This window comes from Somniosus microcephalus, chromosome 9 (assembly GCF_052327205.1).
Source record: "Somniosus microcephalus isolate GS21.2 chromosome 9, FLI_Smic_1.0, whole genome shotgun sequence".
Lineage (NCBI taxonomy): Eukaryota > Metazoa > Chordata > Chondrichthyes > Squaliformes > Somniosidae > Somniosus > Somniosus microcephalus.
Window position 1 is genome coordinate 33,653,864 of NC_140995.1, and position 243,793 is coordinate 33,897,656.

The 243,793-nt window shown below is 44.1% G+C and overlaps 1 protein-coding gene across 6 annotated transcripts; it reads left to right on the top strand.

Moving 5' to 3' along the window:
* Positions 1–11,454: 11,454 nt before the first annotated feature.
* Positions 11,455–243,204, top strand: lrrc1 (leucine rich repeat containing 1). Of its 6 annotated transcripts, none has more exons than XM_085996508.1 (19): positions 11,457–11,795; positions 65,882–65,999; positions 78,951–79,029; positions 84,196–84,285; positions 102,630–102,686; positions 104,262–104,325; positions 136,972–137,046; positions 139,825–139,969; positions 141,679–141,797; positions 149,233–149,316; positions 167,861–167,976; positions 170,369–170,541; positions 185,312–185,445; positions 190,611–190,730; positions 220,346–220,555; positions 223,895–224,140; positions 233,521–233,802; positions 234,472–234,564; positions 242,428–243,204. In XM_085996508.1, the coding sequence occupies exons 1-19, from the start codon at positions 11,637–11,639 to the stop codon at positions 242,572–242,574; spliced, it is 2,511 nt and encodes an 836-aa protein (XP_085852634.1). In that variant the 5' UTR covers positions 11,457–11,636; the 3' UTR covers positions 242,575–243,204. The 6 variants fall into 6 exon arrangements, with proteins under 6 accessions (XP_085852636.1, XP_085852634.1, XP_085852635.1 ...); XM_085996509.1 differs by having other exon boundaries at positions 11,459–11,795; positions 185,315–185,445; XM_085996510.1 differs by lacking the exon at positions 84,196–84,285 and having other exon boundaries at positions 11,455–11,795.
* The last annotated feature ends 589 nt before the right edge of the window (positions 243,205–243,793 follow it).

A 243,793-nucleotide genomic window follows, 5' to 3' on the forward strand; every position in this document is an offset into this window, starting at 1 on the left:
CTGACAATTCCTTAGTTTAAATAAAAATTAGTGTAAACTTATGACATATTGGATAAATGCACTCAGAGCCGTATGTATTAGCCAACATTCCAGACTGCTTCTTCATAGTACCTGGGTATGCCCTGTCCCACTGATAGTACAGACCCACCAGAGGCCACAGAGCATGCAGTCAGATGGTTGCGACACTGGGAGTCTGCAGCATTGACTCAGGATCCCAGGAGGTCTCATGGCTTCAGGTCAAACAGTACCAAGGAAACCTCCTGATTATCACCTGCCACCTTTCCTCAGCTGACAAATCAGTGCTCCTTTATGTTGAATACAACTTGGAGGAAGCAGTAAGGGACATAAGGACACAGAATGTATTGTGGACGGGGACTTCAATGTCTACCATCAAGAGTAGTTTGATAGTACTACCATTGACTGAGCTGGCCAAGTCCTGAAGAATATATTTGCCAGACTGGGCCTGTATCAGATAGTGAGGGAAGCAGCACGAGATACGTCTGCTCATGATAGAATTGGTAGACGTGATTACCGTCCTTGTAAAGGAAATGTCTCATCTCCACAGTGAGGACCATCTCCACCATCTCCATCATGTAGTGTGGTACTATCATCATGCTAAGTGGGACGGACTAAGGACAGATCTACAGATAAAAACTAGGCAACCATGAGGTGCTGTGGGAGCAGTAGAATTTATACCACCATAATTGCCCAGCACATCTTGCAGTCCTCCATCATTATCAAACTTGGAACATAGCAGGGCGTGCCAGGACCATAGCCAAGCATAGTTTAGAATGATGCACCAACCTAGTGAAACTACAACACAGGACTACTGCATGTTAAACATCAAAAGCAGAATGTCATCAACAGGGCTAAGTGATTTCACAACCAATAGGTCAGAGTAAAGCTCTAGAGCCCTACCATATCCCAGAATGGTGGTGCACAATCAAGTAACTAATGGGAGGAGGTGGCTCCATGAATAATGTCATCGTCAACATGACAGAACCCAGATTGTGAGTGTAAGACAAAGTTGAAATGTTTGTAAGCACCTTTAGCCAAAAGTTGTGAATGGACAGTCCCTACTTCACCTCCTCCCGAGGTCCCTGGCATCATAGATGCCACTGCCCACCTACTTTGGTTCCATGAGCACTAAGCTCATGGTCTACAGAGCAGTAGTGATACCCGCCCTGCTGTATGCCTCAGAGACATGGACCATGTACAGCAGGCACCTCAAAGCACTGGAGAGGTACCACCAACACTGCCTCTGCAAGATCCTGCAAATCCATTGGCAGGATAGGCGCACCAACGTCAGTGTTCTTGCTCAGGCCAACATTCCCAGCATCGAAGCTTTGACCATGCTCGATCAGCTCCGAGACTCCCAAAACAAGCGCTCTACTAGGAGCTCTGACAATGCAAGAGAGCCCCAGGTGGGCAGAGGAAACGCTTCAAGGACACCCTCAAAGCCTCCTTGAAAAAGTGTAACATCCCCACCGACACCTGGGAATCCCTGGCCCAAGACCGCACAAAGTGGAGGAGAAGCATCCGGGAAGGCGCCGAACACCTCGAGTCTCTTCACCGGGAGCAAGCGGAAGCCAAGCGCAGGCAGCGCACGTCAACCCAAGCACCCCACCCACCTGCCCCTTCAACCACCATCTGCCCCACCTGTGACAGAGACTGTAGGTCCCACGTTGGACTAATCAGTCACCTGAGAACTCATTTTTAATGTGGAAGCAAGTCATCCTCGGTTCCGAGGGATTGCCTAAGAAGAAGACTTTGGTTCACTCCACATGATATTAAAAAGTAGTGCACTGGACACAACAAAGGCTATGGAATCTGATAACATCCTGACTGACGATCTGTACACCAGCAATAGCCAGCTCCCCTGGCCAAGCTAATCAAGTACAGCTATGACACTGGCTTCTACCCGACAATGTAGAAAATGCCCAGGTGTATCCCATTTACAAAATGCAGGACAAATCGAATCCGGCAAATGACTGCCTTATTAGCGAGCCTTCTCCCAATCATAAACAAAGTGATGAAAGATGTCATTAATAGTGTTATCAAGTGACACATTGAAACTCAGTTATCCAGAACCATTTGGCATCAGACTTTATCAGTGTGACCCTATGGCTCAGTGGTAGCATTCCTGCCTGAGTCAGAAGGTTCAGGGGTTGAACTGCACTCCAGACAGTCCTGAGCTCCGGTTGGCTTCTGGGTTGATATCAAGCAGGATACTCCTGTCCGTTGTGAGTGGGTAGGCTCCCCTCATCATTACATGGGTTGTGGGAGCCCAAAAAACCCTCCCACCGTATAGGACTAACCACCCTATCAGCTGGTATGAAGATGTTTATGGCAATGGAAGGGGTGTTCACCTCTTGTCAGACTGTTCTTCAGCCTGTGAATCTTCCACTACTCCACACTGTTAATCAGCCTATGAATCTTCCACTACTTCACACTGTTCTTCAGCCTATGAATCTTTCACTACTTCACACTGTTCTTCAAGGGGAGGGTGTGAACATCTGAAATCCACAACAGCCTTGCTCCAGACATGGGTGTTAGGACTCTTGCCTGAGTCAGAAGGTTGTAGGTTCATGTCTCATTGCAGAGACGTGAGCACAAAATCTAGGTTGACTCCCCTGTGCAGTCCAAAGTACTATCCAAGCTGCTGTCTTTTGGATGAGATATTAAACCGAGGCCCCGTCTGCCCTCTCAGGGCACTATTTCGTAAAGAGCGGGGGAGTTCTCCCCAGTGTCCTGGCCAATATATATCCCTCAACCAACATCACTAAAATAAATGATCTGTTTAGACATTGCTGTTTGTGGGAGCTTGCCGTGTGTAAACTGTCTGCCGCATTTCCAACATTACAACTGTGACTGCAGTTCATAAGTACTTCATTGGCTGTAAAGTGCATTGGGACATCCTGAACTTGTGAAAGCTGCTGTATAAATGGACAGAAGCATGGCAGATGGAGCTCAATGTGTGAAGTGTGATGCACTTTGGGAGGACTAATATGGAAAGACACGATACTATAAATGGCACGATTTTCAAAATTGCAGATGAGCAGAGGGACCTTGGTGTCCATGTACACAAATCCTTAAAGGTGGCAGGGCAAGTTGATGAGGTGGTTAAAATGCATATGGGTTACTTGGGTTTATAAATAGAGGAACAGAATATAAAAGCAAAGAGATCATTCTAGAACTTTATAAATCACTGGTTAGGCCTCAGCTGGAGTATTGTGGGCAATTCAGGGCACCACACTTCAGGAAAGATGGAAAGGCCTTAGAAAGGGTACAGAGGATGTTTACCAGGATGTTACCAGGGATGAGGGACTTTGGCTATGAGGAGAAGTTGGAAAAGTTAGGACTGTTCTCCTTGGAACAGAGAAGGTTAAGAGGTGACTTAATAGAGATTTTAAAGATGATGAGAGGTTTTGATAGAGTAGAGAGAGAAAAACTATTCCCTCTGGCAAGTGGGCCAATAACCAGAGGGCGTAGATTCAAAATCATTGGCAAACGATCGAGAGGGAAGATGAGGAGAATGTTTTTCATTCGGAGAGTTGTCAGGATCTGGAACGCTCTACCTGAAAAGGTGATGGAAGCTGATTCCCTAAATAATTTTAAAAGGGAGTTGGACAGGTACTTGAGGATGAGCAACTTACAGGGTTAAGGACAAAAAGTGGGGATGTGTGACTAAGCACAACTGTTCTTTCAAAGAGCCGGCACAGGCACGACGGGCCGAATGGCCTCCTTCTGTGTTGTAGGTTTCTATGATTCTATGAGCTCTTTCTTTCTAAATGCAAGAGGTGAGAATAACTGCCCTTGACAGCATTTGATGGATTATGATGCCAAGGAGTCCCAGCAAAACTGGGATCCAGGGGAAAACTCCCCAGCAGCTGCAGTCATACCTGACACACAGATGGCAGTGGTTGTTGAAGGCCAATCATCAATGACAATTATCAACAATTGAAATGTGGCCATCTTACTTACTTACATAACACAATAGCAAAATACTGCAAATGCTGGAAATCTGAAATAACAACAGAAAAAGCATGGAAACACTCAGCAGGTCAAGCAACATCTGTGGAGAGAGAAACAGAATTAACGTTTCAGGTCTGTGACTTCAAGGGTTTCTCTCTGAGGAACCCTTCAAGGGTCTCTCTCTTCCTTATCTGAGGAAGGATGTTCTTGCCATGGAGAGAGTGCAGCAAAGATTCACCAGACTGATACCTAGGATGGCAGGAATGACGTATGAGGAGAGATTGGGTCGATTGGGCTTATACTTGCTGGAGTTTAGAAGAATGAGAGGGGATCTCATTGAAACTTATAAAATTCTAACAGGATTAGACAGACTAGATGCAGGAAGGATGATCCCGATGGCGGGGAAGTCCAGAACCAGGGGTCACAGTCTAATGATAAGGGGTAAGCCATTTAGGACAGAGATGAGGAGGAATTTCTTCACCCAGAGAGTGGTGAACCTGTGGAATTCTCGGCCACAGAAGGCAGTAGAGGCCAATTCATTAAATATATTCAAGACGGAGTTGGATATATTTCTTAAGGCTAAAGGGATCAAGGGATATGGGGAGAAGGCAGGAACATAAGAACATAAGAAATAGGAGCAGGAGTAGGCCAATCGGCCCCTCGAGCCTGCTCCGCCATTCAATAAGATCATGGCTGATCTGATCCTAACCGCCAATCTACTATCACTGAACCATCTCCTGAATCTAACAGAATTAGACACACGAAATAGGAGCAGGATCAGGCTACACGGCCCCTGGGCCCGCTCCGCTACCCACAGGGCCATGACCGATCCGAACCTAGACTCATGTCCAAATTCCTGCCCGTTCCCCGTAACCCTTAATTCCCTTTACTTCTAGGAAACTGTCTATTTCTGTTTTAAATTTATGTAATGATGTAGCTTCTACAGCTTTTTGGGGCAGCATATTCCATGGACCTACCACCCTCTGAGTGAAGTAGTTCCTCCTAATCTCAGTTTTGAAAGAGCAGCCCCTTATTCTAAGACTATGCCCCCTAGTTCTAGTTTCACCCATCATTGGGAACATCTTCCCCGCATCCACCCGATCCAACCCCTTCACAATCTTATATGTTTCAATAGATCGCCTCTCATTCTTCTGAACTCCAATGAGTAGAGTCCCAATCTACTCAACCTCTGCTCATATGTCCATCCCCTCATCACCGGGATTAACCGAGTGAACCTTCTTTGTACTGACTCGAGAGCAAGTATGTCTTTTCTTAAGTATGGACACCAAAACTGTACGCAGTATTCCAGGTGCGGTCTCACCAATACCTTGTACAACTGAAGCAATCCCTCCCTATTTATATATTCTATTCCCCTAGCAATGAAAGCCAACATTCCATTGGCCTTCTTAATCACTTGCTGCACCTGCATACTAACCTTTTGAGTTTCGTGCACCAGGACCCCCAGATCCCTTTGTACTTCAATACTTTCCAGTTTCTTGCCATTAAGATAATAACTTGCTCTACGATTTTTCCTGCCAAAGTGCATAACCTCACACTTTCCAGTATTGTATTCCATCTGCCAAATCTCTGCCCACTTACTTAGCCTGTCTATGTCCCCTTGCAGGTTTTTTATGTCCTCCTCACTCACTACTTTCCCTCCCATCTTAGTATCATCTGCAAACTTTGATATGTTACACTCGGTCCCCTCCTCCAAATCATTAATATAGATTGTAAAGAGTTGGGGACCCAGCACTGACCCCTGCGGAACACCACTAGTTACTGATTGCCAGTCTGAGAATGAACCATTTATCCCAACTCTCTGCCTTCTGTTAGATAGCCAATCCTCTATCCATGCCTGAATATTAACCCCAATCCCGTGATTTTTTATCTTAAGCAATAATCTTTTGTGTGGCACCTTGTCAAATGCCTTTTGGAAGTCTAAATACACTACGTCCACTGGTTCCCCTTTATCCACCCTATATGTTACTTCCTCAAAGAACTCCAGCAAATTTGTCAAACATGACTTCCCCTTCATAAAACCATGCTGACTTTGTCCTATTAAATTATGATTATCCAAATGTCCTGTTACTGTCTCCTTAATAATGGACTCCAATATTTTACCTACCACAGATGTTAGGTTAACCGGTCTATAGTTTCCAGCCTTCTGTCTACTGCCCTTTTTAAATAAGGGCATTACATTAGCAGTTTTCCAGTCTGCCGGGACCTTTGCTGATTCCAGGGAGTTTTGGAAAATTATTACCAATGCATCCACAATCCCTACCGCCACTTCCCTCAAGACCCTAGGATGTAAGCCATCAGGTCCAGGTGATTTATCTGCCTTGAGTCCCATTATTTTAACCGAGTACCACTTCCTTAGTGATTTTGATCGTGTTTAGCTCCTCCCCCCCTATAGCCCCCTGTTTGTCCAGCGTTGGGATATTCTTAGTCTCTTCTACTGTAAAGACTGATACAAAATATTCATTCAGTCTTTTTGCCATCTCCATATTTCCCACCATTAATTTCCCGGTCTCATCCTCTAAGGGACCAACATTGACTTTAGCCACCCTTTTTCTTTTTATATAACTATAAAAACTCTTACTATCTGTTTTTATATTTTTTGCTAATTTACTTTCATAATCTATCTTCCCTTTCTTAATCAATCTTTTTGTTACTTTTTGCTGTCTTTTAAAGTTTTCCCAATCCTCTATCCTCCCACTAGATTTGGCTACCTTATATGCCCTTGTTTTTAGTCGAATACTATCCTTAATTTCTTTACTTAGCCACGGATGGCTGTCTTTTCTTTTACACCCTTTTCTTCTCAGTGGAATATATATTTTTTGGAAGTTGTAAAATAACTCCTTAAATGTACACCACTGATCATGTATCGTCTTACCCTTTAATCTATTTTCCCAATCCACTCTACTCAATTCCGCTCTCATACCTTCATAGTCTCCTTTATTCAAGCTTAGCACGCTTGTTTGAGATCCAACCTTCTCACCCTCTAATTGAATATGGAATTCAACCATGTTATGGTCACTCATTCCAAGGGGATCCTTTACTAGGACATTTTTAATTAATCCTGTCTCGTTACACAGGACCAGATCTAAGGTTGCTTGCCCCCTGGTCGGTTCAGTTACATACTGCTCAAGAAACCCATCCCTAATACACTCAATGAACTCATCCTCAAGGCAGCCCTGCCCAATTTGACTTGTCCAATTAATATGATAGTTAAAATCCCCCATAATTTTTGATGTTCCCTTATTTCAAGCCTCAACTATTTCCTGATTGATACTCCGTTCAACAGAGTTGCAACTGTTCGGAGGCCTATAGACTACGCCCACTAGTGTTTTTTTCCCCTTATTATTTCTTACCTCCACCCAAACTGTTTCATTATCCTGATCTTTTGACCCAATATAATTTCTCTGTATTACAGTGATTCCTTCCTTTATTAACATAGCCACCCCACCTCCCCTTCCTTCCTGCCTGTCCTTCCTGATCGTTAAATAACCTGGTATGTTTAATTCCCAGGCATTGTCACCCTGCAGCCATGTTTCTGTAATGGCCACAAGATCATACCCATATGTAGTTATTTGTGCCATTAACTCGTCTATTTTGTTACGAATGCTACGTGTATTCAGATAGAGAACTTTCAAAGATGTTTTGTGACACTTAGTTCCTGCTTTTGCCCTTTTTATTACTTTACCTTTTACTCCATACCTTCTGCACCTTCCTGACACACTCTGGTTTTTAATTTCCCCACTGCTACCTAAGTCTATGACCTTCTCTGTTGTCATTTTTATTATTTGCTCTCTAGGAACCTCCCACCCACTAGTTAGTTTAAAGCCCTCTCTACAGCCCTAGTTATATGATCCGCCAGGACTCTAGTCCCAGCACTGGCCAAGTGAAGCCCGTCCCAACGGAACAGCTCCCTCCTGCCCCAGTACTGGTGCCAGTGTCCCAGGAAGCAAAACCCATTTCTCCCACACCAGTCTTTGAGCTACGCATTTAAATCTCTAATTTTATTTGTCCTAGCCAAATTCGCTCGTGGCTCAGGTGATTATTACCCTTGAGGTTCTGTTTTTTAATTTGACCCCTAGCTGCTCATACTCCTTTAACAGAACCGGCTTCCTAGTCCTATCTACGTCGTTTGTACCAACATGGACCACGACAACTGGATCCACCCCCTCCCACTGCAAGTTTCTTTCCAGCCCAGAGGAGATGTCCTTAACCCTGACACCGAGTAGGCAACACAGCCTTCGGGACTTTCGTTCTCAGCTGCAGAGAACTCTATCTATCCCCCTAATAATACTATCCCCTACCACTACAACATTTCTATTTACTCCCCCCTCTTGAATGGCCCCCCGTTCCATGGTGCTGTGGCCAGGTTGCTCATCCTCCCTGCAGTCCCTGCTCCTGTCCCCACAAGAACCTCGAATCTGTTGGTCAAGAGCAAGGGCTGCGGCTCCTCCAGCTCTACCTCCTGGATCCCCGTACCTGCCTCACTCGTAGTCACACCGTCCTGTCCCTGACCATGGGCTACATCTGAATTACTTAACTTCATAGGTGTGACCACCTCCTGATACACAGAGTCCAGGTACTTCTCCCCCTCCCTGATGTGTCGCAGTGTCTGAAGCTCAGACTCCAGCTCATCAACACGGAGCTGGAGTTCCTGTAGCAGCAGACACTTGTCACAGACGTAATCACCGTGAGCCTCAATGGGGTTCACCGGCTCCCACATCTCGCAACAGTAACACATCACCTGCTCCATTCTATTTAATTAATTAAATTTTTTATTGTTAGTTATGGACACCCTCTGCCCGATTTTAGATGCTAGTATCCTTTAATTAATTGGATTTAAATTAAATCAATCCCTCTAGTTACACCAGTTAAATGGTTTACCAACAGTCACTCTGCACCAGAAAGGCCTTGGTACACCACAGCAACCTTAAAAACTATAAACAACTGACTTAAAGTTTTAAAACTAGAGAAATACTCCAACCACTCACCTACCTGTTTTGTGGTGACGTCACACCTTGAATACTTTTTACCTCTCTCCTTGCCTGAGATTGGAGATTGGTGAGGCCTACCTGAGCCTCTGGGGCCTCTTGTAGTCACTCTGCCGCGCTGCTCCGCCTCCACCCGCTGCTGATGCCGCACTGAGGCCTACCTGAGCCTCTGGGGCCTCTTGTAGTCGCTCTGCCGCGCTACTCCGCCTCCACCCGCTGCCGAACTGAGGCCTACCTGAGCCTCTGGGGCCTCTTGTAGTCGCTCTGCCGCGCTGCTCCGCCTCCACCCGCTGCCGATGCCGCACTGAGGCCTACCTGAGCCTCTTGCAGTTGCTCTGCCGCGACTGGGTACTGAATTTGGATGATCAGCCATGATCTCATTGAATGGCAGAGCAGGCTCGAGGGGCCGAATGGCCTACTCCTGCTCCTATCTTCTATGTTTCTATGTTGTTTCTCTCCACAGATGCTGCCTGACCTGCTAAGTGTTTCCTGCATTTTCTGTTGTATTACTTAAATGTTCAATGCAATGTGTTCTGGTGATTTAATCGTCTGAATCTTAATTTTAACTTTCTTTTCACTTTCTAAAGCTGTATTTTTACATTTTTGTTACACTTCTACAGCTATCCATTTTTGTTGTTGCAAAGATTGTCCTTTTGTAAATTGTTGTCAGTCTTTTCTTTTGTAAATTTTGTCCCTCCCGGTTATTTCCCTATTCACTGGCCACACGTGTAATAAAAGCAGAATGTGCTGGAAACGCACACGAGTCTGGTCAACATTTGGGAGAAGAAAAAAAATATTTGAGCTGGGATCTTTCATCAGTGTTAGCAAGTGATCTGCTCCACGACCTTTACGTTTTGTTCAGCAAACAGTCACTAGGAGGTGCAAGACAGCAGCCAGGAAAGCCTTGCGCTGTGTTGTGGCTTCTCACTCCAGAGCAGCATCTGACCAGCTTGGAATTATTATAGAAATATAATAAACCAGGGTCCAACATGATGCATTTTACTGGAACTGGGCAATGCCTAAATCCATACGATATTTTTCTGTGCAGGCACAACTCAATATCCAACTGGGTGTTATCGTGGCTTTGCACGCTGTCCTGTCACATTTCTTCTTAGGCAGGATGACTTGCTGTGTGTGTGCGTCACTTTTACCACCTGGGTTTGAATCCAATGATGGGGCCAAACTCTATTTTGTCTCTGTTCCTAAGGATCCTAATTTAACTCAGCAGGAACACTCTTAGCCTAGCCCCGAGTAGATATCGACACAGAATTTAGCGCTAAATTGACAATTTCTCCAAGAAAAGAGAGCTGCTGATGTAGGAAATGTAACACAGTTCATCCAGGTACAGCAGGGAGCGCTCGTCCAAGGTTGGGGAGGAATTAGTTCACAAACATCAGACGGGGGCGGGGAGAAGAGAAGAGGAGCTCTGCTCAGTATCAAACACTTGTAAAACTCGGCTTTGCATTCATTGCCAGAGCAGACAATGAATAGCCTAAGTGGGATGGCGTCCCGGTACATCCTTCACTTTTAATACATCCTGCACTTTGAATATAACCACGAATTAAATACACACACAAATTCAAACCTTTTACATATACATCAGTAAAAAGTAGTTTCCGTGTCTGTACAAGCTGTGGACTGGAAAGCTCACGAGGAACAACAATTTTAAACGCCGGATTCGTGAGCTGGTTAAAATCTGGCAATATTATAACGCCGACCAAAAAAAAACAACACACACACACAGGCAGTGGGAGGTCTGTGAAATTGGAGGCAGACGGTGTTCATTGCGGAGCTCTTTCCCAGCAGCCTGGGCTGATCTGATCTGCAACACCGAGTGATTGGTCGCTCACTCCAGCACCGAACAGCGCTCCGAGCGCCCAACAACACAGCAGCTCCCCAGCTTCATTATTTCCAATCTTCCCCACTCACATGGGCCGCTGGGAATGTTGACGTCAGCTGGAAGGAGGGAGTGTGGGTTCCGGTTCAGGAACTGGAAAGAGAGGAAATTGTGAAGGAGACCGAAAAAGAAAGAGAAAAAAAGGAGACATGTAGGACAGGGGGGGAAAAAGGGGAAAAAAAGACTTGACAGCTTTACCTGATACAAACTTCTTCCAACTGGGCTACCACGGTTTAAACGGCCAGCAAACAGAAGGAAGCAGAAGAGCAGCAGTGAAGCTAGCCTGGGGTTTTACACTTACTTATTTAAATATACATCTTTTAAATTCATGTACAGTTTCTTTTCTTTCCTTTGCTGCGGGTGCCGGCAGAAGGTTGGAGGCGGCCGGGTTCTGGAACGAGAACGTTGAGTACGGAGAGCGTTCCATTTGGAACCTCGAGCCCCGAGAGCGTTCCATTTGGAACCTCGAGCTCCGGGAGCGTTCCATTTGGAACCTTGAGCCCCGTCCCCCTGGAACCTCGAGCTCCGTCCCCCTGGAACCTCGAGCTCCGGGAGCGTTCCATTTGGAACCTTGAGCCCCGTCCCCCTGGAACCTCGAGCTCCGGGAGCGTTCCATTTGGAACCTTGAGCCCCGTCCCCCTGGAACCTCGAGCTCCGGGAGCGTTCCATTTGGAACCTCGACCCCCGAGAGCGTTCCATTTGGAACCTCGAGCCCCGGGAGCGTTCCACTGGCACTCCGTCCCCGGGAACCCCGAGCCATGTTCAACTGCATTCCTCTGTGGCGGTGCAACCGGCACGTCGAGGCCGTCGACAAGAGACACTGCTCACTCCTCGCCGTCCCTGACGAGATTTATCGTTACAGCCGGAGCCTAGAGGAACTGCTGCTCGACGCCAACCAGCTCCGGGAACTGCCCAAAGTAAGTAGCCCAAACTTGGGTTTGATATTCACCACCTCCCCTCTCGCTCTGTCCCTCCCCTCCTCTTGCCCTTTCCACAGCTTCCCTCTGCCAAACCGACTCTTCGGGTTAATGTTTTTTCAGACTGAGTTGCATCCTCTGGTAAGGCACTTTCCTCCATGCTAGCTTGCATTTCGATGCTGTACTAAGGTTCTCCTGTGCAACAAGTTACTCTGGCAAAATAAATTTAAAAAGATGAGGGGGGGGGAATAATGGAAATATCAATTAAGATTTTACGAGTGTCAACGCTATCCTCGATATTTGTCTTCTTAAAAAAAAATATTGGCTACTCTTTAAGCTGATTTGTGGGTTGGTGGTTTTGGCAGCGGAAATCCTGAAATATCAAAGACCTGGCCAGGTTCAGCTTTAATTGGCAATAAGAGTGACTTACAAGTTAGCTTTCTCATTGACATTTCTCACTTATATATTCTATATATACGATATATATTGATTTATATATTGTTGGTGGGAATCGTGCGTTTTGCACATTGACCCCAGAATGTGAAAGTACTGTGCACACCTACATTTATACAAGCAGAACCGATTTTGTATTTAATTATAGAATGGTCACTAGCTGTGCTACTATACCAGTCACTAAAGAGTGTGACTGTTCCAGGAACTAGATGACAACAGACAGACTGCTCCCTCACTTCTGAGACTGGGGTGTGAAACTCGTCCTGGTCAATGGGATGAAATCTCTCCACTACTTCCAAAGATTCTACATAAATTTGGTTTTGCCAGTCTCAGCCCAGTTCCTAGTTCCCAAGACCAGAGCACAAAGATTTGGCAGCCTTGCTCAGAAGTCATAGAGACAGTTTGTGTGGGAGATAGTGTTTTAAAGCAGTAGGTTTACAATACTAAAGTACTAGGTCAAGTAGGGGAAGCTTTACTGTGCATTTAAACTGCGCTTGATCCTGACGCTGTTTTTGAAGTAGAAAAAATGTTCAGTATCCCTGTACTGATAGCTTTGTGAGAAAATCAATCCTAAATTACATTTATTTACAACAGAGATTGCCGAACAGTATTGAAGCTTTCAGATGGGCTCAGCCTGCCAAATTAAGCCAACCAGTTTGCTGGATTAAATTTGCATTCCTGGGAATATAGACCAGTTAGCTCAATGTCGATGATGGGGAAAGATATTGGAATCTTTACTCCATGGTGTCATTCAATAAAATCTAGCAACCAAAAATATAATTAAAAAAAAAAGTCAGCATGGATTTCAAAAGGGAAGATCATGTTTGACCAACTTTATTGAATTCTTTGAAGAAGTAACAAAGTGTAGACCAGGGTAATACAATGGATGTAAATACATGGACTTTCAAAAGGTCTTCCTTAAGGCACAGCATGTGGAATCGGGACAAGTAGCAGAATGGATAGCAAACTGGACAAAACAGAAAAGAAAGAATCACAGAAATCACAGAAACCCCACAGTGCAGATAGAGGCCATTTCAGCCCATCGAGCCTGCACCGACACATATCCCACCCGATCCCCGTAACCCCTATACCAACACATATCCCACCCTATCCCCGTAACCCCACATATTTAATCCCCCTAACACTAAGGGTCAATTTATCATAGCCAATCAACCTAACCCGCACATCTTTGGACTGTGGGAGGAAACCGGAGCACCCGGAGGAAACCCACGCAAACACGGGGAGAATGCGCAAACTCCACGCAGACAGTCACCCGAGGCCAGATTCGAACCCGGGTCCCTGGCGCTGTGAGGCAACAGCACGAACCACTATGCCACCATAGGGTGGGTAGAGTAGGGGGTTAAAGGTAGTTACTCAGACCAGTGGACGGTGGGAAGTAGTGTTCCACAGGGATTGGTGCCGGGACCATTATTGTTCACCATTTATATAAACGATTTGGGCTCGGGAATTGGAAATTAAATATTAAAATTTGTGGACAGCACCAAATTGGGGAGTATAGTTAATACTGAGGAAGACTGCGACAAAATACAAGAAGACTTCAACAGATTTGCAGAATGGTCCAATCTGCCATGGTCCAATTTAATGGTGGAACAAGTTTGAGGGGCTGAATGGCCTACTCCTTAGCCTGTGTTCCTAGAATGGCCCAGACTGGCAAATGAATTTCAATATAGATAAATGTGAGGTGGTGCATTTTGGTAGGAGGAATAAGGAGGCCCCATACTGCTTGGATAATAAGAGTCTAAATGAGGTAGCGATGCAAAGGGATCTCTGGGTACAGATACACAACCTGGATTCCTACTTTTAGTGATTTAAGAAAGCCATAAAAAGTGCAAATAACACGGGTTCATTTCTAGAGGAATAGAATGCAAAAGCAGTGAAGTTATGTTAAACTTGTGTCGAACCTTGGTTAGACCACACTTGGAGTACTGTGCACAGTTCTAGTCTCTTGCTGGAAAAAAATGCCAAAAAAGATTTACTAAGGTGATAGCAGAACAGAGAAGGTTGAGAGAGGCTGAACAGGCTGAGACTCTCTTTCTCTAGAAAAGAGAAGACTGAGAGTTGATCTGATAGAGGTGTTTACGTCTACCCTGTCAAAACTGTTCAGATTTTTAGAGCAGATCTTTCAACTTGAGGTCGAGTCCAAAACTAGGGGCCATAAATAAGAGATAGTCACTGTTAAATCCAATAAGGAATTCAGGAGAAATTTCTTTCACCAAAAGTGGTAAGCATGTGGAACACGCTACCACATGCAGTGGCTGAGGCGGTAGCGTAGATACATTTAAGGGGAAGCTGAATAAGTACATGAGGGAGAAAGGAATAGAAGGATGTGTTGATGGGGTGAGATGAGGTAAGGTGGGAGGAGGCTCGTGTGGACCATAGACCTATTGGGCTGACTGGCCTGTTTCGCTGCTATATAATTCTATGTACTCCTATATAATTGTACATCATTGATTTTTACATTGCAGTTTTTACTTTTAAAGCAAGATTGCAGGTGTATTTGCCAATATGTAATAGTTATATTGGATCTCCGCGGTGATTACTTTAGTTGTCGTTTGTTTTTTGAAACAAGGATATAGCGCTTTGTTGCTCATATTGTATCGTTGGATGCTTCTCTAACTCAGTGCCACTGGTTGCGACTGTGGCAATCTCCCTCGGGAATATGAGGCATTAAATTTATTCGGCAGTTTTTGCATCAAATGCTTCTATGATCATCTGGATAATGTTGCTGGTATGAATATTTAGCTCAATGACTTGAAATGAAAGCAAATTAGATGTGTTGAAGTCTTTAATTCACTACTGTAGTGATAACGTTTTAAAAATGACGCACAATCAAAGCATTTGTTTAGGCAAGTTTTAAAGTGATGTGTAATTAAGATTCATTTAATTTTCTATGTATATATGAAGTGGTTAAGTTGCGGGACTGAAACATCTCCAGGCTATTGAAAGAGGAAGCTCAGTGCATAAATGTAAAACTGAAGTAAAACTCTCTCTCTCTACCTATTCTCAGATTTACTGGATTCGCCAGTAGACCACCAAGCTGTAAAAAATTGTACTTAATATGATACAATATGATCAGTAAGTTCGCAGATGACACGAAAATTGGTGGGGTGGTAAATAGCGAGGAGGGTAGCCTCAGTCTGCAGGATGATATAGATGGGTTGGTCAGATGGGCGGAACAGTGGCAAATGGAATTTAACCCTGAAAAGTGTGAGGTGATGCATTTTGGAGGGACTAACAAGGCAAGGGAATACACAATGAATGGTAAGACCCTAGGAAAGACAGAGGATCAGAGGGACCTTGGTGTGCATGTACATAGATCCCTGAAGGCAGCAGAACAGGTGGATAAGGTGGTTAAAAAGGCATATGGGATACTTGCCTTCATTAGCCGAGGCATAGAATATAAGAGCAGGGAGGTTATGATGGAGCTGTACAAAACGCTGGTTAGGCCACAGCTGGAATACTGTGTGCAGTTCTGGTCGCCACACTATAGGAAGGATGTGATTGCTTTGGAGAGGGTGCAGAGGAGATTCACCAGGATGTTACCTGGGCTGGAGCGCTTCAGCTATGAAGAGAGATTGGACAGGCTGGGGTTGTTTTCCTTAGAGCAGAGAAGGCTGAGGGGGGGACCTGATTGAGGTGTACAAAAGTATGAGTGGCATAGATAGGGTAGATAGAAAGGAACTTTTTCCCTTAGTAGAGGGGTCAATAACAAGGGGGCATAGATTCAAGGTAAGGGGCAGGAGGTTTAGAGGGGATTTGAGGAAGAACTTTTTCACCCAGAGGGTGGTTGGAATCAGGAACTCACTGCCTGAAAGGGTGGTAGAGGCAGGAACCCTCACAACATTCAAGAAGCATTTGGATGAGCACTTGAAATGCCATAGCATACAAGGCTACGGAACAAATGCTGGAAAATGGGATTAGATTAGACAGGGCCTGATCGCGGATGCGATGGGCTGAAGGGCCTCTTTCTGTGCTGTATAACTCTATGACAATTATTAAAATGGTGACCTGAACATTCATTATTTCACACTAATGTGGAGTAATCAGGATTAAGTTATTAAAATGCATACCGGTTTAGTTGTTTGTTTGTGGACCCCTAGCAATACAATTGAAAGAGATAGATAACTGTAACTGAGTTTGTACAATACTGTATATAGACTCGTTATCTGAGCCAAAGTTATATTAATAAGTGGGCCTTTGTATAAATACCAGAAAAATGGCTTGAACTCATCTGAAATCACTTGAGCCTTTAAAAAAAAAAAAAATCTAAATTGTGGCGGAGTGAGACGCCTTGTTCAGTTTTGGCTGTAGGGTTGAAGGAATAAACTGGGCTTTTGTCTTTGCTGGATTCAGGTATGACCGCTGAGATCAGTTGACCCATAAATAAAATGCCTATTCTAAACCTCTGGAAGTAGAGTGCTATTGTGACATATTCCATATAGCGGCTATAATTAGTAAAAGTTCCCTGTAAATGTCACTTGAGGCTGGATTATTGACTGGAAGTCCAGTATTCTGTTTTCACTCTTCAAATGTTCCTATACCCCAGTAGTAATGATTCCTGTACGCTAAGAATGTTTTACGATTGTGCGCAAAGGAAATGTCCTATGCTGATGGTGTACTGTGAAGGTAAAGGGATCCTTTAATCTTTCCAATTTCATCTGAGGCAGGAACTACATCTGTGAATCTAAAACTTTAGTGTTCTTGAGCTATATCTGCCCATTATAAGAAATCATTATTCACCTATTTAAAAGTCAGACTTGCACTGAGGAAGGAGCGAAACTATGGGGAAAAATTGGACACAGTATTTGGTCCCATCAAAGGCCGTGTCCAATTTCTCCCACAGTTTTCTTTCCTTTTCTTCCTTCCCTTCTGAAGGTGCTAACTTGCGAGGTACGATTTCATGAATGCTGACATCCCACTGGTATCATTCTTCCCATGTGAGTCGAGACAGTGAGTATCATGTGGCTCGGTGTCGCAATTTGTTTGATAACGCTCCTGTGAAGTGCTTTGGGTCATTTTACTCCGTTAAAGGTGCTATATAAATGCAAGTTGATGTTGTTGTTAGCAGGTTATTTAACTGTGACGGGCATGACAATTGAGCTCGGTTATGTTGTCAGCTGATGATCACACACACACAGTGGGTTAACAGGATAGTGACCCGCAGCGGAGACCCTGGCTGATTTTCGTTTTCCTTTTTCTGCTCCATCCATAACCAAGAGACGCCAAAACCGCTGGTGGTGATCGAGTTAACTCAGATTAGTCAATTTAACACAGATCAAGATAAGAGGGGCAAAGAGACAGTACGAGAATAGATTGGCGGCTAACATAAAAGGGAATCCAGAGGTCTTCTATCGGCATACTAACAGTAAAAGGTTTGCCAGAGGAACAGTGGGGCCGGTTAGTGACCAAAATGCAGATCTATTGGTGGAGGCAGAAGGCATAGCTGAGGTACTAAATGAGTACTTTGCATCAGTGTTTACCAAGGAAGAAGATACTGCCAAAGCTATGGTAAACAAGGAGGTTGTTGGGATACTGGATGAGATAATAACAATAGATAAAGAGGAGATACTAATAAGATTGGAAGTACTTAAAGTGGATAAGTCACCCCGTCTGGATGGGAAGCATCCGAGATTGCTGAGGGAAGTAAGGTGGAAATTGCGGAGGCTCTGGCCACAATCTTCCAATCCTCCTTAGATACAGGGCTGGTGCCAGAGGACTGGAGGATTGCAAATGTTACACCCATGTTCAAAAAAGGGGAGCAGGATAAACCTGGCAATTACACGCCAGTCAGTTTAACGTCGGTGGTGGGGGAGTTTTTACAAACAATAATTCAGAGAAAATTAACAGCCACTTGGACAAGCATGGACTGATAAAGGAGAGCCAGCATTGATTTGTTAAGGGCAAATCCTGTTTGACTCACTTGAGTTTTTTGATGAGGTAATAGAGGGTGGATGAGGGCAGTGCAGTTGATGTTGTTTTAGGGACTTTCAAAAGGCGTTTGATGAAGTACCACGTATTAAGCTTGTTTGCAAAATTGAAACCCATAGGTTAAAGCGGGCAGCAGCGTGGATACAAAATTGGCTAAAGGATAGAGAACAGAGAGTTGTGGTGAATGGCTGTTTTTCAGACTGGAGGAATGTATACAGTGGAGTTCCCCATGGTTCAGTGCCAGGACCACTGCTGTTTTTGATATACATTAATGGCTTGTCACAATTTTGAAATTTGCCGATGACACGAAACTTGGAAGTGTAGTAAACAGTGAGGAAGATAGTCATAGACTTAAAGAGGACATAGACAGGCTGGTGGAATAGGCGGACACATGGCAGATGAAATTCAACGCAGAAAAGTGTGAGGGGATGCATTTTTGGTAGGAAGAATGTGGAGAGACAATACAGGAAACTCTTTGGTATCTGGCACCGACAGGACCGGCGTGTTGCTGGTTGATCAAAAATTCCGTATGACTGAGGGTTATCTTCCGAGGCTATTTTTAACAAAGAAAAATAAAAAAAATCAAGAAATGTGCAGTATACAGTAATTGGGTACTCGCCTACAGAATGGATGGTGGAAGGTGCTTGATTAAGTACAGTACTGCCAGTTGAGGGTAATGCAATGCAATGCAATGACTACCAGCAGCATGGGAGACACACAGTACCCCTGTAAAATGGTGGATCAGAAGAGATTACCTGCAGCGTGGGAGAGTCAGACTCCTGTTACAGGGGTATTGAGGTGTTCCAGCTTCCGACAGCGCCAAGAAGCCGAGTAGTGGCAGTACTGCCACCATGGGCGACTCGGACTCGGCAACATTGCTGGTTATTGAGGTGTTTTCGGAGTGAGAATTTTGCCGGTTAATAGAGAATTCCGGATATTTAGGTGCCGTTTAAACAAGAGTTTCCTGTACATGGTAAATGGTACAATTTTAAAGGGGGTGCAAGAACAGAGAGACCTGGGCGTGCTCCTGTGCAAATCTTTGAAGGTGGCAGGACAGGTGAACAAAGCAGTTAATAAAGCATATGGGATCCTGGACAATAGAAAGAGAGGCAGAGTACAAAAGCCAGCAAGTTATACTAAACTTAAATAAAACACTAGTTCGGCCCCAGCTGGAGTATTGTGTCCAATTCTGGGCACCACACTTTAGGAAGGACATGAAGGCTTTGGAGAGGATACAGAAGAGATTTACTGGAATGGTTCCAGGGATGAGGGATTACAACAGTTACATGGATAGACTGGAGAAGCTGGGGTTGTTCTCCTTGGAGCAGAGAAGGCTAAGAGGAGATTTGATAGAGGTGTTTAAAATCATGAAGGGTTTAGATAGAGTAAATAAAGAGAAACCATTTCCAATGGCTGAAGGGTCGATAACCAGAGGGCAGAGATTTAAAGTGATTGGCAAAAGAACCAGAGGTGACATGAGGAAAAACTTTTTTATGCAGCAAGTGGTGAGGATTTGAAATGCACTGCCTGAAAGGGTGGTGGAGGCAGATTCAGTAGTAACCTTCAAAAGGAAATTGGATAACCACTTCGAGCAAAGATTGCAGGGATATGGGGAAAAGAGTGGCGGGGGAGTGGGACTAACTGGATTGCTCTTCGAAAGAACCAGCGCAGACTCGATGGGCTAAATGGTGCAGCAAGTAATTCGGAAGGCAAATGGAATATTGGCCTTTATTGCAAGGGGGATGGAGTATAAAAGTAGGGAAGTCTTGCTACAACTGTACAGGGCATTGGTGAGACCACACCTAGAGTACTGCGTACAGTTTTGGTCTCCTTATTTAAGGAAGGATATACTTGCATTGGAGGCAGTTCAGAGAAGGTTCACGAGGTTAATTCCTGAGATGAAGGGGTTGTCTTATGAAGAAAGGTTGAGCAGATTGGGCCTCTACTCATTGGAGTATGAGAGGTGATCTTATTAAAATGTATAAGATTCTGAGGGGGCTCGACAGGGTAGATGCAGGAAGGACGTTCCCTCTAGTGGGGGAATCTAGAACTAGGGGGCATAGTTTCAGAATAAACGGAGATGAGGAATTTTTTCTCTCGGGCCGTGAATCTTTGGAATTCTCTACCCCCAGAGAACTGTGGAGGCGGAGTCATTGAATATATTTAAGGTGGAGATACTGTAGACAGATTTTTGAACAATAAGGGAGTCGAGGGTTATGGCAGAGCAGGCTCGAGGGGCCAAATGGCCTACTCTTAGTTCTTATGTAAGTGGCCTCCTTCTGTGCTGTACTATTCTATGATTTTATGATCAGCGGTTAAAGCTGGCAGCCTCTGGGTCTACATGGCTCAGTAGCGCACCAGAGTGTAGAGGAGTTCTAATTCCAGTTTCTAAGCTTTCTAATCGTGATTGCTTTTCACCAGCCTTGCAACAATCCAGGTTTTAATGGTACATCTAGTCGTAGTTGTGCATTTTTGCAAATGTAACTGTTTTGACTTGAAATTCGTGACTTCTCATAATGCTTGTGACAGCATTGCATAGAATACCTTTGGCACTTTTATCACTTGGGGTCAAACCGTATCCAATGCATTCAAAATAAAATGCAATTTTGTTGATGAATTAATGATACCTGTTCATTCTCACCAAGTGGTAGCTTGTTCCATTGTAAGTGAGTGAGCTGAGTGAGCAGATGAGGAGTTGTGTAAAGGGCGACTGGCTTGCATTAGCACTTTGTGTGTTATGGGTTTACAGTACGAGTCCCAATATAAAGTCATTATACTCTTTCTAATTTTTCTGCAATTGTTTCACACTTGAAGCAGAAAATAGTCAAATACAAAAGGGAATGTTATTATCCTATTTCATTGGTGTTAAACATGTCCACCACTTGACCAGAAGAGTTGCTGTCATGGAAATTGAAATTCAGCACTTGTTAGACCAGTTATTGTGAAGAATTTCCTGCATAGCCCCTTGTAAAATTCAATGTGTTAAAGTGTGTGTGTTTTGCGTTCAACCATTCAGTTGGGGTCGTCTTAACCTGAATGTAATTTCTGTGGAGCCGAATAAATAAATTCAGACTTTGTTTTGATTAACTAAGATAGGTGACAGTAATCAATCCATAAATTAAAAATGGCAGGTCGTCCAATCCAAACTGAATTGTTTTGAATTTAGAAGTTAATTTTTTAAAGCGAGCTCCTGACTTGTGCAATCGTTTATTTTAAGAAAATGTAAAGTTTTGATTCTAATTTTCCCAGTTTGTTAACCCTTTAAGGAGTAATGTTTTACACCGAAATTTAAATTAGGTTTTGCATGGGTCTCCTCGTGGCTCAGTGGATAGATGGTGTGATGTGGTATTGCACTGTATAGACCAAGAGTATGAATTCAGTAATGAGCTCGCTGGAGTGACTTTGGAGGTACAGTACTTCAGTGTCCCTGACCCAAGGAGGGGTGGAGTGGATCAAGGAAATCATTCAGGATTCCTGCTCTTGACTGTTGACCAGTGACCCCATTCTGGAACTGCAGTATGTGTATAATGAGTGACCACATGAGCAGGTTTGGATGTCCTTGCCCCCTGCTAACATTCACCATCTATGTTGATACAAGGCAGGGTCACTTGAGCACCAGGGCTACTGGTGGCTATTATGTCCGTGTAGAATTGAGACACGGACGACAGGAGTTGGTTATAACAGGTCTTTACTGAATGGAGACAACCTGGAACTACTATGCAAATGTTACTACACAGGCTTATATACAGGGGTGGTCACTACTGGTACTGCAGTATACAGGGGCTGCAGAATATAGTTCCTTCTGCAAAGTACATACACTACAATTCCTCCCCTTTTAGCTAAACAGTACATAACATTCGATTAACAATGAAATAACATATTTACAATTACAGTTGCTAGATACATTAGTTGAAGTTAAGCAATTATAAGTTCAGTCTTTGAGGAGGCTTCCTGATTCTGTCTGGATAACGCCTCTTTGGGGTATCAGGTTCTTCTGGCAAAGTTGAGTCGGGATCAATGTCGTTGTTTGGTTCGTCTGCTTCCAATATCACCGATTCTGAGGTAGATGCAATTGGTACTTCGGTTTCATCGCCAGGTGTATCAGATCGTGGTGTGGAGTTGACGTTTCCCAGTGACTCTAGAATCTGGTCAGCATGGCGTCTTACAATGCTCTCTCCAACGTCCACGGTATACATTAGAGGTCCTTGCCGTGTACAGATCGTTCCTGGCTGCCATTTCTCTGTGCGGTAGTCCCGGGCCAAAACTGGTTGACCTATCTTAAAACTCCTGGTCGGCCTTTCATTCATATTCTGAAACTGCCTGTTCTCCACATCTCTTCTGATGTTTGGCTTAACCAAATCCAAGTGGCATCGTAGTCTTTGATTGAAGAACATCATGGCTGGAGTTTGGTTGGTAACCGCATGTGTCGCATTCCGGTAGGCAAACAAGAAGTTATCCACCTTGTGTTGTAGGGGTATATCTTCATTACACATTGCCTTGATAGCCTTCTTGAATGTTTGAACGAACCTCTCGGCCAATCCATTAGTGGCTGGATGACATGGGGCAGATGTGCAATGCTTAACACCATTGTTCTTTAAGAACCTCCGGAACTCTTCAGACACAAACTGTGGTCCATTGTCGGAGCACTGCAAGAAGTTCTTCCACCGTCGGCAACGGTAGGCGCGACAATCCATCAGCATTCCCATGCTGTTTAGTTCCTTTGTACTCGATGTCATATTGGTGTGCCCCTAGGAAAAGGGACCACCTCTGTAGCCGTTGTGCTGTCATTATCGGTACGCCCTTCTGAGGGTTGAAAATGGAGACAAGAGGTTGATGATCAATAAGTAGAGTAAATTTCTGACCGTGCAGGTAGTGATTGAACTTCTTCACCACCCCCCCCCCCCCCCACACCAGGCTGAGGGCCTCTCTGTCAATCTGGGTGCAGTTACGCTTGGCTGAAGTTAACGAGCGTGACGCAAAAGCTATCGGCCTCTCTGAACCATCAAGGAATCTATGTGACAGTACCGCCCCAATGCCGTAGGGAGATGCATCACACGCCAGTCTTATCGGTAGTGATGGGTTGTAGTGAGCCAATACTTCTCTTGAAGTGATTAGGTCCTTACTCTTCTGAAAAGCCCGCTTACATTCATCGCTCCATTTCCATGCTACTCCCGTTTGTAGTAGGGCGTTCAGTGGGTGCAGAATTGTGGACAAATTCGGCAAAAACTTATGGTAGTAATTCAGCAATCCGAGGAATGACCTCAGTTGCGATACATTTTCAGGCGCTGGAGCCTTAACTACCGCTTCAACTTTGTCAGGGGACTTATGTAACCCCTCCATCAATCACGTGGCCACAATACGATATCTGTTTCTTAAAAAACTCGCACTTGGGGCGATTGGCCTGTAGCCCATGTTCACATAGTCTAGTGAGCACCTGCTCTAGGTTGGCAAGGTGATCACTGTCATCTTCACCTGTCACTAGGATGTCGTCCAAGTAACACTGAATCCCCGAAATTCCTTGCAGGACTTGTTCCATCGCTCTTTGCCATATCGCCGGAGCTGATGCTACTCCGAATACCAGTCGATTATACTGGTAAAGACCTTTGTGAGTGCTTATCGTGAGATACTTCCTAGAGGATTCTTCAACCTCCATCTGCAAATACGCTTGTGCTAGGTCAATTTTTGTAAAACGCTTCCCTCCAGATAGTGAGGCGAAGATATCTTCTATCCTTGGAAGAGGATATTGTACTGTGTGAAGGACTGGGTTCACTGTTACCTTGAAGTCCCCACAGATGCGAACCTTCCTTGGCTCCTCAGACTTATTGTTTCACGTTTTCTTCATGACGGGAACGATGGGTGTCGCCCACTCGCTCCAGTCTACCTTAGATAACACGCCTGCATTCTCCAGCTCTGCCTCGACGGCTGGGCGAATTGCATACGGTACTGGTCTTGCTTTGAAAAACTTGGGAATTGCATTCTCTTCTATTTTTATCGAGGCAGTTATGCCTTTAAGAGTTCCCAGTTCTTGTTGAAATACCTCTTTGGCGTTAGCTAAGATTGTTGACAATCGTCCAGGAGTGACGTCGTCATCCTTTTTACCAGCCACCGTCAGTGCCTGAATGGAGTGCCAGTCTAAACTTATCTTTCTGATCCATTCACGTCCCAATAACTGTGGTCCACCATCTTGCAGTATGTACAGATACAATTTCTGTATTTCCTTGCCGTTGTATTCGACAGGCACCCTTATTTTTCATCTGGGGTATACTTTTTGCCCCGTATACGTCGTCAAGACAATGGATGTCTCTTTCAAGGGTATGTGTGAGAATAGCCGCTCGTAGTCTCGTCGATTCATGACGGTTAGAGCTGATCCTGTATCCAATTCCATTTTGACTTGGGACCCTGCTATCGTGAGGGTGACCCAAATGGTTCGGTGATCCTCTTTTGCGATTACGTTGTGAAGTTTGAGACAGCTTAGTCTCTTGTTCCTGGATTCACTATCGCTCATCTGGTTTTCAGAACTACTGTCCGTCATCTTTTGTACTTTCCTGTACGGTTCCTTAGTAGCCTTTTTGTTGTCGTTGGTCTTCTTCCCAGACCTGCACACTCGTGCAATGTGTCCCATCTTTCCGCATTGCCTGCATATTTTGTCCTTGGACCAGCAGTCCTTCTGGCCATGGTTTGTTCTGCCGCAGCGATAACATTTTGCAAATCCCCGTGTCATTTCGTGGGTGCCGTATTTCTGCAGCTCCCCTTGCTGCTGCTTCGTACGATACTGCCACGCTGAAAGCCTTATCTAGCATCAGCTCTTTCTCTGAGAGTAACCTCTTCTGGGTTCCTTCACTCAGGAGTCCACAGACAAATTTGTCCCGTAAGGTATCTGCCAGTCCTGCTCCGAACTGGCACTGCTTTGATAGCTTGCGTAGTTCCATAAGGCAATCAGCATTGCTCTCATCTTTATGCTGATTTCTCCTGTGGAATTTAATTCTTTCTGCTATCAGCAGCGGTGTAGGATTTAGGTGTTCCTGTAGGATAGCAACAATTTCATTAAAACTCTTTGCCTTTGGTTTGGCTGGAGTAATCAGGTCCCGCAATAGGCCGTACGTTCTTGCGCCCATTAAGTTTAGCAGTACCGATGCCTTTTTCTCACCGGCTACTTCGCTTGCCTCGCAATATACCTCGACTCTTTCCATATACGTGGTCCAGTCTTCTATTGCATTATCGAAGGCAGTGATATTGCCAGTCTTCGGCATCTTGGAAATCTAAGATGGCGCCTCCCGCGCTTTCTGTCTTCTCCGCTGTTGCTAGCGCTGTTGCTGGCGTTTTATGCCTTGATGGCGACGCCCTATGGTCTTCACGCACTTCCCCCCGTGCTGCTGCTAACGCCGCTCTCCGCGGTTCCTGTGGCAAACTGCAGCTCCTCGCGGCTTTCTGCGCGTTTAATTTTTATTATTTCCCCGTCGTCGGAACAACCCTGCGGGACTCTTGCTTCCCTCTTCTCGGGTCTGTACGCTGCCCGGCTTCGTAGCACCGGCCGCGCCCTGTGTGCTCCACCCTCTTTCTCTCTCTCTCCTCTTCCCAACAACGCTGCTCGGCCCCGTTGCAAAGCCACCCGCTCGAGCTCTAGACCGCCGCAGCCCAGGAAGGATCAGTGTACTACCTGCCACCAGCCCGATTAGCTGAAGCACCATCGACAGGATAACCAAGCCCCGCTCTCGACAGCCTCTCCTGCAAATCTTCAACTCCGCTGACTCAGAGGCGGATGCCCACGGTCGACGCCCGTTTCTTCTGTTTCTTTCTTCCTTCTGGCCTCGACCGCTGATAACTTCGCTTCAGGGATGGATCCCCATGAGGTGGTGCAGACTGTAGGTAAGTTCTATCTGCTCGTCGCCAGTATTATGTCCGTGTATAATTGAGACACGGACGGCAGGAGTTGGTTATAACAAGTCTTTACTGAATGGAGACCACCTGGAACTACTGTGCAAATGTTACTACACAGGCCTATATACAGGGGTGGTCACTACTGGTACTGCAGTATACAGGGGCTGCAGAATATAGTTCCTTCTGCAAAGTACATACACTACAGTGGCTGTGGCACGATATCCTGGTGTGTCACCTGGCACGTCCTGTGCTTCACCAGACTTCATTGCTTGCTCTGCTTTCAAGCCCCGGTCACGGGAGCACTGCAGTAGCCACGAAGAGGCACACAATAAAGCTTTGGATTGATTTCTGAGCTTCCCTCGGCAATAACTAACATTAAAAAAAAAAGACACTCATTTACATATTGATGAAGTTACACTACGTTTTATCTACACAGTATTTGTAGTGTCATGCATTGTCGCAGTAAGCTGTCAACGTAACTGAATATTGAGGTACTAGTGTTAGATGTTTCAGGATCCGTTTTGGCCTGGAGAGTGGGGCGGCGGAAGAGATAGCTGGGTGGGGGTACACAAGGATGTTCATACTATGTCTGAAGAGTTCATTGGGTTGAGTTGCTATTCTTGTGTTGGTGCATTCCCATTTTCTCTTTTGTATGAGCTTGGCAGGTGCTCCCTCTGTAGGGGGAGCTTGTGGAGCTGTTTTATAGGCCTCCAGCTTGAGGAGTTGGAAGAAGCTGCAGCTTAAACATCCTGTGTATTCAGATGACCCTCTAATTTAGTGAATTTATCCTCCAATCAGATAGCCTCTATAAAAAGATGAATGCTTGGTATATTTTCTAAATTAAAACATTTCGGACTCAAAAGGTCGATACAATGTTTCAAGTAATACCCACGGTGTAGTTCTCCAACACTCCAGTGCTGTGACATGGTGTTGACGTATACAGTCGGTTTTAGTGAACTTAATACAGGAAACTTTTTTTAAAATCTGGGACCGGCGTGGTGCCGGTTGATCAAAAAGTCCGGATTACAGAAAGGTATACTTACCAAGGTACGAGAGCCCCGTACACGGCCACAGGTGCAGGAGCCCCAGTTACGTGGCACTTGTGCAGGAGTCCCGGTTACACGGCCACAGATCCAGGAGCCCCGGTTACACGGCCACTAATATACAGTAAAACTTACCTGAACCTACTCCTGAATTTTGCCGGTTAAAAGAGAGTTTCCTGTAGTTGAGGAAACGAGGGCTTAGAAATTCGGTTGGTAGCGCCGGTGCGGTTGAGCGCCTAAAGAGACCTAGAATTGGGGCGATACCCTATGTTGGGGCGGTCGCTATGAAGATAGCGACAAATCGCATATTGACTATACATTTAACGCCTGCGCTAAGTGTTTGCGAGCGCAAGCAGATCATGACGTCATTTCAGTGTGCAACGCCTTTTAGGAGCGTCTGAGCGCATATTGGGTGGCGCCCGGAGCCTTAACACCTAGCGCTATTAGTGACAGTTCGAGGGAGCGCTAGCAGGCCCTTCTCGGAGTAGGGGGGCGCTATTTAAAGGGGACAGCTCTAGTGCAGGAGCTTCAGCCACTTGGCCTGCTCATTGCGATCGTTGCTGGAGAGAGTTGGCGAGCTACTGTGGAGCAGAGTTTTGGGAATTTAGCATTACAGTACTTGGGACTTTCAAACCTGTCTGGAGCAGTTTGAGCACGACATCTAACAGCCTTTTGACCAACTGGCATCGGAATGGGAGCTGCTTTGGAGGGCGACGGCCTCATGGCCGAACACTGTGAAGGGGCAGAGAGACGGCGGGAGAGAGGGCTGGGATTGGCCAGAAGGAGGAGGGGCAATGGAGGTCGGCCAATCCGACGGTATGCTGCGAGGGTCTTTAGGCAGCAGGTGTCAAGCCTTGACATGTCGGAGGAGCAGTGTTTGCGAAGGCTCCGATTCGGGAGGGACATTGTTACTGATCTGTGCCACCTGCTTGCTGAGGATCTGCAGCCACGTGAACGGTGCAGGACCTCTCTGTCCGTGATCGCTAAACTGACTGATGGCCTCCATTTTTATGCCAACGGATCCTTTCAGTCAGCCATTGGGGACATTGCGACTATCGCTCAGGTTGCAGTCCACTGTTGCATCCGGCAAGTTACAGATGCCCTTTATAGGCGAAGGCGTCAATTCATCACCTTCCCTCTGACCCTGCACAAGCAGGCGGAGCGCGCGCAGGGTATCGCTTCTATTGTGGACTTCCCCATGGTGTAGGGGGCGACTGCAGCACACACGTGGCTTTGAGGGCGCCATGCCAGCATCCTTAGGACTTCCGCAACCGCAAGGGGTTCCACTCCCTCAACGTGCAGCTGGTCTGTGCCCACCGCCAAATCATCATGGCAGTCAACGCGCATTTCCCAGGGTGCAACCACGATGCCTTTATCCTGCGGTTGACCTCAGTTTGTTACCTTTTTGAGGGGCTGGCTCGAACACGAGGCTGGCTTACTGGGGACAAGGGCTATCCTCTCTGCCCATGGCTGATGACAACACTCCGTGTGGCCGACACCTCAGCAGAAGAGCTGATCAACAGCGGCCATCAGGCGACCAGGCACAGTGAACAGCACACTATTGGTGTTCTCAAAAAGCGTTTCCGATATCTGGAACATTCGGGGGGATCCCTGCAGTACTCGCCGGAGCAAGTGGGACACGTCGTCGTCTGCTGCATGCTCCACAACTTGGCGATTCGACGCACCTAGCCAATTCCAGCTGTCCCTCAATGATCAGCAGAGCAGGTGGCGGAGGAGGAAGAGCAGGTGGAGGAAGATGGAAGGGCTCCTGAAAGTGGAAGGGCCATACGTCAGCGGCTCATTAGGACTCGTTTCGAGACCCCTCTGGCGGAATGATGAGAGTCTTAACTCCTGCGCACTTTGGATGTTTGATGGCCTCTGCCAGCATCACTGAAAGTAGTCACGTGCACCATGCCACATTGAAACTTCTGTTTATTGTCACAAAAGTCTTTCATTACAGCAAAACAACGTCATGTCAACAGAAGCCATAACTAACAAAATAACTGTGAACTCTTCGGCGAAGCCGCAAAACTCAACAAAACTTCTGCAAATATTACAACAGGTGAGGGTGTCCTTGAATTTGGACAAAGAAACGTCTCAGCACCTCCCTCTACAACTGGCCCCTTGAGGGAGAACGACTTCTCTTTCGCGGCCGGCCCCTTCCCTCCCTGCTGCTCCTACGTAATTGGACCCCTGTGGCGGGCTCAAGGCTGGGGGACGCCTCCTGACTGTCTGGAAGCGCAGAAGCCCCTGAAGGACGGCCTGGCCGACCTCTGGGCTTGGAGGGTGCGGACGCAGGATGCTTGATGTGACCATGGCTGGAAGCAGTGCGCCCTGCAGGTGGTGGCAGCTGCACTGCAGACGTCCCAGCGCTGGCATGTGCAATGGTCTCCTGCCGCGAGAGGACACCTGCACCATGGTCGGACGACACACTGGCTATCTGAGGGGACCGGCTCGGCTCATCCGCCACAATCGCATGCTCCACTGATTCCTGGCCTTGTACGGGAGTGGAAGGGCCCGGGGTGATCCTATCTGATGCAGAGAGGGTGGCTGCAGCGAGAGATCGCGTTGCGTCAATCTGGCTGTGGAGGAGCCCAGCAAGTGACTGCGTGGCAACAGTGAGGACCTGTGTGCCAGGTGCCAGTGCTTCGGAGAAGCCCTGGACAGTTCTTTCCATTGCTTCGGACAAGGCAGGTGCCGACCGCGCCACTGCCTCAGACAAGCCCTGGACAGACCTTTCCAGGGATTGTCCGAAGCCCTGAACAGTCCTTTCCATAGCGGCCTCAAAGCCCTGGACAGTCCTCTCCATTGTTGGCCCGAAGCCCTGGATAGACCTGTCCATTGTTGCCCCGAAGTCCAACATACTTTTAGCCAATGTATCTATTGACTGAGGCATCTTCTCCACTGCAGCCATCAGCTCCGTGTGTCTGAGCCGGGCCTGTTTGCTCATTTCACCCAGGCGACGCGCCTCCTCTGCACTCTGAGCAGCAGTCATAACTACCTGCCTTGTCCTCCGGGGAGACGGTGGCCGAACTTGCCTATCCCCCTTATGTTGCTGCATGCCGCTTGTTCTGGCAACTGGTTCATCCTCAGAGCCCCCCCCCTCCCCTCCAGGGGACTACTATCCCCAGTCTGTAGATGTGTCCGCTCCCCGGATTCTGCAACGGCTGGTCCGGATTCCTCCTCCTCGCCTCCGGTGGCACTGACACTGGCAGCTTCAGTGCGCTGAGCCCGAGTTGGTGCTGATTCATCTGGAAGCAGGGAGGTGGAAGAGTGGCTTTAGCAAAAGGACAGGTTTGCGGAAAGGCTCTGACATGGCTGCATACTGAGGAAGCATGCTGGCGGAGAGAACAAGTGGAAGGCAACAGGTGAAAAAGGTGAGAGTCTTACCCTCGCTGTCGGAAATGGGGTCGGCAGATGCAGTGGTCACAGGACCAGACAGACGTCCTCCAAGAATCTGGTGCACTCTCTCCTCCAGATCCGTGAGAGGGACCACTTGTGGAGACCCGCCACCGGTTTGAAAGTGGTCCCTTCGCCTGGCCGCCAGCTTGGCCTGGAGAGGAAAGAAGGGGAAGTTGTGTTACATGAGGCCTTGAGAGATCATCGCATGCCCCCCATGGTGAAAGAGCCCTTACATGAGGCCTTGAGACATCTGTCCATGTGTGTGCCCAGAAAGGGCCATGGGTGCTTGCTGACAGATGGCCATTGGGGCATCATGGCAACAGGGTGCCCGAAGTCAGCTGCAGATAGAGGGAATCAGAAGTTTGCTAAACCATCACTCGCCCTAACGATCCGTGTGAGGTCGTTGAATTTCTTCCTGCACTGAACAGGGGTCCTGGTCGCCATGCTGCTGGAGTTGACCCTCACAGCAACCTCCCTCCAAGATCGTCGGTAAGCCTTCTGATTCGGCCTCTTGCCATTGTCCGGATACAGGACATCTCGACGGCGCTCAACTGCAGCCACCAACTGGTTCGGTGCTGAAGCGCTCTGCTCTCTGTCTAACCTTCTCCATGCTCACCAAGTTTCTAACGCCAGAGAAGGGCGAGCGCCGATTCTGAGGCCTACAGGGCGTTGGGTGTGGCAGCTCAGGCTGACTGACCCACCCCTTTAAGAGCCGGCCGGCGCCTGGAAGTCTCGTGGTTTCCCGTAATTGAGATCACATGCGCTGCGCCCGTCCACGTCGATATTGAGTAGCGCCTGAACTTTTGCGCCTTGGGAGCACCGTGCAACGGCTGAATTCGTGCCTCAATCCCCTTTGGGGGCGATGCAACCCAATATCTCGCCAGGCAGCGATAAGTTTCGTCTGGCTATAAACTTTGCGCACCGCCAGTTCTAGCGCCTCAAGCGGGGCTATACCCAATTTCTAGGCCGAGATGTCTTTGCATTAAGCTGGGAATGGTATTTTGGATTTGTTTGAGGAGCTGGCATATTTGGGACAAAACAAACTGAAGCAATTGTGTAGTCTCTTTTTCTTCTCCAGTTATTTCTCTCTCCGCAAGCCAGATATCTACTTGAACCCCATTTGTAGTAGGAAATGGGGGTGGGGGGGTGCACTCAACTAAAAGAATAGGCTGATTCATCTCCTGGTTAGCTTCTGTAAATATGATGAGTAAATGAGCTAAACATAATCAAACTTGTTAGGAAATGTTTATAAATCAGTGGTAGCAGTATTAAAATCAACTTCACTTTTCTGCCATTGTAGTAGACAAAAAAGCGTCTGCTAAGCATCCTCACCAATGATGCACTGGCTTTATGGATCTCGGCTGACAGTGCCTGCTCCAGTTCAGTGCAAAATTACCCTTTTGAAAAGCAAGTGCATCTCCGCAAACAAACAGCCTGTTTGTACTGATAGGCTTGCGCTGAAGTTTAAAACTTTGTAGGACCATTTTTCAGCAATATAAGGTGGAGTCTTGATGCAGCTCGGTCGCCTGAAACGCGCATTTAATTTATGGGAGGGAGAGCAGCTGGATGGGCTTGAGGTAGCTTGGGAAGTAACCAGTTGACACTGGCCATGTCTTTTTTTGCCTGTCTTCTCTCACAAGGATGCCGAAGCCACCCCGCAGGAGGGAAGAACTGCAAATGCTCGAAGCCACTTTTCAGCATGGCTCTGCAGGAAAAATGAACTGATATTCCACGTTTCATCTGAGCTGTTAGTAAATGGATGACTTCTAAATATCCTGCAGTTGCCACGTCTACAAAATTGGGAAGTACAAAGTACTAAGCTTCAGAACCTTCTTCTGAAGAAGGGTTTCGACCTGAAACGTTGACTCTGTTTCTCTCCCCACGGATGTTGCCTGGCCTGCTGAGCTTTTCCAGCTTTTTCTGTTGTTATTTTAAATTCATAAGACGTGTCTCTGCTTCCAGTTGTGCCCAGTATCCCACCTAATAAAAACCAAAGAAAAATCTAAAGTATTATTATGCTCGGGTACTTTTAAGTTGTAGACGTTTTGCTTGTTTAAAAAAAATATATATATTATTTCTTGTATTCTATTCTGGTTTCTCGCCTGTGGAACGTCGCCTGATGCAGTGTTTGTCTGATGACCTAAATTTCCGCATCTACCACTGTTACTGGCCATCTGGTGGGAGTGCTTCAGTGTGGCTCAAAGTGGAACCCTGTGGCTCTCTCCTGGCACCAAGGCAAAATGTCTCTGTGGTAAGCCTGATGACCCATTTGGGATTATTCACTCACCATCTGGGTTTCATTGGAAGCTGGGATTTAAGCCCACATTTCCTTGTTTGTGGCTGCTTCACTGCACCTATATGCTGTGTGATTTTAATTGTTCACTTGTTTGCCCATCAGATGAGCCCAGTGAACTGTTTGAATTAGAGTACTTGTGTTTTTTTTAATGCTTGCGCCAAAACCATGGTCGGCTAATTGGTAAGTCTGATGAGGACAACATGTACTTTGCAAACAGAGAGCAATTAGTTTTGGTATTTTAAATGAGGAAACTTTATCTTACAAAATACTTACAATCCAGAGGAAATGTGGGATCTTATTTACTTGGATGTACAGTACATGCTTCCAGATAGTGTTCAGTATTTGTGAGCTTTTATATTCTGTTTTAATTTTAAAAGAACTGATGATTAAAACCCCTTAAGGCCACTACTTTTAGTTCCAGAAACTTGTAATGCAGTACATTTGAAATTGTAATGGACTGAAGCAGGCTCGGGGGTTTACAGGCTTGGCAGTTTAGACAGATATTTAAGTGAACTGGCAATGGCCTACTCTTTTCCCCCCCCCCCCCCCCGCTGATTTTTTACTCTGTTGACTTGAGCATGACTCCTGTGGCAATGGTGTCACTTTACAGACTGATTCCTTAAAACTAGGAAAGCTATACCAGTACCACAGGAGCCATGTTTGTACTGTACACCTGCTGCTGGGGAGGATGGTAGGGAGAAGTGTATGTGTGTGTGTGCCTATGTACAGGAAACTCTCTGGTATCCGGCACCGGGATGGTGCCGGTTGATGAAAAATTCCGGATAACGGCGAGGGTTATCTACCGAGGCTATTTTTAACAAACAAAGAGTCAGACTCCTGTTATTGAGGTGTTCGGACTTCCGACAGTGCCAAGAAGCCGAGTAGTGGCAGTTTGGAGAACTACCCCCACTGACCGACTCGGACTCGGCAACATTTCCGGTTATTGAGGTGTTTTCGGAGTATGAATTTTGCTGGTTAGTAGAGAATTCTGGATATTTAGGTGCCGTTTAAACAAGAGTTTCCTGTACGTTGCTAGTAGTTGCACCAGTAGATGAAGAGATGGGATCTGCGCCCCATTGCTTGCGTGCTGCTAAGTGGTGGTTGTGCCACGGAATGGGAACACAACATTTTGAGGCACACAATACTGTCTAGCCTAATGGCCCGGAATTTGTGGTGGGTAGTAACAGTGAACGAACAGCGTTTGTTGTTCTTGCCCCTTTGAAACTGTCCGCAACTTCAGGATTTAGTGCATGCGCAGCCTAATGCGGAAATCCTGAAGTTGCGGCCAGTCATTCACTGCTCCGACACTGGCTGCGCTGTTGCCCCATAGCCGGTAATCGGGGAAATCGGTGTAACGGACGAGAACTTGGGCTTTTCCACGGTACTATCGCTGTTAAATACCCCATTAAAAGTTAGACCTTGTCGGCATAGGTGTAACTGGGATATTACATCGGATATACGGCACAGTAACAGGCCATTCGGCCCAACCAGTCCATGCCGGCGTTTATGCTCTACTCGAGCCTCCTCCCATCTTTCCTCATCTACCTCTATCAGCATAACCCTCTATTCTCTTCTCCCTCATATGCTTGTCTAGCCTCCCCTTAAATGCAACTATACTATTCGCCTCAACCACTTCCTGTGGTAGCGAGTTCCACATTCTCACCACTCTCTGGGTAAAGAAGTTCCTTCTGAATTCCCTATTGGATTTCTTGGTGACCATCTTATATTGATGGCCTCTAGTTATGCTCTCCCCGATCTCTCTCTCCACTCTATCAAAACCTTTCATAATTTTATAGACCTCAATTAGGTCACCCCTCAGCCTTTTTTCAAGAGAAAAGAGACCCAGCCTGTTCATCCTTTCCTGATGTGTATACCCTCGCATTTCTGGTGTCATCCTTGTAAATCTTCTCTGTACCCTCTCCAGTGCCTCTATATCATTTATAATATGGCGAAAAGAACTGTACGCAGTACTCAAAGGGTGGTCTAACCAAGGTTTGATACAGGTTTAGCATAACTTCCCTACTTTTCAATTCTATCCCTCTAGAAATAAACCCGAGTGCTTGGTTTGCTTTTTTATGGCCTTGCTAACCTTTTTATTTGTTTATGCGATGTGGGCGTCGCTGGCAAGGCCAGCATTTATTGCCCATCCCTAATTGCCTTTGAGAAGGTGGTGGTGAGCTGCCGCCTTGAACTGCTGCAGTCCTGAACTGCTGCAGTCCGTGTGGTGAAGGTGCTCCCACAGTGGTGTTAGGTAGGGAGTTCCAGGATTTTGACCCAGCGACGATGAAGGATTGGCGATATACTTCCAAGTCAGGATGGTGTGTGACTTGGAGGGGAGCGTGGAGGTGGTGGTGTTCCCATGCCCCTGCTGCCCTTTGCCCTTCTAGGTGGAAGAGGTCACAGGTTTGGGAGGTGCTGCAGTGCATCTTGTAGAAACAGAGAGAAAAAAAAATATGAGCAGGAGTAGGTATTTGGCCCTTCGAGTCTGCTCCACCATTCAATATGATCATGGCTGATCCTCTATCTCAAAACCATATTCCCGCTTTCTCCCCATACCCCTTGATGCCTTTTAAAGAAACATAGAAAAATAGAGGGTGCACACTGCAGCCACGGTACGTCGGTGGTGGAGGGAGTGAATGTTTAGGGTGGTGGATGGGGTGCCAATCAAGCGGGCTGCTTTGTCCTGGATGGTGTCGAGCTTCTTGAATGTTGCTGCAGCTGCACTCATCCAGGCAAGTGGAGAATATTCCATCACACTCCTTACTTACCTGCGTCGCAACTTTTAATGACTTGTGTATTTGTACTCCGAGATCCCTTTGTTCCTCTACCCCACCTAGACTCTCACCCTCCAAGTAATGTTACCTCCCTTTTCTTCCTACCAAAATGTAATACCTCACATTTATCTGTGTTGAACTTAATTTTCCATTATATGCCCATTCTGCAAGTTTAGCAGTCAATATGCTGTATTAACAGTGTATTGACTGCTAAACAAACTTTATGGCCTTGAAAAACTGATTTTAATTTGTGGAGTGTAAAATTTCTCCATTATTAATAAAAATTACAACTTTTCAGAAACTTAAAAAAAAAAGTTATTTCAGGTTTACCTTTTCCCCATGTGAGAGCCCCAATCTTTGTTTTGCTCTCTAACATTTTTAAACAATCAGAATAAAAGAAGCTTCTTCACTTCCTGGTTCCCTGTCTGAGAATTCTGCATCGTGATTGGCTGCTGAGACAGCTTGTTGATGTCGCAGCAGCTTGCGTTAGGGATTCCCCATTATCTTACACTGATCTCAACTGAACGTCGGAAAAGCCGAACTTCTCGCCAAGTAAGAAGATAAACATATATTGATTAAGAAATTCCGTAATCAATATAAGATTCCATCTCTGTTAGTAATTTTATGAGAGTAACTGGGGGGGAAAAAAAATGAAAGAAATGCAAAAAAAATTATTATGCTAGCATGTGCTTTTTTGGGCAAAATTCCCAAGCTAAACTTCCCGTGGAAAATTTCTGGAAATTTACCGGAAACTTTCCACCCCTTCACAACCCTACTCGCTGCAGAGATTGCGAGATCTTTGTGGGAAGCTTTCTTCAGGGCCAGTGACAAATGCCTTTGGTTTGTTGCTGACTGAAAAATACGGCCATTTAAAAAAAAAAAAAAAAAAAATCCACATAACGGCTAAAACTGTCTTGTATAAGACAAATAAAGAATTAGTGTTAAGTTTTTTTTTTATCCAAACATTTGTGTATACAGGAAACTCTCGATTTACCGGCACCTAAATAACCGGAAATCTCTGTTAACCGGCAAAATTCAGGAGTAGGTTCGAGTAAGTTTTACTTCATATTAGTGGCCGTTCCTGGATCTGTGGCTGTGTAACCGGGGTTCTTGCACCTGTTGCTATGCAACAGGGACGCCTGGACCTGTGGCCGTGTACAGGGCTCTCGTACCTTGGTAAGTATACCTCTCTGTAATCCAGACTTTTTGATAAACCGGCAGCACGCCGGTGCCGGATAAAAAACAGTTTCCTGTACTTGCGACAAACAGCTTTTTTTAATGAAGTTTTGAAAAAAATACTTCAGGAACACATTCCCAACTGAGTTTATTAATTTTTTTTTTTGACATGCACGGTAAGGGAATAAAATGGAAAGCAGAATAGCATAGCAACCGGTCCAGGAGAAATCGCAGCGGTGGGGTGCGGGGGCTGGGGAGGAGGGGCAGGGAAAGATGACGAGGAAAAAACTCTCAAAGGGAGCAGGAAAATTGAGACCGAGAGATTAACCCAGGGAAGAGCAAGTTCACCACACCCAATCATTGCGTGCTCTGAACCAACAACAGACAATGCTAACAGCCCTAAACAAATATTCATAAGCAACCCCACGGGATGTCAACTAGTAGAAATTATGTTGCGTGTATAGTGCTGAACCTTTTGTATGTGTATTGTATACTATATCCGCTGTTAAGCACACCAAAGCTTATAAAAGTCCCTTCTTGCCTTAAATTTAATGACAATTGAGAAATTGCTGGATTTATGACATTATGAATGATTTCCGCTGCAGCCAATTAGGGCTGGTAATTAATATTGTTGAGGACCATGTTACTATCATGATGTATGGTCCTGATGTGACACTGTACCTTAGAGGGCCATGAAGGGATCAACGAAGCTGAGGAGGCTCACTTCAGTAGGTAGTGAGTTATTCCTAAAGCTTTTATTTAAAAAAAAACAACTTTTATCTGTCTTGGTAGTCTTTTGTGCCAGTCTTGCCATGCACACTCCCGTTAGTGTCGGAAGGCAATCATTTTCAGGATGCAAGCGTGTTTCGACACTCAGAAATGCAAATCAGATTTTTTTTCCAGAAAGTAATATTTTGGGATGCAGTATACGAGTAATTTGAGACATCAGTATGTTGAGGAACCAACTAGGGAACAGGCTATTTTAGATCTAGTATTGTGCAATGAGAAAGGGTTAATTAATAACCTTGTAGTAAAGGGGTCTTTAGGGAAGAGTGACCACAATATGATGGAATTTTTTATTGAGTTTGAAAGTGATTTAGTTAAATCCAAAACTAGGGTCTTCAATCTTAACAAAGCAAACTATGTAGGTATGAGGGACAAATTGGCTAAGGTAGATTGGGAAACTACATTAAAAGGTATGACGATAGAAAAGCAATGGCTAGCTTTTAAAGAAATAATACATAATTTATAACATATACATTCCTTTAAGGCACAAATACTCCACAGGAAAAGTGGTCCAATCGTGGCTAACGAGAAGTTAAAGACAGTATTAGATCAAAGGAAGAGGTTTATAATGTTGCCAGAAAGAGTAGTAAGCCTGAGGATTTTAGAATTAAGCAAAGGAGGACGAAGAAATTGATATTGAAAGAGAAAAAAGAATGAGTAAATTCGCAAGAGACATAAAAACAGATTGTAAACGTTTCGAAAGGTATGTAAGTCAGAAGAGATTAGTGAAAGTAAATGTGGGCCTATTAGAGGCAGAGACAAGAGAGATTATAATGGGCAATAAGGAAATGGCAGAGACATTAAACAAATACTTTGTATCTGTCTTCACAGTAGAAGACACAAAAAACATTCCGGAAATAATGGGGAACCAAGGGTCAAGAGAGAATGAGGAACTTAAAGAAATCAATATAAGTAAAGACATAGTACTGGAGAAATTAATGGGACTAAGTGGCGACAAATCCCCTGGACTTGACGACCTGCATCCTCGGGTTTTAAAAGAGGTCGCTGCAGAGATAGTGGATGCACTATTAATCTTCCAGAATTCCCTAGAGTCTAGAACAAGCCCCATCGATTGGAAGGTAGCAAACATAAACCTGCTATTTAAGAAAGGAGGAAGAGAAAAAAAACGGGGAACTATAGGCCAGTTAGCCTGACATCAGTAGTAGGCAAAGTGCCAGAATCTTCTATTAGGGACGTGGTAACAGGGCACTTCGAAAATCATATGATTGGCAGAGTCAACATGCTTTTATGAAAGGGAAGTCGTGTTTGACAAATCTGTTAGAGTTTTTTGAAGATGTAACTAGTAGGATGGATAAGGGGGAACCAGTGGATGTAGTGTATTTGGATTTTCAAATAGCATTCGATAAGGTGCCACACAAGAGGTTATTGCACAAATTAGGACTCATGGTATTGGGGGCAATATATTGGCATGGATTGAGGATTGGTTAATGGACAGCAAACGGAGAGTAGGAATAAACGGGACTTTTTCAGGTTGGCAGGCTGTAACTAGCGGCGTACCGCAAGGATCAGTGCTTGGGCCTCAGCTATTCACAATCTATATTAATGACTTAGATGAAGGGACCGAGTGCAACGTATCCAAGTTTGCTGCTGATACAAAGTTAGGTGGGAAAGTAAGCTGTGAGGAGGAAGCAAAGATGCTACAGAGAGATATAGACAGGTTGAGTGGGCAAGAACATGACAAATAGAATACAATGTGGGGTAGTATGAAGTTAATCCACTTTGGTAGAAAAAACAAAGAGCAGAATATTTTTGAAGGGTGAGAGACTGGGAAATGTTTGCACTCAGAGGGACCTGGGTATCCTTGTACATGAATCACGAAGTTAACATGCAAGTAATTAGGAAAGTTAACAGCAAGCAATTAGAAAAGCAAATTGTATGTTAGCTTTTGTTACAAAGGGATTAGAGTCTAAGAGTGAAGAAGTCTTACTACAATTACACAGGGCATTGGTGAGGCCACACCTGGTGTACTGTGCACAGTGCTGGTCTCCTTACCTAAGGAAAGATATACTTGTCTTACAGGGAGTGCAGTGAAGGTTCACTAGCCTGGTTCCTGGGATGAGGAGAGATTGAGTAGACTAGGCCTATATCCCTTAGAGTTTAGAAGAATGAGAGGTGATCTAATTGAAACATATAAAATTCTTACAGGGCTTGACAGGGTTAATGCTGGGAAAATGTTTCCCCTGGCTGGGGAATCTGGAACACAGGGTCACAGACTGAGATGAGATGAGAAATTTCTTCATTCAAAGGGTTGTGAATCTTTGCAATTCTCTACCCCAAAGAGCTATGGATCCTCAGTTGTTGAGTATATTCGATAATTTTTTGGGAACAAAGGGAATTAAGGGATATATGGGGATAGTGTGGGAAGGTGGAGTTGAGGTAGATAATCAGCCATGATCTTGTTGAATGGCGGAGCAGGCTCGAAGAGCCAAATGGCCTACTCCAGCTCCTATTTCTTAAGTTCTTATGACATAGTAAGTGTAGCATGCTTGGGAGCAACAGGTGACTTTGGACTGATGGTTCTCAAAGCTTTCCACCACTGGAGTTTTCCTTGTGTCATTTCTGGGTCTGTTGTAGACTTATTGATAGCGATTGATTGCCATAAGTCAACAACTCCATTATCATTGCGTTATACGACTACCAGGACCGTAGAAGGTGAACTCGATGGATCATGGTCTTTTCTTGTCCAGTTCCTATGAAAGCAGTAGAGTGGCATACCCACTGGGTTTTCCACAGTTCCTGATGGACCGGGCTGCGGCTTCTATACGTTTCAAGAATGTTTGCACATTTCGCACAACTGCCCGTTGACTTCTCAAGGACCAATGCAACAATTCACAAACACAACTGGGTTACAATGTCCACTTTTTCTGCTTGTTCTTTTTAATTTTTCCCATTCATTTCTGTCTTTTTTTTTCTCTCTCAATCCAGTCTCTCTCTTTCCTTCTCTTTATTACTTTTACTGCCCCACTTTATTTTGTCCGACTCTAATTCACCCTATTTTCTTCGTTAGTTATGTTTCTTTATGCTTTTCTTTCATTGGTTAAGGAGAATAAGCCATTGAGCATGACATTCACGTGGTCCCTGATGCGACATTGACATCACTGCGCCATTACCGGGCCGACGTTCCAGCATTTTGTGGCGCAAATATAGTGCGATGACCATGGTGAACAAAAAGTTCAATTAACTTTGTTCGCTGCCAAACCCGCCATTGTAATTTAAGTTAAATACTTTTTTGCCTTTAGTAGAAGAGAAAGATGACGACAGTCAGGCAGTCTTTATTCGTCTAAATTTGTGCAAATGATGAAACTTGCCTGTATGTAGTTCATAGAAACCTTCAGCGCAGAAGGAGGCCATTTGGCCCATCGCGCCTGTGCCGGCTCTTTGAAAGAGCAGTCACGCTTAGTCCCACATCCTCGCTTTTTGTGCGTAACCCTGGAAGTTCCACATCCTCAAGTACCTGTCCAACCCCCCTTGAAAATTATTTATGGAATTGGCTTCCATTACCTTTTCAGCGCGTTGCAGATCCCGACAACTCTGAGTGAAAAAACATTCTCTCCATTTCCCCTCTAATTTGTCACTGATTTTGAATCTGACAGCTAGTTACTGACCCACTCGCCAGTGTGAATAGTTTTTCTCTACCTACTCTTTTTAAAACCTCCCATCATCCTGAAAACCTCTATTAGGTCACCTCTTAACCTCCTCTGTTCCAAGGAGAACAGTCCTAATTTTTCCAACCTCCTCATAACTGAAGTCCCTCCTCCTTGGTCCATTATAGATGTTTTGAGAAGAATGGCGGCTGTTTTTAATTCGATGTATAGAACAAGTTACTTTTATAATAAGGGCGGGGGCTCAGTTTCACCATCTGGTCCTGGGCGCCAGTGACTAGAAACAAATGCCCCATTAACTGCATATTTTGGGCAATAATCCATAACCATAGGATAGTCGGGAACTTTCGCTCTGAGCTTTGCTGCACAGTTGGGGCCGAGTGAATGAGGTTAGGGTTTTATACTTAAAAGAATAAAAGACTCCGATTATTCGTGCAAACTTTTCTCACGCATATTACAGTATTCAGGTATTTTCCTTAAAAATCAATGCTTTCAGAGCTCTGTGTAAAACTCTTAGACGTTGGAATAATTTTTGAAAGCCTTATTATTTGTGAATCGGTTTTGCAAATACCATTTTTAAAATTAGTACTATCTCACAATATCAAATATTCAAGGCCAGTTACAGGGAGTTCCTTTTGTTCCTGATTCTGTCAACTCGATGGTTAAATTTGGAAGCTGTCATGGTTCCAGAGGCGAAACAGCCGGGCTGTGCCCCAGTCGGAATTTGACCGTACTGCCATCAGTTGCTCTTTTCCCATTCGTATAAAAATAAGGCATTGTCCTGACTTGTCTTTTCCTTTCTCATGTTCCTGGTAGCAATTTTGTGTTTTGTTTTGTTGTTGCCCGGATGTATACATTCCCCTTATCTTTTGGACTTTAAATGTAGGCTCGTCGGTAAGTTTTGGTTTTAAGTTGTTGACACCTTTACTTTGGCTGGCGGGTGTTTCCCACGTGTTTGTTTACCTGTTTAACTTGGCCTTACCTTGGATATTCTCAGTCAAACTTAGTATCGATTGATGCCAACACCTGCTTTATTGAATGCCACAGATCCTTTCCAGCGACACACACCCACGTCACCTGTCTTTGTTGTAGAATTGGCATGATTTGCACCACTGCGCAACCTTCTTGTTGCACAGATTAAAAAATACTTGGGCCCGGTACAGAGCCTTGAAACTGATGTGACAAATGTTGGGACTTCCAAAGTAAACGAGGTTTCAAAGTTTTCAGCGCTTCACTGGTAAAGACTTTGCCAATTCCACAGCCGTTGATGTGCACTGATGCAGTTTCTAGCACTTCAATTCTCATCAAGATTTTTGTCTTTATTGAAACTGAGGTATTGATATTATAGCAAGTAAATCCAACTGAGGAAGCTGCTTCTTAACTCTCTTGGGGAATAGCTGGAAGTCTTCCTCTATTATTTTAACTCTGTCCTAGCACATAGTAGGATTTATTAAAACAATTCCAATTGCGCTGTAAGTGTTGACGGAGATATCTTCTTTCATTTATACACTCAAACTTTACCTTGGCTTCAGGCAAAATACTTGGTTGTTTGAGTGCCACTTGAATCACCATGGACCAATGGTACCTTCCTTAGGCTTGAGAGTCATTGGTATTGTCTGGTGATAAGAGTTATTTACCTCCTTACAACATCACTGGAGAGGGACTTAAAACTTCTCTCTCAATCTCCCCTCCCTGTACCATTGTTAAGAGAAAGAAAGACTTGCATTTATATAGCGCAATTCACCGGACATCTCAAAGCGCTTTACAGCCAATCAAGTACTTTTGAAGGGGAGTCACTGTTGTAATGTGGGAAACACGGCAGCCAATTTGCACACAGAAAGGTCCCACAAACACCAATGTGGTGATAATCAGATAATCTGTTTTTGTTATGTTGGTTGAGGGATAAATATTGGCCAGGACACTGGGGATAACTTCCCTGCTCCTCTTCGAAATAGTGCCATGGGATCTTTTACGTCCACCTGAGAGAGCAGACGGGACCTCGGTTTAACATCTCATCCGAAAGACGGCACCTCCGACAGTGCAGCGCGCTCCCTCAGCACTGCACTGGAGTGTCAGCCTAGCTTTATGTGCTCAAGTCCCTGGAGTGGGATTTGAACCCACAACCTTCGGACTCTGAGGAGAGTGTGCTACCCACTGAGCCACAGCTGACACTGTTCATGAACCTAGTCACATTTTCTTTCACTATAATTCCCTTGCTTTATTTTCCAGACTACTCTGAACATACAAGAGACTCCATTCAAAACATGTTGGATTCAACCATTTTTAAAAAATCTCCCCTGTCTCTCTGACTTTCCGCCTGGACATATGATAAAGCTTGGGTCACACTGGCCAGAAAGGTTTGCTGTGACTACTGTAAGCCCTGTGCTTATACAGCCTGCGGCTAATATCCCGCATGATATTCCAGGTGTAAATTTAGTTGGGAAAATCCCCATTCAAGGAATATACTACCAAAAAAGGAATTAAAAAAGTTAAATAACTGGGGCAGAGTACTTGAAAATTGCTATGGATTTCCAACCAAGTAAATTGGACTTATTCATAAACAAGCAAGATCAGTTCTTCAGTCCAGACTTTGGTGCAGATAAGATGGTGAATTATAAATTATTATAATCATCTATTGTGGACTGCAGTCGGCTCTGTTCTGTTTGCAGATATACGTCAGCGAAAATCTTGGGCTTTCTACTAGACCTACGCAGTAAGTCCTGGAGTGCTTTTTTTCATGAACCCTTTCTGTGGGGAGCCAAATACATGACACTTTAGCAAGCTTCAGGTAATACCAACAGAGTTTTAACCGCTATCCCACGCACTATATGAAAGATTCAAACCCATTGCATAGTCTGCTTTTACTATTTCAAGGGTGGGGCGATAAGGACCTATTGGATTAGGGTAGACTTCGTACAAGAAGTTGCAAGGAACCAGTAAGAAAATAAACACCATCAGCGGTACTGTCGGCCTTATGTTATCAAATGCATAGGTATAGCAGACTGCACAAGAAGGTCAAGTGGTACCGCCAATAGGGAGGTAACTTTCTTTCGTCCGCTAAGGATCTTTATTTTAGGCCTTAAGACTGCTATAGGTACCATTTGACCAGGGAGGCTCCAGGTTTTTCACATTGCTTTGCAGTCCAAGTTGAAGATGAGTTTTTTTTTTTTCTCTCTCTATTTCCCTCCTTTTCTTCTCAATATGTTGACTACCACGGTAGGATATGGTTCCACAGGTGAGGCTCACTCTCTGGTACCTTCCCTACTGCCCATTATTCATATGTGAGCCTCAACAGTAAATACTGGCAAGCCATCGAGTTTTGGAGGCTATCGCAGCTGAGCTAAATCCTGTCCTTGCCTGACATCTGCATGTGCACAGTCCTGTGGAGGGAGGCGTCACTGTAAAGAGATCAGGAGAAGTTAACTCTGGACCTTTTTCTCCCTTCCCTTTGCCTAACCCCACTGCTGGTATTGGCTGAGATCAGTTTACTCTGCAGAGACCAGGTATCAAACCGGAGACATTACTGGTCTGTGTGTCTCCGAGACTAATGACACTGTGACAAGAAAGTTCGAATGTATACTCGAGTCACTTGTCATCTGTGGCCATAAGTGCTGCAGTATGTTGGAATCATTGTCTCCTGCTGCTGGCTTAACCAACCTACTCAACTATAACGTTCCACATGGTCATTTCGGGGTTGTGACCCATTCCATAGCATTCGGAGATCTTCAGCCACATGCCCTGCTCTTTGCAATTTTCTTGCTGTAATGTGCTATCTTACTGTATGCAGACTCATTCCTACTTGGATGTCCTCTCTGACATGCCATGATATGACTGACCTCCAGATTGGTTCACATGGCCTGTTACACGTTTTTTGTTTAGGTTCTGTGTACTTAGATTATGGTGATGGACTCAAAAGATTTGCAATGAGACCTTTTAAAAGAAAGACAGACCTGCATTTATATAGCGTCTTTCATGAACTCGGGACGTCACAAGCGCTTTACAGTTATTTAAGAATTTTTTTTTTTGAAGTGTAACCACTGTTGTAATGTAGGAAAGTTCAACCATGAGTAAGGAATGGCCATAATCAGTGTTGTCCAATAGAAACTGCTCACTAGCCAAAGGCGTGGAATGGCACCATGTGCATTAAGCTTAGTAGGAAGCCTCTTGCACACAATACAGGTAAATGTACTTGGTGTGTATATTTACTTAACAAACAGCTACCAGTTCAAAACTTTACAGTCTTTCTCTTTCACCAAAGTTTGAAATTCTGGTATGAATTTATCAGACACAGCACATGCAGCTTCCAGGTTTTTGTACAGTAGTTGAGAGAGGTGCTTTGATTTCCTTGGAGTAATTGCTGAGATTGTTGATTTCCACAATGAGACATACCAGACTAGCTCTTCCAGGACACGGTTGGATGCTGCTTTCCTTTTGCCATGATGTACCCTGTGGGAGCTGCTTGTTATTGGTTGGGATTGCTTACTTCTGCTGGCCTGGAGTGGTTATTGCGATTGGTCCAGCTAACCATGGTAACGGTGTCCTCCTCCATACAAGGTTGCTGGTGTTTCCATGTTGCCGAAGTCTGGCGTTTTCACCTGTGTTGCACACTATTTTAGCAGCTATCCAATAAGCAGTAACCAAGGATGTAAAGTGTGCACAGTGATCAAAAAGCTGCTTTTCATTTTGCCATTTTTCCAACAAATGCAGGTAAAGGCATGCACTGAGAGCACCATACCCAACGACCGTGTCGAATCATTTATATTTACCAATCAAAACTGCAATTTGCCACATTTGGATTTCCAGTTGGACAACACTGCTGTAGATATTCAGTCTGGAGCTGCTTGACCAAGTGTTAACCAACACCAGACCTAAACGGTTTGAATTGGTTCACTATTAGGAGAAAGTTGAAGATGACCATTCAACTGATTCACCAAGGAGATGGGCTTGTGAGCAGTTCTGTCATGGCAGCTGTTCTCAAGACTGTGGGACATTCACATTCTCTCCATGATGGACTGCATATGTGGGAGACGCATTAACTCAGTCACATGCACTCTGGCACGTAATCGGGCTTCAATCTCGAACAATTCTGTAGGTTGTTCTGTCATTAGGACAATAAGCCTGCTGGCATCATGGGATGCTGCATTGGATGTGCCCACTGGGGATTTGGTTTAGTTACACAAATTAAATCTCCATTAGTGTTGGCTCAGAGCTCAATTTTCCATTTCACGAGTTATGAGCAGAACACCACAGTCAATTTGGTGATCTGGTCGTAGACCTACTTTTGAGCATTAAGTGTTGCCTCTGGATGTTTAACTGATGGAGAACCAGATACAGCTTACAGCTGTTGAACGAGTCTGTGTAGCTGTTTTCCTCCTTTGGTAGAAATTTTTGTATCATTGTATATTCAACTTTTTAAAAACTTAACAGTGCAAAAGAGCTTTATCATCCAGGCTGAGAAGTAGTTGGCCAGTATCTGTCATACCTGTGTCGACTGAAACCCTGTATGCTGCAAGCAGCTCACTCACAATCTGCTAGTCTTTCATCTGTGGGAAGCTGGAAAATGCACTGTCACTTTGGTTAGATGCAAAGCCCACCCTGTGTATAATTGACATTGCTGCACATTTTAGTTTTGTGCAGATGCCTAGTTCAACCATTATCATGTCGCTTTGAGATTTTTTCACTTGATGATGCCTGGGTGTTGCATCTTGGCAGACTGACCTAATATACCTGGAGCTTGTAGTAAATAGCTGAATTCATTTTGGCGATTCTCAGCTTGAAGGTAGGGATGACAACAGACCACCAATAATACCTTTTCTTATTCGATCTGTCGGTATGGAATTCCCTGCCTCAGTCAGAACTTCGAGATCGAAGTAAATAGTTATTCTACAATTACATAAGTCTTTTTTTAACCTAATACTGTACGTCATTGGTGTCTGTCACAGCAGTATTTTAACACCAAAGTCTTTTTATATTTTACCATTATTTCATTTCTGGTCTAAACTTTAAAAGAAACACTCTGGAAACCAATGAGCAGCATTCTCGGAGGAAGGGGGAGCGACACCAATTGGGGAAAAAAGTAGGGGAGAAGGGTAGGAGGAAAGAGAGGGGAAAGGATTGCAGATTGATTCTTTTGGGTAAGATTTATTGTGGGGCCTTTTCCTGAAGTATTCCTTTTAGCTTTTTTTTTTTAGAACCACCAATATGCTACCAATAGTTTTATAAGCAATATATTACAACTGCAGTTGCTGCTTTTGGATCAGAAATTGATGGATTTAAATCTGCAGGGTAGTAATATTAAGCCTTTTGTGGCATTGTAGAAGATGAAATACAAATATATTGACTACATCAGAGAGCTATAACCTTAAAACCAGCGACCCAGAACATCGTCGCTTTGCCGAAAGCTAAAGGCTTATGTAAAATTGCAGGGTCATTCCTGTAAGCCACGGGGCAATGCTTTACTTCATGGCCGCAAAGCGCATCATTTGTTACGCTTTTTTAAAATAACAAGTCCAGTAAGACATGACAAAGAAATAGGATAAAGTGAGGAAGCTGGTTTGTATAATTAGTGGTTGAATTCTCTCCCACGAAGTGAAAGTAGCACAGTCTTCACACTGGCACTGCCCATGTGTTTGTTTTCTTGTTTTTGCACATGAATTAGGGAGCTATTTTCTGTTGAAAGTTTTACTGTTAATGTTTTCACAGTGACTGCGTTTCAATTCACTGTTTTTGTTCTTAAACTTTTTCGCTATGCATTTGGGAAGCCCCTTTTTGAGTGATTGGAGGGCTTCCAATATGCTTTGTGTGTTAAATTTGCTTGAGTTTGGATAAGCAATAGTAATCCTGTAATAGAGCAGAATGCAATGGAATCAGAAAATGTGAACAAACCAGTAAATCTTCTGCAGCATTAGTCCCAACTAGTCTGGAACTTGTTTGATGTTTATCATGATCCTGCTGCAGCCTAAACAACAATTACTGTAGCGTCTTTAATGTAGAAAAAACTCCCTAAGACACCTCAGAGCGTAATCGGACCAAAATTGACACCGTCAAAGAAGGAGATATTGGGTGGTGACTAGAAGCTTGATCAAGGAGGTGGGTTTTAAAGAGGGCCTTAAAGAAGGAGTGGGAGCTGGAGGGGTGTCGGGAGGGAATTCCTGAGTGTGGCCTCGGCTGCTGAAGGCACAGCCACCAGTGGTGTGGTGAAGGGAGTGGAAGATCTACAAAAGGCTAGAGGCAGCAACAGCGGGTTTGGTGGGCGGGGAGGGCGCAGCGGCTAGAGGAGGTTACAGAAATATGGAGGGACAAGGTCATGAAGGGATGAGAATTAAAATTAAAAATTTCAGACGTTGAGGGAACAGGAGCCAATGTAGGTCAGGAGTGACTGGTGAGCGGGGCTTGGAAGAAAGAAATCGAAAAAACTTGCATTTATATGGTGCCTTTTACAACCTCGGCACGTCCCAAAGTGATTTATAGTCTGTCATGAATCTTACCATTCATGTAGAAATGACTTATGAGAGAACACTGGGCGGCCAGCTGGTGGCGCCGTCCAAGGAAAGTATAAATACTCGGGCGTGGGCCCAGCTTGCTCAGGATGTTTTTGTAACCAGGAACTAGTGATGTAACTAGAAACTCATGGTTGTGAAACAGTTGATTAAAGCCTTGTTTTATACTCCAACCAAGTGCTTAGTAGTTTTCTTGCGTCACAGTCAAAGGTATTTTTGAAGTGTAGTCGCTGTTGTAATATAGGAAACATGGCAGACAAGTTACACACAATATCCCACAAACAGCAATCAGATAATGACTGGATAATCTGTTTTAGTGATGTTGGTTGAGGAATAAATATTGGCCCGGACACAGAGGAGAACTCCTTTGCTCTTCGTTGAAACAGTGCCATGGGATCTTTTACATCCACCTGAGGGCAGACTCAATATCTCATCCAAAAGATGCAGCACTCCCTCAGTACTGAACTGAAGTGCCGGCCGAGATTATGTGCTCAAGTCTCTGAAGTGGGACTTGAACCCACAACCTTCTGACTCGTGTGGATGTGCTGCCGCTGAGCTATGGCTGACGCCTATATGATACGGGTAGTAGAATACGGGTAGTAGAGTTTTGGATGAGCTGAAGTTTATGGAATGTGGAAGATGGGAGGCTAGCATGGAGAGCATTGGAACAATTGAGTCTAGAGGTGGCGTGGGTGAACATTTTGGCAGCGTATGGGCTAAGGCAAAGTCAGAGACTGGCAATGTTAAAGAGGTGGAAATCGACAGTCTTAGTGATGGAAAGCATATGGGGTTCCGCGGAAACTCAGCTCTGAGTCAGATAGGATGCCCAGGATTGTGAAAATAAATTTATATAGTGCCTGTCATGTTATTGGCGATGAATCACTTTGGGTATCCCAGTGAATTACTTTTTGAAGTTTAGTCACTATTTTGTTGGCAAACCGGATGGCCAATTTGTGCACACTCTGGGTAATGCCGTTTCCCACAAGCAGCAATGAGACGAGAGACCAGATGACAAAGGTTCAGTCATCATTGCAATACAGCAACTTACTTTTGTAATGTATCACATGACTGACATGAGGTAAAATATTTGCAATATTATTTACCTACCACATATCTAAGATGCAAATAATTTTAATTTTCCCCTCCAAAATCTCTGCTGTATTTGCTTAAGCTGCAAGTACTTAATTTTTTTAGTTCATTCCTTCCTCGTCCGAACTTTATTTTCTCACTTATTTACATGATAAATATATTTTCTTCCCGCGGTGGATGTTGTTGGTGCAGCATTGCCTAGGGAGAGTTTCCCACTGTCAAGCCACCAATGACCTCTGAACGGTTGGTCAGTCGTCATAGTCTGGGATTGACTGACTGACTCTGGCTGCAGTATCGGAGGCCAGCACTGAATGCTTTGCACAAAAAAAAATCTTATTCTAAACAACACCTTTAGCTCAGAACTTTAATTTAACGACATTGTATAAAAAAAAAAGCTGGGAAAAATATTTTAATGTTTTCTTTTTTGCCACTCAGGTCTGTTGTTTTATTTGCTTGGTATTATAATTCACTCTGGGTAATGCAGTTTCCCAGGAGCAGAGTGAAAACTATAACTCCTGCAATGCATCTTTCTCTCTCCCTGGAGCAAAATTTTTCCTCGGGCTAGAACTCCCTGCTCCTTTTCTACACGGTTATCATGTGATGTGGGATATGGTACAGTCTGGGCATTGTAGTTTTCACCTGGTTTCTGTGGAACTACGAATCCCATGATGCATCTCTCTTGCACACACTATTTCCACACCAGATGAGAATCTGCAGAACCAAGACCCAGGTGCAATTTTCAACTTCAGTTTCGGGCCTCCTCTCCAGTCTCGAACCTACGTAGGGGCAACTTATGGTAGTCATTTTTGATGCGAAATGACCAGTTTTATGCATTAGTTGAGTGCCTTTTTATAAAATTGTCCTTTCATTTATTGTGCTATAAATATTATTTCTCGTTGCACATATTGGCTGGAGTGAAGAAGAAATTGAGAGAAGTTTGGTCACTGTTGAGACTTGCTGGTCCGTGAATGGTAGCTTCCAAAATAAATTACTGGGTTTGATTACTTAGTTTTCTGATTGCTACTCATTTCTTCTTATCGGATCATAGAATGATCCAGCACAGAAAGAGGCCATTCGGCCCATCGTGCCTGTGCCTGCTCTTTGGTCGAGCTATTCAACTCGTCACACTCCCCTGCCCTATTCCCCATAGCCCTGTAAATTTTTTCCCTTCAAGTACATATTCAATTCCCTTTTGAAAGTTACTGTTGAATCTGCTTCTACCACCTCAGGCAGTGCATTCCAGATCACAACTCGCTGTGTTTATATAAAAAAAAAAAAAAAAAGTTTCCTCCTGTCGCCTCTAGTTCTTTTGCCAATCACCTTTAAATCTGTGTTCTCTGGTTACCGATCCTTTTTACACTGGAAACAGTTTCTCCTTATTCACTCTATCCAAACCATTCATGATTTTGAGCACCTCTATCAAATCTCCTCTTAACCTTCTCTGCTCTAAGGAGAACAACCCCAGCTTCTGCAGTCTCTCCACATAGTTGAAGTCCCTCATCACTGGTACCATTCTAGTAAATCTCTTCTGCACCCTCTCCAAGGCCTAGGCGTCCTTCCTAAAGTGTGGCGCCCAGAATTAAATGCAATACTTCAGCTGAGGCCTAACCAGTGATTTACAAAGGTTTGCCATAACTTCCTTGCTTTAATACTCTATTCCTCTATTAATAAAGCTAAGGATCCCATAAGCTTTTTTAACCGCCTTCTCAACATGTCCTGCCACCGTAAAAGATTTGTGTATGCACCCCCTTAAAATTGTCTAATTTAGTTCATACAAAAGCCAAATACTGCAGATGCTGGAAGTCTGAAATAAAAACAGAAAAGACTGGAAATACTCAGGTCAGGCAGCATCTGTGGGGAGAGAAAGAAAGTTAACATTTCAGGTCGGTGACCTTTCATCAGGACTGGAAAATGTTAGAGAAGTAACAGGTTTTAAGCAAGTACAGAGGGAGGGGAGAAAACAACAAAAGGGAAGGTTTTGTGATGGGGTGGAAGGCAGGAGAGATTAAATGGCAAAAGTTTATCTTGCCTCCTCATTTTTGCTACCAAAATTAATCACTTCACATTGTGTTAACTTTCATCTGCCATATGTCTGCCCATTTCACCAGTCTGTCCATGTCTTCCTGAAGTCTGTAACTATCCTCCTCATTGTTTACTACATTGCTGGGTTTCATGTCATCTGCAAACTTTGAAATTATGCCCTGTGACATGAATCAACTGAGCGGCCTGCGGGTGGCACTGTCCAGGGAGAGTATAAATGCTCGGGCCCAGCTTGCGCAGGACATTCTTAACAGGAACTAGTGAAGGACACAACTAGACCTCCATGTTGTAAAACAGTTGATTAAAGCTTTGTTTAACGCTTAGACCAAGTGCCTAGTAGTTTGCTTACATCACCCTGCATACCCAAGTCCAGGTCATTAATATATATCGAAGTGAGCAGTGCTCCTAATACCAGCCCTTGTGTACTTCCCTCCAGTCTGGAAAACAATGGTTCACCATTACTCTGCTTTCTGTCCCTTAACCAATTTTGTATCCATACTGCCACTGTCTCTTTAATCCCCTGGGCTTCAATTTTGCTAACAAGCCAATTATGTGGTACTTTTTTGAATGTCTTTTGAAAGTCCATATACACAACATCAACCACACCACCCTCATCAACCCTCTCAGTTACTTCATCAAAGAACTCGATCAAGTTAGTCAAACACGATTTGTCTTTAAGAAATCTGTGCTGACTTTCATCTATTAGTTCATACTTTTCCAAATGCCAATTAATTTTGTCTTAGATTATTGTCTGTAAAAGTTTCCCCACCACCAATGTTAAGCTGACTGGCCTGTAGTTGCTGGGTTTATCCTGCTCCCCTTTTTTTAAGCAGGGGTGTAACATTTGCAATCCTCCAGTCCTGTGGCACCACCTCTATACCTGAAGGAGAATAGGAAGATTGTGGCCAGAACATCCGCAATTTCAACCCTTACCTCAGTCAGTAACCTAAGATGCATTCTGTTGTGTACGTACCTTTAATGGAATAACTGGTCTTAGACTGCAGTACCGGCAGTGACCACCCCTGTATAAAAGGCCCTAGCAGGCTTCTGTATTTTCAGTCTGACGCTGCCTCCTGTTCAGTAAAGTACCTGTTACACTGTTCTCCCGAAGTCCGTGTATTATTGAGGCGCGGACTTTACAGTGGCGACGAGTAAGTTCGAACTCACCTGCAGTGTGGCATCATCTCACTGGGATCTCACCTGAGAGGAGGGTCCTGGAAGGTCGTAGTCTGAGCAACGGGCGTCGACCGAGGGCAACCGCCCAAAGAATTCATCGGTGTTCGGAGAATTGCAGGAGAGACTGTGGTTCCAGCAAATTGTGCTGGTAGCAGGTAGCGCGCTGACCCTTCCGGACTGCGGCGGGCTCAAGCTCGATCGAGCGGCTCTACAAAACGGGCTGCGCAGCGTCGCCGGGAAAAAAAAACGAGAGAGAGAGAGGGTGGCGCACACAGGGTGCGGTCGGTGCTCAAGGACAGGACAGCGGAGAGAAACTAAACGGGGAGAAGGAAAGCGAGACGCGCCGAAGCTGCGGGTCGCCGCCATTACCCCGTAGAACGCTAGGAGCAGCGTGGCAGTAAGGGGAAGGAGCAAAAGCGCGGGAGGCGCCATTTTATTCCATTGGGGAAGAAGCAAAAGCGCAGGAGGCGCCATTTAAAATCGCCCATGATGCCGAAAAGTGGCAGTATCACTGCTTTCGACAACGAGGTAGAAGACTGGACCACGTATGTGGAAAGAATTGAAGTGTACTGCAAGGCAAATGAGGTGGCCGATGGAAAGAGGGCGTCGGTATTATTAAATCTGATGGGTGCGAGTACGTACGGCCTATTGCGGAATTTAATTACCCCAGCTAAACCAATGGAGAAAAGTTTTGAGGAGATTGTTCATACCTTACAGGAACACCTAAGCCTTACACCGCTGCTGATAGCAGAAAGATTCAAGTTCCATAAAAGAAACCAGCACAAAGATGAGAGCAATGCTGACTATCTTACGGAACTACGCAAGTTATCGAAGCACTGCCAGTTCGGAGCAGGACTGGCAGACACCTTACGGGATAAGTTTGTCTGCGGGCTCCAGAGTGAAGGAACCCAGAAACGACTACTTTCAAAAAAGGACCTGACGCTAGAACAGGCTTTCAGCGTGGCAGTATCCTACGAAGCAGCAGCACGGGGAGCTGCGGAAGTACAACAGAAACCACAAGAATACAGCGCTAACGAAATGGCGTATGGAGCCGAAAAGTGCTATCGCTGCGGCAGAACAACCGATGAGCAGAAGGACTGCTGGTTTAAAGACAAATTATGCAGGCAATGCGGAAAAATGGGACATATAGCAAGAGTCTGCAGGTCGGGAAAGAAAACCAACACGACAAGAACTACTAAGGAACAGTACAGAAAAGTAAAGAAATTGACAGACAGTAGTTCAGGAGAGTGATAAGGACTCCGGGAGCAGGAGACTAAGTTGTTTAAAGTTACACAACGTGATCGCAAAGGAAGATCACCGAACCATTTGGGTCACCCTCGTGATAGCAGGCCCCCAGTAAAGATGGAATTGGACACAGGATCAGCCCTAACTGTCATGAATCGACGAGACTATGAGCGGCTATTCTCACACATACCCTTAAAGGACACGTCCATTGTATTGAAGACATACACGGGGCAAAAGGTCTACCCCAGAGGAAAAATAAGGGTGCCAGTTGAATATAACGGAAAGGAAACACAGAAACTATACATGTATATACTACGAGATGGAGGACCACCATTATTGGGACGTGAATGGATCCGAAAACTACAATTGGATTGGCATTCCATTCTGGCACTAACTGTGACTGACAAAAAAGATGATGACGTCGCACCTGGACGTCTGTCACAAATTCTATCTGACGCGGAAGAGGTGTTCCAACAAGGACTTGGGACTCTAAAAGGAGTAAAGGCAACCATAAAGATTGAGGATAACGCAACCCCAAAATTTTTCAAGGCCAGACCGGTGCCATACGCGATCCGCCCAGCCGTGGAAGCTGAACTGGAGCGTTTGGGGGTGCTGTCTAAGGTGGACTCGAGCGAGTGGGCCACACCCATCGTTCCTGTAATGAAGAAAGCATTGAGCAGCACGCCTGGGGAGCCAAGGAAGGTTCGCATCTGTGGGGACTTCAAGGTGACTGTGAACCCAGTCCTGCACACAGTACACTATCCGCTTCTGCGGATAGAAGATATTTTCGCCTCACTATCTGGAGGGAAATGTTTTACAAAGATTGACCTGGCTGAAGCGTATCTACAAATGGAGGTGGAAGAAGCATTTAGGAAATACCTCACGATAAACACTCACGAAGGCCTTTACCAGTACAATCGACTGGTATTCGGGGTAGCATCGGCCCCGGCTATTTGGCAGAGGGCAATGGAACAAGTCCTGCAAGGGATCCCGGGGACCCAGTGTTATTTGGACGACATCCTGGTTACGGGCGAAAATGACAATGAACACCTTGCCAACCTGGAACAGGTGCTCACGAGATTGCAGGAATATGGGCTACGAGCCAACCGTCCCAAATGCGAGTTCTTCAGGAGACAAATCTCGTATTGTGGCCACATGATTGATGAGGAAGGGTTGCATAAGTCGCCGGACAAGATTGAGGCTGTAGTCAAGGCTCCAGCACCGGAAAATGTGTCGCAACTGAGGTCGTTCCTTGGGTTGGTGAACTATTACCATAAGTTCTTGCCAAATTTATCTACAATTCTGCACCCACTGAACGCCCTGCTTCAAACTGCTGTAACATGGAAATGGAGTGATGAGTGTAAGCGTGCTTTTCAGGAATGTAAATGCCTAATCACTTCCAAAGTAGTATTGGCCCACTACAACCCAACACTACCGATTCGGTTGGCATGTGATGTGTCACCTTACGGCATTGGAGCGGTGCTGTCACACAAATTCCGTGACGGTTCAGAGAGGCCAATAGCCTTTGCATCGCGCTCGCTAACCTCAGCCGAGCGTAACTACGCCCAGGTTGACAGCGAGGCCCTCAGCCTGGTGTGGGGGGTGAAGAAGTTCAATCACTATCTGCACGGGCAGAAATTCACCCTACTGACTGATCATCAACCCCTGGTCTCAATTTTTAACCCAAAGAAGGGCGTTCCGGTGATGACGGCGCAACGGCTGCAAAGATGGTCACTTTTTCTAGGGGCACATCAGTATGACATAGAGTACAAAGGTACGAAACAACATGGAAACGCTGATGGGCTGTCACGCCTACCGTTGCCTACGGCGGAAGAAGCACCTGCAGTGGACCCTGTGGAGATATTCCATGCGACCATAGTCGAATGTTTGCCTGTTACAAACGCAAGTATTGAGAAGGAAACCCAAAATGACCCGACACACACTCGGTCTATTATTTGACGGTGAAGGGATGGCCAGCATATGGCGACTCACTGTTGCCAGCATTCTCGCCAAGGAGAGAACAGCTGTCAGTGTGCCGGGGAACCTTGATGTGTGGATCCCGAGTGGTAATTCCACCCAAATTGAAGGATAGAGTGCTCAATGAGCTTCATGAGGGTCATCTGGGAGGGGTAAAAATGAAGAGCCTAGCCAGGGCGTTTGTGTGGTGGCCGGGAATCGATAAAGAAATTGAGGATATGACCAAGAGATGCACAGGATGCCAGAAAGTCCAAAACGCTCCACCACAGGCCCCGCTACATCCATGGGAGTGGCCCTCATCTCCATGGCAATGGGTACACATTGATTTCGCTGGTCCATTTATGGACTCAATGTTTCTAATCGCTGTGGACGCCCATTCGAAATGGCCAGAGGTCATTAAAATGTCCTCCACCACCACGGAGAAAACTATTGCAGTCCTACGGACCATCTTCGCCAGGAGTGGGTTGCCAGAACAGATTTGTTCCGACAATGGCCCACAGTTTGTGTCTGAGGATTTCCGGAGGTTCCTGAAGAATAATGGGGTGAAGCATTACACATCTGCCCCATATCATCCAGCCACAAATGGATTGGCTGAGAGGTTTGTTCAGACCTTTAAAAAGGCCATAAAGGCAATGTATAATGACAACATACCACTGCAACACAAGGTGGATAACGTCTTGTTTGCTTACCGGAATGCGACACATGCAGTAACCAACCAAACTCCAGCCGTACTGTTTTTCAACCGGAGACTAAGATGTCGCTTGGATTTGCTCAAACCAAACATAAGACGAGATGTTGAGGATAAGCAGTTCCAGCACATAAATGAGAAGCCAACCAGGAGCTTCAAGATAGGGCAACCAGTCTTGGCCCGCGACTACCGAACAGAAAAATGGCAGCCAGGAACGATATGCACACAGCAGGGACCACTAATGTACACAGTGGACGTTGGAGAGAGCATCGTGAGATGCCATGCTGACCAGATTCTAGAGTCACAGGAACAAGCCAAACCTGTACCACAAGCATGTGCACCTGGTAATGAGCCCAAAGTACAGATTGCGTCTACCTCAGAAGCAGGGGTATTGGAAGCTGACGAACCAACCAATGACAATGAGCCAGAATTGACTCCACCGCCAGAACAGGATACTCGAGAAAGGCGCTATCCAGTCAGGATCAGGAAGCCTCCTCAAAGACTGAACTTATAAATGACTATTTCAGTTGATGCATGTAGTACCGAGAAAATTGTAATTGTAATTAGTTATTATTTAGTTGTTAAATGAATGTTATGTACTGTTCATCTAAAAGGGGAGGAATTGCTGTGTATGTACCTTTTTAAGGGAATAACTGGTCTTAGACTGCAGTACCAGCAGTGACCACCCCTGTATAAAAGGCCCTAGCAGGCTTCTGTATTTTCAGTCTGACGCTGCCTCCTGTTCAGTAAAGTACCTGTTAAACTGTTCTCCCGAAGTCCGTGTATTATTGAGGCGCGGACTTTACACATTCCATCTGGACAGGGTGACTTTTCCACTTTGAGGACTGCCAACCTTTTAAGTACCGTCTCTTAATCTATTTTTCTCTCTATCTATTTTTATCCTACCTAATATCGCTACTACCTCCTCCTTAACTGCTACATTGGCAGCATCCTCTTTAGTGAAGACAGAGGCAAAGTACTCATTTAGGACCTCAGCCATTATTCGCACTTTTTACTTGACTCACACTTTTTTTGATTGATTTTCCCACTCGCGTCAAAAGGATTTATCTGTTAAGGTATTGATTGTTTGTAGCCCAATGACTCTGGACACACTCATTCAAGCATAACTCTTCTGATAAGTGTGATGTGATGGGCACATGTCAGACACAAGACTTTGAATTATATAGGAAATGTTGCAGTAGTGGAATAAATTAAAACTAATTTCTCTCTTCACCCTGATTGTTTTCCCTCTTTTTCTGCTTTCATTTGCCCTCTTTAAAAAGTTGTAAACTGGACATTAGCATAAAAATTCTTTGTGAACCATTTGGGAATTATAGTCATTTTCATGATGGGATTTGAACACTCGACCTCTGGTTTGCAATGACCATCCATATAATTGTAACTGCTACAGAGAAAGTAAATCTGGAAAACTACTTGAAACTAAGTTGTGAGAGTTGGACAAGGACACTGGTTCAAATTAAAAATGGCAATTTTCGGAAGTTCCTCACAGATTGATCACTGCAAGAAAGTGACTTCTGGATATAGTAATGGAGGTGCAGCCCTAGTATTATTTAAGAAACAGTTGGATGTTCCAGTGGCGAGACTTTAGAATTGTCGTGGCTGGTTGAATTATGATAGATTGAATATCCTTCCTCATCCAGAAATATCTTGTGAACCCATTATCTTTTGACTCGGCAAGAGTACTAAAGTGGCCAATTTTAAACAAGCAAATGCTTTTGCTGGACCAGTGGAGAATGGAATTTCAGACAAATGAGTTGGGTCTTTGTAAGCTAATATTGCACCGTGTAATGCCCAAATTACGGTCACTTAAATTCTCTCAACACCAGTGAAAACTAATCTGAATAATAAGCTCATGTACAGCCTTGGAAAAACACACTTCCCAAAGGGCTTTACGGTGAAGGAGTGCAACGTAAGCCCCGATCGTGCGCCTTTCTCTGTTATTATGCTTCCTGTTTTTGTAAACAACTTCATTGACACACCTGGTGGTTTTATGATGCGTCTTATGGAGGACAGATATTTTTGGGTCACTTTTAAGTTGAATCATCTAGGTTTTAAGTTTTGTTACCTTCATCAGTGTGGTTTGGAACTTGCTTGGTACAGCACAGTCATGGTCGAATCTGTAAAATAATAAGTGTTAATTAGCAAAGGAGAAGTGAAAAGACATGTAGGTCATCTAGCACCGTATTTGAACAGACAAAACTCCAAGGTTGAATGGGATGATAATTGGTTCTCATGCAGTGAATCGGACAGAAAAACTCAGATAATGAATGGATGTTAATGCTTTCTTAATTTGGCAGTTTGTTAGTTAACACACAGCCTGCTGACATAAAGGATTAATTGTCTCCTTCATAGCTTTGAAATTAAATGCACGAAAAATGCGTTAAGCACGGTTAATTCATTTTTGTGTGTTTAAAAATGAAGTAATGTGGTTTTTTTGCTAATCCAGTGAAATCTCCACTGGCTTTTCTTCTAGTTTTAACCAGGTTTTGATGTTTACCACTCATGTATTTATGTAATCAAGCCTTCACAACAAAGATGACTTGCAGTATATCAAATAGACTGAGCCAAACAATTTGTTTTTTGGGTGGGGAAGAGCAATTAGAATTGATTGTTATGCCAATTGAATCAACAATGTAGCAAGTGTGAAGAGAAAATGATAGTTGAGGCTGTGGCGTATTTAGCTATTTCTTGGGCTAGTGACCTGATTCTGGAGCCCATGCACATTTTTTATTTTCAATCTGAGCCCCTAGGCAGTACCTTGGCAGTCTTTCTATCAAAGGCCATTTTTAATATACCTTAAAAGGATTGAAACATTTCAATAATGTTCTGAATAGGAAAAGCAGAAGAACGAACTCTGGTTTCTGAAGCGCTGCCAGAATTGGTGTGCCCTCTAATGTCAGTGTGTACTGTTCTCTGAACACGAACAGCTGATGTGTCTTGTGCTGTAACAAGTAAGCAAGCTTTAATCATTTTCAGCAGAAAGGTTGTCAGAAGTGAACTTTTGAAAGGGAATAGAATGCACAAAATGGTTTGTCATTGCCACAGTGTGTTAAACCGAGAGTTTAGTTTTTAATTTCTGATTTACTTTTTCCCCCTCCTCCCAAAAGTTGTGGGAATAGTGAGGAATGTTGGGTGATTGAATTACATGGAGTCTACAGCATAGAAACAGCCCATTCAGCCCAACTGGTCTATGCCGGCGTTTATGCTCCACGCGAGCCTCCTCCCACCCCTCTTCATCTAACCCTATCCGTGTATCCTTCTATTCCTTTCTCCCTAGTGTGCTTATCTAGCTTCCCCTTAAATGTCTATATGCTGTTCACCTCAACTACTTCTTGTGGTAGCGAGTTCCACATTTTTACCACTATTTGGGTAAAGAGGTTTCTCCTGAATTCCCTATTGGATTTATCGGTGATTATCTTATCTTTCTGGCCCCGAGTTTTGGCCTCGCCCACAAGTGGAAACATCTTCTCCACGTCAGTTAACAATTGATCTAGCATCAATTGCTGTTTGCGGACAAGAGTTCCAAACTTCTCCCACCCTTTGTGTGTAGAAGTGTTTCCTAATTTCACTTAGAACAAGCTCAGTCACCTCCACCAATATGTCTCTTTCCTCCTCGCTATCCTCCGAGCCACTAGAGCAATATGGTCACAAGTGCTGGCAATTAGCTTTCCTTTTTGAAATAAAAATCACAAGATGAAAAGTAGTTTACTATTAAAATGGCTTTGACGATTATGGCTAGGAGGAATAAGGAGACCACATACCGCTTGGATAGCAAGAGTCTAAATGGGGTGGAGGAGCAAAGGGATCTTGGGGTACAGATACACAAATTACAAAGTATTGACGCAGGTTAACATTGCCATAAAAAAGGTAAACCAAGCACTGGGGTTCACTTCCAGAGGAACAGAACTGAAAAGCAGAGAAATTATGTTGAACTTCTAGACAAGAGAAGGCTGATGCGGGATTTAATAGATGTCTTTAAAATTATGAAGGGGTTTTATCAGGTAGACGTAGAGAAGATGTTTCCACTAATTTTTAGACTCTGCCCACTGTACCTGAACCCCCAAGTCTCTTTGGAACTCCACTGTTTTTAGCTTTTCATCATTTAGAAAGTACCTTGTTCTATCCTTTTTATGTCCAAAGCAGATGACCTTACATTTGCTTACATTGAAATCCATTAGTCACAGTTTTGCCCATTCACTTAATCTATCAATATCCCTTTGTAATTTTATGCCGTCATTTACACTGTCACCTATTTTTGTGTCGTCGGCATATTTGGATATGTGGCTTTCTATGCCATCGTCTTAAGTCGTTAATAAATACTGTGAATAGTTGAGGCCCAACGCAGATCCCTGTGGGACACCACTAGTCACATCCTACCAATTAGAGTAACTGCCCATTATCCCTACCCTCCGTCTCCTGACGCTTAGCCAGTTTCCTAACCAGGTCAATAATTTACCCTCAATTCCATGGGCTTCAACCTTAGTTAACAGTCTCTTATGAGGGACTTTATCAAATGCGTTCTGGAAGTCCATATAAATAACATTTATAGACATTCACCTGTCCACTACTTTAGTCACCTCCTCAAAAAAATTCAATCAGGTTTGTCAGGCGTGACCTACCTTTCACAAACCCATGCTGGCTCTCTCTGATCAACTGAAAATTTTCAAGGTGTTCAGTCACCCTACCCTTAATTATAGACTCTTGTGATTTCCCAACAACAGATATTAGGCTAACTGGTCTATAGTTTCCTGGTTTCTTTGGGATTTCCGGCATGCTATCCTCTTCCTCTACTGTAAATGCTGATGCAAAGTAATTATTCAAAGTCTGCCATTTCCTTATTATCATTGACCATATCACTGATACCAGTTTTCAAGGGGTCCACATTGCTCCTGACCACCCTCTTTTTCCTAATATAATTGCAAACATTTTTTGTGTTGATTTTGATATCCCTTGCATGTTTCTTTTCACACTCTGTTTTTGTAGCTCTTACTATCTGTTTTGTGACCCTTTGCTGTATTTTATATATTTCCCATTCGCCAGGATCTGTGCTATTATTTTCATTTTTGTATGCTTTTTCTTTAGAGTTTTATCCTGTCCCTCACCTCTTTAGTCGTCCTTGGTTGTTTTTTTTGGCAAGTGGAGCTCTTGTTGCTCGGGTATAAACTGGTTCTGTATCACATGAAAACATTTTTTTGAACGCCTCCCCCGATCAGCTGTTGTTTTACCCAATAACAGATTGCCCAGTTTACTGTGGACAGTCTCTGTCTCAACCCGTTGAAGTCAGCCTTACCTGAATCTAAAATCTTAGTAACTGTTTTGCGTTTCTCCCTTTCAGACACTAGGTTGAACTCGATCATGTTATGGTCGCTGTTCGATAAATGTTCGCGCACCTTTAGGCTGTTAACTAAATCTGTCTCATTACTCACTACTAAATCTAATATGGCAAGCCCCTTTGTTGGTTCTGGGACATACTGTTAGAGAAAACTATCCCGGACGCGCACAAGGAATTCACTACCTTTCTGACAGGTGTTAGTCTGCTTATCCCAATCTATATGAAAGTTAAACCCCCCCCCCCCCCCCACCTCTTTGAAACCACCCTGCAAAATAGTATTTTACTTTTCATTTTGAAGGTTTGCTTTAGCTAGAAAATGATGGCAGGGGTGAGTGGTTAGGACTTTGGGGATAGGGGGAGTGGGGAAAGGAGAGTAAATTAATCAAGTTTTTAAAAAAGGTACCATCATCTAACTTTTACTCTTCCATAATAAACTGAATAATCGCGTTAGTTGCTGAATCTGTTGCCATCACTGTTGTTTCGTTTAGCCACTATCCTGTCGATAAACCGGGGATTGCCCTCCACGACCATCCTCTTTTTTTTTAACCCCGGGCTAAAAAGGTTAAATTATGAGGACAGATTGCATAGACTAGGTTTATATTCATTTGTGTATAGCAGATTAAGTGGTGCTATAATTGAGTTGGTTAAGATTATTAATGGATTGGATAGGGTAAATAGAGAAAAAACTATTTCCTTCAGTGAGGGAGTCCAGAACAAGGCGGCATAACATTAAAATTAGAGCTAGGCAGTTCGGGATGATGACAGGAAGCACTTTTTCCTCACAAAGGGTAATGGAAACCTGGAACTCTTTCCCCCAAAAAGCTGTTGAGGCTAGGCCAATTGAAAATTTCAAAATTGAGATTGATAGATTTTTGTTAGGCAAGGGTATTCAAGGTTACGGAGGCAGGGCGTGTAGATGGGGTTGAGGTACAGATCAGCCACGATCTAAATGAATTGGCGGGACAGGCTCGAGGGGCTGAATGGCCGACTCCTGTTCCTATGTAAGAGGAGTTTTCATATTGCTCCTGTGTGATAAGTAAAAGGAAATACGGCAATTGTGGCCTTGGGCTACCCAATCACAGGCAACATCTGTAAGTCATCTGGATTCAATTAAAAAATTTTCAAAAAATGCAAATCTTTATGGTAAACTTAAGACTACATTATGTTTATAGAACACACTGAAGATCGGTGGTTTTTTTGGGCCTAAATCATCATCATATGAGTCAAGCCCCTAAAGCCCACTTACACGTGCAGGGTCTGTGATGGATTTGGCCAACATCACACTGCAACTATCATTTCCAGTCAGGTCTTTTTTTTAATATATCCCATGTATTGATTTTAGGGGTGACCTCTTATTTAAAAAAAAAAATAAAAATAAAAATAATAATTCATGAAGAGGGATAATGAAGAGCTGATAATGACTATAATGTGAAGATGGAAACACAACAAAACGAACGTACTTTCAAAAAATGCATACATTGCATGAATAATGTCTCTGCTTTAGACGTTGACCAAAGTGATTACTTGACTTAGGTTTATCTTTGGTCTGGGTCAATATGCTTTACAAAGGGAGGTCAAAATTGTTCCATCTCCTCCAATCAAAGCTTCCCAATCCTTTTTAAATCACATTATTCATACTATATGAACACACATGCTTTCATTTTATGTCTAAGCTGTTGGTTTTACTTTGTAAGGATGCCTCTTGAAGGCCTTTTCCGTTCTCAGTTATGAACTGGAGCTGCTGAGACAGTAATGTATTGGAGGGGTGTGTGTGGGTGTATTTTGCTTGTTGGGGAATGTAGTGGCTGCCCAATATGCTTTCCGTTCAGAAGGTGGAAAACATTTCTCAATTAGCGGCTCGAAATGTTTCGTCACTTTTTTTCTCACTCCCACGCTCCCCCAAGATTGCTGTGCAATTTAATCTTTTGTAAATTGTGATGTACATTTGGCGGTCTTGCCATCTGTTAACGTACCATTGTTGCTTTGACATTTAGTGTAATTAAGTTTGGTGGGAGATGCTATTGTTAAACAACTTGCTTCAACTTCAAAAGGACCAATCTCGTCTTAATACAAGAATCAGCAAGAGCCAGTTTCAGTTTCTGTCCATCGTGCCATTACAGGTGGAGGTGAATAGATCTCCATAAGTCAAGTGTACAAACACCAGAGACTGTGTCTGACTGAGAGTTTACCAGAACAGACTTGGCAAACAGTTAATGTAGTGTACATTACTGATAGACACCATACGGCACAATCATATACGCTTGTTGCCTAGGATCATTTTATTTATAAATTTTATCTGGACAGAAATTTGACCTGTACAAAAGCCTTTTGAATTGACTGAAATGCAGTACACATTCTTCAGTGAGCAATTTACCATGATTGAGGTTAATTGTTAGATTTAGTGTACATTAACTCAGTATAACAGATACTTAAAGCTGTTTATAAGAGCTTGCAGAATGGTCCCGTCGTTAACCTGAGGAAAAGGTGTTTGGAAAATGCTTGAACTGTAACAATAGGTTCACGGCAGAAATTTCTTGGAGGCGGTAAGAATGCTTGGTGAGAGAAAAATCCATCCTTGTATTGAGAGGAGGCACTGAGTCTTGGGTTAATATAATGTACATTATTAGAGCGTAGTTGAAGGAGCTTTGTTCTGCATGTAGTTTGTGCTACATCTGATATCGGTGTGCTTCACTTACCACTGGATGTTGGAAGCTGAAAATGTGCCAAGGAAACCCCTTATAACTTGGGCATGCTGAAGAAATAGGTTTGTGGAATGCTGTTAATTATTTTGGGAAAGTAAACAACTTATCATAGTATTAGCAAATGTATGTGTGATAGCTACCAACTCCAACCATCATTGAAAATACCGCTGATGAAATCCCCACTGATAAATGTACAAGCTTATAAGTGGTAGTTATTAGCATTGGGTGTTTTGTAAATGTTTTGCATTAGGTTATTATACTTGCAAAAGAGTTACAATGTAGTCATTTTGGAAAATCTTGTACCTTGCAGGAACATAATGGGATATGTGTAATTTGTGTGTGCTGGTTGAGTTGGCAATATACAGGAAACTCTTTTTTATCCGGCACAGATGGGACTGACGTGCCGGTTTATCAAAAAGTCCAGATTACAGTGAGTTATAGTTAAAAGGTACGAGAGCTCGTACACAGCAACAAATCCAAGCTTCCCTGTTGCTTAGCAACAGCTGCAAGAAGCCCGACCACAGACCAAGCGTCCCTGTTGCTTAGCAACAAGTGCAGGAACCTCTGATTCCACAGCCAAGAATCAAGAAACGGCCACTAATATGAAGAAAAACTTAACTGAACCTACTCCTGAATTTTGCTGGTTAACCGAGATTTCCGGTTGTTTGGGTGCCGGTAAATCGAGAGTTTCCTGTACTGTTAACCTGTGAGTACTGCCATAAAGATGGCCCATGTGAAAAATGAGGTGGGTTCCCCTTGTTAACTGGAAGCTGGAGTAGCTGTTGTCAAGAAGTAGTCATTCATACAGTTCAAAGCCTGTAAACTGTTTGGGGATTTGAAAGTTTGTCTGTTAGAGGAAACAAAAACATGCATTTATTTAGTTAGAGTTTTGTTTTCCCTTCAGAATTGTCCATAACCATTTTTTTTCACATTTCAGCCATTTTTCCAACTTGTGAAGTTACGAAAACTTGGACTAAGTGACAACGAAATCCAGCGACTTCCTCCAGAAATAGCAAACTTCATGCTGTTAGTAGAGTTGGATCTGTCCCGAAATGGTAATTTATAGGAGTGAGCTTTTTAAAAATAATTTTGTGCCATTGTCAACATTCTCTTAACAGTTTGATTGAGGCGGTCCTTCAATCTTTAATTTTAGCTCTTTTCCTGCTTTCTCATCTTCATTCCATCCGTTTGTCCATCGTTAGTTTACATTTCTCTAGTTTCTGCTTTTTCATCTGTACTTTTTTGTAATTTTTTAAGCAATGCTATTTAGTTACTGTAAAGTCGCAAAACTGTTTACTTTCCTGTTTAACGTGCCTTTACTATCACTTTGCATTGGGAAAACACGAGCTGACTTCCAGAGTTGAGGTGAGAGTGACTGCCTTTGACATCAAGCCAGTATTTGACTGACACTGGCACCAAGGAGCCCTTGTAAAACTGAATCAATGGTGATCGGGATAAACTTTCCAGTGGCTAGTGTCTTACCTGACACAAAGGAAGATGGTTGTGGTTGTTTGATGTACATCATCTCAGCCCCAGGACATTGCTGCAGGAGTTCTCCAGGGATGTATCCTAGGCCCAACCATCTTCAGCTGCCTCATCGATGACCTTCCCTCCATCATAAGGTCAGAAGTGGGACTGCTTGCTGCTGATTGCCCAGTGTTCACGTTCACATGCAGCAAAGCCAGGACATCATCCAGCTTGGGCTAATAAGTGGCAAATAACATTCGCACCACACAAGTGCCAGGCAATGACCATCTTCAACAAGAGAGCGTCTAACCACCTCCTCTTGGCATTCAATGGCATTGCCATCGCCAAGTCCGTAAAGATCCTGCAGGTCGCCATTGATGAGAAAGTCAACTGGACCAGCCACGCACATGGCATGGCTATCGCCATCCCCTCCCAAGTCGCACACCATCTCAACTTGGACATATATCCTTCATTGTCGTTGGGTGAAAATCCTGGAAATTCATTGTGGGAGTGCTTTCAGCACATGGGCCCGAGCAGTTTAAGACGACGACTAACCCCCACCCTCTCAAGGGCAACTAGGGGATGGGCAATAAATACCGGCTTTGCCAATGATGCCCGCATCCTGAAACTGAATATTTTAAAAAACTGTTCAGTTTCATCATTTTTTTTTTAAGTAGGATCATAAAATGCAGATTGCAGGTTGGCTGTGCTAAGAAATGTTCTGATTTTGTATTCTAGTATAGTGTAAAAAAAAATATATTTCTTAGCCATCATGTGGTAGATGCTGTACGGTGCTTCCCTGTAGTGCTCTGGCAGCGAGCCTGAACTTTGACCTCCTAGGAGCACAGCCCATCATTTATACTAATGTAACAACTTTTTAAGTTTGCAGAGTTTGAGCTGTTTTTGTGCTGTGGGCGCATTGTCCATTGGGAGTTGGGTTACCCAGAGAGCATCTATAGTGAGTATACGGCAGCACAGGGGAGGGATTTTGTTGGAAGTGTGTGGGTGCAGGGAAGTCGCCTTTTTCACTTTGCTGTCTCTCTTTGTCGTGTTTCTTTTTGAAGAGTTGCCAGTGTTTGAATCAAAAGTAGAAAAACAAATGAAGCAAGATAACCACTGAGTTATTCACAGGGCTGCTGGTTGGAATGGAATGGTGGTCTAAGAGAGTTCTTTGTTTCTGGATTGCTGTAAAGTGTCCCTTTCTCCAGGTTAATAGGTTATTTCTGGGATTGTCTGTGTACGCTCGTGTTATAGTGGGTGATGACCGGGGTGGGGTGGGGTTTGCGGGGAGGGTGGTTGCAGTGTAAAGCAGAGGAGGAGGGGTCAGCAGCAAACCCATGCTCAGAGGCTGTGATCCGAGGTGCTCCAGCTGGTAGTACAGGAAACTCTTTATTATCCGGGACCGGCGTGGTGCCGGTTTATCAAAGTCCGGATTACAGAGAGATATAGTTAAAAAGTACGAGAGCTCCGTACACAGCAACAAATCCAGGCTTCCCTGTTGCTTAGCAACAAGTGCACGAACCCCAGTTACACAGCCACAGATCCAGGAACTGCCACTAATATGAAGTAAAACTTACCTGAACCTACGCCTGAATTTTGCCGGTTAACAGATTTCCGGTTATTTAGGTGCCGGTTAAAAGAGAGTTTCCTGTATGTCTGAGCCTGAAAGATAGTTGTTCTCTTGACAATTTGCGGGGAGCTCCTTGGTGATGCTCAGTTCCTCTGGTGGATTTAGGAAGGACTCTTTTCTTCTTAGGCAGTCCCTTGGAACCGAGGATAACTTGCTTCCACATTAAAAATGAGTTCTCAGGTGACTGATTAGTCCAATGCGGGACCTACAGACTCTGTCACAGGTGGGGCAGATGGTGGTTGAGGGGACGGGTGGTGGGGTACTTGGGTTGACGTGCGCTCCTTGCGCTTGGCTTCCGCTTGCTCCCGGCGAAGAGACTCGAGGTGTTCAGCGCCTTCCCGGATGCTTCTCCTCCACTTTGTGCGGTCTTGGGTCAGGGATTCCCAGGTGTCGGTGGGGATGTTACACTTTTTCAAGGAGGCTTTGAGGGTGTCCTTGAAGCATTTCTTCTGCCCACCTGGGGCTCTCTTTCCGTGCCAGAGCTCCGAGTAGAGCACTTGTTTTGGGAGTCTCGTATCGGGCATGCGGATAATGTGACCCGTCCATCGGAGCTGATTTAGTGTGGTCAGAGCTTTGATGCTGGGGATGTTGGCCTGAGCAAGAACACTGACAGTGCGCCTATCCTGCCAATGGATTTGCAAGATCTTGCGGAGGCAGCGTTAGTGGTACCTCTCCAGTGCTTTGAGGTGCCTGCTGTACATGATTTAGGAAGGACTGCAGCTGAAGTGGAGCTCTGACTAAAAATACCCAACCTCATCGACGCTGATCTGAACAGAGCAGTGCTAAAACATCACCAGTCTTCCTGAGACAGGAAGCCACAGGTAGTAACGCAAAGCGGGAAAATGCCGGCCCCTCTTCAACAATCTGTTGGGTTGTTCTTGAAGGAGGAATTGGAGCTGATGCTGGTGAGGGAAGACAATTTTTGTAAATGTGTTTTTTCACTGTTGTGAAATTTTTTTGATTTGGTAGTTGCTGAAGGTCTTAATGGGAAGGGGGAGAGTTAAAGAACCAGGATGTTGGATGTGAATATCTTTATTGATGATGCCTTAGGACAATTCACTACCCACATAAGTTGATGCCCTCCAAATTAATTCATTATATGAAAGTGTTTTGACTCCTTTCCGTGTGATCAGTTAGTGACTTTATTCAGCTTTGGACCAGTTTTGAAGACAATACCAAAGTTGAAGGGATTGTTGTCTTTAAACCACTGCTGTAATTCATATTTGATTTAGGTGACTGCTGCTGAGGGTCTTTTTAGAGAAAAAAAAAAAAATTCTTTGTGTGAAAGATTTTGAACTTCTTTGGATCTGATTAACTTGAAGGTTTTTGCTTCCACTACCCTACCTGGAAAACAAATATTGATCACTGCGTGGAGAGGTGCTTCCTGACATCCTAGCCGGCACAAGCTCAACTGGCCGAATGGCCGCCTCCTGTGCTGTAACCATTCTATGATTCTGTCTGAAATCAACCAGTTTTAGCTATAGCCCCTTGCTCTACTATTCTAACTTGCACTGAAGTCATGCTCTGACTTTTCTCTATCTGTACCATTATCGATGTTATATAGGATATTAATGTCCCCTTTAAGTTGCCTCCTTTCAAGGTTAAAGCGTCCCAGTTTCTCTAGTCTTTCCTCATCTCAATTCTCTGAAGCTTAGCGATCATAAGAACATATGAAATAGGAGCAAGAGTAGGCCATACGGCCCTTCGAGCCTGCTCCGCCCTTCAATAAAATCATGGCTGATCTTCGACCTCAACTCCACTTTCTCGCCCGATCCCCATATCCCTTGATTCCCCTAGAGTCCAAAAATCAATCAATCTATCTATCCCAGCCACTCAATGACTGAGCATCCACAGCCCTCTGGGGTAGAGGATTCCAAAGATTCACAACCCTCTGAGGGAAGAAAAATATCTCCTCATCTCAGTCCTAAATGGCTAATCCCTTATCCTGAGACTATGCCCCCCAGTTCTAGACTCTCCAGCTAGAGGAAACAATCTCTCGGCATCTATCCTGTCAATCCCCCTCAGAATCTTATGTTTCAATGAAATCACTTTTCACCCTTCTAAACTCCAGAGAATATCGGGCCATTCTACTCACTTTCTCCTTGTAGGACAACCCTCTCATGCTAGGAATCGATCTAGTGAACCTTTGCTGCACCCTCTAAGGCAAGTATATCCTTCCTTAGGTGTGGTCTCACCAAACCCCTGCACAATTGCAGTGAGACTTCCTTACTCTTGTATTCCAACCTCCTTGCAGTAGAGGCCAACATACCATTTGCCTTCCTAATTGCTTGCTGTACCTGCATGTTAACTTTCTGTGATTCATGTACATGGACACCCAAATCCCTCTGAACACAAACATTTAATAGTTTCCCACCATTTAATAAAGTTCTGTTTTTCTATTGTTCTACCACATTTTCCTACATTATACTCCATCTTCTTGACCACTTACTTAACCTGTCTATATCCCTTTGCAGACTCTGTGTCCTCCTCACAGCTTACTTCCCCCCTAGCTTTGCATCATCAGCAAACTTGAGTCAGCTTTATGACTGTTCAATTCACTCTGGCTTACTTGTTTCCCTGAATGATTAGCTTTGTTGAACGCTGAATACCATCATTGGTTAGTTACGCATCATCTGTAGTGTAATTGTGAAACCAGTCTTTCTACCAATTTGTTCTGTTCCGTATTCAATTTCATCTGTGACTTTGTTCATATCATCTGTGAATATAATCAACTTGGATTGATTTTCACCAGAGTTAGTGACTCAAGCAAAAGCCATGTCAATATTTAAGAATAGATTAGCTCGGTAGTTGAAGGAAAGGGGGATAAAGGGATATGGTAACTGGGCAGGCACATGCGATTAGGACTATTGTTAGTGTGGAAGATAAACATCAACATGGACTGATTGGGCCAAATAGTCTGTTTCTGTGTCATAGCTTCTATGCAATTCTGAGCTTAAATTAATGTAGGCTAGAAACCGTAGGATCCCAGCACTGATCCCTAAGGCATTCCACTCTACCCCCCTCTCCACTCAACACCACTCTTCTGATGAGCACCTGCTATTGCCTTGAATTTCATTCAGCCTATTTCTCATCCACTTCTAAGTTTTGCTTAAGCTTCCCACTGCTTTCAGTTTCATTATTTCATGAGGAACTTTCTAGGGTTTTTGAAAACTTGGTCAGGTAGCATCTACCCCAAGGCATGTTGGCTGCTATCATCATACGTTATCATCTTCAAGATACGTCCTTTTGAGAGTAAATATTTTAGTCAAGTATTAACCAACTTTAGATAATTTATTACATTGCATGTTCCACTAATGATCCGTGAAATCCTTCCATATCTGATCTCTTGACTCAGATTGACCATGTTGGCTGATATTGTCTATAAAAGTAAATATTAGGAGAATATAATTAAACAGTATCCTGTTAAGTGGCAGGATTCTGGGAGGGAGAGCACTTAATGTGACTTTAAATTAAACTTTGTAGTACAAGATTGTATTGTAATGAATGGCCAGAGACTCCGTTATGAAATGCACGTCTCGGTTCGAGTTGCAGCATGTGGATCTCCTAATGCTTGGTGTATCAGATGCCAAATCTACAACTTTGAAGTTAAAATTTGTGATCTAAGTCGAACCTCAATGTAAGGCAGCTGGTTAACTGTTTGCTTTATTTTGAGTTCTCAAGTTGAGGAATCATTACTTCTGAAGTTAGCATGACAGTACAATTTATTATAATGTGATTCCTCTGCCAATGATCATATATATGGATATATATTGTCACTATTCTCTACCCAGAGATGGGGTGGATGGAGGCAAGATCCCTGCCAGCTTGAGGAAATTAATTCTTTCTTTCATTATAATGCACTTTTAAAATAGTTCATTGCTAAAAGTCACCTCTGTCTGACTGCATGCCCAGTTTTGAGCTGCTGGATCTATTCTGAATCTATCCCAGTTAGCACGGTGATAGTGCTGCACAACATGATGATGAGTGTCCTCAGTGTGAAGCCAGGACTTTGTCTCCACAGGATTATGCGGTGGTCACTCCTACCAATACTGTCATGGACAGATGCATCTGCGACAGGTAGATTGGTGAGAACAAGGCCAAGTAGGTTTTTCCTCTCGTGTTGGTTCTCTCACCACCTGGCGCAGGCCCAGTCTTGGCAGCTATGTCCTTCAGGACTCAGCCAGTAGTGGTGCTTCTGAGCCACTCTTGGTAATGGACATTTATGGGTGCGGTAGCATAGTGGTTATGTTACTGAACTAGTAATCCAGAGGCCTGGACGAATGATCCGGAGAATGAGTTTAGATCCTACCACGGCAGCTGGGCAATTTAAATTCAGTAAATTAAATAAATCTGAAATAAAAAGCTAGTATCCGTAATGGTGACCATGAAACTATCAGATTGTCGTAAAAACCAATCTGGCTCACTAATGTCCTTTAGGAAAGGAAATCTGCTGTCCATGCCCAGTCTGGCCTATATGTGACTCCAGACCCACAGCCATGTGGTTGACGCTTAACTGCCTTCGGAAATGGCCTAGCAAGCCACTCAGTTGAGAATTAAAAAAAATCTAGAACACGTTTCATTTTTATTCACCAATATCCCACACTTGAATGAGCACAAAATGTATTTGTTGTGCTACGGAGATTGATGTACATACAATTTAATACCACCTTTGTCACTTTTGCTATTTTCCTTATTCTGGTCTCTGCAATTTTTGAGATATTTCTAATTTTCCTGCAGTTTATTTCTCTGTCTACTGATCTTATTTCTGCTGTGCTCTGATTCCCTTTCCTCAACCAAATTAGTTGAAACCGTCGCCAACAGTACTAGTTAACCTCTCGGCAAGAATATTAGTCCCGGCTTTGTTCAGGTGCAACCTGTCCATCCTGTACAGGCGCCCCTTCCCCCCAGAACTGGTCCCAATGCCCCAAGAATCTGAAACCCTCCCTCCTGCACCATTTCGACAGCCACGCATTTACCTGCACTATTTTCCTGTTTCTATACTCACTAGCACGTGACACTGGGAGTAATCCTGAAACTACTACCTTTTGAATTCCTGTTTTATAATTTTTTTCCTTGCTCCTGAAACTCTGCCTAAAGGACCTCAACACCATTTCTACCTATGTCATTGGTTCCAACCTGGACCACAACTTCTGGCTGTTCCCCTTCCCCTCGGAGAATGTATTTTACCCGCTCGGTGATATCCTTTACCCTGGCACCAGGGAGGCAACATACCATTAGGGAATCACGTTTGCGGTTACAGAAATGCCTGTCCATGCCCTTAACTATTGAATCCCTTATGACTACTGCATTTCTACTCTCTTTTTCCCCGTATGTGCAGTCAAATCTCCCGTGATGCTGGGGGTTTGGTTCTTACTACATTCCTCCAAGGAGTCGTCACCTCCCAGTTATTCAAAACTGAAAACTGGTTAGCGAGCGTCAGTGGCTTGGGGATTCCTGCACTACCTGTGTTTTCCTCCTACCCTGTCTGGTGGTCATCCATTCCGTCACCTCCTTCAACTTCTGTAGCTGTGGGGTGACCACCTCCTGGAAAGTACATTTGAGGAAACTCTCAGACTCCCAGATGCACTGCAGTAACTTCAGCCGCTCCTCAAGCTCCGAAACTTGGCGCTCGAGCAACTGGCGGTACTTCCTTCACACGTGGTTATCCAGGATGCACGAAGTGTCTTGGAGTTTCCACATAGAGCAGGATGCGCGTGCAACGGGTTCCTGCTGGCCTGCCATGGTAGGCAATCCACTGACCTCTAAATCCTAAGACCCTGGCTACTAAAGCACTTGGCATTGAACTCTTTAAATCTAAGAAACTGACGTCTAAGACACTGACCTAAAAAACTCTCAGAAATTGACCTCTGAAAGACTTGGATACTAAAATAGTAAAAATTTAAATTAAGGCATTGGAAATTGTATCTATACATCTAAAACACAATGGAAACTACCATTAAGTGAATTTCAAACGTCAGAAACGAACAATTTAATGAAACAAACTAACCTGTTACCCACCAATCCTTTTCCTACGAGGCGGTGACATCATTTTCAATTTCTTTTTCAGTTTTCCGCATTCGGCTCGCACACTGACTCTGATTTTGACCTCTCTCTCTCTCTTTCCTCTCGGGCTCGCTCTCACTGATGTTGAGGAATATCAGTGCTAGAGAACAGCTTATTTCAGTGTCAGCATCAAATACTCTCCGGTACAGCACGGGTGGATGCAAAGCAAAGTTCCCTTCACTCTGCCTCAACAATGTGCTTCAATGGTAACTTAAAAAAAAAAAAAAAAAAACACGTTTTCCATATCTGCCATCTTCAGGTCTGACTGAGTGACATCGCCAATTATTGGCACAGCATACAAGAAACTGAAATGAGAGAGCCAAACTTATTTCACACAAAACCTCATCCAACAGACAGAGGAGACTTTCATCCCATAACCCAGGTCCTAGAGTCGTAGGGCTGGTGTCTAACCCACTGCACCACCCATAGTTCAAACAATATTTAAAATAAGTATAACTTAATCCGTGCTTGATATGTTAAAGGAATGGTGATGATGGAACTCGCTCTTGAGTCCTCCATCTGTGGTTTAAAGGTACGCAGTTTATAAAAGGTGGTCTTTGACGCTACTAAAATTCAAATACAGTACTTGAAGTTGTGTAGCTCAGTTACTGTGCAGTATATCTAAAAGCACCATTGCTTTTAAAAAAAAATAAAATACAGCCCAATCTGGCAGCAACATGCTGAATTCAGGAGATCATTGTGTTTTATGTCACAATCAATCTGTTAATTCTGTATTACCATTTGCCTAGAATAAATATCCCAAATCAACACTTTGCTCTCAGTTGCATTCTGTTGAAATTACAATGCAACCTTAGAGAAAAAGCTCCACAAAATCATTTCCACCAGGGATCTGTTTGGGGAAAAATACTGCCAAAATTCTCAAGCTATCCTCTGTCTCCTGCAGTAAAGGATCATTTTTCCTCCACCACCAACCTTTTGAACAGAGCCAGGGTAATGCAGTCTGAACAGTAATTATAGTTGGAACTTTGTACTGTTTTGTGTGGTAATCCTTCAGGCTAATGTATTGTATAACAGAAGGTCTCTTCATATGATGTGCAGCAGCTTTTACCTTTGGAAAGTGAAGTAATTATTCTCTAATGCAAAGACAGAGTGCAGTTCAAAACCGAAACTGAACTGTTTGAAGACCAAACATGCACAAAGACTTAATGTGTACGTGGACTAAAGTCTGTTAATCCGCAGCAGTAGCCAATAAGCTTTTAAATCTTCTTTTAAATTGGAGTTGGGGAGGAGTGGAGTAGAAGCCATTGCTTCAAAAGGCTGTTTCCCTTTTCAAAAAAAAACACTTGCATGGTGTCTTGCAACTTCCACTTTTTCACTCCAAGCAGGGCTTATGAGTTTTAGCTGTCGTGGCACCTATTTAGTGTCCAGCAGTAAGTCAGTGTTGCACTATACATGCATCTCAAGGGTGCCTCATAATAAGAGTGATCTGTATATTGCATGAATAAATCCCTTACCTGGAACTCTTCTTCATAACTGTTTTCCTGGTTTAAAAAAAAAAAAAGTATGCTAAAAGAAAAATTGTGGAAATAAAATGTTAAATGGTTTGAAAATCCATATTCACCAAAGTGTAACATTAACTGTTCATTAGGACTCCATTGATGGCTACGGGGCTGCTTTAACTATATCATTTTAAAATTTCACTGTTATATTAAATTGAAACTTTGATTTATGGAAACAACAGTTGGACCAAATTTTATATATATCTCTATCTTTTTTGTGTTTCTTTTTTCTATTAACAGTTGAAATGGCTCATTGCATATTGTGCCCATCTCCCACAGATTATAATACTTCAACAACGTTAAGATGTTGTTTGTTACTGCTGTGAGTCAGCTGAGTTTGATGCACATAAAAGTCATTGATCGGCATAAACATTTTGTACTAATGTCAATAGATTGTTATCAAATCATTATTAGATGTTTTTTTTGAATGCTAATCTCCCAGGTTCTAGAGCTATACAGTATTGAACATCATGTGCAGAGACCTCTTGTTACATAAATCAATAAACTACACCCATGGCTAATCTAGGGCAGTATAATCACAGACTTGCTTCTAATTAGTTTCTTGCATTTTGGGAGTGGAAAAGGGAAGTTATCAAGTTCTCCTCGTTCTGTGGAAATGTTTATTTCAAATATATGCTAGTTAATGGTGTGTACAAGAAGTAATTTGCAGCTGTTATGAATGGAAACCCTTTACTGAAATTAGAGTTTGGTTGTATGAATTGTTGGGTACGTTAAATTTTCTTCAGGCACTACTAGGAAGTAGAGTTAAGGGGTCCTTGGATAGTCTTCCAAGTTAAAATAATGGTTCACTTATTGGGAAAATGGAACCAGGGATTGAGGGACTTCAGTTATGTGGAGAGACTAGAGAAGCTGGGTTTGTTCTCCTTTGAGCAGAGAAGGTTAAGGGGCAATTTAATAGATGTTTTCAAAATTATGAGGGATTTGCTAGAGTAAATGGGAAGAAACTGTTTCCACTGGCAGGAGGGTTGGTCACTCGAGGACACCGATTTAAGATAATTGGCAAAAAAGCCAGGGGGGATGAGCATTTTTTATTAAGCAGTGAGTTACGATCTGGAATGCACTACCTGAAAGGGTGGCCGAAGCAGATTCAATAGTAGCTTTCTAAAGGGAATTGGATAAATACTTGAAGGGGAAGCATTTGCAGGGCTATGGGGAAAGAGCAGGGGAGTGGGACTAATTGCATAGCTGTCGCAAAGACACGATGGGCCAAGTGGCGTCAATCTGTGCTGTGAGATTTTTATGAAAGTTCAATACCCTGGTAGATCATCTGTTGTCTGTAACTTGCATCGGAATGAATGCATTTCCTTTGCACTGTCGTGCCAGTTAGTAGTCTCTAATTTTTCACAGATATTTAACTCCACTTTACCCACCTTTTCACTATAACCTGCAGTCCATTTTCTTCTTGCGCGCGCTCATTGATTTATATTTCTACAGTAGTGGCTGTCCGTTGTAATTTAGTCAAAACTATTACCCGTTTGGATGAAGAAGTTCTGTGTGACTTCTCTTCTGATTTTAACTCGCGGTCCCTTGTAATTTGAATCCCTCCCCATTGTGCACAATTTGCCTGGATCAGTATTCTTAATTCCCTTTATAATCATCTTTTATGGCTTGTGTCTGCCTCCTCAAAAGTAGTAGTATCCTTTCTATAGTTACGTGATCAAAATTGGACAGATTATTCCAGATGTGGGGGTGGGGGGCGTCTCACTATTACCTTGTACAGTAACAATGTGATCGCTTTCAGATTTGAACTGTACCAACGGCTGAATTTTATGTTTGCAGCTTTCTTTTGCCCAATGGTGATTTATCCCAGATGTTGCGTGACTTTTCTTTCACCTGAAGGCCGAACCTTTTTTTAATCTGGTTATTCATTTTCTGATAAGTTTCTTGACTATGTCGAATTGGCGGAAGAGCCGTACAGACACCACTTAAAATACATAGCTAGATATTTGATTCTGCCAATGTGAACCTTTCCATTACTGAGAGAGCTCTTCAGTTTTAATGTTCACAATCCTCTTTGTTTGGCATTTCTACACATTTTAACCAATATTATAAAGTACAAGATTTGAAACGTAGAGGGGTCTGGAACATTTTAAATTGTAATTGTTTTGGTATGAAGGAATTGTAGTAAAAAATTTTTACCCCCTAGAAATGCTGCTGCAGGCCATAACAATATTTTCTCTCTCGGTTAGGGTTGCAGGAAAGGAGCTGGGGGGTTGGGATATTGCCATGTTTGGGGTGTTTGGTGGCATTGAGAGAAAGGAACAATATCTTGACTGAGGTTATCTTTTCAAGCCATTATAAATCTGCTTTTACATCTTTCAAATGGAGCATTTCCCGAGAGACGTTTTTATGCCTAAGCCTGTATGTCAAATCTTTAATATATAAGCTAAACTATACTTCAGTTTACAGTATCCCACCCACCATTTTATCCATTTTCTTTTTCCCCCCTCACCTTGACCCTGCTCTCTACCAGCCTGCACAGTAAATGTCAGCAGGACCATGTGGGATGCATCAAAGCCCAGACAGATTCTATCCTTGTCCAAAGATTAAACAAGCTTACTTCCAATGGGAGCAGCTGAAAAGTAATTGGGAGCAGGCTTATTTTCGCCTTCGTAGCCTGGGGCTTCTGAGGCTAGTGGTAGCACTCTTACTGTTATGCTGACTGAGATCAACCAACCCAACATAGACCAGGGTGGAACCTGGGGTCTTTCCTGGTCTGTGTGGCTCTGCTACCACTGGATCGAATAGCTGCGCCATCGGAGATTGAGGATGTGTTGATTGCTCTTTTAACGGCAGTGGAGGGAGTCCTTTTGTGCTGCCGTTTAGTCTGTAGCAAATCTTCACATTTATGCTGCACGAAGTGCTGATTGACCGCCTCTGACTGCTGGTGAGAGATCCAACAGCAAAGCTGTTGCCACATTAGAAGTTGAACTAGCAGCTTCCTGAGGTGGCAGGTCTGTTCTTTTACTCTTTCTGCAGCAGGCTGTATGTGCAGCTGATGGTCAGCTCGCATTGGCCAACACCTCTACCAGTTTATTGTGCTCCTGGCGCCAGAATTAACACTTCTCTGAAATGTAACTGTTATACTGCATGTTTGGTACAGAAGATCTGTATCAGCACCAAACGTGCAGTATGACTAGAGTTCAGTTTTGTATAGTCTTGGATAAACAGTGTGTTTTTGGTGCACTTTGAAGTCTCGCAGTAGAGACTACTGATGCTTTGACCATTTGTTTGGAAGGATAGCTAGTTATACAGAGTACTGTTACCAAGTATATGACTAATTTAATCTTTTTTTGTTGTTGCAGATATTATGGAAATTCCAGAAAGTATCTCATTTTGCAAATCGTTACAAGTAGCAGATTTTAGTGGCAATCCCTTGACCAGGTAAAGAGAACCACAATACAGGAGCAAGTGTGCCTCGTTGTAACTTTCACCGCACATTGTTTTAGTCTGAACTGTTTGCTGCTAGATATTAAAAGCTGCCATTGATTAAGTACAATATTATTAGCATAAATAAAAATAAAGTCACTTTTATGCATTAGCATTTTGGTGACTAGGGCCAATTTATGCAAACGGGTGAGCAAACTCCTGAAGTCTTCATTTTTTTGAAACCTAAATCGTGACCCGGTGTTTTGCAAATTATCAGACTTGGTGGTTTGGTAAAAGCTATGACAATGGAAGGTAGTGTGGAGCTCTGCAGTCTAACATGTCTTGTATCTTTATAGAACTGGAATTGTCTATAATGGATCCACCTCCTATTTCATTTGCCTTTTAGATTCCCCAGGGATATATTGTAGAGAATATTTTGGATAGATGATGGAGTTTGAAGAGTCGCTAACAGATGTCTTAAATTTATGGATTTTTTAAAACTAAAGTTGGGCAGTTGGTTACCAAGGCATTTTATCTAATATGAACAAGCCCCCAGCCTTGACAGACTCTGATTTATAGGCTCATTGTGCATGTGTGTGTGATACACATTTTCTGACGTGACTGACAAAACTTTGGAATGTTCTGACGAAAGGTCTTCGACCTGAAACGTTAACTCCATTTCTCTCTCCACTGGCCTGCTGAGTTTTTCCAGCGTTTTCTATTGTTATTTGGAATGTAGTAGTTGACTAAAAAATCCTGCACTTAACAGATTATCATCCAAAAATGACATTTTAAAGGAATACTCCTGAAGAAGAGTATATATAATTGTGTGCAATTATGGGTACCCTCCCTTTGAACGGCCATTTTGTGTACCAGAGGGATCAGAAAGAAGCAACAAGGATAAATCAAGGTCTTGGGCCTGTACATTGAGGAGAGACCTGTTGCAGAAGTGAACTTGTTTACACTGGGGAAAAGATTCAGAGGATACGATGGCGGGTGTCAAATTCTGAGGGGAATACATGAATCGAATCATAGAAGCTTGCAGCACAGAAGGAGGCCATTTGGCCCGCCGTGCCTGTGCTGGCTCTTAGAGCAGTCATGCTTGGTCCCACATCCTCGCTTTTTGTCTGTAACCCTGTAATTCCTCATCCTCAAGTACCTGTCCAACTCCCTTTTAAAATCATTTATGGAATTGGCTTCCACCACCTTCTCGGATAGAGCGTTCCAGATCCCAACCACCCTGAGTGGAAAAAAATTCTCCCTTCTAATGATTTTGAATCTATGACCTCTGGTTATTGACCCACTTGCCAGAGGGAATAATTTTTCTCTCTCCACTCTCAAATTCGCTCATCATCTTGAAAACCTCTACTAGGTCACCTCTTCACCTTCTATGTTCCAAGGAGAACAGTCCTAACTTTTCCAACCTCTCCTCATAGCTGAAGTCCCTCATCCCTGGTAACATCCTGGTAAAGCTCCTCTGTACCCTTTCTAAGGCCTTTACGTCTTCCCGAAGTGTGGTGCCCGGAATTGTCCACAATACTCCAGCTTCGGCCTAACCAGTGATTTATAAAGTTCTAGCATGTTCTCTTTGCTTTTATATTCTGTTCCTCTATTTATAAACCCAAGTAACCTGTATGATTTTTTTTAACCACCTTGTCAACTTGCCCTGCCACCTTTAAGGATTTGTGTACATGAACACCAAGGTCTCTCTACTCAAACTTTTCAAAATAGTGCCATTTATAGTGCACTGTCATTCCATATGAATCCTCCCAAAGCGCATCACTTCATACTTCTCCGCATTGAACTCCATCTGCCATGCTTCTGCCCATTTCACCAGCCTGTCTGTCATCCTGAAGTCTACAGCTATCCTCATCACTATCTACTGCGTTGCCATGTTTCATACCATCTGCAAACTCTAGTGCGGCTCCCTACACCTGAGTCTAGGTCGTTTATAAAAATTAAAAGGAGTAATGGGCCCAAAACTAACCCTTGGGGAACACCACTGCAATCCCCCTCCCAGTCTGAAAAACACTCATCCACCACCACCCTTTGCTTCCTGTCACTGAGCCAATTTTGTATCCGGATCTCAACTTTTCTCTTAATTCCCTGGGCTTCCATCTTCTTAATAAGCCTCCTGTGTGGCACTTTGTCGAATGCCTTCCGAAAGTCCATATAAACATCTACTGCACTAGCTTGATTCACTTTCTCTGTTACCTCATCACAGAATTCAATCAAGTTAGTCAGACATGATTTTCCTTTAGCAAATCCATGTTGGCTCTATTGATTAACTGGTGCCTTTCCGATGAAAGTTTATTTTGTCCTTGATAATGGTTTCCAATAACTTCCCCACCATGGATGTTACACTGACTGCCCTATAGTTTCCTGGTTTATCCCTCTCCCCTTTCTTGAATAGTGGTATAACATTAGCAATCCTCCAGTCTTCTGGCACATAAAGATTTCCCTTTCGGTTCTTAGTAGGCCCAACTTTTTCCCTAGATAACCGCTTATGCTTTATTATATGCTTATAAAATGTTTTACGGTTCACTTTAACCATAGAATCATGGAATAGTACAGCACAGTAGGAGGCCATTTGACCCATCGAGTCTGCGCCGGCTCTTTCGAAGAGCAATCCAGTTAGTCCCACTCCCCTGCTCTTTTCCTGTATCCCTGCAATTTTTTCTCCTTCAAGTATTTATCCAATTCTCTTTTTACGTGGATCTGAATCTGTAAAATTGCTCTTGAATCTGTATCCACCACCCTATCTGGCAGTACATTCCAAATCCTAATCACTCGCTGTGTAAAAAGAAGTTTTTCCTCATGTCGCCTCTGGTTCTTTTGCCAATCACCTTAAATCTGCCATTTGGTTATCCACCCTACAGCCATTGGAAACAGTTTCTCTTTATTTACTCTATCCAAACCCTTCATGTTTTTAAACGCCTCTCTCAAATCTCCCCTTCTCTGCTCCAAGGAGAACAACCCCAGTTTCTCTAGTCTATCCACGTAATTGTAATCCCTCATCCCTAGAACCATTCTAGTAAATCTTTTCTGTACCTTCTCCAAAGTCTTCACAGCCTTCCTAAAGTGTGATGCCCAGAATTGGACACACTACTCCAGCTGGGGCCAAACTAGTGTTTTATATAAGTTTAGTATAACTTCCTGGCTTTTATACTCTCTGCCTCTGCCTCTATTTATAAAGCCCAGGATCCCATATGCTTTATTAACTCGAACACAAAAGCAAAATACTGCGGATGCTGGAAATCTGAAATAAAAACAGAAAATGCTGGAAATACTCAGCAGGTCAGGCAGCATCTGTGGAGACAGAAACCGAGTTAACATTTCAGGTCGGTGCCCCTTCGTCAGCTTTCTTAACTTCTTTGCTAACCTGTCCTCCTACTTTCAAAGATTTGTGCACAAACACCCCCAAGTCTCTCTCCTCTTGCACCCCCTTTAAAATTGTACCATTTAATATATACGGCCTCATCTCATTCTTCCTACCAAAATGTATCACCTCACACTTTACTGCATTGAATTTCATCTGCCATGTGTCCACCCATTCCACCAGCTTGACTGTCTTCTTGAAGTCTGTTACTATCTTCCTCGCTGTTTACAACACTTCCAAGTTTTGTGTCATCTGCAAATTTCAAAAATGTGCCCTGTACCCCCAAGTCATTAATGTATATCAACAACAGCAGCAGTTCTTGTACTGAACCCTGGGGAAAAACAGCCATTCACTGCAACCCTGCTTTCTATTCCGTAGTCAGTTTTGTATACATGCTGCTGCTGCCACTTTTATCCCACGGGCTTCAATTTTGCTAACCAGTCTAATATGTGTTACTTTTATCATCTATACACAACATCAATTGCACTGCCTTCATCCACCTTCTCTGTTACCTCATCAAAAATCCCAATCAAGTTAGTCAAACACGATTTTAATGTTGCCTGCTAATCTTTTCTCGTAACCTCTCTTTGCCTCCCGTATTAACTTTTTCAATTCCCTCTTGTACTTTACATAATCTTCCTGGTTATTAACTGAATCTTGCTCCTGACATTTGTCCTAAGCATCCTTTTTCTGTTTTATTTTAACTTTTTTATTTCCTTTGTCATCCAGGGTGAATTAGCTTTGGATGCTCTACCTGGTTCCTTCAAAGGAATATGTTTAGTTTGTACCTGAACTATCTCTTCCCTGAATGTTCTCCATGTCTCTGTTACTGCTTTACCCTGCAATCGCCTTTTCCAATCTACCTGAGCTGGGTCCCTTAAATTACTGAAATTAGCTCCTCCCAAGTTGAGCAGTTTTACCTTTGATATTTTATGGTTTCTTTCCATAAATACTTTAAACAGAATTATGTTGTGGTCACTGTTAGCTAGATCTCCTCCTGTAACACACTCCACTTGTCCGACTTCATTTCCCAGAACCAGATCCAACACTGCTTCCTTCCTTGTTGGACTGGAGACATATTGAGCGAGAAAATTCTCCTGTACATGTATCAGAAATTCTTCATCTTCTTTACACTTAGCACTATGTTTTTCCCAGCCTATATTAGGATAATTAAAGTCTCTTAATTTCTGTTACACGCCTTTGAAATTTGCTGACACATTTGCTCATCTATCTGCTTCTTACTGTTGGCTTCCAACAATGTAACAATGTTCCTCAACTCAAGCCAAACCGATTCAGTCCTAGCATCATCTAGTATATCCTTTCTATTTAGAACTGTAACATCATCCTTAATCAACACTGCCTCGCCCCCTCCTCCTTTTCTTTCTCTTTCATTCTTAAATACTTGGTAAATAAATAGATTAAGAAGGCTATTTAATTTAAAATGTGAGCACAGAATTGGAGGGAACAACTCCAGTACCGAAAAGCTTCAAATAAGTAGTCTGAGGAGCTGGGAACCGCAAAACCGAGGTATTCTATTGCCACCCACCAGCGGGAGCATGTAATTATAGTGTGACTGGTTTACATTACAAATGTGGACAATTATCATATTTATAATTGAACGTGTTAACACAAGTGTTGACAAATGTGACAACAGGAAGTAAGATTTTGTAGAGAGGAAGTGTGTGCAGATGTAAGCCTTTTAATACATTATGTAGATGAGGTGTATTAAAGCGCTACACCCAAACCCACTAATAGCTGATGTGTGCAGAACATTACAGTGATGCTTGATAATCTGTCTACAGGTTGCCTGAAAGCTTTCCTGAGTTACAGAACTTGACGTGTCTCTCCCTGAATGACATCTCACTACAAGCACTTCCTGAAAATATCGGAAAGTAAGTTTAAGTGCTTTCACAGCAGAGTTTCTCAACTCTCAGATGCACAGTTTAGAAATGATCAAATAAATTTGCAGATATTATTTGTTTCTTAGCATATAGTTATAGCGATTAAAATTGTTACCTCCACACGCTGCAAAATAGCTAAAAGGAACTAACTGGCAGTAGCCACAATGCATAAATATTTTTGGCTTTTGAAAAAAAGTGTGGGGCCGATGAGGTACCAAAAAGAAAATCATCTTGTGGTGGCTGAGGTATGAAATGAGTACTTTCACTAAAGAGGAGATGCTAATGTCACAGTAAAGGAGGAGGGGATAGAAAAATTGGATGGGATAAAACTAGATAAAGAGGAGGTACTTAAATGGCTGTCAGTGCTCAAAGTAGAAAAGTCACCCAGTCCAGATAGGATGCATCCTAGGGTGCTGAGGGAAGTAAGGGTGAAAATAGCAGAAGCTTTGGCCACAATCTTTCAATTCTTCTTGGATACAAGAGTGGTGCCAGAGGACTGGAGGGTTGCAAATGTTACACCCCTGTTCAAGAAAGAGGAGAGGGATAAACCTGGTAACTACAGGCTTGTCAGCCTAATGTTGGTAGTGGGGAAACTCTTGGAGATCATAATCTGGAACAAAATTAATTGTCACTTGGAAAAACATGGGTTATTAAATAACAGCCAACATGGATTTAAGTGCAAGTATTTGACAAACTTGAGTTCTTTAATTAAATAATGGAGAGGGTTGATGACGGTAGTGCAGTTGACATTGTGTATGTGGACTTTCAGAAGGTATTTGATAAAGTGCTGCATAATAGACTTTTTCGCAAAATTGGAGCCATGAATATGAAATTGGCTAAGGCAGAGAGTAGTGGTGAACGGTTGTTTATCAGATTGGAGGGAAGTATACAGTGGTGTCCCCAGGGCTCGGTATTAGGACTGCTGTTCTTTTTGATGTATATCAATGACTTGGACTTGGGTATAGGGGGCATAATTTCAAAGTTTGCCGATGAGTCCAAGCTTGAAAATATAGTAAACAGTGAGGTGGATAGTAGCAAGCTTCAGGAGGACATGGGCAGACACATGACTGATGAAATTTAAGGAGAGAATTGTGAAGTGATATATTTTGGTAGGGAAAATGAGAGGCAATAGAATTAAATGGTAAAATTTTAAAGGGATTTCGGGAACAGAGACACCTGGGGGTTCACATACACAAATCTTTGAAGGTTTTAGAACAAGTTGATAAAGCTGTTAAAATGCAGACAAGATCCTTGGCTTTATAAATAGAGGCATAGGGCTCGATTTTGTCAATGGGGAGCTTTTGGAGGCGGGACTCCCACTTTTTGGGTTGTAGTCCTGCCTCCATCGACTTGTGGCCAACCCACACTATTTTCCCTTGATTGACCTTGTTAAGCCCGCCCAGCGGGCTCAGCAGGCCAATTAAGGGACACCTGGTTACTGGTGACGTCAGCGATTGACAATTCATCTGTCAGGAGCTTTTGACAGATGAAAAATCAGTGTTTGACAGCTCTGTGAAGCTGTCAAACACTGACAATCTGTCTTCTAACTTGAGTCCTTCTCAGACTCAGTTAGAGAGCTCTCCAGAACAGAAAGCAGAGGCTGCAGCTTTTGACAGTTAAGTGGCCATTCTGCTTTCTGTGCTGATGAGCTGAGGGACTCCTGAGAACTGAAGGAAGTAAGTCTGCAGGAGAAAGTAAAGGTAAGTAAAACTTATTAAAACACTTTACACTTACCTCTGCACACATGCACCCATCACTCACCTGTACAATGGATATCTTGAACCCTCCAGCCCCTGCAGACCGACGGTCCACCTCGCTAACTTGGCGTGGTTCGGAGCTGTCGGACAGCCCACACTTCAGGGCTAAAAATAGGAATTAGGCAAAAAAACTGCCCGTTAACTACCTGTTAACAGGCAGTAATTGGCACTAATCCCCTTCCCGCCTCGGTGAGGCGGCTCCCAGCACAGGTTGGGTACCCGCCTCCTGGGACATTGGCACGGAGGCGGGTTGGGGGCGGAATGGGTTCCTGCCCCCCTGATTCTGCAATTTTCCCACCACTCCCGCCTCCAAATCCACCTCCTCTGGGCTTGGAAAATCGAGCCCATAGAGTTCAAAAGCAAGGAAGTTATGGTATTTATAAATCACAGGTTAGGCCTCAGCTGGAGTATTTTCCAATTCTGAGCACCATGCTTTAGGCTTTGGAGAGTGAGCTTAGGAAATTTACCAGAATGGTACCAGGGATGAGTGACATCAGTTCTGTGGAGAGACTAGAGAAGCTGGGACTGTTCTCCTCTTTACAGCAGAGAAGGTAAAGGGGAGATTTAATAGAGACGTTCAAAAGTATGAGGGGTTTTGATCGAGTAGATAGGGAGAAACTGTTTCCACTGGCAGGAGGGTCGGTAATCGGAGGACACAGATTTCAGATAATTGGCGGAAACGCCAGGGGGGAGATGAGAATTATTTTATGCAGGGAGTTATGATCTGCAATACACTGCTTGGAAAGGTGGTGGAAGCAAATTCAATAGTAACTAATAGTAAAAGGGAATTCGATAAATACTTGAAAAGGAGAAATTTGCAGGGCTATGGGGAAAGAGCAGGTGAGTGGGACTAATTGGAGAGCTCTTTCAAAGAGCTGGCTCCTTCTGTGCTGTATAATTCTATGACTTTCCTACTAACTAACAATAATTATAGTAACTATATATAGTCAAACAGTAGGCAATTATGATTTATTACTTGAGCCTAAATGTAATATTCACCCGAGTACAGCAAACAACATTAAACTGATCTCTGCATTATTTTGCAGTACAGATGTTAGAAGATTTAGGTGGTGATGCAGATGATTTTGTGCAGCACATGTTTTCTTTATTTACTATCTTTATTCTAATTACTGCTTTGTTTGTGGTGTTGACATCCTTTCTGTATTGTAATAACTACTACCAGCTTGGTAGTGCACTCGATCTGTGTTATTTCTGATGGTGACTATTGCTTGGTAAATTACAAATAAGGGCAATCGATTGAAGTGTCACATGGAGGAAGAATCGATTGCGTTATCCTATTGATAGTCTGATGGATTGTTTTGCAGCAGCCAACAATATCTTTGTGATAGGGTCACTTTGTATTTTCAATTGTATGGTTTTAACTTAAAAAAGAGAATGGGCAACTTGGTAACCAGCAAAATAAATGGCCTTTTCTGGAGTTGTGTGGCTTTCACAAAGCGTTGCTGCTGTATTTGTTTTTCCATTTGTTGGAGTGTATTTAGCTTCAGGGTATATTGATGCGCCATGCAAACACGTCAGGGCCATGTGACACGCAATCTTGTGTGAACAGAATAGGAAAATGAGCTGTCTCTAAAAACATGATTTAAACATCGAGATATTTGCACAGGCATGCTTCCTACAATATTTTGCATGCTCCACTATTTCAACATGTTTGTGAAAATGATCAAATTTAAGTAGGTTCTGCACTGTGGCTGGAATTTGTTTGTACTTTTGTAACTGATTTCTTGAGTCTTGGCTAGGATTGTAAACTTGTTCTTCATGGTGAGCAATGAAGACTGTTTGAAACCAGCTCTTTTGTTATATATTGATCCCTTTTCCATGTAGTGACTTGTATACTTCACCTTTATGTGCTTGCCAATGCCAAGTCAAAGTCTAATTAATCAACGGTTAGCTTTAGAAAATCATTGGAGCATTGGTGGGGTAGTGGGTTAGCAAAATGGCCTTTCAGCTCTTGAGACCTAGTTTGAATACACCTCAGATTGTTGGGATGGAAACCTTCTCTCTCTTCCGACTAAGGATCTGATTTGTAATGAGTTTGGGGCAGTGCTGATCTGGTTCCTAGTGAGTGTGGTCTCGGCAAAAAATTGCTCCCAATTTGGAGCAAAATGAGAAACTTCAATCAAATAACAGGATAGATGATGTGGGGAGTGTAAAGATTTCCACTGGTGCAGCAAGGAGTGCTCTTTTGAAGCCGCCATTTAGGCACATTGTTGACGTAGAACAGTAAGAGCTTTATGGTGCATTTGATTGTGTTATGCTTGACCTGCGAGTGGAGGATGCTGATACTGGGTGCCTGAAATGGGATATGGTCTATTCTCCACCACTAACATCCGTTTACCTCGAGCATAAAAATGCACCAAAATAGAAAGGAGTGAGGGGAGATAAATTAACTTGGCACAAACTTGGGATTGAGCCTGGGACATTCCTAATACTCAGGTGTTCATTGCTGAACCACTGGAGCAGCGGTATAGATTGTTACTGAAGGATTTGTTACATTTATCTAAGGATGATCAGCCATGATCGCATTGAATGGCGGAGCAGGCTCGAAGGGCCGAATGGCCTACTCCTGCTCCTATCTTCTATGTTTCTATGATTGCTGTTCTTTGATAACTGCCTTCATGTTTAGTTTCCCTCTCTGATTTCTGTTCTCAGATAATGGGAAGCAGCATTAAGTTTTACAGATGTGGAGGCCATGGCATGACATGCTGTTGTCTCAGTTGATGTATAATTTCTCATTTCTGTAAAGCTACTGTTGTGTAGAAACTAGTAATGAGATGCTTGAAATAATGCAAAACAGTGCATCCATTTCCCCATATTTCTGAAACCTAAGCCTTTAACCTGTCCATACCTCGATCAGTTTTGGGAATTCCAAATGTGACATTGGCATACTGCAATTGTACATTGTATAAAGTACAGGAAACTTTTTTATCCGGGACCAGCGTGGTGCTGGTTAATCAAAAAGTCCGGATTACAGAGAGGTATACTTACCAAGGTACGAGAGCCCCGTACACGGCCACAGGTGCAGGAGCCCCGGTTACACGGCACTTGTGCAGGAGTCCCGGTTACACGACCACAGATCCAGGAGTCCCTGTTGCACGACCACAGGTGCAGGAACCCCGGTTACACGGCCACAGATCCAGGAACCCCGGTTACACGACCACAGATCCAGGAACCCCGGTTACACGGCCACAGATCCAGGAACCCCGGTTACACGGCCACTAATATATAGTAAAATTACCTGAACCTACTCCTGAATTTTGCCGGTTAAGAGAGTTTCCTGTATCAGCTTTGTTCTCATCTCCGGCTGAGAGCCTTGTGCCAGCACTTGAGTGCATAAGCCATTGCAGCAATGAGGGATCGGTGCATTGTTGGAGGTGTTGTCCTTTGCATAAGATGGCACAAATAGTTCTCGTCTGCTTGTTCCGATGGTTGTAAAAGATCCCGTGGCACTGTTTACAGACAGCTTTCTCGGTGTCCTGGCGAACATTCCTCATTGGGGAGAAATTGCTGGTGCGGAATGTCTGCTGAGCTTGCCCAAGGAACAACAGAACATGCAAGAAACACTCAGCAGGTCAGCTGGCATCTGTGGAGAGAGAGAAACCGGGTTAACTTTTCAGAATTTCTGATGAAGGGTCATCGACCTGAAACGTTAACCTGGTTTCTCCCTCCACGGATGCTGTCTGACCTGCTGATTGTTTCCAGCATTTTCTGTTTTTATTTGATTTCCAGCATCTGCAGTATTTTGTCGAATTAACAGATTCTGATCCATTGTGTGTGTATGCGTGCATGTAAAATTTTTTTTTTTTTAATTAGCTTTTTTAAAAAAGGCAACGCTTCAATCCACCATTTATATACCATTGCTTTTAGTTTATGACTGTACTTTTCCTAGTCTTCATGTAATGTTTGCCTGGATTTCAAGGAATGGCATATATTATGTGCAACAGAAATATGCAAATAAAACGGCCTAATTTGATAATGAGGTCATCCTAACTTTTAAAAATGAACTTTGCATGTCAAACATTCATTGTGAAAGGTGGCACATTAAATCTGTCTAACACAAAAAAAGGTCCTGCTTTTCTGATTTGCTCAAATAACGACTAACTGTTAATTTAAACAATGATTCATTCAAACATAGGTAGCAAGGATCCTGCATAAACCAACCAATTAATTAATTCATTATTTTATCAAAAAAGTACTGATCTGCCGCAGCAGCTATCGCGCAACATTCCAATCACATCACTTGTTGATTTGTTTAAGCTGGCTTCAGTGGCCACATTTAATTTCTGATCCAGCTAAATATATAGGCGTATAAATAACAACTTAAATACATTAAAATTAAATAAATCTGTGGATAAACACACTTGGCTTACCCCAAAAAAAGCAACCATTGTATGTTAGAAATGCCTTCAAGAAGCTTCCACTGCACAGGTCTGGCTGCCACTCTGTAGCTGTATTGTGGGACCTGGCCTTCCTTGAAAGTTTAACCCACTGGTGCACTCCCAGAGTACACCAGTGTCACGCTGTGTATGCCACAATGGTGACAACTCCTAGAATGCACTGGTGGCAGTGTGCAAGTCACTCTGAAGGACATAGCTCTCGGAATGCACTCTATATTTGCCTCTTTCCTCAGTTATGTACTCACGTTTATGCATTTGTGCACAGCAAGCATGGGATGAAGCTACGACGCATTACCGATCAGACAAATGTAATTTAAGATTATTGCAATAAAATGGTGCGTAACAATAGCAACAAGGAATAAGAAGTGTAATATTTCGTAGTTCCTGCAGTACATGAGAAAATTTTAGAAATTGTTTAATGCTTCTATAAAGCAATAAATGCAGTTTTTAATACTCCACAATTTATCCGTCCTTATTTTTTGGTCATCACTCCATGTAATAAGAAATTAAGCATTAATCTCTCTTCCATGAAAAGCCATTTGAGACTCCGAATTGTGTGCACAGTTGGTTTTGGGGTTTGTATTTGCCAACTTTGAATTATCGAGTTGAGTGAAAACTTTTCCTCCAAACTTCGCCATCCCTACTCCCCTTCCCTTCCAACCACTGCAAAACAAAAAGTGGGTCTGGACAAAATACAAATGCAGGTCCCAGAGATAATGGCAACATTCCAACAAATTCAGCCATCTCGTCCAAATGATTTTCTGGTATGTTGACAGAATTGAAAATTGCAATGATTTGAGGTAAGTTTTCTCATGGATCTCAAATAATGCCCACAAAGCCCTCACAAATGTTGTCAAATTGCCAATAGGCAAGACTAGCTACTTGAAAAGCAGATTCAAAGATGGGAGAGGAATTATATTTTCTAAGTTGAAGATTAATTTTCAAACTATTAAAATATTTTATAACATGTGTCTTCATGAAGCAAAATAGCTGAGTCATAGCGACAGTTTCAGTCTTGACGAACTAAATCTGGTAGATTTGGAGTTTTATTAGTGTCTTGTAAAATTAAACTTGGGATTTAGGTTTGCATAATAAATTGTATAATAGATGACTAGCGACTAATATGTCAAACAAATCTAGCATCCTAAACTTCAGCAATTTATGGATGACTGGAGAATGTAGAGATTGAATTGCTGCTAAACAGCATTGTACAAAAAGCCCGATGTTTAGAATTAAAAAAAAAAGTAACCCTTAACATCACGGGCAAGTTATTTCCGGATAAACCAGGCAACTTCTGCAGTGTTGGTATTCCTGTACAAAAGCAATGTCAAAAGTTGACCTTGTTGCGTCTAAATTGTCTTGGTCAATCTTTATGCGACTTGGTTTAGATTGGCTGTCTGGAGTTGCCTTTCAGCCAGTTGGCGACCAATTTCTCTGACATGGTTTCCAGCTCTCAAATGGACGATGGAATCTAAGACAGAGGAAAATGTTCAGACCTTTTTTTAAAGATATAGAACAGACCATATTAGTTTAAACAAAGTAATGGTGTGGGGAAGGAAGTCAGGGTGGAGAGGAATAAAGCAACATTTTGCATAAAAGACTTTTTATAAATACCAATTTTAGGGTTAATAATGACAACTTAAAGACCAGCCTAGAGCGATGCAATTCCCTGGAGTTGCTGGTATGCTTAAGATAAGACTTTTGCTATTGATTCAGTGAGGGTGATGGGAAGTATGAATCTACTGACTTGATTGTGACTTAGACATTGAAAGGCATGTGGTGTCATGCAAGATCATGAGATGAGGAAAGCATTTTGGCTTATCCTAGCGCATCCACTTAGCAAGAACTTTGTCTCCCCTTCTCTTTCTCTTCTTCCAACCCCCCCCCCCCCCCCCCCCGCCCCGGCTCCCCCACCTCCCCATGGACATCACAGCATCCAGTTATTTTTTTTAATGATTCCAGGGTTTTCGGTTTGACTGCCCTACTCATAAGTTCATTCCACCTGCTGATCACTTTTTGTATGAAGAACTTTGTGACGTCAATCCTATATTTTGTTTTTTATCAGTGTGGGCTTGTTCCCCGGTGTACTGCTGTAACTAGTTTTCTAGTAAATTTCTTTCTACCTCACAATGTATGAAAATATTAAGTGTTCTACAGTTATAATAAACTTTTCAGAAACCATTGTTCTTTCATGTCCTTTCTGTTATGGAGACTGATCTGAGTACATGGTATTTGTCTTATGTTTGAGATGCCTATCTTGTGACATACAAAGTGTGTGTTCTCTCTGCTTCCAGATACCGTGTTAATTATTCAGTCTGGTGAAAGTCTAGGAATTGATATGACAAATGTGGCAACATGATCCTACACTTCAGTTGTGTTCCTTTCTTTCTAGTGTCTTTTTCTTTTCCTATTTAAGTCGCTTGGCCTCGGGCAACGAACCGTACTAATTGGTAACTTAAAAACTTGCAGAAAAAAGTTCATTGTGTGAAACAAAATAATGTAGGGTATAATTAATAGATCATTGACTTGTATTCTGTGGAATCTAGGCACGTTGAAAGGACCAAACAAAGCAGCGGGAAAACATCTGCGAGGTTTACTTTACTAATATTATATGGTGTCCGTGCTCGACGTTATCACAATCCTATAATCTGCTTAAAACCTGATCCACATCAACTAAAACCATGTTTTTTCCTCCAATTCTATCCCTTTTTATGCTTTTCTGTTCTGGGGTGTAGTTCTGTGGGCATCTAGCCCCGCATTTCATTGCCTAAATGGCCATTTGTCATGTGGGAACTACAATGAGTGCCTTTTGGCTATTCAACAAGGGAAGATGTCGATGAAGCCCAACACCGCCTTCAGTGTGCCAGTGCAGCCTTGGGTCGCCTGAGGAAGAGAGGGTTTGAAGACCAGGACCTCAAACCCGGCACCAAGCTCATGGTCTACATAGCAGTAGTGATTCCCGCCCTCCTGTATGCTTCAGAGACATGGACCATGTACAGCAGGCACCTCAAAGCACTGGAGAGGTACCACCAATGCTGCCTCCGCAAGATCCTGCAAATCCATTGGCAGGATAGGTGCACCAACGTCTGTGTTCTCGCTCGGGCCAACATCCCCAGCATCGAAGCTTTGACCACACTCGATCAGCTCCGATGGACGGGCCACATCGTCCGCATGCCCGATATGAGACTCCCAAAACAAGCGCTCTACTCTGAGCTCCACGGCAGGAGAGCCCCAGGTGGGCGGAGGAAATGCTTCAAGGAGACCCTCAAAGCCTCCACGAACAAGTGCAACATCCCCTCCGACACCTGGGAATCTCTGGCCCAAGACCGCTCAAAGTGGAGGAGAAGCATCCGGGAAGGCGCTGAACACTTCGAGTCTCTTCGCCGGGAGCAAGCGGAAGACAATCGCAAATAGCGGAAGGAGCGCACGTCAACCCAAGCACCCCACTCACCTGCCCCTTCAACCACCGTCTGCCCCACCTGTGACGGAGACTGTAGGTCCCGCATCGGACTCATCAGTCACCTGAGAACTCATTTTTAGCGTGGAAGCAAGTCAAGTCGGCCTCCGTTCCGAGGGACTGTCTAAGAAGAAGACGACTAATGTATGGTGTCAGTGCTCGACATAATCACAATCCTATAATCTGCTTAAAATCTTATCCACATCAACTAAAGCCATTGTTTTTCCTCCAACTCTATCCCTTTTTATACTTTTCTGTTCTGGGTTATAGTTCTGTGGGCAACTGTAGCCCTGCATTACATTGCCTAAATGGCCATTTGTCATGCCCTTTTGGCTATTCAACCATCGTTGAGCATGGCACCTGAATCTACAAATACAAATTCAGGTGCAGTGCTCAACTATGACTGAATAGCCAAAAGGCACTCCATCTGATTCTGTTCTCCACTCCTCCTACCCATACGCACATATTTCAGCATGAGTTGCTGGATAGTGAGCGAGAGAGGGAACCTTGACTTTGTACCCACTTCGAGCACCCTTGCTCTCTCCCCTGCCCCCCCTCTCGGGGCCTGCTGAAGATAGGTTTTAATGCCACCATCCCTGCTGAGATCAGCTAACTTATTAAAGACTGAGAATCAAACCCAAGGCCACTCTGGTCTGCACAGCTCAATTCACACCAGGAAGTGCATTTGCAAACTGAGCAGTCAGGGATGTCCGAGGAAGAACTTGTAAATTGCACAAGCTGTTGTATTTCTGGATATAGTATTTACGGCTGAAAAATGTTTCCTTTTAGGTAAAATCAGCAAAACTCCCTCTTAACAATCCATTTTGTGCACAGATGGGTTTGCTATATTTAGAAGCGATACTACCCAGGATTTATCTGGATTTTAAGCAGCTTATAGGTTTTTGGTAATGTCAAACTCATTGAATTCAGCTCATTCATACTAAACCAACTGAATCCAAGTGTAACCATGGCAATGGCAATAGTTATAAAAGCCTCACTGTGAAGTATTGGGGCAGCTTAGTACACCAACAGCAGTTATAAAATTGAGAGTTGCTGGGGAAATTGTTGGCCACTTGTGTGTTCAAGGGGCAAGATTTTGTTGCTGGGGAATCTCGGACACTCGCTGTCAGCATCCAACAACAACTTGTATTTATGTAGCGCCTTTAACGTAGTAAAATGTCCCCAAGGCACTTCACAGGAACATTATCAAATAAAATTTGACACTGATCCACATAAGATATTGGGGCAGATGATGTAGGTTTTAAGGAGTATCTTAAAGGAGGTAGAGAGGCTGGGAGGTTTAGGGAGGGAATTCCAGAGCTTTGGGCCTTAGCAGCTGAAGGCACGGCCGCCACTGGCAGTACAATTTAAAATAGGAGATGCTCAAGAGGCCGGAATAGGGGGAACACAGATATCTCTGAGGGCTGGAGGAGATTACAGAGATAGGCAGGGCCAGGGCCATGGGAGGATTTGGAAACGAGGATGAGAATTTTAAAAACAAGGTGTTGCTTAACCGGGAGCCACTATAGGTCAGCGAGCACAGGGGTGATGAGTGAATGGGACTTGGTGTGAGTTAGGACACGGGCAGCCGAGTTTTGGATGATCTCAAATTTATGGCGACCAGCCCTCCCAGGCTAGGAATGGCCCAATTTGATGCAGTGTAAAGCTTGCTGTGGTTTCCCCCAAACAATGTACCTCCACTCCAACCTCAGTAAAGCAATCCCAGATGTACTTGTGACATTTTTCCATTTCCCACACCTGCCATCCTATGGCACTTCGAGTGCAATTGCTAACTCGTTGCCATACCGGGGGGTGGTGGGGATGGGGCAGTTTTTCTTTGAAAATACCCTCCTGCCCCTCGAGAATAATGAATGCTAATCTGCTAGAGCTACTGGAGAGTTTTGTTCACACTTTCAAGATAACTGCTATAATGGGAATTATTTACAATCTTTCATTCAAGTCTTGTTTTTTGGTACTGCATCTGATACTTCAGTCCCTGTGCTTCGTTGGAAGATGATAATGCAGTTATATACCTGTAGAAGAAGAATGAAGTTTATACTGAAGATAGCAATCCTAATTAATACTGGGAATTGTGTTTGGTGAAGATTACTTGTTTCCTGTTGTCTCAAGTGGTTGCACGTTGAAAACGGAGTTGATTTTTAGGTTCTAATTTTGTGTGGAAGTTTTTGTGTCTGAATTCGGTGCATTATAATTGTGATTTAGCCCATCCTGAGCATCAAAATTTAGATGTATTCCAGAATATGATATTAATTACCTTCTAAAAGGTATGAAGAACATTTTAAAGGAGTTTTGTATGTTACTGAATGATCAATCATTACTCAAATCATCAGGGACATAGTGGCTGAGCACCTGGACCAGCACGAGCTGATCAGAGAGTCGTCACAGAAGGGCAAGATATTTCTGATTCATTTAGTTGGATTTCTTGAGGATGTCACATCTATGGGTGTTGCCTGTATGGACTTTGTGGTAAACCACTGTTAACCCTGTACATGTCTGTGCGGTAAACCACTGTTAACTCTGTACAAGTCCGGGCATGTCTCCGCCCCTGGCTCCACCCCTAAGCCCAGGTATAAAGGTGACTCACAACCCTTCCCCCGAGAGCTCTTAGGATGGATCCACTAGCAGAGGCATGCTCCAGTTCTTAGTCAATAAAAGCCTACTTCGTATACATTCAACTCGTAGTCTTTGGTGTTGTTGATAGTGCATCAATTTTATTGACTAATTTTTCGACATGGAGCAAATCTTGAAGCTGGAACGTTTAGACCTGGATCCTCAAGCAGCAGATGCAGCCAATAACTTTGAACACTGGCTGAGCTGTTTCGAAGCCTTCCTGGAGGCCTCCAGCACTACCGTCACTACAGATGACGCGAAACGGCTTGTCTTGAACTCACGGGTGAGCCACCGAGTCTACTCGATCATCCGAGACGCCACAACTTACGCGGCCGCCATCGCGACGCTAAAGGAACAACACGTGAGGCCTGTTAACGAGGTCTACGCCAGACACCTCCTGGCTACCCGAAAACAGCGCCCCGGGGAATCGGGCGCCGAATATTTACTGGCACTGAGAGTCCTCGGCCGGGCCTGTAATTGCAAAGCGGTGACGGCCAAGGAATGCACGGAAGACCTGATCCGAGACGCCTACGTAGCCGGCATCAGGTCCAACTATACTCAGCAGAGGCTTCTGGAACAGAAGGGGCTCGACCTGCAGAAGACGGTGGCCCTCGCTAACTCGTTAGACGTGGCCCTCCAGAACATGGACGCCTACACCCCTGACCGGATGGCCACGTGGATGTCACAGGAGCAGCCATCTTGGGACCCGGTAAGGCCACAAGCCGCCAGCAGCCCAACTACAGCTGCAATGACCAGAGGCCAGAAATGCTACTTCTGCGGCCAGGCCAAGCACCCCAGACAGCAATGCCCAGCAAAAGACGCGACCTGCTCCAAATGCAGCAAGAAAGGCCACTACGCGAGAGTGTGCAGGGCGAAATCGACCCCCAATTCCAGCAGTGCCGCGTGTGAACCGTGCAGGCTGCCATTTTGGACCCCACCAACCACGTGTGAGCCGTGCGGGCCGCCATTTTGGGCACCACCAGCCGCGGGGGAGCCGCCATCTTGGACACCATTTCGGGACAAGGCCCCCGGCGAGGGCGAATACAACAGCGACCCACCGACCTCGACGATGGCCTCCATCACCCTGGACCAATCTAGGCCCCATCAACTAGCCAGGTCCATGATGAATGTAAAGGTAAATGGCCATGCCACAAATTGCCTTTTCGACTGCGGAAGCACGGAGAGCTTCGTCCACCCCGACACGGTGCGACGCTACTCCCTATCGGTTATGCCCACACGTCACCGGGTCTTTATGGCCTCAAAGTCCCATACGTCGGCGGCTACTGTGTAGCGACTCTGACAGTGAACGGCGTGGAGTACAGAGATTTTAAATTCCTCGTCCTGGCACAGCTCTGCGCTCCCGTACTGCTAGGATTAGACTTCCAGTGCCATCTGGAGAGCGTCACGATGGCATATGGCGGGCCCCTGCCCCCACTTACAGTCTGCAGCCGGCAGAATTTAAACACGGCGCCGCGCAAAGTATGCAGCCTGTCCACCCTGAAGGTCAAACCCCCCCCCAGTTGTTCGCTAACCTCGCCAAAGACTGCAAGCCAATTGCTACTAAAAGCAGGCGGTACAGTGCCGGGGATAGGAGCTTTATTAAATCAGAAGTAGAAAGACTCCTGAGGGAAAGGATTATCGAGGGCAGCACCAGCCTATGGCGAGCCCAAGTGCTGGCAGTGAAGACCGGCGAAAAACAGCGCTTGGTTATTGATTACAGCCAGACGATCAATCGATACACGCAATTAGACGCATACCCACTTCCCCGCATATCTGACATGGTCAACCAGATAGCACAATACCGGGTATTTTCGACGATTGATCTGAAGTCGGCATACCACCAGCTCCCCATCAGGCCTGAGGACCGCCAGTACACAGCCTTCGAGGCCGACGGTCGCCTCTACCACTTCCTCCGAGTCCCCTTCGGCGTCACCAACGGGGTCTCGGTCTTCCAAAGGGAGATGGACCGGATGGTTGACCAGAACGCGCTGCAGGCCACCTTCCCCTATCTAGACAACGTCACCATCTGCGGCCATGACCGGCATGACCACGACGCCAACCTAGAAAAATTCCTCCGTCCGGCCCAACGGCTGAATCTGACATACAACAGAGAAAAATGTATGTTCCGCACCATGCGCCTCGCTATTCTTGGCTGCGTGGTGGAAAACGGAGTCATCGGCCCCGACCCCGACCGAATGCGCCCCCTCCTGGAACTACCCCTCCCCCACTGCCTAAAAGTCCTGAAGAGATGCTTAGGGTTCTTCTCTTATTACGCCCAGTGGGTGCCCAACTATGCGGACAAAGCCCGGCCTCTCATCAAGTCAACCTCCTTCCCCCTGACGGCAGAGGCCTGTGCGGCCTTCACCCTCATAAAAGAGGACATTGCGAAGTCCACAATGCACGCAGTGGATGAGTCCATCCCTTTCCAAGTGGAGAGCGATGCATCCGACTTCGCCCTGGCCGCAACCCTTAACCAGGCGGGGAGACCCATGGCCGCCTTTTCATGGACCCTCCAGGGCCCCGAAATTCGACACTCCTCAGTCGAGAAGGAGGCCCAGGCGATAGTGGAGGCTGTACGGCACTGGAGGCATTACCTGGCCGGTAAACGTTTCACCCTGCTCACTGACCAACGGTCAGTAGCATTTATGTTTAACAACAGACAAAGGGGGAAAATCAAAAAAGATAAGATATTGCGGTGGAGGATCGAGTTATCCACCTACAACTACGATATCTTATACCGGCCCGGGAAACTTAATGAGCCCCCAGACGCCCTATCCCGTGGGACATGTGCCAACGCACAAGTCGATAGGCTACGGACCCTCCACAATGATCTCTGCCACCCGGGGGTCACCAGGTTCTTCCATTTTATTGAAGCTCGCAACCTGCCTTACTCCATCGAGGAGGTCAGGACCATGACCAGGAACTGCCAGGTCTGCGCCGAATGCAAACCGCATTTTTATAGGCCAGACAGGGCACACCTGATTAAAGCCACCCGCCCCTTCGAACGTCTCAGCGTCGATTTCAAGGGGCCCCTTCCCTCCTCTGACCGCAACACGTACTTCCTCAATATTATTGACGAGTACTCCCGTTTCCCCTTCGCCATCCCCTGCCCGGACATGACCAGCGCCACAGTCATCAGGTGCCTCAACGACCTGTTTGCCATATTTGGCTTCCCCAATTACATCCACAGCGACAGGGGCTCGCCGTTCATGAGCGACGAGCTGCGCCAGTACCTGCTCGAGAAGGGCATAACCACGAGCAGGACTACCAGCTACAACCCCCGGGGTAACGGACAGGTAGAGAGGGAGAACGCAACGGTGTGGAAGACCGCCATGCTCGCCCTAAAATCCAAGGGCCTCCCAATCTCCCGCTGGCAAGATGTCCTCCCCGATGCGCTCCACGCCATACGATCACTGCTCTGTACTGCCACAAACGCCACCCCTCACGAGAAGATGTTCGTCTTCCCCAGGAAATCCACCTTGGGGACATCACTACCGCCATGGCTGACGTCTCCGGGACCCGTCCTGCTCAGGAAACACGTGAGGAGCCATAAGATGGACCCCCTGGTCGAAAAGGTTCACCTCCTCCACGCCAACCCACAGTACGCCTACGTGGCGTATCCTGACGGGCGGGAGGACACAGTCTCAATTCGAGACCTCGCACCCTCAGGTACCACCCGAAACACCATCGATCACCATCCACTACCTCCACCCACCACCACTACCCACGACGCACCACCGGGGTGCCTACCACGAACTGACGACATGCCGGTGCCATCCCTACCCCGAGAGGGCGACACGCCAGTGCTCCGCCCCACGCGAGAAGCGGCCGCGGGCAAAGAACCGCCGCAACCGGCACCACGAAGATCATTACGGCAGACAAGACCCCCGGAGAGACTTTCATTTACGAACTTTTGAAACACTTCACCCCGCTGGACTTTTTTTTAAACGAGGGGTGAATGTGGTAAACCACTGTTAACCCTGTACATGTCTGTGTGGTAAACCACTGTTAACTCTGTACAAGTCCGGGCATGTCTCCGCCCCTGGCTCCACCCCTAAGCCCAGGTATAAAGGTGACTCACCACCCTTCTCCCGAGAGCTCTTAGGATGGATCCACTAGCAGAGGCATGCTCCAGTTGTTAGTCAATAAAAGCCTACTTCTTATACGTTCAACTCGTAGCCTTTGGTGTTGTTGATAGTGCATCAGACTTCAAGAAAGCATTTGATATGGTTCAGTACAACAGATTATTAGCAAAAAGAAAAGCACACTGCATTGGGAGTTACCTTGTGTTGTGGGGTAGTAATTGGTTGGGAGATGGGAGACAGAGTAGGGATGAAGGGAGTGTACTCTGATTGTGGGATGTGACAAGAGGTCTTCTCCAGGGATCTGTACTGGGGCCTCAGCTTTTGACCAAATATATCAGTGACTTGGATGAAGGAATAGAGAATTATACATTCAAGTTTGCAGATTACACCAAGTTAGGCACGGAAAATAATGTAGATGTGATGGGCAGTTGCAAAGGGACATAGTGAGTGGGCAAAACTATGGTAGATGGAGTTAAACGTGAGAGATCACTCACTTTGGATTTAAGAAAGCGAAATCGGAATATTTCCTGAATGATGAGCAAAGGGATTTGGGTGTCCATGTCCATAGATCACTAAAAGCTAGTCGTTGGGTACAAAAAGTAATGAAAAAGGCAAATTAGAATGTTGGCCTTTATCTCAAGGGGCCTGGAATGCAGAGGTTTAAGAAGTTATGCTTCAGTTGTACAGAGCTCTGGTTAGATCCCATTTCCTGTTCCTGGGACTAGGGACAGGGTCACTGGCAAGGCTTGGAAGCTAAGCAGAGCCAGGCCTGGTTAGTACTTGGAGGGGTGACCATCAGGGAAGACCAGGTGCAGAAGGTCGCGGAAGGAGCCCCGAGGAGGGGCGGTTGGTGAGAAGATCACGGAAGGAGCCCTGGGAGGGGCGGCTGGTGAGCAGGCCCGGGCGTTGGGCTGAAGATTGTCGGACAGGAGGAATGGTGGAAATGGAATGGTGGCGCGCACAGACGCAGCGGCTTTGCTTCTCCCAGGACGGTGCTATTTACGTTTAATGTTAATGTTATTTGTACTGGACTCATGGGAGCTTGCAAGATCACATTTCGTTGTTCATGTACTTGTGCATTGTACAATGACAAAGTTGAATTATTATTAATTATTATTAATTTAGAGTATTGTGTTCAGTTCTAGGCACCACAGGTCAGGAAGGATATATTGGCCTTATAAGGGGTACAGAGCAGATTCTCAGAATAATGCCAGGGCTTAAAGGGTTAAATTATGAGGACAGGTTGCATAAACATAGCTTGTATTCTCTTGATCTTAGAAGGTTTGAGGGCTACTCTAACTGAGGTCTTTAAAAATATGACGGTATTTGATAGAGTAGGTACAGAGAAACTGTTTCTCTGGTGCAGGAATCCAGAACAAGGGGCACAATCTTAAAATTCAAGCTAAACCATTCAGGAGGGGAATCTGGAACTTTCCCCCAAATAGTTACGGATATTGGGTCAATTAAAATTTTTAGACTGAGATCGATAGATTTTTGTTAGGTAAAGTTATCAAGGGATGTGGAGTTGAATTGATCTGATTGAATGGTGGGAACAGGTTTGAAGGGCTGAATTGTTTCTATTTCCTATGCTCCAAAATAGTTCGTATAATGTTATTTGTGATCAGTCAGAAATGTTGTATGTTGCAGCAAAGTCGAAATTTGTTTGTCTGATTTTCACTGCTTATATTGTACCAACTTACTCTATACTGTGCTTTTGGTTGTGTCCCTGGTATCTCCTGTTGACTCTTAGCAATTAGCATATGGGAAATGTTACTGCTTGTATTGTACCTCTCCCAAGAATTCTAGGAATTGCCACGGTTTTGTTTTTAGTGGATTGTCAGACTAGTTCCGAGATGATTCATTTTTAAAGGAGCTGAACATTTCATCTGTAAAAGTGTGTCTCATTTTAATCTTTATCATTGTTTGAATATATTTTTCCCCAAAACTTTTTGTTAATCATTGTGTTTCTTCTCACTTTTTGTTTCAGTCTTATAAACCTGGCATCACTTGAGCTAAGAGAAAACCTGCTGACTTTGCTACCAGAGTAAGTTCAATGGATTTTAAAAAATATATTTGTATAAATATACACACCCGTATAAAAATGTGAATGGAAAACTCCAGGTGACCGAGGATGAAATGAAACTTTTTCAATTGGGCTCTGTTGTGGACTAAACCTTGGCACTGTTCTCGTTCAAGAAATACTTGCATAACTATTTGTGAGTTTGAGGGACAAATACCTCCTGCGCTCGTTCTAAAAATAAAAACCCTCTCTGTGAGATCTCCCTTCCTACCCAGTGGCTGGATTCCTCATGGATGAAATTATGTTTCTTTGCCCCTTCTCCCAACTAGCTCTGTCTCTTATCCCTGTCAGCAGGGAGAGATAATGGAGATTGCTGGAAACTGCAGTTTTGCAAAAAATATTTTCAGCTTCTCAGCCTCAAAGTGAAGAGATGACCACCCTGAATTTGGTGGGAGAGGTGGATTCTGCTACCAGATGAGCAAGGTATTTAAGAAATGTAGAGCGGGAACAGAGTATTTCTCCCACATATTCTCGAAGGAATATTCCTTTAATTATGCTGTATGTGACATGCTTCTGATTTAACACGTTTTTTGACCTAGCTCTGCTGGTAGCCTGTGGGCCAAGGTTCTGCACTAGTACAGGGTATATACCAAGAGTTCCCAGGTTCGATTCCTGATCACAACCAGAGCAACAAGTGGGGCTCTACAATTGGCCTCCGTTCTAGTTTGCTAGAAGGGGAAAAATTCTGTCAACGTTCCCACTGCTGCTGAAAAGTACTTGTGTGGACATCTGGCAGGGACAGGTTAGGTCAGTCATGATGCTTCCATCAGTGAATAAACTTCTGACCCTCCTGTCTAGGCTCACGCATGAATAGTGGTCATGTCATGTGGCAGGGTACTGAAAGGCTGCCAGTGCCTGTGTAATTTAAGCTGTTAAGGGAACTTTCAAAGTGGGGGCAAATCCTGCTATCCACAGGGCAGAAGTTTGAAAAAGAATTTGAGGTTGTCACACAACTTCTGGAGACTCTTTCTAGAGCAATCGATATTTCAGCACAGGATGCCTGGCTGTGTCTTGGTCAAAAAATTGTGCAGGAGCAGGAAGGTTTTATCTGTGTGTGTTTTTTCCCCCTAAATTGCAAACCTGTAAAAGTTTGAATATATTCATTGTTCTTCCTCTGCACTGCAAGATTTGAGATCAAGCATTAGTTGAATAAAACCAGAGAATAATTCATGTGCTAATTGTGAAGAATTTCAAATTTAAATTATTGTTTTACTAAAACCCCGAAATGGAAGAAACTTTTTTTCCCATTCCCTTTTGACAACTAAGCGCAAGCAACAGTGTGGAAAGTATTGTCGTTAAATTAAAAACTGGAAACTAAATTTCAAACCAAACTCCTTTTGTGGGGGAACAAGGACTTTCCGAGCTGGGGCTTTCTACGCCAATAAACATTACTTTTGCCTTTGACATGCGCAGAACATTTGTGGTCAAATTCTGTTCCGTGCATACCTGTATTAATTGCTGCAACAAACTAATTAATTACCTGGGGATAAAAATAAAATCTCAAAAAATTTGATGTTGAGATACTATGTTAATTTACAGGTCACTTGCCCTTCTCCGCAAGTTGGAAGAATTGGACCTCGGAAACAATGAACTATATAATTTGGTAAGAATTATTTTTAAACCAAGTGCTTTGTTTTTTTTTTCATAGCATTGAGAAGAATTAAACTGAAGTACAATTTTATTCATGAAAAATAACTTGTTACATAAAAGGTTACAGTGTACTGGGTTTGAGTATTCCACAGAATAGCTGATCATTTCGCCCGTTCTATCAGGAAGTTATTTGTTCTGACACCTTGAGTAAAAGTTAAGCTATTTATTACATTGCGTACTTATTTTAGGACTCCTTATTTCACATTAATGGAAAAGCCACACTGCCAAAATCAATAAGAAAAATGGAAACTTAACAATTGTGAACCTAACTGGGCAAATTCTGTAAATTATGCTTGTGAAGGGACAGGGGCACTGCAGCGATCTCAAGATTTCAGTGCTTCAATAGATGTTGCTGTGACCTCTTGTAAATTACCACTTGGAAAGTGTTGCGACTGACTTGGGCTGCAGTTAATCTAAGGTGTAGCAAGTAAGTATTGGGTCGAAGTTTTAACTTTGGCTCAGTGTCAGCACTTTTACCTGGGTCAGAAGGTTGTGGGTTCGAGTCCCACTCCAGAAACTGGAGCACTTAATCTAGGCTGACAATTCAATGCAGTATGAGGGAGTGCTGCACTGTCAGAGATGTCGACTTTCGGATGCGACATTAAACCTCGGCCCCATCTGCCCTGTCGGGTAGATGTAAAAGATCACACAGCACTTTGTTGAACAAGAGCTGAAGAGTTTTCCTAGTCTGTGTGTGTCCTTATAACAAACATCATTAAAGCAGGTCATTTATGTAATTGTTGTTTATGGGACCTTGCTGTGCACAAATTGGTTGCTGCACTTCACTACGTTACTACAGTGACTACACTTCAATACTTCATTGGCTATAAAGCAATTTGTGCCATCCTCAAAGTGAAAGAACACAAGAAATAGGAGCAGGAGTAGGCCATTTGGCCCTTCGAGCCTGCTCCGCCATTCAGTAAGATCATGGCTGATCTTCTACCTCATCTCCACTTTCCCACACTTTCCCCATATCCCTTGATTCCCTTAATATTCAAAAATCTATCGATCTCTGTCTTGAATATACTCAACGACTGAGCCTCCACCACCCTGAGTGAAGAAATTTCTCCCCATCTCAATCCTAAATGGCCGACTCATTCTTAGACTGTGACCCCTGGTTCTAGACTCCCCAGCCAGGGGAAACATCCTCCCTGCATCTACCCTGTCATGCCCTGTAAGAATTTTGTATGCTTCAATGAGATCACCTCTCATTCTTCTAAACTCTAGAAAATATAGGCCTAGTCTACTCAATCTGTCCTCATAGGACAATCCTCCCATCCCAGGAACCAGTCTGGTGAACCTTCATTGCACTCCCTCTTAGGTAAGGAGACCCAAACTGTACACAATACTCCAGGTGTGGTCTCACCAGGGCTCTATATAATTGCAGTAAGCCATCTTTACTCTTATACTCAAATCCTCTCATAATAAAGGCCAACATACCATTTGCTTTCCTAATTGCTTCCTGTACCTGCATGTTAACTTTCAGTGATTCATGTACAAGGACAGCCAGGTCCCTCTGAACACCCAACATTTTCCAATCTCTAGCCATTTAAAAAAATACTCTGGTTATCTGTTTTTCCTACCAAAGTGGATAACTTCACATTTCTCCACATTATATTCCATTTGCCATGTTCTTGCCCACTCACTTAGCCTGTCTACATCCCCCTTGAAGCCTCCTCACAACTTACATTCCCACCCAGCTTTATCATCAGCAAACTTGGATATATTACATTTGGTATCCTCATCCAAATCATTGATGTAGATTGTGAATAGCTGAGGCCCAAGCACTGATCCTTGTGGTACCCCACTAGTTACAGCCTGCCAACCTGAAAATTACCTGTTTATTCCTGCTCTCTGTTTTCTGGCCATTAACCAGTCCTCAATCCATGCTAGTATATTACCCCCAATCCCATGAGCCCTAATTTTGTTTAATAACCTCTTGTGTGGCACCTTATCGAATGCCTTCTGAAAATCCAAATACACCACATCCACTGGTTTCCCCCTTATCTATTCTGCTAGTTACAACCTCAAAATAACTCTTAACAGATTTGTCAAACAGGATTTCCCTTTCATAAATCCGTGTTGACTGGGCCCAATCCTATTATTATTTTCTAAGTGCCCTGTTACCACATACTTAATATATTCCAGCATTTTCCCCATTACTGATGTCCGGCTAACTGGTCTGCAGTTCCCCGTTTTCTCTCTTCCTCCGTTCTTAAATAGTGGGGTTACATTTGCTACCTTCCAATCCGCGGGAACCGTTCTAGAATCTATGGAATTTTGGAAAATGACAACCAATGCATCCACTACCTCTATAAGCCAACTCTTTTAAAACCCTAGGATGTAGGCCATCAGGTCCAGAGGATTTATCAGCTTTCAGTCCCATTAATTTCTCCAGTACTACTTTTTTACTAATACTAATATCTTTCAGTTCTTCATTCTCTCTAGACCCTTGGTTGTCGACTATTTCCGGGAAGTTTTTTGCGTCGTCTTCCGTGAAGACAGACACAAAGTATTTGTTCAATTACTCTGCCATTTCCTTATTCCCCATTATAATTTCTCCTGTCTCAGCCTATAAGGGACCCACATTTACTTTCGCTAATCTTTTCCTTTTTACTTACCTATAGGAGCTTTGACGGTCTGTTTTTATGTCTCTCACTAGTTTACTCTCATTCTATTTTCCCTTTATCAATTCCTTGGTCCTGCTTTGCTGAATTCTAAAATCCTCCCAGTGCTCAGGCTTACTACTCTTTTTGGCAACATTATAAGCCTCTTCCTTTGATCTAATACTATTCTTAAATTCTCTTGTTAGCCACGGTTGGACCACTTTTCCTGTGTGCTTTTTGTGTCTTAAAGGAATGTATATTTGTTTTAAATTATGTATTAATTCTTTAAATGCTAGCCATTGCTCGTCTACCATCATACCTTTTTAATGTAGTTTCCCAATCTACCTTAGCCAACTCGCCCCTCATACCTACGTAGTTTGCTTTTAGATTTAAGACACTAATTTTGGATTTAACTAAATCACTTTCAAAGTTAATATAAAATTCTATCATATTGTGGTCATTCTTCCCGAAAGGCCCCTTTACTACAAGGTTATTAATTCACCCTCTCATTGCACAATACTAGATCTAAACCAGCCTGTTCACTTGTTGGTTCCTCAACATACTGATCAAGAAAACTATCTTGTATACATTCCATGAACTCGTTTTCCACACTACAGGTAGACTACCCTTTATCCGGACTTCCGAAAACCGAAACCCTCTAAAAACCGAAGGTTTTTTCGTTCAGCGTAAGTCGTGCATACGACTTACGCTGAACGAAAAAACCTTCGGTTTTTAGAGGGTTCCGGTTTCGGAAGTTCGGATAAAGGGTAAGTCGTGCGCACGACCCCCCCGCCGACCCCCCCCGCGGACCCCGCCGGCCCCGACAACCGCCGACCCCCCCCCCCCCCGTGGACCCCGCCGGCCCCGACAACCGCCGACCCCCCCGCCGGCCCCGACAACCGCCGGCCCCGACAACCGCCGACCCCGCCGGCCCCGACAACCGCCGACCCCGACAACCGCAGACCCCGCCGACCCCGACAACCGCCGGCCCCGACAACCGCCAGCAGGACTTGGTGTTCTGATTTTGAATTTTGCGGATTATGCAACCCCACTAATCTCAGATCCTTTGCAGAAATGTATTTACTCACTGAGTCACCTGGGTTACTCCAATCACTTTTCATCTCTAACACTGTGATGAGGACAAGAATTTGCAAGATCAGCGTACAGTTTTGAATGCACCACGGCCTCTCGGACAGTCAATTTCTCACATCAGGCATGACGTGCACTCCAAAGCTCAAGACTAATAGGATCCACCTTCCACAAAGATTTTACATTTAAACCAGATCTCCAGGACCACGGGCAAGTCATATACTCAGTGTGTCAGAATGCTAGATTAAAAGGAAACCAACCGCCGGCCCCGACCCCCGCCGACCCCGACTGACTTACACTGAGCGTCAGCGTAAGTCGTGCGCACGACCCCCCGCCGACGCACCTTCCGAAATTCTCCTTTATCCGAAACTCGGCTGGTCCCGAGGTTTTCGGATAAAGGATCGTCTACCTGTATTACTGTAAATTTATTTTGCGCAGTCTACATGTAGATTAAAGTCCTCCATGATTACTGTATTATAGCAGAAGGTCAAACTGGAGATACTGAAAAGGTGAAAACATATCACTATCAGTTTACAGCTCACGTGTTGGTCTTCAACCTTCAGGATATTCACGGTTTAAGAGCAAGTCTCATTTGGAACTTCTTCACAAATGAGTCATCAGAAAGATTTAGTTGTCAAAATTGCCATGATTCTAATTATATAAACCGAGAAATTATTTTTTTCTGTACACTCTGCATAGCCCGCTCAGAGCATACACCAGCTGCAGTTGACCACCTCTCCGATCATCCTCAAGGTATCAGCCTTGGCTCAGTAGCAGCATCCTTACCTCAGTCATATCACGAGTTCAAGCCCTCCTTCAGCGACTTGAGCTCACAATCTAGGCTAACACTTCATTGCAGTACCGAGTGAGTGATGCACTGTCTGAGGTGCCATTTTTCGAACGAGAAGATAAACCAATGCTCTGATCGGCCATATCAGGTTGGTATAAAAGATTCCACTGCACTACAGGAAACTTTCTGGTATCCGGCACTGATGGGACCGAGCTGGTGCTGTTGGATCAAAACTGCCGTATAATCCAGCCCTAATGTTAAAACATACAGAGCTTTTCAGCTCCGTGTGAATCAACAAACCCTGTTGCTTAGCAACAGCTTCAAAACAGTCGGCTGCAGCTACAAGCGTCTCTAGCTGAAGCTGTTGCTTAGCTACAGACCTTGCAGAGCCTGACTGGGGGGGAAAAAAAAAACGAGAAGTAAAAAAAACTTATAGAAAACGGCTCCTGAATTTTGCTGGTAGATCGAGCTTTCCGGACTTTTAACCTCTAGTTAAACGAAAATTTCCTGTATTTGAAGAGCAGGTAAGTTCTCCTGGTGTCCTGAGCAACATTTATGCCTCAACCAATATCACTAAAACAGATTATCTGGTCATTTACCTCATTGCTGTTGGTGGAATCTTGCTGTTCACAGATTAGTTGCCACATTTCCCTAGATTATCACAGCCATTACACTTGAGAAGTGCTTTATAAGCTGTGATGTGCTTTGGGATGTCCTCAGGATGTGAAAGAGATTGTATAAATGTAAGCTCTCTCTTGATTTCTCTGAGCTAACTGCGAAAAGGACATGCAATTTTCCCCTCCCAATGTCAGAGAGGCTTCCCACAGTGCCACACCCATGTCTGGGAACTCCGATTAGAAGATGAGGTGGAAGGAAGTATTAAAACTGTGACTCCACCATTCAATACTGTTGGGCACTACTATGACAACACATTTCAGTTTCTCTTTTAAGCACGACAGCAATTGTTATTCAAGGCCGTAGGTAATTATTTGAAAACGGGGCTTTAAGCAGTGATAAATTCTTAAACATGATGCCCAACTGTAGCTTAATTTCTTAGCAGAATTACTGCATTTCTACCTCCATTTGAAGAAATAGTTTTCTGTGTCTCATGAAAATGAAAAGTTTTGCAATCACTGAATTTTATTTTACACACACACAGGCAGATTTTCAATTTCTTTTACTCCTCAGATACAGACAGAGGTTCAGGTTACAGGAATCTGGTGCATGGATATCCTATAGCAGATGGTGCTCCTTAAAATTTCTTTCCCCTTCTAAAATAATTTTTTAAACAAAAAATTTAAATGAAGATTAAGACCAAAATAAACCTGTTCTCTCACATCAACAAAAGAAACTGTTCTAAAAAGTGATATTTGGCAGCTTGGCAAGATATTTTGCCCACTACAACTGAGGGAGCACTGAATGCTACCTCTTATCTGGTTCACAGGGTACTCCTATAGCATTCGATAAGGTGCCACACAAGAGGTTATTACACAAAATTAGGATTCATGGTTTTGGGGGTAATATGTTAGCATGGATTGAGGATTGGTTAATGGACAGAAAACAGAGAGTAGCAATAAATGGGACTTGTTCGGGTTGGCAGGCTGTAACTAGCGGGGTACAGCACGGATCAGTGCTTGGGCCTCAGTTATTTACAATCTATATTAATGACTTAGATGAAGGGACTGAGTGTAATGCATTCAAGTTTGCTGATAATACAAAGTTAGGTGGAAAGTAAGCTCGGAGGAGGATGCAAAGAGGCTGCAGAGAGATATAGACAGGTTGACTGGGCAAGAACATGGCAAATGGAATACAATGTGGGGAAGTGTGAAGTTATCCACTTTGGTAGGAAAAACCAGAATATTTTTTGAATGGTGAGAGACTGAAATGTTTGCTTTCAGAGGGACCTGGGTGTCCTTGTACATGAATCACACAGTTAACATGCAGGTATAGCAAGCAAGTAGAAAAGCAAATGGTGTGTTAACTTGTTACAAAGGAGTTAGTGTATAAGAGTAAAGAAGTCTTGCTACAATTATACAGGGCATTGGTGAGGCCACAACTAGAGTACTATTTACAGTTCTGGTCTCCTTACCTAAGGAAAGACATACTTGCCTTAGAGGGAGTGCAGCAAAGGTTCACTAGACTGGTTCCTGGGAATGAGGGGATTGCCCTGTGAGGAGAGATTGAGTAGACTAGGCCTATATTCCTTTGAGTTTAGAAGAATGAGAGGTGATCTAATTGAAACACATAAAATTCTTACAGGGCTTGACGGGGTTGATGCTGAGAAAATGTTTCCCCTGGCTGGGGAATCTGTCACAGTCACAGAACCAGGGTTGGCCATTTAGAACCGAGATGAGGAGAAATGTCTTCACTCAAAGGGTTGTGAATCTTTGGAATTCTCTATCCCAAAGGGCTGTGGATGCTGAATTGTTGAGTATATTCAAGACAAAGGTCGATAATTTTTTGGGAATTAAGGAATATGGGGATTGTGGGAGGTGGAGTTGAGGTAGATCAACCATGATCTTGTTGAATGGCGGAGCAGGCTTGAGCTGCCAAATGGCCTACTCCAGCTCCTATTTCTTAGGTTATGTTCTTTCCAATTTTTCCTGTTGACTTTTCGTAACTGACTCAATTTCTGTCTGGAGGAATTGAATGAGGTGTGAGTATACAAAGAGCTATCTGGGGATAGTTAAGTAGAAAGCAGAAGAAATAATTTTGGGACAGGAATCTATAACGTAAGACTTTAGTAAAGCATGTGCTATGAAGAAATGTGCACGGTTAAATTTCCAAGTCAAATGGGTACACTTCGCAATCCTCCAGAAATAGGTGATGCTACGCTAAGTGTTTTTAGCGACCCCATAAACACTCGAGCCCTACCCGAAGACAGGAGATGATAAATGTTGTCCTGGGAAGTGAATCTGGAAATTATAGACTAATTAGCCCAACATCTGTAATGGAGAAAGTGCTTGAGAGCATTGTATGGGGAGCTTTTGATGCTTATCTGAAGAGAACCAAAGACTAATTAGCCTGAATGTATATGCAAATTATAATATTATATAGTGCCATATCATGTTGATATATCTGTGCTCTGCACACACACATTTTATGGAATGAAGTGATATATTTAGAAGCAATAGGTCATGGCGCAATAATCTTATGGAATGTCTTGAAGGAGTAATTAAACCAGTGGATGAGGCTATTTTGCAGTTGTGACTTTCTTAGATTTTCAGAAGGTGTTGTATAAAGTTCCGCAAGTAGATGGGCTAAGGAATGGCAGGTGAATTTTAATGTAGATTAAATAGAAGGTCATTCATATTGAAACAGCAAACACGTACAGGAGAGAAAAGTGGCCATTAATAAAGCTGGTGAAGGAAAGAATTTAGGTGTGATGAGTAATTGCTGAAAGTTTCGAGCTAAAGTGAAGGTGTTCTCAAAGTGGACCAAGTATTAAGCTATGTTTTGAGAACATTTGACTTGTGTCCAAACAAGCTATTCTCTTTTTTTTTAAAAAAACTTATGAAGCAATATTTTGGAATATTGTGTGCAGTTTTGGACAGCCTATTTTAAAAGCACATCCATACATGGGGAAGGTTCAGAGAAGAGTGACTGGAGTTTCTTCTAGTATAGAATGTAATCAGATTTTTGACTTGGGTAGAATTTCCGTGGGGGTTCCCTGATCTCCTAACTTCGGCGGAAGATCAGCGGAAACTAAACGGTGTAAATAGCAGTTTCTGCGAGGTTTCCACCAATCGTCTGCTGAAGTTATGGTGGACAATCGGGAGACCCCTCGTGGAAATTACTGGCGACGGACTAGAGTATGCAAAATTAGTTGGTCTCAAGTGAGACTGGAGATGAGAAGAAATATTTTTGTACGGAGTAGTGAGCATGTGGAACAGACTCCAAGCAAAAGCTGAACTGAGAAACTCTTTGGGGATCAAGGAGTATTTTCACAGAAGCTGTCCCCGGGGAATTAAATGTTCGTATAGAGACTATGGTAGGCTATGCGGAAGGGGCAGGTTGATGAGCCGAATGTGTTTTTCTCTTCCCTTGTATCCTTGTTTCCTCAGGACAAAATGTCACACGCCCAGAAACTGGATTGTTATGGGGAAAATAATCAGTTGTCTGAGAGGCAAATTGTTGAACAATAATGGTATTGCAGCATAACAGATTTGCTTGTCCGCAAACAAGAAAACAAATGAAGTGTTTAAGTAGAATTGTTTCTTAAAGTAGTGCATAAAGATTAAAGGATGGCTTGGGGTAAATTTTCATGGCATATCTGGTTGTGATTAGTCATGCAAGATGGATTCACGTACATCTAATTCATCTCTGCATAGTCAGTATTACATTAAAAATACACTTCCTCCTCCCACACACCCTTAGCTGCATGGCACAGCTGGATAGCGTCAGTCAATGAGTATAATGTAATGGGAACAAGAATACCAGTGGATGTGGTATACATGGATTTCAGTAAGGCTTTTGATAAAGTCCTGAATAGGAGACTGGTCAAGAAGGTAAGAGCCCATGGGATCCAGGGTGCCTTGGCACATTGGATCCAAAGCTGGCTTAGTGGCAGAAGGCAGAGGGTGATGGTCGAAGGTTGTTTTTGTGACTGGAAGCCTGTGTCCAGTTGGGTACCGCAGGGATCGGTGCTGGGTCCCTTGCTGTTTGTGGTCTACATTAATGATTTGGATGTGTGGTCTACATTAATGATTTGGATGTGAATGTTAAAGGTATGATCAGTAAGTTCGCAGATGACACGAAAATTGGTGGGGTGGTAAATAACGAGGAGGGTAGCCTCAGTATGCAGGATGATATAGATGGGTTGGTCAGATGGGCGGAACAGTGGCAAATGGAATTTAACCCTGAAAAGTGTGAGGTGATGCATTTTGGAGGGACTAACAAGGCAAGGGAATACACAATGAATGGTAAGACCCTAGGAAAGACAGAGGATCAGAGGGACCTTGGTGTGCATGTACATAGATCCCTGAAGGCAGCAGAACAGGTGGCTAAGGTGGTTAAAAAGGCATATGGGATACTTGCCTTCATTAGCCGAGGCATAGAATATAAGAGCAGGGAGGTTATGATGGAGCTGTACAAAACGCTGGTTAGGCCACAGCTGGAATACTGTGTGCAGTTCTGGTCGCCACACTATAGGAAGGATGTGATTGCTTTGGAGAGGGTGCAGAGGAGATTCACCAGGATGTTACCTGGGCTGGAGCGCTTCAGCTATGAAGAAAGACTAGACAGGCTGGGGTTGTTTTCCTTGGAGCAGAGAAGGCTGAGGGGGGACCTGATTGAGGTGTACAAAATTATGAGGGGCATAGATAGGGTAGCTAGAAGGAACTTTTTCCCTTAGTAGAGGGGTCAATAACAAGGGGGCATAGATTCAAGGTAAGGGGCAGGAGGTTTAGAGGGGATTTGAGGAAGAACTTTTTCACCCAGAGGGTGGTTGGAATCAGGAACTCACTGCCTGAAAGGGTGGTCGAGGCAGGAACCCTCGCAACATTCAAGAAGCATTTGGATGAGCACTTGAAATGCCATAGCATACAAGGCTATGGACCAAATGCTGGAAAATGGGATTAGATTAGACAGGGCTTGATGGCCGGCGCGGACGCGATGGGCCGAAGGGCCTCTTTCTGTGCTGTATAACTCTGACTCTATGACCATGTTGGGTGCACAAAATTTAATGAACATTCTGACATGCATGTGGTTTACAGGGATATAATTTTTTGAAGCTGAAGTGAAAGCAAATGTTGGGTACTCTAGATCGGTGAGCAGTAGAAATCTAGGGTCATACATTCTGAGTTGATTTTAGAACGCTTATAGAGCCATCATACAACTAACATCGAGTAAAGTTGATGGATTTTTATTTTCTTTCTTCTTTCCTCCCCTCCATACTTCAGCTATTTTTCTTGCATGACATCCACATGTACCATTCCTTAACTCCGCTTAGTCTCTAGAGCTGGCCTGATGCCAAGGTGCTAGAGTTTTGGATGAGACTTGATAGCGCTGCTGTGTAATTGGCATTGGCTTTAGTTGATACTGACGAGAAATATTTGATGATAGTACCAGCTGTTGAAGAAATTGACTAATATGGAACTGGTGCCACTTAGTGTATCTCCGTTAAGTTTGGGTGTCTTTAATCACTGATGCAAAGGTGTACAGCCTGCCCTTTCCTCACTGTTTATGATAAGAGGGGTTCCACTTTTTTCCCTTCTACAGTATTTGCTAAGTTTATTTAAAAACTTATTTGGTTGTCTGGAGAGTTGGTATTTTTTCCATTATGATTTGCAAGGACTTTGGAAAGAAATTGCTCCTTCAAGACTTTCCTCTTCAATTATAATTAGCTGGAAACATTTGAGCAATGGTAGGTCATTCATATTACCAGGAAACTTTGTGCTATCCGGCACCCACGGGACCGAGCTGCTGCCGTTGCCTCAAAACTGCCATACTCTCCAGAGTTAATGTTGAGAGATACGGAGATTCTTACCTCCGTATTTGACAACAAACACTCTTGCTTAGCAACAGCTTCTAAACACTCGGTTGTGGCCTGCAGGCTCTGTAGCTGAAGCTGTTGCTATAGCTACAGACCTTGCACAGCTTGACTGTTCAAACAAAGCAAAAAAAAAGAATAAAAAACGGCTGCTGATTTTTGCCGGTGGCTCCAGATTGCCGGATAGCACAAAGTTTTCTATTGAGTTTACTCATTCATTTTGTCAGTTGTTCACCTTTTTAATCTCAATTATTTGTCCTTTCTCCATATTCCTTAACACACTTAGCTTCCTTTTCAGCACCTCAATTGATTCTGCATTCGTCAGGCCTGCACATGCCATTTTCTCTCAATTCTTTTTGTATGAATGTTTTTTCTTCCTAGATTCACTTTTAACTGGTTATTTTAATATTCCATCCCCTTGTTTTTTAGTTCCCCTACTCTGAGAAATAGGTGTTCCCTATCTCTCCATTATTTTCAACTCTGTTCACTCATTAAGATCAACATACAGCCATCTCCGCTCTACGAAATCTAACTCGCGTTTGTCCAGCCTCGCCAGGCTTAATGTAGAAAAACGTCCCAAGGCGTCAGACAAAAATCGATACCAAGTCAAAGAAGGATATATTAGGAGGGATGACTAAAAGCTTGGTCAAAAGGTGGGTTTACTGAGGGTCTTGAAGAAGGGGAGTAAGGTAGGGAGGTTTAGGGAGGGAATGTCAGAGCATAGTGCTTAGACAGCTGAATACATGGGTGCCAGTGGTGAGCGGAAGGGATTGGGGGTTTCACAAGAGGTCTGGAGGAACACACCGTTCTCGGAAGGTTGTGGGGCTGCCGAGTGTTTCAGCGATGAGGAAGAGTGAAGGCCATGAAGGCATTTAAACAAGAGGATAAGAATTTTAAATTGAAGATATGGGGAACTAGAAGCTAATGAAGGCCAGCATGCAGCAGTGAGGAACGGTGCGGGTTTAATTGAGACAGTGGCCGGGATGGGGATGGAACTGGTTGCAAGGTTTGTGGCAGGGACCGAAGACAATAGCTGTGGTCTTCCACACGTTATACTGGAGGAACTTGCGGCTCCTTCAAGACTGGATATTCAACAACAACTTGTATTTATATAGTGCCTTTAACTTAGTAAAACGTCCCAAGGCACTGCACAGGAGTATTTTAAGACAAACTTGACACCGATCCACATAAGGATAAATTAGGGCGGGTGGTCAAAGAGGTAGGTTTAAAGGAGGAAAGAGAGGTAGTGAGGTGGACAGATGTAGGCAGGGAATTCCAGAGCTTGGGGCCGAGGCAACAGAAGGCACGGCCACCAAAGGTTGAGCAATTTATAATCGAGGATGCTCAAGGGAAGAATTAGAGGAGCACAGATATTTCGGGTGGTGGGGGTGGGGGGGCTGGTGCGGTGGGAGCGTTGTGGGGCTGAAGGAGATTACAGAGATAGGAAGGGGCGAGGCCATGAAGGGATTTGAAAACAGCATGTCAACAGAGGTTAGAGAGGTGGTGGAGCTAGAGCTTGGTGCCGTCAGTGTACTTGTGGACCCTGATCTCATGTCCTCAGATGATGTCGCTAATGGGGATCATGTAGATGAGGAGGGGGAGGGGTCGAAGATCGATCCTTGAGGGACTCCTGAGGTAACAGTGTTAGGGTGGGAAGAGAAGCCACTGCTGCAGATGCTTTGGATTGGATGGGTAAGAGTGGAACCAAGCAAAGGCAGTCCCATTCAGCTGGTTAACTGAGGAGACATGTTGGAGGAGGATGATGTGGTTAACTGCGTTGAAGCCTGCAGAGAGATCAAGGACGAGGAGGGTACAGCATCACAGTCACATAGGATGTAATTTGTGACTTTGATTAACGCTGTGGCAGGCATTGAAAGATTCAAACACTGAGCTGCTGGAAAGATGAACACAAATTTGGGAGGCAACAGCAAAGAGGTTGGAGATGGGGCAGTAGTTTGCAAGGACAGAGGAGTTAAGAGTATTTTATTCTGGGTGAGGGGTGATGCCGGCAGTTTTGAAAGGGAGGATGGCAGTACTTGAGAGGAACCATTTACTTGTCGGCTAGCATGGGGATGAGGAAGGAGAGTTGAGTGGTCTGCAGTTTAGTGCAAATGAGGTCAAGGGAACAGAACGTGGGGGTCTCCGATCAGATGAATTTGAAAATGGCATGAAGGGAGATATGCTAAGATTAGTGGGTTCAGTACTGGGGTAGGGGGAACCTTGGGGGATGGGGAAGCGGTAAAGGTAGCTGACTGGATGGTCTCAATCTTATTGACAAAGAAGTCCATTAGCCCCAAGTTTGAAATCTATGCACTGGGGGATAGGAAACCAGTGGAGGTGGGTGAGGACAGGCATGAAAGGTGAGAGTTGGTGTAGGGTGGAGCTAAGAGGTCAGCAAGGAGAGTATTGAAGAACTGGAGTCTAAAGCAAATATAGAAAGGCTGAATGAAGATGTACTGAATTGGGTGAATCATTGGGCCGGATTTTGCTGTGGAAAATAATGATCAGGCTAACAGTGCTCACTATTATTTATGTGCAAATCAATTTCCGGCGAGTGCACATACGCAGGTAAATGCCAAAATCCGGAAGTTGCTGTCCGAGATGTGCTGCTTCTCCGTAAGCGGCGCGAAAATGGCATCTCGCCGCCCAGCTCCCCATTCAAATGTATTGAATGGCGTGAAGTTACTGTACTGTCGTCGTAGATGTGGACTAAACGTGACACAAAAAGTCAAGTCTTTCCGGTCTAAGTACCCTTTTAATGGTGTGGTAAGTCTCAATTACTGCCAAACAACCCTCTCTGGCATAGAATATTAACATTAACAAGCGGAGAGTCTCATTCCTTCAGATTTTAATTATTGTTAGAGATTTAAAGTTTTTATTAAATCATTTTTTTTTACTTTTTCTTTCTGTCTCATCTCTTAATCCAATCTTTCTTTCCCCCTCTTTATTTCACTTTCTGTACTTGATTTGACATTGAATTAAATATTTTAACTGACACTTCCTGGTTCAAACTCTGCGCTGCTCATTAACAATTCTTCAATCGGATTGGTTAAGGAGATGCACAGTTGCTCGCCCTGTTCACACAGGTCCCAGCTGCCCTGTACCGTTGACAGCATCATGCCTTGCAAAACCCCATGGGAAGTGTCCTATATTATGGGAAATAACCCTATTACTAGTTGTAACTTTGAATGAAGACAACAACCACAGAAACTGATACTAAGATTACTAAACACTTTATTCGATTGCCGAACAAGAATAAGCAACAGATCTAAATAATTCTCACAACTGGGAACAGGTTTCGGAATGCGGATTGACCAGACCTTTGCTCTGGAGGAGAGCCCGGGAGTGTCCACCGAACTGATTCTTCCTTATCGTCATCATGTGCCCGCTCTGCCCGATAGCACAGTTCGTTCTCTCTTTATACAGTTTTGAGCTAAACAGGCCTCCTCTGTTACTTTGTTGCAGTGTCCAAGTCACAACCTTTCCTGCTCTGTCTTGTTTTCTGTTATTTTTCCTTAGCAGTAGACCGAAGTCTGTGGCTTGTCGCTGTTACAAATGACCTTTTTCTGTTTTCTGTCTGTCTTCGCAGTAGACAAAAGTCTGTCGTTTGTGGTTAACTTGCAGGCTGGGCTTTCCCTTAGCAGAAGAGTCAAAAGCTCATGATATTTAAATGACCCAAAACAATCCTGTACCGTCTAATACTGGTGTCAAAGTGTGAGAAATTGGGTGGAGCCGCAAACGGGGCGCCAAGCTCGCCTGGGCGCCAGATTTTGCGCTGCGATCGGAGCAGCAGCGATCGCCGGAAATTCAGCTTGAGCGCCCCAAGAGGGACACGGGGCGAGGCTCGAGGCACTCCGCGTCCCTCTTAGGGCGCTGAAACTGAATATCGCAGCGCACGGCACGCTGCGGTACTGCAGGCCTTCCTCCCATTCTTAAGGGGGAGGGGCGATCGCGAGTGCCGGCAAAAGAGCCCGGCACCGAGGAGAAGTGCCGGGCTCGGAAAACAGCTGGCAATGCCGCGGGGGAAGAACAGGAGGCCGGGGACGGAGGTGCTGGCAGGCGGCCGCTGAAAAAAACGGCTGCCCCGCACCTCCACCTTAATTTGCGCCACTGCCGCCACAGGTAGGTCCCGCGAACCGGGCGCGATTAGCGAGCGGCGCTACAGAGGCGGTCGCTGCCAAATATCGCGATCGGGGCGATGACGTCATCGGTGGCGGCGCAGCACAACAAGCTAACGCCACCATTAGCGCCCCAGCTAAATATCGCGTGGCTAGTGGCGCTAAAGCCACCGAGTGCCCTCTTTAGGTGCTAACTGGTGGCGCAGCCCACAGAATTTCTCCCCCAAAGTATATTAATATATCACCTTTTTTAAGATGGTTTTGCTCTCAGCATGTTGATGCACATTTCCCTGTTTTAGACAACTCTGCTGGTGTGAAGCCACCGCCCAAGAGAACATGCTGCCAATACAAAATGGACAGTATAAAAGAAGCATTAAATTATGTTTCAGTCAGTGACTTCCTCTTTTTTGCTGGTTTTATTTAGCATTTTCTTTAACTTGGGCATAACATTACAATATTTAGATTTAAAGTTTTGTATTAATAGGATGGTAAAAGAGAAATACAGAGAGGATATAAAACGGGCCACCGATATCCATCAAATAATGCGCAGCCAATATCCCAGATGGCTGGAATGAGTGAATATGTGTCGGTATAATTAAAAGTCTTGTGTCAAGCACAGGCCAGTGGGGCAAAGAAAATGTGATTGGTAACTTAATAGATAGTAGTTATTTGAGCCAATCGAATATATTGACAAAATGTGAACAAATGGAAAGCAGGTTGACATGGTCGCACAAGATACTAATGAGGAATGATTTAACTGGAACAAAACTGAGCAATCAAGTTGCTCAATCTCTTTCCAAAAGGATCATTCAAGAACGAAACAATGTAAAACTGACCAGAAAGATGACTTTAAAAGCAAAGACATTTTGTTCCAAGATCTTTTGCTCAGTAGTTTGTCTTTGAGCCACTGACTGTATGCCTTAAGCTTTCTCTGGAGGGGCGGAACTCTTTCTCCTCCACCACCCCGCCTCCCCTGGGCCATGGAGATGCTTGCTGACTCCAGCCAACTTTACCCCCGGGTCATAAGCAGGTGGACTCCCCAGCCTCTGCCAGGGTTCGAGTTGAACCAAGGCCAAAAACGAGGCCTGTTGCAGTCAGTTAGAAGGCAGCCTATAAGCTGCTTGAAAAGTTGGATTAAAAACTTTAAAAAAAAAAAAAAATGTATTATTGATTCTCCTGGGACTTGTGCACAACCTTGCACTGAAAGTGATTGCACAGGCTCCTCTGTGAAGAAACCTCTTGAGGCCCACTCCACTGAATTTTCAGTGCTGGATGCCAGGGCCTATCACTCACCCTTTGTGTCCCATGTTCAAATGAGGATAATGGCATGAAACATGATGGAGGCCATATTTCCCTCAATTGGATCTGCTTTACATAGGACTGACCACATATGGGTGGGTCCATTTTATTGCACTGTGCTGACCTCCTGGACACAGGTTGAGGCGGGAACTTGGCGCAGAGTGCCACGAGCACTTTTCCAGCTCTATCTTCCTTAGAAAGCCTGGACCTATCAATTTAGCAACTAAATTTCTAACATAGTTAACACTTTAAAAACATTTTTCAAGAACTCACTGAAGTTGGATATAAACTTACCTGTGTTATCTTTGAAATCTTTCCTCTGTACAGGCCTGCCTTTTGTGTTTGGTCCTTGCATTTTTAGTTGGGGGGGGGGTTTCTTTCAATATTTCTCAACATGCCCCATCTGTTGGCAGCAAGGCTGCCATTTTCATGTCTGCCAAAAAAATATTCTTGGCAAAATCTCACCGCATTGCTTCAATAAATAAAGTTGAGATTGTGCAGCTCAGCTTTTCCTTCTGAAATCTTCGCTGCTAACAGAAATATAGTCAGGCATCAAGCAATGTTTAGTCTACCAACATGCACTCAAAACTGGAGCCCAGTTCTAATAAATACAAATAGCACATAGCAACAATGCTAATACAGACAGAACTGTACCCCAGTGCCTGGCCCCTTCCCCCTCTATTCCAGTCCCAGGCTTGAGATTCTTGTTCCCTGCCTAAACCCAGGCTCTGGCGTGCTTTCCCTTGTATAAATGTGACGAGGTGACACATACCCCAGCCCCCACCACTGCCAGACGGAAGCAAGATCATTTCAGTGGCTATCAGAGGTTGGGAGTTCTGTTTGTTATCAGAGAGAAAGGAGAACTAGAAGCTTGTGCTCCAAAACGAGTTGCACATCGAACCAAGCTGTTTCAGCACAGCTACAATACTGGCACCTACCTGACAAAGTGGAAAACTGCCCAGGTCTGTCCTGTCCACAAAAAGCAGGACAAATCCAATCCGGCCAATTACTGTCCCATCAGTCTACTCTCAATCAGCAGCAAAGTGATGGAAGGAGTCGTAGACAGTGCTATCAAGCGGCACTTACTCACCAATAGCCTGCTCACCGATGTTCAGTTTGGGTTCCACCAGGACCACTCTGCTCCAGACCTCATTACAGCCTTGGTCCAAACATAGACAAAAGAGTTGAATTCCAGAGGTGAGGTGAGAGCAACTGCCCTTGACATTAAGGCAGCAAGCATGAAGGAGCCCTAGTAAAATTGAAGTCAATGGGAATCGGGGGGGGGGGGGGGAAACTCTCCACTAGCTAGAATCATACCTACAAAGGAAGGTGGTTGTTGGAGGCCAATCCTCTCGGCCCCAAGACATCGCTGCAGGAGTTCCTCAGGGCAGTGTCCCAGGTCTTCAGCTGCTTCATCAATGACCTAAGGTCAGAAGTGGGGATGTTTACTGATGATTGCACAGTGTTTGGTTCCATTCACAATTCCTCAGATAATGAAGCAGCCTGTGCACACATGCAGCAAGACCTGGACAACATTCAGGCTTGGACTGAGGTGGCAAGTAACATTTGTACCACACACGTGCCAGGCAGTGACCATCTCCAACAGGTGAAAGTCTAACCACTGCCCCATGACATTCAACAGCATTACCATCATCAAATTCCCCACCAACAACATCCTGGGGGGTCACCATTGACCACAAACTTAACTGGAACAGCCACATAAGTGCTGTGTCTACAGAGCAGGTCAGAGGCTGGGTGTTTTGCGGCAAGTGACTCACCTCCTGACCAATGTTCCCTCTTTTTTTTGGTACTGAGCGGGCCACGAACTCCTTTGCGTGCGACCTTTGTGTCCGTGGACAAATTTTACTACAACAACGACAGCAACAGCAACCACTTAAAAGCATATGCAGGTAGACTACCTTTTATCCGAACTTCCGAAAACCGAAACCCTCTAAAAACCGAAGGTTTTTTCGTTCAGCGTAAGTCGTGCACACGACATGACCAGAGTGGCGCACGACTTACGCTGAGCAGAGGGTCAGCGTAAGTCGTGCGCACGACCCCCCGCCGACCCCCGTCGACCTCGACCCCCGCCGACTTACGCTGAGCAGAGGGTCAGCGTAAGTCGTGCGCACGACCCCCCGCCGACCCCCCCCCCCCCCCCCCGCGGAACCACCTGACTCTCTTCCAAAGGCTCGAAAGCAACGAGAGCTCTGAGCCCGCGGCGGTGCCGGCCCCTGTTCCGACCGAGCACGACAACCTGTTGGTGGAAATGCGGAACTTCATTGCATTCCAGGCTAGCAGCGACGGACAAGCCATGACTGCGGACCACCCCCGCCGACCCCCCTTCCGAAATTTTCCGAAAACCGAAACACGGCTGGTCCCGAGGTTTTCGGATAAAGGATAGTCTACCTGTATACAGTAATGCCATATTGCCACCCCACCGTCTCAAATCGTGAGTCAATCAGACAAGGTTCTATACAAGTTTAACATAACTTCTCTGCTTTTTGAATTCCATTCCTCTAGGAATGAACCCTAGTGCTTTATTTGTACTTTTATGGCTTTTTATTAACCTGCATTGCTACTTTTAATGATTTGTCAATCTACACCCCTTGATCCCTTTGCACGTCTACCCCATTTAGACTCTTATTTTCCAAGGAGTAGGTCGCCGCCTCCTCCTTCCTCCTACCAAAATGCACCACCTCACACTTATCTATATTAGAAACATAGAAGATAGGAGCAGGAGTACGCCATTCGGCCCCTCGAGCCTGCTCCGCCATTCAATGCGATCATGGCTGATCATCCAAATTCAGTACCTGGTCCCGGCTTTCTCCCCATACCCCTTGATCCCTTTAGCCTTAAGAAATATATCCAACTCCTTCTTGAATATATTTAATGAATTGGCCTCTACTGCCTTCTGTGGTAGAGAATTCCACAGGTTCACCACTCTCTGGGTGAAGAAATTCCTCCTCATTTCTGTCCTAAATGGCCTACCCCTTATCCTTAGACTGTGACCCCTGGTTCTGGACTCCCTGACCATCGGGAACATCCTTCCTGCATCTAGTCTGTCCAGTCCTGTCAGAATTTTATAAGTTTCAATGAGATCCCCTGTCATTCTCCTAAACTCCAGCGAGTACAAGCCTAATTGACCCAATCTCTCCTCATATGTCATTCCTGCCATCCCAGGTATCAGCCTGGTGAATCTTCGCTGAACTCCTTCCATGGCAAGAACATCCTTCCTCAGATAAGGCGACCAAAACTGCACACAATACTCGAGGTGTGGTCTCACCAAGGCCCTGTACAACTGCAGCAAGACATCCTTGTTCCTGTACTCAAACCCTCTCGCTACGAAGGCCAACATACCATTTGCCTTCTTAACCGCCTGCTGCACCTGCATGCTTACCTTCAGCGACTGGTGCACAAGGACACCCAGGTCTCGTTGCACTTCCCCTTCTCCCAATCTATTGCCATTCAGATAATAATCTGCCTTCCTGTTTTTGCCACCAAAGTGGATAACCTCACATTTATCCACGTTCTATTGCATCTGCCATGCTTCTGCCCAATCACCCAACCTGTCCAAATCATCCTGGAGTTTCTCGGCATCCTCCTCACGCACACACGCCCACCCAGCTTTGTGTCGTCTGCAAATTTGGAGATATTACATCTAGTTCCCTTGTCTAGATCATTAATATATATTGTGAATAGCTGGGGTCCAAGGACCGATCCCTGCGGTACCCCACTAGTCACTGCCTGCCACTCGGAAAAAGACCCATTTATTCCAACTCTTTGCTTCCTGTCTGCCAACCAGTTCTCTGTCCAAGACAGTACCTTACCCCCGATCCCATGTGCCTTAACTTTACACACTGACACGTTCATCTCTTATGTGGGACCTTATCGAAAGCCTTCTGAAAGTCCAAATACACCACATCCACTGGTTCTCCCTTTATCTATTTTACTAGTTACATCCTCAAAAAATTCCAGTAGATTAGTCAAGCACGATTTACCTTTTGTAAATCCATGTTGACTTTGTCCGATCCTGTCACTTATTGAAATTAATTTGTCATTTACATGTCCATTCTGCAGGTTTGTTTACGGTAGAATTAATTAAAAGCTTTTACAAACATGTACAAACTCTATTTTTAAAAAAATTACTTGTTAGAAATGACTGGGATATAAAAGAACTGCATAATAATGCATTAACACTTCAGAAACGTCACTCAGTTACATGGTTATGCATCGACAAACAACCCAAAAGCCCAAAGTGAACTGAGAGGCGTATCTATTCATGCAATTTCTATTAATTTTAAAGTTTTCAACATATTAGCCCATCCCTCATGTCACTATAGCAATGGCTGCACAAGCAGCAGGAACAGTGGCTTTCCTATGGCACTGATGTGCTGTAAGTCCACATAACTAATTAGAATATTAATCACAATGCAACCAGACAACCAACTAATATAAAGTGCTGTTGTTCTTTAGTTCACAGTATTAAAAAGAATTGAACAAAAAGGGGTATTTTCAACCATTAATAAATGTTGTCTTCTTGAACCAGCACACCCACCTTGTAACATGTCAAAAATGTAACACTTATTCACAAGTGCAGAAAAGCACATACACAATTAAAAACAAAAAGCAGGAAAAGCTATGATTAACAGAAATAAACTTTGGTTCTTCTGTCCAGGAAGAAAGATGAATCAGACTGACTTGGAAATGTTTACTACTATGGTGATGTAAAGATGTTAACTTATGAATTTCGCTTCTAATGTTTTGCTCTCAAACATTCGCCACAATATTAATCCCTGCTCTTAAGAGTGAGGAAGTGCTGGGACTAGAATCCTGGCGAATCGAATAACTGGGGCTGCAGAGAGGGCTTTAAACTAATTAGTGGGGGGGAGGTTTCAAGAGAGCGAAAAATAAAAATGTCAGCGGAGAAGGCAATAGAGCAAGGTAGCAGTGGGGGAATTAAAAACCAGAGCGTGTCCGGAAGGGACAGAATATATAAAGATATGGGTAAAGTAGTAAAGGGGGTAAAAGCAGGAATAAATTGTCACAAAACATATTTAAAATTTATTTATCTGAATGCACGCAGCATTCGTAACAAAATAGACGAGTTGACGGTACAAATAACTACACATGGGTATGATCTGGTGGCCATTACAGAAACATGGCTGCAAGGTGACCATGACTGGGAACTAAACATCCAGGTGTATTTGACTATTAGGAAGGACAGACAGGAAGGAAAGTGAGGTGGGGTAGCTATGTTAATAAAGGATGGAATCACTGCAATAGTGAGAAATTATATTGGGTTGAAGGATCAGGATAGTGAAACCGTTTGGGTGGAGATAAGGAATAATGGGAAAAAGTCACTAGTGGGCGTAGTCTATAGGCCTCCTAACAGTTGCAACTCTATTGGTCGGAGTATAAATCAGGAAATAGTTGGGGCTTGTAATAAGGGAACAGCTATAATCATGGGAGATTTTAACTTTCATATTGACTGGACAAATCAAATTGGGCAGGGCAGCCTTGAGGAAGAGTTCATAGAGTGTATTAGGGACGGGTTCCTTGAGCAGTATGTTACTGAACCAACCAGGGGGCAGGCAATCTTAGATCTGGTCCTGTGTAATGAGACAGAATTAATAAAAAATGTCCTAGTAAAGGATCCCCTTGGAATGAGTGACCATAACATGGTTGAATTCCAACTTCAGTTGGAGGGTGAGAGAGTTGGATCTCAAACCAGCGTACTAAGCTCAAATAAAGGAGACTATGAAGGTATGAGAGCAGAGTTGACTAAAGTGGACTGGAAAAATAGATTAAGGTGTAAGACGGTACATGAGCAGTGGTGTACATTCAAGGAGATATTTCACAACTTTCAAGAAAAATATATTCCACTGAGGAAAAAGGGGTGTAAAAGAAAAGACAGCCATCCGTGGCTAAGTAAAGTAATAAAAGATAGTATCCGACTGAAAACAAGGGCATATAAAGTAGCCAAATCTAGTGGGAGGATAGAAGATTGGGAAGCATTTAAAAGCCAGCAAAGAATAACTAAAAGATTAATTAAGAAAGGGAAGATAGATTATGAAAGTAAACTAGCAAAAAATATAAAAACAGATAGCAAGAGTTTCTACAGTTATATAAAAAGAAAAAGGGTGGCTAAAGTGAATGTTGGTCCCTTAGAGGACGAGACCGGGAAATTAGTAGTGGGGAACATGGAGATGGCAAAAATGCTGAACAAATATTTTGTATCAGTCTTTACAGTAGAGGACACTAAAAATATCCCAACACTGGACAAACAGGGGGCTATAGGGGGGGAGGAGCTAAACACGATTAAAATCACTAAGGAGATGGTACTCGGTAAGATAATGGGACTTAAGGCGGATAAATCCCCTGGACCTGATGGCTTACATCCTAGGGTCTTGAGAGAAGTAGCGGTAGGGATTGCGGATGCATTGGTAATTTTCCAAAACTCCCTGGATTCGGGAAAGGTCCCAGCAGATTGGAAAACTGCTAATGTAACGCCCTTATTTAAAAAGGGAGGTAGACAAAAGGCTGGAAACTATAGACCAGTTAGCCTAACATCTGTGGTTGGTAAAATGTTGGAGTCCATTATTAAGGAAGCAGTAACAGGACATTTGGATAAGCATAATTTAATCGGACAGAGTCAGCATGGTTTTATGAAGGGGAAGTCATGTTTGACAAATTTGCTTGAATTCTTTGAGGACGTAACAAACAGGGTGGATAAAGGGGAACCAGTGGATGTGGTGTATTTGGACTTCCAAAAGGCATTTGACAAGGTGCCACACAAAAGATTACCGCACAAGATAAAAAAATCACAGGATTGGGGGTAATATACTGGCATGGGTGGAAGATTGGCTATCTAACAGAAAACAGAGAGTTGGGATAAATGGTTCATTCTCGGGTTGGCAATCAGTAACTAGTGGTGTTCCGCAGGGGTCAGTGCTGGGACCCCAACTCTTTACAATCTATATTAACGATTTGGAGGAGGGGACCAAGTGCAACGTATCCAAGTTTGCCGACGATACAAAGGTGGGAGGGAAAGCAGTGAGTGAGGAGGACATAAAAAACCTGCAAAAGGACATAGACAGGCTAAGTGGGCAGAAATTTGGCAGATGGAATATAATGTTGGAAAGTGTGAGGTTATGCACTTTGGCAGAAAAAATCAAAGAGCAAGTTATTATCTAAATGGAGAGAAACTGCAAAGTGCTACAAGAGAAAGGGATATGGGGGTCCTGGTGCATGAAACACAGAAGGTTAGTATGCAGGTACAGCAGGTGATCAGGAAGGCCAATGGAATCTTGGCTTTTATTGCAAGGGGGATGGAGTATAAAAGCAGGGAAGTCTTGCTGCAGTTATACAGGGTACTGGTGAGGCCACACCTGGAATACTGCGTACAGTTTTGGTTTCCATATTTAAGAAAAGATATACTTGCTCTCGAGGCAGTTCAGAGAAGGTTCACTCGGTTGATTCCGGAGATGAGGGGGTTGACTTATGAGGAAAGGTTGAGTAGGTTGGGCCTCTACTCATTGGAATTCAGAAGAATGAGAGGCGATCTTATCGAAACATATAAGATTGTGAGGGGGCTTGATCGGGTGGATGCGGGGAGGATGTTTCCACTGATGGGTGAGACTAGAACTAGGGGGCATAATCTTAGAATAAGGGGCTGCCCTTTCAAAACTGAGATGAGGAGAAACTTCTTCACTCAGAGGGTAGTAAATCTCTGGAATTTGCTACCTCAGAGCTGTGGAAGCTGCGAAATTAAATAAATTTAAAACCGAGATAGACAGTTTCCTAGCTGATAAGGGAATTAGGGGTTACGGGGAGCGGGCAGGGAAGTGGACGTGAGTCTAGGTTCGGATCAGCCATGATCCTATTGAATGGCGGAGCAGGCCCGAGGGGCTGTATGGCCTACTCCTGCTCCTACTTATGTTCTTATGAAGTCTTAGTACAATTGTACAGGGATTTGGTGAGACCACATCTGGAGTATTGTGCACAGTTTTGGTCTCCTGTTCTGAGGAAGGATATACTTGTCTCAGAGGCGGTACAGCAAAGGTTCACTAGATTGATTTCCTATGAGGAGAGATTGAGTAGACTGGGCCTATACCCTCTGGCGTTTAGAAGAATGAGAGGCGATCTCATTGAAACACAAGATTCTGAGGGGGATTGACAGGGTAGATGCTGATAGATTGTTTCCCCTGGCTGGAGAGTCTAGAACTAGGGGACAGAGTCTCAGGATAAGGGGTCGGCCATTTAGTACTGAGATGAGGAGGAATTTCTTCACTGAGGGTTGTGAATCTTTGGAATTCTCTATCACAGAAGGCTGTGGATGCTCAATCGTGGAGTATATTCAAGGCTGAAATAGGGAATCAAGGAATATTGGGATCGGGCGGGAAAGTGGAGTTGAGATTTCCCACATTACAACAGTGACTCCACTTCAAAAATACTTCATTGGCTGCAAAGTGCTTTGAGACGTCCGGTGGTTGTGAAAGGCGCTACATAAATGCAAGTCTTTCTTCCTTAAAGACCAGCCATGATCTTATTGAATGGTGGAGTAGGCTCGAAGGGCCGTATGGCCTACTTCTGCTCCTAATTCCTATGTTCTTAAGCGAAGTGTTTCAGCCTTTGCATGTTAAAATTGGGGATCAAAGTGAATGCCACCAGTTTTTGGGCCAAACAGTTGATCCAAAAACATTTGAGCCATAAACAAAGGGTAGTAGTTATATTTGGGCTAAGCACTGCAGAATCATTGACATCACTGGCACAACAGCTTTTAAAGGGACAATCTTGGGAAACCGAAGCCATTGTTTTCGGTCCCTGCCACAAACTCCGTTCCCTAGCCACTGACTCCATCCCTTTCCCTAACATCTGTCTGAGACTGAACCACACTGTTCGTAACCATGGTGTCAGATTTGACCCTGAAATGAGCTTCCGACCATATATCCGCAGCATAACTAAGACTGCCTATTTCCACCTCTAACATCGCCCGTCTCCGCTCTTGCCTCAGCTCATCCGCTGCTGAAACCCTCATTCATACCTTTGTTACCTCTAGACTTGACTGTTCCAATGCACTCCTGGCTGGCCTCCCACATTCTACCCTATGTAAACTTGAAGTGATCCAAAACTTGGCTGCCCGTGTCCTAACTTGCACCAAGTCCCATTCGTCCATCACCCCTGTGCTCGCTGATCTACATTGGCTCCCGGTTAAGCAATGCCTCGATTTCAAAATTCTCATCCTCGTTTTCAAATCCCTCCATGGTCTCGCCCCTCCCTATCTCTGTAATCGTCTTCAGCCCCACAACCCCTCGAGATATCTGCGCTCATCTCTAATTCTGCCTTCTTGAGCATCCCTGATTATTAATCGCCCAACCATTGGTGGCCGTGCCTTCTGTTGCCTAGGCCCCAATCTCTGGAATTCCCTGCCTAAACTGCTCCGCCTCTCTTTCCTCCTTTAAGATGCTCCTTAAAACCTATCTCTTTGACGAAGCTTTTGGTCACCTGCCCTAATTTCTCCTATGTGGCTCGGTGTCAATTTTTTTGTTTTATAATACTCCTGTGAAGCGCCTTGGGACGTTTTACTACGTTAAAGGCGCTATGAAAATACAATTTTTTTTTAAAGGACCAATCGGGTCCCTTGTAAAGGAGGACTGATTTTCTGGTAATTCTTGTATTTTTGGCTTACACCCATGCCTGGACTCTGGCTAATGGCTTGCTTGGCTGGTTAATGCAGACATACAGGCTGCTATGCATAAACCAGGCTGAGAATGAGGACATTCCTGACATCGGGCCATTTTTGAGGCAGATGAAAGTTCTATTTTAAGCAAGTCCCCACAGAAACTACCAACAAAGGCTGAAACCTGTTGGATCCACGTCCTAATACAATTTCTGGCCTCTTCAAAGGGCTTCCAGGGGACTTAACAGTGTGGCCACTCGTCCTGCAGATTAGTAAAATAATGTTTCTTTAACTTAACACTACCCTTGTTACTGGCCAGGATTGCGTGCTGACAAGCACTCTGGTTGCTGAGGTACTTACTGACTTGCCTTTCTTTGACTGTCTAATCACCTCCTCGGGCTGCACTCGCATTCCCGTGGCCCACTGAAGCTTCGCGCCAGCGACGCTGACTGCACGGCAACTGGCCCTCACTGGCAGCTGTCTGATTGGCAGGCCAGTGTGATTGGCAGGCCAGTCCAGCCAATGACGTGTGTCGGGAGGGTTCCGCCTTCTCTGCACTGAGTGGCCGGGGTATCCTGGTTGCGAGAACCTGCAAATGCACATCAGTGGCTGGTCAGTCCTGCCAATCAGACGGCTGCCAGTGCGGTGCAGTTACCGTGCAGCTGCCTGCCTCAAGTCGGCGTCTGGGCGCGAAGCTTCACTGCGCCACGGGTGCGAGACCCATTTATTTAACTACACGGCCCAATCGAGAGTGCTGCGTGGCCACACACACCCGCAACTTAGAGGGAACAGTGGTCCTGATTTCCCAAAGCCTTTCCACCATCTACAAGGCGCAAGCCAGGAATGTGATGGAGTATCCTCCACTTGCCTGGATACGTGCAGCTCCAACAACATTAAAGAAGCTCCACACCACTTGATTGGCACCCCATCCACCACCTTAAACATTCACTCCCTCCACCACAGGCGCACCATGGCTGCAGTGTGTACCATCGACAAGATGCACTGCAGCAACTCGCCAAGGCTTCTTCGACAGCACCTCCCAACCCCGCGACCTCCAACACCTAGAAGGACAATGGCAGCAGGTGCATGGGAAGCCCATCGCCTGCAAGTTCCGCTCCAAGTCACACACCATCCTGACTTGGAAGTATATCGGCGTTCCTTCATCGTCGCTGGGTCAAAATCCTGGAACTCCCTCCCTAAACTGCACAATGGGAGTACTTTCACCACACGGACTGCAGAAATTCAAGGCGGCGGCTCACCACCACCCTCTTGGGCAATAAATGCTGGCCTTGCCAGCGACGCCCACATCCCGTGAATGAATAAAAAATAATACCCGAACCGAAAGTCCCATTTGAGCAGATGTTTTTTTTTACCCCAATTAAAAAGCCACAATAAGCAAACGTGCTGATTTTTTCCCCATAACTTAAAAAAAAAAAAAAAAAAAAAATTAATTAATTTATAACACGATTTTTTCAATAGGACTTTCAAATTAATTTTCTTTTTTTTGTAACATTACACCACCTTACATTTGTAGTGCTATTACATTTGCAAAAGAGTTGGATAAATTTGGAGGCCACTATTGAGTCTGAGATGCATTCTAACGAAGTACTGGAAGAACCAAATACTGCATTACTGTGACCTTCGTCTGTCTTATACTGGGTTGCTGGCACCTTGATTGAGAGAGTCATTTGAGAAATACGATTTTTTTATACACCAGATATGTAGAGAGGGCGTGATACTCAATACGACACACTCATTCCACAGAGTCACTTTGTGGCCCGAAATTGCAGCTACAGCATAATGGATGACGTAGCAAAATTAAATCAAAGTGCTGATTCAGCAATTTACAATGTACAATTCACTGTACCATCGCTTTTATCGAGGTAGTCCAATAGCTGTCTATGATACCTACATGTCAGACTTACAGGATGGACACTGGTCCAGGTTTAGTTTTTATCAGTTGAGTTAGAAAAGTGTTGGATCTATTATTATATTTATACCTGGGAGGGAGTGGCAGGTAATTGTTCTGTTGCGAAAAAAATACTGCAAGCTGCTGCATTGGATCTTGTGGCTACTTGTCTGTAATTTTCAAAAACCTGTTCTGTAGTTTATATGGCTTCTTGTTCCATTATCCAAAATCTGGTTGATAACAGGAGGACTTGTTATAGCCAGTAAGCTACGTACAATAATGAGGGCTAAAATAGAAACATAGAAGATAGGAGCAGGAGTAGGCCATTCGGCCCCTCGAGCCTGCTCCACCATTCAATGAGATCATGGCTGATCATCCAAATTCAGTACCATGTCCCTGCCTTCTCCCCATATCCCTTGATCCCTTTAGCCTTAAGAAATATATCTAACTCCTTCTTGAATATATTTAATGAATTGGCCTCAACTGCCTTCTGTGGTAGAGAATTCCACAGGTTCACCACTCTCTGGGTGAAGAAATTCCTCCTCATCCCTGTCCTAAATGGCTTACCCCTTATCTTTAGACTGTGACTCCTGGTTCTGGAATCCCCTGCCGTTGGGAACATCCTTCCTGCATCTAGTCTGTCTAATCCTGTTAAAATTTTATAAGTTTCAATGAGATCCCCTCTCTTCTAAACTCCAGTGAATATAAGCCCAATCGACTCAATCTCTCATCATACGTCATTCCTGCCATCCCAGGGATCAGTCTGGTGAATCTTCGCTGCACTCCCTCCATGGCCAGAACATCCTTCCTCAGATAAGGTGACCAAAACTGCACGCAATACTCAAGGTGTGGTCTCACCAAGGCCCTGTACAACTGCAGCAAGACATCCTTGTTCCTGTACTCGAATCCTCCTGCTATGAAGGCCAACATACCATTTGCCTTCTTAACCGCCTGCGGCACCTACATGCGTACCTTCAGCGACTGGTGCACAAGGACACCCAGGTCTCTTTGCACTTCCCCTTCTCCCAATCTACTGCCGTTCCGATAATCTGCCTTCCTGTTTTTGCCACCAAAGTGGATAACCTCGCATTTATCCACATTATACTGCACCTGCCCAATCACCCAACTGTCCAAATCATACTGGAGTTTCTCGGCATCGTCCTCACAGCACACACGCCCACCCAGCTTTGTGTCGTCTGCAACTTGGAGATATTACATCTAGTTCCCTCGTCTAGATCATTAATATATATTGTGAATAGCTGGAGTCCAAGGACCGATCCCTGCAGTACCCCACTAGTCGCTGCCTGCCACTCGGAAAAAGACCCGTTTATTCCAACTCTTTGCTTCCTGTCTGCCAACCAGTTCTCTATCCAAGTCAGTACCTTACCCCCAATCCCATGTGCTTTAACTTTACATGCTAATCTCTTATGCGGGACCTTATCGAAAGCCTTCTGAAAGTCCAAATACACCACATCCACTGGTTCCCCTTATCTATTCTACCAGTTACATCCTCAAAAAATTCCAGTAGATTAGTCAAGCACGATTTACCTTTTGTAAATCCATGTTGACTTTGTCCGATCCAGTCACTGTTTTCCAAGTGCTCTGCTATTACATCTTTTATAATTGACTCTAGCATTTTCCCCACTACCGATGTCAGGCTGACCGGTCTATAATTCCCTGTTTTCTCTCTACCACCTTTTTTGAATAGTGGGGTTACATTAGCTACTCTCCAATCCATGTTCCAGAGTCTATAGAATTTTGGAAGATGACCAGCAATGCATCCCCTATTTCTAGGGCTACTTCCTTAAGTACCCTAGGATGTAGATTATCAGGCCCTGGGGATTTATCGGCCTTCAATCCCATCAATTTCCCTAACACCATTTCCCTACAAGTACTGATTTCATTCAGTTCCTCCCTCTCATTAGACCCTATGTTCCCCAACATCTCTGGGAGGTTATTTGTGTCCTCCTTTGTGAAGACAGAATCAAAGTATGTATTTAATTGGTCTGCCATTTCTTTGTTCCCCCATTATAAATTCCCCTGATTCTGACTGCAAGGGACCTACGCTTGACTTCACCATTCTTTTTCTCTTCACATATCTATAGAAGCTTTTACAGTCAGTCTTTATGTTCCCTGCAAGCTTACTCTCATACTCTATTTTCCCCCTCTTAATTAATCCCTTTGTCCTCCTTTGCTGAATCCCAAACTGCTCCCAATCCTCAGGTTTGCTGCTTTTTCTGGCCAATTTATATGTCCTCTCCTTGGATCTTATGCTATCTCTAATTTCCCTTGTTAGCCACGGTTGAGTCACCTTCTTTGTTTTATTTTTATGCCAAACAGGGATGAACAAATTCTGTAGTTCATCCATGTGATCTTTAAATGTTTGCCATTACCTATCCACCGTCAACCCTTTAAGTAACGTTCCCCAATCCATCCTAGCCAACTCGCGCCTCATACCATCATAGTTTCCTTTATTTAAATTCAGGACCCTTGTCTCTGAGTCAAGTACTTCACTCTCCATCTTAATGAAGAATTCTATCATATTATGATCGCTCTGACCGAAGGGGCCTCGCACAACAAGATTGCTAATTAATCCTTTTTCGTTACATAATACCCAGTCTAAGATGGCCTGATCTCCAGTTGGTTCCTCGACATATTGGTCCAGGAAACCATCCCGTATACACTCCAGGAATTCCTCCTCCACAGTATTGTTACTAATTTGGTTAGCCCAATCTATATGGAGATTAAAGTCACCCATGATAACTGCTGTGGCCTTATTGCACGCGTCTTTAATTTCCCGTTTAATGCCATCCCCAACCTCGGCATTACTGTTTGGGGGCCTGTATACAACTCCCACTAACGTTTTCTGCCCCTTGGTATTTCTCAGCTCTACCCATACAGATTCCACATCATCAGAGCTAATATCCGTCCTTACTATTGTGTTAATCTCCTCTTTAACTAGCAATGCTACCCCACCTCCTTTTCCTTTTTGCCTGTCTTTCCTGAATATTGAATACCCCTGGATGTTGAATTTCCAGCCTTGGTCACCCTGGAGCCATGCCTTCGTAATCCCAATTATATCATATCCGTTTACATCTATTTGCGCAGCTAATTCATCCACCTTATTACGAATGCTCCTCGCATTATGACACAAAGCCTTCAGGCTTGTTTTTTTAACACACTCAGACCGTTTAGAATTATTATTTACTGTGGCCATGTTTGATTTAAACCCTTGATTTCTCTGACTGCCACTTTTGCTTTTCTCCTTCCTGTCTTTTGCTTCTATCCTTGCTTCCCTTTCCTCTGTCTCCCTGCACAGGTTCCCAACCCCCTGCCATTTTAGTTTAAACCCTCCCCAACAGCACTAGCAAACACTCCCCCCTAGGACATCAGTCCCGGTCCTGCCCTGGTGCCAACCGTCCAGTTTGTACTGGCTTCTACTTGACCCCCAGGTGATGTTACGGTACCGGAAAGTGTGGGTAAGTCACACTTTCCGTGCGTAGAGAACGAAGAGTTCAACTACGGGAGTGGTCCTTGACGCTGAGCACAAGACAAGTATCAGAGTAAAGCCTAAAAACACCACACTGACATCCCGCTGCATAACGTGCATTGGAAATTTCTGTGTAAAAGTGCTTGCTGCCTGTTAGCTTAGGGAATAGTAACAACAGCTCAGACTTCAGTAAGTGTACCGCTGTAACCTTTCTGTAGCTTTTTGGAATGTGGTGCAATTCAGTTGAATAGATTTTTCTGTTAAGATCACAAGGATTACTTTTTTTTGGCGAGGCCGATATTTCTTTCAGAACATTTGTGAAACAGTCCTTTATTCCAGTGGGCTAATTCCGAATACAGTTTAGAAGCTAACTGAATTAATCATTTTCCGAATTCCATTAAAACCAATGTTTAAAAAAAAAAAATAGGAAACACCGAAAATAATTATCGCTGGTCTTTGCCAATTGGTCCAGATTATGGATCTTTAAGTTGTTGAGCGGTTCGATTTTTAGTTTGTGTGGTACCTGAATGATTGATTGTGTAGTGCTCACTTGATTTACATTAAATGTGAAGTAATTGGCTGAGATAGCGCTACTATTCTTCCCATGTCCACTGTAACCCTTCCAGAAACAAACGGGGCCAAGAGATGCATCGCCATTGTAACAGTTCAACCAATTTTAGGGACTATTTGCTTTTCCCGCCATAACAGTAGTGTTCACATTTGTTTACAGCTTCTTTAAAGCATAATGTGAAAAATTAAAACGGTAAATGTCACCCCTCCATCAAAATGGCCTCAAACGAGCCCCCAGTTTTGCATTGTTCTTCAGTCTCCATTCCAGTGCTGTGTTTCGGCTGCATTCTCGACCTATCTAATCCTCAAGTCAATTGTCAGTCAGTAATTCTACATTCGTCCTCGGAACGATGGAGCTGTTAATTCAATGATTAACATTTACTGTGAATATTTGCCAAAAACTGACTGGTTAAATAGTGTTTTAGAAAAAATTGAGGTATTTCAGTAAAAAAAAAATTGTTTTTAATTTCTGAATGTTTCTGATGTGAAGTGAACAGTACAATTTTCACGGCTGTATAGCAGTGATTAGTGAATTTTTAACCTTTTTTATTTGTAGCCAGAAACTACTGGATCACTTTCAAACCTGAAGGATTTGTGGCTGGACGGGAACCAACTGGTGGAACTGCCTGCGGTAAGCCTTTTTCTGCAATTATTGTCTTCCCCTCCCCCCACATCCCCCCCCTCCCCCAATGCTTTAATGGTGCTTTTCTATTGGAATTGTCCTGGTCTTTGTCTTTTGATTTTTCAGGTACTGCCTTTTTGCTGTCATTTAGCTAATAACAATTTTAATCTTGGCCCTAACACTTCTAAGTGCTGCTTATCCAGGCCTTTGATTTATTGTCCATCTGTATTTCCATTTGAGAATGCTTAGGCTGAAAAGCTGGCACATTTACGTTAATGTTTTGCCATGAAAACCTAGTGCTACTTTATTTATTCCAAGTTTTGAAATGCTTGCTGTTTGAATTATGGAGATTTAAAAGGGTCATCATAATTCAGTTTACTGTAATCATCTTTACCACTTATCGCTACTACCTCCTCATTTTTACATTGGTGATTCTATGGTACTATTTTAGACAGGAGGATATGCGAGTACTACTGAGAGCATCTCCATGGTTGCCTCAGTCAAAAATAGGCTTGCTTTTCAAGGTTAGAGGGGACAATTGTTTTCCTCTCCCAAGGTATCATGGAGCATTGCCTTCACAAGAATCAAATGTACCTAGCTGTTGGAGCACAATTATTTTAATCTAGCTCTCTATTAAAGGTTTTCAAACTTTTTCTCTCTGGGTGACCCCCTATAGATATTAACACGGCCAAGGAACCCTTGTCCTAATTTCTGAGAGTACCACTACCCAATGGAAAGCAGAGCTTGTGTTTAGACAAATACATTATTCTTGCTGTACAGCAATGGAAATAATGTACTACTGAGTCAATAAATACAGTATAATACAGAAATCTGAAAGAACCTGGTGGCCTTTTGCGATCCTTTCACAGGTGGGAAGGTTGCCGTGGAAGTGGGGAGAGGGATTTGCTGTTCCGTGGAAGGGAATGTTTGTTGAAATGGGGAGGAGACACATTTGGAAGGTTGTTTGCAGTGGTGGGCAGGGGGATTAGCAAAACAAAAATCCTGCCGGGTGGGGGGGGTGGGGGAGAAGGTCGTGGGTTGGTTCTAAAGTGAAAAGGTGGTTGATTGGGGGAGGGAATTTTAGAAACAAGTCCTGTTCTTTTATTGGTAAGGCGGGAGGAAGTGCAGCAGCTTCTAAGTAGGTGGGTGGAGTACTAAAAAGAGAAATGCTGCTCATTTCACGGGCGGCTGGGCTTGGGTGAACGCTATCGTATAAGGTATGCCCAGATGTCCCCAGTGTCATAGCAGCGGTGAGAAGAAGCGGGCTGGGTCATGGGCAACTGTGTCTATGTAAGTCATCTGGAGAGTTTCAGCTGGTTGCCGAGATGGAATGGAAAGTGCCGGGTTTCACGGCGTACTGCTGCCAAAGTGAGTACCAGGCGAGTATTGCCACGTCCCAGAGAGGAGTATGGGCAGCTGAGCAAAATGAGGCCGCCGAAACTTCAGAAGTTAACGAGATAGATTTTACGCTTTATTGAAATATGTTGTGTTCAAAAGTTAGCTATTTGGGTGCTGACTGGAATGGGAAAGAGAGTTAGCAGTCAGCCGTCTGAGAAGAGACACAGCCATTGGGACCAATAGCTGGAGAACCCAAATGACACTGCAGAGAAGTGATTTTTAAATAAAACGGAAGAAAGATATGAATATTGTTGCGTTTATAAAAAAAAAAAGTAGTGAAAAATAAATAAAACCATTGATGTGCTGTTTCATTCTTGACTTACGGAAGTTGAGTTGAAAAATCAAGATGGCAGTCAAGCTAGCACAGAGTGCTGATAAAGCTGCTATACAGTGACCTGTGATTGCATAATGTGTGTGAGAAGTTCCATAGCCAGGTTCAATTTTAAATGTGGATGGAATAAAATGTTGAAAGCTTTTTGAGGGAATTGTGGGAACCCAGTAGCACAACCTGGTGGTTACATTGCACATTGAGTGACGACTTTTTTCCATTTTAAATGTGACATAGAAATTTGTTATTTAAAAATAGTTGACACAAAAAGTGTGACAAAAATAACTAAGTCAAGTGGCGAAGTTGGGAAGTACATGCAGACAGTATTTGTAATTTTTATATTTTTCTCTCTGGCAAGTGGCTCAAGAACTAGAGGCCGTAGATTCAAAATCATTGGAAAAAGATCTAGGGGGAGATGAGAATTTTTTTTCACTGTGTTGTCAGGATCTGGAGCGCTCTACCTCAAAAGTGGTGGAAGCTGATTCCATAAATAATTTTAACAGGGAGTTGGACAGGTACCTGTGATAAAGAACTTCCAGGGTTACGGTCAAAAAGCAGGGATGTGGGACGAAGCGCAACTGCTCTTTCAAAGAGCGAGCGCAAGCATGATGGGCCGAATGGCCTCCTTCTGTGCTATTTGGTTCTATGATTCAGATGCAGTTATTATTGGACAAACACTGATGGATGAGTTCTACTCTAATAGCTAAAGAAGCTTTGAAGTAAATGTTCACCAAATGTGCAGGTGTATTTAACATACAAACTTTAATTTATGTGTTTTCTAAAGAAATTGAGAAGTGCTAATCTTTTAATATTTAGTTAGTTGAACATTCCTTTTCACTTCTCATTAGCTTAGTCTTTTGGATGCTAAGTTAATAAAAACTTCTATTAAGTACCTGCTTACCACTTTGGAATTTTGGAAACGGTTGACTACAAATACAAACACAGAAGCTTTGAAAGTGTTTGAAATCAGTGGGAGAGAAATTGCCCTTCTCCGCAGTGTGCTTCACCACTAAACTTTTCATGTTTGGGCATGAGTTCTCTTTTCTTTTTAATTAAAACAGGAAATTGGAAACCTGAAGAACTTACTGTGTTTAGATGTGTCTGAAAATAAACTGGAGAAACTCCCTGACGAGATTAGTGGTCTTGGCTTGCTCTCTGATCTGCTGGTTTCACAGAATCAATTGGAAGTTTTGCCAAATGGCATTGGTAGGTTCACTTTCATGAAATTGGTGTGGTATGTATGGGAGGACTTTAAAATGCTTTCACCAAGTTTATTTCCTCCGATTACATTTTTTTTTTTTTTTAGAGCTATCAGTTAGGGAAATATTGTCTTCTGGAAGAATATTTTGATCTCCTAGGGAAGTCTGCTATCTGTATGTATATTTTATTTTAATTTGACACTGTTCTCAAGAATTTAAATGCCAATACATTTTGAAATCTTTCTTCCCTCTTCCCCTTCCCTCTGATGATTTTATTTTTAAATAGTTTGTCCCAAGAGGTGAAACTTTAGATTTTTGGGAGATTGCTCCCGAGACAATTTGGTGAAAACAGTAAAGCATAAAGCACTTGTGTGAAATGTCTGTCAGCGGTGGAGCTGTGTGAGAGTCCCACTGCAGGCACGATGAGCTGACTGGCCACTTTCTGTCCTGTAAAATTCCATGTCTGGTTACACACTGAGGAAAAGCACAGCGCTTTCATATTCATCCGGCTTTATAAAATGTGAAAGAAACTAGCACCAAACTGTAATTGTGTCCTAATAAGCTTTGCCTTCAGTTTTTTAGAAGGTGGATCTCCAGGCTTGAGAATACTTGCTTGAGTGACCTCCACTGCGAGCCTCTCCGGGCAGCTCTCACTATATTGAGTAGTCCAATCCTGGATGTTGATTACAGCACTCCAGTGCAACTATAGATAATTGCCTCATTTATAGGGGTAAGTAATTTGCCCCTCATTTATGACTGCACTCCCCTCAGAGGTAGCCCTACCTTCTGATGTGGTACCTTAATATAAAGTGGCATAGAAATAAAACAACATGCTTGTATTAGGGAATGATCATTTATATCACTGTAGTTAAACTAAATTTGGATGACATATAACTTAAACCTGCTGTGAACTTACGGTGCTCACTATCTCTTTAGGTGTTTTATTTTAAGTATAAACCTGTTTGAAAAAAAGCTGCTTCCCTCCAAACTCACCAGTCATCTTTGAGATATATTGCTGATTTTGTCTGCAGTATATCTGTCAGTTTTACTTTGCTTTGATTTCCTGGTTCCTTGGTTGCCGCTCAGTGAGCGACATAAATGCAGTACCAGTTTGAAAGCTTTTTCTCTATTGCATTGTAACACATACTGGTAGGATGTGGTTTCATACTCTGGTAGCTATTTCAGAACAGGCCTGGGAGCAGATCACTCCCAGTTGGAATGGTTGGTTTAGAAAGAAAATACCAGTGAATTTTATTCTCAGAAACAAGAAAAGTCTAGATTGGCTGGACTTTGCTCCCTCCTTCTGTGCATTGTCCCTTAAAGGGATTGCTCCTACTTGAGATTTCCTTTATCCAGTTAAGCAGGCACTTCTGATTGATAATCTCCACTAACTGGTATAAACCCAAGACAAACATCTTGGTTCTTTAACTAATGAAGATCATAACATTATTTGTACTATGATTAGAACTAAATTAATGACTATCGATCTGAGTCCAAAAAAATTCAGCTTAATGCTGTATTGTGCTGTTAGAGCTTATAAATCTTACTGTACTTGGAGGGACTGCCATTTCTGACCTTGACTCATTTAAGTATAAACCTCTTTCGGCACCTTCCCTGAGAGATGAGATTTTAAAACAAATTCAGAGGCAAAATAACTGCTTAATAAATTGTCATGCAGAAGTTTCCTTTCTAATTTTTCCCCTCCCCTTCCTGCAGGAAAACTAAAGCAGCTTTCCATTCTGAAGCTCGATCAAAATCGTTTGGTTCAGTTGACAGACGCAGTTGGAGAATGTGGAAACCTTACGGAGCTTGTACTCACAGAAAATCAGCTGGTGGTCAGTATTTCCATTTAATAATTCTTGCTGAGCTTGCATCAGTAACTTCAGAATAAACTCTGTGTCTGTCTTCTCCCCATCCTTCATCTCCCCAGTTCAGTTGAGGCAAAATGACACTGGAAATGTTGTCACTTTAATGTGGTTTGGTTTTGCAGCATCGAGTCTACAGCACAGAAACAGGCCATTCGGCCCAACTGGCCTGTGCCGGTGTTTAATCTCCACACGAGCCTCCTACCCTACTTCACCTAACCCTATCAGCATAACCTTCTATTTCTTTATCCTTCATCTGCTTATCTAGTTTCCCCCTAAATACAGGAAACTCTTTGGTATCCGGCACCAACGGGACCGGCGTGTTGCCGGTTGATCAAAAATTCCGGATGACGGAGAGGGTTTATCTACCGAGGCTATTTTTAACAAAGAAAAATTAAAAAATCAAGAAATGTGCAGTATACAGTAATGGGTACTCACCTACAGAATGTTGTGTGAAATGGATGGTGGAAGATGCTTGATTAAGTACAGTACTGCCAGTTGAGGGTAATGCAATGCAATGACTACCAGCAGCGTGGGAGACACACAGTACCCCTGTAAAATGGCGGATCAGAAGAGACTACCGGCAGCGTGGGAGAGTCAGACTCCTGTTATAGGGGTATTGAGGTGTTCCGACTTCCGACAGCGCCAAGAAGCCGAGTAGTGGCAGTTTGAAGAACTACCCCCACTGACTAACTCGGCCACCGCGGGAGACTCGGACTCGGCAACATTGCCGGTTAGTGAGGTGTTGATTTCGGAGTGAGAATTTTGCCGGTTAATAGAGAATTCCGGATATTTAGGTGCCGTTTAAACGAGAGTTTCCTGTACATCTATGCTATTTGCCTCAACTACTCCTTCTGCTCGTGCATTCCACATTCTGACCATTCTTTGGGTAAAGAGAGTTTTCCTGAATTCCCTGTTGGATTTATTAGTGACTATCTTCTATTTACGACCTCTAGTTTTCAACTCTCCCACAAGTGGAAACATTTTCTCTGTCTACCCGACCAAACCGTTTCATTATCTTAAAGACCGGTCACCTCTCGGCCTTCTCTCTCTCTCAAAAAGAGCCCCAGTCTTTCCTGATAAGTATATTCTCTCAGTTCTGATATCATCTTTGTGAATCTTTTTTGTACCTTCTCCAATGTCTCTGTATCCTTTTATAATATGGAGACCAGAACTGTGCACAGCAACTCCAAGTGTGGTCTAACCAAGGTTCTGTACAAGTTTAACATAACTTGTCTTTTCAATTCTATTCCTCTATAAATGAAACCCAGTGCTTTGTTTGCTTTTTTATGGTCTTAGTAACCTGCATCGCTACTTTTAGTGATTTGTGTATCTGTACCCCGAGATCCCCTTTGCTCAGACCAAGCAGTAGGTGGCCTCCTCATTCTTCTGACCAAAATATGCCACTCTACACTAACTCATGCATACATAACTGGCATTAACACCTGCCAAAATCTTTAAATGCTGTGCAAAATGATGTCCATTCACAATTGTCAATGTTCTTGTGATTATTGCATAACTGTCACTGAAACATAATGCACCATTTGCCACAGTTGCTTCAGATCCATGAAACGCACTTGTAAAGAACCATTGCTCTATATTTTAAACATTATTCGGAATGAGCTAGATGAGCACAGTAAGCCGAAGAGCTCCGGCCATGTCTAGTCTCATTGACGACCGATGCTGAGGAAACTCTAGCACTGCAGGATGCTGAGCACTCGAACAGTTTTATATTTCGAATGATGCTGAGATGGTGAACGGTCCCTTTGTGCTGAAAGTTCAACAAGAGAATGCCAGCCGTCAGGCACCATCAGCAGCAAATTCAATGCAAATTAAGGATAGATTACTCCCAATTAGGGTTCCCAACTCTGCTTGGAGGCATTCCTGCGGTTTGATCGCATGATGCTCTGACCACGTCATCTGACCATGATCACATATGCCTTCTACAAATGTTATTGCATTTACTGCATAAAGTTTGGGTCTCCTGTAGTTGTGTATCTTTGTTCGAGGTTTCGCACCAGCAGCTGTTGTGTGAGAAGTTCCAGGAAGCCACCTGTGAGCAGGGGACACGGAGGGTAGGAGGAAGAGGGGGCACTGAGGGCGGGGGGGGAGAAGAGGGGACACCGAGGGTGGGGGGAGAAGAGGGGACACTGAGGGCGGGGGGGAGAGAGGGGACACAGAGGGCGGGGGGGGGGGGGAGAAGAGGGGACACCGAGGGCGGGGGGGGGGGAGAAGAGGGGACACCGAGGGCGTGGGGGGGAGAAGAGGGGACACCGAGGGCGGGGGGGGAGAAGAGGGGACACCGAGGGCGGGGGGGGGAGAAGAGGGGACACCGAGGGCGGGGGGGAGAAGAGGAGACACCGAGGGCGGGGGGGGAGAAGAGGGGACACCGAGGGCGGGGGGGGGAGAAGAGGGGACACCGAGGGCGGGGGGGGGAGAAGAGGGGACACCGAGGGCGGGGGGGAGAAGAGCGGACACCGAGGGCGGGGGGGAGAAGAGCGGACACCGAGGGCGGGGGGGGAGGAGAGGGGAGGGCGGGGGGGGAGGAGAGGGGAGGGCGGGGGGGGAGGAGAGGGGAGGGCGGGGGGGGAGGAGAGGGGAGGGCGGGGGGGAGGAGAGGGGAGGGCGGGGGGGGAAGAGAGGGGAGGGCTGGGGGAGGAGGGGGGAGGGAGGGAGGGCGGGGGGAGGGAGGGAGGGCGGGGGGAGAAGGGAGGGCGGTGGGGAGAAGAGGGGAGGGCGGGGGGGGAGGAGAGGGGAGGGCGGGGGGGGGAGGAGAGGGGAGGGCGGGGGGGGGAGGAGAGGGGAGGGCGGGGGGGGGAGGAGAGGGGAGGGCGGGGGGGGAGGAGAGGGGAGGGCGGGGGGGGGAGGAGAGGGGAGGGCGGGGGGGAGGAGAGGGGAGGGCGGGGGGGAGGAGAGGGGAGGGAGGGCGGGGGGGAGGAGAGGGGAGGGCGGGGGGGGGAGGAGAGGGGAGGGCGGGGGGGGGAGGAGAGGGGAGGGCGGGGGGGGGAGGAGAGGGGAGGGTGGGGGGGGAGGAGGGGGGAGGGCGGGGGGAGAAGGGAGGGCGGGTGGGGAGAAGAGGGGAGGGCGGTGGGGAGAAGAGGGGAGGGCTGGGGGAGGAGGGGGGAGGGAGGGAGGGAGGGGGGAGGGCGGGGGGAGAAGGGAGGGCGGTGGGGAGAAGAGGGGAGGGCGGGGGGGAGGGGGAGGGCGGGGGGGGGAGGAGAGGGGAGGGCGGGGGGGAGGAGAGGGGAGGGCGGGGGGGAGGAGAGGGGAGGGAGGGGGGAGGGCGGGGGGAGAAGGGAGGGCGGTGGGGAGAAGAGGGGAGGGCGGTGGGGAGAAGAGGGGAGGGCTGGGGGAGGAGGGAGGGAGGGGGGAGGGCGGGGGGAGAAGGGAGGGCGGTGGGGAGAAGAGGGGAGGGCGGGGGGGAGGAGAGGGGAGGGCGGGGGGGGAGGAGAGGGGGAGGGCGGGGGGGGAGGAGAGGGGAGGGAGGGGGGAGGGCGGGGGGAGAAGGGAGGGCGGTGGGGAGAAGAGGGGAGGGCGGTGGGGAGAAGAGGGGAGGGCGAGGGGGAGGGGAGAAGAGGGGACACCGAGGGCGGGGGGGGGGGGCAATTTACAAAGGGGAAACCAGAGATGGAAGGAACTTTGATTCCACCAGTAACTAATACTAACTCACTGAAATTGTGTTGATAACTAATAATACTGGTAAAACTCCGATTCCCCTCATAACCAACAGTAATAAATAACTCGCAGACGGTCCTTGTGTAACTGGTAGTAATCGGTGCAGTGCCCTGATATTCTTAGTTGTAACTAATAGTAACCCTGTAATCCGCTGATAATTCACTCTGAAACCATTGCCACAGGTACCCTGCACTGCACAAGGTGTGGTCAGGCTCCCCGGTTGATGCCACTTTTAACGGGCCTCATCTCTCTCTCCCTATCTCCTTAGACTCAGATTTGGACTCCAGTTCCGTGTGACGGTGACAATTCTGAACTGGGAACCTCAGTCAGAGCTCATCTGTGCTTCGACTTCACACATCAAAAACCAGGCGGTACAGAACGATCTGAGCCAAACCAAGAGATCACACGTCGGGCAGTGGGCTCGGTGTTTGGGGCACTTCTCACAGGGCACTTTGTCCTAAAATCAGCTCAGCCCAGCACCAACATTTCTAAACCACTCCTTGAACTCGATAAAGGAGAGTTTCTGTAGAATTATAGAAATTACAGCACAGGAGGAGGCCATTCGTCCCCCGGTCCCTGTGCTCTCGCTCTCTAGTGTAACCCCATTCCCCCCATTCCCCCCAGATCCTTTTATATTCCTCCTTTTCAAATATTTATCTCCTTCCCTTTTAAATTAATTTTGAGTCTCTACCTCAATAGCCACATGTGGTGAACTATCCCACGGTTTATTAACCCTTAGTTCAAGGACCTTCCTCCTCCCTTCCCTCTTGATTCTTCCAGTGTGAATCCTTGGCTTCCATTCCCTGGCTCTCCATTCGCTCACCAGAGGAATCATTCTTTCACTATTTACCCACAGTAAGGTCTTCAGGTTTCACTCGCCCCTTTATTGGTTGCTCCCGCTCACCACAGTGCTGCTGCTACTCCCACTCTGAAGGAATTGCTGGTCCCGACCCGACGCCATTCTCCCGACCGCCCAGTTCAATTCTCTCCCTCACGCCCCCCGCCCCCCCCCCCCCGAGCCCCAATCCCAGTCTCCATCTCCCCGAGCCTCCATTCCTCAGTCTCCATCACTTCTCCCCCTCCCCCGAGTCCCCATTCCCCAGTATCCATCTCTTTCCCAGTGTCCATCTCTTCCCCGAGCCCCCATTCCACAGTCTCCATCTCTCTCCCCGAGCCCTCATTCCCAGTCTCCATCTCTTCCGAGCCCCCATTCCCATCTCTATCTCTCCCCGCCTGAAGCCCCCATTCCTCATCTCTAGTCCGAGTCCCCATTCCCCATCTCTAGTCTGAGTGCCAATTACCCAGCCTCGGAGGCTTCCCAAGCCATAACCTTTGAAAGTGCCTCTAAATGAGGCCAGTTTTTGCAATGGTATCATAAGCAATGGTCCATTCCAGGCATTTTTGAAAGGATTTTGGCACTCCTTTTTACATGGTACTGTGCTCGCAGACTCCCGAGGGTCCTCGCACACTCCACTAGCTTTCTTTAACAATCTACTAATCAGTGGTGATGATGGTGGGTGACTCCGAGTACAGTATTACAGCTCAGGAGTGGATATTGGATGTATTGATTGAAATCTATAAGGAGCATCTCTCCTGCTTGTAGATTCATATCAGTACTTGGGGATTCTGGTGGTGGCAACTTGAGAGTCGACATAGTGGGACTGTTTATTTGTGCTGTATAAAATGTGACCAAACAATTCTCCTTTTATAGTTCGGAGCTCCTGGGAGTTACCTGGAGGCTGGGCATGAGACCACACGTCATGTATCAATGTTTTGGTGGCTACCATGTTAGAAAATGGAACTGAACCTGTTCCTATGTTCCGTGGCAGAATCTGTAATCCAGTGTCTGAACCAGACTGGTTTGCTGTCCACCCAGATGCTGTTTGATTGACCTGCCAGAACTCTTGAACAAGCCCGTGACTTGGTGGAACCAATAAAAGCTCTGCTCCCTGGCAGATTAGAACCCCACAACCATTGGAGACTCACAAGTACACCTTGAAGCTTCCTTACCTTTTAACAGACATTTTGGAACGTAACGGTTCATGCCCCACCCCCACAAGGAAAGGAAGGGATGGTGGAATGAGGAGAGAGAACTTGCCCAATTGTTTGAGTGCATTATTAGACCAAAACTCCAAATGCACAGAACCATTTAATGTGACTGTTGTCTATAACCTCTGTGGCGGCCTTCCTTCAGATCTTGCATGGGCCACATCAGGTAGTTTTCATTTTAACGTTTTAATGTTTTGGGCAGTGGCGGTTATCAGATGTGCATTGCATTTAGAAAAAGTAGCTAGATATTATGAAACCAAGGAGTCTAGCATTGGGAAATGGGTGTCTTCTGATTGCTGACTTTGCTTTCAGAGCCAGTAACTATGTTCTGAATCCTGTTAACATGACCATTTGTGTTTCTCAATTTAAAAAAGTCCCAGGTATGGCTCTCTCAAACACTTCTGATTGATCATCCGTCACTCCGTGTCATGGTACTCTACATAATTAATACTGCTTAGTATACTGATAATGTATAAAAATATTGCAGCTCGGCATGTTTCTGATTCCTGTAAATAACCCTGGCAATCAGCAATAGGTTCTATTGTGGTTGCCCTGGGGATATTGATGACTGCTAGGAATATTACATGGGTTGTTTGCCCTTTTCTGCAAGACCTATAACTTTTTTGCATGGGGAACGCTAATCTCATGCCTTTCCATTTCGGTGTTTTTGTAAGGAGATTGCTGGGTATAGTTATTAGTTGTTGGCAGTGGATCAGTTTTTATTCCTCCTTGATCTTGTCTCAGTCTTTGATTTTATCTGCTTGAGGTATCCTGCACAGTAGTTCAGTCCACATTCACACAGTTGAAGAAATGGGCTGTCATAACATCATGGAGGATGCTGGCCCGCACTTAAAAGGAAACTGAGTGTCTGTGTGTACTTTTTATTATTGAGTCACTTAGTTGAAGAACCAAGTACAGGGCACACCAATGTGAGGAATTCTCATGTTGTGGTTTATGGGGACGATTTGGGGAAACTGAAGTCAGAGTGCCAGGTCTACCTCATTGGTGAGTTGGTCAGTTTTACCAGACTCTTTCCTGCAGCCCTCTAGATCTTTTGAGTTTGCCCCAAAATTGTGCCTTTCTCACCACATTTCCTCCCGTACTCTTCCAGGACTTCAGGATTCCAATTTTCCATTTGATATCCCAACACTTGCCTGCAAAATGTTGTTTGACGCAGCAATATGCAACCCAGTGTTTTGACTTGAATTGAAATATTTTAAAAAATGGAGCAAACTGTTAGTTGCACAGTTTAATTTCAATAAATTCTACTTGGATGCTGGTGAAGAGGAGTTGTGAAGTAAAATAACCATATGAGCCGCAATCCACATAACTTGGAGCAAGCGTCCGGTTTAGTGTTGGTTTGAACTTCAAATATTTAGTTCAGAATGAGATGAGCAAAGACTGATGATTCCTAAGCTGATGTGACCACTGGAATATCAATAGTGAAAAGGAGATATTTATATCTAAGAGAATATATGTGTCTATTGAAAACTGTCATGAAAATCATTTGAGTTAAACCCTATTTTTTCTTTTAAATTTGATCGTACTTCCAGTGTTTGAGTAGATAAGGAAATAAGAACTTTTTATACTTGGAAAATCCTTTTTAATATTTGAACAACATTATGAACTGAACAGATTTTGGATGTATTGCATAACAGCTATAATTTTTTTTTTTAAAAAGGGTTTGCCGAGGAGTATTGGAAAGTTGCGGAAGCTGACACATTTTAATGTGGACAGAAATAGACTGACTTCAATTCCTAAAGAGGTAAGATTCTGTGATTTCTTTGCTTTGAATTGATGAAGCTGGTGTTTAGAAATCATCTCTATTAGTGCTTCTTGAATGTGAAGATGGTGCGTTTTTTTTAATTGCGTGCTTGCAGCAATCACTAGGATCACATTCATGACACCTCTTGGACACCTCTTTAGATGTCTTCTGGTGAAGAGAGAGATTTCTCATATTGCTGCTACACAATCTAGTGGTATTTTTAAGAAGGCACCTGGCGCATGTCAGGTTCGCCGTCTTGGAAAGATTACTTTTCCAGAATGAGAACTGATCACGTTCAGGCCCTTCCTAAGTAACCTCTGGTACCTACGTACATTGTGTGCTAGTGCAGGAAACTTTGGTTTATCCGGAGGTTGTATGTCTGGAAACCTCGATCTACCGGCAGAAATCAGGAGCCGTTTTGTTAGGTTCTTTTTCTTCTTGTGGCTTTGTTTTAGCAATTGGGCTCTGGAAAGTCTCTCTGCAGCTGTTGCTAAGCTACAGAGATGCTTCCAAGGTACGGGCCGACTGTTTACAAGCTGTTGCGAAGCAACAGTGCTTGTTGTCAGATACGGAGATGAAAACCTCCGTATGCTTCAACATTAACTTTGTATGTCCGGCAGTTTTGATAGATTGGCAACAGCTCGGTCCTGTCGGTGCCGGAAGTTTCCTGTAATTAGACTACAGGAAACTTTGTGATATCCGGCACCGGCGTGTTGCCGATCTATCAAAATTGCCGGACGTACAAAGTTAATGTTGAAGCATACGGAAGTTTTCATCTCCGTATCTGACAACAAACACTGTTGCTTAGCAACAGCTTCTAAAGAGTCGGCTGCAGCTGCAAACGTCTCTAGCTGAAGCTGTTGCTATAGCTGCAGACCTTGCAGTGGCTGACTGGGGGAAAAAAAAAGAATGAGATCTAAAAAAAACTTACAGAAAATGGCTCCTGATTTTTGCCGTTAGATTGAGTATTCCGGACATACAACCTCCGCATAAACCAAAGTTTCCTGTATTATTAAAGAGGAAGTCACTTAAATGATCTGTTTGTTATTTAAAAACTGTTTACTTTGTTTTGTTGAAATTACAACTGAATCACTGGAAACTTTACTCGTTTATGATGTAAGCAAATCAATTTTTTATAAATTAGTCAGGCTGCATAAAATGTAGCACTTCAAGTGTTTGGTTCTAAGGCATGATTCAAAAGAAAAGGCATTTCTAACATACCCTAAAATCTGGTGTACAATTTCTGCATATGCATATGGCTTCACCTATTTTACTGTTGTCATATCCATGCAAACAATGTCACTCCAGTGCATAAGGCAGTTCCCTACAATTAGAAGACATGGGATATGCATTATTTCTATTTCCCTCGCCCCATTTTAAATCTAATATCTTCCATCGTTCAATGTTTTTAAGTCTTCTCCGCCATCCCTCACCTGACCACTTTAAAACCAAGTGCTATGTACGCAAATATGACCCAAAGTACCCTGCCCAATGACTTCCCTTCTTTTCCATGCTCTTCCTCCCCACCCTCCTTGGCCGTGTGAAGGTATATCTTGCTATCTGAAGCCATTGTCGGTCAGAGTTGTAAACTTGCTGCCTGGGGATTTGAGTGCAGTCTGTCAATGCACCAGTATCATGCATAAAACTTATTAGCTGTAATGTAATACTGTCACATTTTAAAACTTGCATGTCGATGTAATTTTTAGAAAAGCATGCTGACACTTGGTTTGCTTGTACTGCAGATTAAGTGCGATGAGTTTCATTAAGGAGGCTGGGTTCAGTTAATTCCCATGCAGTTTGAAGTAAATGTCAACACTTCTATTATTCAATACAGAAACTAATGCGCCTTTCATGTTAATCTAATATTTATTCAATTTGATATACTTTCTGGTACAAGTGAGCTTGATGAGCACGTCATGCAGCAACGCAGGTTATGCCAAAAATAAGTTCAGTAACTTGATGGCATCCCATTGAGTCAACAATCATGTTAAAATTACAAAGATCCCTGGTAAACGTGTTTTCTTTCAAAATGATCATTTAATTCTTTAAGTGTGATGAAAACTTGAACATTCTGCCAATTTAGAATACAGTTAAGTTTTTTTGGCAAGTTCAGCACAGGAGGGACTTAGTTTATAACTGCAGGAGAAAAACATGACTAGGTTAATTATTGCCAACAATATCTTCTAATTGCAAAGTTCTGAGAGGATTTGAAAGCTTAATCTTTTAACGTTTTTACTTCCTGTGAGTGTTTGCTGCTTGGGAAATGAGCGAAATAGAAATGTAAACCTGTGAGTATGCTTGTATGTGAAGTCCATTTGCGATTGCACACACTCATGAAATGCTGTGTTCTAGTTTGGGATCTTTGTTTGCTTGGCTTCAAGTATTTCATTTCATGTCCTGCTTGGATTGTCTGCAGCTTTGATATATTAACAAAACTGAATGTTTGACTGAAACAGCATGAGCATGCAAAAAAATTGTCTCTTTCGATGGTTCTGGGATGTTCCAGATGAATGTGGCTATTATGTGAATTTAAGGCATCATTAACTTCAAGCACCATTGTTCATTTTTTGTAATCGGGTTGCAGCGGGTGAATGCTGGAGATGACCCTTTAGTGTCGAGGCAGTGAGTAGTAAACCATGTTAGGGTCGTTTCTAAAATATTCTTGGAAAGTTATGATTTTATAGTTAAAAAAAATCATTTTCCTGTCGGTTGTCCTTTTATGGGAGGCTTAGCTTCCTGATGGTAAGCACTCTGGTTTTTGATACACAACCTCATTGCAGATCCCAGTGGTCATAACTGCAACAATGAGGAAAAATTGGTGGTGGTATTGGTAGGTAATCTCCCATGGTGAAAATCAAAATGGACAGACGTAGAAATGATAAAATATCCTCCTCATTTGGAGTGTTTTTAAGGCAGGTTTAAATTAAATGTATAAAACATTTAAACCTGCTTGTGCCTTTATAACCCACTGTGATCTCTTTAAAATGTATACTGTGCAACTAATATTACATTGGTTATCAGGGAGATAGTAAATACCGTAACGTCAAGTGAAACCATATTGGCTGTATTATTGGAAATGTTCGCTTTTCACATGTGCTATGCTCATTTTCTCTACCACATGGCTTTTTAAAAAATATTTGATATCTGTATGAATGTGTGTGGCTGTTTATATACAGTAAATAGCAGCTAGTGACTCGAGGCTTAATCTTGCGGTTCAAGTAAGATAAACTGCCCAGTTTTACTCACTCATATGTCTTCTATCTTCAGATACAGCTTTTTGTCCAACAGTGTTTTCTCCACTGTGTCTGAACTGAAGCTTTAGTGTCCCATTTTTTTTTTTGTTGCAGGCTGCTTCATTCCTGAGGTAGCGCAGTGCAAAATTTTGCATCTTTTTTTACAGTGCACATTAACTTTGAGGATGATTTAGTCCACAAGCTCCAATCTGCCACCTGTGTATGATACTGTACATCTTGTGTCACAGCAAAACATTTCCCATGTTAATGATAGAAGATGAGCACTTGGTTTTGAGTCAGATGTCAGGCCATGGAGAGAAGGTAGTCACATGCTACTTTCTCTTCATGCTGGTTGCAGTGTAATCAACCAAAGCAACTTTAAACTTCTAAAGAACTCTGGCAGTTCTCCGAGACACCTTTTATATTCCTAATGCTTAAAAAGAACTGACTTTCTAGTTAACTGTTTACATGAGAAATTTTACCAGCAATCGAAGGCCAGTGAACCGAGCTCTGCATGTATTTAAATACGCCTGCACAGATCTCTGGTTTCCCTTGATTACAGAGCAGGAGCACTGTAACCCATCAGCGGTGCCCACTAGCAGTGCTCTAATTGAAGTTATTACTGCGAGACTGGTACTTATTGTATTAGTGAACCGTGCAAGGTTGAGTTGGACGACAGGCTCCAATCTGTCATTTGTGTGATGACAGGCTCCAATCTGTCATTTGTGTGACGACAGGCTCCAACCTGTCATTTGTGTATGATACCAGCTTTACCCTCGAGAGGTCCTAACATACAGGAGGACATATTCCTGCTCTAAATTGAGTTTATTTTCAGAAGTGATGGTGCACAAAAATAAAAATCGGAGGAGAATTATTATATTTTTAAAAATGCAGTCCCATTCTAGCAGATGTTCCCCAACTTCTGAACAAAACAGATTTAAATTTAAGACCCGTTTCCTTGTAATTTACTCACCAGAACAGTCAAGTATAGATTTCTTTTTAGTTCCAACAATTTTGAAGTGTAGTTCTTTCTTGGAACCTTGCTTGGCAATGGGGAAACTCTGGAAACGTGTTCAAGGATCTCAGAAGACATCACAAGTACATTTTTATGGTCAAGCCCACTTGGAAGTTTTTCGGAAGCTTGTTCTTTCAAATGCATTTTGAGAGCGTGCAAGCAGTTATATACCTATTTTGCTTCAGTCAGTTAAATTAAACGTGATGAGTTATTAAGAGGCTTCAGTTGCAGGTTTTCCTCATTTTAAAAACCTGGAGAAAGAGGTCATTGGTTTTGCTGGAAGAATGCAGAAGCCAATCTTGGGTAATAATACTAATGGATGAGGAGGAAAACTTTCCAGATAATTACAGCAGTAATAAGACTATTTTATAAAATGATTTATTTTGATGTTCAGAGACTTTAGGATTGACAGCAGAAGCAAAAACGTGCAGCGGCTTTGTTGGGGAGGTTTGTGGTCACTTTAATTTGACTTTAAAAGCACTGCTCTTTGAGTAGTCCAGCTATAGGAATCCTGTAGGTAGGTGAAAGGCAAGAAGGTACTGCAAGATGAGCATGTTTCAATGCCAACTTTAAGAAATTTATCAAGAGATCAGGAATGTTTTGGCATATTGTGGTTGGTCAGAGCCTGCTTCAAGACAAGATTGCTGTCCAGTGTTGTCTGCAAAATGCTGATTCCTCAGTGCCCCAAACCTCTCGAGAGGTTATTAGAGGCTACCTGAAACATTTTAGGCATACTCAGGATGCCAGGTGACCTTTTGTTGGATCACACCTTAAGCAGCAGCATTAGTATTGGGAAACATGAGAAGTGTTGAGTGGGCCATTGTGGATAACTGCAACAAAGGCCCCATTTCCACCATCGCCATGGAAATTGTTGAAGTCTGATGGACAGTGTTGTGGGAGATAATATGTTTCCCACGACCTTTTTGTGTCATACCTGCTTGCCTTTTACCTACCTTCAGCTGCCTGGGTCGTAAGTTCTTGAATTCCCTCCCTAAACCTCTCTGCCTCTCTACCGACCTCTCCTCCTTTAAGATGCTCCTTCAAACCTCTTCCTGCCCTATTATCTCCTTGTGTGGCTCGGTGTCAATATTGTTTGGTAACGCTCCTGTGAAGCCCCTTGGGATGTTTTATATTATGTTAAAGGCACTATATAAATGCAGGTTGTTGTTAGACTTAATGCATTGAACTGTACTCATCTCTACTACCATCAGAGAGCTATAACCATTTCACTTTCGTGTTATATAGTTCAGCACAACTTTGAACGATCTAAAGCTATAATTTTAATCATATTTAAGTGCAAAATTTCACATTTTTCAAACATTGCACTTGTGTACGCATTTGCGACTTAATACTACTGTACTTTGACATCCCTCTCCCTAACATCTGTCTGAGACTGAACCACACTGTTCGCAACCTTGGTGTCATATTTGACCCTGAAATGAGCTTCCGACCACATATCCGCAGCATAACAAAGACCGCCTATTTCCACCTCTGTAACATCGCCCGTCTCTGCCCTTGCCTCAGCTCATCTGCTGCTGAAACCCTTATTCATGCCATTGTTACCTCTAGACTTGACACTTCCAACGCACTCATGGCTGGCCTCCCACATTCTACCCGATGTAAACTTGAGGTGATCCAAAACTCGGCTGCCCATGTCCTAACTCGCACCAAGTCCCGTTCACCCATCACCCTTGTGCTCGCTGACCTACATTGGCTCCCGGTTAAGCAATGCCTCGATTTCAAAATTCTCATCCTTGTTTTCAAATCCCTCCATGGCCTCGCCCCTTCCTATCTCTGTAATCTCCTTCAGCCCCACAACCCCCTGAGATATCTGCGCTCCTCTAATTCTTCCCTCTTGAGCATCCCTGATTATAATCGCTCAACCTTTGGTGGCCGTACCTTCTGTTGCCTAGACCCTAAGCTCTGGAATTCCCTGCCTAAACCTCTCTGCCTCTCTACCTCTCTATCCTCCTTTAAGATGCTCCTTAAAACCTACCTCTTTGACCAAGCTTTTGGTCACCTGCCCTAATTTCTCCTTATGTGGCTCGGTGTCAAATTTTTTGTCTTAAAATACTCCTGTGCAGCGCCTTGGAATGTTAAAGGCGCTATATCAATACAAGTTGTTGTACAATAGTGTTTTAAAAAATCCTGTCGGAAAGGGAAGGATGATATTTAATTGATAATTATAGTGTATCTGTTTGACTAACATCTGTCTACTTGTTTAGAGGTTCTTGTCATTAATAGTCTTTTAGACATCACTGTTTCTATCATGGAGTGTACATGCAGATATAGTAAATATGAAATCTGATATTGGGACACATATTTAATCAGTACATAGATGAGGTGAAGTAAATTCATGCAAAGTACACGCAGTATTACTGTCTTAAGACACACCTACATTTGATTGCTGCTTTTAAAATTTATTTTAGTTTTATTCCCGGAAACTGGTTACTGGTTTGAGCAGCAAATTACTGCATGGTGATGTTTGCAGACTTCTATTTCATTGTTTTGTTATTTCCTGAAAATATTCATTCATATTATACAAAATTTATCTTACGAGGACTGGAATACAAAGGGGTCAAAGTTATGTTCGAGCTGTACAGAGCGCTGGTGAGACCCCGCCTGGAGCACTCTTAAGTTCTGGGTGTCACACCAGAGGAAGGATATGCAGCACAGACTCACCAGAATGGTACCAGGGCTAAAAGGGTTAAATTATGAGGACAGGTTGCATAGACTGGGCTTGTATACCCTTGAGTATAGAAGATTAAGGGGGTGATCTCAGAGATTTTTAAGATGATTAAAGGATTTGATATGGTAGATAGAGAGAAACTCCTGGTGGGAGAGTCCAGAACAAGGGGCATAACATTAAAGTTAGAGCAGGGTGATGTCAGGAAGCACTTCTTCACACACACAGTCGTGGAAATCTGGAAAACTTTTCCACCAAAAAGTTGTTAAGACTAGGTCAATTGAAAATTTCAAAGCCGAGTGATGTGCCTCAATAATCCCGAGACTCGATGTTAGCGAAACAAAACCCGGCTTTTATTAACTTAGAAGATAACACGCAGTGGAGAGAGGTATCTTCCCTGGAGGTCTGCAGTACTGGCTGTGAGGCCAGACTGAGCTGGCTTACATAGAGGCCAGGTATGGGCGGAGCCCTACACACAACATATTCCATACATTCCAATACACAATACAATGGTGAGGAGAAACCTGAAACCAACCACAGTCACAGGCAATACAATGGTAAGGGGGAACCTGAAACCAACCAGTCACAGGCAGTGATGAATGGAATATTTCATCACATTCACCCCTTCTATAGATTTAGTCTGTTCGGGGGTTTGGTAGTCCTCTGCGACCGACGTGGCTGTTGTGGTGTCGCGGGTGTCGGCTGGGTGTCCCCGGTGGCCTCCTGGGTCTCTGCCGGGGGTGCCGCCAGGGTTGTTGAAGGGGTAGTTGGTGGGGGTGCCGTTGGTAGATGTTCTTCCGGGGGTGATGAAAGAGTAGTGGGTGGGTAAGAGTTGCTGTGGTCGTTGTTGCTGCTATTGCCGTGGTTGTTGTCGTTACCGGCTGGGGCGACGTCTTTTATTGACACGGTGTCCTCCCTTCCGTCGGCGTGCCGGACATACGCGTATTGGGGGTTGGTGTGGAGTAGGTGCACTGGCTCCACGAGAGGGTCCGTCTTATGGCCCCTCACATGCCTTCGCACGAATACTGGACCCGGGGTGGAGAGCCATGACGGCATGGATACGCCTGAGGTGGATTTCCGGGGGAAGCTAAACATTCGTTCATGAGGCGTGGCATTAGTGGCAGTACACAATAGCGACCGTATCGAATGGAGCACATCCGGGAGGACTTCCTGCCAGCGGGAGATAGGGAGGCCCTTGGTCCTTAGAGCTAGAGTGACTGCTTTCCATACTGTCCCGTTCTCTCGCTCCACTTGACCGTTACCCCGGGGGTTGTAGCTGGTGGTACGGCTCGTGGCGATACCCCTGGACAGCATGTACTGGCGTAGCTCTTCACTCATGAAGGACGCCCCCCTATCCGTGTGGATGTAGCTCGGCATACCGAACAGGCAGAACAGGCTGTTGAGGCATTTAATGACCGTGGCGCTGGTCATGTCTGGGCAGGGGAAGGCGAATGGGAACCGGGAGTATTCGTCCACAATGTTCAGGAAGTAAACATTGCGGTCGACGGACGGGAGGGGGCCCTTCAAATCTAAGCTGAGCCGCTCAAAGGGCCGTGTAGCTTTGATTAAGTGGGCTCTATCAGGGTGGTAGAACCGAGGCTTGCACTCAGCGCAAGTGCGGCAGTTCCTGGTCAGAGACCGAACTTCCTCAATCGAGTAGGGTAAGTTGCGGGACTTTATGAAGTGGAACAGCCGCGTGATCCCTGGGTGGCAGAGGTCGTTGTGGAGGGTCTGTAGCCGATCCCCGGTGGCGCTGGCACACATCCCTCGTGAGAGGGCATCTGGGGATTCGTTAAGGGCCCCTGGCCGGTAAATGATGTCATACTCGAAGGTGGAGAGCTCGATCCGCCACCTAAGAATCTTATCATTTTTGATCTTCCCCCTCTTTATTATTGAACATAAACGCTACCGACCGCTGGTCGGTAAGTAGGGTGAAGCGTTTGCCGGCTAGGTAGTGGCGCCAGTGGCGCACTGCCTCCACGATGGCTTGGGCCTCCTTTTCCACGGAGGAGTGTCTGATCTCGGGCCCTTGGAGGGTCCTCGAGAAGAAAGCTACGGGCCGCCCCGCCTGGTTGAGGGTGGCCGCCAAGGCAAAGTCAGACGCATCACTTTCCACTTGAAATGGAGTGTTCTCGTCCACTGCCTGTAGCGTGGCCCGCTCAATATCCTGCTTAATGCTTTTGAAGGCGGCGTGGGCCTCAGCAGAGAGCGGAAAAGAGGATGCTTTCAAGAGGGGGCGGGCTTTGTCGGAGTAGTTGGGGACCCATTGGGAATAATAAGAAAATAACCCCAGGCACCTTTTCAGGGCTTTGGGAGTGTTGGGCAGGGGCAGCTCCCGTAGGGGGCGCAATCGGTCGGGGTCTGGTCCGATTTCCCCATTCTCCACCACGCTGCCTAGTATGCAGAGGCGCGTGGTGTTGAAAACGCACTTGTCCTCGTTGTAGGTGAGGTTGAGTTTTTGTGCGGTTTTCAGGAACCTCTCGAGGTTCGAGTCGTGATCCTGCTGATTGTGACCGCAGATGGTGACGTTGTCGAGGTAGGGGAAGGTTGCCTGCAAGTGGTGGTCATCGACCATGCGATCCATCTCCCTCTGGAAGACCGAGACCCCATTCGTCACCCCAAAGGGGACTCTGAGGAATTGGTAGAGGCGTCCGTTCGCCTCGAAGGCGGTGTACGGGCGGTCCTCTGGTCTGATAGGGAGCTGGTGGTACGCTGACTTGAGGTCGATGGTGGAGAACACCCGGTATTGGGCGATTTGGTTCACCATTTCTGATATGCGGGGTAGCGGGTAGGCGTCTAGTTGGGTGTACCTGTTGATCGTTTGGCTATAGTCGATCACCATCCGTTTCTTCTCGCTACCCCTTACCACCACCACTTGGGCGCGCCACGGGCTATTGCTGCATTCAATAATGCGCTCTTTCAGGAGCCTGTCTACCTCGGTTGCGATAAACCGCCTGTCCTCCCAGCTGTACCTCCTGCTTTTGGTCGCTATTGGCCGGCAGTTAGGGGTAAGGTTCGCGAATAGCGAAGGCGGCTTTACCTTCAGGGTAGCCAGGCTGCACACTGTGAGGGGCGGCTGGGACCCACCGTACTTGAGCGTGATGCTTTGGTGGTTGCACTGGAAATCCAGGCCCAAGATCACGCTCGCGCATAGATTCTTCATGATTAATACTTTAAAATTATCGTATACAGTCCCGTTAACGGACAATTGTACCGTGCAGTAACCCAGAATGGTCGATGTCTGGGTTTTATCAGCCATAGAGATGGTACCCCGAGTAGGGACCACCTTTAGGGAGAGCTGTCGTGCCAGTTCCGGGTGGATAAAACTCTCCGTGCTTCCACTGTCAATTAAACATTTAACCCCGTACCCGTTTACCTCGATGTCCACCATTGATTTGGATAGCGGGTGGGGCCTGGTCTGGTCCACTGTGACCGATGCCACTGTAGGGCCCTGATCGAGACAAGATGGCGTCCGCGCTGTCTGCTCACAAGATGGCGGACCCCACGAGGTCGGGCAAGATGGCGTCCAAGATGGCCGCTCCCACGGCGCACACGCGGCGGTGGCGGGTTTTGGTTTTCCAGCGGGGTTCCCTCTGCACACCTTCCCAAAGTGCCCCTTCTTACCGCACTTAAAGCAGGTGGTGCCTTTCGCCGGGCACAGGTTTCTGGTGTGCTTTGGCTGCCCGCAGAAGTAGCAGTTGGGTCCCCGACGCGTCGCGGCTGTCAGGCTTCTGGGGGGAGAGCGGGGCCCCGACGGTGTCGGGCTGCCGGGCGGGGAAGATGCCTTCCAAGATGGCGGCGCCCTTGGTGCACACGTGGCGGCATGGACGGCGCGGGCTGAAGAGTAGGCGTCCGAGTTTCTCTGGGCCACATCCAGGGATCGCGCGGTGTCCGCAGCCTGTTTCAGGTCCAATCCCGTTTTTTCCAGCAGTCTTTGCCGGATGTAAGTGGAGCTGAGGCCTGTGATAAAGGCATCGCGAACAAGCTCGTCGGTGTACACTGCGGCTTTTACATCTCGGCACTTGCAGTCTTTGCCAAGCATTTTCAGGGTGCCTAGGAACTCCTCCACCGATTCCCCAGGTCGCTGTGCGCGAGTGGCGAGCAGATGCCTAGCATACACCTCATTCGTAGGCTGCTGGTAATGCGCCTTTAAGATGTCGCAGGCGGCCAGGTACGTGTCGGCGTCTTGGATGAGGGGGTAAACCCGGTGGCTTACCCAATTCCGCAGAATTCCGAGTTTCATACTCGTAGCGTCTTTGATGGCTGCGGAATTGTCCAGGAAGAATTCCATACACATAAACCAGTGTCCGAAGCGTGCTGATGCGTCCGGAGCATGCTGATCCAAATCCAAACGTTCGGGTTTCAGGAGTTGATCCATTGTGTTGAAAAATAAGTTAATAAAATTGATGTGCCTCAATAATCCCGAGACTCGATGTTAGCGAAACAAAACAAGGCTTTTATTAACTTAGAAGATAACACGCAGTGGAGAGAGGTATCTTCCCTGGAGGTCTGCAGTACTGGCTGTGAGGCCAGACTGAGCTGGCTTACATAGAGGCCAGGTATGGGCGGAGCCCTACACACAACATATTCCATACATTCCAATACAATGGTGAGGAGAAACCTGAAACCAACCACAGTCACAGGCAATACAATGGTAAGGGGGAACCTGAAACCAACCAGTCACAGGCAGTGATGAATGGAATATTTCATCACACCGAGATTGATAGATTTTTGTTAGGCAAGGGTATTAAAGGTTATGGAACCAAGGTGGGTAGATGGAGCTAAGATGCAGATCAGCCATGATCTCATTGAATGGCGGAACAGGCTTGAGGGGCTGGACGGCCTACTCATGTTCCTATGCTCTTACAGTATTATTCCAGTTTTAAGTTGTGGGTTTTCTGTGTTGGAAGTACTGAGACACTGAATGAAGAGTGAGTGATCTGTTGTTTTGTTTCAGTATATTGTCTGCTCAGGTGCTGCCTCAACAGGAGAAATCAGATTGGGATAAAAGTAAATATTGGATTTTCCAGCTGTGAGCGAGAGTGGTGGTTTTGAAGCAAGAATGTGCGAGACAGCCGCATGTCAGCATTACTTACCCATTACTGAGTTGATGAGGTGTGAATCCATGCTTGAATAGACGTATAAAGGTAAATTCCTTCCTTTTTAGTTCTCCAGGTCTGGATTCATTCATGCACTCTACAACTCGCTCACCTACAGCCCAGGAACATGCTAACCATTTAACATGTTCGAACTGGTTTAGAGTTTTAAGTGAAGCTTGTGTTTGTTTCAAATTACCACTTCACTCTACCCTATATAGGTAGTGGAGAAAAAATGTTGGAAGTTATCTTTACATTCCAATCCTGGAGTAGTGAACAGTCTTAGCAGAGGAGAGCATTAGGCCTGATGGTGCTTGATCTGGTCCAACCTGAGCTTGCAATGAATGGCTAAACCAGTTGTGAGTCAGATACATTCAAGTCTGTGCCCCTTGGACTTAAGGGAGCGAAGCTGTGGACTGTACCTAGGGGAACGACTAGTATGGTAGAGAGTAGGGGTTATACTTGGGACAAGGGCATTAATGGTGGGGGGTGAGGGAGTGCTTGAGCAGATTGACAGCTGCAGAAGTGTCATGGAGAATGGAGGGCCAAAGCCTAGACAGCTGGGAGTTTGAAAGTACCATTGTAAGTGACTTGGAGAAGAGTTTTTTCTAGTGGTGGGTCCAGAAGGAAGTGGGGTTGGAAGGGGGATGAGCGGTGAGGGATACAAGGATATGCTCGAGACAGTAGGAGTAGAAAGGCCACATGAGATGGCATGGTTGAGTGGGTGGCCGTGAATACGGGTAGGAGAGTATCAAGGGAGAGGTTAAGGGAGGACTGGAAGGCAGGTGAACCCGGAGGAGAGGGGGCAAGGTGAGTCGAAATGGAGACTGAAATCCCCAAGGATAAGGAGTCGCTTCAGTAAATGTTGTCGCCCATGATTGAGCCAAGTTTTTGTCAAAGCCATAAGGTTGTGGATGGCAAGGGCCTTGCTGGCGAGTGAATGGACATTCTGGAGGGAAATGTGGAGGTGGGTGACGATTGTTGATCTGGCAAAGTCCGAGAGGTCAGTGGTGAGTGGGACAGGAAGGAGGTTGGCGAGATTAGCCCCCAGCAGGTGTGCAGGACAGGAAGATTGATGAGAGAGAAGCATTGGGCAGTTGGAGTTGCTAAGGAGGGAGCGACAACTGCCTACATGGTCCCTTCAGAGAATGCTGAGAGAGGGTAGCTGTGGCATTAACTAAGAGGGCTTAAAGCTTGGGACAGTGGCAGGAGAGTAGGAATGCAGAAGAATAGTTAATGTTTGGGATAGGGATGAGAGGGTGTGGGGGTGGGGGGGAGAAATACCTGAGGGGAGAAATGAAAGGTGGCATGACTAGGTGATGGGAAGGGGAGGAGACGGGAGAGGGTCCTAAGGCAGTAAAGCGGAGATAAAAGAAATGCCATTAACCCGCCCCATTCTTGTATCCTTTATCTGCTTTTCCTTCACCCAGTTATCCAATCTAATCTTGAATGTTGACATAGTTTCTGCCTGAATCACTCACCCTGGAAGTGAATTCCACTGCGTCACAACTTTGTGTAAAATTTCCATTGAATATAGTGACCATCTTTCCTTGAAATCATCAGTTTCAACAACATCAGTGTACAATGATAAACGTCACAATCATTAGTTGGAAATGTCAAGAACATGGATCAGACTGGCTGGCATCTGCCAGGACAGTCACCGCCGGCATTTTAAATAAAAATCACAAACACAATAGGACTGATACCTGAAACAAAATAGAACTGATGCCATACACTTCAGAATATATTTAAGTGCTCAAATATAGGATCAATTTAAGTGAAGAACATTGGATTCAAAAGCAAAAGGCAATCTGGTCAAATTGGCAGATGATGCTGAAACTGAAGGGAGTAGGTCTGAAGAAATCTGAAGAGGTAACGAATGATCTACAGAAGGTGAAATAAAATATGCAGATAGGCAGAGCAGTGGTACATGAAATCCAGTAAGGCAAAGTTCTGACGAAGGTTCATCAACCTGAAAGGCTAACTCTGTTTCTATCTTCACAAATACTGCCTGACCTGCTGAGTATTTCCAGCATTTTCTGTTTTTATTTTATATTATAAACCTTATGATACTATGATCACTGTTCCCTAAATGTTCAGCTACTGTCACTTGCTCCACTTGACCTACTTCATTCCCCAGAACCAGATCCAGCAATGCCTCCTCCCTCGTCGGGCTGGAAACATACTGATCAAGAAAGTTCTCCTGAACACACTTCAGAAATTCTTCCCCTTCTCTGCCCTTTACACTATTTCGATCCCAGTCTATATTAGGATACTTGAAGTCCCCCATTATCACTACTCTATTGTTCTTGCACCTCTCTGTAATTTCTCTGCAAATTTGCTCCTCCATATCTTTACTACTAGTTGGTGGTCTATAGAATACACCTAGTAGTGTAATGGCACCTCTATTATTTCTTAACTCTAGCCATATAGATTCTGTCCTTGACCCCTCCAGGACATCTCTCTCCAGCACTCTAACATTCTCCATAACCAATACTGCCACACCACCTCCTATCTTTCCTGAACACCTTATAACCAGGAATGTTTAATTTAATGTCGTATTGTTTGGGGCAAAAGTACAGATGTACTGACTTAACATTTTTCTGCGTGATGTCGAATCTGCAATTGGGTCTTTCTATTAAATTTCTGAAAGTTTAACCATCTCTTTGCCGAAGTGTACCTTTTCAGTTAAAGTCTTGCTTTCAATTCAAGAAACAATTCAATTGTTTTAAGGCATTTAGTTACTTGAGGAATTTTCTTATACAGTGGGTTTGTAATGTATTGAATTTACATGTTCTTGCCCTGGCTAAGAGCCCGACATAAAGTCATGTGGAGTTTTACTTCAGTGCATGTCAGAACTAATTTTCTGCTCAACGCAGCTGCAATCTCCTGCTCCTGGCCGAGTCCTGGTCTCCTGATCTCCTACGGTTCAGTCCGTCAATGGGGGAAAACAGAGGCCTGACAATTCCTATACTGTTGGAAGTATCAACCCTAGCGAGTAATAGCACTGAATGTTCCAACTCCTAGTTTTTGCTGACTCCGAGATGAATCATTCAGTAATAACTACTTACTTATTTACTTGTTTTAGCTGTGGTATTATTATTTTTCCTTTCATGCTACCCTCTAACTGGGAGGTTGGTAAGGTGACTTGTTTCCCAGACTTTTGCCAACATTGGTCTGTTAACAGCTGCTAGGTAGTGCATGAGGACAGCATGGGTTGACTCACTTTATTTATTTCTCTCTCTCTCTCTCTCTCTCTCTCTCTCTCTCCCCCCTTTCCACCCCCCCCCCCCCTCCCACCATCCCCTGGCCTCCTTTCCAATGAAGAAGTGGCTTGTTCCATCTTGCTGTCTCCCAGACACTGAAATTGAGCTTGGTAACTCAAAGCATATTGATGCATCAAACCAATGTGCCGTAGTGATTTACACTCACAATTTCCCAATGATGAATGACCAATTTTGATTGCGTTGTCAGGGGGAGCGCCAAGTTGGATGTGGTTCTTACCCGTGGGTGGTGTGAAGAAGGTAAAAAAAAAAAAAAGCACTTGGATCACCTAAACCTCTGCTAACCTGCTCATTGCAGCCTGATCAATGTTGATGCTGTCAGAGAGATATGGGAGTTAGTTGCCTACCTAGCTTGGCAGGGGGATGGATGAGCAGAGGATCAAGGAGGAGAGAAAACCAGAAATGACTTTTTTTAATTAAAAAAAGTCTTTAAATCCAGGTGGTGATTATTATAAAGGTTAAACTTATAATCATTTTGACTGTCACACCAACTACCGTCACTTCAGAATGCTGATAAATTTTCCTGAGACTGTTCAACTTATCTGCCTTTTATACTCAGTCACTGACAGTATTTGTAAAGGTATTTGACTCCCGATTCAGACACATATTAAGTTCAATCGCTTCCCAACTTCTCTCATTTTATAGGATTTCTGATTCAAACATAAGTCTTTCACTGGTCTTCACATTTTATGTTCAATATTGGCAGCGCAACACACACAAATTCTGTATTTGTGTGTAATAGCAGTTTAAATTGGATTTAGTTGGACTGTTTGTTAATGATTACACTTCCTTTAAAACTAGCCATTCTTGTTTCTTGTAAGTATTCGATAAAAACCTTGATTCAAATGACATGTATTGCAATGTACTTGATCAGCTTTCTGCTGTTTGCGGCTTCTAATTTTATTCTTGCGACGTGGGTGAAGCTGGGTCAATCATCTCAGCCCCAGCACATCACTGCAGGAGTTCCTTAGGGCAGTGTCCTAGGCCAACCATCTTCAGCTGTTTCATCAATGACCTTCCCTCCATTATAAGGTCAGAAGTGGGTATGTTCGCTGATGATTGCACAGTGTTCACCATTCGCAACTCCTTATATAATGAAGTAGTCCGTGCTCGCATGCAGCAAGACCTGGACAGCATTCAGCCTTGGGCTGATAAGTGGCAAGTAACCTTCGCGCCACTCAGGCAATGACCACCTCCAACAAGAGAGAGTCTAGCAACCTCCCCATGACATTCAACGGGATTACCATCACTGAATCCCCTACCATCAACATCCTGGGGGTCATCATTGACCAGAAACTTAACTGGACCAGTCACATAAATGTTATGTCACCAAGAGTGGGTCAGAGGCTGGGTATTCTGCAGCGAGTGTCTCATCTCCTGACGCCCCAAAGCCTTTCCACCACCTACAAGGCATAATTCAGGAGTGTGATGGAACACTCTCCACTTGCCTGGATGAGTGCAGCTCCAAAAACACTCGAAGCTCGACACCATCCAAGACAAAGGAACCCATTTGATTGGCACCCCATCCACCACCTTAAACATTCACTCCCTCCACCGCCAACACGCCATGGCTGCAGTGTGTACCATCTACAAGATGCACTGCAGCAATTCGCCAAGGCTTCTTCGGCAGCACTTCGCAAACCCATGACCTCTACCACCGAAGGACAAGTGCAGCAGGCGCATGGGAACCTGCAAGTTCCCCTCCAAGTTGCACACCATCCTGAGTTGGAAATATATCGCCGTCCCTTCATCGTCACTGGGTGAAAATCCTGGGACTCCCTCCGTAACAACACTGTTGGGAGTACCTTCACCACATGGACTGCAGTGGTTCACGAAGGAAGCTCGGTACCACCTTCTCGAGGGTGATTAGGGATAGGCAATAAGCACCAGCGACGCCCACATAAAAAAAAAACTCTGCTGCACTTGGCAAGTTATTGTGTTGCCTAGAAATTGTAAAGTATGTAGATATTTTAACATCAAACTTCCTTCAGAATTCATGCTGTAGGTCATAAAGCTGGTTTCCTGGGTCAGGTGACTATCAACTGTCATGAAGTCTCAAAAGTTGTCATCATCATTGCAGTCACTGGAGCCTCTCAGGGATGTGGCCTGTTCCTTGGTGACATCATGGAATGGTCTAGTAGAAGGAAACAAAACTATTTTAAAAGTTTTAAGTTTTAAATGTTTTTCCTGCTCTAAAATGGAGGAGTATTGTTGTGGGGTGGGAGAAGTAATTGTAATCTGTTCTCTTATTTCCCCCCTGCCTCCACACTTTCCTTCTCCTTTACATTAGGCTGGATCTTGCTGGACAAATAATGGTGCGTTAACGACGCGTGCAGTTATTAATGCACAAATCGGCCAGCAAGTTCATGAGATTAAAAGATGCGTGCGAGTTGTGAATCTGGAACTTGCTGGTCGATTTTCGCTGCTTGCTTCGCACAAACGGCTTCTCATTCTTCGCCTCCCCGTTATTTTTAAGAACTTCCTGGATTTGCACGTTAATTCTCCATTAACCTCACTGCAGAAGGTTAGGGCTGGAATTTAACAGCACAAGTACCTTTTTTAATGATGTGATAATTGTTAATGCAATGCTAATCAAGCTCTGTGGCCCAGAAATTGAGCAGTTTGAACTGTTCAATCTCATTCCTGCATGTAGTGAATTGTTGTTGGATTTTAAAAATGTCAAATTTAAAATTTTCACTTTTTTTCCTTTGTTTTCCTTTCTACCTCTTTTCTCTCTCAATCCAATCTTTCTTCCCCTCTTTTTATTTCTCCTTTTGTACCTGAGTTGGATCTAATTCACCTTCTTTCCTTCTCTGTCATTCCTCTGTTTCTTTCTCAATCCTTAAATCTCAGTGGTTAAGGAGATAGACTGTTGGTCCTGCTTTTCACTGAGGCCCCAGATGCCCCGTTGCCGTCAGTGTGCTGTTGTCAGCTCACATTTCCAAGAAATTATGCCGCAAAAAAAGCCTTTTGAGCTGAAGGGTGCAGAAAAAAGCATAACTAACGACGCGTGCCACGAGATGCCCCACTCCAGCAAGACCCGGCCCATTATTTTATATTCAGTAGTTGGTACTGGTTGCTGGCACTGTTAATGCAGTCCAGGTATTTGTACCTCTTGCGAGTAAATTAAAAATTCTGAATTTGGATCACATTGAAGAAGGTAGATTCTAATCCTTTAGCGACAGCAAAAGAAGTGGTGACTTTTCTAACCACTCTGATTTCAAACGCAGATTGGTGGATGCTGTAATCTTAACGTCTTCAGTCTCCGAGATAACAGATTAACAAGAATCCCGCCAGAAATTTCGCAGGCAACTGAACTTCATGTGCTGGACCTAGCTGGAAACAGGTGAGCATGTTTTGGAGGGAGCAGGTTACCCTTTGACATGGTTTCTTGCATTAGATAAATATATTAGAATTGATAAAGGTAGTGAAAAATTAGGATAATCTTTTAGATGATAAACTTACCAGTGAGATAGATGGTTTTTTGCATGAATTTAGATAAGGTTTAGAAGTGCACATATCTAAACAGCTAATAAATTGCTTTGAATTTATTTTTAGATATTGTGCAGTACCTGGAAGATACTGGGATGGGAGATTTAAAATGCATTTGTTGTCTTAATGAACATCAATATTATTTCTGTAGCAAACACTTTAAGGTCCAACAGTAGCTCCAGGACATTGCTGTATTCCTGAGAATGTGACCATTACAACCTAACTGCCCTGTGGACACACCTCCCTTTACTCCATGCAGTTTTCCATGACAACAACAAATACAGAGACTAATGTCACCCAATAATGAAAGGACTGGAGGGGGGAACAGAAAATAACTGCCATCACCTGTATTTGCAGCATGATGAGAGGGGGTGGAAATCGAGCGCGCTCACTCCACAAAATGCTGGAGAAACTGCAACCTAAGAAGTTCTCTATTGCACACTTTCTGGTCATGTCTCAGTCTTCAGTCCATCTGATCAGAGAACATGGAGGCCATTCAGCCTCACCACCCCTTTGAATCACAACCCCCAACCCCATTTGGCCGCTCCTAACAAGAGAAGGAGCAACAGAGGTGCTGCCGCCTGACATCTTCCTCCAGTAAACGTGGATAAAACGTCTGCCAATCTGAGTGATAACATGGGCGGTACCCTGAACTGGGGAAACACCAAGGTGTGCGTCCTCTTTCTGCAGGCCCACTATACAGGAAACTTTCGATTAACCGGCCTCTAAATAACCAGAACGCTCTATCCACCGGCAAAATTCAGGAGTCGGTTCAGGTAACTTTTTTTTTACTCCATTTGTTGCTGTGCAAGGGTGTAGCTGAAGCTGTTGCTAAGCTACAGAGACGCTTGCAACTTGTGCTGATTGACAGGGTTTGTTGCTTTATACGGCGCTCTGAGCTCCATATCTTTTACTATAGCGTTCGGTTATCTGAAATTGTTGATGAACCGGCACCACGTCGGTCCCGTCCGTGCCGGATACCAGAAAGTTTCCTGTACTTCTGCATTCTTCACAGCTTGGTCCCTCCCTAAACAAGCACACCACAGGCTGTGGGTTGAATGGAGAGACCCCCAGCCGCACCCCCCCCCCCCCCATTACTTGCATCAGTATCCCAACAGACTAAACCTCCGTTTTATTAAGGATAGACAATGATTCACTGCTAATGAAATGTGAATAGATGTGTCAGTGTGTATCTCTGCAAATACCATTTATTGTTGCCTGTAATATACCATTGGTTAACAATCTTGCAAGCTTTGAATTTGATAACTTTCCTTTTTTAAATCAAGGGAAAGTAGAGTTGTCGCTTACAGTGTCAACCTTTAGAAATACATTGCATAGTTGGAACTGATTCTAAGTGGTAGGGACAGATATGAGAAGCAGCATTTAAAATTAGGCCAAATTGATGAAGGAGCATAGGTACAAGCTCAACCTGCGCCCCTCGAGTCAGATTATGTCACCCTAGTCTGTGTTGCACTAGCAGATCTCAGTCGCGATAGCTCAGGAGGGTTGAAGAATCAGCCATGGTTCCCAATACTGATCAGTGTTCAGTGATTTCCTTCTGGAATGTGCCCCTGTCCAGGTGTGATGCCTCCTACGGTTAAATAGCTTACTGGCATTCACTGTCTTAAGCTTATGCACGAGGAATGGTTAAGTTGTGAGTGGCTGCTTTTACTTGTGAAACCGTACTGCAGTAATTGGTGGTGCTTTCAGGAAAGGAGGAGGGAAATTGGTGGGTTTGTGTGGGGGAACTGGCTTTCTACTGTGTGCTAGTACTTGATGTCTCATCTGTGGTGTTAGAGGTATTGGTGTCTTTCTACGAATGTGGTAGATTTATAAAAAGTAAAATTTATTGCAACTGATCATTGCAAGGAGGTGAATTTATGTTGTGTAGAACACTCTCGGGAGCCGCAAGCCTACATTTCGTTGTACTGCACTTGTGCACTAACAATGACAAAGTTGATTATGATTATGATGTGTTAACCATTGAGATGATTTTTCTTTTTCAATGCTCCATAACACTTAAAAATAAAATTAAAACTCCTACAAAATACAATTTCCTTACTTGTAACGTTTTGGGTTTTAGCTTGTGATAAAAATGAGAGAGAGAGAGAGAGAAAGTTAAGAATTGTGTATGAAAGAAGCAAACATGGGCATGGTACTTTGGAACAGCTGAGATGCTGGCCCACCGAACTGCCAAAGGCTTTAACAGTTGATTTTATATTGCCGTTTCCTTTTGTTCAATACAGGTTGACATACTTGCCATTGTCACTGATCACCTTGAAACTGAAGGCCCTTTGGTTGTCTGAAAACCAGTCCCAGCCTCTTCTAACTTTCCAGACTGACACAGATGTAGAAACAAGAGAAAAGGTTCTGACGTGTGTTTTGCTTCCTCAACAGCCTTCTGAACAGAACAACCACGGTACAGTATCTGCCACTAGTAATATTATAATCTTCAAGGGAAGAATAGAAGGTCTTTGGGGGATTGTTGATGAAAATTTCAGATTCTTAGGAGTATTGATCTATTTCTGTAAATTTTTTTAAAATTCCAGTGTGGAAGATATATATACCTCCTTCCCTCCTTCCATCTTACTCAATAATCATATCAAAGTCTACACCACTCTTACTGCTTTCCCGCCTGCCCTTGATTTGCTTGTGGCAATATGGAAAAATATGAGCAATGCCTTGGGATCAGTAAAATGTCAGGGGAAAAAAGATTGCATTGAATGAATGTATGCCTTTTTAAAAAGAAAATGTTCATGCGTAATCCAGCGGCATCATGTACACAGTGGAAATATTCAGCAAGTGTCACTCAGGCACATGACACCATGTTGCTTGAATTTCATTCCATCTTCAGTGCTGCATAATAATTGTTTAGCAATGCTTTTGAGTTACTGTCTCGCAATTTCCCTGGTCCATACTTTTTTTTTTTAAGTCTTTCAATATGGGTCCTAATTTCTGTACAATGCTGCCATCTTTGATCAGTAACCTGGGATGTTGCCTTGGCTCAGTTGGTTGCTCTCTCCTCTCTGGGTCCAGAAGATTGTCGATACAACCCCCACTTGCTGCACATAATATAAGCCAGGAGTGTCAAACACAATGAATATGATGGACCTGATCCTACATCTTGGCGTGGGCCACATTCAGCAAAAGTTAGTTGGACAAGTTGGGGTAGAAACTGCTGTGTTTCACCTGTTACTTGAGAGCGTGCAGTGGGCACAATGTCTACCAATTTCTGGGCGTGAGGTCCTGCATCAGCGCCACGTTGGTCTTCACTGTTTTTCTGCCTCCCTGGCCGGTGCCTGAACTCCTCATTGTACTGAAGGAGCACTGCACTGTCGGAGGATGTCATCTTTTGGATGAGATGTTAAATCAAGGCCCTATCTGTCGTGCTGTCCATGATGATATTTATCCTTCAAACACCATCGCTAAAACAGATTGTCTGGTCATTTATTTCATGGCTGTTGGTGCGACTTTGCTGTGTGTAAATTGGTTGCCACATTAGCCTACATTACAACAGTGACTACACTTCAGAAATATTTCATTGGCTGTGGAGTACTTTGAGACGTCCTCTGAACATGAAAGGTACTCTATAATAAATTCCCTCTTTTTTTATTCGTTTATGGGATGTGAGCGTCGCTGGCAAGGCCAGCATTTATTGCCCATCTCTAACTGCCCTTGAGAAGGTGGCGGTGATCCGCCTTCTTGAACCGCTGCAGTCCATGTGGTGAAGGTACTCCCACAGTGCTGTTAGGGAGTTCCAGGATTTTGACCCAGCGACGATGAAGGATCGTTGATATACTTCTAAGTCAGGATGGTGTGTGGCTTGGAGGGGAACTTGGAGGTGGTGGTGTTCCCATGCGCCTGCTGCCCTTGTCCTTCTAGGTGGTAGAGGTCGAGGGTTTGGGAGGTGCTGCCGAAGAAGCCTTGGTGAGTTGCTGCAGTGCATCTTGTAGATGGTACACACTGCAGCCACGGTGCGCCGGTGGTGGAGGGAGTGAATGTTTAAGGTGGTGGATGGGGTGATAATCAAGCAGGCTGCTTTGTCCTGGATGGTGTCGAGCTTCTTGAGTGTTGTTGGAGCTGCACTAATCCAGGCAAGTGGAGAGTATTCCAACACACTCCTTACTTGTGCCTTGTAGATGGTGGAAAGGCTTTGGGGAGTCAGGAGGTGAGACACTCACTGCAGAATGCCCAGCCTCTGACCTGCTCTTGTTACCACAGTATTTATGTGGCTAGTCCAATTAAGTTTCTGGTCAATGCTGACCCCAGGATATTGATGGTGGGGGATTTGGTGATGGTAATGCCGTTGAATGTCAAGGGGAAGTGGTTAGACTTTCACTTCCTTCCCTCCTTCCTTCTCTTTCTCTCCCGCCTTCCTTAAAAGCTGGCTTCAGGGAGGTTTGTGACTCTTTGGCAGTGACTCCTCTGAATTTCTTCCCCATTTCGCTGTGGGCAAGAACGTTGATTCCACATGGAAGCACAGTAGCCTGGCTGAGGTTCAGAATTCACTGTGTTGGGAATAATGGCTGCAACCCAATATCCTGAAAGTATAAGATGAAAATGTGCTGAGCTCTTATAGTCCAGTATGTATGAAAACTTTTCAAGTACTTCATACTGGCTTCAAGTCATTAATATGTGGAAGGGAACTTTAGCAAAGCACAGCGACCTGCTGCATCCTCAATCAGTAACCTTATCTTTTTGGGAATCGCAATGAATTCAATTTTATTTTCTGCTGAAATTCATTTAAAGTGGGCAAATAAGCAAATGCACCAGGGGATGGGAAGAAAAGGTTACTTTGAAGTTCAATGTTTTTTTTGCCGTTTTGTTTGCTTATGTTAAGCAATTTGAATACCAGACATGCAGACCATCAGCTACCTTATCTTTATGTAATCTGAGCACGTCCCTGGTATGTTGGTATTTGCACCCTGTTCCATCATAGTTTGCAATTCTAGTTTCCCTCACATCCATAACAGTGGATTCAGCCAATGTGAGTAGAAGTGATTAAATGAATATTGACTTGTAAGGTGCACCTCATCCATCAACTTAAACATCCACTCCCTCCACCACCAGCATACCGCGGCTGCAGCAACTTGCAAGGCTTCTTCTGCAGCACCTCCCAAACCCGCGACCTTCACTACCTAGAAGGACAAGGGCAGCAGGCGCATGGGAACACCACCACCTCCAAGTTGCACAACATCCTGACATGGACATATATCGCCATTCCTTCACAGTTACTGGGTCAAAATCCTGGAACTCTACCTAACAGCATTGTAGGAGTACCTTCACTGCAAAGACTTCTTAGGCAGTTCCTCGGAACCAAGGATGACTTGCTTCCACACTAAAAATGAGTTCTCAGGTGACTGATGAGTCTAATGCGGGACCTACAGTCTCTTTCACAGGTGGGGCAGACTGTGATTGAAGGGGCGGGTGGGTGGGGTGCTTGGGTTGATGTGCGCTCCTTCCGTTGTTTGCGCTTGGCTTCTGCTTGCTCCCGTCGAAGAAACTCGAGGTGTTTGGCGCCTTCCCGGATGCTTCTCCTCCACTTTGTGCGGTCTTGGCCCTGGGATTCCCAGGTGTCGGTGGGGATGTTGCACTTTTTCAAGGAGGATTTGAGGGTGCCCTTGAAACGTTTCCTCTGCCCACCTGGGGCTCTCTTGCCGTGTCAGAGTTCCGAGACACGAGCGCTTGCTTTGGGAGTCTCGTATCGGGCATGCAGATGATGTGACCCGTCCATCGGAGCTGATTGAGCGTGGTCAAAGCTTCGATGCTGGGGATGTTGTCCTAAGCGAGAACACTGACGTCGGTGCGCCTATCCTGCCAATGGATTTGCAGGATCTTGCGGAGGCAGAGTTGGCTGTACCTCTCCAGTGCTTTGAGGTGCCTGCTGTACATGGTCCATGTCTCTGAAGCATACAGGAGGGCGGGTATCACTACTGCTCTGTAGACCATGAGCTTGGTGCCAGGTCTGAGGTCCTGGTCTTCAAACACACTCTTCCTCAGGCAACCGAAGGCTGTGTTGGACTTTGTCATTGACGTCTGCTCTTGTTGACAGTAGGCTCCTGAGGTACGGAATGTGGTCCATGTTGTCCAAGGCCTCGTCATGGATTTTGATAATCGGGGAGCAGTACTGTGTGGCGGGGGCAGGTTGGTAGAGGACCTTTGTCTTACGGATGTTTAGTGTAAGGCCCATGCTCTCGTACGCTTCAGTGAAGGTGTGGACGATGGTTTGGAGTTCGACCTCAGAATGTGCGCAGACGCAAGCGTTGTCTGCATACTGTAATTTCACGACAGAGGATGGGACGACCTTGGATCTGGACTGGAGGCAACAGAGGTTGAACAGTTTCCCGTTTGTTCTGTAGATTATCTCCACTCCAGCGGGGAGCTTACTGAGGGCGAGATGGAGCATTGCAGCCAGGAAGATCGAGAAGTGCGATGACACAGCCTTGCTTGACCCCCGTCCATACGTGAATTTGGTCTGTGGTGGATCTGTTGGTCAGGATCACGGCTTGCATGTCATCGTGAAGCAGGTGAAGGATGGTGACAAACTTTTGAGGGCAGCCGAATTTGAGGAGAACATTCCATAATCCCCTACTGTTGACAGTGTCGAAGGCCTTTGTGAGGTCAAAGAAGGCCATGTACAGTGGTTGGTGCTGTTCCCTGCATTTCTCGTAGTTGACGCACGGTGAAGATCATGTCCATTGTGCCCCTTAGTGGGCGGAATCCGCATTGCGACTCTGGGAGGAGCTCTTCAGCCACTGGGAGAAGGTGATTGAGGAGGATTCTTGCGATGACTTTCCCTGTGGCAGACAGCAGGGAGACTCCTCTGTAATTACCGCAATCGAACTTGTCACCTTTCTTGGAGATGGTCACGATTACGGTGTCTGAGATCCCTTGGCATACTCTCCTCCTTCCAAATAAGAGAAATGAGTTCATGAATTCACGCCAATAGTGCTTCTCCATCATGTTTTAGCGCCTCGGCGGGGATTCCATCTGCTCCTGAGGCCTTGTTGTTGTTCAGTTATCGGATGGTCTTTTCAACCTCATGCCGGGCTGGGGTTGTGCTAAGGTGGTGGTGGGTAGCATGCTGCAGGATGGAGTTGAGGACACTCGCGTCGAAGACAGTGTCTCGGTTAAGGAGATCTTCGAAGTGCTCCTTCCAGCGGGGACTGACTGCCTCTGTCCTTGATGAGTACCTGTCCATTCTTGGCTCGCAGTGGGGTAGGACCTTGGGTGATTGGGCCGTAGGTGGTCTTGACTGCGTTAAAGAATCCATGCACGTCGACGACTACAGCGGTTCAAGAAGATGACTCACTACCACATTCTTGAGGGCAACTTGGGATGGGTAATAAATGCCGGCTTTGCTAGCGATACCCATAACTCGAGCATGAATTAAAAAATAAAGCATTCCCTGCCAGTGCTATTTCCATTTCTGTCTGACTTGAATCTTTCTATTTAGCTGGCACTTTCTTAATTATTGCACTGAACTGTCTCCAACCTAGTTGCTGCTAGTCTATTTATATTTACTATGATGGGATGATATTCCTTGTAACATTTTGGGATTTTTTTATGTTTTTCTTTGAGGAAAGGATTTTGGCATTAGGATATGTTCAAGGGTTGTATTTTAAAACAAAATGAATTTGCATAGGACGAGATGTAAAAGCCACAGGCTGGAGAATGTATATTCACAGAATCACAGAATCACAGAAACCTCACAGTGCAGATAGAGGCCATTTTGGCCCATCGAGCCTGCACCGAGACACATCCCACCCGATCCCCGTAACCCCTACACCAACACATATCCCACCCTATCCCTGTAACCCCACGTATTTAATCCCCCTAACACTAAGGGTCAATTTTATCATAGCCAATCAACCTAACCCGCACATCTTTGGACTGTGGGAGGAAACCGGAGCACCCGGAGGAAACCCACGCAAACACGGGGAGAATGTGCAAACTCCACGCAGACAGTCACCCGAGGCCGGATTTGAACCCGGGTCCCTGGTGCTGTGAGGCAACAGTGCTAACCACTATGCCACCGTGCTGCTGGCAAGTCAGACAAACCAGTATGATCAGGGGCATTAAGCAATCTTGTCTCGGGTGACTAAATAAATATTCATCTCCATCGTGGTGAGATAATTCTATTCATGTGGACACGTTATCATGTGTCTGTGGAGGATATACTCCTGCAAGAGACGATAGTAAGTTTGGGTCATGAGCCTGCTAGTGAATACTTGCCATGGAAGTCATTGTGGACATTGCTCCTTCCTAAGGCCATAATTAAGAGAGAAGAGGGACACGGCAGCAATGGGGTTTTGGACAGTCGGTTTTTGCAGTTAGAAGTTGTTTGAAATAAAAATGATGCTTAAAAACAAGCGAGTCAGCCCATGGAAAGGACAGGGCATGTGGCTGATTATTTCCCCCCTATGTTTTCAATGAGAGAAGAGATGGAACTAAGTAAGTGCAGTGCTTTAGACTGTTAGTCTGTATGTCACTTTCTGTCTGTGAAAGAAAGCAGCTTGACTATTTGTATCTGGCTTGGTCTTACGGAGTGTTTCAGTCTTTACTGAGTGTTTCAGTCTACTCTCTCACAGTTTGGAGAAATGCACATGTGGGCATGTTTGAAAGACAACATAACCTGTTTGTATCAGAAGCGGGGTCCTATTGCTGCAGCCTTGGCTTGAGCTAGGAATAGTTGAGCAGTACTGGCACACTCCTGAATTTAAGGTGCTTAGCCCACTTATGGGAGTGACTAGTACTACTGTAACCAAGAGAATATCTAAGGCAGACCCTGCACTTGTAACCCACCCCCATGTGACTTACTCTGAGGCTAATCCTCCCAAACGTGTCTTCCAGGTATCTTTTTCAGTGAACGGAATCCTTGTCTCTGCTCACCAAATGTGGAATTTTAGAAGTACCAGCCAGTTTTTAGCTATTCTTGCAAAAAGACAAATTCATCTCCTTGAACAAAAGCACTGGCTGTAAATTGCAAGTCTATGAGGCTTCCCAATCCACGAACTGAAAATTAAATAAACAAGTCGTACTGTGGCTCCTAGCCCATTCGTCTTTTCTCACTGGTTTAATTTATGTGCTGGCTACACGGTTCTCCAATCTATAAATTTAAAATTTAATGCAGCCCTAATCACGTAAGGCAGACATGTAAATAAATACTTGATTAAGTTTGCCCAGCTGCACGACCCGCAGGTTGAAAATTAAATGGATAAATGGTTGTGCTATTGGTTTCAACTGGTTAATCAACTCTTGCAGATTGAATTCATATGGTGGCTGCATGGTTTGCTTAATACTTACTGTGTGCAGTGACGTGAGTCCCTGACCTGGCCCAAAAAACAAATATTTATGGGATGTATACAGTTATTAATGACATTTTGGAGTTTCAATTAATTTGTTTTATGGAAAATATAAATATTTGCTTTTCTGCACATTATGTTTGTTTTTTCAAATCCCATTGTGCACTATTTTTTCTCCCTTCTTTGTTTCTTTTGAAGTCCCAATTGTGCACTTTGTTTCCTTTCTCCACTTATTTTCTTTCAAGCATCATATGCTTTTTCTTTCTCCGTGCTTTTAAGCTCTACTTTGTGTCCCTGTAAGCACCATTGTGTACTTTCAATCCCTACTCTCGCCCCTTTTTTTCTCAAGGTTCATTGTGCACTTTTTTCTTGCCCTGCTCTTTCTGTCAACCCTGTTTGCTTTTTTCTTTTCCCACTTTCTCTCTCTCTTCCCACACTGTTTATCAAGGCTCATTTTATTTCTATTTTTAAGCCCCATTTTGTGCTTTTCCCCCTTTCCCAGTCTCTCTCTTAAAAGGCATGACCCCTTTTTAAAGAAAAAACACCTGTCCCCTGCGCACTTAAATAGGTTTGTTCCCCATTGTCTTTTTTTAAATACCTTTATTTAGGTTGGATTTTGATTTTGCTCTCTTTCTTTAGTATACTGTGTACAGTTCCTGTGTTTGTTTTTGTTCGTGTCTGTGTTAGTTACTTTTTTTCTTCCTCTTGTAATTCTCATCCTCTTCTTCTCTCTTCTCCCAACCCCAACATCCCCTTAGACCAAGAAACCAGTGTTTGTTTATGTTGATAAATGCAGCTAAACATTTGCCCTGTGGAATGCAAGAAGAGAGTTTTATTTAAGTTTTGCAATTCGAGGATAATTATGTTCTTTGCTTTCAAAACAGTTGCTTTTAAAACTGTGGAACATTTGAACAAAATAATAGGTGAAAAACTCCATGTCCTCTAACATAAAAGTCCAGTTACATTTGGATAACAGTCAAGCACTAGTCATACTGGCTCTGCTCTTTTGACTTGAGTTGAGAAATAGATTTGATATTTAAGCTGGATTCCTTTCTGATTTAAAATATATTGGCCTGGAAATTGTGGTCAGCGGCAAAGCGAAGGCGTTTGCCGGGGCCCCGGAGGAAGCTGCCCACAAAGATCTTGCGATCTCTGTGGCGAGAAGTTTGCCTTTTTCGATGCGCAAGTGATTTCAGTGAAATATAATGGGGAATCCCTAAAGCGTTCTGCCGTGACGTCAACAAGCTGCCTAAGCAGCCAATCACATTGCAGAATTCTCACAGACCAGGAAGTGAAGAAGCTCCTTTTATTCTGACTGACGTAAGAAAAATACTAGGCACTTGGTCTAAGCATTAAACAAAGCTTTAATCAACTGTTTTACAACATGGAGGTCTAGTTGTGTTCTTCACTAGTTCCTGTTAAGAATGTCCTGCGCAAGCTGGGCCCGTGCCCGAGTATTTATACTCTCCCTGGACAGCGCCACCCGTAGGCCACTCAATATTATTTCATAAGTCTTTCTTTCATGAATGACTGATTCATGTCACTGACTTAAAAAAAATGTTAGAGAGCAAAACAAAGATTGGGGCTCTTGCATGGGGAAAAGGTAAACCCGAAATAAATATGAACAAACTTATAAAAAATATCTTTTTTTTTAAGTTTCTTAAAAATTGTAATTTTAACCTATTGGAGAAATTTGACACTCCACAAAATTAAAACTAGTTTTTCAGGGCCATAACTTTTTTTTAGCAGTCAATACGATGTTGAAACCCCAGTTACACCTAATCCAACAAGGCCTAACTTTTAATGGGGTATTTTAACAACGACATTACTGCGGAAAAGTCCAAGTTTTCGTCATTTTCACTGATTGCTCTAATTACACCGCCGGCTAGGGGAAGGTGGTGTGACACCGCGCATCCAGTGTCGGAGCAGTGAATGACTGACCAGAATTTCCACATTTAGATGTGCATGCGCTACATCCTGAAGTTGCGGTCAGTTTCAAAGGGGTAATAACGGCGAATGCTGTTAGTTCCCCATTATTCTCCAACGCAACTTCCGGCCCATTATAATGTTTTGAAATCCGTTATTAACTGACGAGCATGTGAAAAGTAGTGGAGAAAGCAACAAATCAAGTCAGAAGCGGATGCTCAGTGGCAACTTAAAATTGGAAAAAAGTGTATTGATTTCTTTGTGGGTTCAATGACGAGACATTTATGAAAGAGAATGTCTTTTAATCTAAAGTCTTGTTCAACTCTTTTAACAGCATTACAGGAGACATCATGTTAGAGATCCCTCTAAAGTGAAACCAAAACTAAACTCTTTGGCCTAGAAATTCACTGGCCTTAGCGCCGCTTTTGAGGCGCTAGAGGGCCTAGCGCCGAAGTTATGGCCAGTTTAGAAATTGACAGGGGCCCTAAATCGGCGTTAGGCCGGTAGCGCTGCGCCGGCACCGATGACGTCATCGTGTGTGCGCAGCGTCCCGGTTGCCATGGTAACCCGCCCCAAACTCGGAAATTGAGTTGCAAACCGCCTCGCCCGTGGCAGCCGCAAGCAACGTTCTGGCAGAGGTGCCTTACAGAACTTTGCGCCGGCGCATTAAAGGCCCCGCGGCGGCCGGCCGCTTTCCCCGCCGGCCGCCTGGCCGCAGCTCCCTCCCCGGACTTCCCCCCCCCCCCCCCCCCCCCCCCGGAACAGAAGCAAGCCCGGCACTTGTCCGAGGTGCCGGGCTCATTTTTAAAAAGATTATCGCGGGCCGCGGCCGGGTGCAGGCAGCTCCTCAACGGAAGGAGGAGGCCTGCACTTCCTGAGCCTGCCGCACCGCAGCGGGCGCCGCAGCGCCGGAATAGCGCCACAATGCGGCGCGTGGCGCCAGGTTTGAGGCGCTGAGACCCCTCGGTAGCGCCGGCAGCCGTTTGGGCGCGGCGCTACTGAATTTTTGGCGCGCGCAGGGGGACTTAGCGCCGGCACTAACTTCCGGCGCTAAAGCCCTCGCTGCGCCAAAACCGAATTTCTAGGCCTTTGTCTCTGTCACATGCCCTCTGCTGGTCAGGCATAAGTAATCAATACATGCAAATATGCTGGTAAGGCATCATAATCAAACAGGCAAATACCATCACTATTTGCTGATATCATTACATCTCCCTTTCTTAAAACAAAAGTATTTTACTTTTAACTAACAACATGTTTTCTTTGTATTAATCTGCATTTTAACTGTAACACTTAATGAACTTACATTATCACTATCATGATCAAGGTTTTTTAACCTTGCTTTGTGTGTTCACATGAAATATGTAAATACACTAGAACTTGAAGAAAGAATAAGATAACATTACTTCCTTCTTTGAGCAAATTTAAGGACTATTGTTAATGAGTCTCTCAGGAGGCTTCACGTGTCTTGAGGATTTTCTGATTGATTGTCCTTGAATCTGAGTTGTTGCCTCAGATGATGGTTTCTCAGCTGTGTGATCAGGTTGTTCAACAGTATCAGTCTTTCGACCTGCTGTGTGATCAGGTTGTTCAACAGTATCAGTCTTTTGACTTGCTGTGGCTGGTCCCATGAGAAGATCTCGACGATTTCTTCGCAGAACAGCACCCTCATCTGTCTGGTGTATGATCTTGGTTGAACTTCACTCGGGACAGTTCCTTTCTGAGTCCATATGTTTGTTTTGTCTTTGAACCTTACTTGGTCACCAGTGTGGAGTTCAGGTAGGTTTTGTGTTCCTCTGTCATAGTAGTACTTTTGCTTTTCTTTCTGTTCTTTGAACTTCCTCACTTTCTCCCCCTCTTTTGTTTTCAGGAGGTTCTCCGGGATGGGTAGGTTTGACCTTAGCATACGTCCCATAAGGAGTTGGGCTGGTGACTTACCACACTCGAGCGGCGTTGTGCGGTATACAAGCATGCTCTGGTAGAAGTCAGTTCCACTGTCTTTTGCCTTGTACATCAGTCTTTTCACTGTCTGGACCGATTTTTCCACTAGTCCATTGGACTGTGGAAAGTGAGGACTTGACGCTGTGTGGACAAAGTCCCACTCTTTGGCAAAGTGTCGAAAACTTGCATTGTAAAACTAGGGTCCGTTGTCTGTGAAGACCTCGCTTGCCACGCCATGTCTGGAGAATATGGCTTTCATACATGTTATCACAGCATCTGCAGTGGTGGTGTACAGTCTACAAACCTCTGGATACAGGGAGTAATAGTCTGTGACTACAAGATAGTCTTTCCCTTGACATACGAATAGGTCAGCGCCTACCTTCTGGTAAGGTCTGTCTGGCACTGGGTGTGGCTTTAGTGGTTCTACCGGATTGCTTGCTCGATATTTCAGGCATATTGTGCAGTTTGACACCTCATTTGTCACATCTTGGTTGATTCGTGGCCAGTACATCACCTCTCGTGCTCTTTTCTTACACTTTTCGATTCCCAGATGTCCTCCATGGATCCTTTTTAGCATCTCTTTTCTCAGACTCTTTGGGATAACTATTTTACTTCCTTCGTAGATGATGTCTTCGACCAGTGATAGTTCCTCCCTGCAGTTACAGTACTCTGCTATGTCAGGTGAGCAGTCTTGCTTCATGTTGGGCCATCCATCCAAGATGCTTTTCCTCAGTCGTCTCATTGTTTCATCTTTGTTTGTCTCAGTCTTTATGAGCTCCATTTTTGCATCTGCTATTGGCAGTGCACTTGTGATCATGTCCACATAGGCGTTCACTTTTTCATCCATTTTGGTGTTTGCGGGCTCACTTGGGTCAACAGCTCTGGACAACGTGTCTGCTGTATACATCAGCTTACCCGGTGTGTACGCAACATTCAGTGTATAGCGTTGCAGCCTGATCATCATTCTTTGTATTCTAAGTGGACAGCTATTTAGTGGCTTTTGGAACAATGCAATCAAGGGCTTATGGTCAGTCTCTACACTGATTGCTTGTCCTGACACAAACTGGCGAAATCTTTCACAGGCGTATGTGATGCTGAGCAGCTCCTTTTCTATTTGAGCATATCGCGTCTCCGCGTCTGTCATTGAGCGCGATGCATATGCAATAGGTTGCCAGTAGTCATATTTTTGCAGAAGAACAGCACCGAGCCCACTCTGTGATGCATCTGATGATATCTTGATGGGTCTCGCTGGGTCATAAAACCTCAGAACTGGTTCCTCTGTGAGCAGTTTCTTTAGATCGCTCCATGACTTCTCATGCTCATGATTCCATTCCCATTCTATGTTCTTTTCAGTTAGTTTTCTCAGTGGCGCCATCTTTTCTGAGAGGTTGGATATGAATTTACCCATGTAGTTGATCATTCCATTAAACCTCTGCACGTCCTTTTTGCATTGTGGCTTTGGCATATTCTCAATGGCGGACACCTTTCTGGGATCTGGTCTGATGCCCTCACTGCTAAGGATATCTCCCACGAATGTCAGTTCTGTCACCCCGAGCTGGCATTTCTCTCTATTCAGCTTCAGGTTTGTTTTCCTTGTTGCTTCCAGCACTTTTTTCAGTCTCTCGTCATGCTCAGTTCTCGTGGTTCCCCATACTATGATGTCATCCATTGATGTATCAACTCCCTCCAGGTGCTCATAGATCATATGGATAGTTTTGTGATACACTTCAGGAGCTGAGGCAATGCCAAATGGTAACCTTAGGAATCTGTATCTGCCAAATGGACTGTTGAACGTGCACAGTCTTGAACTTGCCTCGTCCAATTTCATCTGCCAAAATCCTGATGATGCATCTAACTTGCTGAAATACTTTGCATTTGCAAACTGTGACATGATTTCCTCACGTGTAGGAAGCTTGAAGTGCTCTCTCTTTATTGCTCTGTTTAGATCTCTTGGATCCAGGCAAATTCTGAGCTTTCCATTTTTGTCCACAACGACGAGGGAACTCACCCACTCAGTTGGCTCATCTATCTTCTGAATCACGTTCAGGCTTTCCATCCTGTCCAACTCTGCCTTCAGTTGCTTTTGAAGAGCAAACGGAACTTTTCTGCATGGATGTATGACCGTTGGCATACTTTTATCTGCTCTGATCGTGTGTTCTCCTGGAAGGCAGCCTAGACCCTGAAATAGGTCGTTGTACTCTTTCATGAGTTCATCATAGACTGTCTCTCCTTCGCTTTCCACAACGAGGACTCTCTTTACCAGGTTCAGGCCCTCACAGGCTTTTAAACCTAGTATGGCTTGCACATCCTTTGGCACCACGATTAATGCTAGCGTGTGCTCTCTGTCCTTGTGTGTCACTTTGACAATGCATCTTCCTTTCACTGGTATATCAGTACCTGAGTATCCTGTCACTTTCACTTTTATTCCATGTATCTTTGGTCTGGGTCTAATTTTCTTAAAATCAGTCTCTGATATCACATTTAACTTGTGCTCCAGTATCCAATTTAAATGGAATGTGTATGTCATTCACTTTTAGTGCCAACATCCAGTCTCTTTTTTCTTTTTTGTTTTCAGACACAACATCTACATTGAACTCCTCTATCTCGCTTTCATCTACTGCATGGACCTTGCTTTGTTGCGCTTGGTTCTTGCAGCAACGGGCATAATGGTTGTTTTTGTTGCAACTATTGCATGTTTTACCATATGCTGGACACTTTCTTGGTGGATGCTGTGTACCGCATCGACTACATGACTTTCGATTGTCCCTTTCATTTTCATTCGCTGGCCACGCCTCTTTTTTCACATTGGCGCTCTTTTTGTTAAACGGTTTGTGTCCGTTCTTACTGCATCCATGTTGCAGCTACTGTCACTGAACAGCTCCTTTGCCTGCAACTTCACAGTCTCTGTGGCCCTACACAGTGCTATGGCTTTTCCCAGGTCTAGATCTTGCTCTCTTAGCAGTCTTTCCCTTAGACCATTATCTGGAATACCACACACCAGTCTGTCTTTAATCAGCGAGTCTGTCAGTCCCCCAAATTCACATGTTTTGCTTCTGTTTCTCAGTTCAGTCACATACTGATCAATAGTCTCTCCCGTTTTCTGTACACGTGAAAAATCTGTGCCTCTCAAACGTCACGTTACATTTAGGTATGCAGTAGGCCTCAAACTGTTCCATTATTTTATCTAGCTTCATTTTGTCTCCATCAGCAGCGAATGTGAAGTTATTATACACCTCCAGCACTACTTCACCCACGACATGTAAGAACACTGACGATTTCTTTTTATCACTTTTCTCGTCGGCTCCGATTGCCGCTAAATACAACTCTAAACGTTGTTTGAATCTCCTCCAATTTTCAGCCACATTACCTGTCAACTGAAGCTTCGCCGGTGGGTGTAAACCTTCCATCTTTTCACTTCGTTAGCTATTCTCCAATGGTAAGTAACGATGTTCTCTTTTGGCTTGCTAATATGTGGAGAGCTGATTTCACTTCAGATTTTTCCTCTTCATCTCTTTCAATCACTTCTGACACCATGTATTGATTTCTTTGTGGGTTCAATGACGAGACATTTATGAAAGAGAATGTATTTTAATCTAAAGTCTTGTTCAACTCTTTTAACAGCATTACAGGAGACATCATGTTAGAGATCCCTCTAAAGTGAAACCAAAACTAAACTCTTTGTCTCTGTCACATGCCCTCTGCTGGTCAGGCATAAGTAATCAATACATGCAAATATGCTGGTAAAGGCATCATAATCAAACAGGCAAATACCATCACTATTTGCTGATATCATTACAAAAAGTTCTAATGTTACCGTTAGAATATTGAAAGGCTTTTTTTAATAAAGAAAAATGTTAAAAGAATTTTTCCTTTTGAGTACAGAATTGTCTTTTTCTAAAGCGGGGCAACTTTTAAATAATTTTAATTAGTAAATGTTGAGAAAATGCAAGTTTCTGACCAAATTTTGGAAGCTTTTATGTAAATTTGTTTACATCATTAACTGTGTTAAACTGATTCCAGCAGATAACTTGCCGCGCTGCGGTGCATTGGAAAGTTTGGTGAATGACATGTCTGATGAAATGTGGAATGAACGTGCAATGAACAGGATCAGTGCAATACGTTTCTTGGATGACCCGGATGATGATGAAGAAAAGGTAATGGACGAGGAGCTCATTTTCACACGGTGCAGGAACATGTTTTCAAAGTAGAAGGCGAAACAAATGGCGTTTTCCATAAGTCTTAACTCTTTTAACCCGTAGCAAAATTCATTGTTTTTTTTAATGGTTTGGAGTAGCAGCTTTTAACATTCACACTTTGGCTACATAGTGCATCACAATTTACCTAAAGAAAGTTCAACATGTAAATGAGTGATTATTTTGTGGTATAACTGATTATAGTCCTAAACCCACCTTCCCCCCCCCCCCCCCCCAGCAAAAAGTGATCTTTTTACAGCGGACTTAAAAAAGACCATCCCTGTTTGGATTACTTCACCAAGACCTCTGTCTAGGAATGAAGGCAAATGCTGCTGGATGGACCCCACTGCCCACCCTTCCCAGATTCCCTGGAAAAGGTCAGCCAGAGCCCAGAAACATCCAATAATATCACTAACTCTGACAGCTTGGAAAGAAGGATAGTTCACACTTGGAGGTCCAGAGGCCCATCTACCTGTCTCTACTATTGTGTGCCCAGTGCCTTCTGGAGGTTCTTGTTGCAAGTGCATGGAAGACATGTCTGAAATGGGCAATGCTAAATTATGTCTTTCTAACAGCTGACTGAAAAATTCCACCTCTCCCAGCAGCACTGCTATTGCTGTGCCCAAATCCCACGCTACATCTGAGACCAGGCAGTTCTACCTAAAATCTAGTGCAAGCCAGCCCGATTTGAACTGGCCACGTGCAGTGTTGAACACTCCCTCAAACTGCCTTTGTGCAATATTGTTGTCTGTGCCATTAGATAAGACGGGAAGCAAGTGTTCAACTGAGGACTGTGGCCTGGGTCACTAGCTCTCATTGGAGCAAAAGGAGGGAAATATGGAAGCTGGTTGTTACTATCTCTATCAGCAGCTGGTTGAAAGGGGAATGGTGCTAAATTCCTAACTGCACATACCTTGCCCCACACAAACTCTGTAAATTCTCCTGGACTTTGTTAAATGAGTGGTGTCAGAACTGTGGGACTGTGCACTTCAGGGCATATTCTGGTCCTGACCCCTGGCTCCAGCCATTTTGACTGGAGCTTTTGGAGGTAACGTTAGCCATGACCAATCTTACAAACCACTAAACCTGACTCCATATCTACTTGGCTTACTGCCAGTAGAACAAGGAAACCGCTACCACTTGCATGTTCACCCAGCTCTCACTCCAGGCAGCAAGAAAGTGCATCACTTCACTTCGACGCAGCCCAAATCAACCCCCACCCCCCCCCCCCACCCACCAAACAAAAGTGGACAAAGAACCCATAGAACAAGCAGAGCAGTAATGCACAGATGACATCTGGAGCTAGGAAAACCGCTTGAGTCACCACAACTAAAAGACCTACACCAACCTGTGAATGGAGAGTTCCCTGCCACCTTTACATTCTGGTCACCATTATGGCCAAGACCCCCTCATTCGTTTGCTCCTCCCCACCACAGAATAGTAGGACAGGTCCTGACCCTGCCAGCTTGTAACCCTGTGCATATGTGCAGATCTGTACAGGACCCTCAATGCATGTACCTGCAGGTACCATCAAACCTAATGTAGTCTACCATGATCTGTGAAGTGTGTAAGTTTTTAATAATCGCAACATAAAATTATTTGGGAGGGGAATAAAACAAAGAAAAAAATGAAGAATGTGCTGGTGTACCAACTCACTGAGAACTGTGGGTTGTTCATTTATATCCGTGAATTTTCCACATTTTGAGTTTCCTGCTTGGACTTGGTTGTGAACGAGAGGTGCTCTGGATGAGAGATGCTTCTCATTCTTCCTCCCCATCCCCAACACCACCAGCAAGCAGGGTGGAGAAAATTGCTGGCTTATTTGCCCTGTGCCATTATTTTGTAATTCCAGTAAACCTGTTTTCACTATTCTTTATTGTAACCCACAACCTAAAACGAATCAATCCCTGCATGGTCTTCATAAACCAGAACCAATGTCTAATTGTTTAAATTTAGATATATCTGATATCCACCTACGTCAAGACCTAACCACTTAATAAGCCTATGTTTATTGACTGGAAAAGCAGATGCCTGATGTCTGAGCAGAGTTTAGATGCTGAAGATACTAATTCTATATATGGCTTCTTTCCAATCTTTCATTTTGTCTTGCATTCAGTGAGCATTATGTGCAAGTCCATTAAAGTTTAAACATTTTTTAGTTTGTGTTATGTACAAAATATTCTCCCTTTTGTCCAACATCTTTAAATCCTACAAAGTCCATGCAGAAGTGATTCCAATGTAGTTACTAATGTACAACCTGCGTTGTAGACCGTATAAACTTGTAATGAGTGACCAGAACAAATGTTTTCTTAAGACTTGTTGTTTCAACACCCTTAATACCACTGACAGGAAATTATTTTTTATCCGGCACCAATGGGACCGGCGTGGTGCCGGTTGATCAAAAAGTCCGGATTGCAGAGAGGTATATTTACCAAGGTACAGGAGCCCTGGTTACACGGCCACAGATCCAGGAGTCCCTGTTGCACGGCCACAGGTGCAGGAACCCCGGTTACACGGCCACAGATCCAGGAACCCCGGTTACACGGCCACTAATATATAGTAAAACTTACCTGAACCTACTCCTGAATTTTGCCGGTTAAGAGAGATTTCCAGATATTTAGGTGCTGGTTAAAAGAGAGTTTCCTGTATATAAAAGAGAATATTCTGAAATCTGTGAATTATGTTAAGTTGCGAAATAGCAACTGACACAAACAAAGCTGTAATCTTGTGGTATAAATTACCGGGATTTCTGCTATACTGTGTATTTGCTATGAAGCAGAATTCCTGCTATATTGGCCCGGATTGTGCGGTCAGCAGCAAAAGAATGGCGTTCATTGCATTTACCGCTGTCCGCAGAATTTTTGTGGGCTTTACGGTTACTAGAGATCCTTTTCAGCATGGCGTCCTCTACAATGCATCTGTGGCATGTATGAGGAGGGCAAGCAACAGCATGTCTCTTCAACCAATCAGATTGAAGAATCCTCACTGAGACCCACAGAGATTAAACCAGGAAGTATAAATTAGAATTTTTAATGCAAAGTAAGATCATGTACAAAAAGCGAAAGAAAGATGGGATCGAGAGAGAGGAAAGAGACGGAAAGAAAAAGTTTTTTAAAAAAAAGTTTTATTTTTTTTACACTCCAGCAATAATTAAATTCTGAAGGAATGTGACTCTGCACTAGTAATACTTAATTTTCAGGGCCAGAGATTGTTTGGTAGTAATTAAAACTTATGCTGTTAAAAAATTCACTTACACCTGAATGCACCAGCCCTTTACTTTTTCTGGTGTAACTCGTGGGCAAGTACAGCAACTTCACGCCCTTGCATGTATTTTAATGCCAATTCTCTGGGCGAGGTACTGGTGGAGTGTAGCTTGTGGAGGAGCAGGGCAAATCGGACAGCAACTTCCAGATATCCGTGTTTAGCTGCGGACGCCGGAAGTTGCTGTCCGATTTACGGTGAGCGCCGATAGCCTCACCGTTATTCCTACCGCAAAATCCGGCCCATTGTGTTTTTTCCAGTAAAGCACTGTTTGGCTTCCTCCCGTACAAGTAATCTGCTGTACGACGAGCTTTGATTGCTAGATACAGTGATTCACCTATTAGTTGGCTACTACAGTTCAGTACAGGAAACTTTTTTTTTTTTTATCCGGCACGGACGGGACCGACGTGGTGCCGGTTCATCAAAAATTCCAGATAACCGAAAGCTATAGTAAAAGATACGGAGAGCTGACCGCTCCGTATAAAGCAACAAACCCTGTTGCTTAGCAACAACTGCAGAACAATGGCCACAAGTTCCAAGCGTCTCTGTAGCTCAGCAACAGCTGCAGCCACACCCTTGCACAGCAACACATCGAGGAACGCAAGTAGAATATGAAGTAAAACCTACTCCTGAATTTTGCCGGTTAACCGAGCTTTCGGGTTATTTAGGTGCCGGTAAATCGAAAGTTTCCTGTAGATTTATCTTTCCTGTCTCAAGTGTACATTCTAAATATTGTCTGCTCTTTGCAGCTGTTAAAGATGCACTGAGCTTGTGTGATGTTGGAATGATTTTATTAAATACTTGTATCTTGTAAAGCAGCCTTGAATCATTACAGTAGGAGGTCTTTCATGCTGTGTGGTGGAATCGCCTCCTCATAGGAGCAGTTTATTCTAATCCTATTTCCCTGCTCTGTTACCCTCAATTTTTTTCTTTGTGTTTAGCTATTTTCCACTTAAATATGATTGACTCGGCTTTAATAGCCATTGGTGGTAAAATAATAAGGGATATATGAGGCTAATTAATGGGTTTTAACAGTCTGGGGCTTGAATGTATAAGTCAACAAATATCCTATCCTTACTATTGCTGCTCCACTAATTTCTTCTCATGAAAAATTGAGAACAGGCACACTTCCGCACGCAAGTGTCTGATCCCTTTCTAAAAATGCCAGTAAATTGCAACTTAGTTATTCATTTGATGCATATATGAAAAAAAAGTACCAATGTTTTTTGAAATGTGGTCATCTTGCAGTGGGAGCTTCTTTTACCCCCTGCCCTCCCTCCTTTGCCTGACTATTTCCAGCACATATTTCTGCTGTATCTCCACGGCATGTCGGCCTTTTCTCTCTCTAATTTGTGAGTTCCTAATCTCTCTCTCAGATTGCCAAGTTGGCAAAGTGAGTTGCATCTCGACACTATCCCAGCCGGAGGGAGGAAAATCACAAGCCATGCCCCTCAAGCCATTCTTCATTCCATGCCCTTTTAAGCCCCAAATGTGGAGAATTTGAGAGATTTTGGTTATTGCACATCGTCTGAATTATAACTTTAAACATGTTGAGCGTTTAATTTGGAATAACCCACAGAATTATAGGGTAAATAGGATTTAGACTTCATCTACACCTCAGAAAACTATCAACTTGACAGTACTTCTCAGCTACTTAAATAGAATTGCTTCTGGTAACACTGCACCCTCTGAAATACATATTAAACGAAAAAAGGAAAACTGCTACCTCAGGTGAACACATACAACACAAGATTTCTTTGTTTGTCGTTGGTTTATACAGTTGGGTCACTTCCAGTACTGCAATAGAGATACCGTAGGTATTAGTTAGGCATCTGCTGTTTACTTATTTTTCCTTTTATGTCTAGGGTACACTTCTGAGGAGAGCCACTCCACACCCAGGGGAACTAAAGGCCTTGAAAAAGACAGCAGAGAACTTGAGGAATGACATGAATGCTGCTAAAGGACTGGACTCCAACAAAAATGAGGTCAATAATGCCATTCAAAGAGTGACCACTTCGGTATAGAGTTTTACCTCAGACTCTCGCCTCGTGTGTCTCCCTGACTGTGTAAACATTAACGTTAATCCATCCCTGGAACTGTTCCAGTCTGTTTGTACACACCAACCCCACCTGATTTTGTTTCTTCATGTCAGCAAGGTTTTATAGTAACTGCAACCTGGAAGAAAGTGCCTTGTTTCCGCCAGTGATTGCACCGATCTGCCCAAAAATATTCTGCACGTTTTATCATGTCATTTAAAAAAAAAAACTATTCATCTATATATATTATCTATATATATATATATATATATATATAGATGCACTACTGTATAGAATTAGAAATCCTTGCATATAATTTTGTTATCCACAGGGTGAATGCATTTTTAAAAAAGTATATTTTTGGGGGGTGTATGCCCAGGTATTTGGACCTGCTGAAAAATAATTGTACAGTTTTATGTGAAATTTGATACTTTTATACGGTTTGGCAGCTTGGATTGTGTAAATTTTAAAATTTTTGTATAGCAAGTTTAATAATAGAAGGTAATGCGAGTTTTGAATTTCATCAAGGGCAATGGTACACATTTTTAATAGCTATAGAAATCAATTCTTAGTTTCCCAAATCATCCGCATTGTGTCTTCAAACTGTTGATCTACTCACTGTGTCCCTCTTTACCCACCCTCCCCTCCCCTCCCCATGTTGTAAGCCAAATCTTTGATGTGATGTACTTAATAGCACAAAGCTCTTTTTCTCCTTGGGATGGTCTTGTCGTGGTTAGGTACTGTGGTTTTTTTGGGGGTACAGAAATACACTACACCGGTGGTGTACACGTCGGAACTTGCAGGCTTGTTGTAACCTTTAAACCATGCCCTGCTGAATAAACGGAATTTGCACCAAACAAATATGCTGTGACTAACGCTTTAAAGGGTTAATTCTAATCAGCGTAACCCCTTCCATCATGTTCCTTCTCTTAGCGTTGCATTTTCTTTGGACTGGAATTTGTCAACTGTTGCGCAAATTGCAAACAGTTTTATAACGTGTGAAACCTCGGGTCCAGTCTTGATTTTTGTTCATTGATCGCATACTGCACAAGAAATGTTATGATTTGTTTTACAATAAATGAAGGCTTTGTGCTGGCCATACTTAACCACTAATGAATAAAAATTTGGCAATGGTCTTTCAAATGAGCAGGCCATTTTCCAGTTCAGTTTATTTTCTGCTGGTGTTGCGAAATCTTGAATTGATGGCTGTAAACTTATATGACCTCCAGTGAGATAAACCATAGAAATAAAGCTCGAGTGGTTTATGAACATTGTCTTAAGAGATTGTTACAGGCTTGAGGTCACTCCTTGCTATCTGTTCAGAAGGTATCCTGAACACTTTCGTTTAGGTAATTAAATTCATGACTCTCTTCGTTACCTATGGTCCTGTGTCTGGAAACTGTAGAGGTGGGTTTGTATTAATTCATTGATCTGCTTGTTTGATAACATTAGATACTTTTTTTAGAATTTTTGGCTAATAAACATGATTAACTTTTGTAAGAATCTATGAAGAAAGCAAATGTTTTGTAATTAATTTTTAGAAGTCATGCCACTTAGTGTGATTTGAAAAATTGACCTCGGGCGTTCTGTAGTCTATGCATGGCGCGCAGCATGTCTACCTACAGGGAGTTTGCTGCTTTTGACTTTTATTTATCCTTTGCTGTTAGCACATAGATCAGTTTTGCTGTTTTTTTCCCCAGTGCTACAGCTTTTCAGCAACTACAGGGTTTTACTTTTGGAAGGATTTTTTTTTCCTTTTGAAAGTTTTGACATTTGCCTCAAATCTTCAGTTGACTACATAACATTTCTGTGTGTAGTATATATTGTAATGATATATGTCAACAACATAATTTATGCCTTTTGTTAACTTAATCGCTATTTCTGAAGTCCTGTTGTTAACATCAAATTTACTCCCATGCTGCAGTTTTGCTAACTTCCTCAAAGCAGGTTTTTGCAAAACTGAGTTACATGACCATGGTTTTGCTCTAGTATTTTATTAATGGGCGACTGATTGAGTAAATTGCTCCTGTGTTGGGTTTTATGTTCTGACATTGTGCAGGAAATCCATTACTTTCCCATATTTTGAATGAAAGCCTGCTTACAGAATCATCATCAGCTCTTGCCCCCTCCCCATGATTGGCAGCGATATCGGCTATAGCTTTCAGCATGAATATATCACCCACATCCTCTACCTTGTGAAACTTTTGTCTTGGTTCAAGATGTTTTGCTCTCGAGAGCATTTTATTATCTTTGTTCATAAGAAAAGTGCTCCCATGCATCCTGGGCTTCAGAGTATGTACATTCTGAAGTTAGGCCTAATTCATTTCAAGGGTTCTCCACATGTGAAAAATCTGCCTTTAAAATTAAATCTGTAGTTCAAATCTAAAATGCAGCTCAGACACTCCAAGTTTAAGAACTCTTTGTCTGCACAGGTGGTCATTGCATTTGGTCACTAATGCATGTCAAGGTGGCTTCTTTATTGTCTTCTCTGGCTCGGGACAAATCATTAAACATTCTTTGAAACAAGCAGACTTGCTTCAGAACCTCAAGGGTAATAATCTCTGGATTATTACCTGAGCCACGAGCGAATTTGGCTAGGACAAATAAAATTAGAGAGTTAAATGCATGGCTGAAAGACTGGTGTGGGAGAAATGGGTTTTGCTTCCTGGGACACTGGCACCAGTACTGGGGCAGGAGGGAGCTGTTCCGTTGGGACGGGCTTCACTTGGCCAGTGCTGGGACTAGAGTCCTGGCGGATCATATAACTAGGGCTGTAGAGAGGGCTTTAAACTAACTAGTGGGGGGGGAGGTTCCTAGAGAGCAAATAATACAAATGACAACAGAGAAGGTCATAGACTTAGGTAGCAGTGGGGAAATTAAAAACCAGAGCGTGTCAGGAAGGGGCAGAAGGTATGGAGTAAAAGGTAAAGTAATAAAAAGGGCAAAAGCAGGAACGAAGTGTCACAAAACATCTTTGAAAGTTCTCTATCTGAATGCACGTAGCATTCGTAACAAAATAGATGAGTTAATGGCACAAATAACTACATATGGGTATGATCTTGTGGCCATTACAGAAACATGGCTGCAGGGTGACAATGCCTGGGAATTAAACATACCAGGTTATTTAACGATCAGGAAGGACAGGCAGGAAGGAAGGAGAGGTGGGGTGGCTATGTTAATAAAGGAAGGAATCACTGTAATACAGAGAAATGATATTGGGTCAAAAGATCAGGACAATGAAACAGTTTGGGTGGAGGTAAGGAATAATCAGGGGAAAAAAACACTAGTGGGCGTAGTCTATAGGCCTCCGAACTGTGGCAACTCTGTTGGACGGAGTATCAATCAGGAAATAGTTGAGGCTTGTAATAAGGGAACATCTATAATTATGCGGGATTTTAACTATCATATTAATTGGATAAATCAAATTGGGCAGGGCTGCCTTGAGGATGAGTTCATTGAGTGTATTAGGGATGGGTTTCTTGAGCAGTATGTAACTGAACTGACCAGGGGGCAAGCAACCTTAGATCTGGTCCTGTGTAACGAGACAGGATTAATTAAAAATGTCCTAGTAAAGGATCCCCTTGGAATGAGTGACCATAACATGGTTGAATTCCATATTCAATTAGAGGGTGAGAAGGTTGGATCTCAAACAAGCGTGCTAAGCTTGAATAAAGGAGACGATGAAGGTATGAGAGCGGAATTGAGTAGAGTGGATTGGGAAAATAGATTAAAGGGTAAGACGATACATGATCAGTGGTGTGCATTTAAGGAGTTATTTTACAACTTCCAAAAAGTATATATTCCACTGAGAAGAAAAGGGTGTAAAAGAAAAGACAGCCATCCGTGGCTAAGTAAAGAAATTAAGGATAGTATTCGACTAAAAACAAGGGCATATAAGGTAGCCAAATCTAGTGGGAGGATAGAGGATTGGGAAAACTTTAAAAGACAGCAAAAAATAACAAAAAGATTGATTAAGAAAGGGAAGATAGATTATGAAAGTAAATTAGCAAAAAATATAAAAACAGATAGTAAGAGTTTTTATAGTTATATAAAAAGAAAAAGGGTGGCTAAAGTAAATGTTGGTCCCTTAGAGGATGAGACCGGGAAATTAATGGTGGGAAATATGGAGATGGCAAAAACACTGAATGAATATTTTGTATCAGTCTTTACAGTAGAGGACACTAAGAATATCCCAACACTGGACAAACAGGGGGCTATGGGGGGGGGAGGAGCTAAAAACGATCAAAATCACTAAGGAAGTGGTACTCGGTAAAATAATGGAACTCAAGGCGGATAAATCACCTGGACCTGATGGCTTATATCCTAGGGTCTTGAGGGAAGTGGCAGTAGGGATTGTGGATGCATTAGTAATTTTCCAAAACTCCCTGGACTCAGCAAAGGTCCCGGCAGACTGGAAAACTGCTAATGTAACACCCTTATTTAAAAAGGGCAGTAGACAGAAGGCTGGAAAGTATAGACCGGTTAGCCTAACATCTGTGGTAGGTAACATTTTGGAGTCCATTATTAAGGAGACAGTAACAGGACATTTGGATAATCATAATTTAATAGGACAAAGTCAGCATGGTTTTATGAAGGGGAAGTCATGTTTGACAAATTTGCTGGAGTTCTTTGAGGAAGTAACATATAGGGTGGATAAAGGGGAACCAGTGGGCGTAGTGTATTTAGACTTCCAAAAGGCATTTGACAAGGTGCCACACAAGATTATTGCTTAAGATAAAAAATCACGGGATTGGGGTTAATATTCTGGCATGGATAGAGGATTGGCTATCTAACAGAAGGCAGAGAGTTGGGATAAATGGTTCATTCTCAGACTGGCAATCAGTAACTAGTGGTGTTCCGCAGGGGTCAGTGCTGGGTCCCCAACTCTTTACAATCTATATTAATGATTTGGAGGAGGGGACCGAGTGTAACATATCAAAGTTTGCAGATGAAACTAAGATGGGAGGGAAAGTAGTGAGTGAGGAGGACATAAAAAACCTGCAAGGGGACATAGACAGGCTAAGTAAGTGGGCAGAGATTTGGCAGATGGAATACAATACTGGAAAGTGTGAGGTTCTGCACTTTGGCAGGAAAAATCGTAGAGCAAGCTATTATCTTAATGGCAAGAAACTGGAAAGTACTGAAGTACAAAGGGATCTGGGGGTCCTGGTGCATGAAACTCAAAAGGTTAGTATGCAGGTGCAGCAAGTGATTAAGAAGGCCAATGGAATGTTGGCTTTCATTGCTAGGGGGATAGAATACAAAAATAGGGAGGTATTGCTTCAGTTGTACAAGGTATTGGTGAGACCGCACCTGGAATACTGCATACAGTTTTGGTGTCTGTACTTAAGAAAAGACATACTTGCTCTCGAGTCAGTACAAAGAAGGTTCACTCGGTTAATCCCGGAGATGAGGGGATGAACACATGAGGAGAGGTTGAGTAGATTGGGACTCTACTCATTGGAGTTCAGAAGAATGAGAGGCGATCTTATTGAAACATATAAGATTGTGAAGGGGTTGGATCGGGTGGATGCGGGGAGGATGTTCCCGATGATGGGTGAAACTAGAACTAGGGGGCATAGTCTTAGAATAAGGGGCTGCTCTTTCAAAACTGAGATGAGGAGGAACTACTTCACTCAGAGGGTGGTAGGTCCATGGAATATGCTGCCCCAAAAAGCTGTAGAAGCTACATCATTACATAAATTTAAAACAGAAATAGATAGTTTCCTAGAAGTAAAGGGAATTAAGGGTTAGGGGAGCGGGCAGGAATTTGGACGAGTCTAGGTTCGGATCGGACATGGCCCTGTGGGTAGCGGAGTGGGCCCAGGGGCCGTGTAGCCTGATCGTGCTCCTATTTCGTGTGTCTAATTCTGTTAGATTCAGGAGATGGTTCTGTGATAGTAGATTGGCGGTTAGGATCAGATCAGCCATGATCTTATTGAATGGCGGAGCAGGCTCGAGGGGCCGATTGTCCTACTCCTGCTCCTATTTCTTATGTTCTTATGTACTCCAGTCTCATTATTGGAAGTTGCTGATGGGTCTCCTGTATTGCGTGGCATGAGGACATCTGCCTCAGTGTCTACTGGGCAAAGGCAAAGAATTTGGCAAGCCCTTCAAAAGTTTTTCTATCTAGGTCATAACCCTCTCATCTTGGAATTTTGCCTAAACTGACACTCGTGGTTCTGAATGGATTCTGGTGGCTGATGCCACTACACTGTTGAGATTTACCGTATGCTCTTCAATCCTAGTTTTTCAGGGTTCATTAACTCAGTCAGTTCAAGCTGGAAGTTGCATAGAATTACCTAGAAATTACAGCACAGAAACAGGCCATTCGGCCCAATTGGTCTACGCTGATGTTTATGCTCCGCACGAGGCCTCCTCCTACCCTACATCATCTAACCCGATCAGCATATCCTTCTATTACTTTCTCCCTCATGTACTTATCGAGCTTCCCCTTAAATATATCTATGCTATTCACCCAACTACTCCTTGTGGTAGCAAGTTCCACATTCTAACTACTTTCTGGGGAAAAAGTTACTCCTGAATTGCTTATTTGACTTTCTTTTATATTTATGACACCTAGATTTGAACTCCCCAGAAGTCAAAACGTCTTCTGTACGTCTACCGTATCAAACCCCTTCATAATTTTAAAGACCTCTATTACATTACCTCTCAGCCTTGTCTTCTCTAGCGAAAAGAGCCCAGCCTGTTCAATCTTTCCTGATAACTATAACATCTCAGTCTGGTATCATCCTTGTAAATCTTTTTTATTTGAAATACCTTCTCCAGTGCCTCTATATCTTTGTTGTAACATGGAGACCAGAACTGTGCACAGTGCTCCGCGTGTGATCTAACCAAGGTTCTATGTAAGTTTAACTTAACTTCTCTGCTTTTCAATTCTATTCCTCCTAGAAATGAACCTCAGTGCTTTGTTTATGGCCTTATTAACCTACATTGCAACTTTTAATGACGTGTGAATGTGTACCCCTAGATCCCTTTACTCTTCTATCCCATTTAGACTCTTATTTTCCAAGGAATTATGTGGCCTCCTTACTCCTCTTCGTAAAATGCTTTGCCTCACACTTATCTATATTGAAATCCATTTGCCACTTAAACGCCCATTCTGCAAATTTATTGATACCTTCCTGTACTTTGTTGCAGTCTTTCAAAGTATTAACTGCACACTCACTTCATCTGTAAATTTTGAAATTGTACTTCTTGATTTTCAAGTTCAAATCATTTATGTAAATGATGAACAGCAGTGGTCCCAACACCGATCCCTGTAGAACATCACTTCTTCTCACTTTCTGCAAGTCTGAGAAACTACCTTTAACCCCTACTTTCTGTTTTGTAGCTGGCTTCCTATCCATTCTGCTACTTGCCCCCTGACTCCACATTCTCTGACCTTAGTCATGAGTCTACTGTGCGGTACCTTATCAAACTTTTTGAAAATCCAAGTATATTACATCTACTGCATTACCCTTGCCTACTCTTTCTGTTACTTCAAAGAACTTAATAAGGTTGGTCAAGCATGAAACCCTTTTGAAATCCGTGCTGACTACTCTTTATTATATTTTCGGTTTCTAGATGTTTTTCTGTTAAATTTTTGAGTAAAGATTCCATTATTTCCTACCACTGATGTTAAGCTAATTGGTCTATAGTTCCCTGGACTTTCTCTATTTCCCCCTTTAAATATAGGAATAACATTAGCTGTCTGCTAGTCCTCTGGCACTATTACCTCTGCCTCTGCTATCTCTTCCCTAACTTTGTTTAATATGCATGGATACAATCCATCTGGACCAGGGTTTTATCCTCTCTAAGTTTGACTAGTTTATCAATTATCTCTCCCATTTCTATCTTAAATGTTTTGATATTTTTTTGATCTCTTCTTCTAATGTCATGTCCACCCTATTGGTCTCCCTGATAAATACTGAAGCAAAATTACTAGTCAATAATTCTGCCATTTCGCTGTCATCACCTGTGAGTTTATCTTGTACATCCTTTAGTGGCCCTAATCCTAACCTGATTTTCATTTTGTCATTCACGTGACAGTAGAATATTTTACTGTTTCTTTTTATATTTGATTTAATGTTGAACCAGACCATTCACAAACTTGCCGTCCTATTTGACCCTGAGCTGAGCTTCCGACCTCCCCTCCATCAACAAGACCGTTTTTAAATTCATTCCTGGGATGTGGGCATTGCTGGCAAGGCCAGCATTTATTGCCCATCCCTAATTGCCCTTGAGAAGGTGGTGATGAGCCGCCACCTTGAACCGCTGCAGTTCTTGTGGTGAAGGTACTCCCACAGTGCTGTTAGGGAGGGAGTTCCACGATTTTGACCCAGCGACGCTGAAGGAACAGTGATATAGTTCCAAGTCAGGATGGTGTGCAACATGGAGGGGAACTTGCAGGTGGTGGTGTTCCTATGCACCTGCTGCCCTTGTCCTTCTAGCTGGAAGAGGTTTGAAGCCTTGGTGAGTTGCTGCAGTGCATCTTGTAGATGGTGCAGGGAGTGATTGTTTAAGGTGGTGGATGGGGTGCCAATCAAGCGAGCTGCTTTGTACTGGATGGTGTTGAGCTTCTTGAGTGTTGTTGGAGCTGCACTCATCCAGGCAAACGGAGAGTATTCCATCACACTCCTGACTTGTGCCTTGTAGATGGTGGAAAGGCTTTGGGGAGTCAGGAGGAGAGACACTTGCTGCAGAATACCCAGCCTCTGACCTGCTCTTGTAGCCACAGTATTTATGTGGCTGGTCCAATTAAGTTTCTGGTCACTGGTGCTCCCCAGGATGTTAATGGTGGAGGATTCGGTGATGATAATGCCATTGAATGTCAAGGGGCGGTGGTTAGACTCTCGCTTGTTGGAGATATTCATTGCCTGGCCCTTGTGTGGCGCGAATGTCACTTGCCACTTATCAGCCCAAGCCTGAATGTCATCCAGGTTTTGCTGCTTTCGGGCATGGACTGCTACATTATTTGAGGAATGGAACTGAACACTGTTCAATCATCAGTGAACATACTCACTTCTGATCTTATGATGGAGGGAAGGTCATTGATAAAGCAGCTGAAGATGGCTGGGCCTAGGACGCTGCCCTGAGAAACTCCTGCAGGAATATCCTGCGGCTGAGATGACTGTCCTCCAACAACCACAACCATCTTCCTTTGTGCTAGGTATGACTCCAGCCAATGGAGAGTTTTCCCCGATTCCCTTTGACTTCAATTTTACTAGGGCTCCTTAATGACGCACTCGGTCAAATGCTGCCTTGATGTCAAGGGCAGTCACTCTCGCCACTGGACTTCAGCTCTTTTGTCCATGTTTGGACTAAGGCTGTAATGAAGTCTGGAGTCGAGTGGTCCTGGCGGAACCCAAACTGAGCATCGGTGAGCAGGTTATTGGTGAGTAAGTGCTGCTTGATAGCACTGTCGACGACACCTTCCATCACTGCTGATGATTGAGAGTAGACTGCTAGGGCGGTAATTGGCCGGATTGTATTTATCCTGCTTTTTGTGGACAGGACATAGCTGGGCAGTTTTCCACATTGTCGGATAGATGCCAGTGTTGTAGCTGTACTGGAACAGCTTGGCTAGAGGTGCGGCTAGTTCTGGAGCACAAGCCTTCAACCCGACAGCCTGGATGTTGTCAGGGCACATAGGGGGAAAAATTCAGTTGTTTGCGCCTCCCGTTAGCTCCTTAAGAGTGCGCTAATGGGGCGCAAAGCAACTAGCGCCCGGGCGCAGCGATGTTTGCGCCGCTCGTGAAATTAACTAGACATTTTGTGGCGGCGCTAAACACTACCGCCACGATCTTCTGCGCCGGCAGATTGTGACGTCAGTCGAGTGCGTAGCGCCCCGGACCGGATATTGAGTGGCGCCTGCCGCTAACAATGACCGGTTGAGGGGAGCGTTATGCTGTCAGAAAGGGACTAGGGGAGCGCTATTTAAAGGCGACCGCTTCCTGCCTTTTTTTGTCGGTGACATTTTTGCACCACGCATTCAGAGAGAGAGAGACTGACTTCTGGAGCGATTCAACACTGCGTGAAGGAGTTTTGAGTACTGAGCAGCACTTTGCAGGTTTATTTTGATTTGCCCTTCCTTGCTTCACCAGCGCTTGAGGTAGCGCCTCGCTCCTCGGCCTTTGCGCCTTAAGACAGGTGTGATGCGCCTGATTTAGCGCTCCAATCACCTCCAGGGGCAATAAAACCAAGTTTGCTGTCTGAGGCGATAATTAGCGCCAGGCGCTAAACTTTGCGCACAGCCGATAATGGCGCCCCAAACGGGGCGATACTGAATTTTTCCCCCATAGCCTTTGCTGTATCCAGTGCGCTCAGCTGTTTCTTTATCACGTGGAGTGAGTTTAATTGGCTGAAGATTGGCTTCTGTGATGGTGGGGACCTCGGGAGGAGGCTGATATGGATCATCCACTTGGCACTTCTGGCTGAAGATGGTTGCAAATGCTTCAGCCTCGTCTTTTGCACTCACGTGCTGGGCTCTGTCATCATTGAGGATGTGGATATTCATGGAGCCTCCTCCTCCCGTTAGTTGTTTAATTGTCCATCACCATTCGCGACTGGATGTGGCAGGACTGCAGAGCTTTGATCTGATCCGTTAACTGCTGGATCACTTGGCTCTGTCTATAGCATGCTGCTTTCGCTGTTTACAATGCATGTAGTCCTGTGTTGCAACTTCCCCAGGTTGGCACCTCATTTTTATGTATGCCTCGTGTGCTGCTCCTGGCAAGCTCTTCACTTCTCATTAAACCAGCGTTGATCCCCTGGCTTGATGGTAATGGTAGAGTGAGGGGTATGCCAGGCCATGAGGTTACTGATTGTGGTAGAATACAATTCTGCTGCTGCTGATGGCCCACAGCATCTCATAGATGCCCAGTTTTGTGCTGCTAGATCTGTTCTGAATCTATCCCATTTAGCACGGTGGTAGTGCCACACAACATGATGGAGGGTGTTCTCTGTGAAGACAAGATTTCGTCTCCACAAGGACTGTGCAGTGGTCACTGCTACCAATGCTGTCATGGACAGATTCATCTGTGACAGGTAGATTGGTGAGGACGCGGTCAAGTAGGTTTTTCCTTCGTGTTGTTTCTCTCACCATCTGCCACAATCCTAGTCTGACAGTTATGTCCTTCAGGACTCGGCCAGCTCGGTCAGTAGTGGTGCTACTGAGCCACTCTTGGTGATGGACATTGAAGTGCTTCTTCCAAATGGTGTTGAACATAGAGGAGGACTGAGACATCAGCTGAGGGAGGTCGGTAGGTGGTAATCAGCAGGAGGTTTCCTTGCCTGTGCTTGACCTGAAGCAATGAGACTTCATGGGGTCTGGAGTCAATGTTGAGGACTCCCAGGGCCACTCCCTCCCGACTGTATACCACTGTGCCGTCACCTCTGGTGGGTCTGTCCTGCCGGTGGCAGCACAAATGTTGATGGAGGAGTCTTGGACATTGGCTGAAAGCTATGCTTCTGTGAGTACGACTATTTCAGGCTGTTGCTTGACTAGTCTGTGGGACAGCTCTCCCAATTTTGGCACAAGTCCCCAGATGTTGGTGAGGAGGACTTAGCAGGGTCGACTGGGCTGAGTGTGCCGTTGTCATGTCCGAAGCCGGTGCTCGGGTCGATGCCAGGTGGTCCGTCTGGTTTTATTATTCTTGTTTTTCTCAGCGGTGTACAACTGAGTGGCAGTTAAGAGTCAACCACATTGCTGTGGGTCTGGTGTCACATATAGGCCAGACAACGTAAGATTTCCTTCCCTAAAGAACATTAGTGAACCAGATGGGTTTTTACGACAATCTGATTTATTTAATTAACTGAATTTCAATTCCCCAGCTGATTTGGTGGGATTTGAACACGTCTGCTGGATCAATAGTCCAGGCCTCTGGTTTACTAGTCCAGTAACATAACCACAGTGCTACCGTTCCCGGTTCCTGGTCTACTTCCACCTCTGTTACATCACCTTTTTACCGCCCCTACCTCAGCTCATCTGCTGCTGAAAACCTCATCCATGCCTTTGTTACCTCCAGACTCGACTATTCCCATGCTCTCCTGGCCCACCTTGCACTCTCCGTAAACTTGAGTTCATCCAAAACTTGCTGACCTACATTGGCGCCCAGTCTGGCAAAGTCTCGATTTTTAAAATTTTCATTCATGTTTTCAACTCCCTTCATGGCCTTTCCCCTCCCTTTCTCTGCAACCTCCTCCAGCCCTACAACCCTTTGAGATCTCTTGTCCTCCTCCAATTCTGGCCTCTTGCGTATGCCTAATTTTCATCGCTCCACCGTTGGCGGCTGTGCCTTCAGCTGCCTGGGACCTAAGCTTTGGAATTCCCTCCTTAAACCTTCCACCTCTCTCCTCCTTTAAGTCACTCCTTAAACCTACCTCATTGACCAAGCTTTTGGTGACCTGTCCTACTATCTCTGTGGCTTGGTGTCAAATTTTGTTTGATAACGCTTCTGTGAAGAGCCTTTGGACGTTCTTACTACATTAAAGGCGCTATATAAATGCACATTGTTAATGCCAGATGAAACAAGTGAAAAATCAACCCAATGGTATGATGCTATTTTTCCGCTCCTTTTCCTCCCATTGTGAGGAATAACTGGCCTGTACACACTCAAGGATTTCTGGAATATAAAAATGTCACCATGGTCAAAAATGCCAACCTGTCATTGGTTGATTTCAGCCACACGTACCTCCTTCTCGCCTTATCCCTTAATACCTTCTTTCTTCAGAAACGCACCTACTTGTATCTTAAAACTCGCTTATGCTGTTTGCTTCAGTGGCCTTCCCCTCATAACTATGTCCATTGCCCTTTGTGACCGTTCTACCTGAATTTCTATTTGACGCCTAATTACTTCCCTAGTTTTTGAGCTCTTTGTTAGCATGAAGTTTATCAATTCCTGTCACGATTTCAAAAACTCCTGTCATGTCATTGAAATCTCCTTAACCCTTCTTCATGATCAGATATAATTTTTATTGCCCAATTCTACACCGTCTCGAATAATTATATTCTTCCTTATAATATCAGATAATGTAGACAGTACTCTACATGGGTCACACCAGTGCCTCTACCGGATAGGTTGTTTTTGTATTTTTCTGCTGCCAATGCAATCCAGTATTTCGGTTTCCCATTTTTATCTGCACCCGAGCACTGAATAGATGGTTTCAACATTTTACCACTTTTTGATCAGACAGTTCTATTTAATGCTCCTGTGAAGTGCCTTGAGAGGTTTTACTATGTTAAAGGCACTATACAAATGGAAGTTGTTATATATATTCCCTCATCTTTGTTATTCAAGCATCCATCATACACTGTAGGAACTTGTCCAACTTTCTGGTTCTGGAAATAACACAACTGATGATTTGGGTGTTACTCTTCATTAGACCATATAGGGACGGAAGGGGGTGGCACGGTCATGTACAAGACTTTTCAACCAGCTACGCCTCATTAGTGAGATTAATCTGTTATCGGTGTTAAGTGACAATTAAGAGCCAGTCATAATTCAAAGGCTGTTGTACAGCCAAGGGGTAGAAGAGACTGAATTAGCTGTTGCTAGTGGTTATGACAATTGTTCAAATTACGCCTCTTCAGTTACCAAACTTGTATTGGTTTTCCGAATAGGACTCTGGAATGTGCGAGAGTGCAGCACATTATGCAAGCAGTGCTTACCGGGGAATTGGTGAGTGACCATAGATATGAAGAATACATATTTTCACGCAGCAATTCAACCCTACCAGCAACAATTTCATTTTCAGGGTGTAAGTTACCAATACAGAGTTATTCCTGTTGGCCTTTCCCAGGCTCCCAGAGTCTTTACCATGTACCTTTTCAGTAACCGCTGCACACCTATGTCTGTGGCAAATTTGTGTGTATCTGGCAATTAATGGTGATCTCCCAGAAATATCCCCTTCAAGTCATAATGACCAGTGACTGATGATGTGTGCGGGGGGGGCCTTATATTCAAGACAAATAGGGGCAAAGGGAAGGGGACATTTGTGCAGTCCGTGTGATAATTCAAATGCTTTCATTGTGCATTCTCTGCTAATTACCCAGGAAAAGACGATAACTCTCTCATCCATTACATCAGCAAGCTGAGTTGTTTTGTTCCCAATTAATAAGTCAAGGCACAGTGGGGCCTAAATTCGATTGCACCCGATAATGGGCGCGAAATGATCAATGCGGCGGACTCATGTGGCAGAAGAGAGAATTTCTAAATTTGTCTGCGAGGCCTTATATTGGAATAAATCAGTTGAACTGCAGTCGCTGGTCCGGGTCCTTCAAATTTTGGCTGGCCCGCACAGGTAGGTCCTGGGGAAAGGAGGTCAAATAGGAGGGGGGTCGAGTATGGGCCGGCAGCGCTCGCAGTAGTAATGTTGAGACCGGAGTAGCACACCTGCCCTGTCTGGCTCCACATTAAGGTAACTTTTTATTTAAACTTATCTGCCGGTTTTTTCAACGGTCCCTTTAAGGACCACTGGTTAGACCTGAAAAACTAGTTAGAGCTTGTGCAGTGCAAGCTCTAACTAGTCTTAACAAATTTCCCAGAAGTGGTTGTAGGACTCTCATTTCAATATTGATATGAGGCCCGCACTTATTACAGGCAGTGCCAGGGCCGCCTTAAAAAAAAAAAAAAAAAGGCCCCGATGAATTTAGCAGCGGCCTAGGCAAATGAGGCGTGGGCTGTCGATCTGCTAAATTTGCCATTGTTCCTGTTTCATACTCTCAAAATTGGAATTTCTGTCCCAATATGACTAGCCGAAGGAATATTTCTCTTGGCCCTTCACTTTGTGGGAGTGAGCAACTAGAGAGCAAAGTCCTATTACAAGTGGAAAGTCAATCCTAGGGTTATTCAAAGAATATTCTGCAATTGAAAATTGACCTGTTTGCATCCTCGGGGAACCCTTAGCAATGTTCCTGAAATAGGAGACACATCCATGTAGAAGCAGACAACTTCTCTTTTCCTTTAACTTTGAATTCTCTCTGTGTTTCCTCCCTTTCCCTGATCATCTGGTTTCTGCAGAATGTACACGTAGTGGAGCTCATTCTGAGCTCCCTGTACTGGCTCCATCAGCTATGTTTGGTGATCTTGGCAATGAGCAGAGGGAGTGGGGGTGGTGATCAGAATCTGTATCTCGGACTCTTTTGATTCATGACTTGGTACTGAGCACCAAAGTTTAGGCATGTTTCTATGGTGTGGGAGGGAGGTCCTTATTTAAAGAACGATGATAACGCCACAGGGTAAGCAACCTTTGCTCCCATATTAATTAATTTACATTGCACTGTGAATCTTATTACCGTGTGGCACAATATATTGTAATTGTTCATTATATTAAAGTACAGTCCATGTACAGAGAAAGAACAATGTTTCAGATCCATTTGATCAGATTTCAAAAGAAAAAGACTTGGCATTTATAAAGCGCCTTTCACTACCTCAGGACGTCCCAAAGCGCTTTTACAGCCAATGAAGCACTTTTGTTGAAGTATAGTCACTGTTGTAGGAAATACTGGCAGCTAATTTGCGCACAGCAAGCTCCCACAAACAGCAATGTGATAATGACCAGATAATCTGTTTTAGTGATGATTGTTGCGGGATAAATATTGAGCAGGACACCTGGAATAACGCCCCTGCTCTTCGGAATAGTGCCACGTGTACAGCACTGAAGTGCCACCCTAGAATCTGTACCGCAAGTCTCGGGGTGGGTGGGACTTGAACCCACAGACTTCTGCTGCAAGCAAGAATGCTGTCACTGAGCTACGGCTGACACCGGATTATTTTTAACAAATATTCAGTTATAAGATGCATGTGGTGTGAACCGTAGGAAAAGGAAGAGTACAATCATCAATGCAACCGGCAAAAGCCTGCTTCTACAAAATCAGTAAGGTATGTGTGATTCACACAATGTTTCTAGCTATATAAGCATCTGTCCTTTTTAAAATGATAACCAGCACATTATTAACCACTTTAGCCTTGTGAACCATATTTATTTTTGAAAAATCAAACACTATGGTGGCATTGCTTTTTTTCCTTGAACAATTTGAATTTTAAATATATCTGTCATCCTCCAGTCTTTGCAGCTTGTTCATTTTATATTTATCTTGTGCTGTTATCACTGTCCACGTTCAATGTCCTGCTTACATGTACACTATCTAATCCTCTCGGTATTTAAAAACCTACATCATGCCCGCCCGTCTCCTTCTGAGTTTTTCTTTGGAGCTCAAAGCCCCAGCTCTGAAATCACTTGCCTCTTTCGCTACTCTCTCTTTTTATCTCTCTCTCTCTCTCTCTCTCTCTCTCTCCTGATGTACCAGTGTCATTTTGAAACAAGATAGCCCAAATTGCACATTCCAAATATGGCTTCCCTAGTGACTTGTACAAGGTGAGAATAATTTGTTTTTCTTGTATTTATATGGCTTTAAGGTGCAGCCAAGTAATTGATTAACTTAATTTCATAGATTTGCTGTGACTGGAAACTGTTGCATGGTCAATAATTGCTCCCAACCCTTATTTGACTTGCTGGTTCCTTTATTGTATGCAAGTTTCCTTTACTGGTGTGTGACAATTACATTTTCTCCACGTTAAAATCCAGTGCACTTCCTCAGGTGGCTCACCACCTGCTCCAGGGCAATTAGGGATGGGCATTAAATGCTGGCCTTGCCAGCGACGCCCAGATCCCATAAGCAAATGAAAAAATACTTCCTCAGTTAATTTGCTTCTTATGCTTGTCACATAGCATGCGTGTCTCCAGAATATTTTCCATTATGGCAATTACTAATAGTCTGCACTAAAGTTCCACTCAGCATTTTGCAAACGCAAGATTTCTTTGATAAGATATTATTGTTAGGAATTGTACAGAATGGATTCCTGTTTTATGATTTATACATTCCCAGCTGAATTATTGTCGGCAACTTTGTTTCGATAACCTCATAATTAATTTTTGAGAGCTACTGTTATTAACTGATCTCTTGCAATGTCAAAGATTATGCTATTGGGTGGTTTTTGGAAATAAATAGTGCTTTCAGAGATCGATTAACATAGCGCAGGTATATATAGTTTGCATGTAATATGTGGGGAACAACTCTAAATCTTTACGCTCCATTTGTTTAGAGTGTGGGGTTTTTAATAGTGAAAATTAAGAAATATATAAAACTCAAAAGTTTAGAACATAAGAAATAGGAGCAAGAGTGGCTGCACTGCCTTTTGAGCCTGCTCCTCCATTCATTACGACCATGGCTGATCTTCGACCTCAACTCCACTCTCCCGTCCGACCCCCATATCCCTTGATTCCCTTCAAGTCCAAAAATCTATTGATCTCGGCCTTGAATATACTCAATGACTGAGCATCAACAGCCTTCTGGGGTAGAGAATTTCAAAGATTCACAACCCTCTGAGTGAATAATAAATTTCTCCTCATCTCAGTCCTAAATGGCCGACCCCTTATCCTGAGACTATGCCCCCTAGTTCTAGACTCTCCAGCCAGGGGAAACAGCCTCTCAGCATCTACCCCGTCAATCCCCCCTCAGAATCTTATATGTTTCAGTGAGATCACCTCTCATCTAAACTCCAGAGAGTATAGGCCCATTCTACTCAATCTCTCCTCACTGGATAACCCTTTCATCCCAGGAATTAATCTAGTGAACCTTCATTGCCACCCCCTGGAAGACAAGTACATCCTTCCTCAGGTATGGAGACCAACACTGTACACAGTCCTCCAGGTGTGGTCTCACCAAAGCCCTGCCCAATTATGGCAAGACTTCCTTACTCTTATACTCCAACCCTCTTGCAATAAAGGCCAACATATCATTTGCCTTCCTAATTGCTTGCTGTACCTGCATGTTAACGTTGCTTAAACTAATTAGCAACTTTTTTCCCCAAATATCTCTGCAACAGTACTTTAGTATAAAAAAAATTCTACTTTAAATTTACATATTTAAACCACAACTTTTATTCAGAATCTTCTCCAAGCTTGCAATGGTACAGTCCTCTGGGAGCTTGCTGCTGTGTATATGAACAATGAGAGGTAGAAATTCCTCTGGGCCAGTTTTTGGGTGCAGGCTTGGCGCCTAATCACGTGGGCGAAATTCAAAGTAAAATTGGTTAAGTGCCCATATTATCAGGAAATAGGAGGGCTGGCAGCACTTTACATGCTGTTCATTGGCAACTCGCTTAATTAGGACATGTTTATTGTGTGTTCCTGGAACAATTTAAAGGCAGAATGCACCTCTTAAAGGAGTGGTGCACTTTGGCTGCAGGCAACTGGAAGGTAGCTTCTCAACATGGCAGGCCAAGAAGAAGCTTCAAAGGCCCCTGCATCTTGGATGCAGCACTGAAAGTCCTTGTGGAGGGTGAAGCAAATGTAGAGCGACCAGAGGTTGAGGAGCTGGAAGATGGCAGCAGTCACAATGACACACTGGCATCAAGGAGCCCTAACAAAACTGAAGTCAATTGGAATCAAGGGGCAAACTCTCCATTGGTTGGAATCATACCTAGCACAAAGGAAGTTGGCTGTGGTTGTTGGTCATTCATCTCAATCACATGACATCACTGCAGGAGTTCCTCAGGGCAGTGTCCTAGGCCCAACCATCTTCAGCTGTTACATCAATGACCTTCCCTCCATCATAAGGTCAGAAGTGGGGATGTTCGCTTATTATTGCGCACTGTTCAGCACCATTCGAGACTCATCAGATACTGTCGCAGTCCGTGTCCATATGCAGCAAGACCTGGACAACATTCAGACTTGGGCTGACAAGTGGCAAGTAACATTCGCACCACACAAGTGCCAGGCAATGACCATCTCCAACAAGCGAGACTCTAACCATCTCCCCTTGACATTCAATGGCATTACCATCGCTGAATCCCCCACTATCAACATCCTGGGGGTTACCATTGATCAGAAACTGAACTGGACTAGCTATATAAATACTGTGGCTACAAGAGCAGGCCAGAGGCTGGGAATTCTGCGGCGAGTGTCTCACCTCCTGACTCCCCAAAGCCTTTCCACCATCTACAAGGCACAAGTCAGGAGTGTGATGGAATACTCTCCACTTGCCTGGATGAGTGCAGCTCCAACAACACTCAAGAAGCTCGACACCATTCAGGATAAAGCAGCCCGCTTGATTGGCACTCCATCCACCACCTTCAACATTCACTCCCTCCACCACCGGCGCACTGTGGCTGCAGTGTGTACCATCTACAAGATGCACTGCAGCAACTCGCCAAAGCTCCTTCAACAGCACCTTCCAAACCCGCGACCTCTACCACTTAGAAGGACAAGGGCAGCAGACGCATGGGAACATCACCACCTACAAGTTCCCCTCCAAGCCACATACCATCCTGACTTGGACCTGTATCGCCGTTCCTTCACTGTCGCTGGGCCAAAATCCTGGAACTCCCTTCCTAACAGCATTGTGGGTGTACCTACACCATATGGACTGCAGCAGTTCAAGGTGGCGGCTCACCACCATCTTAAGGGCAATTAGGGATGGGCACTAAATGCAGGCCTAGCCAGCGACGCCCACATCCCATCAATGAATTAAAAAAAACTGATATTAGCAAGTGCTGGTTCAGAGACTGGCATTACTCATACCTTATAGGATAGGTTGGCGGGATTTGCATTGGGAGGCTCACCAAGCACTAGTGTGCAGGAGCATGACACGGCCCAGGAAGCAGTTCGCTGGAGGGAGAACTCTCATCCCAGCCCTGCTGTGGAGGGCACAGATGAAGATCTCAAGGGCACAGCCTGTGCTCAAAGACTGATTTCTATACTCCTGGCCCTTTTAAGTGCACTGGGCACGCTGCCAGTGAGCTTGCCCACAGTGGCAGAGGGCATGGAGGAGTCCAGTTTATGCTTGTTTGGGGTCAACCACCACGGCATTGGGACCATGCAGTCAATCATGGAGCAAGTGGTCAGCTCTATGAATTCTGCAGCAGGGCCGACAATGATAGAGCCTTGACAACTTTGCCGGGAACTCGGACTGATGCCATCGTGGCGCTAGGGTCCAGCATCTCTTCAGGCTTGCAATCCATGAAGGAGAAAATTGGTAGGAGTGAGGAGAACATGAATAAGGGCTCCTAGAGAATCACTGCACTCCTTCACTCTGTTTTTGTGCAGAGCAGTGGGAGTGTAAAGACGCAGCACCATGATGGTGGCATTGGCTCCATGGGAGAAGCTCATATTGTCCTTTCTCAGGATGACAGTACGCCTGCTCTTCTGCCAGCCTCTGATGCAGTGCCATTGTTGGTTCCGTGCAGCCAGCTGGCCCAGACAGACCTGACCGGCACAGAGATACAACAGTCTACAGTTGAGCCCTCAACAGCTGCTGGAGGTTGCCCACTACGACCATCTCAAGTGCCCTCGGGGTATGATCAGCAGCCTTCCACCTCCCAGGCTCCTGGGATAGGGGAGCACTAGAATAGGTAAACGAGTGCTGAGGCCAGGCACTAAGGGATTACCCTAGAGTGATCTCAGTTCAACATTGAGATGTAAACATTTTTTTAGTCCCGAATGTACAAGAGGGTTTTTTTTTTGCATTGATGTTGGTCGTCATAATCTTAGTCATGTAAGAGGAACACATGAGTTAGTAATAAAAACAGAAGATGCTGGAAATATTCAGGTTAGGCAGCATCTGTGGAGAGAAACAGGGTTAATGTTTCCGGCCGATGATCTTTCCTCTGAGCATTTTCTGTTTTTATTTCAGATTTCCAGCATCTGCAGTATTTTGCTTTTGTACATGAGTTAGTAATGTTGGACAGCATTCAGAAGGTGAGTGGAAGAAGTGGGTCAAATAATGTGACTGCTGGTGCGCTGGGGGATGCTTTGCTTCAGAGAATCTCAATATTTTGTTGCGCATCTCAATATTTTGTTACAGCTTTACATCTCTGTCACCTGGCAACACTTGGTCTTCCTCATCATCCTCTCCTTCCTCATCCCCTCCTGTAGCAACTGCACGGCTTGGCCCCTCTGAATGGCGTTGTTGCAGAGTATGCAGCAAACCACTACAAATCTGGAGACTCGCTCGGGCCTGTGCTGCTCTGGATCGGTCCATGCACCGAGAATGGTTCTGAGGGTTCTGGTTTGAGTGCGACTCATTGTATCAGTGCTCAGCATCTGTGCTGTGTTCCCGACAGGAGTCATGAGCCAGGTGTAGAGGGACACCCACCGTCTTCAAGGAACCAGCCTGCCACCCGCAGGTCTGGGTAGAAAACGGGGCTCGAGGACTGGCATTATGACTATTGCCAGGAAACTGGGCATTGACCTGCATTATTCGCTGCCTGTGCTCACAGACCAGCTGACCATTCAGGGAGTGGAACCTCTTCCAGTTATAGAACGTGGCTGGTTCATGATGGGGAGAATGCAGGGCAGCATGTGGGCAGTCAATAAGACCTGGGGAAACCCAGCGATACAAGAAAATCCAAGCGTGCTCTCCTGATCGCCCTGCATTTGGGTGGGTGTGAATTACTCTCCTTGTGAAGAGGACATCCTTCACCTGCTTGATGGTTGTATGGACAGCAAATTGATTGATATTGCTTATGTCACCTGTTGTAGCCTGCCTAAGCTTCTCCACCTCGCTACCTCTCTTTCCTCCTTTTAAGATGCTCCTTAAAACCTACCTCTTTGACCAAGCTTTTGGTCACCTACCCTAATTTCTCCTTATGTGGCTCGGTGTCAAATTTTTTGTCTTGTAATACTCCTGTGCAGCACCTTGGGACGTTTTGCTACGTTAAAGGTGCTATATAAATACAAGTTGTTGTTGTTGTAATGAGCCTGTGGCACAGAAGTTAAGAGCCACGGTTACCTTCACAGCAACAGGCAGTGCTGTGTGCACCCTGGTGTTTGGCTCCAATTCCTGTTGCAACAGGTGATCTAGGCCAGTGACTGCCTGTCTGCTGAAGCACAGCCTCCTCACACACTGCTCCTCTACATTGTTGAGGTAAGAGATCCTGTAGTGAAACATCCACATGCTGTAAGGCCTCCTTCACCCTCCTCTTTGACCCTCTGCAAGTCTGTCCTGTGTTTGGTGCTGCTGACACTCCCCCTGGTGCAAGGAGCAGTTAACATATTTTGTATAAATACAAATTGAAGTATGAACTCTTCAACTCTTTGTCTTTGCTTTCCAAGTTACCTCAGTGTGTACTATATACTACCTGATCTGTAAATATAGTTGGTAAGTACAAGAAGGGAGCTGAGTAAAAACAGAAAATGCTGGAGATACTCAGCAGGTCAGGCAGCATCTGTCATCGACCTGAAACGTTAACTCTGTTTCTCTCTTCACAGATGCTGCCTGACCTGCTGAGTATCTCCAGCATTTTCTGTTTTTTATTTCAGATTTCCAGCAGTATTTTCTTTTTGTAAGGGAGCTGAGTATGCAGGTACAGCTGAAAAAAAAATTGGAAAAGAGAGGGTCCCTATGTTTTGTAATGTATTCTAAATGGTTACAGCAGCCATCTTTATTTCCATTATGCTGAGAAATTCAACTATGTTTCGCCCTGTTTCCAGCAGTAAATCAGCGTTCCATGTAGCAATTTTACAGAGGGACATCTCGCACCAGAAGTGTGCACAAAATTCAGTCATTTTCTCTTACTCGCCTTTGCTTACTCTCACTCGTACAGTCTCTCACTTTTTAAAATGTTTTTTACATTTAACATTAAATCTTTGTTTTACCCTTAAGGTTCCAGCAAAAGAAGTGTATTTGTGCCAAAAAGTTGCATGAGCTAGTGTGACACAAGAAATGTGATGGTTTTGTCAAGTGACGGTGATGGACAACAGGAAATGACATGCAGTCGTACTATGTTTTAAATACCTATCTATAACATAAAATCAGTACGTTTGCATGCACCACTTGTCACACTCTGGCATCATCCTTTGTTGATTGGCTCAGTGACAAATCAGAACCAAGAAGATAGTGAATGTGCAAATTAAAAGCTGGGAAACTACCAATGAAAACCATTGAGGACTTATGAAAATGAGCAATCCTGAATGACCTACAGAGCCTGTCAACAGAAGAAAGGTTTGTAACAATCAAATTGTTCAAAATACTTTAAGATGCCATTTCTCACTTCAGCCTGCTTGATTACAGGCTTACAATTAGTCTTCCATCAATAAAAGTACAATAACTTGATTAAACTTAAACATTAAATTGTCTTTTTGTGTTGTTGAATAGCTTCAGTAATGTGTTTGCTTGTTGAAGGCCTTTCAGAAGCTGGGCTTAGAATTGATTTTTTTTCCTACAACTATCGCTCCATCTGTCGAAGGAAGTTCCCACAATTTGAGTGTGTGCAGTTTCAGTGTAAGGAGCTTTCTGACATTGATTTTTTTTCAGGTTAAGTTTCACATTTTATCATCAACTGCTTAATTTTTAATTCAGAGCGTGAGTGAGTGAACTTTGCCACCATCTGTACTTTGTTGAAATTCAAAGACAAATACTGTTTATTGATAGTTACTTAGCCTTTGAAAACAGTGATTGTTAATAGAGTATTTTATTTTTCTTGGTGTCTTTCCCCGTGTTATAAAATGATTCATTGAGTTTTTTTCCCCCCCTTGAGTAAAAACAAACTGGAATCTAATTCTGAAAGCTTTTCAGATAAATGTTTCACAAAGACAAAGGCTAATTATGGGTAACTGTGCTTTGTTTATACTTTCAGATTTAAAAAAAATTGTAATGAATGCAGCTGTCTGACTAAAAGAAAGAAATTTTGGAACCTTTTCTGACTAAAACTGTTTCAGATGAAAACTGTTGTTGCCTGCTGGAGTTCCAGCATAATCTGAACTAACCCTCTCCCAATGTTAAAGATTATGTCCAGGACCCCCTCTTCCCCCCCCCCCCCCCCCGCCCCCCCACCCCATGCTACAAAAACTCCACAAACCTACCTCACCTGATCGATACCACATACCATTTTACAATATATGCTGGGCTTTACAAAAGTTGATGTAGAAATTGAGCTCATCAGTAAAGCAACATGTGATAATGATCAACTTGCAAATTTCCAAGATAACTGGGTATAATTAGTCATAGAGTCATAACGGCACAGAAGGAGGCCATTCGGCCCATCGAGTCCATGCCGGCCCTCTGTAGAGCAATCCAGTCAGTCCCATTCCCCCACACTATCCCCGTAGCCCTGCAAGTTTATTTCCCTCCAGTGCCTATCCAGTCTCCCCTTGAAAACATTGATTGTCTCCGCCTCCACCACTTCCGTCGGCAGCAAATTCCAGGTTGTCACCAGTCGCTGCGTAAAAAAAGTTTTCCCTCACGTCCCCCCTGTATCTCTTGCCCAAAACCTTAAATCTGTGTCCCCTAATCCTTGTACCATCAACTAGTGGGAACAATCTTTCCCCGTCTAGCCTATCCAAACCCATCATAATCTTGTACACCTCTATCAAATCACCCCTTTATCTCCTTTGCTCTAATGAAAACAAATACAGCTTCTCCAACCTGTCCTTGTAACTAAGATCCCCCCATTCCCGGACCATTCTGGTAAATCTCCTCTGCACCCTCTCAAGGGCCTGCATTAGAATTTGATCCCTAAAACAGAGCTGAAAATCTCAAAATGCCATGTAACCAAGGTGTCAGCTGTGGCTTAGTGGTAGCTCTTTCACCTCTGTTAAAAGGTTGCAGGTTCAAGTCCCACTCCAGAGACTTGAACACATAATCTAGGCTGGCACTTCAGTGCAGTTCTGAGGGAGTGCTGCACTGTTGAAGGTGCTGTCCTTCAGATGAGACGTTAAACCAAGGCCTCATCTGCCCACTCGGGGCACTATTTCAAAGAAGAGCAGCGGAGTTCTCCTGGCCAATATTTATCTCTCAACTAACATCACTAAAACAGATGATCTGGTCATTTATTTCATTGCTGTTTGTGGGATTTTGCTGTGCACAAATTGGCTGCCGTGTTTCCTACATTACAATAATGACTGCACTTCAGAAAGTACTTAATTGGCTGTAAAGAGCTCCGGAAGGTCCTGATGTCATGAAAGGGGCTTTATAAATGCAAGTCGTTCCTTTCCTTAATAAAAACAGAATTTAACTTATTCAGTAACTTTAAATCAGTGGCCTCAGTAGTGCGCTGTATGTTACATGGCATAACACCCTTCTTGTTATAAAACAACATATCCTTTGGCTCACCATGAACAATGCCACTGAGGATCTCCTAGTGTGTATGAATATATATACATATATAGATTCTGCCACACAGTATTTAAAAAAGATAAAAGTACAGTAATCATTTGATGCTGATTTCTTCTGACCTGCATCTGGAAATTTACAAGCAGCTGTCAATCTACAAGCTGCCTTCGCCAACAGTAATTAACCTCAAATTTACACAAATTACATTGTGTCCTTAAATTGGCCTGTCCTTTTTAACACGGATTTGTCCCTTAGCCGTAGGGTAATGTGTTCTGACACTCCCTATCGTTATAAAACAGCGAATTATCTGACCTACTCTGAGGAACAGCACGGGAGATCCGTTACCACTTTTTCTTTGGAAAGTGGAGCATAAACATATCTAAAATTAATCAGTATTTTCTGTTTGTCACAAATTGTCAGAAAGCCTGAAGTTAAGATATGCAGAAGCCCATGTCTAGAATACCTTGCTTCCATAGAAATGTTTTAGCACTGTTAGACCTTGAAATCTTTCTTCAATGAAGGGTGTATCTTTATGACTGGGCTACACTGCAGTTACTGTGGATTTTCTTTTCCTTCTCCTTCATTAGTTATAGATTTCTAAATATACCGAAATCATAAATGTGTGTATAAAGAATTTTTTATAATTTTGCTATAAGCTTTCCCATATGACTCTTAGCTGTCAGTGTTTATGCCTATGTCTATGTACATTAAACAATTAACACATACTGTACCTTGTGACATGAATGTTTAACCTAAATTGCCACTGCTTAAAACCAATGCACTCCTGCTTGAGCAAACATGCACAACAAAATACACTTGAAAAAGCAAGACCACCTGACTAGTGTGCCACAATCTGTTAATTGTTTTTAGTTGTGACGGCGGGGGCGGTTAAACCTTCTTGGGTTTTGTGGTGTCAGTCACTTCCATAAGTGGATTCCACATCTATTAATTTGCGGAGTTGACTCAGACTGCTCAATATCCACTGTTACAATCGTGTTACTCAGGAGATATAACAACGCATCACCCCCTTTCGTGGAGTGGGCCTTTGGCGTAGCGGTAGCATCCCCACCGCTGGGCCAGAAGGCATAAGGTTTCGAACCCCACTCCAGACAGTCCCGGCAAGTGGAGTCGGAGCTCCGGCTCTAAATTCTGGGTTGACATCCAGCGGGATACTTGCGTCCGTGGGTGTGGGTGGCACCCCCCCCCTCGTATGGGTTGTGGGAGCCCGTAAAACCCTCCCGCCATAGGACTAACCACCCTAATGGCTGGTACGAAGATGGTTACGGTCACGGAAGGAGCGTTAATCGCGGCCAGAAATCCTTCCACCACTTCATACAGTTCCCCAAAGGGAACAGTGTGAAGACACGTACGACGACGACCCCCTTTCATACATAAATTGGATATTGTGTTTAGTGCAAGTGCTCTTGCATGTGCTTCTCCAATCTATCAGTTGATGGACTGTTTAGACTTTAATAAGACATTATTTCTCAGTCAGCAAGTAAACATACAGAGCAATAGTTATTATTGGACTTGTTTAATTCAATCAGTAAAATGTGAAGACTTGCATTCCTATAGCACCTTTCACGACCTCAGGACATCCGTAAGTGCTTTACAGCTAATGAAGTACTTTTTGAAGTGTAGTCACTGGTAATGTAGGAAACACAGCAGCCAATTTGCACACTGCAAGGTCCCACAAACAGCAATGTAATACTGACCAGATAAAGTGACTTAGTGATGTAGGTTGAGGGATAAATATTGGCCAGGACACTGGGGGAAAATGCCCCTGCTCCTCTTCGAATAGTGCCATGCAATCTATTACATCCACCTGAGAGGTTTAATGTCTCATCCAAAAGACAGCACAACACTCCCTCAGTACTGCACTGAAGTGTCAGTCTAGATTATGTGCTCAAGTCTCTCGAGTGGGACTTGAACCCACGACCTGACTCCGAGTGCTACCACTGAGCCACGACTGACTTGTTAAAAATTTGTTATTGGGATGTGGGCGTTGTTGGGAAGGCCAGCATTTATTGCCCATCCCTAATTGCCCTTGAGAAGGTGGTGGTGAGCTGCCGCCTTGAACCGCTGCAGTCCCCATGTTGAAAGGTACTCCGGCAGTGCTGCTCGGGAAGGAGTTCCAGGATTTTGACACCGCGACTATGAAGGAACGGCGATATATTTCCAAGTCAGGATGGTATGTGACTTGGAGGTGATGGTGTTCCCATGCGCCTGCTGCCCTTGTCCTTCTAGGTGGTAGAGGTCGTGGGTTTGGGAGGTGCTGTTGAAGAAGCCCTAGTGAATTGCTGCAGTGCATCTTGTAGATGGTACACACTGCAGACATGATGTGCCGGTGGTGCAGGGAGTGAATGAAGCGAGCTGCTGTGTCCTGGATGGTATCGAGCTTTTTGAGTGTTGTTGGAGCTGCACTCATCCAGGCAAGTGGAAAATATTCCATCACACTCCTGACTTGTGCCTTGTAGATGGTGGAAAGGCTTTGGGGAGTCAGGAGGTGAGACACTCGCCGCAGAATACCCAGCCTCTGACCTGCTCTTGTAACCACAGTATTTATGTGGCTGGTCCAGTTACGTTTCTGGTTAATGGTGACCCCCAGGATATTGATGGTGGGGGATTCGGCGATGGTAATGCCGTTGAATGTCAAGGGCAGTGGTTAGCCTCTCTCTCGTTGGAGATAGTCATTGCCTGGCACTTGTGCACAGTAATGAACATGTTGCCCTTCCCCCACATCAGTGAGCATCTAGCTTGACTTAAATAAAATCATTTCCAACTTCCTTCCTGCATCCTAACCTTCTGAGCTTGTGCAAAATCGTATCCTAGCAGCTTTGTGCTTCAAAGCCTGACAATTTCTGTCCCTATATTATCTCTGTGTTCTCAACCAGAGGGCAGGGTCTGTGACAGATGACCCTGGGACCAGGTAGTTCCCAACATAATGGGTGAGAGATGTTTATCAACTAACCAGACAGGATAGCGAATTGCTTTGGGAAAATAACTTTAATACCTTGCTCATTGGTATTGTAACCACCTTTTATCTCAGTATTTAAAAACCTTTAAACTTATGTGAATGCACTTTGCTTTAAACCCCAGTATTTAAATGTAACTATTTTCCAAATCCTTTAGTGTAAAAATGGTTTAAAAAAATCATGGCAGGATCATTTTAACCCACTCTTAATTGGTAAGAATTGGTGGTCAGAATCAGCAATAAGGATAAGAAGAACAATTATTTCAAGAACTTAATGAAAATTAAAGCTAAACAGAAGGGGAAAATAAATAAATTCACTACACGGGCTGTTTGAACGCAGCCCAAAAGGATAGGATGAAAGCCTGCTTGGAGTTATATTACATGAAAGGAGTTTGGGCACACTCAACCCCAATGCCCAGTGTGCTCGAGCCTACAGCACAAGGCCAGTCTTAAATTGACATCAGCTGAGAAGGTGATGTAAACAATTTATAATAGATGATGGGGGTGGGGTGAGGGAGGAGGAAATGGTCACACCAGAACAGTATGGGGTGCATTATTAATCTGCAAGAACATCAGCTTTATTTAGCATCTGGCTATGTTATACTTGGTGTGGGAGTGCTCGAGATTGACACAGGATACCAAACGTGGAAAGTGTTCCTAATGATCCTAATCCTAACCAGCACACGGAAGATTCACTCCAAATCATAACATTTACAAAGAGGAATATTTTAAACTAAATATTGATGAGAAACTTCTTTAAATTGTTCTGTTAGTGGAATCAGAAAAGTTTGAAGGGTTTCATTGCTAGCAGTACCTTGGGTGGGTACTATATTACTGGCAATATATTTACCTTGGGTGAGTTATATTATCACCAGTATAATTACCTTGGGTGTGTTATATTAGCAGTACAGTTACCACGGTTGAGGGGGAGGTGACTATGAAATTAGTATATTTAACTCCGGTCCACTATATTACTATGGTATATTTAGCTCAGCTCAGCTGAGATTAAACACCCTCCCCCTGCTCTCCCCCCACCCCCCACCCCCCAGAAAGAATATTATTTCAAATTCTATTTTGATGAAACATTGTTAGTGCTTTTAATACTTGCCCTTTTTTGTTATCACAGTATCGGATAACAATGTAGTAACACTTTGAGTCCTCCAATAATTAAACAGTAATCTGTTGTTAAAAATTTGAATGACATTTTGAACCATTTGCATTCATCAAAATATTCTTGTGTTACTGGTTTCGGTGGTGAGTGGGAACAGCCTGACTTACTGGGTGAAGATTATGTGATTAAGGGCAGTATATCCTGTCAGCGTGCACATGCAAATTGAAATCTTTGATGTAAACACTTAAACCATGTGACATGATATCTGATGTTCAGATAAGATTGTAATTGAACTTTTTTTTCTCATTTCTCTACATGCATAGTCACCATATTTAATTCCAATCTTTGTTTCTTGACCATAGGAGTCCTTAAAATGCCGTCCTAAATCCCAAACAATCTGTGCTGTTCCTGGCTGGGACTTGAGTGGTGGACACTGGGCTTCATCACTGTCCAAACAGCAACTCCCTTTCCATGAACAAGAGTCCAAATGTTCTTCAGGCCGCGACAGGTGGATTGGTCACAGAGCCAGCCCTGAGCGGGAGGCTGAGGAAATGGAGGATCACTACGAGGAAGTAAGGATAGTTTGTATGGTAACATTGAAATATTATTGAGCAGGGTTTAGAGACTATTATGTGATAAATTGCAGGGGTCCATAAGATTGGTTCTGTCGTACTGAAGTGTGCACTAATGATTAGCTTACATGGAGCCGTAATTAGAGGTCACCTGATTTCACATCTGAAAATGCTATTTAAAACTCTTGCTTCCTGTAACCTTTGACCATAATAATAATAAAGCTGCTTGTTCCCACACCCACCTGCCTTACCAATTTATTGTCACACCTCAGTATAGCTGCTAAGGTGACCAAAAATTTGCCTGAAAATTATAGTGTGAAGGTTTTAGATTTTGTTTTGCATTTAATTTGTAGAAATGCTAAATATGGAAGCTGTTTATCACTACAGTCCTGTTAAAATACTTTCTTGTACTGTTTTGTGTTTGTTTTATTCAGACACATTCAGGCTATTTACATGAACATGCCCAATCCTTCTGCTATTGCATAATTTTCCATTTTAATATTATAATTTCTGATTCTGTTCATTAAGCTTGAAACATGAGGGATATTTAGCAATAAATTGAAACAATTCTGATACCATGCAGCAAATATCATAATTAGGGCACTTTATTCAAGCCAAGTAAAGGAGATACTCCAGATCATAAACTAAATGGTACAATTTTAAAGGTACTGCGATTTTAAAGAGAGACCTGGGTGTTCATGTAGAAAAATCTTTGAAGGTGGCAGGACAAGTTGACCGGGCTGTTAAAGCGTATAGGAACCGTGGCTTTATAAATACAGGCATCGTGAATAAACGCAAGGCAGCTATGCTAAACCTTTATAAATCTCTGGTTAGGCCTCAGCTGGAGTATTGTGTCCAATTCTGGGCACCATACTTCATCATGTTAAGGCCTTGGAAAGGGTGCAGAGGAAATTTACTGGAAAAGTACCAGGGATGAGGGTCTTCAGTTATCTGGCGAGACTAGAGAAATTGGGATAGTTCTCCTTATAGCAGAGAAGATTAAGGGGAGATTAAATGGAGATGTTCAAAACTAAGGGGCTTTGATAGAGTAAATAAGGAGAAACTGTTTCCTGTGGCAAGAGGGTCAGTCACCAGATGACACAGATTTAAGATAATTGGCAAAAGGACCAGAGGGAATTTTTTTAACACAGTGAGTTGTTATGATCTGGAATGCATGCCGGAAAGGGTGGTGGAAGCAGATTCAATAAAACTTCTTTCAAAAGGGAATTGGATAAACACATGAATGGGAAAAATTTGCAGGGCTATGGGGAAAGAGAAGTGGGACTAATTAAATAGCTCCTTCAAAGAGCCGGCACAGGTATGATAGGCTGAATGACCTCCTCCTTAGAAACATAGAAAAATAGGAGCAGGAGTAGGCCCTTCGAGCCTACTCCGCCATTCAATATGATCATGGCTGATCCTCTATCTCAGCACCATATTCCCGCTCTCTCCCCATATCCCTTGATGCCTTTTGTATCTAGAATTCTGAGCTGTATGATTATATGTTGTCAGCAAGTCAATAATATTAAAATGCAGCATAATTTGCTGAATGAAATTAATTCAATCTTTAATTCTAAGGCACGCATAAATAGTTATATTGAACTTTTTTAAATTGTTCATTAAAATCCAAGACTGTGACAAAAGACACTACAGACTGAAAATCAGCATGGGTGATCTCAGCAGATGAACCATTAACGCAATTCCGTGACATTCGCCTGATCAATTTAATGGTGGCATTGACCCATTTAACACCAGTAGGTTGATTCCTGTGCTGCTCTTGTCCTTTTTGATGGTACAGATAACAGGAATGGGATTCATAGCAGCAATACATGAATTGAATAGCAGGAACATCACTGGAGCTAGTTTCATTTGCTGATATCGCTCACAGTAATCTCTAGTCTTGGATTTATAACAATTTAAAATTCAACAGCTCCAGCAAACAGCCCCCATTTTTCACACTGAAGACTTGTGTAATCTGGATCCAACCAGCTTCCTGATTGCAGCATCGATGCAACCCAGTCTGGTGACCTCTACCACGGAAAAGGGGCAAAACAACAATGTCACGGGTACATCAACACATCTAAGTTCCCCTCCAAGTCACACATGATCCTGACTTGGTCGTGTATGTTGCTGCTCCTTCATCCTAGAATTCCTTACTAAACACCAACACAGGAGCAGCATCACCACAAAGTCTGCAGCGTTTCATGAAGGCCTACCACCATCTTCTCAGAGCAACTTTGGGTGGGCAATAGGTGCAGCCTCGCTAGCGTCAACCACATACCGAGAACAAATTTTTAAAAACTTATTAATGCTAATGGAACGACTCTAACAGGACTAGACAGACTAGATGCAGGAAGGATGTTCCTGATGGCGGGGGAGTCCAGAACCGGGGTCACAGTCTAAGGATAAGCCATTTAGGACAAAGATGAGGAGGAACTTCTTCACCCAGAGAGTGGTGAACCTGTGGAATTCTCTACCACAGAAGACAGTTGAGGCCAATTCATTAAATATATTCAAGAAGGAGTTGGATATATTTCTTAAGGCTAAAGGGATATGGGGAGAAGGCAGGGACAGGGTACTGAATTTGGATGATCAGCCATGATCTCATTGAATGGCGGAGCAGGCTCGAGGGGCCGAATGGCCTACTCCTGCTCCTATCTTCTATGTACTCAAACTCATACATTATAATGTATATATCTGCAGTTAAATTAGCTGATAGAATAGTTAAGCACAATGGAACATCAATTAAACAAAAAAAAATCTACATTTCTACATTGTCCGGTATGTATGGTCGCCATATAAATGTGCCAGACTTGCCTCAGTGCTAGCACGCTCGTCTCTGAGTCAGAAGGTCACGGGTTCAAGTCCCACTCCAGAGACTTGAGCACATTATCTAGGCTGGCACATCAGTGCAGTACTGAGGGAGTGCTGCACTGTCGGAGGTGCTGCCCTTCAGATGAGCTGTTAAACTGAGGCTCGGTATGCCCTCTCAGGTGGATGTTAAAGATCCCATGGCACTATTCTAACAAGAGCAAGGGAATTCTCTTGGTGTCCTAACCAATTTTTATCCCTCAACCAACACCTTAACAGATTATCTGGACATTATCACATTGCTGTTTGTGGGACCATGCTGTGTGCAAATTGGCTGCCATATTCACTGGGTTACAATAGTAACTACACTTCAAAAGTAAAGCGCTTTGGGATGTCTTGAGGTCATGAGACGGCTATATAAATACGTCTTTCTTCAAATAGGATTTTCAAACTTTTTTCTTTTTTTTTTCAACTCTCTAAATTTCTTTTCATTGTTTTCTGGTACGTCACTTTTTTTTAACACTTCAGGAACCTGTATCTAAATTTTCTGGCAGCCTGTTTGATACAGAAGAAGGTTTTCATCGTAACCAACACATGAGAGCTTCACTGCGCGATAATCACAGGCAAACCAAGCCAACGTGCGCCTTGGGCAGCATCAAACAACAGGCGTGTAACTCGCTGAACAACGCTGGTGCAGAGAGTAGGTGTCCAGAGCGAAACGAGGGCCAAACAACACTTTTTATATCCACTGGATTCAAAGGAACTTGGACGAAGGTAACATAAAAGCATCTTTAAGCATTTTCGAGGTTAAATTATATCCTATATCTATATCAAAAGCATAATACTGCGGATGCTGGAAATCTGAAATAAAAACAAAAAATGCTGGAAATACTTAGGTCAGGCAGCATCTGTGGAGAGAGAAACAGAAGGAGGGGAGGAAAGAACAAAAGGGAAGGTCTGTGATTGGGTGGAAAGCAAGAGAGATTAAACGACAAAAGGTATGATAGTGCAAGGCAAAAGGGGGTGGTAATGGGACAAGTAAAGAAACAAAAGATGGGTCTAGAGGAGGTGTAAATGGCATTAACAGAATCATCACCAGAACCTGCTGTCCAAAAAAATGGGAGCGATGGTTATGAGATGAAATTGTTGAACTCGATCTCAAGTCTGGAAGGCTTGTAAAGTACCTAATCGAAAGATGAGGTGCTGTTCCTCGAGCTTCCATTGAGCTTCATTAGAGCAGTGTCGGAGGCCAAGGACAGACGGGCTAGAATGGGAGTGGGGCGGAGAATTAAAATGACAGGCGACCGGAAGCTCAGGGTCACAATTTCAGATCATAACCATTGCTCCCATTTTTTCAGACAGCAGCTGTGTGAAACTGGTGTTTGAATTGGGTGGAAAAGGGATGCTCTTTGATACTGAGCTTGGGGATTACAGCTGGAGTCAGTCAGCCAGCCAGCCAGGCTGACACCATGGTGAATGACTGACCACCTGTTCAAGGTTTTGGTCATTTGGAGGCTCAACAGTGGGGGACAAACCTAACCTGGTGCAGTGCTGCATTAACAACAGCCTCAACCATTACTGCACCTCCACCGTGGAAAGTAACTGCGAGAAAAAATATATTTCGTTGTGTTGTGAATAACTGAGAAAAGATGGTTTTGGGGGAAGAAAGAAGAATGAACAAATGAATAAAAAGTACTTGCATGTTAAGCAAATATATCAAATCCATTACAGCAGAGTACAAAAATGTATAATGGTGTGAACAGCTAAGACTTGGGGGAGGGAAGAACAATGTTACTTACACTTGAAACAAGTTTTATAAAGTGGGAATTAAATAGTATTACAAATATTATATGCGGGGCAGTTAGGATCTTTCAGGATCAGTTAGCTAGCTAGCTTTAGGTGAGTTCATTCTATGACAGTAAGACAATAAGTTCACAAGCAAAGTTTCACTTATTTAAACTTTAAGGCTCCAAATAAGGTGAGGTGATTACAAATCAAGCAAACCTGATTCAGGGAAACAAGGTCTATTGAGTATACAGTTATTTGAGCTCCATCTTCCTGGGTTGAATCCAAATTCCCGTTACAATTCGCTGGTTTATTTACCTTTGTTGATTAAAAATCACTTCTACATGTCCTTATAAGACATGCAACTACCTCTCTAAACTATAAGGTGCGTACATATATAACAAATGGATAAAGTTATACTATTGATTGACATGAGGTAGGCCATATAATGGTGGCCACTCATACAGGGTATAGTTCCATAGGTGCTAGCAGCCCTCAGGACCTCACTGATGTAAGGCAAGTATCAATACACTACAGTGCTTTAAGAAGGACTTGACCAAGTTGGTAAGGGAGAGCAACTTTGGGGCATATTAGGGGTATGGGTTAGTTAAGTTTGTCTAGTGATGTATTACAGGTAAAACTTTTGACTCCCCCAGGAATTAGCATTACTGGTGGTTGGGGAGGGTGCTGTACAAAGTTTCACTGTCCAGTTAATCGGGTAGATACTGATTGGCCTAATATTCTTTCCTCTCTTCCCTACTTTACATTTGTTCGTATTTGTTGCCCATGACAGTGGCAGTGATTTTGACCAGTCTATTTGACTGAGCCCATCCTGTTCTCACCTAACATCCATATGCCGACTTTCCAGCAACTGGGAGCAAAAACTCTCTTTCTTGGGGAGCTGTGGCCACTGGTATTGCAACAGACAAGGCATTTACCTGCAGTGACCGCCTGTGTATAAACTCTTCACAAAAATACATTACCAAAAACAGTGCAATTTCTGATTTTTTTTCTTAAAAGCTCAATATTACAGTGTGCAGCCAGATGGGAACTCTGGGGATCAGCATTGCTGGAGGAAAGGGGTCGGCTCCATATAAAATCAATGATAAAGTAAGTTTTTCTAAGTTAAACATAGTAAAAAAAAAAAAATTAAAAAAAATATGAATTTAATTGACTTGCAATCTCGGAGAAAATGTTTGCTCTTGATGGTGAATTTTGGTAGAAAATTTTGAATGAATTATATTACTAGCAAAGCAGAAATATGTTGTGTTATACACACATTGTGTGAATATGTAGCTGGTTTTTCAAAAATATTCCCGATTACCAAACGCATTTCACCAGCAGATTTCTCATGCCCTCGCGTGTAGCTGCTGGAGAATCATTAACTAGCACCCATGAATCATTCTGGGTGTGGTAGCAGGTAGTGTGCTGCCTGGTATGTATGACTGGAATAGATGACAACTCAGCTGAGCTATTTCTGATTACGATTATTGATACTTTAGACCAGGTGGAAGCACACCGTTTCACAGATGTAGAAGTGACCAGCTGTTGTGTGCTGCTCCCTGGAGTTCAACTCAATGCCCAAGTTAGTTTTTGTGTTCTGTCTACATGGCTCCATTTTTGAAGTATTTTATTTTCTCTCCCTATCTAGGTCTGCCTGTGCCATTTACCCTTTCTTGTTGGAGAATGTTGGTAGGGGACATGTGCCCAGACCAGTTTAAATTGACTGGGAGGTAACATGCAAGGTTAGGGTGGGCGGTGGTGATGGTAGCAAAACCTCCCAAGGCTCTTACAGGAGCATTATCAAACATAAGTTGGTGAGTCTCTCTCACTTCCTCTGCTGTGATTTTTTTTTTTTTTATTCGTCCCTGGGATGTGGCGTCACTGGCAAGGCCAGCATTTATTGCCCATCCCTATTTGCCCTTGAGCCACCGCCTTGAACCGCTGCAGTCCGTGTGGTGAAGGTACTCCCATAGTGCTGTTAGGGAGGGAGTTTCAGGATTTTGACCCAGCGATTGCCCAATAATTGTTGCTTTTGTATGTGTGTATCTGCCCAGTTGACTTTCTGTTTCTTTATCTTTTATTGGGGCTTTGACTCTGGTTATATATCTTATCTGGTCCTGTCCAAAGATTATGGATGCAGCAGGGACCTTTTGCTAAACACTGAGCACTCCTTCGAAGTTGAGAATTGGATAGAATGTATTGCTTTAGAATAAAGTTGGCTCCTTGTCCTCTTTATTGAAAAACACTGGAAATATACAGTAGGTCTGTCAACATCTGAAAAGAGAAAGCTAGGGTTTTGGGTAGAGAACCTTTGTTAGAACTTTTACTTGAAACATGATGTATGTTTTTTCTTAGATGCTGATGAACCTGCTATGTATGAAGACCTTTGTTTTTGTTACAGAAGCATTGGCTAACAATTTAAATATTTCTCATGCCATCCTGAAAAAGGTTTACTGTATAAAACATTTATCACTTTTATAGTTTCAAAATGTGAATGGAGAGCAACTTCAGGGGCAGGCCTGGAGGTTAAAACCCATTTCAGCAAATTAAAAGACAATTAAATTTATTCAGGAGCCTGGTTACAATTTTCATCGTCCGCGTTTAAACAGAGTTTGTGAAATGATTTTTTGAAACACTTTTTATTATGGAGATCACTAAAAGCCTTGCATGAAGGCCCATACAAAGGGAAAGGTATCCTTGATGATGGTGATAGATGGCTGTGGGGTGTGGGAGTATACCCTTGAGCTCTGACTGTGCAAGACTCCGCTGGCAGCACCGAGCTTTGGTCGGCCAGTGTGTACTGGTGAGGATTTGAGTGCACAGACTTGATTTGCAGTGCATTGCGTTTTATGGCAAAGTAAAGTAACAGGCCCACCCTAGTCTCTTTTGTAATGTGCCAATTATAGTACTGTCATCAGATCCCACAATGAATGTCACATTATTCAGGTGAGCTTTGCCCCTGGCGCTTATCACCCACATGTAAAATGGATACATGCTCTGTTGAGGTTCGATCCTTAAAGCTAGCTTTCTGTAGGAAAAATTGATACTAATCTTTTTTTTTGACTAAGTTGGATGTTGCTCCCTGCATTGGTTTTTGTTGCTGCGAAGGGCATTATCTTTGCAGGGTCTATTCCCCTCACTGTTTTTGCTGTTGTAATTGAAGTTGCAGCAAACATAGGGCTGAGGATGGGCATTCATTAGGGGGTTTCCATCCCAGTCCACAATTTAGATGAGGAAGATGAGTTCTTGAGGGGGGCATCAAATGCAGACTCAATGACTGAGGCATCCGCACCCTCCGTACCCCAGCCCCCCCCCCCCCCCCCCCCAAAGCATTTGTTGACCCTGTGACCTGCACATGTCTGAGGACATTTATTTCGGCTGCTTCTGCTTCACTGGAGAGGCTGTCACAGTTAAGCCATCTGCTTCAGGCTGCCCGGCAGACAACTTCTACCACAGGGATATGTCTTTCCGTAGCTGTGAAGGTTACCACAGCGGTAAGCTTTTATGCTACTGGATCCTTCTAAGCCACCGCAGGGGATATCTGCCAGGTCAGCCAGTCTGCAATCAAATAATGTCCATCACTTCCTTGATACATCTATGTTTACTGCTTTCTCTTTGGGAAGGAGGCATTAGTTGGATAATGCACTGGTGGCAGGATTGCTGTGAGTGCAAGACATAGTAGATGGCACCCCATGTTGGTATCAGGCCTTCCTCACATTAACCCCACAACTGACATCAACAGTAACGTTTTTCATTTAATTAATATTCCGGTGGTTTGTGACCACAGAAATGTCATAACAAAATAGATGCCCATTATCAAGAAGCAGCTTTCTATCCGGAAGTTATGTTGCCTGCATTGCTTGAAGGCTAATATACACTGAAGAATGTCTTCTATCCTCTGCAGCAATAACGAATGACTCCACCGAGAAACCCCTGAAGAGCAGTGGAATGTAAATACAATGAGGCAAATACCTCAACCGAAATACTGTAGAGCAGACCATTAGAATGCTAAAATAAAGCTTCTGCTGTTTGGACAGTTTAGGTGGGGTGCAAAGAGGAGTAAGCATTCAGCAGGACAAAGAAGTACAGCAGTAGCAGAGGAGGAAGAAGCACTGGTGCAGCCAGAAAGATTGGTGCAGCAGGTACTCATTGATCACGCTTCTAGTAATTCCCTGCCCCTGCACAAGTATTGCAGCAGAATGAAACCTCTTGCAGTGGACCCACAAACAATATGCTGTACCTTAAACTGCCATCTTGCACCATCCTCCCATCATTTCCTACCTAAACATGGTCCTTCCCAGCAAAAACTGTCTGCATCCAAGGAGAAATAAAATACCCCAAATTTATTTGGTGATATTTACCTGGCAGAGAACTTCTAGTGTCTACCACTGTGCCTCCCCTTGGTATACCTGTAAGGCGTGTTTCTCCTATCTAACCTACTGCTACATCGAAATGCTCCCTCAGGTGGGGTGTCAGATTCTGGGTAAACTGAGGCCAATTGTAGTGTCCCTATTGGCCGAGATCAGAACAGACTGGTGATCAGACATGAAACTTTCCTGCTCTGTATGACTTGAGACTTCTTATAATCGACCATGTAATTTGTGCTGGCAGGAACTCTGAGTTTTAAAATCTCCTGATGGAGATAACTAATCAGAAGTTCCAAGAATAAGACTTTGAAATTTCTCCCTAATCTCAAGTATGATTGGGTGTAAAAACTGCAGGCTGCTGAAACTAGAATCCAGAGAGAAATTTCACACAATTGTACGATCCTTCTCGTGAAAAGCTGCTTGGGTACCTGTTTGTTCTTTGCTGCTTTTGTTATATGAGGGGATGGGGGGAAAAAAGGATTTGGCATTTTGAGAAAACAGCCCTAATTTTCATTGTCTTATGATGTACAAAATGCTTCCCGCATTTACACAGAGGGTTTCGCTACCGCATGTAATTGCAGTCTGATTCAGAGAGTTAACTAGCTTCTGATTGCAAAATAAGACTTGTCCTTTAATTAATGTAACAAATAATGATTCATAGTATTGTCTGTGCCAGGGAATCTTCATTTCAAAAGTATCGAAGGGGGGTCCTGCTGATCTTGCTGGTGTACAAGTTGGAGACATGGTACTGGAGGTACGTTTGTGAAACTCCTTGTAACCACGTCAGATTGACCCCATTCCAATAATAGCAGAATTTGAGAAACGTTGCTGATTTCTCTGTTTACATCCCTGTTTGAATATATCAAGACAATCTGGCAAAGATAAAGAACAAAAAGAAAGACTGCCATTTATATAGCACCTTTCACAACCTCAGGACATCCCAAAGCACTTTACAGCCATTGAAGTACTTTTGAAGGTTAGTCACTGTTGTAATGTAGGAAATGTGGCAGCCAATTTGCGCACAGCAAGGTTCCAGAAACAGCAGTGTGATAATGACCAGATAATCTGTTTTAATGATGTTGGTTGAGGGATAAATATTGGCCGGGACACCAGAGAAAACTCCCCTTCTCCTCTCTGAAATAGTCCCATGGGATCTTTTACACCCACCTGTTTAACGTCTCATCCGAAAGATGGCACCTCCGACAGTGCAGCACTCACTCAGTACTGCACTGAAGTGATAGCCTAGATTTTGTGCTCAAGTCTCTGGAGTGGGACTTGAACCCACAACTTCTGAGTTAGAGGCAGGAGTGCTACCGACTGAGCCACCGTTGACACGAGATGTTAATTAGTTTATATTATTTAAAAGAAGGTGCACTTTCAACAGGCTGTGTGGGCTTGGTTTGTTTTAAGGAGGTGGGACGTGTTCTCATTGGAAAAGTGGAAACTTTGAAATGATCCAACTGTTGTTTTCCAGAGTATGAAGTGAGTTGACAATATTGACCCAGGCAGTGAAGGATCCCGATACCAGGGACACAAGTTTAAAAAGTAGGAATAAAGGGGTTGGCGGGGGGGGAAGTCGGGCAAGGGAGTTGTGGAATAAGACTTGAAGTGAACAGTACCAGAGAGTTCAAGCAGCAGCTAGATGCGTTAGTGGAGGAAGAAGGGATTGAGATACGTGAGGAGGTAAGTGGGGTTCAGATCCATTTAAAGGGGACGAGTACCCATCCTTGAGCATTTCCCCACTTGTAATGTGCCTCATCTCTCTGTTCATACTCAGAAATAATTGAAAGTTTTCAACACCTTCCTGGCAGGACAGGTTAGCACATGTGCAGAAATTGTTTTCTTATTGTTCAAAATGCCTCATATGGATAGGGTCGATTAGCTTCAGGTTTAAAAAATGGTAAGCTCACAGCTTGCCGTGGCCGTGATGGTTGCTGGAGCCAAGTTTTCAAGGTTTTGCTGGTTGTTTTATTGAATTGAATGCAGCGTAAAGAATGCATTTCAGCCCTTGGGCCATTTCTCTGTCAAACCTTGAAATGTGGCTCTTCAAATATTGGCTGACCCAGTTAAATAATATTCGAAGCAGTTAATGTATCCATAAAATAATATTCAAAGGAAAACCAAACCAAGTACAGGAAACTCTCTTAACCGGCACATAAATATCCAGAAATCTCTCTTAACTGGCAAAATTCAGGAGTAGGTTCAGGTAAGTTTTACTGTATATTAGTGGCCGTGTAACCGGGGTTCCTGGATCTGTGGCCATGTAACCGGGGTTCCTGCACCTGTTGCTGTGCAACAGGGACTCCTGGATCTGTGGCCGTGTAACCGGGACTCCTGCACAAGTGCCGTGTAACCGGGGCTCCTGCACCTGTGGCCGTGTACGGGGCTCTCGTACCTTGGTAAGTATACCTCTCTGTAATCCGGACTTTTTGATCAACCGGCACCACGTCGGTGCCGGATAAAAAAGAGTTTCCTGTACACGTTTGCTGTAAGGGTTCCCTCTGTAGGGCACACAGCTGACTTTTCTAGTGTCGTTGCTTTTACATAACTACAAATCGTTCCCAAATAATACACTAGAAAGCTTTGTTAACTACTGTTACACAGTGCTTGCAGCTCAGAACAAAATTCGACACACAGCTGTTATCTCACGTACACGGAATGTGCCCATTTAGACAACACCCAAGTGGAACTACTTTGTCACGCGCCACGGGCAGTTTTAATATATTAAATAAAAAACACCTTCCAACTGCTGTGTGCTGGCTCTCCTCGTCAGCAGACTAACACCTGTAGTCATGGCAATATCCTTGTAGTGACTACCACTAAGCATTGTGGAATGTTAATAGTACAAATAAAAACCTTTGCTGTTGCTACATGACTGATTTGCAGAAAACAAACATTGCTTGCATATTCCACATGGAACTCAAACATCAGCTGCTAAGAAAAACTGAATCAAAGAAACCTGCACCGAGATCATGTATCCTTTGCTGCCTCTACTTCCACGTTCAATCATCAACTGGTGATTTCACATCTATTGGGCTGACATCTGCCCCTAAGTATCCTGGGATGTTATTACACACTGCTTCATATTGTTGTCTTTTAAATTATTCCACACAAAAGTCAAACACCAATATTGTTTGACTGGAATGATACAAGTGAAGCTATTGAAAATTATGTTTATTCAACGAGTAAGGAAACCTGTCGAACTCAGCTGTGACTTTGACATTCGTAAGTTCCACAGGTCTCTTTCACTATTGGAATAAGCATTGGCGGGAGGGAGGGCGGCAGGTGACTTTGGGTTGCAGTGGTAACCGGGCAGGTGGCGGGCATTGTGATCGGGCCGATTGCTGCAGTGAGGCTCGGAGACCCAAACCATCTTGGTGGCCAGGCCTCGTAAGCATGTGGCCGAGGAGCTGAGCACGCTGAACGGCACTTGTCGCGGAAGCTGGGTAATTGGCTGGTTCCTATTCCTAGCTTGCTGACGGTACTGACCTGGGAGATTGTGGGAGGGGGAGGGGGGTAGAGGGTCCTGTGGGGAGCTGCGCAGAGACTGGTAGTAGGCCCGAGTATTTTTGTGGGGCCTGGAAGAACACTCCCGCTCCTCCTGGCCACACAAAAATGAGGGAAAAGGAAAATTGCGGCCTTTTTTGAAGTGGCCTGCGGTGGTCCCTGGTTAGGCTGCTCCACGACTTGGACCAATGGGTGCAGGACATGCTCATGTATCAACAATGGGCCCACGAAGATCACAGTGGGGTCCTACAATGGGCGTAGGGCCTTGATGTAAATAAGGCTCCCATGGGATGGATGCCTATTTCGAGGCCCGCAGGATGTGACTCGCCCGTTTTTCGTGCAGCTGCTGCCCTGTTCTTGCCAGGAAATGGGGCAGAGAGCAGAGAAAGGTCAGCCCGATTGTATTTAATAATGTAATATTCACCGTCCTCTATTTACAGGATCTTCCAAAATGGCTAATAATAAATGTCAACAAGGTCTCTGCCTTTGCAGGTCAATGGAATAGGTCTACAAAACGTTACCCACCAGGAAGCAGTGAGTGCCCTGAGGAATTCCGGGGCCGTGATTAAGATAGTTATTTTGAGGGACAGGGCGGTGACAACTGACGGCACTGTTGCCTCCAACTTGAACAGTGGTGAGGCAGGCACTGTTCGACCTCATCAAAATGAACGGTCCAGCTTTCTAAATCATCCAGCTGCCAGCGACAAGGAACCAGAATCGGAGGGTGTCTTTCTTGAAGAAAGGACAACATCTACATGCAACGGAAGTAGCTTGGTAAGTAAAGCTCATGCATCTGAATTAAGTGAACTAGTTCTGACTTTAGCTAGTTTCTAACCCCCCACCCCATTCCATTCCAATTCTCACCCCTTGTCCTCATCACCTAAAGATTTGTTGAGTACATTTAAATGAGCGCTGGCAACCCTTACCGTCTCCACATGTGAGCCTGGAGGCTGAATATCTTCTCACACGCTGATTTTAGGGGGGTCATTGAATAGCAATCAAAAGCAGTTGACCTGGCTGATTTTTCTGCTTCTTAGCTTGAAGGTGTTGAGGACAATTTTAACTGGCAACCACTCTGAGATTAGACAATTCAAAGATTGAATTTGGGCCTTTCTGGTCTGTGTGGTTCAGTGCCACACTACCCTGAGCCATTAGGGAAACCAGAATTGGTGAGGATGAGAAAGAAGAGCTCAATACGGTTAAATAAATGGGTAGTTTTACTTCCATTACCTAATTCCTTGGTACTGTAGTAAAACTGGCTAATGTTGTTTTCTGTGACAGCTGCTTTGAGTTCTGTCTTTGTTGATTCCACAAGGTGGCGCTGTAGTCAGTCCAATAGCCAATCACTCTGGGGTTAGTACTGAGTTTGTATCGACTGTGACCAGCACTGTATATATATTTAATATAGCTCAACAGCCGTTTCTTTTATTTATTTTTTATTAGAGATTTGTGACATCGGAGAATTGCACTGTTAACTCTGCAAGTGAGATGACACAAAAAAGCACCTCGTTCCGTATTGTGAACCATACAATGCCAGTGAGTAGCAGTGTTTTCCTGTGGTTTTGGGGTATTATGTCTTGGAGATTTAGACAAAGTGTAGAACTATCCCATTGACCACCACTATAATAGGTTTTGTTCTAACTTTATATGCTTGTGGAAGACCAATAATTCTTTACTAAAATGATTAGCTTAGATACTAAAATTATTAGCTTGGATCTTAAGAAAATGTTTAAGCATACAGTGTACTGTGCAGTATTACACGGATCATGATAGGTGCTGTATCAAAAATGGCCAAAGGTATAATTTTCCCCATAACAATACCTGCTTGTCAACCAAATGTTACATTATCTTTATGGTCAAGTATGGCTCATGCCATAAGTTTCACAAGTTCCAGCCCCCCTCGTGTGTGAGCCCTAGACGGTGTGTTTTGGCAAGCATGCGACACCATAGCCAAACCCAATCGCGTCCTTAAACCGAGCACATCTGGTTGCATTTTCCAGTAGGAGTCATTGGATAGCTACCGAAATCACCCCTGTTAAGTCTGTGTGTTCTAGTTATTGTTAATAAGAATCACTGCACACAGACCACAAGAGTAAATTCAACAGGTTTTTACTAGTCGGAGGTCAGGCTGAACTGCCCAATAAATCATTACACAGCACTTATATACCGGTGTGGTCACCACCGGTATTACAGTATACAGCAGCCAAGATAAAGCAGTGCATCTCTTAAAATAGTTCTCTTAAAGGTGGAATGGTTACATACACCACAATCCTCCCTTTTTAGCTTAACAGTATATATTCCCCATTAAACATAACATAATAACATATATACACAACTTCATGTAAAAACAGTTCACAGATTCAGTCTCTGAGGAGGCCTCCTAATCCGAGACGGATAACGCCTTTCAGGGGTCTCTGGTTCTCGTTGCTGGGGTGACTCATCTAGTTGATCCCCCATGGATAGGCCATCATCATCAGGTATATTCACTTCTGAGGTAGATGCTTCAGGTTCACTAACTTCCTCCACGGTTGTCTCTGTCGTAACCATGGCCTCGACCCTTGTTCTCGATCCCACCAGTTGGTCAGCATGACGTCGCATTACATTTTCACCAACATCTACCGTGTACATCAGGGGTCCTTGTCTGGCCCGAATTGTTCCAGATTGCCATTTCTCGTTTTTATAGTCCCTGGCTAACACCGGTTGTCCTATTTCAAAACTCCGAGTGGGCTTGTTATTGATATGCTGGAACTGTTTGTTTTCGACTTCCCTCCGCACATTTGGTTTTAACAAGTCCAACCTGGACCGCAACCTCCTGTTATAGAACATCATGGCAGGACTTTGGTTTGTTGTTGCATGGGTGGCGTTTCGATATGCCAGTAGGAAATTGTCCACCTTGTGTTGCAGTGGAATCTGATCTTCGCTCATGGCCTTTATTGCCTTTTTGAACGTCTGTACAAACCTCTCGGCCAGCCCATTCGTAGCTGGATGATATGGGGCAGAGGTATAATGTTTCACCCCATTCTTCTTCAGGAATTTCTGGAATTCCTCTGACACGAACTGTGGTCCGTTGTCTGAACATATTTGCTCTGGCAATCCATTTCTTGCAAATATCGTTCTTAGCACCGCGATCGTCTTCTCCGAGGTAGTGGTAGTCATTTTAATCACTTCTGGCCATTTAGAATGTGCGTCCACCGCAATTAAAAACATGGAATCCATGAATGGACCAGCAAAGTCAATATGTACACGTTGCCGTGGGGTTGAAGGCCATTCCCATGGATGCAGCGGTGCAATTGGAGGTGCATTTTGGACTTTTTGGCACCCTGAGCAGCTTTTCGTCAGATCCTCTATCTGTTGGTCGATACCCGGCCACCACACATAAGCCCTAGCAAGGCTTTTCATCTTGACTCCCCCCAGATGACCTTCATGTAGTTCTTTTAGAACTCTCTCTCTCAACTTAGGAGGGATAATCACCCTTGTTCCATACATCAATGTTCCCTGACAGATGGACAGCTGTTCTCGTCTTGCTGAGAATGCCGGTAACAGTGGATCACCATGGGCTGGCCATCCCTTTACTGTCAATTCGTAGACCCGGGACAGTGTCGGGTCATTCCTAGTCTCCCTTTCAATATTTGCATTGGTGACAGGTAAACATTCGATGATGGTCGAGTGAAATAACTCCACTGGGTCAACCGTCGGTGCCTCCTCCTCAGTAGGTAGTGGCAGGCGCGACAGCCCATCAGCATTACCATGCTGCTTTGTACCTTTGAATTCTATCTGATATTGATGTGCCCCTAGGAAAAGGGACCATCTCTGGAGCCTCTGTGCTGTCATCACCGAAACACCCTTCTTAGGGTTAAAAATGGATACCAACGGCTGGTGGTCTGTCAGCAGTGTAAACTTCTGGCCCTGCAGGTAATGATTAAACTTCTTTACTCCCCACACAAGGCTGAGAGCCTCCCTATCTATCTGAGCATAGTTGCGCTCAGCGGAGGTCAATGATCTGGATGCAAATGCGACTGGCCTTTCCAAGCCATTTGGCAACTTGTGTGAGAGTACTGCTCCAATACCATAAGGAGAAGCATCACAAGCTAAACGAATAGGTAGCGTTGGGTTGAAGTGAGCCAACACTTCCTCTGAGGTGATCAATGCCTTGCTTTTGCGAAAGGCCTTCTTACAGTCCTCGCTCCACTTCCATGGTACTTCTTTCTGCAAAAGAGCGTTCAGCGGGTGCAGCACCGTGGATAGATTTGGCAGAAACTTATGGTAATAGTTAATCAACCCTAGGAACGACCTCAACTGGGATACATTTTCCGGAGCGGGAGCCTTCACAACAGCTTCGATCTTGTCAGGTGACTTGTGCAGCCCCTCCTGGTCAATGACATGACCACAGTACGAGATCCGTTTCTGAAAGAACTCACATTTCTGGCGATTAACTCGAAGTCCATATTCCTTCAATCTGGTGAGCACCAGTTTCAAATTTGCAAGGTGTTCCTATCATCATCTCCTGTAATCAGGATATCGTCCAAGTAACATTGAGTGCTTGGAATTCCCTGTAATACCTGCTCCATGGCCCTCTGCCAAATCGCTGGAGCCGAAGCCACTCCAAAAACCAGTCTATTCTATCGATACAAGCCTCTGTGCGTGTTGATTGTGAGATACTGGCGCGACTCTTCCTCAACTTCCATCTGTAAGTACGCTTGCGCCAGGTCTATCTTGGTGAAGTGTTTCCCGCCAGACAATGAAGCAAAGATATCCTCAATCCGCGGAAGCGGATATTGCACCGTGTGAAGCACCGGATTAACCATGATCTTGAAGTCTCCACAGATGCGGACCTTCCCCGGTTCCCCTGGCTTGTTGCTCGATGAACGCTTCATGACGGGAACAATGGGCGTGGCCCACTCACTCCAGTCCACCTTAGACAGTACTCCTGAACGTTCTAGCCCTTCCAGCTCAGCTTCCACAGCAGGTCGTATCGCATAAGGTACCGGTCTGGCTTTGAAAAATTTTGGGTTTGCATGTTCTGCAATCTTGATTTTTGCCGTAATTCCTCTGTGTTCCCAGTCCCTGTTGGAACACCTCTTTAACCTCATCCAATATTCTGGACAATCGTTCAGGTTTGACATCTTTTTTTCCGGAATCTACCGTTATTGCTTTTAGGGAGTGCCAGTCCATATTTATTTTCCTGATCCACTCCCGTCCCAGAAGTGGTGGACCTCCCTCAGGTAGTACATATAAGTCCATTCCTTGGTGTTCTTTGCCCTTGTGTACCACCTTGACTTTTATCTTTCCGATGGGGTATACTCTTTGCCCCGTCTATGTCTTTAATACTATCTCCGTATCCCGTAGGGGAATATGTGTGAATAACCTTTTGTAATCTTGCTTATTCATGACCGTCAACGCCGATCCGGTGTCCAATTCCATCTTCACTTGGACTCCTGCTATCTGAAGTGTGACCCAGATAGTTTGTAGGTCAGCTTCCTTACTCACATTGTGAATTCTCAGACTACCCAGTTCCTTGCTGTTGGAGTCTGAATCCGAATTCTGTTCATCCGAACTCTTCTCAGCCACCTTATGTACCTTTCTGCACTTTTCCTGCGGTGACTTTTTGTTGCTGGTCTTCTTACCTGACCGGCATACTTTAGCTATGTGACCAAGCTTGCCACATTTTCTACATTCTTGATTTTTAAATCAGCATTGGTTCTGATCGTGTGTTGTCTTTCCACAACGATAACATTTCGCTGTACCCAAAGCCATTTGATCTACGCTGAGTACCGCTGCCTTCAGCTGCATTTCCGCAGTGCCTCTCGCTGCGGCTTCGTGCGATGCTGCAATAGTGACAGCCTTATCAAGTGTAAGATCATTCTCTTCAAGCAGCCGCTTTTGTGTTCCTTCTTTCGACAATCCACAAACGAATTTGTCTCTCAGTGCCTCTGTCAGTCTTTCCCCAAACTGACAGTATTTCGCTAGCTTACGCAGTTCAATTAAATACTCCGCGTTGCTTTCCTCTTTCAGTTGCGTTCTCGCATAAAATTTAAATCGTTCTGCTAACATCAGTGGTGTGGGATTCAAATGATTTCTCAGGACAGCAACAATATTAGCGAAAGCCTGATCCGCCGGTTTAGCTGGTGATAGAAGATGCTTCAATAGCCCGTATGTCTTCACACCCATTGAGTTTAGTAAGGTTAGTGCTTTATCTTCATCTGATATTTTATTTGCCTTACAATAAATCTCTCTGCGTTCTACATACGTGGCCCAATCTTCAACATTGGGATCGAAATCGTTGATGTTACCACGCTTAGGCATCCTTGCAATCTTCTTGAGAAACAAAAAGAAATTTTTATTTATTTATTTTTCAAAATGGCGGTTTCCCGCGCTTGTCTTCTTCCCCCGCCTACGAAAATGGCGGCTTCCCGCGTTTGCCTTTCTCCCCCGCTGGCTGTAATGGCGATTGCCGTATTGCTGCGTTCGCCCTCCCCAGCGGTTCTCAAATCGTGCCTCCCAGCCCCTCTTGCAGTCCGGTCCTTTCCCCCGGCTGCGGCTGAGTTCTCCGCGTTTCTTTTTTATTTTATCCCGCGCCTCGCGGCCTCGGTAGCTGCCCGGCCTTTTTCCCCGGTCGCGGTCGAGCTCTCTCTCGACGCTGTTGCGTCTCCCAGCCCGCTTGCAGCCCGGTCTTTTACACTGGCTGCGTTTGCATTCACCGCGGCTCCCGTGCCTCATGCTGCCCCAGTCTCAGCGCCTCTGGCCCCGACCTCTGTCCGGCTCTTTTCCCCGGCCGTGGTCGAGTTCTCCGCCCTTATATCCTCCGTTTTTCCCTCCCCTACTTCACAGCCAACGTGGCCGACTTGCTGCTCGTCGCTGATCGGCTTACCCACCACCGTGATAGAAGGGATGATCACTGCCTGTTGCTGATGGAAGGCTTCGTGTCAGGATTCTTCCTTGCTCTTCAGACCCGAGTCTTTTCTCAGCAGGATGATGAGGGCGGATGCCTCTTCTCGACGCCCGTTAAACTGCCTTGGATATATCTCTGCCGCAGGGTAAGATCGTCATCGTCGCCACTGTTAAGTCTGTGTGTTCTAGTTATTGTTAATAAGAATCACTGCACACAGACCACAAGAGTAAATTCAACAGGTCTTTACTAGTCGGAGGTCAGGCTGAACTGCCCAATAAATCATTATACAGCACTTATATACCGGTGTGGTCACCACCGGTATTACAGTATACAGCAGCCAAGATAAAGTAGTGCATCTCTTAAAATAGTTCTCTTAAAGGTGGAACGGTTACATACACCACAACCCCCACCCCCACCCCCAACTACTTCAGCGCAGACTGAGGTTATAACCTGGGACCTTCCTGATCCATGCCCATCAATGCCACAGCAGGTGGTGCATGGATTTCTTGAGCCATTGGGGCACATTGTTCTCTAGATGTTACTGGTGGCTGAGCAATATGGCCACCGCAGTGCATAAAATCCACTGGATGGACACAGCACTTAACTTCACTGGTTGAAAGCAGGTGGGGAAAAAAACATATTCTTTCGATCCCACCAGCAACATCATCAGGGGCTGAAAAAAATCTGTTTCGAATATTAGATCATGAAAACTAAACCGGAGAAGGATTATATCAGGAAAAAAAGGCAAACAATTTAAGATAGAGAAAGCAAGATATTAGCGAATTTATGTTTAATGGTGTTTTTTGCCCAGTTTGCTCTTCGTGAGGAAGATTTCCTCTGTGGGGAGTGTGCAATGAAATTGTAAATCTGTTCTTTACAAGCAGCTTTATGGTTTTGTTGCACGCATTCTTCCATTGCCATTCTGAAAAATACCTCTGTTGTCGAACAATTTAATGTTGGTTACTGCTGCTGACATAATATTTTGTCAAGGCCTCAGACAAGACATTTTTGGGAGTCTATGGCATGTCTCTGAGCCCAAAGGGCGTAGGTTCAATTCACTGTCGGATCGATTTGCCTCGTCTGGTGCACTTGCCAGTCCTTGGCTAGAATATGTATCTCAATTAGGCATTCTCAACTCAAGAGGGGAGGAGGTGGGGCAAGGGATGAGTAAAAACTGACACCAGCTTGAGTTGCACATCCTTTTAGATGTTCACAGAACAACATTTGATTGGTTCGACCAATTCTTCCCTTCCAACTGGAAGGAGATGCAGTGAATGGGGAAAAATTGGGGTTTAAAAACTGATCAACTGTCGATGCTGTAGGTTTCTTCTTTAACTCTATATATGCTTAAATCATTTGATTACAATAAGAGAAGAATCTTGTGATGATGTATAGCTCTATGCAATTTAGATTTTTTTGCTATGTTGTATGCTAATTTTAGATGAGCTTTATCATCAAGCGGGGCTGGGGGGGACACATTCAGTGGAGACACTATTCTATTTTTCAGGACTGAGTTCAAAACCAGTCCAAGCCCATGGGGCACGAGTCTCTTCTCTGGCAGCTGAGAGTGGTTCACAACACATAACTGCCCATAATTCAGAACCAAACTGCAACCTCACACAAAATGGCCATGAGGAAAAGAATGAAATGTATTCAATGTGTCCATCTGATGCATGATGCTATTGTTAGGCTCGAGGTAAATCTGGAGAGAGCTCTGAACTGGAACTAATCTGTAAATATATCTGATTTGACTGGTGCTTGATGAGGATCCTAGATGCGAAGAGTGGGTAGTGTTCCATTCTTCAGCATTATCATTCCATACTTGATGAAAACAAGTCAAAGCCACTATCCTTTCCGCAGTTTCTTGTTTATTAATAGGATCTTAACCAACCAGAACCCAATGTGGTTTCGTGAGGTGTAATGTAGCTGATCTCAAAATAATTTATTACCTTTAACTCTTTTGAAGCGAGCAAACCGTAGACTGAATGATGGTTTGAAAAATATTAATGTAATGGGCGGGGGGGAAGGTTGAATTGATCTGAGCCGCCATTACATTTTCAAATAGCTTTGTCTTCTCCCACAGCTTACATTTAGCTTTCCTTCCATACAGTGTGGTTTTTATTTAAAGGGCCAGACTCGCCCTCTGCAGGCATTAAATCCCTCAGCAGGGCCAATTAAGAATGGAGATGGAATATGCCTGCAGAAAACTATTGGTGTATAGTAAACTGGTTTTAAAAGTGATGCAGCAGTTATTTGAAGTGAGGATGAATTCAAATTCAAAATATTTTTTCACCTGCCTTCCATTGTGTATAATTCTTTTGTTTTAATATTTTTAATATGTGATTATTCATGTTTGTGTTGAAAGTATCTTGTTTAAATACAATCACCTTAATTTTAATTTTTGTTGTTTTTTTGTTTCCTTGTGTGTATTTCAATTTTTTTCCTTAATACTTGTACCTGATTTTCTTGCTTCATCACTTCCTATCCTGATCCTAACTGTTGTTCCCAAGATGCCTCGGATTATCCTAACTCGCCCTTCGACTTCAGATGAGGAATTGGATCAGTTAACATTAGAACAGGATGACTCGGAACGGTTTGAAAACCCAGAGAGCAGTGATTATTCAGACTATTTAAATAGTGCATTTTATCCCCCATAATGAGCCCCCCTCCGTTAATGAATAAGTATTTCCCACAAAGATTCACCATTTTTCAAGTAGAAAAAAATGGCCTTATTTATTCTGTAAACCATTAGTTAGTGATTTGAAAGGGGGCCCTTTGCAGAGGGCGGTTTTAACACCTGTGACAGTATAATGTGCAGTGACATTTTTGCGCTGCAGTGATGGTTTTTGTTTTCTGTGGGTTCGGTCATTGTATCACATATTCAAGTAACAAAAATGGAAGCTGGCAAACTAAAGAAAGCATGTGATCGACTGAACGTGGTGAAGTGCAGTGCGAACTTTTTCGCACTTAATGTATGTCACTAAAGTGCCCATTTTTCCTTTCAAAACAGTAAAACCACTAGGATCTCCCACACACTGCCTTGTTTGAAACCGTGACATACAGACCAGGAAGATCCCTGATCTGTGCTTGTTAGCAAATCTCAGTCAGGGCAGTGCAGAGATGAGTTAGTTGGTCTCAGCCACCCGTGTGTGAGGGAAAACCTGCCTGAGTTCCTACGCTTGATTGCTGTCTAGTGATTTTTGCTGGAAACTGTGCTATGTGCGCATCAGGTGAGGACAGGATTAGTTCTGCTGACGTCCTGTTTCTCCTCCCCCCGCCCCCGCCCATTATCAAATAGCCTGCTGACTGTCTGCGCTCACACTTGAAGAATGTCTACTATTGAGATTAGGGGAGAAAATTGAAGGGGTAAAAAAATCCAAATCACAAGAAAAACTTATAAGAAGGACCCCCAATAAATCAATACAAATACAGTGAGAATTGTGCACTATCCTTCATTTCTTTTATTCTGGGATATTTTTACCCGTTTAACATTTCACCAAAATTGAATTTTTTTTCTTTCTTTCAATAAAATATGACCACCTACAACAATGAGTCTGTCTTTTTTATGAAGTCATTTAAAAATTATTTCTTCCAGTTATTTTTTGAAAGGTCTTCCTGCAAGTCCGTACAACACACTCCTTTGCTGCAGAGCTGACAAAGATCTGTGCGTAGAGTTCATGGCAGCAGTGGATGTGATATGGTCCAGGATGAAAGATTTTAAAATAAAGTGAGTCACCTAACATGAGGTGAACAGGTAAAATTTGCAAAATCAGGACATGAGAATCAAAGGTTGAGATTATAAACTAGACACCACAAACTAAATTAGACCGACTGGAGCCTGCGTTTTTAAGTACTTGTGTCACAAGTACTGTACTG

What these genes read in the sequence shown, in the direction of transcription:
- lrrc1 (XM_085996508.1), top strand. Translation starts at nt 11,637, where the DNA reads ATGTTCAACTGCATTCCTCTGTGGCGGTGCAACCGGCACGTCGAGGCC. An exon ending in AGCTCCGGGAACTGCCCAAA is followed by an intron (nt 11,796 to 65,881) that starts GTAAGTAGCCCA and finishes TTCACATTTCAG; the next exon opens with CCATTTTTCCAACTTGTGAA. An exon ending in TTCTGAACAGAACAACCACG is followed by an intron (nt 170,542 to 185,311) that starts GTACAGTATCTG and finishes AACTGATTCCAG; the next exon opens with CAGATAACTTGCCGCGCTGC.